At 43.9% G+C, this 288,358-nt stretch overlaps 1 protein-coding gene across 1 annotated transcript; it reads left to right on the top strand.

Moving 5' to 3' along the window:
• The first annotated feature begins 53,530 nt into the window (after positions 1–53,530).
• On the top strand, positions 53,531–251,170 carry OLA1 (Obg like ATPase 1). Its single transcript, XM_088468462.1, has 11 exons — positions 53,531–53,644; positions 59,145–59,245; positions 69,898–70,041; positions 70,855–70,982; positions 135,825–136,000; positions 152,652–152,732; positions 163,399–163,496; positions 236,527–236,667; positions 237,495–237,591; positions 240,452–240,574; positions 250,685–251,170. Exons 2-11 carry the CDS (start codon positions 59,145–59,147, stop codon positions 250,784–250,786), a joined length of 1,191 nt encoding a protein of 396 aa, XP_088324588.1. The 5' UTR covers positions 53,531–53,644; the 3' UTR covers positions 250,787–251,170.
• The last annotated feature ends 37,188 nt before the right edge of the window (positions 251,171–288,358 follow it).

Raw genomic sequence — 288,358 nt, 5'->3', positions numbered from 1 at the left:
TTCTTTTTGCAGCATCATTGATAAGTCCTGGTATCATTTATCGGGTATGTCACTGCATAATGACATCATGCATTTCTTGCTGCAACTTTTGCACTGAGACTTTATGTGTTTGCTCTGAATTATGACATCATGCCTCATTAGTGCCTACATTTACATTCATCCTATTTAAGGCACTTGCTCTCAGTACTCCATGCTTGTACATGGTATTAGTTCTTTTATAATGATGGTTATCAGCAGGACACAGTACTGCCAACTAGGGCTGTATCTACCTATGGGCGATTGGTGCCACAGCACAGAGCGTAGAGCTCTGTGGGCGACACTGCCGCTCACTCACGCTCCCTGTATCTGGCTAGCAGGATGCCTGGAACGGCACCCTGCAACCATAATCTCAGGGTGCCCTTAGGACGCTCCAAATGGCAGACTGTCTGTAGCCATAACAGCCCTGTTGTACTGACCGCTGTGGCCCTTAGGGGGCCAGCACCGGATGCCGTAACTCAAAGTTATGTCGCTGCTGGAACTTGTCCAGAGTATGGAAGGTACTATAAATCTTGTATCAACTTGTAACTTTAGCTGAGCAGTGACACTTATTTTGCTGGCTGAGTACCAACACCTTTTTTTCATAGAATAAAGCACTACTTTTGTGGCATTGTTGTGAAAACTCCCATTGTCTGTTGTTACGGTGTTGCTGAACCTTTGTCTGTCTGCCTTTGAGCGTGACTATTCTGCAGTTTTAGCTTATAACCTTCAATAAACCTATCTTTTATAGTCCCTGACCTTGGATAATATTTTCAGTTATTCTGCTATCTGGACCAAATTTATTGGTCTTCAGAAAGTCCCCAGTCTAAGGTGGTTGTTTTAGTGCCTTATATGATCCTGGTGGTACCAACTCCTGTCCAATACGAGCAGCATTGTGCAAACCACACAAACACTGCCAAAAAAACTTCTCTGAGGACAAGTAAACTACGAAAGGATCACAAGATCAGCCACACTAAGGGGTATAATTACTAAAGTGCGGGTATTTAGAAGTTGAGATGTTGCCCATAGCAACCAATCAGATTCTAGCTATTATCTTCTAAAAGGAGCTAGATAAATGATAAGTAGAATCTGACTGGTTGCTATGGGCAACATCTCCACTTCTAACAACCCGCACTTTAGTAAATATACCCCTTAGGCAGGGACCTCAGATAGAGGGAACGCCAATTAGGCCATGCCAGGAAACAGTGGTTTCCGGCCAGACGGAGGCATGTCAGTGTCAGTGAAGTTGCTGAAGTCATGTCATGGTAAGATTGTTATGTTCATGCTAATACTTCGTTTTACATAAAGAAAACAGAAAAAGAGAGACAAATTATCTACATTATTGCTGCAATCCTTCTCAATGTTTCCATGGTTCAACTTCAAAGGTTCAAAGATAATCACTTCCTTCAACTGGAAAGTATTTCTTTTTTATTTATGCCGAACTTTCTATTTCAGCCCCATTTGAGAACGAAAAAGTCACTTGCAAAGTGCTAAATTGCCCAAATAATTGTCAGAGGTATAATGCTAATATCTTCACCATCATTCCTAGGTTCGGCACACAGAAAGGTTACGTTGTGAGTGTCAGTTATTGAAATGCACATTGAAATGATTTAAACCCATCCACCTTGCTTACCAAGAGAAAACTAATAAACAACATAAACTCAAATGCGTACCTAGGGGGAAAAATATTCTAAATGCACAAAAGAATAATTTCAGCTACTTAATGATATGCCTTATTTGTAGCTTAAATAGGTGCTCTGTATCTCCTCTCTCCGCTGATCACAGGTAAAACTTATGAAAGAAAATTGAAATTACAGAGAGCATACGGAATGCAATCACAAAGATAACAAGGAGCCAGTTATAAGCCAGCAGCTATTTAAGCACTTTAAAGAGAAATCTTCATAGTATCCTCTGGTCTTGATTGACAAAACTTTCTTAAACTATTCCTGCAATAAGCAAACAACAGCTAAAAAAGATATAGGATTTATGATTCAATGTACAATGTCACTAATCACATATTATTATGAGATTACCCAAGGGCACATGTCTGAACCCCAATATGCAGATAAATGCAATATAGATTTTATGTGAGCAATTAATTGCTTATTAATTATTTATATAGTCTTCCACACATTGAGATACTAGTACTGTCTAGATTTTAATACTTGGGTTATATTACTCTCTGGATGCGCTGTTATAGGAGAATCATGGAGTTGCTGAAAGACAAGTTTTTGCAGATGAGAAGATGGAACTAGAATATAAAAATTTACAGTCAAGTAGCCAATTTGAAGTTCTTGGGCTCCATTACTCAGGAAGGCAGGGATGTGCAGTCAGGGTAGGCAGGAGAGGCAGAGCCTCCCCGGTCATATTTCTGAGATTTTATATAAAAATTATTAAAATAATACAAAGAAGATATTCATAACTTATAAATATCTTCTTTGTTTACTGTAATAATTTTTATAGTTAGCACTCACCAGCTTTGTGGAACTCCCTGGGACTGCAGGGAGATGAAAGATGAGGCAGCATCAGCTCATCCTCGCTTCTGTATAGTCGGACACTGTTTGCAGGGATGGGGACGGGGCCATACCACGGGCAGTAAGCTGCACAAAAAGATAGCTTATAGAGACATGCCTCAGAGTATGGGGGCATGCCTTGAGCACTGATAGACATCTTGGATGTGTCATGTGACCAGATAGTGCACTGCAGTGTTTAGAGATTGGAGTTCAGTCAGCAGCAACAAGAGAAGACACAGTGATGCAGGTAGGAGAGTGTCATGTGACCAGGAAGTGCAATGCAGTGTTTAGAGATCGGAGCTTAGCAGCAAGAGAAGACACAGTGATGCAGGTAGGAGACTCAATGTACGCTGAAGCTTAGTGTAGTGAGGGGAGAGTTACAGTGAGTAGGGGGTCAGACGGGCTCCCAGCACTCAGACCCATTTACATGTGTGCCTCCCCAGCCATTGACCTCACCGCACGTCACTGCAGGAATGTCTCTCTTTCGATTGTCTTCATTCAACGAGTAGCATACATTACTGAAGAACAAGAGGAGAAAGAGCTGAATGATGGACAACATCTTCTGTATCTGGTCTTGATAAAGCATCTACTTTTTTATTTTTGGCACCTGGTCAGTAGGTGATTTGAAAGTTTGGCTGATTGAACATATTCTAAATTACAATGGTCATTAAATATAGTTACAGGATGCAAAGTACCTTCTAATAGATGTCCCCATTCCATGAGAGCCACAATGATTACAGGTAGCTCCCGATCACCAATGGCATAGTGCTGTCAGAGGATGTCACACGAAAAGTAAGTATAAGGAGATGTCAAATTTGTTAAAGACCTTCCTGTTGTAATAAGATAGAACCATCTTCTGTTTCTGATGCTTCAGCCTCTAGAGTAAATGGACTCCGTGGATCAGGAGGACTTAACACTGGTGCGGTCTGAGAGTTTTTTTAAATAGATTAAAAGCAGCTTGAACATTAGTGGACCAGACAAAAGGTGCTCTCTTTTTTTAGTGAGGGCTGTCAGAGGTTGGGCAATCTTAGATAATCCTTTAATGAACCATCTGTAATAATTAGAGGGACCTACAAAAAAAGCATTGGATTGTTTTAATATCATAGGGATCAGGCCAGTCTTTTGTTTCCATCTCCATACCTGCAGCTGAAATTAAATGATTCCGGAATTCAGTTTTGTCAGCTTCAAAGATACACTTGCCCGCAGAGTCGCCCCTAGGCATAGACAAACTAAGCAAATGCCTAGGGACACCCAAGCCTGCTTAGGGCCGGCAGAGCCGGTTTGGGGCAGGCATTACCAGGGCACTTGCTGCTGGCTGGGCAGAGACTATGGCAGCTGCTACTGTCACTGTGCAGCGTCCATGATCGGAGCTCAGCTAACAGCTCCGATCGGCCTGTCAGCAGCAAACAGTGAGTGGGCAGCAGCGGTTTGCGGGAAGGGGCACCTGGACAACAGCTAGTGGTTAGTGCAGGTGATGTGCTGGGAGATGATGGGTGCTGTGCTGGGAGAGGGGTTTTTTGCTGGGTGAGGGGTGCTGTGCTGGGTAAGGGGTGCTATGTGAGGGACACTGTGCTGGTAGAAGGGTGCTGTGCTGGGTGAGGTGTGCTGTGCTGTGATCTGTGCTGGATGAGGGGTGCTGGGAGACCAACACAATGGGGAAGGGGCCACAGCACAGCGCGACAACGCCCCTTCTGTGAGGCCACACGCTTTTTCAGGATCCTCTGAGGGGAACCACCCAAAACCTTGCCTATGGCACTAAATTGGCTAGGGCCGGCCCTGCTTGCCCATTTTAGCATGTCTGTGTGTTTAAAGTCACTCCAGAACTCTTTCGCCATGGATCCAATGTTATTTTACATTTTCTGCCTCATTCAGTTAATGATCCACGTTGATGATATTCTGGATCATTCAGTTTATCATCTAAGTTGATGATGACAAATTGGTCTGCAATATCTGAGAAAATGTAATTCACAAAGTGTTGGAAAGTCGCAGGAGTATTAACCAAGTCAAAAGGCATTAATTAAAAGATACAAAATGCCCATATTGGGTTCAGAAAGCTGTCTTCCATTCATCCCCCTCATGAATCCGGATCAGGTTATAAACGCCCCTCAAATGTAGTTTAATATAGATTTTAGCAGACATTCAAAAAGTTCAGCAATTACAGGTAGCGGGTAACGATTCTTTATTGTAACCACACTCAAAGCTCTATAACCAATGAAGGGCCTGAGAATCTTTCCTGCTGACAAAAAATATAGGAGCCCCAGCAGGTGAAGTTGAGCGATGATGGAAACCCCGGGCTTGTATTCTTTTCAAGTCTTTAGCTCCGGTTCCACCAAAGAACATACAAGTACGTTTGTAAGGAATTTGTGCCCCGGGAAGAATATCAATTGGACAGTCTAGATTCAGTGTGGTGGTAAAAGTTTCAGCTTGTTTCTTATCAAATTCATCATGGAAGAGGTTTTAAGTTTTGAAAGTTACAGGACTTAGAATTTAATTTGCTCTGCACTCAGATTTAACTATTTGTCTTCAAATCCCAGCTGTCGGGATGCCGCTGGTCAGAATACCGACAGCGGCATCCCGGCAGCCAGAATCCCGACACCCATAGGGAAGACAGGTTGTGTTTTTCTAACCCTTACCCTAACCCTCCTTCCCCGGCAGGGCCATCTCTTCCATTGGGCTTGTTGGGCAGTTGCCCAAGGGCCCGAAGCTTGTAGGGGCCTACCAACCCACCCCCCCTGCAGCCGCGGCCAGTTGGTAAAGTTGTGATATTTTTATAAACCGACCACCGGTGCACTGTATTCTGCTCTAACCTCCCCCACCCCATCCCCCCTCCCGGTGACGAGTACTCACCTCAGTCCCAGTTTCAGTTCATCCGCCGGCTTAAGACCAGTCAGGCAGAGTCTCTCTGCATGTGTGGGAGGTCTGATGGGCATGCAGGAGGGTGTAATTTTATTGACCATTTAAATGTTTTTCCCGTGAATGGGTGAGTACATTGCTTTGCCCAGGGCCCACACTGCTGTTAAGACAACCCTACTCCCCGGTGCCTAAACCTAACCTCCCCCCTAGTGCCTACACCTTACCTCCCCCTCCCCACACCCTAAACCTAACACCCCATCCATGGTGCCTAAACCTACCCTCCCCCTAGTGCCTACACCTAACCTCCCCCTCCCCGCACCCTAAACCTAACACCCCCTCCCCGGTGCTTAACCCTCCCCCTAGTGCCTAACCCTAACCCCGCACCCTAACCTCCCCCTAACACCCCGATACTTACCTTCAGGATGCCAGTGGTCGGGATACTGGTGTCGGGGTCCCGACCTGTCGGTATTTCGGCACCGGTATTCAGACCGTCGGCATCCCACACGCCGGGATGCCGACTACATCCCCTTCCAATCCACCATTTTCACGTAACAAAGGCCTACAAAGAACTATGGAAAATTTTGGAGTATGCACAACATACAGAACCAGAGCAGTATGATGCCCCCTTGCAAGATATAAGGGTTTAGTTTCTTGACTGAATGGACCTGATATAATGTGAGATCTTTTATTAGTTTTTAGAAGGATTCTAGTAGCTTTTTCTACAATAGGTGCAGAGTATTGATGTACTAGACTCTTATAGATATCATTCCCCATAGATCAAGCTACTGTAGAAAATGTAATGTTGTCACAATATATCAAAAGAGACAAGGAAATATGTCAGGTAACTTTGTAATAATAAGTCTAATAGAGCTTATATTAGGAGGGATTTTGCTAGACTTGCCCCATGCCACCCTCTTTATGAGATGGGGTGGATATTTACTAGTGGTTAGGACTTGCACAATACAGACAACAATAAATTTCCTTTAGTTGTTGATGTTCGTGTATCGAAAAAGGTCCTCGAAGATGATCTACCAGCATGGGCTCTGAATCTGTAGTTTCATGTGCCAGGGATACAAAACTGAAATTGAGGGAGCTTTGCTTCTCTTTCCTGTATTCTGTTGGATGAGTGTCTATGCACCAGTCCATAAACTCCACTAACCCTATAAGTGGATCCATGCAAGCTAGTTTATCTTTTGTCTCCTCGTTGAAACCTCTTCTAAACTGATGTCACATAGCTGCCATTTCTAGACAGTATTACCTGCCCCCTGCCTAAACTCAGTGGCATGTTCCAGTCTTGAAGGAAATTAACTAACTTGCTTTCATCTGTAGCAGCTCTGTGGTTGTCATCAAAGGCTTTAGCAAATGCATGAGAGAACAAAGTCAGTGAGTTTAAAAGTAGATCCTGTCTCTCCAGAAAAGGTATATCCAATGCTAAGTCTTGTCCCTGTAATAAAGTTATTGTAAGCCAAATTTTCAAGGCATCATTGTGGTATGTGCTGGGGGCGCATTTGAAAGACTAAATTACATTGCACCATAAACTGCCTACATTGAGACCGATCTCCTACTTTCCAGGCAATAGAATCATAGGTTCAGAGCATTTAGATCTGACCACTCGGCTGCTGGGGGCAACCTCAATTTCATCCAATCGAATTTGAATCGCTGCTAACTGTGCTTGAACAGCTTATTTTAATGTTGTCTCGGTGCCCTGTGCTTGACCCTTTGTGGGATCCATTGCTTCTTGGCTTGGTGATTCTGTCACAAATTGTTATGAGATTACTCAAGGATGGATGTGGACACCAGTATGCACAGAAATGACAGATACAATTTATACGAGGAGGTTGAAGGAGCCATCTGATGGTACCGGTAGCATGGTGTGGATAGTCCAGCAAGAGACCTTAATCATCAAGCAAGGAATACTTGGTGTGAACTTCCTTATATGCACTAGGGGTGCTGAGTCTGGACACCCTGACCCATACCGCTGAGCAGGGCAATGGAGAAGAATCATTTTGTTACACAAGATTGCTGTAGGCAAAACAAATGATAAAGACAGGGTTGGACTGGCCCACTGGGGTACAGGGGAAATCCCCGGTGGGCCCCACTGCCTGAGGGCCCACACCCTACACTGTCTGTCTCTGGTTCCAGATCTCAAATAATACATTGTTACTCTATTAGATGGTCAGTTACCTGGTGGAGTAGTACCACTGATCAACATGGGTGCTTGGTTCCTTTCTATAGAAACTACAACGAGATTTACCTACTGGTTAACCAAGCGCCTCTGGTGGCTGGCGACACCCCTTAAGCATGGGCCCCTACCACTGCATTCCCACAGTGGGCCCTTCATGACCCAGTCCAACACTGGATAAAGATGTACCATGACGACAATAGATGAAGATAAAGTGTTGATTGGTTGGGATGGATCATTCATCGCATTTTGAATGCGATACATATCCCACCACTTACCGTATGCATAGCTGCATTGTTTAACGCTGTATGCGTGTAGTTTAGCAATTAAGACCGCAAAGGACAGCTCTTCCGATAACACCTCCTTTGCGGTGTGAAGAAGTACGGGTTTTTGACCCTGGAGTCCTTCAGCGCTAGCGCGGCTGTCAGCCAGTGAATGTGCAAGCAGCGGGGGACACTTATTGTCCCCCGCGAATGCGCAAGCAGGAGGGATCTTACAGGATCTTACAGGATCCCTCTCGGGGAACGATCCTAAAATAAGCCCATAGGTGGCTATTAGACAGCGCCATCTAAAGATGGCAGTGGCTATTGGGTACAAGCTTGTTACATATGGGGAATGCTGTCAAACCTTCAAAAATAGCAGCTTTTCGGAGGCTTGACTGCATTTTAGTGATAGTACATACCACCCAAAGAGAGCTTGTATTAACCTTTGCAGCACATAATAAAATATATACTAACCGCCCTTTTACACCTAGATAAACATGTGTATAAATTAAATTTGCACATTGTAAATGACATATAATAGTTATAATAATAAGTAAACTTGCCAACGTTTGACAATTGAAATCCAAAATGCAGGGATTTGAAGGATATGGCCTCTTGCCATTCCTGTTTTTATTTACTTATTTTATCTTATATAGTTTTGAATAAGCCCTGTAACCCATTCACATACTTGTATATCCTCTTTTTGGCGCTTCTAGCAACTTTGACACATGCATAAGAACACATACAGTAGGTGACTCACTTTACAACTGCATAATCTCACATGGTTATTTATGATATCCAGCTATTAATAATCATGAAACTATTAGGTTGGTTGGTATGTAAAATGTGTTTTCCATTGGGAATAGAACAAGTTTTCTAAATTATCTAATGGTATGATATTATAAAAATGCTGCTGATACAGCTCTAGATGTATTGATCTTTACTGTGGTTGGCAAACATATTACAGTAGGTCAACATAGCTTCCCTCTCTCTCGCTGACAACGGAACACGGTTATATTGACCGACAACACGCTGCCATCGGGCACATGCAGGAACGTGTGGTGTAGCAGCTGGCATGTGTAAGGTAATTGGGGCATGCATTGTGTATCCTGAATGTCAGACCCTTGATAAGTTACCGTTTTGGACTGGGGATTATGGCTGGATTCCTCCTTTAATATTTGTAATATTCTTCTCTAAAACCAGAAGAGGAAGGAGGTTCAGCGATGGTAAATGGGGTAGGACAGTTATGGTTGACAGCAATTGAATATTTTAACATTTCTACAGTGGCTGGTTTATATTTCATATCTCATGAGCTTACTTCCACCTCTGTCTAACTGTTTAGTTCCCTGTCTGACCTATTAGTAAACATCTTATATAGGTTATATGAGAGGCCTATTCATTTTCACTTATGGGCCCGTTACACATCTAGACACATTAGTTTCTGTGTTTTGGCATGTTTTGAGTAATGTGCCCATTCATTATTAGGTGCCTGATGTGGTCGCCCAATATTTCGCAAAATCTGAAAACTGAAAGTTGCAGAGCTTGCATGCAGGAACTGACTCCATCTTCAGATGGCGTTAGTTTCCGGTGGCTCCGCTCCTTACTATTGGAGGGAGTTCCGGAGTGTGAAGAGGGATCTGAACGGATCTGTCCACCATGAGCAGCCCTCTCCGAGTATGCATGAACTCAGTCAGGAATCGGTATCTGTGACCTCAGCCCGGCGGATGAGATCCCGATGCCGGAAGGCCGGCAGATGAAGATCCCGACTGAGGTGAGTAACTAGCCTAACCCTCCCCTCTCCCCCCCTAACCCTTAGGGATGCCTAGCCCTAACCTTCCCCTAGGGGTGCCTAAACCTAAACCCCCCTCCCCACACCCTAACCCTAACCTCCCTTCCCCTAGCCTTACCCTCCCGGGGGCGGTGCCTAACCCTAAGTCCCCCCGGGAGTCCCTAAACCTAACCCCCCCCCTGCAGCTATGAGCACCCGATGCCCAGCTTACCTACGTTCGGTATAGGCTAATAATAGGCATCGGTATTTAGATGCCTATCATTAGTCCCATGCCGGGCTTTCACTGTCGGGAAGCCGGCGGTCAGCATTTTGACCATTGCCTTCCTGACTACTTCCCCTCAGTAAGCTAGGAATAGTGGGACTTCCCTATCACTGTCACTTTCACCACTAATTCCTTGTGATGAAAATGAATAAGCCCCCTAGTGAAGACCTGGAGGCAACCAACTACCAGTAAACCTCATTGCTTTATAGCACAGGTTCTCAAACCCGTTCCTCAGGGTCCTCAAGACCCCAAACAGTGCATGTTTTGCAGGTCTCACATTATTACTATTGAAATAGTTAGCTGCACCTGTAGATCTTTTAAAATGTGTCCGTGAGTAATGAATACACCTGTGCACCTGCTGGGTGACCTGCAAAACGTGACCTGTGTGGGGTCTTGAGGACCGAGTTTGAGAACCACTGCTTTATAGGAACAAGTGAACCCCACAAAAGCTAGTGTCTACATATGGGCCTTTGGTCGCTGTGGGCCCCCTCCTCTCTGGCAGGGCAATAGACTCTGGCTTTGTGCCATATTCTACTGTGCACGTGTAGATCTCCGGAAACATGGCGCACATGCAATGTCCTTGGTGACATCTCTGCTGCGCCTGCGCAAATCACAGGGAAAATGGCCACCGCTCCATTTTCCAGGTGATTTCTGTTGCTCTGCAGCTTCGGCCAATGTGGGACTCCGTAGGGGTAAGTATAATTATATGGGTGCGGAGTATGCAGTGTTGGTCCCCCTGTACCCAGGGACCTGTGTGCACAGCACATCCTACAGTCATTATAGATACGTCAATGCATCCAAATTAACTAAAACAAGCTTAGTGGGTTACTAGGTCCCAATTTAATAGATTAACTAAGATGATTGACCCAACACTAGTATATTTGCCCCCACTTTAAGGATATAATGAATAATAAAGGCATAAAATGTACATATACCATTAGCAGATCAACCACGTCTCATTATAATTACCAGTTTCTATGCTTATTAGAATCTGTCTCAAGATTATTGTGTATATCACAAAATAAAAATGAATAATTATACCTTTATTGTACTGAAGAGTTAATCACATTCCGCATCTCTTGTACTGATCTTCCCATGTAGCTCAGGGTAAGCTATGCCGCAAACCACACTTATGGTCCCTCGCACACATGTTTTAAATTGTTCATAGTTTTTTTGCAGGCTGCTGTGTTTATCATCTAAATAATATTGCACTGACAATGTTTAACTCATTAAATAAAACCAGCTATTACTTTAGCAAATATTTACCAACATAGGAGCCATGGCGAGGTCATTCTTTCCTGTAAAATGTGGCTTTAATTTAAAGTCCACAAAAATCTCTGTTAACCTTTGTTTTAATATATATAAAGAGAATAAATAACGTGCAAACAATCTACAATAAATATGCCGTATATGGCAATTTAATAAAATTAGGTGTTTTATATAATAGGAGGCTTTATGTAGAGGCCAAACACAACAGAGCTATGTTCAAAGATACGTGCATACGCTTTGTAATGACATAGTCTTGATCGGCATCCTTTTATGCTAGAAATGTATTAGGTGATAACAACTTTCATGTGACTTTATTAGGAAGGATGCACATATCACAGGGTGGATTAAAGCCCATAGGTTATGTGGTGGAGACACAGTGGAGAAGTTGGACGGGCAATACACCATGAACAACAGGGAATATATAGGGGATATATATAGGGGATATATATATATATATACATACATACATACATACATACTGTACATACATACACATACATGCAGTTTCATGTAGGGGAAAGTTGTGAGTCCCACACTTAGAACTCCTGTTGTTCATGGTGTATTCAGCACTGGTAAATTATAAATTTAACTTACGTCCCAAAACATTTTCCCCCACCTTGTATGTACAATCCCTCCAACCTTATTTACAAATCTCCACTACTATTCCTCTAATTATTTTGTACACTGTGGAATGCAATATTTGCCATGTATCCATCATGGTCCTGGTCCATCCATTAATTCCTCAAACTCTTTTGCCAGTGTAGAAACATGTCAGGCAACCTCTGTCCCTACATTCCATGCAGGTTTCTCCTGTGGGTCTCTCTCCCTACCCCTTTCACACTGCAATCAAATACCCCGGGTCACTGTACATGAATGTGCAGCAACCCAGGTTACTGTACAGTGTGAAAGGGAATCAGTATGTCATACCGCCGGACCTAAGCCTGGCAGATGAAATACTGACGCCGGAAGGCCGGCAGCATAAGATCCCGACGGAGGTAAGTAAACCACCTAACCCTCCCCTCCCTAACCCTCCTTCAGGGGTGCCTAACCCTAACCTCCCCCCTGGGGTGCCTAAACCTAAACCCCCCCCCTGCACCCTAACCCCCCCAGGGGGGGTGCCTGACCCTAACTCCCCCTTTCCCTAGCCTACCACTAACCCTCCTGGGGGGTGCCTAACCCTAAGTCACCCCGGGAGCCCCTAAACCTAACCCTTCCCCCCTGCGGCTATTCGCTCCCGACGACCCGGCTCACTTACAATTTTTAAGCTGGGCGTCGGGATTTTGGCGTGGGGCTGATGATAGGCATCGGGATTTAGACGCCTATCAGTCTCTTGCCAGGATTTCACATTCAGGAAGCCGGCGGTCGGCATTTCGACCCCTGGCTTCCTAACTACATCCCGTGTGAAAGGGCCCAGTTGAAATAACCTGGGTCGAGTGACCCGGCATTTCAACCTGGGTAACAAGCAGGGTTCAACCCGGCTCGCTGTGCGGTGTGAACGGGTGACCCTGGGTCCCGTTCACTGCATAGGGTGAGCCGGCGCTTGGAGATTATCTCATCTCCATGCGCTGGCTCAGCAGCGATGGCGGTAACATAATTGACCCGGTATTATTGTCGTGTCGGGCCGCCAGTCTGAAAGGGCTCTCAGGCAGGTCGCACACGGGATCGACATGTGTATAAATCCAGGGTGTGACCTGACAATAGCGATATGAAAGGTGTGTGGTGGAGTACGCACACTACTTTCTCCAAGCTGCACCTCCCAAGTCATACCCCAAGTACTCTCCCTCTCTTTTCTTCTGTTTATGCCCACGCTGTCCCATTTATTTTCTGCTCCCCACATGCTGTGTCCGTTATTGTCCTCAAGGTTCATTTTCCCAATTTCTTGTCCAGTTTGTTCCCTGGCACATTTATTTCCTATGTTTTTAAATGTCTACTCTCGTACTAGATGATTTCAACATTCCCATTCACAAATACACTGAGGTATTTACTAAAGGTCAATTTGATGGTCGGTTTGAAGTGTGATTTAGCTCTCCTCAAACCGACTCAAATCGCATTGTGACAACCCCCGTTTTTTTACCACATTTACTAATGGTCGATTTCTTTTGCGATTTGCAAAACAAATTCGATTTGATTCGGTTTTGAATGGTGATTTGCAGTTCGATTTGACATGTTCATGTACAAACCGAATGGCAAATCCCACTTCAAACCGAACTGCAATCCCCGACTGCATTGAACTGCTTCATGCTTTCACTTGCAGCATGAGCAGTTAGTTCTCACACAGATACATGCAGATATCAGTGAGATGCCTGCATGTATCTGACTGTAACAAGCAAATAAAGAGTTAAAATGAAAAAAAAATTGACTTGAGGTCCACCCCTAAAACATAACCAGCCCCGGACTTTTCAATCCCAGTCCTGGTTGACTAAGTACAGGGAAAAAATTGCGTAGGGTCTCCCTGTATTTAGGCCCTGATTCAGAGCTGGGTGCTCTTTCAGAGCGCTAGCTCTGAATCAGGGAGTTTTTTTTTTCATTTTTGTTGAAGCCTCCTGGCCACTTGCTAAGCTGTGGGTGACCACCCACAGCTTTTGCGAGCGGCCAGGTGATGGTTGCGTACGCAGTACCCCACCATCGAACCGCCCTTAGTTCAACCAGCCCTGGCCTATGGGAACCAGTGCTGGTTCGGGAATTACAGGGAAAAATTTGCGTAGGGTCTCCCTGTAATTCACAGAACCAGCCCTGGACCCTTTCTAGTGGGGGACTGATGTCACAGCCAGGGAAGCCCTATCACCGGGCCCCCCAGCCGCAGCATCAGCTCTGACCGCTAGTCAGCCCAGGCCAGGGATCCCTGGGGAGTTGGGCACCCCTCCAATAAAGGGGTCCCCCTCTCCAGGGCACCCCTAGCCTAGGCTGATAGCCCGGGGCTATCCTGGCCACCCCTGGGCGGTGGGTGGCGGGTTGATTGTGTTAATGTAGTGTAAAAAAAGAATATGTTTAACATTGTCTTTACAGTAGAACTGCAGGTCCCAGCAAGCCTCGCCTCCCCCACATGCTGGTACTTGGAGAACCACAAGTACCAGCATGCGGGGCATTAAGGGCCTACTGGGACCTGTAGTTCACCTGTAAAGAAATGTTGAAAGAAACACACACACACCATACACAGTAAAGTTTTAATCCATACATATACATTCATACATACTCACCTACATTCCTGGAGTGGTCCCCTTGTCCAGTAGGCATCCATGGTCTTCTTAAAATAAATAAACGATAAATGCGACCCTCACACTAAGCAATAACCATCCTAACCAGGATAATTATTACTGCCCGAATGAAGCACTCAGATGCGGCTTCCTCCTTTGATGGTCCGTATCTGAGCTTTCATTGGCTGAGAGAAGTAAAGTAAAAATTATTCTGCGCTTGTAAACGATGAGCAGCTCAGTAAAATTAATTTCTAATATGTTATTGAAATACAAGTGCTTTAAGTATATGCCTAAAATTTATATTACAAATTGCATCAATAATAATTGTATGAATAAATAAAAACAATGGTGGGAAATAACCACATTAACTAAATACATAGAAAAAGGAATGATACCAAGAGGCTTACGCCTTCAAAAAAATCCCACCTTCAACCCAATACAAACTAATTTTTTCAAAATGTGGAATAATATCCTGGATAATTGTCCTAAGGAACTGATTAAATTAATTATAGAGGATAGGAAAATTTCTTTAGCCAAAACTAATGAAGAGATTAAAATGTATGAAAACAAATTTGAACCATTAAAAACAATGAAAGATTATACAAATCTAATAAGGATGACTAACGAAAAAATAGAGAAGTTGGAAGAAGGGATTAAAAGACAGAAGCAGAACAAATTTCTGAGAGACTTGAAAGAAAAAAAGAACTTTGATGAAAAAATAAATGAAAAAAGAACATCAGCAACACAAGACACAAGACAAGTGGAACCAACCATGAACATTAAACACAATTACCCAAATCAGGGACAAAGATACCACAAAGACACCACTCAAAGAAACACGAAAATGAACAACGTAAGGAGAAAGGAACCAAAAAATAAAGGAGATTCCAAAAGCTCCCATAGTACCAAGAACTTGTCAGTCATACAATAGAAGACATTTTTCATATGAAATGGAAGACCCATATAAACTTATTAGAAAGTAATTCAATCAAGGGGCAGAAGCTGCTGAAAAGGAACAAGGAAGAAACTACCACAGTTTGATGGAACAAGTAGAAACATCAATCCCATCAGAAACAAATACAAAGAAAAGACAAAGAAAGGAAAGAGTAGACTCAGAAAAAAGTGATGAAGAAGATTTTTAGACTCACCTGGGGCACAGGGTAACCACCAGAGCACACAATGAAGAAAATAAGACCCATGAACTCCAAAGAAAAAGAGGCACCAGAGGAGGACTTAGAAATAAGAAGAAAGAAACAAGTTCTACAAACACAAATAAGGAAAAGAAACACAGCATATTCAATCTTAGTAAAAAAGATCCTAACAAAAAATCATATAAGCCTACTAAGTAAGAGTCTGAAATTTGCTCCACACTAAAGCGTTAATAAGTTCAATCTTTATGTCGACACTCAAAAATTCATCAGGAAATTATGCCTTAAAAAATATTTTGTAAGAGACCCAGTAACAAGAACAGAGTTAGGACCTCGCTCAGAATATATGTACATGCCATTCAGACCAAATTCAACCTTCTTTACATCACACATCAAGGGATCCCATATTGATACATTTCAGAAATTGGTCGAGAAGGAGATAGATTTACCAGAAAAATCAAAACCCAATTATAATTCGACACAGGCAGAAAAAGAAGCTTTGAGGAATTTAAAAGAAGATGACTCAACAATCATCAAGCCTGCCGAAAAGGGAGGAGGATTGGTAATTATGGACAAAGAGGAGTATACAAAAGAGCTGGAAAGACTACTGAAAGATTCAACAACATATCAGCGACTACCCAAGAACCCAATGGATGAATATCAAAAGGATTAATCACTCCACCTCAATGAAGGGTTACACCTTGGCATAATCACAAAAAAAGAATTGGACTGCCTGAATATCAGAAATCCAAAAATCCCTGTGTTCCACCACTTGCCGAAGTTACACAAAGATAAAAAGAATCCCCCAGGAAGGCCTATAGTCTCGGGAATTGGTTCTATAACTTAAAAATTATCTAAATATATAGACTTCTTTCTCCAAGACACAGTAATGAAGCAAAAAAGTTTCTTAAAAGATACTATACAAGTTCTACAGCTTCTTGAGAAAATATAGTGGAAAAACAGCTACACTCTACGCACAAGCGATGTAAAGTCACTTTACACGTGTATAGACCATGACATCGGATGCAATCACACAAGACACTATCTTACAACAAGTACAAACATCCCAACAAGACAAGTAAATTTCATCCTGAGTAGTATTGAATTCATCCTTAATCACAACTTTTTTGGTATAAGGGGGACTACTTCAAACAAATCAAGGGTACAGTGATGGGCACAACTTTTGCACCAAGCAATGCAAACCTTTTTGTCGCTAAATAGGAAGATGATCACATCTGGACCAGTAACCCCTTTTTTGAACACATAATATGTTGGAGACGATACGTAGATGATATACTGTTTACTTGGGATGGATCAGAGAACCTCTTGAAAGATTTCATCAAATATATTAATGAGAATCAGATTGGCTTAGAATTCACTACACAAAGCAGCAAAGAAACAATGATTTTCTTCGATCTAGAAATTTTTGTCAGTGGAGGAAAATTGAAAACAAGAACACACATTGAAGAAGTAGATGGTAACAACTTTCTAGACAATATGAGTAACCATTATAGGAAATGGATAGAAAACATACCAGAGGGCCAGATGAAAAGAATATGCAGAAATTGCACAGACCAAAAAGACTTCCTGAAACAAATGGAAGAACTTAAACAGAAATTTGTTGAAAAAGGCTACAAGGAAGAAAAATTAGAAAACCACATAAAAAAAGTATCCAGCATTAAAAGGGAAGAACTCCTACAATATAAGAAAAAAGATAAAGAAAATCTATGTTACTATGATTACACAATATAATGGGAACCACAAAATTATAGAAAATATTTACCGTAAACATTGGCATATCCTACAATTGGATGAGGACCTCAAAGGAATGATAGGAGCGACCAAAGATAATATACAACAGAGCTAAAAACTTGAAACAGGAACTTACTAAAAGCTTTGTATCCATTGAAAAAGATGATGAAAACAAGCTAAATATAGGTTTCTACCGTTGCTTAAAATGTAAAGCATGCAAGAACCATAGCTGCAACAATACAAGAAGAATTGAGGAATTCAAATCAAATACTACAAATCAATGTTTTAAAATTAAAGAACATATTACATGCAAGACTGAAGGGGTTATATACCTTTTGGAATGCCCAATTGGTCAACAGTACGTGGGCAGGACTAAAAGAAAATTGAAAATAAGAATCATGGAGCACATAAACAATATAAAAAAAGACTAGATTCACACAGTGTATCCCATCATTTCCTAGAGAAACATGATAAAAATCCAAGAGGACTTAAATTTATAGGCATCCAAAACATCTCAATGAACTCTAGAGGAGGAAATATCAGTACAAACTTGAAAAGATGTGAGACAAAATGGATTCATACATTGAGAACCTTAACCCCTAGAGGATTAAACATTGATATAGAACTGAATGCCTTTTTAGAAGAATCTTAAATAAGTCTTAATATTTCTATGATATTTTACTATTGTCTTCCAATTTACTTTGTATCATTATCTTTTATTACATTACATTTTTTACACGACACTACTGCCATATTTATATTCATATCCATACTATTTTTATAAGCACAACATTTTTTAACATAATTTTATTAGTATAACATTTCACATAGTTCTACTTATACTATTAGCATTAGAGCACTTTTCAAATAGGAACATAAGGTTACCGTTTTTTTCAACCAACTTCCTGCTTCAATTTTAAATGAACAATAAAGTTTTTTGTGAAGATTTTAATTAAAATCCAAGATAAAAGAGCAGGAGTTCAGAAACACCTCATCCTTGAAAAAGTACCCGGCAGGGTATGAAACGCGTTGGAGAAGGTGGAGAGAAACCAAAGTCCAGTAAACATCTAACAGAAGAGCCACACTGTGCATGGAAGCGGGTGACGTCATACCACCCGTCCCGGCTGACGAACATCACAAGCCGCTCCCTTCCTGCACCCGGCTACGGCAGCAGCAAGGAGAAGACCTGCCGCACCACAGAGGAAGCCTAGGAGGTAAGATAGAGATAGCTAGTGTGCTACGTTACCTCCTCTGTTTTTGGCCTCAGTGTGAGGTGCGCTATCCATCGGCTGCATACAGACTGCATACAGATTGACGGACTCTCCCAACTGAAATCTCAAAAGAGCTATAAACACGGCAGTGCCTTAATCAAAGTATATTTATTTATTCATTTTTATCCTTATGTTCTAACAGGTTTTTAAGTGCTCTATTCCACACATAACTTGTTTTACATTATTTATTCCACACATTCATTAATGATACATTTTATTTATTATTTGACGCAACCTTTAACATCAATTTTAGATACATACTTGCAGTGTTTACATTTCAATAACATATCAGTTGCTCTTTTACATTATTTATCTCATACAATCATTGTAGATATATTTATTCATACAATTATTATTGATACAATTTGTAATATCAATTTTAGGCACATACTTAAAACTCTCCTATTTCAATAACACACCCCTAGCCTAGGCTGTTAGCCCGAAGCTATCCCTGCCACCCCTGGGTTGATTGTGTTAATGTAGTGTAAAAACAGAATATGTTTAACATTGTCTTTACAGTAGAACTGCAGGTCCCAGCAAGCCTCCCCCGCATGCTGGTACTTGGAGAAGGAGAGCCACAAGTACCAGCATGCAGGGCATTAAGGGCCCACTGAGACCTGTAGTTCACCTGTAAAGCAATGTTGATAGTAACACACACTCCGTACACAGTATAAGTTTAATAAACATACATGCACTCACACATGTACACACACATACACACACATGTACACATAATCACCTATGTATCCCTGTAGCATTGGTCCCCTTCTCCAGTAGAAAATCCATAGGGTACCTGTGGGAAAAAAAACATACTCACCGTCTCCTATGCGTGGTTCTGTCCTCTTCTGTCCAAAGTAGGCATCCATGGGTGTGGGTAAAATAAATAAATGAAAATCGCGATCCTCGGACTAAGTAATTACCATCCTGGTTAGGGTGATTATTACTTTCCAAATGAAGCACTCAGACGCAACTTCCTCCTATGAAGGTCCGTTTCTGAGCGTTCATTGGCTGAGAGAGGTCAGCCCCCGCCTCTCTCAGCCAATGAATGGCTCCCTCCATTGAACTGAATGGAGAGATGCAGGGTAACTAAAGTTTATACTGCAGTTCCCATCAATGAGTTCAATGGAGGGAGCCGTTCATTGTCTGAGAGGCGGGGGCTGACCTCTCTCAGCCAATGAACGCTCAGATACGGACCTTCAAAGGAGGATGGTTATTGCTTAGTGCGAGGGTTGCGTTTATTGTTTATTTATTTTTTAGAAGACCATGGATGCCTACTGGACAAGGGGACCACTCCAGGTAATGTAGGTGAGTATGTATGAATGCATATGTATGGATTAAAACTTTACTGTGTACGGTGTGTGTGTGTGTTTCTTTCAACATTTCTTTACAGGTGAACTACAGGTCCCAGTGGGCCCTTAAAGCCCTGCATGCTGGTACTTGTGGCTCTCCAAGTACCAGCATGCGGGGGAGGCGAAGCTTGCTGGGACCTGCAGTTCTACTGTAAAGACAATGTTAAACATATTCTTTTTTTACACTACATTAACACAATCAACCTGCCACCCACCGCCCAGGGGTGGCCAGGATAGCCCCGGGCTATCAGCCTAGGCTAGGGGTGCCCTGGAGAGGGGGACCCCTTTATTGAAGGGAACCCCAACTCCCCAGGGATCCCTGGCCTGGGCTGACAAGCGGTCAGAGCTGATGTTGCGGTTGGGGGGCCTGGTGATAGGGCTCCCCTGGCTGTGGCATCAGTCCCCCGTTAGAATGGGTCCAGGGCTGGTTCTGTGAATTACAGGGAGACCCTACGCACATTTTTCCCTGTAATTCCAGAACCAGCACTGGTTCCCATAGCCCAGTGCTGGTTGAACTAAGTACAGGGAGACCTGTACTTTTCCCTGTACTTAGTCAACCAGGACTGGGTTTGAAAAGTCCGGAGCTGGTTGTGTTTTGGGGGTGGACCTCATGTCATTTTTTTTTTCCATGTAACTATTTGCTTTTTACAGTCAGATACATGCAGGCATCTCGCTGATGTCTGCATGTATCTGTGTCAATCCGACCTGCTCATGCTCAAAACGAAAGCATGAAGCAGGTCTATTCATTTGGTGATTTGAAGTTTGATTTGAAGTCCAATTTTGAGGTCGATTTCAAATCGAATAATAGTAAATAAGGGTTTTGTGTGTTGGGCTATGTAAAAGTACCAATGTTTTCCCGATGTTCGATTTGAGGTCAATTTGACTAAAATTCGATTTGAAATTCGATTTTACATTCGATTTGGCCTTTAGTAAATACTCAAATGCAAAATCGAATACAAATCGAATGAAAATCCCACCTCAAATCACTCAAAATGCCAAATCGACCTTTAGTAAATTTACCCCACTGTCTCTGCTTCCACTAAACTTCTTTCACTTACTTCCTCTCCCGTTGGTATCTACCAGTGGACTTCATTCACCACCCACTGTGAAGGACATTCCCTTGACCTTATCCTTCTAAACCCATCTATATTTTTCCCAATTCAGCTCTCCTTCTCTCTGACCACAACCTCCTTTCTATAAGCCTCGCCTTAGTTCGTGCACCCCTCGCTTGCACCTAAATTCACATGCGCACAATGACACCTAAATACACTTGAGCTGATCCACCTCTCATATTCAGTAAAACAATTATTCCTCCTATGATTGCCCTGTCCTGCCCTGATCATCTATGTTTATAACAAAACACACAGATCAACCACTGAAAAGGCAGTTGCAGCCACTACATGTAGGAGGAGATGTATCATGAAGTTTCTGAAGAGTGGAGAAGTGGAGAAGTTACTCAAAATATAACTGTAATTATCCTATACATATCTGCTTGGACCTCTGTAGACCACCCTATTGTTTGGCACACCTTTCACTCCATGGGCCATCATGAGTCTTTTGAGGAACTAATTCACTAATTTGCCCTCCTCTACACTGCCGGCGTGCAAATCTTTCTCTCCTCCCCTGAACTCTCCCATTCTTTACTATCTCGTGTAATCACCTGTCTCTCTACTATTTCATCATGGATGTCCGAAAGCTGCCTAAAGCTCAACAAGCCTAAAACAGAACTATTTCCTCCTCCCAGAGTCACCACCTACCCTCAAATCTTCCTCACCATCAATAACACAACAACTTCCTTAGACTCCTAAGCCCACTACCTTGGTGTCGCACTTGACTTTGCGCTCTGGTTTATTCTACACATCCAGGCTCTCTGCCAGTCCTGTCTCATTTAACCTTACAAATTAGAGTACACTCTTTTCTTACCTAAGATGCTATTAATACTCATATCCACTCTCATCATCTCCCTTCTTGACTACTGCAACCTCCTACTATCTGACATTCTCCCCACCCATCTATAAATGACACAGCAAGTCTCAATTTCCTCTCTCACCACTCCACATTTGCTGCACCACTTTGAAAATACCTACACTGGCTCCCCGTGTCATCCATTAAAGTTGCTCATCCTTACCTATAAAGCCCTTAACAGCACCACTCCTTCATATATCTCAACTCAAAATTCTCTTCCTCTTGCCTTTAGATCTACCTCTGACCTGTGCCTTGCCTCCTCTCTGGTGACCACTCTGGCCTATATGTAATTATTAGAGCTTACCCTAATTCAACCTATAAAATGCAGATTAATGCACCTTCACAACTATCATTATCTTAACTCTAAACCTCAATCTATCCTATAGTATCAGCTGTCTCCTCTTCTAATTACAATGTAAGCTCTCTCATGAGCACTGTCCTCCCTACCATTCGTGTTCATGTCTGCATTCATTGTGTCTAAATTGTATGTACCTGTTTTATATATGTATTATCCTTCTCTGTTTAGTGTTGCAGAGAACAGTGATGCCTTTCAAATAATAATTATTATAATGTGTCTACAAGTAATGTCATGCTTGTCAATCAGCATTTCCAACACCGTTTCTCCACTGGAGATTTAGGATTAATAAAGAATTCTAATTTTTTGCGTGTGTTATCCCCAATGTCCTCTCCTATAATGGGGCAACTAAGTTGTGGGGGCCCCCTCCAAGCCACATGGCATCTGTGCCTACTAAACTACCCCCCACCCCCCTCTCAGCCACAAGGCACCTGTTACTACATCCGGTCCCGCACCCCCCTCCACTGGCCTCCAGCCTCATACGGAGCCTTTCTTACCTTAAGTGTCCCAGCCTGCAGAGCTGCTCTTGGGTCCCCTCCTCAGCATCACGGACATGTGTCACATGACACTGATGAGGGGACTTGGGAGCCGCTCAGAGTCTGTGCTGCATACAATAGAACAGCTGCGGTTTCTGAGCCTGGCCCCTATCCGGGAACAGGTTCCACTGGACATTGACCCTGTGTGGGTGCCCCTCTGTGTGTGGGTGCCCAGGGACGACCGCCCCTGTCACCCCATTAGTCCGGCCCTGTTCCCTTATACTGCACTTACTTAACATACAGCATTTAACATGGAACCACAACTTTGAGAAAGATAAACATGGCAATATACAGTCAGCAAAGTACAATAGCACATGCATAGCAGGCCCATATTTGATAACCCCAACTTCTCTCCAGGTAATTCACCAGGCTTCTCTAAGCATTGGTCCCACATCAGGTTCAAATGTGTAGCTCAACTGTTATTGTACACTTCACCCCATTGGATGCTATCCAACAAAACTTCCCTCTGCTGGATCCAAGGCTCTTTGAATACCTTAACGTTAGGCATATCCCCTACTATCTCCCTTCTGAAGATGCTCTCCATCCACCTACATTATATTTACATGCCCCCCTCAGACGGAAAGGACATGATATCCATAATTTACAAAATGTTATTTGGACCAATCTCTGAGCTAAAGCGTAGACATGAATTAGAATAGGAGGCAAATCTGAATCCAAAACAGGAGTACATCCCGTGCCTCAATATCTACACTGATTAAAGAGACAGGGCCAGATGTAGTAAGCTCTGAAAAGTGATAAACTGGAGAGTGACAAACTACCAGCCAATCAGCTCCCAACTGTCATTTTTCAAACAGCCTGTAACATGACAGATGGGAGCTGAGTGGCTGGTGGTTTATCACTTTTCAGAGCTTAGTACATAGGGGCCACAGTATACAAAGTGTATTATTGTTGTCACTATTTCCATGATAGATTATATGAAATGCTTCCAACAGCTGATTCATGTTCCTGGAGGAGAAGAGATGATAGTGGAACTGGTGGACCTGCCCCAAGAAAGCATTGTTTTGGAGAAGATCCACAGACTTCTCAACTCTTTGATGGATACTCCTATCACTCAGGATCTGTGGATAGTCCTCATTTGTTATCCTCCCCAAAATATTTCTAGACACTCCCACATATTGGCCACACCCAAATGGGCTATTCCTTACCATTGGAAATAACTAGATTCCCCACCCCTCTCAGCAATCAAACCCCGTATCCTGTAGGACTTTCCCCAGTTCAACCTTGCTTTATATATGGCAGCCTCGCTGCTTGAAACAAGAACTTTTGACGGAATTGTCCAGAGTAAGAAGTACAGTAGATCACTGGGGTCAGTATGGAAGCTGTATGATAGTATTGGTTGATGGGACAGGAATTGTCACCTGACCCATACAAAAATTATTAGGTTTAAAAAAATCAGTAGGCTTAGTCCTGCCTCATTGTATTTGGGAATATAAAATAAAACATAAACCCTCTTTGAGGCGCTAAATCAATAATGCCCTGCAGCTATGAAGGGGGGTGTGAGCCCCCTAAATATGGCAACGTGCGAATCCAAATAGACAATTTGAAAAAAGCTCACATTGCTGGTAGCAGTACTGAATGTATTGAAATAATATTCTGAAGCAGACATACAATAAAGTTACAATTTATTAAAGGTAGTAGCAGTTAATATGTTAAAAAGTAACCACTGAGCTGTGTTGATCTGCAGATATTTAGCCACAATTACAAACCATTAGTACTATATATGATGGTAACTAAACCACAGTGATAATTACCGGCAGTCCAATGATAAGAAGTCCTGTTAATATTTAATCTGCTCTCCAAAATGATCTCCAAACACTGTTAGTTCCACATTTATATATTGTGCTGGAACAAATCATTGGTAGGGATAACACAGGTAATCCTGTATGACTGGCCAATACTAAGATGATATAAGGGTGGCTGTAGCAAACATCCAGGACTAGTTGCTCCAAACGGGGGCTTGCAGTCTGTGAAATTATCTACCATTCACCACCATGCAGGGACGGATTAAGGTTTGTGGGGGCCCCTGGGCAACAAACATGTGGGGGCCCATATTAAATATGGACGAAATGGGGGTATGCGCAATGGATCCGTATCGCTCGTAAGCGGTACTTTGACAAACAGCGATAAGCTAAGCGGTACATTGACATACAGCAATAAGCTAAGCTTAGCGCTGTTTGCTAAATATTGAAAGGAGGACATAACCCCTGTAGTGAGTGCTAAAGGGGTTATGTCTCATTGTGAAATGGGGTCCATTGGCTCCACATGAAATAAAAACACAGACACACACACACACAAATACCACACAATATACAAGCCACAAAAAAACAAAAACAAATATAGCCACCCCCATGAAATATTACTCACCAGTTACTTCCACAATCTTATCCACATTACACAGCACATAGTGCCCCTGATTCACATTACACCACATAGCAGTGTCCCTTATTCATGTTATGACACATAGCAGTGCCCCTTTTACACAATGCCCACAGCAGTGCCCCTTATACACAATGCCCACAGTAGTAGTGCTCCTAATACACATAATGCGCACAGTAGTAGTGCCTCTTATACAATGCCCACAACAGTAGTGCCCCTTATGCAATGCCCCCAGTAGTGGTTCCCCTTATGCAGTGCACCCAGTAGTGGTAGTGCCCATTATGCAGTACCCCTAGTAGTGGCAGTGCCCCAGTAGTAGTGCCCCAAGGAGTGGTGCCCCTTATGCAGTGCCCCCTATGCAATGCCCCCAGTAGTAATGCTCCCTGTGGTAGCGCCCCCAATAGTGATGCCCCCTGTAAAAATGCCCCCAGTAGTAATGCTCCCTGTATGAGTGCCCCCAGTAGTAGTGCCCCCAATAATAATGCCCCCAGAAGTAGTGCCCCCTGTAGTAGTGCCCCCAGTAGTAATAATGCCCCACTTACCTTAACCTCCACTCCCGAGTCCGTCCGGCTGGCCGCTCCTCGGAACTATGGGCGAGACGTCATGACATCTCACCCATAGTGCACTGCACACTGTGGGAGCCGGAGCTCAAGAGTGTGCTCCAGCCTCCGGATGCCACTGGTGCTGCAGAGAGGTAGCCAGGCGCCCTGGTAACAAAATCTCAACGGGCGCTTGCCAAATGGAGCCTCTCTGCAGCGCCGGGGTTAGGTGGGCTGGAGGCGGCGGAACTGGTCCCGTCTCCCGTTACGGCCCGCTTTAACCCCTGGTGGGTGTGGGGGCCCCGGGATGACAGCCCCTGTAGCCCCCGTTAATCTGCCCAAGCCACCGTATAGGAGGTCCGGCTGCTGTGTCTCAAAGCACACTGGCTGGCAGCATAAGGTATGGAGGTTAGGGCAGCAGGGAGCATCACCTGCGTGTGCTCACAGCACCGGCTCACGGCTGGGGTGGATGGGGAAACCCTGTGAGCGCTGACAGGTGCACACCGAGTGCAGCTGCAGAAGAATAGTCAGTGCCGATGTCAATAGAGATATACACATGAATTCCAGACACTACTAGGACACCGAACCACAGGTAGCAGATTCACAGTCAGCGGTATAGTAGTGGCAGCATGCCCTGACGCGTTTCCACGTGGCTCCACCCACGGCTTCATTTGGAGATCATTTTAGACAAAGGTTTAATTGTTAACTGGACTTCTCTTCATTGGACTGCCGGTAATTATCACTGTGGTTTAGTTACCATCATATATATAGTACTAATGGTTTGTAATTGTGCCTAAATATCTGCATCTCAACACAGCTCAGTGGTTACTTAATTGCTACTTTTAATTAATTGTAACTTTATTGCACACCTGCTTCAGAGTATTATTTCTTCTTTCTATTTATTTTTCTATTTGGGAAAACGCCTATGGCAATAGTCTGTTCCTCAATAGGAAAGGGTCTTTTTAAAAAAAAAAATTTATGTATTGGTTCAATTTTTTTTAAATTGAACCATCTCCTTTATAGCCTTTGCTGCTAATTGGTGGTATCTCTGTATTTGGGGAAACACTTATATGGACTCCCCTATACCTCCACAGGTCATCCTTCTTGGCAGGACCTTTTACCATAACTGTATGCAGGGCTGCCATCAGAAATTGTGGGACCCAGGATTGACAAAATAGCAGGGCCCCTGGGCCCCCCCTCCTCCTTCCCCCGCTACCACTAAGTCTCATGAGTCATGACTTAATGGTGCCCATACACGGTGCAATTTTTTACCCGATATGGACAGTTTTGATGGGTTGTTCCGACCAATCGTATGAAAATTGGTGTTTTTTGTGTGTTCTGCGACCCCGATGCGTGTCCCCGCCGTCCTCTAGTTGGATCGCAGATCAGATGGTTTTGCAGAGAGATTCCAGCCGATCGTGTACGATGCAACACACATCGTATGTACCTTTGTACATATGCGATCTGATGTAGGTTGAGTTCAAGTGAGTATATACATCCCTGCACCATCACCCCTGCCCCACCAATGTGTATTAACCCCTGCCCTACCAATGCATACCACTGCCCCACCAATGTGTATTAACCCCTGCCCCACCAATGCATACCACTGCCCCACCAATGTGTATTAACCCCTGCCCCACCAATGCATACCACTGCCCCACCAATGTGTATTAACCCCTGCCCCACCAATGCATACCACTGCCCCACCAATGTGTGTTAACCCTTGAAAAAAACAATTATTTTTTTATAATGATCAACATAGTACATTTTTCAAAGAAAATGTATGTAAACAATTCAAACATATAAACTAATTTAAAACCTTCAAACATCAAAACCTTAAAACTGTAAAAACTATTTTAAAAACTTCACACATCATAACATTAAAAGGGTAAACATTTAAAAATATATTATAATCAATTTGTGTATCCCACAGGAATGACAAGTGAAAAACAAAGGGTGTCAGTTCAAGGGGGAAGAACTTCAACCAAAGGGCTCTGTTAAGGGTGCACTCTGATAGCTCAAATTACATCATTTAAAACATAACTTTTATTAATACCTGTAACAATTCAGTATAAAAGAACTTACACAGATGTCAAGAGATCTGACAAAAGAATGTGAAAAGAATGAGTCGAAAAATCTTGGTTAAGATAACCTAGATAAAATAGGCGAAATATGGGAAAAACATACATTAGACAATAATTGTCTAATGTATGTTTTTCCATATTTCGCTTATTTTATCTAGGTTATCTTAACCAAGATTTTTCGACTCATTCTTTTGCCAGATCTCTTGACATCTGTGTAAGTCCTTTTATACTGAATTGTTACAGGTATTAATAAAAGTTATGTTTTAAATGATGTCATTTGAGCTATCAGAGTGCACCCTTAACAGAGTCCTCTGGTTGAAGTTCTTCTCCCTTGAACTGACACCCTTTGTTTTTCGTTACCCCATAAATTACTCTAGGTAGCACCACTGGATGTAGTTTGGAAGCCGACGGTCTAAATCCCGACCGCCGGCTTCCAGATGTTCTAATCCCGGTGTGGTACTAATGACAGGCGTCTAAATCCAGACGACTGTCATTAACCAGCCACTGGAAGACCGACACCCGGCATCCTGATCGAAGTGATGCCGGGCGCCAGGTGCAGATAGCCGTGTGGGGGGGAGGGCTAGGTTTAGGGCTCCCGGGGGGGACTTAGGGTTAGGCACCACCCTGGGAGGTTAGGGTTAGGCTAAGGGAAGGGGGGGTTAGGGTTAGGCACCCCCCTGGGGGACTTAGGTTTAGGCGGCGGGGAAGGGGGGGTTAGGTTTAGGCACTTAGAGGGGGGATTAGGCTTAGGCACTTTGGGGGAAGGTTAGGGTTAGGCACCTCTAAGGGCGGGTTAGGGTTAGGGGGGGAATTAGGTTAGCGATACTTACCTTAGGGACGATCAGGATTTTCACCTTTGCCTGGCTGCCGCTGTCAGGATTTGAACCACCGGACATGCGTCCGGCGGTAATACCTACTACACCCAGCACCACCACCCTGTCATACCATAGGTATTACAATACCAGAACCTACATCAGAGGTGGTTATAGCATTTTCATTATAAGTTAGATCCATTCAGGATCAGTGCAGTGAATTTGTCCCCTTTTCCTTTCCCCTTTTTATTAGGAATGACAAGTGCTCTTGAAAAAAAATTCCTAACCAAATTTATTGAGCAGTACCACCAACATGAATGTACGTGGCATGTGAAAAGCGCAGATTATCGCAACAAACATAAGAGAGCTGCTGCAGTCCAGGCGCTAGTCCAAGTAAGCAAGCCCTATCACGATAAGGCGGATCCAGATTGGGTCAAGCACAAGATCCAAAATTTAAGAACAGTATATGTCCGAGAGAATCGGAAACAAAAGGAATCTCGGGCATCCGGAGCAGGGGCAGATGATATTCACTGCAGTACACTGTAGTATTTTGATCTCCTAAAATTTCTGCATGAGCAGGAGCCTTAACGACCATCACAGGCCTTATTGATTGCCAGTGTTCCTGAGGAAGCTGGAGGGGACAACAGAGAAAATGAACAAGCGTCCTCCAGTCAAGTAGTAAGTATAATACAGTTTTGTATACAATACATTAAATTTTATTTACAAGTTCACATGCCAACTAACTATAGTTCATTAACGTATACTGTCCTCCTGCCACGGTACTGCCCCCACTCCGTTGAAGTAGGTCATATATTGTTCCCTGACCTCTTTAGCCCTTGCAGTCCCTGTTGTTGCCAACACTGAGGATTGGGCCACAGAAACCATAGACAGTGTTTCCTCTGTATGTTCCCGGTCATCAGGCACAGCTGTGTCTGATGCCATACTGTGTAAAGTTGTTTTTTGCCTTAGAAAATTGTGGAGAACACAGCAGGCCAAGAAAACAGTATCTATTTTGTCCACATGAAGGTTGATGCTTGTGTGGAAAATCCTAAAACGGTTGCTTAAAATCCCTAAAGTGTTTTCAACTCCTCTCCGCGCCCTGGAAAGATGGTAGTTGAATATGCACTTTTCTTTTGTCAGGGTGCGCAGTGCATACGGCTTCAGCAAATGCTCGTGGAGTGCAAACGTTTCATCAGCAACAAAAACATAGTTTAGACCGTGCTTCGTTTCCATAGTTTGTGGCAGGTTCAAGCGTTGGGATGTCAGTCTCTCATAGAAGAGGGTTTGCTTAAATGACCCCCCATCTGAAGCACGGGCAATTTTGCCCACATCAACAAAAATAAATTCATAATTGGCGTTCACAACCGCCATGAGCACAATGTTGTAAAATCCTTTATAGTTATAATAAAATGATCCACTGTGGGCAGGTGGATTAATCCTGATATGTTTCCCGTCTATTGCTCCACAACAGTTCGGGAAGTTCCATCTACGTTCAAATTCCTATGCAATGGTCTTCCACTCCTCCACCGTTGTCGGGAACTAGAATAAAGACAACATTTAATTAAACATTTCTAAAACCTGAAATTAACATTAATCGATTCTGTCTTTCCTCCAACAGCCTCCCACACCTAACCTCCTCGCCTTGACAGTCAGCCTGCAAAATCCCTCCCAAAGTGCCAGTGAGGCAGATGTCAGTGATGTCTCACAACCCACCCCTAAACGCTGGAGATACCAGCGCAAGAACCCGTTTACATAAGATCCTGTATTAGATCAGGTCAAGCTGGCATTAAACAAACCGCCGGACATGTATGACCACCTTGGCACACACATTGCGAGCAGTTTACGCGAAATGTTATGAAACAGTAATCTGGGGGAGATCCCAAAATCTGGCCAGCACTACAAGGCTCACTGATGACCTAGTCCCCCAGACAACGATGCAGCCCTGGTATGGCCCATCTATATCCCACAGTTCATCCTGCAGTTACCCTCCACCAAGTTACCAGCCACACCACAAATGGGGCCAACGCCATCCCAACCTGCACCCCATCCCAGTTTACCAACGCCGCAAACCAGTAACCCCTCAACAACCTCAGGCGTTGTATATAGTGCCATGTTGGCAGAGGATGAGCAATCCACACAATGGTATAACATGTCATTTTCTAATTTTCTACTGTATCAGCCAGATTTTTCTCTCCCGATGCCTGCTGCATGGTATGGGGTGCGGATGATGCGGATTGGGCAGGTCCACTAAGCGCATGGCGCAAGGACAGATTGTTGTTTGCCGGGGTCTCAATCTGCACTTGCTCCATGTGCTTCTTGGCCTGTTCAATCCGTCATCTGACACACCGCATACCATGCAGCCGGTATTGGGCTACAAAGAACTGGCTGATGTTGCAATTTTTATATAGTTAATATATAACATTTGTTTTTGTTTAATAAATAAAATAAAACCATGTTGGTTTTGCAGTTATTTTCAAAAAAATTATATCTACATTTATATATTTATATATACAGCCATGTTGGTTGATTTGCTTAAAAAAACACATTAATAATAAAATAAAAAAAATTAGTAGAGTTTTTACTTACTTTAAACTAGTGAAACTTCAGGACATTGATAATGGCCTCACAGGTGTCCGGGATGATGCGCCCCAACGCCTGGGCGGAAATGAGGGTGCCGAACTTCAGGTCTTCAAAAGATCAGCCTGTTGCCAGATATCGCAGGGTAGCCACCAACCTCTCCTCAGCCGGGATGGACATCCTTATATTGGTGTCCTGCCTCTGGACATAGGGAGTCACCAGATGCAACAACTCCTGGAAGGTGGCGTCATCCATACGCAGGAAGTTTCGGTTGTTGTCCGGGTTATCCTCCCTAAGCTCCATCAGCAGGGGCATGTGGGAGCGAGTCCCCCTCCTCGTCAGCCACTCCTTGGTCCATCAGGACCTCATCCTCCTCCATCTCTCCTGAACTCCTTCACCTTTCATCCTCAGATAGCCATAGGCTAGCAGAAGCTTATAGTGATAGGAATCCATCAAGAAAGCAGAAATCACACTTTGTAAAGGCAAGCCTTTAAAACAAAGCAAAACACACTAGCAAAGTACAACGTTCAGCAGGGTAAACCTAGCCTCACTAGTCACTGAGCAGAGTGTGCAAAAATCTTAAAATGGCTGCTGCCTTTATACCCACTAGATAAGCCCTCCCCTATTGACATTCCAGCAGATGCACCGTGTGGTAATTTGCTGCATACGATCTATCTTATACGATTTCAAATCGTATGGTCTCATGTGGAATTGTTGCATTTTAAACACAAATCATACAGAATCTGAAGGGATGAATTTTCATGCATTGCACAGAGGAATCCATCGCCAAGTGAGTGACAGACTGCAGGCGTTTGGGGGTGGTAATGGGGAGTGGTCACAAAAACACAGGCGTGCCTCTACGTTTAAATGCCGTTACATGGGCGTGCATAAATTTGCCACTGCGATTGCATATGTAGCTGTGTGTCAGAAGAGCCCCCATGGCTGAGGCAGGTCAGACCTGCCGCAAGATGGCCACCTATGTATTTCGATGTTAACGATGTTCGTAGGTATGCGTACTCACATGCAGATGAGAAGGCAGCAGTGGGCGTCTTGATGCTCAGGTGATCTTTGCTGACATTAGCATAATTTTGCAACTACGTTGCGTATAGAAACACAGTTGCGATCGCATTAGCATCTGTCTCTGAATCAGGCCCTGTGTCTCCTCTTGCTGCTGAGCTCCGATCTGTAATACTGCAGTGCACTTCCTAGTCACATGACACTCTCCTACCAGCATCACTGTGTCTTCTTTTGCTGCTGCTGACTGAACTCTGATCTCTAAACACTGCAGTGAACTTCCTGGTCACATGACACATCCAAGATGTCCATCAGTGCTCAAGGCACACCCCCATACTCAGATGCATGCCTCTATTAGCTCTCTTTTTGTGCAGCTTACTGCCCGTAGTGTGGCCCCACCCCCAGCTCTACAAGCAGTGTCTGACTATATAGACGCGAGGCTGAGCTGTTGCTGCCTCATCTCTCATTTCCCTACAGTACCAGGAAGCTCCACAAAGCTGGTGAGTGTTAACTATAAAAATTATTACAATAAACAAAGAAGATGTTTATAAGTTAAAAATATATTCTTTCTATTATTCTAATCATTTTTATATCAAATCTCAGGAGTATGAGGGTAGGCTCTGCCTACCTGCCTACCCTGACTGCATGTCCCTGATCTGATAGTAAGTAGGGATCAGCAAAGCTATACTTATGCATATGGTAAATGGGAGGGGTGGATAAGGAGGCCTGGAAGTCCAGTGGAGGAAATATTCTTGTTTTTTAAACAAAATAAAGAAAAACTTTAGCAGTACAATCGGTGGCAGTGTAACCTTATCACTTCTAAAAAAAAAAAAAAAAAACCTACTCTGAGAAACTTTTCAGAATGAAGGTCACTGCTAACACATGCGAGACAAGATGTTTTGAGATTCGCAGAGATGTGTACGTGGCAGACTCTATATTTCATAGACAGAATTGGAGCAAGCACATGCAGCAAGGCAAAAGTGAATTACAAATGCATAGACAAGTGACTGTAAAATATTGCTTTACAAATAGTGCTCTGCCCCACTGCACGATTGCCGAGCTGGGACACAAATTTCAGAAATACTGATGAAACCATTACTCCTCCATCTATTTGTTCATAGCATATATCATTATTCAAGAAATTCAAGAACCATAATGACGGGAAATCACACAGAAAGGAAAGCAAAGAAGGAGACTGCCAGAGAGGACTGCATATTTATTCAAGAGGTCCATAATGATGGAAAATCACAGTGAAAGGCAGAGACAAAACAGGGATTCCATCAATGGCATGGCACTCAATGGCACTACAAGAGTGAGGAAAGCCAAACGAAGAACATAAAAATAGACGCTGAATACGGTTATTTAATGCTTTACTCCTGTTTACTTCATCACAGAAAATAGATATAGATTTTTTAAAACTCTGTTATTACATTTTGTAATACATTTTGCATATTATATTCAAAGCGGTCATCTTTGGGCTTTCAGCTGGGAACTACGTTAAAACACTGTAACACCATTTACATGATGTAACTAAGGGGTCTATTTATCAAGCAGTGAAAAGTGTGGAGAAGTTGCCCATAGCAACCAATCAGCTCCTACCTATTAATTTATAGACTGTACTTGATAAATGCTACTTGAAAGCTGATTGCTTGCTATGGGCAACTTCTCCACTGGTTCACTTCTCCACACTTTTCACTGCTTGATAAATAGACCTCTAAGGGGTTTATTTATCATAGGGAAAAGAGCCTTAAACCCATCAAAAACAAGGTTTTTGACGGAGATAAAGCCTATTTATGAAGCCCCCGTGTAGCACTAGCCTTTGCTAGCTACCTCTGGGGATGGTGTCCTCATGCAAAGCAAGGGAAAGCCTATTTAATAAAGATAGTACCAGTACTGTAGATTATCCTTCTATTGCTGATAGGAGAAAAAAATGCTTTATTTAATTAAAAAGAGCATTTTTTTCTTTTTTGTTTAGATAAAAATAGGCTTCTTTAAAAAATTTATTTTATTTTACTATATTTACATTTTTTGGTTGAAGGCCAAGTCCTGGCTACCAGTCCACTAGGTATGTGGCATATGCACTTGCATCCGCACTGGCGAAGTGGTAAGTAAGCATCGGTGGCAAGATTAGCATCGGCAATAGATAATCTGCGCAATTCCTGATCTTTTGTTGAATAGCCCCTTAATGCCCTGTATAATAATCAAAATATATATATATAACTTACATGTTTTTGTACGAGTAAACACGTATACAGAGGAAGTGGTCTAACATATCATACTTACACTGTACCCGTTGTCTACACACAGCGGTAGTAGACAGTTTTTGGGTTGAACTAATATTCACGAGAATGCGGCCTATGAAATCACTAGTGACACTTGCAGCCTTAGTGTTGCTGCTAGTTTCTTGATAGGCTGCAATCGCATGAATATTGGTTCAGTCCACAAATGGTTGTCGACACCGTATCTATGTAATGGCAGTGTCGGACTGGGGCATGAAGGGCCCTCCAGGGGAATGGAATAATGGGGTCCAAGGCTTAAAGGGTGTAGCCAGCAGTCAGAGGGGTGTGGCCAGCCTACACAGATGCCTGGCACATCACTAGAGAGTGCTTGGTCTGGTCCCTGTATATACATTTATATATATATATATATATATATATATATATATTGTGATAGAAGCACTGGAGAAGTGTGGAATGGCTTCTATATCTGTCCCAGATCCCTGTCCTATGTGTTTTAAAACCCCCAGGAGAAGTCTGTTGGACAAAGCAGCCTAGAAATGTTGGCTTTTGTGAAAAGCTGCAATGGGTCCTCGGGGTGTGGATGTGAGGAGAGGGAGGGCTCCATCCACAGGCCACTCCAGGTGTTGGGCCTTTCAGCCTGGTAGCAGGCTCGTTAGGGCTTGCACCTGAAAGTGGCTCAGATAAACTGGGTTTGTCATAGCTGAGTGTCTCATACCTGGGAGAGCAGGCCCACAGGTTAGCTTGCTCTGAGACACTATTTGCTACAAACCAGAAGGTACTGTGGACATAAACTTATTTTAGTGTTCTGTTAGTGAGGGAACTTACTGTCTAGTTAGAGCCCAGACGGGCTAGGATTTATTTTATGTTTTGTTTATTTGATTATTTATATTGCAGAATAAAAAACTGGTGCTGACCAGCGTGCATGAAAATTATTAAGTCACACCCTCTCACAGTATGTAGATTATTACCTACAGCCTATTGTACAACAAACGCCTTATTACGTTAAGGATACCATTGGTTTTTTGAACAAGTTAAAATCCTTTGGACAGCCACTGGAGCAAAATCTACTTGTAACATTGGTCGTTAGTAGTTTATACACTAACATTGACAACACTGAGGTTATGGATGCCATTAGAAGTGTAGTGGGTTTAAGCTCTCACTACAATGGCCCGCCCAGTGATTTTCTTTTCCTTCTTATGGAAATTATTCTGCATAATAACTATTTCCTGTTTGACAATGCATTTTACATTCAACGCAAAGGTACTGCCATGGGATCCAATAAGGCTTCGGCCTACGCAAATCTTTACATGTACGATTACGAGGTTAAGTTCATTATGTCAAATCGAACGTATTCTCATTTTATTGCATTCTATTTGCGTTATATCGACAATTTGTTCTTGATCTGGACTGGCAGTACCCTTGCGTTGAAAAATTTAGTTTATTCCTTGAATTCTTTACCAGGTTCCATAAGGTTTACGTTTTCCTGCAGTTCACTCAGAACGAGATGTTCTTGAATATGCTGGTTTCGATTGAAACAGGTACATTCACTATGGCAATTTTTAAGAAACCAACCAACAAAAACACATCCCCAACCCTTAAAAAAGGGACTACCGTATTCACAACTGAGATTGGTGAGAACCACCTCTAATACCAATAGAGTTCCGATAGAGAAGATGGGTCAAAACTTCATTGATAGAGGATATGATATGAAAGAGGTGCAGGAAGCTATTCACAAATGCCTCAAGTTGAAAAGAGAGGATCTATTAAACCCTGATACAAAAATAGACAAATCTGAAAGGATGACAATTTCAAGTGCATACTCTATTACATCAACATTGATGAGAAAAGTCATCCTAAAACACTGGCATATTTTATGCACTGATCCCATAGTGGGTCCACACTGCCAGCAAAACCCACTATTCTGCTACAAACGCAGTCCAAATTTGAAAGAACGGATTACTCTTTCAGATGTAAGTCAGAGGGTTAGCACTCATACTAACTGGCTTACACTCAAGACAGGAGCCTTTAAATGCGGTGGATGCATCAACTGCTGGCATTTGCAAATGGGACAATATTTCTGTCATCCCACTACTGGCATATGTTACCAGCTCTGACATCGTATGACTTTTGAGTCAAAATATGTGGTATATTTAATCATATGTCCATGCAAAAAACTATACGGGGGTAAGACCATACGAATGGTGAAGGAAGGCATTGCGCTTCATCGATCCTCAATTAAAAAAGCTGCTACCTTGATTGACACCAGCACATTGCCTGTAGCTAGGCATTTTATTGGCCATAGCCACAGTATGAAGGACTTTGTCTTTCTGCCGATAGACCATATTCCACCATTAAGAAGGGGTGGTGATAGGCACAGACTGCTTTGCGCTTCATCGATCCTCAATTAAAAAAGCTGCTACCTTGATTGACACCAGCACATTGCCTGTAGCTAGGCATTTTATTGGCCATAGCCACAGTATGAAGGACTTTGTCTTTCTGCCGATAGACCATATTCCACCATTAAGAAGGGGTGGTGATAGGCACAGACTGCTTTTACAACGGAAATGGGAGTGGATATACAGACTGGACTCTATGTCTCCTTCTGGACTTAACGAGGAATTTACTTTTTTCACCTTTTTTGTGATGAATTGAGGGGAACTGCAGGAGTTAATTATAACAGATGTTGGCAGTGTACATTTCTACATTTATTCCTTCTTTTAATGATCTGTTCTCATAATGTGTGACCCTACATTGATTAATGTTACTATTGCTATATTACTTGAGTGTTATCAATATACACATACAACTAAGGGCTAATTTAGAATAAGCAGATACTAGTATAACATGCTCTCAAGATTTTAGCATAGTACTATGTTTATAATTATTGCCCTAATTTACCCTTGGGATACGTTTTAAATATTTGAAACCCTTAGGATAACATCGATACTCCTATAGATGGTTTTTCAAACTGGATATTTGTATTTAAACTTATGTTTTATATATGATGCTTTTGATGTTATGTATTTTTCTATGGGTATTTTCTTATCTAATGTTTGTCCTTTAATGTTGTTACTGGCTGTATTTTTTTGTGCATATTGTAGTTGTTTACAGTCTGAGTTGTTGCCTTCGATGCCCTGTGTTTCAGTGAGGCTGTCCTTTGTTGATTGCTTCCTGTTGCCATGGTGACCTGGGCATAGCACACCATGAGACGTTTGTTATGTGTTTACATTTTGTTAGTGGCCGGGACGTCACTTCTGGTTGGACGGAGCTCTGCAGCTAGGTTTGGTGTTGGCGCGGAATCTGCAAGAGTTCCGTCGTGTCCGCGACATCACTTCTGGATAGACGGAACTCTGTGGCTGACAACGGAGTTGGTAGGGAAGTGGCATGGGTTCCACTGTCCGGGGGTAGACGTCCGGTCTTGCTGGGTGATGACACGTGCCAGGTGCGCACACAGGTGAGTGTTTTCATCATTAGGTAGTTTGGTTTTTATATGGCCTCTGCTGACACAGTTATTGTGGCTGACCCTTGACGAAGGTGGTAACACCGAAACAGCTGTCGGGGCTGGGAGCTATCATTATGCTTGACACCGCACTAGTTTGATAAGTATTGACATACCCTTGAATATCATGAAATGCAGATAGATAGCTTTTTTTGTACTTTAAAATAAATGTATTGATTTTTTTGCTACTAGGCTGGTGTGCTGGTTTACTTTGACTGTTCCTATGGATGCAGTTAAGTGTTTTTGTATGAAGATTTATTGACCCTGCACCCAATTATTGAAACAATGTGTGCAATTTTGTATGGACTGTTATACAGTCAGGTCCATAAATATTGGGACATTGACAGAATTTTCATATTTTGTCCTCTATTCACCACCACAAAGGCTTTGAAATGAAACAAACAAGATGTGCTTTAACTGCAGACTTTCAGATTTAATTTGAGGGTAATTACATCCAAATCAGGTGAACGGTGTAGGAATTACAACGGTTTCTATATGTGCCTCCCACTTTTTAAGGAGCCAAAAGTAATGGGACAAACTAAACAATCCTAAATCTAACTTTCACTTTTTAATACTTTGTTGCAAATCCTTTGCAGGCAATTACAGCCTGAAGTCTGGAATGCATAGACATCACCAGACGCTGGGTTTCATCCATGGTGATGCTCTGCCAGGCCTCTACTGCAAATGTCTTCAGTTCCTGCTTGTTTTTGGGGCATTTTCCCTTCAGTTTTGTCTTCATCAAGTGAAATGCATGCTCAATTGGATTCAGGTCAGGGGATTGACTTGGCCATTGCATAACATTCCACTTTTTAACCTTAAAAAACTCTTTGGTTGCTTTTGCAGTATGCTTCGGGTCATTGTCCATCTGCACTGTGAAGCGCCGTCCAATGAGTTCTGAAGCATTTGACTGAATATGAGCATATAATATTGCCCGAAGCACTTCAGAATTCATTTTGCTGCTTTTGTCAGCAGTCACATCATCAATAAATACAAGGGAACCAGTTCCATTGGCAGCCATACATGCCCACGCCATGACACTACCACCACCATGCTTCACTGATGAGGTGGTATGTTTTGGATCATGAGCAGTTCCTTTCCTTCTCTTCTCTTCCCATCATTCTGGTACAAGTTGATCTTTGTCTCATCTGTCAATAGGATGTTGTTCCAGGACTGTAATGGCTTTTTTAGATGTTGTTTGGCAAACTCTAATCTGGTCTTACTGTTTTTGTGGCTCACCAATGGTTTGCATCTTGTGGTGAACCCTCTATATTCACTCTTGTGAAGTCTTCTCTTGATTGTTGACTTTGACACATATACATCTACCTCCTGGAGAGTGTTCTTGATTTGGCCAACTGTTGTGAAGGGGTTTTTCTTCACCAGGGAAATAATTCTTTTGTCATCCACCACAGTTGTTTTCCATGGTCTTCCGGGTCTTTTGGTGTTGCTGAGCTCTCCAGTGCGTTCTTTCTTTTTAAGAATGTTCCAAACAGTTGATTTGGCCACACCTAATGTTTTTGCTATCTTTCTGATGGGTTTGTTTTGATTTTTCAGCCTAATGATGGCTTGCTTCACTGATAGTGACAGCTCTTTGGATCTCATATTGAGAGTTGACAGCAACTGATTCCAAATGCAAATGTCACACTTAGAATCAACTCCAGACCTTTTACCTGCTTAAGTGATAATGAAATAACGAGGGAATAGCCCACACCTGTCCATGAAATAGCTTTTGAGTTGATAGTCCCATTACTTTTGGCCCCTTAAAAAGTGGGAGGCACATATTGAAGCTGTTGTAATTCCTACACCGTTCACCCGATTTGGATGTAATTACCCTCAAATTAAATCTGAAAGTCTGCAGTTAAAGCACATCTTGTTTGTTTCATTTCAAAAACATTGTGGTGGTGAATAGAGGCCAAAATCTGAAAATTCTGTCAATGTCCCAATATTTATGGACCTGACTGTATATATGTCGAGCTCTCCATATCCAAAATGCTTGGGACCGGAAGCATTTCGGATATGTTTTTTTTTTTTTACAGTATTTACAATACATGGGGGTCTGGTTTGCATTGCGGGGGGGTGCGGAGGGGTCCAGCAGGGGGGTGGGACCATCGATGGTTTGAAAACCGATGTTAAGGAAACATTGGTGGCTTTGGTCTCAAACAATCGATAGGTTCAACCATCAATAGAAAACATCGGCCAACAATGGTACAGCTGTCAATTGCCATCATTACAGTATACCATAAGAATTGCTATTTTATGGTATAAGGTGTTTAAAATTTAAAAATTTTTTAAAAAGTGTGTTGGATAAGTTTTAGAAAGATGTTCTTGACCTAATTCAGTCATAAAAAAACCCCAACAATTTCTGAGCATTTTTTTGAAAAAGAACCCGTCAGTTAAGTGGTTAATGGATCTCCAGTACATGTGATATATATTAGTAGTTCCCATTATATCATGTGTGTGTGAATCACATACCATGAAAAAAGTTTTATAGGTAAAAATGTTAACCTTTGCAGCTCTGGGTTACAGATAGCCTGACTGGTGAAACGGCCGTAGGCTTCCTCAAGGCTATCTGTAACCGATTGTTAATGTCTTGTAACTAAGGGCCTGATTCAGAGCCGCTCGTAAGCGGCCGCTCGTTCGTTCAGAGCGATGTTTGCCCAACTGCGCATGCGTACGGATCGTAATACGCATGCGCGAACCAGTCAGTGCGGCCAAAAATCGTTTGTTCGCTAAATAGCGAATGCCTGCTAATATGAGTGACAGGAGGAGGCGTATGTGGGTGGTAACAGGGGAAGGTGCTTGAAAACGGGGAGTGGAGATCCGAACGCAGGCGTGCTTAAAGGTCAAAACAGGCGTTTTATGGGTGTGCATAATTAATACAGCAGCGTCATTGACCACGTCACTGGGTTATTTAATAGTCAGAACTGCTCGCAAAATTGTGGTAGGAAAAACCAACCACAAGAATAGCGAGCAGTTCATACGCTGGTCGATGTAGTCGATTAATCTAATAAATAGCGGACATGACGTAGGATGCGAGCGGCCAGGGGGCGTAGTTATCCAACAAACGACCGCAAGTTTTGTTCGCTCGTTCTGACATAGAGGCGGGAACAGACCGCAAAGAGCGAACGGTTCATTTGAATAGCCACCCCCTTTTCCTGAATGACCGTCCGCAAATTGCGTCCGGATCTGAATCAGGCCCTAAATTCAATGTTAATATGTTGCTAACTGGATATAAACCCCAGCCATTGATGTCCAAGTTAAAATGATATATGCGCTATCCATAGTGCTGAGACTAATTGCTATTTCCTATGATTATTGAAATATATGTTAAATATATGAGGCCTATGTATAAAATGATACATGAGCTATATGCAGCGCTGGGAATGATTGCAATTGCCTAAAGGTTCAGCTGCATTATTGTATTGCATACATGAATACCCAGAGATGCAAAGGTTAACATTTTTACCTATAAAACCTTTTTCATGGTATGTGATTTACACACATATGATATAATGGTAACTACTAATATATATCACATGTAGTGGAGACCCATTAATACTAGGTGTGTTGACCAACTATATACTAACATAATATACCTGCTGTGTGGGATTAAACCTTATAGCTAAGAGATTCAGGGCCTGATTCAGACCCGCTTGCGAGCGCTGTGCACTCGCAAGCGGGTCGATGGTGGCCCAGTGTGCATGATGGAGCCGGCTCTGTCGTGCGCATGCGCGAGACCCGGATAGCTCTGGGTCTCGTACCAAAGGGGGCGTGCTGTCGATGTTGAGTGACAGCACGCCCCCGTTGGTGGGCGGGCCAGGGGCATCTGCCCAGATGGAGGCGTTCCCATGGGAACGCCTACCGTCTGGGGCCGGCCCCACTGACATCACAAGTGATGTCAGAGCCAAAAGCACTCTTGGGCTTGCGGCAACGAGACCCTACTACAAGGGTCTCGTCGCAAGCCCGATGGTCGCGATGGTCAAGACCATCATCATGGCCGCTCGCTATAGCTGTGGGTGGTCAGAGGGCCGGCCCTGATTCAGAGCGAGCGCTCTGTCAGAGCGTCTGGCTCTGAATCAGGCCCTCAGAACTACAACATATATTTGTACATACTGCATAGCTAAGAAATATTTACTATAAGCATTGCATGGCTGTCGAAACTGGATTATTGGCTGAGACAAGATCAGTTTAAAATTGAATCACAGCAACACCATCTTGCGACTGGCCGCAAGACGCCATTTTGCGAAATGGCCGCCTAAGCGCCATTTTAGATAAACTCACACTTTAGTACATGTGGCGATAATACTATTAGCATCATGTGAATGCATCTGTGACCATCGCCATAAGTTACGGCGATTCACCAAAAGCCCATTTCATGACTTAACGTATTATAAAGGATATATTTCAGAAATGTCTTTACAGTATGTCAAAATTGGATTGCATTAGCTGAACAGAGCAAATGGCCACGTGACAACTAGCTTGTGTAGATAAGCTTCCTGGATAACGTCTGCTCTAACTCCAGGTGGCCCGGCTAGAATACACACCTTACCTTAGCAGGCTTCCTGCAATGAAATAACTTCAAAGCCAAGAGTGTTATCTTAGGTCTGGGTCTTGTAGCTGGGCTAATTTGCATTCACACAAGAGTCTGGGAGAATAAAGGGCCTTTTTTTTTGAGCCTGGGGGCATGTGGAACTATAAGGCTCAGCATTCAACACTGCTAGGTGTTCACTTAGTAAGTGAGATTTAAGTGCACCATTCCTCATACACACATTAATACACACAATTGCGCTGTTAACTAGTGGCATATTAGCGAATGCATAAGACCTTGTGTGAAAACACTGTTTTATTAGCTTCATGCGCACGCATCTGCCCCAAGTTAACTAGCGTCTTTATATCAAACCCCGCATACTCACACATTACATATCCACATAAAAGGTTTAATAAGCTTTAAGGTATAAGACAGTGTTGGCTATCCTTGACACTCCAGCTGTTATGGAACTACATAACCCAGCATGCACTGCTAGTTTTGCTATTAGGGCATGCTAAACTGTGGCAGGGCATGCTGGGATATATAGCTCCACAACAGCTGGAGTGTCACGGTTAGCCAACACTGGTATAAGATTTAAGTTTGTTCAGTTAGTATAAATGCTGTGAAATAAAGATATTTGATAACTAAGGTTTTATACATGCTAAGAAAGCCGTGTTTGGTTTCGTATTGATGCGTAATCTTTCAACAGAATTCTGGTATTATCGGTGTGGAGATCGCATCATGCATTCTCAACTTATGGACCGCAGACACTTCAAGCAACAAAATGTATATTATATGAACAACTGTTAGGATGATTGCATGGGGTGGGAGGGCAGAGACCCCCAGTTGTTAGAGGCTGGGATGAGTCTATTTGAATCAGCCTGTTAAACGCTCTGTAACAGATGCTTCCCCCCTGGGAACCAATGGCATAAGCAAGAAACTTCTCTATTGTCCTGTCTATTCTGGGGGGGTATAAATATGTGTGCTCAAGCACTGGGTTTTTAGTCTTCTTGCTGAATGCTGACTGAGGGGTTTCTTGCTGATGCCCAACATCTGGACCAGAATGCGCTGCATATGTATACTGTATTTGGGTCTGTATAATTCCTTTGTGCCGAATTGTGTCTGGTTCAATAGCGTGTAACTGACTGTACTTTTACCTGAATAATACTTGTGCTTTGGAACCACAGATTCCAGGTCTTAAGTCTTTATTTACTGTATGACTGCGTACGCAAATTAGCGTCATCCTTAGAGGTTTATAGGTAGGATATTAGAAGGTATAGGCAGGGGTATATAGAGGTTCTGATCCAGTATCATCATGGCAGTACATAAGGATAAGACATCTAAGCATAGGAAGAGAAGACACTATCAGTTTGGAATACTGACTATACACATTATTTGTCATTGTATTGTTTGATACAATTTGCTACTTCCTTCTAGAAGCTGATGAAGGCATTTACCCTTAAGAAATAATTATTTGCAACATAAATAACAGAATAAACTATAATAAGTAATGAACCACTGTGTTACTAAACACTGATCATATTGAAAGAATGACAAATTAACAACGGTTTCATTTTGCATATTTTATTATACACATTAATTTTCATCTCTTTTGCACAATTCTAGTTTTTTATTTCAACATCTTAATAAATTTAATACAGTGAGATATTTTAATGCATACCTATTACCAACGTGGGTCCCAGTGCACTCATTAAAACTAATAACTTTTCTTCTTTGTATATGTGATTTCTATAATCATAGGTTATACTGTTACTTCAGCTAAAGCAAATGCAATGATAGATCATTGGTTTAAAAGCAAGTACAGGCTGAGTGTCCCATATCCAAAATGCTTGGGACCAGGGGTATTTTGGATATCGGAATATTCCGTATTTTGGAATAATTGCATACCATAATGAAATATCTTGGGACTGGACCCAAATCTAAACACAGAATGCATTTATGTTTTATATACACACAGCATGCAGGTAATTTTATACAATATTTTTAATAATTTTGTGCATCAAAAAAAGTTTGTGTAGATACATGAAATTCATTTATGTTTCATATACACCTTATACACACACAGCTGAAGGTCATTTTATACTGTATTTTAATAATTGTGTGCTTTAAATAAGTTTGTGTGCATTGAACCATCAGAAAGCAAAAGGTTTCACTTTCTCAGTCGTGCTAAAAATATTCCGTATTTCTGAATATTTGGCTATGGGAGACTCAACCTGTAATACAAAATCAAGTGGATGCTGTTTAGCATTATCTGAGAAATATAACTAATGTATTACATACAAGTGAACACAGCGTGATATACATTTTTGACAATTGTGCAGTAGTTGGCCATAATCTTGCCAAGTAATAGCCTTATGAGGGTGCTGCCCATTGGTAGGTTAGTGTTTTAAACAAAAAGCGGTTGATAAAATAATTCATTAAAACAATTGAACAAAACATGCTTATGTAGCCAATATTATGTAATAATTGTAAAAAAAAAAAACAACAACACTTGCTTGCCTTCAAGTCAGTGACTAAAGTGGGGAGAAAAGAATGATGTTGTACCAATTGTGCCACCAAAAGTAATATTAGATTGACAGCAAAGTCTTCTCTGTAAAGGTCACCTGAAGGAAGGGAGAGGGGAAGCTTGGTGGATTAAGGAAACAGAAGTTCCAAGGGTTCAGACAGGGCCCTGAAGACGAGACGTAGAAAAGTCTTGGAAAGCACAGAGAAAAGAGTTGTGATATAATGAGGGACAAAGATGTGAGACGCTAAATAAGGGGAGGTGAATTATGTAGGTTGCCCTGAATTTAATGGGAAGCCAACAAAGGAACTGAAGGGGAAGGCTGGTAGAGCCTGAACTCTTCCAATGCGATAATTCCAGCTGCACAGATTTTTTGTATTTTAAATTAAAAAAAAAAAAAAATTCCAGCAAAAAGAATGTTGTAGTAATCGAGATGGGAAAGGATGAGGATGACTGTACCACATTACACAATTATAATGGACTATAGAAATATTTAGCAGAAAATTGAACCTTTAATTTCAGAATTTAATTTTAACTGGATGTGTACATTATAACTGTGGGCCTAATTCCCTAGGGAAAGCAACTGCGAATGCAATAGCGATTACGCATGCAGTTCTTCTGTGATAGTATGCTAATCCATTGCGATCGCTATGCTGCCGCTGCACTACATAAGGACGCCCACTTTACCTTACACACAAACGTAATGTTTAGCAAGACTGCGATACCATCGGTGCAATCGAGTACCATCGCAGCCTCACGCACACTTGCACAAGGAGCAACCTTACTCAGAAATTGCTAACTTCCACGCAAGCTATCAGGCCTCAGGCTGCGTAGAGCATCACAGTGGCTAATTTATGCACGCCCCTGCAACAACGTCCAAGCGCACTGGCACGCCTGCGCTTGGCTGCTCACCCCCCCGCTACCACCCACAAACGGCACTTCCAGTCAATCACTCTGCGATGGGTCTGCGTAGTCACTGCAATCGCAGTCCCGATCGCAATGGTTAGTTTGCGCACACTGCGATGCATACGCAGTCCGCAACAATCGGCCAATTGCGTGCGTATTAGCAACTGCTTCTCCTGCAGAATCAGGCCCTGTGTTGCATGTTGTAGCCAGATCTACTGTACTGGATATAGCAGGGCTGTGTCAAAACATTACAAATAATGATACATACTTAAAATATTTTATTGTTATGTACAGAACAGTAATTCATATGTATAATACATCATGGAACTCTATTATGGTCATTTAAAACTTGGTGCTGCACTGGTGATTAAAAAGTTGCAAACAATATGAAAATACAGTATATATATATATATATTCATATATATATATATATACATATACACATACATACACACTCCTAAGTATCTCTGTCTACGTTCTAGACGTTCTGATATACTTTTTAGTGAGGTCATTATTATCTGATTATTTTATTCACTATATTAAACAGCTGTTATAAACCAAAACCATATGCTGCCCAGTACAAAGGCCACAAACAATAAAAAATAAAGGATACCCGGGCGCTGTGGTCTAAAAAATTAAATCTTATGAGCAGCTCACCTAAGGGGTGGCTAGCCCCTAATAGGAAAAAAGATAAATAGAAAAGAAGGGAGCGCAAATAGAATTCATGTACATTTAATAAAAATTTGTATGAATAAAACGTAAAAATCACATATAGACATAAATAATACATATAGAGTGCACATTGTTATGGAATTCCAACTTAGCCTCAAACAGTTATGTGAATGAGGACAGCAGAATTAGAATACCATGTACATAATATCAGTGATTCAGAGGTAATAAACGCTGTGGCAAGTAACCTATGAAAGAACATGTAATATCCAATCGCATAAAAAAAGGGAGTAGTTCAATTTCCAGAAAAATTAATTAGTTTTGGGAAGTTCCATAAACCAGTGCTATCCTGACTGATGTCCTTGCACTTTGGTGGTAATTATGTCCCAAATGATATAGTCGTTACCAAGGGTAAACCCAGATAGGCATATAAACTTGAATGATGAATAAGTAGTTGAACCAGTACTTAGCTGATATGTGATGACCGGACCGGTCTGTGTTCTCATGGCCACTGTCACTCAACATCGACAGCTCGCCCCCTTTGGTGCGAGACCCGGAGCGACGGATTGCCAGTCGCTAGCCGGGTCTCGCGCATGCGCATGACGGAGCCGGCTCCGTCGTGCGCATGCGCTGTGGGCCACCACTGACCCGGTTGCGAGCACTCAATGCTTGTGACCGGGTCTGAATCAGGCCCTCTGAGCGGTGGACAAACCGAATGGCAGAGCCTGGAACTGAAAATGCTGGTGCCCCACTGCAAATCGCAGTAAGATGTTTGATGACCCATCTATATAGGAATATGGAGGTAGGCATCCTTGATATTTATGGAGGCTAGAAATTCCCCTTCCTCCATGGAACAAATGATTGACCTTACTGACTACATCTTGAATTTTTCCAAGTGGAGATAAGGATTTAACCCCTTGAGGATGAGAATGGGACAAAACAACCAGTCTGGTTTGTCTACTAAGAAAAGACTGGAGTAAAACCCCAGGCCTTGCTGTAGTACCAGAATAATTACTTCGGAATCGGAGTGCACAGAAATAGCCTGTTTGAGAGCCGCCTTTCTGCAACTATCCATAGGGAGAGGAGTGGAAAAAAAAAATCTTTCTGGAACAGGACCCTCCAAAGCTTAAATGTAACCGCTGGTTACAGTCCACTTATCCAAAAAAATCTTGGGCTGGATTGAAGTAAGCGGCCTTCCACCAGAGATCGGGTCCCAGTCCTGTGACAGTCATGTAGATTGACCTTCTGACTTAGTAGCAGGGCGACGGTTGCCTGGGACACCACGCTCCCTGAAGGCACCTCTACGGGGACCCCTAGGCATATCCCAGGCGGCCTGAAAGCTACCCCTGCCTTGGGTCCTAAAGGAACAAAACCTAGGAGATTTTGCTTTTGATACGGGAAGATAAGGACTTTTACCTCCCTTGACCTGAGAAATAATATTGATTACTTCTGGACCAAACAGAAAACCTCCTTCAAAAGGCAGTGCCTCATAAGCATGCCTGGACTCTATGTCTGCCTTCCATGTTTTAAGCCTAAGAGAATGTCTGGCAGAAATATGAGACCTATATAGGTCAGAGCCTCCAATTTTTTATCAGGTAAAGAACTAGCTTCAGACAAATCCTCTGATTGAAACCCAGCAATCATCTGGGCCATGCAGGAATTGATAGCCTTCATCACCCAGGAGCCGGCCAGAACAGGCCACAGCGAGACTCCTGACAAAGTGAATATAGACTTAAGTACAGCCTCATTCTTCCTATCCATAGGATCTTTGTTACAGACTGTGTTGTGGGGATAATCGTATTCCTGACCAACCTAGCAATAAGAGCATCCATCATGCGTGGAATTTCCCAAAGCTTGGTATTCTCTTACGAAAAAGAATAAAGATACTTACATTTTTTCGGAATATGAAATTTGGAATCAGGTTTTAACCAGGCTTCTTTTAATATTTCTCCAAAATGTGAAAATTCGTGGAAAACCGATACGTTTCTATTTACATTTAAAGAAAGAAACTGAACTAGTCACTGGAATAGCTGTTTCCAGTAGATGCAAAGTCTCCTGGACCGTATCTACCAGCATAGAAACCCCTGAATAAGAATGGGAGTCATTGAGGTGTCTTCCCAGTCATAATCCAATTCCCCTTCTTCCTGGGAAGAGGCGACTGAATCCTCATATCCAGGAAAACTCACTAATGGCCTGAACGTCTCTTAGTGGCTGTGGCCTCTGCTGACGTTACCATTTTATTTAGGGACGTTGCCATCTCAGCAAGACATCATCCCATATCCTGGGCCCATCTGGGCTCTACCGAGGGATCAGACAAACTAGGGGTTTGAGTACAGGGTAACATACAGTATAATTTGTCTGAGAGTGACATAATTCACCTTTGGCCTCAGCCTTAGACCTGGCCCAATCAGGCATCCCCGACTGTTAAGCCGAACTTCCCGGTAATGAATTTTCCTGTGAACAACCAGCACACGGCGGCCCTGGGTACGTACAACCTTTTGGCAACTTTTTAATCACATTTTGTATAAAAACTGACTGACCCCTGTTTTTTGGAACCCTTGTCTGGCTTCTCCATACAGAGAGAGAAAGACAACTTTAACCAATCGGATATCTACCTAAAATCCTCTGGAAAAAATTTAGCACTGTTTGAATAGCAAAAAACAACAAAGGTTTTTTTTTACCCAGAATAACAACCACTTCTTCTGAAATAACAAACATGAGGAGCCTTAATAGGACTCTAGTCTAAATCACCTATTAGTTTAAATGCAAAACATTAAAACAGATTCCTGAAGTCCACATTCACTTGCACAAAAACCAAAGGCAAACAAAATATCTTCAGTACAAAACAATGTATGTTACTGCCTAAATTCCTAAAGAATTAGTGCAGTAAAGTTTCTTATATATACACATAATAATGCTATAAGACCACCATATATCACCAGTTTAACTACAGAAACTAATAATCCTAGTTTAACTGCTTATCTGATAAGAGATAGCCATCCCCCTGTAATTTGCAGTGAGTCTCAGCAAAGAACAAATCCAGCAGCGCTGAAACACCCGCCAAAATAGTGTTTAGGGTGTGCCTATGAAGTCCCATAAACTTGCTGTCACTCAAATGAATGGGGCCGTGACCAGGCACGCAGTCAGTGTCCGGCTTCATTCAGGACACCCGACATCATCATAGGCGTTCTCTGGATGCGGACGCCTTCCTCCGGAGATCCACACGCTTTGCCAATTGTACAGTGGCCTTTAGTGATTAAGTCATAGGTGGAGTGCCTGCACACGCCGCGTTATGGGGGCATGGCAAACGAGCCGCCCTCTCCAAAAAGCCAGCAGCAAGCTCTGTTCTGCAACACCTATAGCTGCTGCCACGTGAGTAGTAACATGCCCGGCGTGCCAGGAAGCAGTAATACAGCAAACAAGGTAAAAAAATGTATCAAGCTTACCTTTTTGCCAGCGGCACCCTCAGATGTGTGTCTGGTTTGGAGAGAGTCCCAGGGACATAGGCGTCTTTATAATGGGTGCAAGGTGTGCGGTGCACACGGGCCCCTGGGTCCAGGGGGGGCTCAAACTGCACACCCTGCACCCATAGGTAATTATATTTACCTCTCCGTCATTCCCAATGTGCTGCTCTGCAGCGCCGGACCGACGCTGCAGAGCAGCAAACACTCACTGGGAAAATGGCGGCGGCCATTTTCCCAGTGATCTATGCATGCGCAGAAAAGATGTCCCCCGGGAATGTAGGCACGGCCACCATTTTCCCAGAAACCCGCATGCTCAGTAGATTCTGGCATGAAGCCAGAATCTACAGCGCTCCCTGACGCTGAGACACTGACAGAGAGGAGGGGGCCCGAATACTAAAACTCTGGCAAGGCATGCTGGGACTTGTAGTTTCACAACAGCTGGAGAGCCACAGGTTGGCCAGGCCTGTTCTAGTGGAAGAAGAGGGGTTATATAGGGGGTGGGAGCCAGTGTTAATTAGTGCCTGACTCCACAGCTCACTACACATAACCCTGAGGTAATGGCATCCACCAGATGGATGATAAAGGAAACTAGTTGCTGCCCGCAGCTTTGCCAATGATGAAATCACTTGTAACATTTTTTTTATTTATTTGAGGTATTCTAGTTGTATTGCTTTGCACAGGGGCCTTGTCGTAGGAGTGGCCCATGTGACCAGCAGCGCTGTACAGACTGGTGGCAGCAGCGCCTTCACCCGCCACTTACACCAATGTCACTGTGTCCCCTGTGCACAGACTGCTATGTAACCTATCCTATTCACCCACCACTCACACCAATGTCATTGTGTGCCCTCTGCACACACTGCTATGTAGCCTATCCTATTCACCCACCACTCACACCAATGTCATTGTGTGCCCTCTGCACACACTGCTATGTAGCCTATCCTATTCACCCACCACTCACGCCAATGTTTGCCCTGTGCACAGACTACATTGTAGTCTATGCTATTCACCCACCACTCACACCAATGTCACTGTGTGCCCTCTGCACACACTGCTATGTAGCCTATCCTATACACCCACCACTCACACCAATGTCACTGTGTGCCCTCTGCACACACTGCTATGTAGCCTATCCTATTTAAGTGACCGTGGACCCAACGCGCCTCTCCCCCCACCCCTTTTTGGCAGCAAGCATGATGCCGCACCTATCTCTTGCAGTGATGATGTCAATAAATGTTGTTTTTGTTATTGCTCAGCTTTAACTTGACGGATTGAGATGAAACAAAGTGCAGGTTATTTCTAGGAGTTTCCACTACACAATGATGGAGTTTTCATGAAAATCGGGTCAGTAGGTTTCTGACAGAACTGCAGATTTGTGCGTACACGCGAATACTTCTATTTTCAGATAGATCTTTTGCACCAAGGATAGGGATGGTGAAAGTGCGCACTGATAATGACGGGGATCACACAGAGCACATGGATAGGGGCGCAACTGCCTTAGCGATGAACACACCTCTGTATACAGGCAAATACACGCAATTAGTTCCTTGTACGCAATGCAGGAGGAATGACTACGGACTTGCTTTCACTTCTGCATCAGCCTAATTATTGGGTTCATACAGAACTGCGCTGAAGCAGCGGTGTCCAGTGGTGGTCACCCACCTGCGACTTTATGAAAACGCACTATAAAGTTCTTCCCTAAAGTACATCCATGCATATGAATGTGCAAGGACCGAGACGTCCACTTTCAGTGTCCCCACACTGTGTAACGCATGGGCCGTAGGGGTTTTCTAAATTTTTTTGCTCATGCGCAGTTACAAAAATATCGCTCAACTACATGAACATCTGCATTGCTTGCGCCTCTGAATCAGGCCCATAATGTCCTCCCTCTTCATCAGTCCATTCAGCTGTCCAGCTCTTAATTTTAGGGTCCCAGTCAATAATGAGTCTTATTATCAGCTGCATATTTATTTTCTAATCACAGTGGTAATAACGAATATGCCACTGGTTTTTAAAATTACTTACCCCTCCGGCGAGGTCCAAAGCTGTCCCCCTCATCGGCGGCATCCTATGCCATTTTGCCGGCAGCGACGGACTGCTCATGTGACGCACCCAGTCTGCACATGTGCATGATACTTACACTCAGGGGAGACGCAGCAAAGCCTGGAAGGCTGTAGATGGTGTAAACGATACAGTGAAACACTGGTAATCTTAGGTCAGCGCTGTTTGTCAAATGTTGAAGGACATAACTCCTTTAGCAAGTGCTACAGGAGTTATGTCAAATTCTAAATGGGGCCTTAAGCGTCTTAATACTGTACTAGCCCAGTCCCATCTGCCTCACCTGGCAAAGGTAGAGGTGGACAGGAGACCATCCCTGGTCTAGCTACAGAGGCCATAAAGTCCCTAACAATGCTTACGTTCAGCTCTGAAAGTTCTTACTCTGAAACAACTCCACATTGCAGCTCTTGGTTTATAATATAGTTAGTTGCCCTACCCTCACCCCATGTCTTACATTTTATTCCTGTATGTTGTTCCTAGATATGCAGTGCAGGGAGGTAAGGCTACAGCCGGGGATGCAGTCCAGAGAGGTAAGGCTACAGCCGGAGATGCAATACGGGGAGGTAAGGCTACAGCCGGGGATGCAGTACGGGGAGGTAAGGCTACAGCCGGGGATGCAGTACGGGGAGGTAAGGCTACAGCCGGGGATGCAGTACGGGGAGGTAAGGCTACAGCCGGGGATGCAGTACGGGGAGGTAAGGCTACAGCCGGGGATGCAGTACGGGGAGATAAGGCTACAGCCGGGGATGCAGTACGGGGAGGTAAGGCTACAGCCGGGGATGCAGTATGGAGCGGTAAGGCTACAGCCGGGGATGCAGTACGGGAAGGTAAGGCTACAGTGGGGGATGCAGTACGGGGAGGTAAGGCTACAGTGGGGGATGCAGTTCGGGGAGGTAAGACTACAGTGGGAGGGGGTGCAGTACGGGGAGGTAAGGCTACAGTGGAGGATGCAGTACGGGGAGGTAAGGCTACAGCGGGGGATGCAGTTCGGGGAGGTAAGGCTACAGTCAGTGATACAGTACAGAGAGGTAAGGCTGCAGTCAGGGATGCAGTATGGGAAGGTAAGGCTGCAGTCAGGGATGCATTATGGGGAGGTAAGGCTGCAGTCAGGGATGTAGAATGGAGAGGTAAGGCTACAGTCATGGATGCAGTATGGAGAGGTATTGCTGCAGTTAGGGATGCAGTATGGGGAGGTATGTCTGCACTCAGGGACGCAGTATGGGGAGCTAAGGCTACAGTATATAGAGGTAAGGTTTATAGTCAGGGATGCAGTATGTGGAGGTCAGAGGTGCAGTAAGGGGAGGCAAGGCTGCAGTCAGGGATGTAGATAAATGGAAGGTTGCCAGTCTGAGCTGTGTGGAAGCAGAGCCCATGTCACCATAGTGTACACCTGTCACTCGTCTGGGCGGAAGTAGGGAAGCAGCGTGCTCTGCTCTCTGCTCTCTGCAGACATGTTTCCCAGTATCCTCTCCCTCCTGCGCTAACCGCCAATGGGGCAGCTGTTATGTGTGTACGTCAATCCCGGGATCCCGCCCCTTCCGTCCCTGGGACGCCGGCTGCTGAACGTGTCTGGGAGATCCGTGAGGCCCCATCCCCGGGAGAGACGCGTGTTCACGAGTCGAGGTGAGCCGGCAAAGTCCCGGGGGCAGGATGCCTGCTGCTGTGACTGGCCAGCCCAGTGCTTGGCTGCTGCAGCTATACCCACATGTGTAGAGTGCCCACACCCACCACTACTAGCTGCAGCTCCTCACCCTCCCACTGGCCTCTTTCAGCAGATAGATCAGTGCCTAAATCTGTGGCCAACAGTCAGCAGCATCAAATATTGTGGTTATTACTCTCTTCTAGCTTACATCATGCTGTACTATGTTATTACATTACATTGTCATAACATACCCTCTGCTGCATTATGTTATTATTGCATTATATTCATACACCTGCTGCTGTATTATATAATTACATTATATTGTTATAGCCTACATGCTGTGCTATGCAATTATTACATTACATTGTTATAACATACCCTCTGCTGCATTATGTTATTATTGCATTACATGCATTGTAACATACCTGCTGCTGTATGATGTTATTACATTATATTATTATATCCTACATGTTGTGCTATGTAATTGTTATAACACACCTGCTGCTGTGCTATAGGTGGCAGAGAAGGGCATGTTTTGGGAGCACAGATGGTGTTCACAGTTGGGCACCTTAAGTGGTCTAATCTGCAGTCACGTTAGGTCAGGCCTGGCCTGGCCAATCTGTGGCTCTCCGGCTGTTGTGAAACTACAAGTCCCACAGTTGTAGCATTCCTTAATAGCAAAAATGTGACAGAGCATGCTGGGAGTTGTAGTTTCACAATAGCTGGAGAGCTACAGGTTGGCCAGGCCTGCTTTAGGTGTCTTGATGCATTCTGCCTGTGATATAATGAGGACTACTTCTGCATGACAAGTAAACGTTGTGTTCCATTTAGAAAAGAGGGTTCTGGGTCTGATTAAGCAAGGATCGCAGCTGCTAATATGCACGCAATCGGCCGATTGTTACGCAGTGCGCATGCATACGCATTGCAGTGCACGTGTGCAAATACTCCACTGCGATCGCAGTGACTACGCACACCCATTGATTGTCAGGAAGTGCCGTTTGTGGGTGGTGACGGGGGGGTTGTCGGAGAAACGCAGGCGTGCCAGCGCATTTGAACGCTGTTACAGGGGCGTGCATAAATTAGCCACTGCGACAGCATACGCAGCTTGAGGACTCATTGCGTACGTTGAAGTTAGCAATTTCTGAGTAAGGTCAGAGCTTGTGCAAGTGTGCGTGAGGCTGTCATGGTGCTCCATTGTATATTTGGTTTTGCAGTCTTGCTAAATATTAAGGATGTGTAAGGTAAAGTGGGCATCCTTATGTAGTGCTGCGATGGCATAGCGATCACAATTAATTAGCATACTATCGCAGTTGAACTGCGTGCGTAATCGCAGTTGTGATCCGTAGGGAATCATGCCCTCACACACTGTGATATCAACATATGAAATGCATCACACCCCACACATTCTTTTGAGGTCAGGCTTCACTCTCTGTCCCATTGCTGAAGGGAAGAGTTAGTAATGTATGTTATGGCTGCTATAATGTAACCAAGTGATGGGCAATGTATTAGATTTTGTGGGCCTGGCATGCACAAATAAACTTTTGCAAAAGGCTGCGTGTAACTTTTTTGTTAGGTTAACAATGAAGTAAACAAATTGGCAACAACACTATATTTTATTAAAGTTGCAATACCATTAAAATAAATATATATATATATTTTTTTTAACATAAATCACCAGAGCCTGAAGACCCCGTGGTGCCCTAGGCAATATATCATTTTGGGGACCCCCATAGTCAGATTTATTTATTACCAGTTATTTATATAGCACACACACATTCTGCAGCGCTTTACAGAGAATATTTGGCCATACACATCAGTCCCTGCCCCAGTGGAGCTTACAATATATGTTCCCTATCACATGTGTACACACATACACACTAGGGTTAATTTATGTTTGGAGCCAATTAACCTACCAGTATATTTTTGGAGTGTGGGATGAAACCGGAGTACCCGGAGGAAACCCACGCAAGCACAGGGAGAATATACAAACTCCACACAGGGCCGTGGTGAGAATCGAACCCATGACCTCATTGCTGTGAGACAGTAACGCGAACCATATACCTTTTTTTATTTACAATACAAGTCTCCAACTTTATCTTTTTTTCCTGATTGTAGTCACAGCTATGACAAATATATACTATCATGCTTTTATTTCACAACGACATAATAAAACAGTATATAAATATGATATATATCATATCATTGATTAGATAGGGGGCTAAATTTATCTGCCTGTTCTCTGTGGTATTGTCCATAAAATGTAAAACTGCAGTAAAATTAAATGCAAAATGACGATTATTGCTGTTTTAAATTTTTTGGATCACAGAGAATCGTCAGCTTGTAAAAGCTGCTACTTTGAAATTGTTCAAAGTGTTCTTTTCACTTTATATACCATCTCTCATCTCGCGTGGTCTCGTCCCAATATTGCTCTGCTCCCTCCTCTATTTCTCCCTCTGACACTACCCCCTTATATCTCCCTTATTACTATTTCTCTCGTTCCTCTTCTCTTTTCACTCCCCCCATGTCTTGCTCTCCTTCCTCCTCTCTCTCTCTCCTGCCCCTCCTGTGTCTGTGTATATGTGTTTCTCCTGCCCCTCGCTATCTTATTATTTTTCCAACGGTAACTAACTCAACTGCAGGGCTGCCAAGTGTGATGGAATATTCCCTCCCTTCACTATAAAAGGGGTATATTTACTAAAGTGAGTTTTTAGAAGTGGAGATGTTGCCTATAGCAACCAGTCAGAATCTACTTAACATTTAACTAGCACCTTCAAGAAGATAATAGCTAGAATCTGATTGGTTGCTATGGGCAATGTCTCCACTTCTAAAAACTCTCACTTTAGTAAATGTACCCCCTAAGACCCCCCTTCTCAAACTTCTCCTGGCCCCAAGTGTCATTACAGTCAGGATAATTCCTAGGGAAATCCGTGCAGTGAGCCTGTCCAAGGAGCACCCGAAAACTGATCATTCCTGAATCTCAGGGCGACTGTGAGTGCCATGTGAGTATAAGTGTGGCAGAACACTCATATGCATGTGGGTAGTATGACCGTGATTAAAATTATTAATAGTGATAGCACATGGGTTCTTGGGTCCAGGGTGGCTCTGCACCCAGATTTTAACTGACACTTCTGCCAGCAAGTTGGGATCACTCTGTAGCTGGCACCATCTTTTCAATAATGACTTTGGAAAAATGGTACCGCGCATTAAAAAAGTAAAGATTCTGGCGTTGTGCCACATCCTTTGTTACCTGAGGGTAGTCACACTCATTTTGAGTAGTGGAGGGTGAGTGGTGGGGACATTGAGGCATGTGCTGTATTCCTGTCCCTGACGTGTATGGGAAGAATCTTGGCTATTACCATTTTGGCTTGTTTTGTTTCTTGAGGCTGCTATTAATGATTTTTAATTCGGCACAGTGTCATTTGGCTCCCATGGCAACCAGTCACATGGAACAGGAGTTAATGATTTGTAGGAGGGTATTTCGGAAAAATCAGATGCATGCTTAAAGGCTACTGGATATTTAATAAAGCCACTAAAAAGACAAATAAAGATAACATATGTGGGATTGCTGCTTTAATATTTTACTTGCACTTGATTCAAGATCTCTATGGGGACTTGGCAGAGCTCTGTGGCTGTTAGATACATGAGCCGCCAGCACAAAGAATTTTCATTAGGGCACTTGTGAACCACCAGGGTAAAGTAGTCCAGTAGCAACAGTGATGCCCAGTAATATGTAAAGCATAGTGCTCAGTAATATGCCACTAGTTACAGTACTGTTACCATTAGTAATGGTAGAAAATAAAGGCGAATAAAATGTTGGTATTGGTAGTAATGCTCAATAAGTATAAGTGCCTGTATTATGATAGTGAAGTGGAAGCAGTAGTGCGCTGTAAAATGCTATCCGCAATGGCCAGTGGTCGCAATACAGCAAAGTACAGCAAAAATACGTTTCGCATTTATAAGATGTATTTTTGTTATCCAAAGAGGACTATCGTATATTATATCAATGAGGAGGGCACATTTTTAATTTTGATGGGCAAAATATTTAATGCCCACTTCGCTATAGCTGCGTGGCTTATTATGAACTGGGGGCACTAAACTGTAGCTAAGTTTTATGTGCAATATTGAAACACCTTAACCATTCAAACACCCACATGCCCCATCAGTGCCTTTCAAACTACCCCACATGCACAACCCCCATCAATGCCCTTCAGACCACACCACATGTCTGAATACCAATCGGACCACCCCACATACCCCATCAATGCCAGTCTGACCAACTCACATACCACTGCAATTAGTTGGTGGGTATCTCAGGGGAGGGCACGCCAGCAGAGAGGGAATGAATAATTCTTGCAACCCTTCATGCACACAGGGAACATCGATTCGGGTATTTAAGCAAAATCTCCAGAGGCTCGGGGTTATAGTCCTGTTCAGTGTGGTGCAGATAAGTATATAAGGCACCCAGGCTGCAATTATAATGATAGCAGCAGGGTTTCAGATCAGGTAGCCTTCCCCGGTTTAGCAACGCGCCTTTCTACCCATTTAATTCATGGGGCTCCGGAAGAGAGCAGGGTTCATCTCTTCTCTTTAAAAAAAAAAAAAAAAAGAGTGAGAGCTCCGCACTTGACCCCATCACATGTACAGCAGCTGGAACTCTTGTAAAACCTCCAGCCGCCATCTCATTCCAGACGGTTGTCGTGTTTGGAGTAGTGTGGGCCCAGCGGATCTCGTTGTACCATGTTATGGGTTGTGACAGCAAGAAATTAGAAACTGCCAGGTCAGATCCAAATTATGTGGGCTCTTCCTTCTCAAGATGCAGAAAAGAAAATAACTACTAAATTAAAATAAGTTTGTCATTAAAACAACAGTTTTATAGTGAAGTTCCCTGTCCGCTGTCAAGTCTGCGGGCTGATCGCCGGGTACCAGGGTACTAGAATATTAGGAGCAACTGTCATAAGTCACAAATCTAACTGCAAATAGATAAACAAGCTGGAAAAAAGTTTTGCTGTTGTCCTTCAATAAATATAACTTTTTTTTTGTCGGTAGTGTGGGTGACGAACCTGTTCCCATTCATTGCTTTGGTATGCACTACAGATTTCCCAGTAAGTGTTTAAGCCTGGCTGCTTGCCAGAGATTGATGCTGTCAGTTGCCCATATTGATGGCATCAGGTGTCGAGTTTAGAAAGTGAGTTCTCAGCGTATTTGCAGTACACCTCCCCTCTGCCGCTGTGGTATTATTAGCTAGTTGGGTGTCTGCATCTGTAGCCCATAGAGTAGTTGTTAAGACTTCACTAGTTTTATAATGTTAACTCTTTAACTGTGAAAGACATGCTCCAATATCTACTCTTTAATATTATTTCTATCAAACCTTAAAGCAATGTGGTAATGGCTCCAAAAAAGGTATACCTTTATTAATTCCACTTCCTGACAGTAACTAATATACTTAGAGAATGATCAGGGTTTTTTTTTTACAAATTTTAGATGCCACCCAAGAAGGTAGATGATGGACCAAAGCAGCACCCAATCATTGGGAGATTCGGGACCTCTTTGAAGATCGGCATAGTAGGACTTCCAAATATAGGGTGAGTAAATCCCGCTCCTATTCATTTTCAACTGGACTTACAGGGTTTTACTTGGCCTTCTAGATGAGTTATGATATGTGCAATTCTCTGTGTCGTGTCTATACATATAACAAATGAAACAGTGCTGTACCTTATAGAGAAAATGATCAATAACCAGAAATGTGAGAGACACTGCATACTCACAACATGTACCATACTCACATTCGTGTACCATTAGATGCTTACAGACTCCTTTCGGTGGGTCCTGACTGTGCTCTGGACCGGAGAACTGTGTTTGTTGTCCCTCTGGATGATTGATGTGGACAACAGTGTGCGCTGATCTTATTGCTAGGGCTCAAGGCAATCAGTACACCTATACTTAATAGAATGTGCAAGACAGTACTGGATATAGTAAATCTGGTACCTGGTTATTAGGTAGTGCTGAATGTTTCGTGTCCTACAATCTTACCACCTTTTATAGGTGCATTGTGTATGCCAATCAGAATATCCCGTGTTCTCTCCATAACCTATTTGGTGCCGGGTGGCATTAGGCAGTTGAGGGGTAAGCAGCAGCACAATGTGCACCCACCCGGCATCTTGCTTAGTATTTGGTGGGCACTGGGTAGAAAATGGGGGAGCCTGTGAGTCTGCATAACTTTTCTCCAGTGCAAGGTGGGCCGAAGTCTTAGGGGGCGGCCGGCATCCTCCCCTGCAGCTCTGGGCAATAAACTGCACTGTGACGTGACCAATACGTGGCGTTGTGCTTACACATCTATGTGAAACGTCGGTGCAGCGCGTCTTTCCACCGCGTCACAATGCCGGGCACCAGGGAAATTTTACTGGGCTTAATGCCCGAGAAATATTGCGTGGGGAGAATACTGAATACGCTGGGGCCGAAGCAGGGGCTGCCGTAATTTGCGTACACAGAACTAAATGCGTATATTCACCTGTATGCTGAGTTGTATGTATCTTTGCGGCCATAACACCCCTTTGTGGACGCTTCACTTCATAGCCATCATTACGGTCAGTGCGCACTTGCTCCCACCCTATCATCTGTGCAAACGATCTCTCTGAAACTCGTATTTACGTTTACGCACAATTACAGCCTGGTTCCACCTACTCAGTCGCAATTGGGAATGTGTTGAGATGTGCATGACACTTCATTGCCCATACTTGCGTACGCTAGGTTGCAACGCAATCGCAGTGTGACAATACACACAGATCTGCTCAGCAAACGGCCTTACGTTGAACGCTGCATCAGTCCCAGCGTTTGCCTGTTGTAAATATACTTTAGAGATCGGTGGCTCCAAGTTTATATTGAGTTTGTACTCCGTTCGCCAAGTAGCGAGCTGTACATATATCAGAAAGGGTTATACCACCTGTGCGCATATGTGTTTATATTTATCCATGTTGCTCCTCAGCCTGTATCATTCTTTTGCACATTGGGTATTTCAATTTCTGCTATAACCACGATCGCAGCTGCATTATTAATGTTCTGGGAGGTTTGCCAAGTAGAATGTTGATTATTTTACTTCACGTTGTTGTTACATAATTGCAGGTAATGTAGCAAGACAAAGAGCCCGATAATGTAAATGCCTCTCATATAAATTGCTACTAAGAAAAGCTTGCCTTCTGTTGAGTAGGTGCAAAGGTTTTTCGGAACTGTTAATTTGGTAGCAGTTCATTTATACGTCTTTGCTATTTTTATGTTTAATGAAGGTAGTTAGGTTTCTGCAACCGCTATTTACATGTTCACATATAAACACTACAGATGGAGCAATATTTATGTTGTGGTGTAATTAACACGCATCGTTTGTTTGCAAGCACATGTGAAGGGTCACAACGCATAGGTGTAACAATGGCGTAAATAAGACGTGCATAGAAAATAGTGATTGGAGAAGGCACATTTTCTTTGCAGTCATTTTGATATGCAAAATGTTTATTTGCAATAGCAGCGCCAGGTTAGCGATATGTGTAATAGAAAAATAAATAGCAATGTTTGTCTTGCCTGTTGCAGCTGGGGGCACGTTACCCTGTGTGTGTGTGTGTGAGTAACATCCTATTCCATATATTTGATTGTCTAGTGCAGGCCTGGCCAACCACTGGGTCTCCAGCTGTTGTGAAACTACAAATCCCAGCATACCCTCCCACGATCAGCTTGTAAAGCATGCTGGGACTGTTTTGCAACAGCTGGAGAGCCACAGGTTGACCAGGCCTGGTCTAATGTTTAGAAGCTATAACAATAGACTTAACTCTCTTATTCGATAGATTGATTTTCCCATGCTGGAAACATAGGGAATCATATCATAGGTGCGTCCTGCCTTTAACCGGTATGCCATTGCGATGCATTGGGTCATTGACCTCTGAGAATACTTTTCCCATTTAACCAAGTAGCAACAAGGTGTCCTGGCAAATGCTATAGAAGCTGTTGTGAGCCTATATATACAGTCAGGTGCATAAATATTGGGATATTGACAGAATTTTCATATTTTGGCCGCTATTCACCACCACAATGGCTTTGAAATGAAACAAACAAGATGTGCTTTAACTGCAGACTTTCAGATTTAATTTGAGGGTAATTACATCCAAATCAGGTGAACAGTGTCTATAAGTGCCTCCCACTTTTTAAGGGGCCAAAAGTAATGGGACTTACAACTCAAAAGCTATTTCATGGACAGGTGTGGACTATTCCCTCGTTATTTCATTATCAATTAAGCAGGTAAAAGGTCTGGAGTTGATTCTAGGTGTGACATTTGCATTTGGAATCAGTTGCTGTCGACTCTCAATATGAGATCCAAAGAGCTGTCACTATCAGTGAAGCAAGCCATCATTAGGCTGAAAAATCAAAACAAACCCATCAGAGAGATAGCAAAAACATTAGGTGTGGCCAAATCAACTGTTTGGAACATTCTTAAAAAGAAAGAACGCATTGGAGAGCTCAGCAACACCAAAAGACCCAGAAGACCACAGAAAACAACTGTGGTGGATGACAGAAGAATTATTTCCCTTGTGAAGAAAAACCCCTTCACAACAGTTGGCCAAATCAAGAACAGTCTCCAGGAGGTAGGTGTATATGTGTCAAAGTCAACAATCAAGAGAAGACTTCACAAGAGTGAATATAGAGAGTTCACCACAAGATGTAAACCATTGGTGAGCCACAAAAACAGGAAGACCAGATTAGAGTTTGCCAAACAACATCTAAAAAAGCCATTACAGTTCTGGAACAACATCCTATGGACAGATGAGACAAAGATCAACTTGTACCAGAGTGATGGGAAGAAAACAGTATGGAGAAGGAAGGAACTGCTCATGATCCAAAACATACCACCTCATCAGTGAAGCATGGTGGTGGTAGTGTCATGCTGTCGGCATGTATGGCTGCCAATGGAACTGGTTCCCTTGTATTTATTGATGATGTGACTGCTGAGAAAAGCAGCAGAATTAATTCTGCAGTGTTTCGGGCAATATTATTATATGCTCTTCTTCAATCAAATGCTTCAGAACTCATTGGACGGCGCTTCACAGTGCAGATGGACAATGACCCGAAGCATACTGCAAAAGCAACCAAAGAGTTTTTTAAGGCTAAAAAGTGAAATGTTATGCAACGGCCAAGTCAATCCCCTGACCTGAATCCGATTGAGCATGCATTTCACTTGATAAAGACAAAACTGAAGGGAAAATGCCCCAAGAACAAGCAGGAACTGAAGATATTTGCAGTAGAGTCCTAGCAGAGCATCACCAGGGATGAAACCCAGCGTCTGGTGATGTCTATGCGTTCCAGACTTCAGGCTGTAATTGCCTGCAAAGGATTTGCAACAAAGAATTAAAAAGTGAAAGTTTGATTTAGGATTGTTTAGTTTGTCCCATTACTTTTGGCCCCTTAAAAAGTGGGAGGCACATATAGAAACCGTTGTAATTCCTACACCGTTCACCTGATTTGGATGTAATTACCCTCAAATTAAATCTGAAAGTCTGTAGTTAAAGCACATCTTGTTTGTTTCATTTCAAAGCCATTGTGGTGGTGAATATAGGCCAAAATATGAAAATTCTGTCAATGTCCCAATATTTATGCACCTGACTGTGTGTGTGTGTAATATATATATATATATATATACATACACGCATCCGGAAAGTATTCACAGCGTTTCACTTTTTCCACATTTTGTTATGTTACAGTCTTATTCCAAAATGGAATAAATTCATTTTTGTCCTCAAATTTCTGCACACAATACCCCATAATGACAACATGTAAAAAGTATTTTTGAGACTTTTGCAAATTTAAATAATAAAAAAAATAAAAACTAAGAGATCACATGTACATAAGTATTCACAGCCTTTGCCATGAAGCTCAAAATTGAGCTCAGGTGCATCCTGTTTCCACTGATTATCCTTGAGATGTTCCTACAGCTTAATTGGAGTTCACCTGTGGTAAATTCAGTTGTTTGGACATGATTTTGAAAGGCATACACCTGTCTATATAAGGTCCCACACTTGACAGTGCATGTCCGGGCACAAACCAAGCATGAAGCCCAAGGAATTGTCTGTAGACCTCCGAGACAGGATTGTTTCGAGGCACAAATCTCTGCTGCTTTGAAGGTCCCTATGAGCACAGTGACCTCCATCATCCGTAAATGGAAGAAGTTCGGAACCACCAGGACTCTTCCTAGAGTTGGCCGGCCGTCTAAACTGAGCGATCGAGGGAGAAGGGCCCTAGACCAAGAATCCGATGGTCACTTTGTCAGAACTACAGCATCCTCTGTGGAGAGAGGAGAACCTTCCTGTAGGACAACCATCTCTGCAGCAATCCACCAATCGGGCATGTGTGGTAGAGTGGCCAGACGGAAGTCACTCCTTAGTAAAAAGCACATGGCAGCCCGACTGGCGTTTGCCAAAATGCACCTGAAGAACTCTCAGACTATGAGAAACAAAAGATTGAACTCTTTGGCATCAATGCCAGGCATTATGTTTGGAGGAAAACAGGCCAATACCATCCCTACAGTGAACCATGGTGGTGGCAGCATCATGCTGTGGGGATGTTTTCAGCGGCAGGAACTGGGAGACTAGTCAGGATAGAGGGAAAGGTGAATGCAGCAATTTACAGAGACATCCTGGGTGAAAACCTGCTCCAGAGCGCTCTTGACCTCAGACTGTGGCGACGGCTCATCTTTCAGCAGGACAACGACCCTAAGCACGCAGCCAAGATATCAAAGGAGTGGCTTCAGGACAACTCTGTGAATGTCCTTGAGTGGCCCAGCCAGAGCCAAGACTTGAATCCGATTGAACATCTCTGTAGAGATCTGAAAATGGCTGTGCACCGACGCTTCCCATCCAACCTGATGGAGCTTGAGAGGTGCTGCAAAGAGGAATGGGCGAAACTGCCCAAAGATAGGTGTGCCAAGCTTGTGGCATCATATTCAAAAAGACTTGAGGCTGTAATTGCTCCCAAAGGTGCATCAACAAAGTATTGAGCAAAGGCTGTGAATACTTATGTACATGTGATTTCTTAGGTTTTTTTTTTTTTTTTTAATTAAATTTGCAAAAATCGCAAAAAAACCTTGTACACGTTGTCATTATGGGGTATTGTGTGTAGAATTTTGAGGACAAAACTGAATTTATTCTATTTTGGAATAAGGCTGTAACATAAAATGTGGAAAAAGTGAAATGCTGTGAATACTTTCCAGGAAAATAAATAAATAAATATATATATATAATATGAGAATATAGTGTCCTGAGACAGACCTGTGCATTTGGAACTGGGCCCCTCTAATCGCCAACTGCTGTCACTGCTGCATCATAGAGGGGACAGACCAACACAGGGGTACACTACGCTGTTACAGGTGGGAGGGATATAGGTGGAGCAGGGGCTGGCTGAGGTGCTCCATGTCCATAACCAATGCCAATGGTCTCTTAAGAGCGGTACAAGACCCAGGGCTAGAGATACTAAGCGGCGGCTTTAACCCTGGCATGTTTAAATTTCAGGGTCAATCCAGTTTACAAAAGCCCCCGCTTTGTTATACCCCTTTTATACCAAAGTCCCGGGTCTGACCTGGGATTTGGAACACGTTTCTAACTCGGATCAGACCCCCTTTTACACTGCGGCGCTGACCCGGTCAGCACCATTCTGCTGGGGTGCGAGCAGAAATCCAACAATACTCCTGGCGCGATGCTGTTTTCTGCCCTTAGCGCTGCAGAAACCGCATCGCGTCGGGCAGTTTAGTCGGAGAATTGCAGTTCTCGCAACTAAACATTGTAATCGTACAGTCGTTCCTGATCCATGTAGTGCCTACACTGAACGATATGTAATTCCTGAACATGGCCAATCTGTCGTTATCGGCAGATTGTGCTGCATGTTCAGGTGATGGACAATGTCGGAAACGACCAGCGGGAGCGCGCATCGCTGGTCGTTTCCGACATTATAGTGCACGATTACTGAGCGATTGCACGATTACTATGTCGTAATCGTGCAATCGCACAGTAATATCGCCCAGTGTGTACGCACCATTAGTTTTAATATTCCTTTCTCATTGACTAATGTATCTACAGAGTGTTTTGTCACCATTTTGTAAAATCTTGTTTCGGGGCAGTCTGCTGCCTGTACTGTATATTAAACCACACTGTCCAATGGCCGCTAGTTCCTTTCTAAGTAGATTGTTAATCAACAATTTTCCTAAATAAATTTAGTATTGTTGCCTTGAATGTTGGTTCCATATTTTATAGCCAACTTAGTGGCACAGTAGTTAGGTGGCTGAGCCATCGGTTCAGGGCACCGTCTGCATGGAATTTGTTCTCGGGGTACTCTCGTTTTCCTCTGACAGGTCAAAATCATGCTGGTAGATGAATTGGCTTCTGACAAACTGGACCCTAGTGTGTTTGTGTACATGTCTTATTGAATTTAGGATGATTGATGTGAATGAGTCAATATTCTTAAATTAACAATAATGATAATGGTCTTATAAATATGCGTGAAGAATGTATGAATGTGCATATTTAAACTTCATGCCTTTTTTGCATGACAAGTGTCCTAGGCTTCTATTTACTAATCAGTGTTAGGAGACAGAGTGAAAAGTGATAAGGTGCCAGCCAATCAACTCCCAACTGTCATTTTTCAGACACCGCCTGTGAGATGACAGTTGGGAGCTGATTGGCTGGCACCTTATCACTTTTCACTCTGTCTCCTAACACTGCTTAGTAAATAGACCCCATAATCCTATATTTACACAAGTTCAATAGCCTGTGTTTTATATCCCGTTGCATTGTTAGATGTGTGTTAGGGGTATGTTTACTAAGGTGTGGGTTTTTAGAAGTGGAGATGTTGCCCTTAGCAACCAATCAGGTTCTACTTATCATTTTATCTAGCACCTTATAGAAGATAATAGCTAGAATCTGATTTTGTTGCTATGGGCAACATCTCCACTTCTAAAAACCCGCTCTTTAGTAAATCTACCCCTTAAGGTGCGTACACGCTACACGATATGCTCCCTGAGCGATATCGTGTAGTGTGTCCCCGGCAGGCTGTGCTCAATGTCGTTCATGACATTGAGCACAGCCGCTGAACGATATCATTAACGATATCGTTCAGCGACGGGCTCTCTCCCCCATTCCCCGACATGCAGCAACCTGACGAGGTCGTCAGATTGTGCTGCATGTTCAGGCGATGGACAATGTCGGAAACGACCAGCGGGAGTGCGCATCGCTGGTCGTTTCCGACATAAACGTGCACGATTACTGAGCGATTGCACGATTACGATGTCGTAATCGTGCAGTCGCTCAGTAATATCGTCTAGTGTGTACCCACCATTAGTCTGAATAAGTATAGTGGGATTTTGTTCATGTTAGAGCTGTTGTGTATGGATTACAGTGTGCACAAGTAACAACCAACATGCTCGTACGTGTGATCGGGCTGTAATTGCTTGTGAGATGCCCCATGCACAGAGTCCTGGCTGATTCCAGTCCACATCAGGCCAATTTAAAATCTCCCATAATTATTAACTTACCTCTCATTGACATCTCAGGGGTTTCCTATATTACTAGTCTATTCTCCTATTGTCACGGTCTTCTGTAAATTCCCTTTTAAATTTCTATTCACAAAAATAAATCATTTAAATAAGGCATAACTGGGGCATATGTATGTCCCAGCCATGGTTATCATTACATGGTGGCTTATCTACTACATTGTAGCACTAAACAGGTCTTCTTTATTGGTATTGCATAATAGTGAATAGCACTTGATAACACCATTTTTGGTGATGCTGTAGTTGGATGGGTGTCATTTATTCCACTGCCTTTGCAGCGCTGCTAATGATGGGTAAGGGGGCACAAGAGTATTAGAGACCCACCAAGTGACCGTAAATCGGCATCCAGTACTGTCCACAAGGTCAAGTGGAGGTGTTGCCATAGCAACCAATCGGATTGTATCTATCATTTAGCTAGTGCATTCTATAAAATGATAGCTAGAATCTGATTGGTAGCTAGCCCTCTTCAGACGGTTTGCTAAGTCTCCCCTTTATAGTCTGAGCATCAGTATCACATTCATAGTTAGCTGCACAGGTTGGAGGCCTGTTTATACAGATCCTGCTATTTGGCGTGGACAAGTGGCCGCCCAACTTTGGGTGGCCTGAAGATGACAGCGCATGCAAGCCAACAGGGCCGTAACTAGGGTGGTGCGACCTATGCCATGGCACAGGGCAGGGGGCACTGCTCGGGTCTGTCAATTTTCTATTTATTATCATTCTCACTTGTAGCTTCCTCTTCTTTTATCCCCAGCATCTCCTGGCCGCCCCTATCTCTTCCCTGACCCTTCCCCATGAGGCCATGGCCCTTTTTCGGGTGCGTTATGTCTTTATTTGAAATATAGGGGGGGCGCCAATGCTCTTTCTGGCACAGGGCACCAAAAAGTCTAGTTACGGCTCTGCAAGCCAATAATGGCCACCTACATTTACAGACATTTCTGAAAATCCTCCAATTGTGGCAAAGAGGGAGCATATGTCATCACGGAGGGTAACCAGGTGATGGGCTCTGTTTGACTGGAGTTAGGATTGTGCTGCTAATGTAGAGCGCAATGTCTGCACCACAAACTTGAGGCATATCACGTCATGTGATATGGAAAACGCGTCCAAGCGCTGCCAATGTGTTTTCCTGCCAAGAGTTATTGAAAAAAGTGTCTAGATTCTGTTAATTTGTTAACAATTGTTTATATAGCGCACACATATTTTCTGCAGCGCTTTACAGAGAATATTTAGTCATTCACATCAGTCCCTGCCCCGGTGGAGCTTGCAATCTAGATTCCCTACCACATGCACAAAAACACACACAGACGTTATTTAAAAAAAAACAAAAAAAAAAAATCCAATTAACCTACCATTATGTTTTTGGAGTGTGGGAGGAATTCGGAGCACCCGAAGGAAACGCACGCAAACCGGGGAGAACATGCAAACTACAAAAAGATTGAACCTTGGTGGGAATTGAGCCCAAAACGTCAGTGCCAACCACATTGCCATCCATGCTGCCTGTATTTAGATACAACAGTGAAGGCATCACATCTTTGGTATCAGAGAACATGTATTTGTCAGCACTTCAGTGAACAAGCATCCATGTTTCTCGTCATTATGTGAGAGCTCCGCCCACTCTCCGAATTATGCAGTAGCCCCACACCTCTGAAGTGCTGGTCTCCCCGGCATGTCCACATACTGATATCAGGTTGCACTTGGGGGATTCATTGAACCACGCGGCCACCAATATTGCCAATTTTCTGTGACACTCTATAGAGCTGTGCAGGATTCCTGTGGCCTATCCATTAGCAGACAAAATGAACGATTGAACAATATACCGTTCAATTGTTCATTATATCTGCTAATGGATAGGCCCTGAACGATGACAGATGCGCACTCCCGCAGCTGATAAATCGCATCTATCGTCTCAACCTGTTGGTCAATTATCGCATATAGCGGTACGATATTAGCAATATCGTGCAGTTTATATGCGGTAAACGACAAATGACGAAAGATATTAGCAGCAGCTACAGAGCGCTGCAGAGAAAAAAATCCACTCCCTGAATGATGTCATGCGATATCGTTCATCGTTCGCCAAAATCTGTCATGTACATGATAGATATCGTTCAGCACAGCCAATGGAATTTTCAAGGGAAATCTTTTGTCTTTCATCGTTCAGAAATACATCTGCTAATGGATAGGCCCCTACTGGCTCCCATAATTCTCTAGGGTATGCACAGCCAATCATTAACGTGACACGTTGCCGGGAGTGACGTTTCCTCTTTATCCAATTTCCCTCAAACCCTGTTGCTTTTATTTTATCAACTGGATTGTAGATTGCCTGGTCTTCATTCTACATGGCTGGTTTGCTATCTACAAACAGCTCGGCAGTGTGCATGTTATGAGGTGTTTGATTAGAACTTAGAGCTCAAAAATAATAATCCACAAGCCCGCTCTGTGATTACGTTTTGGCACACTCTTTGCCGGAGAGCATGTCAGCGGCTTTTGTGTTTATTTTAGGCCCTTCTTTTTGGGGGGGGGGTTATTTTGTTTGTTGTAGGGTGAGGGAAAGTGTGTAATGTTCGCTGTTTGGTGTTAATCCATTTTAATATGAGCCCATGCTGCATAGGATTTCCCTGAAAGCTAATAAAATGTATTCCTAACACCTTCTCTTTACTTTAACAGGAAATCAACTTTCTTTAATGTGTTGACTAAGAGCCAGGCGGCTGCTGAGAATTTTCCGTTTTGCACCATTAATCCCAATGAGAGCAGGGTACCCATCCCAGATGAGCGATATGAGTTTCTGTGTCTACATCACAAGCCAGCGAGGTATGAGGTGTTTTTTCTTTATTTTTTTATTTTTTTTTAGTCATAGAGGTGTGGAAAGATTATTTGTCACAACAGTGCAAACCATCCAGATATCCCGTCCGCATGGTCACCCTGCTGTCTCTGGTTCGCACGCAGATCCGCGGCTCTCCAATGTATTTACAAAGGAGGGAGTGACGAGCATATGAGCGATTGAACTCTGGGGCCGATTTAGCAGTGCACGCTAGTGCAATGCTGAACGCAGATTTCCCGATTATCGGGAATCTGAGCGTTTGCAGAACCCATCCACCATCGCGACCAGTTTGCATATTTTCAAGGACGGAATAGAAAAGCTGCTTGCATCCAGCTTTGCAATTCCGACCACCACTAAATCACCTCCTCTATGCTAATATGCACAAGCAGACTATTTTTGTGCTTTTATTTATTTTTTTTGGATATGTGTGTCAATAGCCCATATATGTTAGTATATGGGTCCTTGGGAATATATTTTAGGTGCATCGGACCTCATACAGGCAAAAGAATAGCAACTGTATAAGCTGAGGGACTAACCAGCGATGATATGATACAATTGTATGTTCCTTGTCATGTTAAGATTCAAACCTTGACACTTACGTTTTGATCTTTTTGCTTGTCATGTAACCTGTTATAAAATCAGAATGTGATCTATAAGGAGCTCTCTTCACTTGCCTGCATCACATCCTTACAGTGATTAAAGGTGTATTGGAGTCCTTTTTAATATCACTGATGAATTATGCATTTCCAGCAGAGGCGTAATGTGATGTACTGGTGTAACACTGCTGTCTATTTATTCCAAAGCAAAGTTCCAGCATTTCTGAGTGTGGTGGACATAGCCGGTCTTGTCAAAGGGGCCAGCGCGGGCCAAGGCTTGGGGAACGCGTTTCTGTCACACATCAGTGCCTGTGATGGCATCTTTCATCTTATGCGTAAGTAACGACTAATTATACGCTTTATACTGACTGCTGGCAGTTTGAAATGAAAATGTAAAAAATAAAAATGTATTTAAAAGATTAGAGGGTCTAGTTACTAAGCAGTGTTAGGAGACAGAGTGAAAAGTGATAAGGTGCCAGCCAATCAGCTCCCAACTGTCATTTTTCAAACACAGCCTGTGAGATGGCAGTTAGGTGCTGATTGGCTGGGACCTTTTCACTTTTCACTCTGTCTCCTAACACTGCTTGGTAACTAGACACCTTGGACTGTTTAACATTGTCCTCACAAGCTATCTTCCATTATTATTTTACAGTTAAACAAAAAAAAAAAGTAGTTTATTGTCCTATCACTCTAGAGGTCCACCCAAGCATACATTGTGGCTGAGCTGTTAATTCAGGGGTGTACTCCTAAGGAGGAGAGTGACTAGGGGCTGAATTTAATTAGTCACAATAAGTCACTTTTCAGCAAAAAATGGCTTATCGGGCAATCCTATTAGCTGCGGTTTTCGCATGTGTGAATTCTCCAGAGCATAAAGTCGCAAAACGTTTTTCACCACCTCCTGAGCAGGTGATAAGTTGTGCAGAACCGCTATTTTAAGGTAAAAATGGCGGGACTTTATTCCAAACCACTGGGACACCCTCCTTAATGACTAATTAGGAAAAAGTAATTTTTAAATTTGGCCAATAATTGCGTCATTTTTGTGGTTATAAAGTGCACGGAAATGGATTAATTGATGTGGGACAGGTATATGGGGGTGCTATATGAATGGGGCAGGTGTTTTTAAGATTGCAGGTGTTATGGCGTATTTTGAAGGTTTTTTTTTTTTAAAGTATCTTTAAATGACACAAATATATACTTATAGGCATTTTTATGCACCCCTAATTAAAAAAGAATATTTATTTTCCAGGGGAAAAAAAACCTTTATATAATTATTTTAGTGTTTTACAAACATGCATATAACAGCCATTTGACCCTTTTTAAGAACCCCCCCATATACTTTTATTAGGGCGGCTAAAACAATTTTATATTGTTCTATGTCAGTTTGTTATTTTTTGGGGTACAGACAGATTTCTACATTTTTGTACCTATATTCATCGCGGCAAAATACACACAAAATGATCACACGTTTACCGCATCAATGCTTTTTCATCGCGGCAAAATACACACAAAATGATCACACGTTTACCGCATCAATGCTTTTACAATCTGATTGTGGGAAAAATGGGAGCCCGCATAGCCGAAAGACGCAAAAATGATGGAACCAAAAAACGCAGAATGTCCGGTAACTTATCACACGTTGAGTTATCGTTTTGTCACGGTTAATTGAATTCCCCCCTCAATGTAGTGTTTGATTAGATTAGGGATTGGGGACATTGTCTGAGAAAGTATAGGCACTGGGGACTGAGGAGGAGGAGAATGAGGCCATGGGCATAATGTAAGGAGTAGAGAGTGAGGCCAGGGCCTTTATCTGTGGAGAATAGTGAGCAGGGACTGTATATGAGGAGGAGCGATACCAGAACCTGAGGAGAATACAGTAATTATTTGAGGTGTATAGGGAGAGGGACTATAATATGAGAAAGATAGAGACCACAGCTGATATGTGAGAGGATAGAGTCCATGGACAGTACCTGAGGAGAATATAGACCAGGGTTTCTTGTCTGCAGTTTAAGTCACAATGCCCATTAATACAGGACCTTGTCACAATGAGCAAAAGTGGAACAAAAAATCATTACAAATATATTATTTCAATATATTTTTTATTTATAGCAGAGGTTCCCAAACGTGGTCCTCAAGGCACCCTAACAGTCCAGGTTTTAAGGATATCCATGCTTTACCACAGGTGACTTAATTAGTATCTCAGTCAATTTGATTTAACCATGTGTGTCCAACCATGGATGTTTCTTAAACCTGACCTGTTGGGGTGCCTTGAGGACCGCGTTTGGGAACCTCTGGTTTATAGCGTTTCTCAGAATAAGATTTTACTCTGCAAAGAACCCTTGCCTAATAGCTGGGAGGCGAACTTGAGAGAGAATTGTGTCCCTCCATTCAAAGTAAATTTATAATATGGCACTCCAATAAAAAAAAAATTTTGGACGCTTTCACGCTAATTGAATCGCACCCATAGTATGACAGCAGCTGGAGCGCCACAGGGTGTGTGCCCCTGCTAGTTACTGTAGAACTACAAGTCTCAGAGAACCCTGCCAGTCCCACAGCTGACAGAAGGTAGACCGCCTGTGGTCCTTCTGCTGTTGTAATAAACGTACTAGCTTGTGGCTGGTAGAACATGCTGGGACCTGTACTTCCGTGCCAGCTAGAGTGCATCAGGGTTGCCTGTCTCTGTTATAGACATTAGATCCTGAAATTGTTATAGCTGTATAAGCATTTACCTTCACCGGATGTAACAATCCCTGCCTCTGCACAGCACCGCACTGCATTTTACAAGTAAGCTGTGTTTATCCACTTACGTGTGTGTAGTGCTTATGTTTGATTTCAAGTGTGTTAATCCTTTCCGCACTTTTTGCTGCCAAGCGGCATGACCTGCGCAAGTAAGGAAAACCATAGAGCTACTAAGTAACGCTGACCGTAAGCTGGCACCTAGGACACTGATTCCACTGTACATGCTACTGTCTAGATGCTTTTCCTTGTACACGTGCATGTTACATGATACACGCTATTAATAGATGGAATGGTCTTTATGTCAAGGTTCTAAGTAGTATAACAAAAATTCCTCTAGACTTCCATGAACCTGTCATTTCTAGACAGGAAAAGGTACTTCACAATCAGTTACTAAATATACAGACACGATGGCCCGATTGAGAGTAAGGAGCAAATAAAGAAAAAGGAATAAAAAAAAAAAAAACTTAGCAATTTGCTTTTGGAACAAACCCTGTTGCAAAGCAGGGGGGGCAGATCTGTTTCTCTTTTTATGCATGCAGGGAAGATACTGGCTGATTTTGCAGGTAGCGAACAAATACTGGGCATCTTTGATCCTAAGCCGCGTATCCATTAGGCGATTTTAACAAGCGATTGAACGATTACGACATCGTAATCGTTCAATCGCTCATTAATCGTGCGCTATAATGTCGGAAACGACCAGCGATGCGCGATTCCGCTGGCCGTTTCCGACATCAATCATCGCCCTGAACATGCCGGTCAGTTTGCCGATAACGACATATTGGCCATATTCAGGGATGAGGGAGGGTGCCTACACTGAACGACATTATCTTTCAGTGTAGGCTCTGGATGAGGAACGACTGTATGATTACAATGTCGTAAGCGTACAGTCTTTCCTCAGTCGCCTAGTGGATAGGCGACTTTACACTGAAATTTAGAACTAAGCTAAGACACACTGGGGTTGATTCAGCCCCGAATGCAGTCCCGATTTGGTCGCAATTGACTGATGGTTTCTGGACTTGTTTGACAAGCTGCGCATGCGTTTGTGGGCAGAGAAGGGGAGCGTTCATCAAAATGGTTACTCAGAATGGTCAATGGTCTGCCCGAGTTCCCGATGGTGACCCGATACGGCTGGACGCATGCAGAGGATCTGAGAGGCCACAGGTGGGCGTCTCAATTCAAAAGACGACCGCTGCATCATTTACATACATTCTCAGATCCGCTGCTACCGAGGACGCAGCATCGATCACTCCTGTGTCTATCTCCGAATCAGAGCCCACTGTAACTAGCCAGAGCTAACTTTCCCAATTCTTTTTCTGCACATTTTAAATCTGCCACACCCACACCTATATTGTATGTACGGTACCTATAGAGAGGATTCAACCCACTGGGCTTTTTCACTTTGTTCGTGGAACCATGATGGATTTAATTTATTCCCATTAATCAACACAAAGTACTCGATAATGTGGCAAAAATATTTGTAATTCAAAAATGTGTCAAAATTGCAAATAAGTGCTGGCATAAGTATTCACCCCCCCTGCTATATCCATACTAGATTTCTTCTGAAGTAACCAACTTTCTCACAAGTCACATACATAGTTTATTACAGTTCACCTGTTGTGTGCTGTTAAGCTAAATAAAATGAAAACAAAAAGAAAAGAAATTATAACAAAATTGATACTTCCTTATTACTTAATGTTTTATATAAAAGTAAATAAGGAGGCGGGGGGTGTCAGCAAGGCAGTAGATGACCGAGGGATGCAGATGGAGGCAGAGAGTGACTGGGGGACAAGCGCACAGTTTGTTTTGGTGTTCATTGCTGGTCAAGGCAGCTGCGGACCCCTAAGTCCCCAGGTGCACCACCGGTAGTTCCGCCCCTGCAGCATCCTCTGTATGTGCTTCACGGAGTTCTATGGAACTAAGTTCTGGAAAGGGATAAATTGGAAAGTGATAAACTACCAGCCACTCAGCTCCTAACAGTCATGTTACAGGCTGTGTTTGAAAAATGACAGGAGCTGATTGGTTGGTAGTTTATCACTCTCCAATGTATCACTTTCCAGAGCTTAGTACATCTGCCCCTCTGTCCAGTGGCCCCTAATAACTATTTCTGCCAGTGTCTCAGGAGCCCCGGCTCTAGATAGGCAATCTATATGCACATGGTGAAAGGCCCAAGACATGGACAGCTGGTGGAAATAGGATACAGTGAATCTGTCACTTTCTTATATAACGAGTTTAAGTCTTACAAATAATTTAACTTTTTAAGGTGCGTTTGACTGGGGTCAGAGCACCTTTTGTTATCAGTCTTAATCGCCTGCTCACTTATATGTACCTAGTTCTGAAGTGGGTGTGTACAGAACACTTGATCAATGTTCACAGCAGCAGATGACTGCTCTTTTGTGGGCGGTGAGCGGCCCGTTTGTGTGATTGTTATACCCCTTTTACACCAAAATCCCGGGTCCGACCCTGGAATTTGAACACTGGTCAATCCCGGGTCGAACTCTGCTTCAGACCCCGTTTACACTGCAACTCGACCCGGGTTATTCCCGGGTTTGCCACGTTTACACTGAACCCGGGTAATCCCTGCTTTTCTCTATAGAAGTCATTAAAAATGGTCTGACAAAGATGGTCACAAAAGGCAACAAAAGAGAGGGGTGGGGACTGCTTACAGCATTGCTACAGGTTGCTGTTCTGGCTGTGGCAGGCTGTGTATCAGTCTGCGTTTGTGGCTGCAGGTCAGGCTGTGGTGCAGGCTGCAGTTCTGGCTGTGGCAGGCTGTGTATCAGTCTGCGTTTGTGGCTGCTGGTCAGGCTGTGGTGCAGGCTGCAGTTCTGGCTGTGGCAGGCTGTGTATCAGCCTGCGTTTGTGGCTGCTGGTCAGGCTGTGGTGCAGGCTGCAGTTCTGGCTGTGGCAGGCTGTGTATCAGCCTGCGTTTGTGGCTGCTGGTCAGGCTGTGGTGCAGGCTGCAGTTCTGGCTGTGGCAGGCTGTGTATCAGTCTGCGTTTGTGGCTGCTGGTCAGGCTGTGGTGCAGGCTGCAGTTCTGGCTGTGGCAGGCTGTGTGTCTTCCTGCGTTTGTGGCTGCTGGTCAGGCTGTGGTGCAGGCTGCAGTTCTGGCTGTGGCAGGCTGTGTATCAGCCTGCGCTTGTGGCTGCTGGTCAGGCTGTGGTGCAGGCTGCAGTTCTGGCTGTGGCAGGCTGTGTATTAGCCTGCGTTTGTGGCTGCTGGTCAGGCTGTGGTGCAGGCTGCAGTTCTGGCTGTGGCAGGCTGTGTATCAGTCTGCGTTTGTGGCTGCTGGTCAGGCTGTGGTGCAGGCTGCAGTTCTGGCTGTGGCAGGCTGTGTATCAGCTTGCGTTTGTGGCTGCTGGTCAGGCTGTGGTGCAGGTTGCAGTTCTGGCTGTGGCGGGCTGTGTATCAGTCTGCGTTTGTGGCTGCTGGTCAGGCTGTGGTGCAGCCTGCAGTTCTGGCTGTGGCAGGCTGTGTGCCTGCCTGCTTTTGTGGCTGCTGGTCAGGCTGCTATGGTGCAGGAGGTTAGGCAGGCAAGCGATGGCTTCATGTGCGTCTCTCTCTGCAGGGCACTGACAAATGACATCATCTGCCGGTGCCCCAGAAGCTCCAATCAGCATCTTTTGGCGCTAGCCGGGTCAAATAAGCAGTGTAGCACCCGTTTACACTGCCTCATGACCCGGGAACAACCCGTTTTCAACCCTGCTCTCAACCCGAGTAAGATTGCCCGGTAAATCGACCCGGGATATTTTTTTGGGAGCCGTTCACACAGAGCCTCAACCCGGATCGACCTGGCAATAACCCGGGTTATTTGTTTGGTGTAAAAGGGGTATAAGTGAGGTCATTGCTGCAGATGATGGAGACAGTTTCTCAATAGGATGGGAGAACTGATTCAAATAGAGAGCCATAGACTGAGAGGGGAGGTAGTCAGCTCCAGAATCTCGACCGCCGGCATCCTGAAAGTATCGGGTTAGGTTTAGGCACTAGGGCAGGGATGGGGAACCTCAGGCCTGGGGGCCGTATAAGACCCGCGGGATCATTTGGTCTGGCCCTCTGAGCTTTTTTTCTGCTAGCCTCATCTGGCTAGAAAGGTGCCTAGAATGGCACCCTGCAGCTAGAATCTATGCAGCAGTGCCACCTGGAGCGTCCTTAGAGTGCTTCAGACGGTCACACAGCTGTCCTTACAGCTCCCCAGAGCATCCTCTGGATGTTCCGGGCATTGCTGTAATCACCGGCTATTGTGGCCCTGCCCTCGTGTGACATCATACATAGGGGGCGTGGCCAACAACAGGCCCGCGAATAATGTTATATATATCAAAATGGCCCTTGGCAGAAAAAAGGTTCCCCACCCCTGCACTAGGGGGAGGGTTAGGCACTAAGGCGGGAGGGTTTGGTTTAGGGTGCGGGGAGGTTAGGTTTAGGAACTAGCGTGGAGGTTAGGTTCAGGCACCAGGGAGGGAGAGTTAGGGGTAAGGGTTAGCGTTGGGACACTTACCTAATGGTTTCGAGATTCTGACTGTTGGGACGTCGCTGTCCCTATTCTGACTGCCGGCATCCCATACCCAACCCGACTGAGAGATAGGTATTGAGAATAAACGTGCAATTCTTTCACACTCATGTGGGAAGATTGTGCTAAACATTCCTATATGAGACAATGTTCATACTTTCAACTTTTTCTTTTCCCATACAACTGTAATGTGAGCTGCAGACCCGAATAGGGAAAATTTAATTGAATGCAATGGGCACAAAATTCCTGTGGCCAGTATCTTTTCTTTTGAACCCCATAGAGATGGAAGTGAAAATTGTGTACTGTAATAAACTATATTGTGCCGAGTCGAGTACCGCGGTGATGTCCAGCGGCACATTGTACCCCAACACCGTGTATTCTCAATCACACATGTACACTTACTGATCATGTCTGAACAGCATGAAAAGTAATTCTCTCTTCTATATAGAGATGCGTGTTTAAGTAGTTTTATGCACTTTAAATGCAATACACTTTTATAAATACAATTTAGTGGGGGGAATTCAATTCAAAGCGATGTTGAATAGCCCCAGAAGGGAGTTCCCGAATCTATTCAATTCAACGCGATTGTTTGGGCGGGCTAAAGGATTTCTTCTCGCACCCCCCTGTGGCTGCGAGAAGAATTTTGGCAAAGTGCCGGTCGCCTGGCTGTTTGCCGACTAAGCGCGGCGCTAACAGCATCATGGTCGGCAAATTAGTCTGAGAATATCGGTTCTCGCGGCTAAACACCCAACACCGTCATTCTCCGATTTAACAGCACGCTGAATTGAATAGCTCCAGGAGCTCCCTCCGGGGGCTATTCATCATCACGCTGAATTGATTTCCGCCCCATTGTACTGGTGGCTCAAGTCAATCTATTATTTCTATATTTCTTGGATGCTATGGTGGGAATGTGACCAAAAGAAGCCACTTGTCCTATTTTAATGCCTTTTTCTGGAGTCAGTAGCTGGAAAGCGCATTTCCAGTGGATATGTCTGAACAAGACCTTAAGTGGTCCAGTGATGCACAATTGTGACCTGGCAGGGCCTGCGTTTATACTTAAAGGATCTGTTTTATGGCTTTTTAAAACCAGGTGACAGAGAATAACGGCTGCACATAGATTTTTTTCTGCATTTATAGGAAAATAAATAGAATGTAAACTCCTATTGCATTTCCGTTTGTGAAGCTGGTACAATTCTGGAGTGATGTCTTAGACTGCAGTAAGGAGTTTAGTCTCTGTAAGCTCCCCTCTCTTTCAAATGATTTCAATGCTAGCTTTATTTAGTTTGTCGCAAAGAGGTTTACAGTAGTGGCAGTTATGAAATGATTGTTGCTTTCTTTATATCCTATTTTCTCCCTAGGGGCTGCCATGCAGAGCTAGTTCCTTCACTATAATATAGTGTCCTACCTTATCAGAGCCTTTATATTAAGAATTGCATGATGCTAAGCTGTTGCCGTTAGATGTTTTTTTGTTATATATTTTTTCTAATACCCACATATGGAAAGCAAATGAGACTGTTCTATTACATATTACTGCATGTGTAAAAGCAGTGAATAAAAAAGATCTTGTATGGTACAGAAATAACAGGTTTGGCTCCACAATTACTGTCAGATTTTGGTTGGCATCAATTTGGATCTGTCGTTCTCTGACAATGCAAGCAGGATAAGGTAGTGATGCTATTTATTAAAGGAAACATTTATACAATTAATGATTGTAACTAATTAAAGCAACTTCTGAATGATTTTCTGACCTTACCTGTAAGGGAATGCAAGACAATCTATATAATGTTTCTGTTGGGGGATGAAAAATTTTATATTTGTGTCTGTATGATGTGTGATTCTCTCTCTGTATAAAATGACTTGTGCAAGGAGTGTCTCTATAGTATGACATGAGGAAGGAGTATCTCTGTATAATATGACATGAGGAAGGATTGTCTCTATAATATGACATGAGGAAGGATTGTCTCTATAATATGACATGAGGAAGGAGTGTCTCTATAATATGACATGAGGAAGGAGCGTCTCTATAATATGACATGAGGAAGGAGTGTCTCTATAATATGACATGAGGAAGGAGTGTCTCTATAATATGACATGAGGAAGGAGTGTCTCTATAATATGACATGAGGAAGGAGTGTCTCTGTATAATATGACATGAGGAAGGAGCGTCTCTGTATAATATGACATGAGGAAGGAGCGTCTCTGTATAATATGACATGAGGAAGGAGTGTCTCTGTATAATATGACATGTGGAAGGAGTGTCTCTGTATAATATGACATGAGGAAGGAGTGTCTCTGTATAATATGACATGTGGAAGGAGTGTCTCTGTATAATATGACATGAGGAAGGGAGCGTCTCTGTATAATATGACATGAGGAAGGAGCGTCTCTGTATAATATGACATGTGGAAGGAGCGTCTCTGTATAATATGACCTGTGGAAGGAGCGTCTCTGTATAATATGACATGAGGAAGGAGCGTCCCTGTATAATATGACACGTGGAAGGTGTGTCCCTGTATTTTTAGATGCGGAAGGAGTGTCTATACATGTGAAAGTAGTGACTGTATATTATAACATGGAAGGGGTGTCTCTATATTAACAACATATGGGAAGAGTGTCTCTAAATCATGACATGGGAGGAGTCTCTCTACATTATGATATATAAGGGGAGTGTCTGTACATTATGACATATAGGGGGAGTATCTCGACATGATGACATACGGGAGGAGCGTCTGTACAGTATGACATACAGGAGGAGCGTCTGTACAGTATGACATACGGGAGGAGCGTCTGTACAGTATGACATACGGGAGGAGCGTCTGTACAGTATGACATACGGGAGGAGCGTCTGTACAGTATGACATACGGGAGGAGCGTCTGTACAGTATGACATACGGGAGGAGCGTCTGTACAGTATGACATACGGGAGGAGCGTCTGTACAGTATGACATACGGGAGGAGCGTCTGTACAGTATGACATACGGGAGGAGCGTCTGTACAGTATGACATACGGGAGGAGCGTCTGTACAGTATGACATACGGGAGGAGCGTCTGTACAGTATGACATACGGGAGGAGCGTCTGTACAGTATGACATACGGGAGGAGCGTCTGTACAGTATGACATACGGGAGGAGCGTCTGTACAGTATGACATACGGGAGGAGCGTCTGTACAGTATGACATACGGGAGGAGCGTCTGTACAGTATGACATACGGGAGGAGCGTCTGTACAGTATGACATACGGGAGGAGCGTCTGTACAGTATGACATACGGGAGGAGCGTCTGTACAGTATGACATACGGGAGGAGCGTCTGTACAGTATGACATACGGGAGGAGCGTCTGTACAGTATGACATACGGGAGGAGCGTCTGTACAGTATGACATACGGGAGGAGCGTCTGTACAGTATGACATACGGGAGGAGCGTCTGTACAGTATGACATACGGGAGGAGCGTCTGTACAGTATGACATACGGGAGGAGCGTCTGTACAGTATGACATACGGGAGGAGCGTCTGTACAGTATGACATACGGGAGGAGCGTCTGTACAGTATGACATACGGGAGGAGCGTCTGTACAGTATGACATACGGGAGGAGCGTCTGTACAGTATGACATACGGGAGGAGCGTCTGTACAGTATGACATACGGGAGGAGCGTCTGTACAGTATGACATACGGGAGGAGCGTCTGTACAGTATGACATACGGGAGGAGCGTCTGTACAGTATGACATACGGGAGGAGCGTCTGTACAGTATGACATACGGGAGGAGCGTCTGTACAGTATGACATACGGGAGGAGCGTCTGTACAGTATGACATACGGGAGGAGCGTCTGTACAGTATGACATACGGGAGGAGCGTCTGTACAGTATGACATACGGGAGGAGCGTCTGTACAGTATGACATACGGGAGGAGCGTCTGTACAGTATGACATACGGGAGGAGCGTCTGTACAGTATGACATACGGGAGGAGCGTCTGTACAGTATGACATACGGGAGGAGCGTCTGTACAGTATGACATACGGGAGGAGCGTCTGTACAGTATGACATACGGGAGGAGCGTCTGTACAGTATGACATACGGGAGGAGCGTCTGTACAGTATGACATACGGGAGGAGCGTCTGTACAGTATGACATACGGGAGGAGCGTCTGTACAGTATGACATACGGGAGGAGCGTCTGTACAGTATGACATACGGGAGGAGCGTCTGTACAGTATGACATACGGGAGGAGCGTCTGTACAGTATGACATACGGGAGGAGCGTCTGTACAGTATGACATACGGGAGGAGCGTCTCTGTACAGTATGACATACGGGAGGAGCGTCTCTGTACAGTATGACATACGGGAGGAGCGTCTCTGTACAGTATGACATACGGGAGGAGCGTCTCTGTACAGTATGACATACGGGAGGAGCGTCTCTGTACAGTATGACATACGGGAGGAGCGTCTCTGTACAGTATGACATACGGGAGGAGCGTCTCTGTACAGTATGACATACGGGAGGAGCGTCTCTGTACAGTATGACATACGGGAGGAGCGTCTCTGTACAGTATGACATACGGGAGGAGCGTCTCTGTACAGTATGACATACGGGAGGAGCGTCTCTGTACAGTATGACATACGGGAGGAGCGTCTCTGTATCAGGGCCGGCTCTAGGGGTGTTCGACCAGTGCGGTTGCACAAGGGTGCCACCCGTAGAGGGCAGCACCCCTCCCCAGCATCCCGATTTCAGCGGGACAGAAATGTCCCGCTGTTAAACCCGCGGGCCGAAGTGGCCCGCGGGTGGTCAAATCGGGAGGCTGAGGACCCCCCACCGCCGCAGCTGTGCGGCGGTGCCGGACCCCCGGAGAGTGAATGGATGCCGCGCGCATGCGTGTGGCAACCGTTCACTGACAGGAGAGGGCTGGGGGAAGCCCAGCCAGTGACGGAGTGCTGGGCTTTACCCCCAGCCTGATGAAATTTTGAAGGCATGCCATGCGGGCACACCTCCAAATAATGTCACACTAATTACCATAGGCCACGCCCTCAAATTCGGTCGCGCGCGATCTTAGGGCGCTCTCTCAGGGTCTGACACAGGGTGCTCAGAGCCCTGGAGCCGGCCCTGCTCTGTATAATATGACTTGAGGAAGGAGCGTCTCTGTATAATATGACATGAGGAAGGAGCGTCTCTGTATAATATGACATGAGGAAGGAGCGTCTCTGTATAATATGACATGAGGAAGGAGCGTCTCTGTATAATATGACATGAGGAAGGAGTGTCTCTGTATAATATGACATGAGGAAGGAGCGTCTCTGTATAATATGACATGAGGAAGGAGCGTCTCTGTATAATAGGACATGAGGAAAGAGTGTCTCTGTATAATATGAGATGAGGAAAGAGTGTCTCTGTATAGTATGACATGCGGGAGGAGCGTCTGTACAGTATGACATGCGGAAGGAGCGTCTGCACAGTATGACGAGTATGTACATTATGACATGGGAGTTCGTCGGCACATTGACATACGGGAGGAGCGTCTGTACAGTATGACATACGGGAGGAGCGTCTGTACAGTATGACATACGGGAGGAGCGTCTGTACAGTATGACATACGGGAGGAGCGTCTGTACAGCATGACATACGGGAGGAGCGTCTGTACAGCATGACATACGGGAGGAGCGTCTGTACAGCATGACATATGGGAGGAGTGTGTACAGTATGACATACGGGAGGAGCCTCTGTACAGTATGACATACGGGAGGAGCGTCTGTACAGTATGGCATATGAGGGCACACGAAGTTCAATGTGAGCTGCCATCAGAATGGAGGAGTGACTCACTTTGGGCAGAATATGAATTAGCACAGTCTGCTGGTGCTTCCTATTCTCATCACATTACGACTTAGAGGAATTTTCATCCAAAAAAGACGCCCGGCGCTAGCAGAGTCTCACGGGTCCTGGCGCGCCTTGAGTGGCTTTTTGACACGACTGCAGTAAAGATCTGGAAGGACACATCTGTGTCTGGTGGAAGCCAATGCAAACACATGGAGGACATTCCCAAACAGGGCTCTGGTCAGGAATATGGCCTGTGACCCCAGCGCTATGAGGCAGCAATGCTAACCTGGTGCCACCGTACTGCCCAGGTGTAACATACTGTCATTTTGTTTTCCATCATCTCCATTGTAAATAATTTAAATTTACCACCACTACCAACCATAGCCCTTCCCTGTATTAACTTCTAATCCACCAGTTTCCCCCCTTTAATTCATACCCTTTCTCCCTGTAATCCTCCCCACTGTAATTCAGTATACTTTGATTATTCTTCCCCTGTCAATCAACCCTCTCAGCTACTGCTTCTTCAGGTGTCATTTATAGCAGGTGATTGGCCCTGATGTGTCACACCTTCATCTTTTTCCTAGCCAGTCTCAGGCTGTGAACAAGCAAAGCTCAGCAATAGTCACTATCGCTCTTCTCAGCCGGTCAGTGAGTCAGGGAAGTGGCATGGGGTGATGCATATGGACGTCCCCTCCACTAACCCACCACCTTCTTTCTTGACAGAAAATGACGATTAGTCGCAATGCGATGTGACTTAGACGCACCTGGAGACTGCGCTGGTCCATTCTGTGTGCGACTATATACCAAGTCTGAGAAATGTTTGAAATACCACACAATGTATTAATAGTAAAAAAATTTATTAAAACAAAATTCATCCAACATATATAGTTTCAGTGCTGAAATAACATACAGTGCCTATTTAAAGTAGATTGGTATGTATTAAATAGCCAAAAATAGTAAATGGTTCACTGAACATCCCATAAAGTATCGCTCGTGAAAGGTCTCAAGGTCAACTCCTATAGATACAAATGAATGTGTAATCCAGAGTAATATAATATGTATCCTTTGGATAATCAAACAATGTACATGATTTGGATACAGAAAACGAATTAATATTATGCGATGTATTACTCGCAAAAACAAGTCTTTGGTTGTGCTGAGATGCTCACCATTAGGATTTAATATACAGGCAATCATTGCTGGTCAGCGGGGTTCTGTCATCCGGTCACCACCATCGTTCCAGCAAACACGTAGAGTAAAGCCTCCGGTTTCTATGGACAATCCACCTGGCTGTCAGGACACCCGGACCCGCAGGAGGTGAGCAGGTGCTTCTACCTCCGTCTAAGCACCTGTGTCGTGTGCCGGCTTAGACGAGCAGGGTATATACCAAGTGCTACGATGCGGTGGCCGCAGCTTTTTTTTTCCACACCAAGCTCCGTTGTTCTTCATTTACAGACAGATACACAAGTGTTGAATATCAAATGAACCAGTGCAGGCTCCTGATGCGTCTTAGGGCCATATTCAATTAGAGGCGAAAAGTCAGAGGTCGGACTTTTCGCCATAATCTCCGTTTTCCTGGGTTTAAAGTGTCGGGGTAAAGAGTGCCCGCTTATTTCCGTATTCAATTAGGATTCGGTGAAAACGGGACCAGGCGGAAAGGTAAGTAATGAAAAGTCCTGTCACTTTTGGGGTAATCAGCCTGTCACCCCCCCCAAAAGATGGTCTGGCTTGGGGGATCATTATGGGTACCCCCCGAATTGGCCTGCTAAAGTTATTTGGGGTTTTTAAATGGCCGCGACAGGTGCTTTAATGCGTCTTTAAAAAAGTGGTGAAGATTAGCATTTGGCTTAATTTTTTGGGAAAAATAACTAGTCCCATCAAATATGGGGCACATGAAAGTGGGTACAAGCATATTTTGAATGCCCTAAAGTGAACTTTAAAAATTCTACAAAAATCCACCTGCCGCAACCAACCGCATTCTAGAAAACACCTGCTGCTTACTTGGGGACCTTCCCCCCGAGTCATTGTCGCTAGTTTTTAAGTTTGACACCCAACTTTTTTTTTTTCCTGACCCCAAAACAAAACCACTTTTTTTGGGGTGTCCTATCGAACTTTCAAATTTTTTTTTTTTACTTTAAGGGGACATTCCAAGGGGTGCAGGGTACTTTTTTTATTTTTTTAGTCTGCACCCCAAAATGCCAATTCTGCACTTTTTTTTGCCACCTATTAAGTGGTGAAAACCTATCCTCGTTTTTTGACAGACTTTTTCCCACCTGCGAGAAGTCTTTGAAATTTGAATATGGGGATATGTGAAAATGACATCATCGGCGAACTGACTTTTTGCTTCTAATTGAATACGGCCCTTAGTTGCAAAAAAAGACGCTTGGCACAAGCAGAGTCGCACAGGACCTGGCGGCTCACTCACACCAGGCGTCTCACATCCGTATGGTGTTCTAGAAAAAGCCGTCGGCGCCAATGGTTTCATTACCACAAAACTTTCACAAATGCCCCTAATTGTAGCGAGCTCTTTGTCCGATACTTGAAGTTTGTGTGGTCTGCGTTTTCCTGAGGCCGTGAGGTTACAGAGACCCCAGATTGTTTGCTTCACCTTATCTACTTTGATGCTGGAAACACAAGAGTCCTGCTATGTTTAGTCATTTGAAGTGTTAACCTTACACACAGCTTTGGCTTCCTATTGATCTGCTCTCCTCTTGGCTTTTGACATTATTATTTTAAGTGATCTTTTTTGGTGGTCTGGGTGATGTTCTTTCTCAAAATTTTCCTTTGCAGCTCTGCTTTTGTTTAAAGACTATAAAGCGTCAGCGAGACGCGCATTGCTGGCTGTCAGGGGTTTGCTTTTCCCTACTGGTTTATATGCAGCGGTGGGTCCCTGGAGTATTTCATTTTTTTTCCCTTAAACTTCTTTTGGTCTAAAAGTCAACTTTATAGTGTTTTTTTTAAATCTTATTGTATTTTTGGCCTCCATACAGCCCTTTCAGCTTTAATTAAGACGGTCAATGTTAAGAGTCTTTCCATGTGGATTAAAGTTTGTGTTTTAAACAATTGTTTTTTTTCTGCTTTTTTTTTTCTGCTTTTTGTATGTTTATTGGAAAGTTCAAGAAAAGTAGTTTTTTTTAGAGATATATTTTTAATGGACGTTGCATTATTAATAGCAAATGGCTCAGCATTATACTGTGTATAAAAAGTTATCTCAAATCCTTGTATTTTGTGGCTATGCGGGATGCAGTCCGGAAGCCGACGGTCGAAATGCGAACTGCCGGCTTCCCGACTGTGAAATCCCAGCAAGGTACTAATGACGGGCGTCAAAATCCCGACGCCTGTCATTATACCTACGCCGGGAGCCCGACGCCCGGCATACCGAACGAAGGGAAGGCGGGCACGGGGGCAGAGGGTTATGTTATTTCTAACCCAAAAAGGAAATACATCTTTTATTTTAGAGCAATGAACTCTACTTGTTCAATGTTTGTGCAGCTCTGTTTGTTCATATAATCATTCAGAAATTGCTTATTGCACACTACCATGTTTATGTTGAAGACCATCACTCTTTCTTATGCTGGGCATACACTATACCAGGGGTGGCCAAACAGTCTGAGGTAAAGAGCCCAAAAATATATGTAGTGAAGCAAAAGAGCCGATAGCAGGAGTGCAGGCAAAAAATGGGGCGTGGCCTAGCTGTCACAAGGCCACGCCCTATTTCTGTGCACACGCTTTTGTTATGACATTTGCAGGAGCAGGATATTGTGTCATACCACCGTTTTTAGTCGCGCTGGGGGCGAGCCCAGGACATTGAAAATACACATTTTACGTAATTATTATTATTATTATTACCAGTTATTTATATAGCGCACACATATTCCGCAGCGCTTTACAGAGAAGATCTGGACATTCACGTTAGTCCCTGCCCCAGTGGAGCTTACAATCTATATACCTACACACACATACACACTAGGGGTAATTTTGTGTTGGGAGCCAATTAACGTACCAGTATATTTTTGGAGTGCGGGAGGAAACCGGAGTACCCAGAGGAAACCCACGCAAGCACAAACTCCACACAGGTAGGGCCATGATGGGAATCGAACCCATGACCTCAGTGCTGTGAGGCAGTAACGCTAACCATTACACCGTCTGTGCTGCCCGTAATCTTCCCAATCTAAATTTTTTCACTGTTGAAGTGAAAGAAAAAGCCAGAGCAATATAGAAAACATTGAAATAGCCACGTTCACATAAAACACATATTGAAATCCAGAACCACATAAAATACATTGAGAATGCCAGTGCCCATTATGCTGTGCCCCATATGGAGTGCCCTCCTGTAGTTGTGCCCATTAAGCAATGCCCCCAGTAGTTGTGGCCATTAAGCAATGCCCCTCTAGCTGTGCCCATTAAGCAATGCCCCTCTAGCTGTGCCCATTAAGCAATGCCCCTCTAGCTGTGCCCATTAAGCAATGCCCCTCTAGCTGTGCCCATTAAGCAATGCCCCCATTAGTTGTGCTCATTGTGCAATGCCCCTGTAGCTGTGCCCATTAAGCAGTTGCCCCAATAGTTGTGGCCCTTAAGCAATGCCCCTGTAGCTGTGCCCATTATGCAATGCCTCCAGCAGTTGTGCCTCTTCTGCATTGTCCCTTGTAGCTGTGCCCCCAGCACTGGCTTCAGAGACCAGTATTCAATTTCTCAGTAATAATCGGGGTCTGTTGAGCAGCGAACCTGTGAGCCGCACTAGAAGCTAAAAAAGCCTCATGCGGCCACCCCTGCTCTATACAATTATCTACAAGACATCTGTCCAAGCTGGCTGGTTGGAATGAAAATCTGGTCATGTATGGGAGCAAATGACAATCGAACATTTGTTCACAAACACTGGAAAACAGACAAAAATGGACGTTCAGCCGAATTGGTTAAACAAAACAAATGAAACCAATTTGAATAACCGTTGGTCTGTATTCCAGCGTTTAAAACCATATAATCGATTGTCATTTGCTCCCATACATTACCAGATTTTCATTCCAACCACAGATAATTGTATAGTGTATCCCCAGCATAAAGGTGCACACCCACTTGCTGACTGTGAAATGACTGCATGATGACGACATTGTAATCGTGCAGTCGTTTCACAGTCTGTGATGTGCGTACACTGAACGAGCAGTCGTTCATTGTACGCACATCAATCATCCCCGTACTTGGGCAAACCTGACAACGTCATTAGGTTGACCAGCATGTTTGGGTGATGATAGATGTCAAAAACGACAAGCGGGCGTGCTTTTTGCGGATCCTATGTATTCTCTCTGCCGCGATCGGGAGAGAAACACCTTCTTATTGGGGATTTGAGGCAGGCGAAACAAAATCCCTGATAAGTGCCGGCTTCTATGCTAATTGGATAGCCCTGAGCGAGGTAATTAGCCGCGGTAATTTACCACAGCTAATTGGATACCCCCTACTTATTGAGCCAGTGTAATTTGTATCTATACATGATAATGGGCAGAATAGTTATAGATCGTTGTGTTTTATAATGGTCTGTATATTAAAAATGTTTGGTTCTTTTTATCTATTTACCTATTTCATTTATATTCCAAAGTTATTTATTCCGATTTGATACCAAAAACTGGTCCTCAATCAAAAAAGAACCACTTGGGCCATTTTAGAAATAATTATTATGTTTTAACTCACTCATTATAATAATGTAGACATGAATTTGGTTAGTTACAAAATACAATTCGTCACAGTGCCCCTCACTCCACCCCTAGACTGTTCCTGTCCTAAGGATTCCTACAAACCTCTACTTTTAACTGTTGATGGCAACACACAAAACTGTTCTGCCATTTGCCTGACTAAATAGTGCATACTTTATACGGCTGTTACTGGTTTTTGTCTTTGCCCCAATTAGCATTACTACATGCATTTTCCCATAAGGGTCTATCATTAACCACACTGCTCACAATTTGTTCCATGGTTAAGCTGGCCATACACTGTAGACGTTTTCAGATGATCCGACCAATGGTACAACGCTCTGGGGTGATTCAAACGATGATGAAGCCTCTGTACTCTGACCGGTTTATCGTTACGATGTACAGTACACTACGGAACAATGGTCTGACAGATCGAACATGTTAGACAATTATAACCAACTATTGCAGTTGATTTTTTTGCCATTTTTCGGAGTTGGAGGGTTATCGTTCATGTGCATACACTGAAGGATAATCGTTCCCAAATTGTCATACATAGGCAGTAAGGTAATACTGATTGTACACACACAGAAATCTGTCCCAAAGTCAGCCGAGGACGTGGCATACTTGGTATCAAAAGCCAGGCCATCGGGTTTAAACCAAAAGTAAATATTTAATTATTTAAAGGCCTTTTCCACCTTCAGATCATTGTAATATTTTGCTTTGCACATGTCCTGTAATTTTTGGAGTCATTTTGTCTGATTTTGATTGCTTCCTTCTGGGTTTTTCACCAATGGTCTTTATAGCATCCATGCAGAATTGTTTTCCTCTCGTTGCCCTGCTCTGTGGATCCCCATTGTATCCAGGGCACAGCAGAGATGAATAGAATGGCACGGTGCTTCCTTTACCGATGCATAGGGAACGTAACATGTAACGGCGATGTGAGCAGCATCTCCCGTGTGCCTAGTCAAGGGCAACCTCCTTTGGTAAAATAGCAGCTGCCAGTGGCATGCTGTTTATAGATGGAGCTTGTTAAGTTTTCCCAGCGGGGACTTGCAGATCTGACCTTGTAGGCCAGAAACAAGTGTGATACAGACTCATTGACTGCAGAAGGAAGTAAACAACGGCTGGAGTTGTGGGTTCATTGTTTGTGTCATCGCTACAGTATTCTGTGATGAACAATGTGTTCTAATCCGCTATATAAGGTTGCTCGTGCTGTAGCAAAAACTAACCATAAGGCCATTGTAGACCTAATATTTCTGTATGTATGGGCAAAAGAATAACATTTTCTGTTGGCATCTGTTCGGAATCGATGGTAAGCTCAGTCAGCTGATGGCTGCATGTTACTGTATATACATCCTTAGTCTGTCTGTGCTGATGGTGACCCGTTACATGTATGGCCAAATGTGACAGAGACCTGGTTGCTTGGCGGTCAGGGCAAGCAGACAGGTTGGATTAATGGATGGAGCCCCATGTGCATGACAACATCGAACAAGAGGTGCCATAGAGTGCGACCTAACGGCTGTAGTGGGAGCTTGTCTGCTTTTCACTGATCATGTGGGGTGACGCGTCTTCCTATTTCATGTCGACTTTCTGCAGATCGCGTAATGTCCAATGTTGACGGTTGAACAATGTCGATATCATGACTACATACCTCTTTTGTAGAGATCAATGTCTGTAAAGTGATTATCTGTATCTGACCCACGTAGCAAAGAAATTGAATATTTTAAACATTTTAAAATATTTTCATTCTAAGGACGAATTTAATTGTTTTTGGGCGCTCTCCCATCTAAAGTGACTAGTAGCAATTGTTTTTGCTAATGGGCGTGAGTGCCTTAGGCGCCCATTCTTTTTGCTCTCACCTTCCAGAGGTGGCAAGCCGAAATCCACGAAAAGTCTGGCTTTTGGGCTCCCAAACTGCAGTGTGGGCTGCGTGCCCATTACTTTGCATGGGTTTAGCCGCTCTACGCGTCCAAACCCGGTGCTTTTAGGCGCGACAAGTGTTGGACGTCCGTGGCACTTGCGCCCAATGGCAAAACAATTGAATATGCCCATTGGGCGCCTATTACGAACGTTGTGAAAACAATTGATTTCCCCATAAAATTTGTTTTACATTTTGTTTTGTTTTTTAAGCATTTAAAAGTATGTTTCACCTGTACATCTTATAAGTCAGCAGTTTACTAGCCCACCCTGACAACCACCAATCTGAGAATTCCGGTTGACCGCCGGTTACGGGTAGCTGAGGGGTGTATTAATGGAGCTGCTTGTAACATATTAAAATTGAAATTTAAAAAAAACAAAAACATAGTGGAATACAGAAAGTTTCTAAACAGTCGAAACATTAAATTAGAAGTTAAATGTCATTTATTGACATCCGTTCAGCTTTTAAAATGGGGAATACTAGCTGCCGTTATTTCTTTCTTTCATTTAACGTTAACCCTTTCACTTCCAGAATGTCTACACAAAAAGCAATTCGTTATAGAATTCTGTTACATCGACACGGGCATTTTTGCCATCCTCGTGCTTGTTCTAGTGTGTGTTTTTTATTGTTTTTGGAGGATCCTTTTGTGTATTTCTTCATCACTATGCGCTTGCTACTATTAATTCAAGTACCTTGCGTTTCCATCCTTTTGTGCATCACTTGATATTATCCCGATTTGTCTAACGTCAACTTGGCAGACGAGCGGCATCGCTTCTCACCACCCGGCCTTTCATCTGCTGTCTCTTGTGTGCCATCCTATTCATCACTATGGGGTGACAAAGACTTTACCCCCCCCCAGCCCATGTGTGCTTTTGTCAAGTGCTTTGTACAGTTTAAACTGTTCAGGCAAAGTCATTACCATGTTTAGAGGACCATTCATTTATCTGTGTGAATCATTTGCATTGGGTAATTCATCTTTGGGGACTGAGTAGTATCAACCCTGGCAGCATTTATAAAGTTGGTAGTACACTTTAACGAAGAGAGGCACTATAATAGCACTATAAATTAATGTGAAGATCAGCCTTTTCTTCTTGTTGGCTTTTTAGTAAAGTGGTCTAGCTTCTCATAAGGTTTTGTATAAAATGTTGTTTTACGAGCTACGGGAAATGGCAAGTTCAGGGAAACATCAGAGAGCAGAATAGATTTGTCAACTTTCCCTCTTTCCTATGTAAATTGCTTCTGTTGCATCCCACGTAGAAATAACTCGGCCCATTTGCCTTTTAGGGCAGTTTATGAAAAATGTATTTACTGTCGGATAATTTCAGATCTCTGTCTCTGTGGTCATTTCTCTGTCTATATCAGGAACAAGATCTCAATTTTACATGCATTTGTCAGAATCTTATTCAAAACCTTCATGAATTATTCTCCGATTGTGTAGCCAGGGATGTTTGTGTTTTTTTTTTTTAACCTATAATTTTATGTTTTTATTTCTCTCTAACACTTGCACAGCTTATTACTTTGCAAGGGAGCAACATCAATTGCTTTGAAATCGTGCACAAAGCTTATATATGTCCTGGAGAAAAAAGGGGAATTGCTATGTCTGTGATATGGCCAAAGTCAAAGATGTACAGGAATTCTTAATCCATAAGAAAGGACTGTTTAGTAGGAAATACCTGGAAAAAATGATTGAGGGAGCCTCTGGCCAGGGCTAGATCGTCACTGCACCCAAAAAAATCCTGCTGGTGCCTAACTTTTGGGATTCCTATCTTCTGGTGGCAGGCACCTCTTCCCAGGCGCCTCTTCCCTGGGGGAAATGGCAGGCGCCTCTTCCCTGGCGGCAACAAATAATGGGGCACCTCTGGCCAGGACTAGACAAATCCAGTAGTTTGGTAGTCACTGCACTCAAAGAATTCCTGCTGGTGCCTACATTTTGGGAATCCTTTTGGTGTCGGTGGCAGGCGCCTCTTCCCTGGCGGCGGTGGCAGGCGCCTCTTCCCTGGCGTCGGTGGCAGGCGCCTCTTCCCTGGCGACATTTTGGGAATTCTTTTGGTGTTGGTGGCAGACGTCTCTTGCCTGGGGACAGTGGCAGGCGCGCGTCCTTCCCAACTGCTCATACCAAGTTAGTTCATCTGTGGCATTGGCAACCAGGTCTTTATTGTGCGCGAAATATCAGCTTTGGCAAGAAACCACTGTGATGCGTTTGCGATCTGTAATTAGTGGACTCCAATTACAACAGTTACAGGCTGCGGTTACAAGTGCTGCAATGTCACAACCGCAGGCTTGTGTGTCTGGCGCTTTCTGTGGCGATTAACAAGACAGAGCTCCGAAGTCGCCATCTGTTATACTTAATTTTTAAGGCATTTCTAATTATTATAATTATTTGTTCGCTTTTTTTCTTTTAAAGTCATGATTATAAAATGTAATAAACAGTTTACATTTTTCTCATTATCAAAATGCCATCTTTCATTAGAATTGTCATTGTCAAAATCTGACACTATTACAACAATTACAGCAAATTATGACTCTTTCATAATGACAAGTAATACATTTATCACAGTCATTACATTGTATAATTAACTGTGATTAAAAAGTCAAACATGAATAATCATTTTCAATGCATTAGAACAATTATTAAGTTATCCCATATCCCACCCTAAAATTAATATATTTCCATCTCCCATTTAAGTGTATCATTGGCAGAGAAAGTTAAGATTCATTATGCTGAGAAGGAACATGTACTCACAGTGCTCTGTTTTGCTCTTGTATAAGTACGGGTTGCGCAATAGAAATACTTTTTGGACAAATGCACTTAACTGAGCGTATCCTAAGGGGCATATGTATCAAAGCTTGATGTGAGATAAAATTGTGAGATATATATGACCATCCAATCAGCTTCTAACTTACATTTTGCAGGCTGTGTTTAAGAAATTATAGTTTCAAGCTGATTGGTTGGTGATATAAATTTCCCAAGTTTATCTCACATCAAGCTTTGACACATATGTCCCTTAGTGTCATAAATAGCTCTTTAGGTGCTTCAAGGGTTATATGTTAGCCCTCCAAAATCTAGATGGCTGCGTGTCCTTGCTCTACCCAATTTAACTTGTTGGGTATATAAACTATCTAGCTTAGTCGTCTACACTGTGTATTTTGTTAAATCTGCTTTTGAAATGCTCTTTCCCACGTGGGTTAAATGCTTGTCTCTGACCAACGTTGACGCCAGAAATAAAACCAATCAAACAAAATATTAACCCAAAATATGTAAAACGTCAGCAAAATTTTTTTAAGAATATAGTGCAATGTCCACAAAAATACTATGATATGACCAATGAGGGGGTAGTTATTAGCACAGCGTATGATAAGAGAACATCTCATTGGATAAGTATGAGTTACAGTACATTAGTGCAGAAATGAAGTGTGTTTTGTTTTTTGTTTACTATGTCTTTTATAAATTCGCACCAAATAAAAGATATAGGTTTTCTTTTGTTTGGGGCTTATTTAGTGCTGATATTTATTGTGAGCACCCTGGGTGACCGTGCAGTAATAAGGGGTCCCTATATCCCGTGTAGATTATGATGTGGGTCAGTGAGGCTAAACCTTGCTGTGTAGAGTTGACATTTTCTGTATGTAATGAGAGTGGGACAGGGTACCGTTCTCAGATGGAGATGGCCAGTAATTTGATGCACACTAAACCTTAATTATCCACCGTCTTGTTGACTACAGTGTGAAAAGTGTATAAGGTTAGTGAGACTACTTTGTGGCAGGTGCCAGCCTTGGACATGCAGGCTCACCAATATTTCAGGTGTGTTATGATTTGACAAAAGAATGTTGCCATTCATTCTGTCGACATGGGCTAAATGTCGACATTTCACTTGTCTGCATTCATATTTTTTTTACCTATTCATTATGTCGACATCTATATTAGCCTAGCACTTATGGCTAACCCTAATCATCTGTGTCGATATGTTGTTGATAATGTTCAGTGTTGACAATCTGACCAAGCATTTTGACTTTTTGGGGTATATTTACTAAAGTGAGAGTTTTTAGAAGTGAAGATGTTGCCATTAGCAACCAGTCAGATTCTAGCTATTATCTTCTAGAAGATGCTAGATAAATGTTAAGTAGAATCTGATTGGTTGCTATGGGCAACATCTCCACTTCTAAAAACTCACTTTATTAAATATTCTCCCATGACTATATTCCCAAATTTTCATGTTGCACATTTATACCATTGCTACTCAATACTCTCTAATGTGAATGTTTATTTATGCTATATTAAGTAAGAAAGGGTAATAAAGTCAATTATTCATTCTTATTTTACTAAGTATCCCATATGGCTCAAATTAAGCTTGGGTCAAGCTCACAATAATCCCACCTTTCCCTCACAGAAGTGATAACTCCTTTTGAGAGAGAAGCTATAGCACTTACTGTAGTCTTTTTTTATTTTTTTATTTTATTAACTCCATAAATTATCAAAAAGTATAATAACAATACAATTTGAACAAATCCCCTGGTAGAGTGTCTGGATCTCCCAAATCCTGCCCACTTTCTAGAGAAGTGGGCAAGATGGGGGACATAATTGCCAGGAATGGCGGCTCCATATGGAGGGGGTAGGGCTAAATGACGCGGAAATGCTTCATTGAGTTCCATCCCCTCGCAGTCCCGCGATTCACGACAGTTTGCTGGGGTGGGGCCTAATGACATAGGAGCCCGGCCCCCCGAAGCGGCCAAATGCTTCTCCTCTCCAGGCTTCGCCCAGAGAGGAGATTTAAAAAGTTGTAAAGTATGGGTTATGCACGCATTGCGAGGAGATGATACAGAATTCAGCATATTAATACAAGCAATTTTCCTAGTTTACAAATTAGAGGAGGAACTCGTCCGGGGCAAGATAATCAACTTAACATTCATGACACACACTCCATTTAATCAGGGGAGAAGTAACCGAGGTTGAGTGCCTAAAACCAAGAGTCTCCATCTCAAACCTACGCTGAATGTTGGAAATAATTTTATTTTTAAGAGGAGGGTCGGGTCTCTTCCAGTATTGAGCTAGTGCTGCTCTTGTAGCTAATGAGGATGTGGCCAATTACATATTTATGATCAGATTGAACTAAGGGAGGAAAATGGTGCATAAGAGCTATTTCAAGGAGGCGAGGAAGGCACACTGTGGTGACCTGAAAATGAGGTCAAACTTCAAACCACATGGGCTGAATACTGGACAATACCAGAAGATATATATCCGAGAACCCACTTCCCCACAATTCCTCCAGCAGGCCGCATTTTGTGTAGTGTCTGGAGTGTGATATAATCTATGGACATAATTTCGGAGCAGTTAATATAGATATAGTGGCGGATCTTCCTCCCCTTTAGTTTGCATGGTTAGCTTATTGTCTTCTATGGAAGACAAAAGTGTTTTGTACCACATTGATATACCTCATTTGTGACCTGATGATAAAGAGATTTTGGAGGATATATAAGGAAAGGGGGGTGGAGGTAAGGGCCGTGATTGATTTGTGGTATGGGTAGAAAACGGGTGGCGAATTTGCAAATGTTTGTAAAACTCTTATGCAGAAATGGAATATTGCTCCTGGATCTGTGAAAAATTATTTAAAATGTTGGTTAAGTCCTGGACTACTACAATACCCTGGTTATGCCAGTTTCTAAGATTGAGGTCAAAACCTCAATCTTAGAAATTTGGAAACTGCCAAAAGATAAATACTAGAACACGGGAGTTAAGTCATTATATAATTTGATCAATTTATCCCAAACAATTAGTATAATGCCAGGTACACACTAGATGATATGTCGCCCAATCCGGCCGGATCGGATGACCTATCAGACACCGTCTAGTGTGTACCCTCAATGTCACTGATGCGCGCTCCCACGCATCGTCAGCGACCTCGCCCGTCGGACGGGCGACATCGTTAGCGGGGGCCATGCTGCCAAATACAGCATGGCCCCCGCCATCACTGCCGGCATCGGTATAGTGTGTACCAGAATTAAGGCAGAGGTTCCCAAACTAGGTCCTCAAGGCACCCTAGCGGTCCAGGTTTTAAGCATAACCATGCTTTGGCACAAGTGACTTGAATAGTACCTCAGTCTTTTGATTTAACCATCTGTGCTTAACCATAGATATCCTTAAAACCCAGACTGTTACGGTACTTTGAGGACTGAGTTTGGGAACCTCTGGTCTAAAGGTGTGAGGAGGTCTATGCTCTGAATTAGTCTATAACAGATTCTGTAGGGGAAAGGGATTGCATACCGTTCTTTCTATGTCTACCTGGTGATTTGGAGTAGAAGTTGACAGCCATTCCTTCAATTGGTCTAATAGGCAAGTCTGCTGATATGTTTCTAGTTTAGGAACAGCGAGGCACCCTCTAGATTTAGATCAAAACCATAGACAATCTAGGACGGATTAGAGTAGAATTTGTTCATAAATCTCATGGCTGTTGTATAGGGTAATAGCTCGGAAAAGATACAGTATTTTGGGTAGTAGCATCATTTTCACTGAAGCCAGCCACGTGATCCCATAGTTCATCCATAATTTGGTTAGAATAGCGAGCTGAGTGAGTAACGGTTGGTAGTCAAAAGTTATGGTGTCCTGTAAGATAGCCGGGATTTGTATGCCTAGATATTTGAGGCAGGAAGTTTTCCAGCAATAAGGATGTTTGGATTGGAGAGTGACTAATGAAGTTTGCTCAAATTCTATAAGCCAAAGCTTTCGATTTGGAGGTATTGAGTTTGTAGTACGAGACTGCGGAATATTCCTGCTTGACACTACTGAGGGTGGGCAAAGTGATCTCTGGGCTGGTGTTGAACAGGAGAACATCATCAGTCAACAAACAGATCTTTATGGTGATGAGCAACAACCTGAATGCCTGTGAATGAGGTAGAATATCTTTTTTTTTTTTTTTCTGCCAACTGTTCCATAGCTAGGGCAAATGTCAGCTTCTGGACAGGAACCCATTACTGAAAATACGAGTAGAAGGATTATTGTACAATGTAAAAAAAAAAACATTAAAATGAAATCTAGTAAGGACTTTAGACCTATATTGCCAGTGCAGTCTGTCAAAGGCCTTCTCTGCTTTAATGGAGAGTAAGACCATAGGAATAGGGTCAGTTGTTTGAGTTTCTAGTATGTTGAAAACTCTTCTTGTGTTCTCCTTTGGCTTGTCTGCCCAAAACAAAGTCAACTTGGTCTTGAGAAACCAAAAAAAGACAATGGGGTTTAGTCTATTAGCTCCACATACAATTTAACATGAATGTTTAATAGGGCTATTGGTCTAGAATTCTGACATAATGTGTTATCTTTGCCAGGCTTGGGTATCTTAATGAGTTGGGATTCCAACATTTCCCTAGGTAGAACATTATCAGTTCTGTGGTTATACAGGTTATGGGTGTAAGGGTGGATTGGAAGGTTAGGTAAAAACTGATAAAACCATGAGGCCCTGGGGCTTTATCTTTTTTTTAGAGATATAGTAGGAGCCTGAACCTCTTCATTACTCCACTCAGCGTATAAGGCTTCAGCTACGTCAGGGGGGAAACCAGGAAGGTTTAAGGAGTCTAGAAACAAGCAAACAGATACTTCAGTGGGCTGGGGAGTAGATGGGTCATTTTAAAGATTGCACAGTTTCTCATTGGGATGCTGCAAGATGGTGTGCAGTATCACGAGGCAAGTTACTGTAGACTCAGTCAATTCCTCGGTCAGGTGGTTATTATAGTGCTCTGCTAGCTAAGCAGATATGTCCTAACCCACACACTGATGAGCCTCAAACTGGGCGAAACAGTCTGTGTGTGGTCTCGGCATTGGTCTGGTACTTTCACAACGGGTAAAGCATGAGCTCAGAGAGCTGCCATTGTAAGCGATGTTCTGAGGTGAAACGGCAGTTTCTTGTTCCATTTTTGTACAATAATTTTAATGTGGTAAATGACCGGTATGGAATGTAATAGGCATAATGCCTGTGGTTTACAGCGATACACTGTAAAATATAAAATTACATTTATAAGCGATTTCGATTTTTCTCCCCCCTACCCACACTGCCCCTGGCATCGTTGTCCTCGTTCAGCTGTTGCGCAGTGATTTTTGACAGTGACTTTTGTGTGTATGAAATTATTACTGAGCAGCAGCAATTAAGTACTTTGTTTTTCTCTCATTCTCTTTTTGTAAATTTCTGTATATGGGGTTTTTTGTCTGAAGCAACTTGTGCTGATCTAGTCAAAATTAAATGGATGATTCTTAATATAGATGATAATTTGTCACAATAACCTTGCAGGACAAAAAGTTCACATATAAACAAAAAATGGTGCTAAAGTAGGGGGTAATGTGAAGTGAATAAGTATAAGGGGTATTGCATTCAATTTGGGGCTTATACAGAGTTGGAGGCATTGTACGTCAAAAACACCGGCATAAATAGCAGGTAAAAAAAAAAAAAAGATGAAATTTGCGTAGGTTGCAGAGCTGCATCTGGCGTATGAACCAGTTTTATGTTAGGAGAGAACAATGGTATATACGGCAAGATGATGCCAGGAGCAAACAGTGATATATGCACCAGGTTGGCACCAGAGAAAGTCAATAGTATATGCACCCGGATTACTCTAGGACATAGATTCTCAAACTCTGTACTCAGGAGCCCAGGGCCGGTGCAAGGTTTCTTGGCACCGTAGGCATTTCTTCAGCCTTGCGTCCCCCGCCCCCCCCTCAGATAGCTAAACAAGCCCTTATACAGTGCCCCAAGCAGTGGTCCCCTCTATGCAGTGTCCCCATTAGTGGCCCCCTCTATGCAGTGTCCCCATTAGTGGCCCCCTATGCAGTGCCCCTTGTATAATTCCTCCAGTAGTAGTCCCACCTACACAGTGCCCCAGGTAGTGGTCCCCCTATGCAGTGCCCCTTATATAATGTGCCCAGTAGTAGTCCCCCCCCTGAGCAGTGCCCCTTATATAGTGCCCCCAGCACTAACCCCCCCCAGTGCAGTGCCCCCATTAGCAGTCCCCCCCCCCCCCCAGCAGTGCCCCCAGTAGTAGTCGTGCCCCCAGTAGTAGCCTCCCCCCAGCAATGCCCCCAGTGGTAGCCTCCCCCCAGCAGTGCATGCCCCCAGTAGTAGCCTCCCCCCAGCAGGGAGACCCCCCCCCCCCAGTAATCCTAGACACACATGTAAAAAAACCTCCACTTACCTTGATCCCCACTTCTGCGTCCGCTCCTCTGTACCCCGGGCTCCGGCGGGCTGCTCGGCATGATGGGAGAGATGTCATGATGTCTCTCCCATCACCCACTACAGGAGCTGGAAAATGGAGCTCATGAGTGAGCTCCAGCTCGGCTCCGGCAGTGGGCGCAGCAGCCAATGAGAGTCTGTCTGACTCTCATTGGCTGCTCAAACAAACACACAGCATGTAGTGCAGACTGCACTTATGTGCGGTCCACACTACCGCTCCCTGCAGGAGCCCAACAGTGCATGTTTTCCAGGTCTTCTCACAGAATCACAAGTGAAATAATTAGCTCCACCTGTGGTTGTTTTAAAATGTCAGTGAGTAATGAATACACCTGTGCACCTGCTGGGTGACCTACAAGACGTGAACTGTGTGGGGTCCTGGGGACCAAGTTTGAGAACCACTGCTCTAGGACACAGGAGCTCAAACTCGGTCCTCAGGACCCCAAACAGTGCATGTTTTCCCGGTCTCTTCACAGTCACAAGTGAAATAATTAGCTCCATCAGTGGAAATTTTACATTCTGCCAGGCAGTAATGAGCACACCTGTGCACCTGCTGGGTGACCTGCAAAATGTGAACTGTATGGGGTCCTGAGGACTGAGTTTGAGAACCACTGCTCTAGTAGATGTGTTTTGACAGCGTTTGTAGTAAATGTTCCAGTTACATTGTTGTACTATAATGAAGTATCATATGCACTGTGTTGTTCGTAAGTACAGAGTCAAATTTACCATGTAAAATGCTTTTAAATGCCTCCATTGCCTTGCAATTTAAAGCAAATCAAATAGGAATTTGCTTTCCTGACGTGGACCAATGGCAAATATAATTTAAAATAATGCATATAGATTGCAGTGTTCTACCCAGGCTGTTATCTGCGGGCGCATCGCCCGGCAGAAACAGCCTGCCGCCTGACACTTTCCGCTGCCGACCCCTACTGTGGAATGCTATGCTGGCCTCTGAAGTGACCGGAGGCTAAAGAAGCCTCCGATCGCTTTAGAGGCCAGCATTCCCAGTGATGCACTGCGCGGGTGACGTCATGACACCCGCGACGTGAGGAGCCAGCCCCACGTGCCTGCTGGACCTAGTTAGATCCAGTCAGCATGAGGGAACGGGAGCGGCCAGCAAGTAAAGGTAAGTGCTGGGCTGGGGCCAGGACCAGTCTGGGGGCACTGCATAAGGGACACTATTTAAGCCTGGGGGCACTACATAAGGGGCCAGCCTGGGGGCACTGCATAAGGGACACTATTTAAGCCTGGGGGCACTGCATAAGGGGCCAGTCTGGGGGCACTATTTAAACCTGGGGGCACTGCATAAGGGACCTGTCTGGGGGCACTACTTCAGCCAGGGGGCAATGCATAAGGGCAAAGTTAAACTACAGGGGGCAATGCATAAAGGGGAAAACTACAGGGGGCACTGTATAATGGGCACTTTTGACTGAGAGCCTGTGGGGGAGCAGCCTGAGACCCGTCGGGCTGAATTGGTAAGGGAGATACCCTTTTCGCAGCGCACGCATAATTGTGAAGGCCCCCACCCAGCTGGAAAAAAATTCTGTGGAGAACACTGGATTGCAGTCACCAAACAAATAATTGGATCAGTGGGAGGGATCAAAACTCAATCAGCCAATCAAAAGAGGTTCATTAAGATCATCTGTTTGTATTTTGCATCGGGGGTTGAACAGCCACAGATGACACGCCAACTGTCGGGCACTTATGTGTGTTTTCTGTGATCCGCATGGTTGGCCAGTAGGGGGAAGTGCAAAATGCATCTTTTTAGGCATAGATGTGTATACAGATTTTTTTTTTTTTTTTTTTTTTTTGTTTACAAAAAACAAACCAACAAAAAACACAATACAATTTGCACTTAAGCCCAACTCATACTTCAGCACTGTTGGGCTAATTTTATAAGCTCGCCACTAATAATCAAGTCCACATGATCAAATGTGCTATAGTAAATCAGTGACTTTTCACAATATCTTTACCACAAGGTGGCAGTGTTTTTACATGTTTCTTTCTCATACACTGTCTCTTCAGAAAATGCCGATCACGTAATTTTGTACCAAACATTTCCAGCCTTGTTTAAAAAGTTGGGGAATATACTGATGAGGGTGATCCGTATCCAGTAGATAGGATAATTGAGGCAAGCAGTTGTTTCTGAATATGCTTTTTTGTTCATTAGATAATGTTTATTCGTCTCGTCGAAGGTGCATTTTCTTTTCTCATCTATCTTGTTCTAATTCCACAAGACGATTACAGAATAAAAGCATCTTTATTCCTTTCCCCTCCCTATGAGCCACCTGTTGCTTCTGATGCGCAAGTACATAAATTGGAAGAAAATGCTCATCACTCATCAGCCTTCAGGAGCGGCATTAAAATTACTTGTGAGACATGCTTTGCAAGAAACTCTTTTGTGTCTGTGACACTGGCTTTGTTTTATACAATTAAAGTATTACACGCTAGACTAAGTTAAATTGCAGCCACTAAATCGTGATCGCTCTTTTTTTTCCCTCTTTCTTCCTTTCAGGCAAAAGTGTGAGCAAGAGACTTTACATTCTGCTGTTTAACATTTTAATTTATATATCTATACTGTAACATTCTGTTCCCGCCCTGCAGGTGTAGACTGTGTGCTATGTATGTACGTACTGTATGTATGTATATACATAATATAATTTATATATATATATAATGTGTATGTATGCACGTGTGTATGTATGTATGTGTGTGTGTGTGTGTATATGTGTGTATATATATATATATATATATATATATAATGGATATGGGTGGGAGACTAGGAGGCCAGCTAGGAGAAGGTTACAGTAGTACAATCTGGAGATGACCAGTGAGTGGATGAGGGTTTTAGTAGTTTGCAGGGTGAGGAAGGGTCTAATCCTGGAAATATTTTTGAGATGGAAACTGCGGGACTGCAAGAGGTGCTGATTGTGTGGTTTAAAGGAGAGGGAGGAGTCTTGGATAACTCCAAGACAGCGCACTTTGGGGCTAGAGGAGATAGCTAATGATTTCATCAATAGATAAGAAATTGTGGGAAGTGAGGTAATGGAAGATAATCATCGCAGTTTAAGAAAGCGCTGGGACATCCAGAAAGAGAAAGCAGAGAGATAGTTGGAGATACGGGTGAGGAACAAGGTGGAGAGGTTAGGGGTGGAAAGATAGATTTGAGTATCATCAGCAAAGAGATGATTTTGGAGGTCAAAAGAGTTGATGAGTACACCTATAGAGGATATATATAGGGAGAATAGGAGAGGTCCAAGAACAGAACTTTGGGGAACTCCTACTGTTAGTGGAAGTGGGGGGGGGGGAGAGAAGAGGAGTCATAAGAGGAGACCGAGAAGGAACGATCAGAGAGGTAGAAGGACAGCGAGGACCAAGTGAAGGATTTGCAGGAGCAGAGGGTAGTCTACAGTGTCAAATGCAGCAGAGAGGTCAAGGAGAATGAGCAGAGTGTAGTGGCCCTTGGATTTGGCAGCAAGGAGGTCATTGCTGACTTTCGTGATGGCAGATTCAGTGGAGTGGAGAGAACGGAAGCCAGATTGAAATGAGTCAAGGAAGGAGTGGGAGGAAAGAATGGTGGTAAGGCGATTGTAAACAATACGCTCAAGGAGTTTGGAAGCAAAAGGGAGGAGCGAGATGGGTTGGTAGTTGGAGAGTATGTTAGGATCAAGGGTAGGTTTTTTAAGAATGGGGGAGACAAGGGCATGTTTGAATGCAGAAAGGACAGTGTCAGATGATTGAGATTGAGGAGGTGGGCAAGATGGGAACAGGCAGAAGGAGACAGTTAACAGAGGAGAAGGGAAGGGCTAGGGTCGAGGGGGGACCGATGAGGGCCATGACTTCCTCTCCAGAAACGGTGGAGAAGGATGTCAGAGTTGGTGAGACAGATGCGGAGGGGTGGTCAGGGAAAGTAGGGGCAGGAGTGTTGAGGGTCTGATAAGATATGATGTCCTCACATATGGAGTCAATTTTAGATGTAAAGTAGGTAGCAAAGTCAAGGACAGAGAGCGAGGAGGGGGAGGGCAGAGGAGGTTGAAAGAGGCAAAGAGACGTTGGGGGTTTGAGGACTTTGAGGAGATGAGGTTCTTGAAATTTGACTGTTTGGAGAGTGACAGGGCAGCACTGTATGATGAGAGAATAAAATTGAAATGGAGGATGTCTGCCCTAGAGCGTGATTTCCTCCACTGTCGCTCGGCGGTTCGTGAACACTTTTGCAGGTATCTGGTGCATTTGGAATGCCAGGGTTGTGGTGTGGATCTGCGAGGGTGAGTAGTTATTGCTGGAGAAACAGAGTCAAGAGCAGAAGTAAGGGAGGCATTCTACAGGGAAGTGGCATGTTCAGGGCAGGGCGAGAAAGGATAGGGGAAAGAAGAGAGTCCAGCAGGGAGGAAAAAGCCACAGTGTCAATAGCCTCAATGTTACGCTTAGTAATGGTAGCCTTAGGAAGTAGAGGAGGGGAAGGAGAGAGGGATAGATTAAAAGAGAGAAGGTGATGGTCAGAGAGGGGGAATTGGAGAAATCAAAAATATCACAACGGTGAGTAAAGACCAGGTCACGTGAGTGCCCACTCACATACGAGGGTGAGGAAGTCCATTGGGAGAGACCAAATGAAGAGGTGAGAGAGTAAGGAGTTTAGCGGCAAAGGATTCTGTGGGAATATCAATTGGAATATTAAAATCACCTGGGATAATGGAGGGTAGGTCAGGGGAGAGAAAATGAGGGAGCCAGGAAGCGAAGTTGTCAAGGAATTTGGAGGGAGGGCAAGGGGAATGGTAAGTGACAGCTATTCTGAGGTGTACTGGTTGGAAGAGGCGTATTACATGAACCTCAAATGTGGGGAATGTAAGGGGTGGTTCAGAGGGATATTAGCTGGTAGGAATAACTCGAGGGATTTGTATTGAGACGCCCACCTGCGTCATCTAAGATCTTCTATTTGCGTACAAAGACGCAACCATCGGTAAATCATCGAACTTCCAAGTAACCCTATGGTTACTCAAAATGGCCGTTGAAATTGAGATGCCGGTGCTTTCGCGACAGAGTATGGTATTGCAGTCACAGGCTGGGACACTCCCTGAAAACAGTCGCAACATGTCTGCATTTCAGTCACCACCCATCCCGTTATCGCCCACAAATGGTCATTGCCTCTCAATCACTTTATGAATATTATCTCACTGCAACCACCATCGCTGGATCATCGTGGCTTATACGCATGTGCACAATGAGAAAAATCGCCCATTTGCAAAAACATCTGCATTTCGAATCTTCTCTGAATCAGGCCCTTAGGTAGAATAACCTGTTCTATACTGCTAAAGGAAATGAAGACTGGCTAAGCTGGTGCCAAACCCGCCTACATGAATCAATGTCCAGTTTGGATTGGCTCTGTCCTGACTAGAGCCTGCTGTTACTAGCCGAATAAGACGAGGGGCGCAGCTCAGTAGGGGTCATCTTTTGATCTCATTAACCATCCAGCACGATTATGACCAAATTACTTTGCTGGGGTTATTATTTAAAACAAAGTCCGGTGGATAAGGGAACAAAAGTAGCTTGTAGCAATGTGTAGCAGTAAGTGATGATCAATGTAGCTTGTAGCAATGTGTAGCAGAGGATCATCACTTACTGCTACAAGCTGCTACTTTGTTTCCTTATCCATCGGACTTTGCTTTAAACAACAGAATTTCTGATTACTTGAAAGCCGGCCACAATACAATTATCATACTCGGCTTGGTGATGCTGGACTTGGATTAACACGGGGACAGGTGAAGGCAGTCACAAGTTGACTTTATTATAGTCTCCGGACCCGTTGGGGCTGCAACTCAGTGTGTCACCGGTTCCAAATTGGGAGCAACTACTTCAGCAGCCCATTCGATTAATTCCGCTAAGACCAACTAGCGCTACATTGATGTAATTCCTAGAGGTGGTTATACCAGAAGCTTCACACAGAGGACTACAAATATACATTTACTCTGCGCAAAGACCTGGAGGTCGGAGATGATGGATTAATATTATTATGGTCCGGTGAGATCACTGTGTCTTTGGACGTTTTTCATATACTTTAAAAGTTTAAGTGATTCCCAGTAGGGATCGTTTTTTATATACAGTATATAATAGTAATATAGCAGCTGCTGTTGTTTTTTCTACATATTACTTAGACGGGTCTGTATAGACTTCTATTGGTGCAAATGCTAAGTAATATATAAAGAGAGATTTCTTAATCATATATTTGGTGTCTTGACTCTATTTTCTGCAATGCCCAGTTATTAATTACTGTCATTTAATATTTGAATTGGTCATTTATAAGCGCAACACCAAAATGTTTCTTGTGCTTGTCTGAGACTATCTATTTAATCTCATTTTTTGGGTTCCTCACAAACCCTTAGGTGTATACAGCTATTTTACATATTTATACTTTTATACATTTACATATAAAATTTAACTAGCGCCGAGCCGACTTAGATTTTTTTCGTTGGAAAAAGATAACCCGTTAGCAAACGTTTGTAGCAATACCCACAGCAATGTTATCTTTTCTTCAGCTACGCGGTTTATTGCGAAACTGGACATTTCATGCCTTTTGTAATAAACTTACAAAGTAGCAAAAGTTATTTAATCTTCCATAGTTAGACTTAGCGGGAAAACCTAACCATGTCCCCAGCGTAAATGTGTTGCTGTTTGAGATAACACGCTTAGCACAATGATCTCTGTTTTAGCCTCATTTCAAAACTGGGGTCCTGTATTTCTACAGTATTAATGGAATGAAATTGCTCTTTTTTTTTAATGCAAATTTGTCCCCATTCCGGTTACCCAAGAAGCTTTTAAAATATCACCGTTGGGCTCTTACATTGCAACAATAGCTGAAAGCTGAAGTACACTATCGAAGTACATTTCAGAAGCTAGCCCAGCTTCTTCCAGCATATTAAATTCACCAAAGGTAAAGTATATTATTCACAGAACGCTATAGGGATTCCGCACTCGAAAACACAAATTAAAAATTGGTGAGAAAATAAAAACTAGCGGCATTTCTCCTGCTCTCTGATTTTCTATAAGCATGACATGTCAATGCCTCCAGCTCTGCAATGCTGACTTATGTGGGCAGCTTTTAAAATTTGGGCTACAACTCTCCCCCTCACCCCCTTTTGTCTTCACCCAGGCGCCCAACACTTTCTACTGCCACAGTCCATTATTCTCCCGTGTTGTGAAATTAGGTTAATTGGTAGTCAAAATGGAACTGTTTTTCATTGCATGTTTTGCTTTGGAAAATGTGTGACTGTCCAAGGGGAGTTATTTTCTGGGAGCCTGTACTGATTGTTTTTGCATTATTAGGAGAGTACTATGGCTTTGCTAATATCTCACCTACTGTTACATAAAGCAGTGGAAAACCTCATATAGGAAGACATCCAGGGAGGATGGCTAGTCCTACGGTATTATTTTACCTGTTGCTGAAAGCTTTTTAATGAGAACATTCAGGTCTTGATTGACAGGTATTTGGAATTTAATGTTAAAAGTTGTAGCAAGTACTTTGGAAACATGTAACAATACAACAAATGACATTTAGATTGGTGAGATTTTAGGCATACAATACTTTAAGGGGATTTAGTCAGGATCCCGACCGTCAGAATGCAGACAGTCACAATACACACACATCCGATGGTAAGTAATTAGAGTAAGGCTGCTGAAGGGGGGGGGGGTTATGGTTAGGCTTGGGCTGCTGGAAGCAGTGGTGTCACAAGGGGGGTGCGGCCAGCACCCGGGTGTCACCCCCGACGAAGGGTTACACCAAGGTGCAGTCTTCCCTTCAGTGACATTGTAAGGGAGCCGGCAATGCCAGAAGGCACCTTCTGCACCCCCCTGCAGTAATAAGAATGGGACCACCGGGGATTGGGCCACGAGGCCATGCCACTTTTCAGCGGCGCCGTGTCCCTCCCCGCTCCAGGTGACACCGTGGGGAGAGACGCCACTGGCTGAAAGGGGGGTGAGGCTGCGAAGGGAAAGTTTAGGGGTTAGGCTGCGGGATGATTAGGTTTTGTCTGCAGGATGGGGACGGTTAGGCTGCTGCAAGGGTGAGTTAGGATTAGGCTGCGGGACAGTTAGGATTAGGCTGCAGGAAGGGACAGTTAGGCTACGGCAGGGGTGGGGTAGGCTGCGAGAGGGGTGGATTAGGGTTAGGCTGCTGGAGGGGTGGGCTAAGGGGAGGGTTAGTATAAGGTTTAAAATACTTGCCAAAATCTGTTGTGATTTTGACTGTCGGGATTGTCTGTCGGCATTCTGACCTTCTTGATCCCGTACCCACTATCTGTAAGCAATGGCCATCTTGGATAGTAAATAGGATTCAAGGCATAATTGGATATTTTACAGTTGGAGGTGTTTTCAAACAAAACAAATGAATGATTGGCAAAATATGACTTCATTTTATAGTCTGAATGGGTCCCTAATTCACTGTTATTAGCAGCACGTGAGGTAGGGGGCCACCTTGTATGATCCTTCCCTACTTTGTTCCTCCAATCAAATGACAGCGTTTTGTACCTGCCTTGCTTCCTTTTGGATGGCTATGATGGTAAACTCTGCTTAGCTGCTCCGCCGCTGAGGGTTTCCTCACTCTTGCATATTACGTTTAATATTTAATCGATCCAGAACAAATTAAACTGTTGACAGCAAAAGTCTGATTGTTGGGATTTTGGTTTTACATTCAGCTGCTTTTCCTGGGGGTATGATGCGCTATTTGCTGCAGTAAAACATCAGTGGCGTCTCCAAAAGCTAAAATAAAATTGTTGTTTCAGAGGAAAAAAATAGTCCACACCAGGGCTATGGGAAAATGTAGTGGAGTTTGTTACGTTTAGCTGTGTACTGTGGCAGGATACTTATTTCCGTTAACTCCCAATATCCTAAACCATCCATGTCTGAGTAAAAAAAAAAATAATAATCTTCTATTACGTTTGTTATTAATTCTTATATTGGCCTCACCTACTGCTGTCTAAGCAATTGGCCCAATGTTTGTGTGTGGTCTCAAAATGACTCCCATATCTCATAACGATACACCTAGGGATGACCAAATGAGGGAGGCAAGGCCATTCCCCTCCCACAAAAAGTTTAAAAAAATACAAAATGTGTTTTCGCAAACTCATCATAGGAGCTGCTCCAGGTCCCCTATGCAAGCCCTCAGAGCAACAGCACAGTAGTGCCCTTTATACACAGTATGCCACACAGTAGTAGTGCCCTTTGTACACAGTATACCACACAGTAGTAGTGCCCTTTGTAGACTGTATGCCACACAGTAGTAGTGCCCTTTGTACACAGTATACCACACAGTAGTAGTGCCCTTTATACACAGTATGCCACACAGTAGTAGTGCCCTTTATACACAGTATGCCACACAGTAGTAGTGCCCTTTGTACACAGTATACCACACAGTAGTAGTGCCCTTTATACACAGTATGCCACACAGTAGTAGTGCCCTTTGTACACAGTATACCACACAGTAGTAGTGCCCTTTGTACACAGTATACCACACAGTAGTAGTGCCCTTTGTACACAGTATACCACACAGTAGTAGTGCCCTTTGTACACAGTATACCACACAGTAGTAGTGCCCTTTATACACAGTATGCCACACAGTAGTAGTGCCCTTTGTACACAGTATACCACACAGTAGTAGTGCCCTTTGTACACAGTATGCCACACATCATTGTGACTATTATATGTTTTTGTAACGTTCTTTGTCTAGTGCGTGTAGAAATAAACTGTCATTATTTTAATCTTAATTTATTATGGTATTTAAATTACTGATTTTTCAGTACGGTTCTAGTATTTTTTCACACATTGTACCTATCTATACACTATTTTCACTTAAGTTGTTTATATAAATATATGCGCTTATAGATGAAAAACGCGAGTCATTCGGACCAATCATATGAATTTTTTTTTTAATTTATTGTATGGAATAAGGCACTTCTGTTACACTATTGCACTTTATACACACAGGGTGGTTGAATGATTTACATATGGTAATATACAAAAACATGCCAGTCGCTTGAACCAGTCTTATTGAACCAGTCACATTTATTTTATCAAATTGTTTATCATACAATCTAATGCTATAATCCCATTGGTTTAGCTGACACTCATAAAGTGGAAGCAGTGCAGTTGAATATATATATATATATATATATATATATATATATATATATATATATATATATATATATATATACACACACACAGGTTGAGTCTCCCATATCCAAATATTCCGAAATACGAAATATTCCGAATTACGGAATAATTTTGGCATGACTGAGATAATAAAACCTTTGATTTTTTGATGGTTCAATGTACACAAACTTTGTCTAAGGCACAAATTATTAAAAATATGGTATAAAATTACCTTCAGGCTGTGTATATAGGGTGTAAATGAAACAAATTTATTTCATGTATGTACACAAACTTTGCTTGAGCCACAAAATTATTGAAAATATTGTATAAAATGAGCTGCAGGCTATGTGTATAAGGTGCATATAACACATATATGCATTCTGTGTGTATATTGGGGTCCCATTCCCAAGATATTTCATTATGATATGCAATTATTTCAAAATACGGAATATTCCGTTATCCAAAATACCCCTGGTCCCAAGCATTTTGGATATGGGAGACTCAACCTGTATATATAATTTTTTTTTTTTTCATCTCTATATCTGTATATCTCTCTTATACATTTGGGGTCTTTTCTGGATTGGCGATTCTCCATATATATTTTCTGTCTACATTTGTGTGTATATATATTACACACATTTCTTTACTTTTTTTTTCATTTTGCTTATCTTTTGCATGACCTTTTTTTTTCTCTTAATCTTTACTACTGTACTTTTTGGGACATTCTCACCTTTTCTCATCCACAGAGTTTTTTCCTTCCTTCTGTACTGTTATACATTTTAGACTGTGAATAACGTTGTGATGTTATTGGTTGATTATCAGGAGTGTCTCTGTTTTCATCATGAGATGCTATGTATGGGAAACCACAAAAGTGTTTGGAGACTGTTGATGTGTGCTATGCTGGAACTCTCTGGAAGAGGCATCACTGAGATGGGTCAGAGTTCCCAACAACTGTCATTGTATGCTAATGTGATTTTTTTTTTTATTACTTCAAAATAAAAAAATAATAAAAAAATATATATATAGGAGTTAGAGTAGAGGGCACCTGTATTTCTTCTGTCTTAAGGCTAATACACACTAGAGGATGAGTGTATGAGCCGATATCGGCAGCAGCAGGCCCGGTGGGGGTGTCTGCATCGGTAAGTGCATCCACACTTGCGGATGCCGACCACGACCGACGGCGGGGGGGGGGGCATGCTGCATTCGGCAGCATGGTATCGTTAACGATATCCCCAGATTGAGCTGCTTGTACAGCCGACTGGGGATATCGTTTTCGTCCCGCGGGAGCGCGCATCATTCGTCGGTCAATGCATACACACCGGACGATATGAACGATATATACCGTTATTGTTCATATCGTTCATGAATATTGTCCAGTGTGCATGCTTCTTAACTTGTGAGTGCTATCTGCATTTCTGTTTGAGATATATATACTTTTTCTGTGTTTTAAATAGATAATATAAACCTTACAAATATTTAGAATTGCTGTTATTTTTTTGTTACATTTTCTAGGTTATTTCACAACATCTTCCCGTTACCCATTTTCAGATCACTGAAACCACTTGCGGACACACTGCCCCCTGCAGCCCTAAAGCCTGTCTGCTGCAGGTCTCCTGTGGCGACAGCCACCCTGTTACGCCCTAATGATGACATTTGTGAAATTATACATAATATAAATCTCCCGTACTGTGCATATGCAATTTTACATGTGGCTTTCTATTTACTCTTTAACATATATGCCCCTTGATTATTGGAAAAGAAAATCCTGAAAGAATGTTAATTAACTTTGCATTAGGCAATCATGGTGTTGTACTTCTACATTAAATTATCCACAGATGTGGGTTGCTGAAAAATGAAATCTGTGGTCAGCCTTCTGTAGATAGGTTGGAGCATTTATGGCCTTTCATCATTAAAAGTGCAATTTAGGTCTCCTATTAGAGGAGCAAAAGATTAAGTCAGATTTTGGTGAAAAGCGTCTGTACGGTGAAATGAAAATCCCAGATTTTTTATATATTTTTTTTAAATGAAAGTTATTTAAACTCTATGAAACTCTGCACTCCCTGATTTACGAGACTGTTCTGTTTATATGGTCGCCAATCGCTAAAGGAGGCCGAGCCTCGTGATAAGCACGTACTAATGAGATCAGCCTTGGGATGCAGAGAGAGTGACACGAGTCACAAAGTGGGGGGATTTTGGCGTGAGCAGAGTCCTCTGACCAGTCTCACTTTCTATTATCTTTGTACTTTTTATTATTCAGTCTCCTCGTTTTAAAACCAACTTAATACTGTTATGGTGCATACACACGGTCAGACTTTTCTTCAGGTCTGAACGATAACGATTTAAAAAATCGCTCAGTTGTTCATATCTGACATGTCTGAACGATGTGCGTTCCAGATGGTCAGATAACAATATCTGACATCTGATGTGTTTGCAGTCAGATTTGGATGATTCCATTCATTTTAATGCAGTCAAAAATCGTTCATAGTTCAAATCGTTGGTCAAATCTTTCATCAGATCGTTCAAATCGTTCATCTGACAAATCTGACCGTGTGTATGCTCCATAACACTTATAGTATAACAATAATATTCATTGCTACAGATATCGGCCAAACTTTCTCTAGTCGTTGATTAAAAGGAAGATTTTATGTTAAAATATCCAATATTTTCATATATTATTTCACAGAGCTACAATTGGAAAAATATTCCCAGGTAAAACCAAACTGATGTGTTAAGAGCATCCAGTTAAATAATTGTGTAACTCTCTGTTGATTGATGATTTGTCGCTTACCTGATGGATATTCCGGAATTTCTCATACGTTTTTGTTAGTTTTATGTATATAGAAACTTTTAGATGTAACAGACTTTAAGATTTATAGTTGTGGTGTTGCAATATTTTACTTTGAGAGTCAGGTTTTTAACATTTTTGACTCCTATCCTAGAGTCTACATTGTGTAAGATCTGCGATGTGGAAAAACAATATATTGACGCCTCTGGAAATTGGTTTGATCAGGCCAATTCCCCGATTTGATAGCTCCTAATGTTTATAAAGTGCCGCATATTTTATGCCTCAGCGCATCTTCCATCTCTCTCCGACATCTTCCATACATATCGCCCCTTCCACCAAAAGGCCCCTGATGAATGTTTTTTTTTCCTGCACAGAATGTGAAAAATCTATTATATTTTTTTAAAGTGATATTTTGTACATGTTGGTAATAGTGCAATTTCAGCTTACAATTTAATTACACCACAACATATTCTATTTTGATTGTTACCCCCAATACAACGGCTAAGTATTCTTCAGGTTTATTCTAGAAGAGGCATCTGGCTCTTGTGGTTTTAAAAATTAATTTGATACAATTAACTATAACTTTTTAGTTTTAGAAAAAAAAATTAGAAAATTTCCTCCACTGTTCCTAAATCTGTGGTCAGGCAGTATGAGTTTTAGGCCCATTTAAATATGACTTATATTCGATTCATACAGCTGACATGTTGACCGGCTGCTGCATAACTGCCTTGCTGGTACTTGCAGTGCCACAAAATGTTTGCGAAAGATTAAGTGGAAACGGTCTGCTCTGCTTTATTTCACTGCAAAAAGATACACTAGTTGGTTCTAAAATATTTTTTTCATTTACTTTACAAGAGTAAAAAAAAAAACCAAATAATAATAATATGACTGCGAAACCTTATCACAGCATCTAATAGACGTAGAAGACGCCAGTCATCCGAATGGCCCCCTCATTTACATTTTTGGAAGAGATTCTCGTAAACTCATAAAACTTCCAGAACAATAACCTCTAAACAGGCATAAGCAATAAAGAACATGTTTCATATCTCTCTTAACCTTCTGCTTAATTTCCTGGTGCTGAAACCAGTTATAAATTTTGACTTCCAAAGTTAAATAACAGGCTAGTGGATGTGAGGGGGCAGCTTTTATTTAGGGTTTGTTGTTTTGTGCTGTTCTTATCTCCCTGGCTGACACTGAAACATTGAAACTGTTCACAGATTTGACCCGCTATGTTGTATCTGTTAAATGCTTGCGATCTTTGGTTACATGTTGCGGTAAAGCACACATACTTCTCTCTCCTCAGATCTCCCGTATGTTTCATATAAAATAAAAAAAAAACACCGCTCTAGTCGTAAACTGCTGTTTTCCAAATGGGATTGCTGGTAGTGAGTGATGTTTTCAAGGCTTATCCACACGCCATGCGCTAACCTTTAACTTGTGCCAAGAAACTGAAGATTGTTAGTTTCTCCTGGATATTTGTGCACATGAAACATGAACTTATTTTTGGTTCCACTGCAGCCCCAAAATGCTTTTATTTATTTAATTTTTCACTTTGACAAATTAATAAATTGATTAATGCACATTAAAGTTGCAGCAGATAAGAGACAAGTGGTGTCATTCCCACCATTGAATTTTAAAATTTGAACGCATACGCCCTTCCAGTACAATGTTATGTTAACACAAGCGTACTACCAGTGCAATAGACTGTTTTGGTAAAAGTTAATGGAAAAAAATGTTAGAAAGCTCATCAGTAAAGCGTGGTTTAGTTTACCTGCGTTATCCGTATCCCCACTGGGTGTGTGCGTGTGTGTGTGTGTAAACTAGACCTAAATGTTCTAAGATAAGTTGATGCTATATGTAAAACAGATGCACTGATACAGGGAAGTATATCTGTAGAAAGTGTGATAACTTTTCACATTAAAGGCACATACCAAAGTCTAGTGCTTATTGCCAAAGGTGATTAAAGAGCGGTGTAAGGGACCAGCTTTGTTTGACCCTAAATGGCTTTGTGTATGGCTTCCTCTATGCAGGTCCTGTATTGTAGCTCCTGTCTAAAGTGCCGAGGAGCTATTCAGTTGTTTTGGACAACTTTCCTCGAGGCTGCAATTATCGTGGATTTTTGCTCGCACCCTCCTGAGGTGCAAGCAGTAATCTGCGTTAAGTAGGGCTTTTGTGCTGGTCACGAGTACCGGGGTACTACCTTACCTGCAGCCTGCCTGGTACTTGGCACGGGAGAAGCCGCTTACCGTGAGTAATCCTGTGTATTAGGATGCGATGATGCGAACGTTCCGACAAGCGGGAGGCTGGCCCTGCATACTACACTGTACAACAAATGAATACTTTTAATTTGTTTATCTTTTGTAAAAATAGTCCTATGTTACTAATTTGAGGTCAAGAAAAACTAAAATGATTTCAGAATGTTTTTACTAGCTCTATTTTTTGAGCTACAATACTTGCACTATACTCCATGTACATTAGTAATATAGTCATAGTGAAAAGCTATTTTTAAATCTGATATTTTCTTGATAGGATATAAATAACAGTTGTTTTAATTCAAACAATCACAAATAAGAACACAAAACGAAACAAACATACAGCATACAAAAGTACTATCTAATATAGTGGCCTATTCATGGGGGTGCTTTCTCTTTGCTTGTCGCTTGTACTCCTCTTCTGGGGCATCTCTTGTCACTGTCCAACAGTAGTGATCACCTACCCTGATATCTTTGTTCCATTGCTGAAATGTCTTGGTGGAATCGCTCACTATACTTGTCACTCAGAGCACCACAGTTATGTTGTGTGGGTAATCCCGTGAATCGCATATATTTGAATAGGGGAGGGGACAAATAACTGATTCATTTAATTGGGTCATTAGGCCCCGCCCCCTCTGCGCGGAACGCAGATTGCTGGTCAGATTCTCTCCATTCTGCCCACTTCACTAGGAATACCCCTACATCGTCATAAATGAGCTATATCTCGGAACTCAGAGCTAACTGAGAGTTTTAAATGTCATATTCATTCTTTGCATGCTGAAATCAATTAGAAGTAACTATATTCACATCGGAAACATTTTCATTGTTGTGCAGTGCTATTGAATAGCTCCTGTGCAGTATAAATGGGAACTATTAACAATAGAATCTCCCCCTAAGCGTTCAGTACAAAAGGATCACTGATCATGCATGAAAGGAAGCCATTGACAACCATTGCCATTAACAAAGTTTCGGAAACATTTGGATTGAAATCAGTGTAATGTACGACAACATATGTGACCACTAAATTCGCAGGGTCGTAACTAGGGTGGTGCCACCTGTGCCATGGCACAGGGCACCGCAGGGCAGGGGGCTCTGTTCGGGCCTGTCAATTTTCCTGTTTATTATCATTCTCACTTGTAGCTTCCTCTTATTGCATCCCCAGCATCTCCTGTTCTCCCCTATTTCTTCCCCGGCTCTTCCCCATGAGGCCATGACCCTTTTCCAGGTGTGTTATCTCCTTATTTAAAAATGTAGGGGGGGCGCCAATGCTCATTCTGGCACAGGGCACCAAAAAGTCTAGTTACGGCTCTGCATAAGCGCTTTGTTAATTTTACTTTTAATAATATGTTTTTCATTTAGTTATTTTTTTCCTCTATTCTATTTATTCTTCACAAAGGTAGATTAAAGAAACCTAAAAATAGAACAATATAGTTTATCAGTGATGATAATGATGGATTTAGACCACTTCATGTAATACAGGTTAGTTTTATGACTGACACTTAAGGGGGAATCCACTTGTTATCTGTGCTACGTTAATTAATGGGCACCCGATGGAGTTATTTAAATGTTCTGGGCGCCCATTAATTATTGCGCTTGTTGCACCCAAATAGACCAGGTTTGAGATGCATAAAATGGCTAAACCCATGCAAAGTACTGGTTGTGCTCGCCACCTCAGTAGGATGCGAGCAGGAATGTGTCCACTCACGGCATTTGTGCCCAAACAGAGCAACAATTGAATTACCCATGAATTATTACAGTGCAGAAAACAATTGAATTCCCCCAGAAATGTCCCGACCACTTGGAATTCACAGGGGATGGCATTGGATATCCTTTCTTTCCGTAAAGATCCTGCTGGCTCCTAGATGTAACAGATTGGAAATTAAACATGGCGACCAGAACAGATTGGAGAATCTGAAGCTATAGCATGACAATTCCACAGTGCCCTAAACCCTGCACTAGATGCCCTGGATTACCATAACCTCAATTAATGCAAGCTAGCGCTAGCTGCACCAGTAACACCAGACTGGAAGTTAATGAGGTCCTTTGACTCACAGAACTTGGAGATTCCCCTCTGGTCTGAATGAATTGCCACAAGTCCCTAATAACAAGTGGCATTTCACGTCATAGATACTTGGTGCTGAATATGGCATTTGCAGCTCATGCCTGCTGTCGCGTCTTACAGAGCAGGGGGAGAATGTAAATCTCCTAGTATGTGCAAAGCACTGCAGGCACTATTGCAGGGTGCTCATCAAGGTACTGTGCTGTTGGGAGACCCTGCTCTTCCAGTATTTAACACTCAGGATGTGGCTTCCTGCTGTCTCCATTCCCTTCTTTACATCATGACACTGCCCTCGTTATTGTTATGAGATGAATGAACCAGTCACTGCTTCCTTCATGATTAGCACATTTCATTCAGCCCACTTCAAAAGAGACATGCATGATATGAAGAGTAAGAATGAATGCAAAAGGTGACTTCTCCATAGTCAGATGCATTTCTAATGTCACCAAGACTCACATGGCCATGTCATATTCCCTTTCATTGTTTTGCCAATATTGGAGATTAAAGGCATCTTCCAGCAGCGAGGCACAGATTCAGACAGATAAGGTACACACCGCCTTGTTGACCGCAACCAGTCTTACATTCATCATCCGTGATCTGGTCAGAATTGAGAAATAAAGTGAGCTCTGACTGCATTCTCGGGGCCTCAATTCGATCTAATGGAGCATACACACGGTCAGATGAACGATTTGAACGATTTTACCAAAGTTTTGAACGATTTGAATGATTGAACGATTTTTGACTGCATTAAAATGAATGGAATCCTCCAAGTCTGACTGCAAACACATAGATGTCAGATATCGTTATCTGACAAACGGGAACGCGCAACGTTCATTGTCCATCGTTCAGGCATGTCAGATATATCAGATTTTGACCGTGTGTATGCACCATTAGAGTGTTGAGCAGCAGATTGCAGCAGCAATTTTAGGAGGTTTTTTTTTTCTTCTAAAGCAAAGGTAAAGGAAGGCTTGTGCTATTGTTTCTGCTGATGGTATAGTAAGTGCACTTTAACCATACATTAATGATGAAAAACCAGGAAGTGCCAAGAACCAATTGCAGGAAAGTCCAGGCACTGCTCTTAAAGGTATCTCCGTTAAACAAGACCCGACAGCCGTTTTCGCACCGTTTTTAACTGTATCAATATTAATTTGGCTTTTTTAAATGTGTAATGAAGGTCAAAACAAGGGCAGATTGTCTTAAAGAGGGAGTGTAAAGGAGCCTGGTGCTTTAATAGATTTCAGCATTGAGGCTTTCAAACAAAATGAAACCGAGCGATTAATCCCGCAGTTGTACGAGGAATAAAAAAGAAAAGAAACAAAGAAGAGAATAATTTCAGTAACAAAAGCTTGGTACCCATAGGGAATTAAATTGTGTGGAAGTAATCTTCAGAACCTTATGAGTTAAGAGTATCGCAGAATACTCTTTATTTTTTTTTAAATAAAAACAATTAAAAAACATAATGTCTTCTTTAGTTTTATCCTTTTTTTTATTTTTAGACTCTTTGGTTCAGAGGTAAGAGCCATTTTTTTTTAACCCGTTTCACATTTATAGTCGCAGGAGGTATTTTGGTAACTGCTAGCTGAGGTCTAGCACAGGGAAGCAGTGATACATATGTTACAAAATGTTGTATCCTCTTTGCCGTGAAGCGGTTAATCCCTCTGGTTACACACTAACAAGTCGTTCTCATTAAACATAACTGTCATTGGTGGGGAGGGGGGTATACATTATTTTTTTCGTTTTGGGTGGGAGATGTGGCATGAATATATACATAGCGGCAAAGCAGAATTCTTATTTTGTGCCTCGAGAAGAATCGAGCGATAAAATGGTACATGGTGTGTTTTCATTGCTTGTTGAAAGACTTTCATGCCGTTAAAATAAGCATTTTGATGGCGGTTGAATTAAGAGTTTTTGTCAGTCTCCTTCTCATCATGGGTGATTAGACTAAAACGTCTGCTTGTCTTGACTTGAGATCGCCACAGCTTCAGATAACATGCTTTTGTGATTGAAGGTCGAAATATTTTGAATTCTAATAGGCTGCCAGATGAATTGCTTGAAATAGACTGTAAAATTTTCAAGGCTTCCTTTTCCATCTGCTGTGAAAAGAACCATTGGGAATGGTTGAGCTTGATGATCATAGAATTACTAGATGGTGATTCTAAAACCCTCAAAGGGATGTTGCTATGGAGATGGAGTTCCAAACTGTGAAATGACTCACCTTTGAAAGGCTTCGGGGTCTGAGATGCTGAACAAATCATTGTTCAGGTGGTCATTGGTTAGGAAATTGCTAGTGCCTATGTAATCAGCACTCCTGTGGTAGTTAACGATCTAAAAAGGTTTGCACTGAATGATGTGGGACAACAGCAATGTGCATAAGATGGTTCCTCTCAATCATAGTTTGCTCAGTCTGGTGCTTTAAAAAAAAAAAAAAAATCTATATATACAGCAACTTAAATGGTATGAAAAAAAAAATGAATTGCTGTGGCAAGGGAAGTCAAAACAAGATTTTGCTCAGTGATGGATTAGACATATAAATGTAACAGAGAAAAGATATTTGCAGTGTATGGAGTCGCTGTTGCAAGTTATTGGGGAGGAAAATAAAATGGGATCCCTCGAGGAGGAAGGGGGGGGGGGAATGTCCGGGAGAGGCTGGTACCAGGCAGGAGCTACTGGCGTCACTGTGGACTTTAAAGAAGCATCAGCTGGAACCAGCATAACGTGCTTGATTGATCATCATCGGCTCCCAGGCTGGGATAATCTCTCATTTCTATTGTCTTGTTGGAGATTTCCTGCTACAGATTTTCTCTGACATTTGTGTCGGTTCAGAGAATTGACAGGAGTCCACGTTACCACTGTACTTTATCATTTGCACTGGCAGATTCAAAAGGCATAGTTTGTGTACCTTGGGCAATGCTGGCTAACCAGTGGTACACCTGTCTATCAACATGTACCTGTTACATGTTTTTTTTTTTTCATAAGAAATATATATACATTTTTTTTAAAATAAAGCCTAGCAAAAACACTAATAAAAGGTCTGTTTTATGCAGATCATATTTATGAATCAGGTGATTTAAAATAACCTTTGTGCTTATAAACCTGCCAGCTAACCTAGCAGCCAGTTTATTAATATATTTAAAAAAAAATATATTCCAATAAAACAATCTTATGCTTTGTGGTCGCCCGGCTCCACTTGTGCATTATAAATATTTTAATAAATATATAAATGAAAGGCATGCAAATATGGGACACATTTGACCCATTTATACTATTTCAGCTGACACTTGGAAAGCAATAGAAAAAAAATGTAGAGGCAGCAGATTACTACAGGGATGGGTGACTGTTGGTAACTAGCATGTTTCATCCAGAACACACATGATACACGTGCAGCCAATTGGAGCGTTGCGTGATGTGTAAACCTCTAGTGTAGACCGTCAGCTATCCCAGTATTAGCCTGTTGGCGGCTATTAAAGCTTTGTGCAACATGTAATTTGCCAGGAGTTGCGTGTTTCTGGTTTAAAGTCACACGAACATCTTTGTGTATATTGTCTTTTCATTTTGACTTTTTGAAACTTTCAGGAATGAGCGTGTTCTTGTTGAAGGACTTTGAATACTCTACTTGTAGGACTTGCCCTGCACTAGTGTGAAACTCTTTTAGTCTTTGCACCATAATCTGTCTTCTCTCAAACGACTTCTTTTCAAGATTAAGGCCCCCCCCCCATACCCTAGTGATGGATTTGCGCTATCCTGAGATGCCGGGTTAAAAGATCGGTGAAATCCAACATGTTGGACTTTCCGAACACGATCAAAATGCGCACTGCATTTATTCATCCGAAGGTGACAGTTTCACTGTAACTTTTCCCACAAGTGGGAAACTGTGGCCTGGAAGGGCGAGGCGCATTTCAGCGTTTCAAAATTGGGCAGGGGGCGCAGCGCCCCGCTAAAACAGCCTAGCAGTAACGCTATATATATATATCTATCTCTATCTATGTATTATACAACTTCAGTGTATTTCCATTGTGTGCTGCGATTTTTGCCATTTTCTGTACTATTAGTGACACAATACAGTCTCATCTCAGCCTGACCTAAGGGGATGGAATCGCAATGAAGCAGAGTGTGACGCAGCTCTCGATTTGCAGACTGGCTGAGAATAGGTTGCAGAGATGGGACTTTTTAAAAAATCGCAAATTGTGATTGCACTTGCCTCGGACTCTGAATAAAGCTCTATGTGACTACACAGCGCTGCAGTTTATGTTGGTGTTATATAGAGAGCCAAGAGAAACAAGAAAACGTAGATTCTTGTCTCATATTTTATGCAGACTCAACTCAGACTAAAATTGCTAAATTACATATTTGTTATATAATTTCATACAAAAAAGGTGATCCGTGGACTGTAATAAAATACCTTTTTTTTTTTCCCTAAAGGTCTGTCTATATAGGCTCATCCTTAGGTTATGCTATTAGAATTTCTAGCCAAACACTTGTATCTTGTGAGCTGAGGTCTTACTGGCTGTAAGATAGCACTAGACAATCAGCACAGGGAAATTGTTGCACTTTGGTTCATATTGGACTCTGAATAGATTGCACAATTACAAGAAATTGCTTGTGAGCAAGGCAAGCAACTGCCCCATAGATTTCGTTTTTCATTACGTGAGCAGTGGGACTGTATTGTATTTATCCTCTACATTGTTTATCAGGGTATTTTATCTGCCAGTGAAATGAATATCTATAGGGAGGTAAGGCTTTGGTACACAGACCTTGTGTCTTTACTTGCTGTGCAGTTCCAGTGCTTGTATTATGCACAGTTAAAAAAATAAAACTCACTCTGTTTTAATGTTCATGGAATGAAAAGCAAACTCTAACAATTGCATGTGTATCAGTGTTATATATATATATATATATATATATACACACACATCACAGAACATGCATTATTACAGAGCTATGGCACAGGCCTTCCCAGAGACGGATTTGCTGTTATTACTACGTAATATAATATAAAAATACTATATTTTGTTCATAATAGGAGTTCATACTTTAGGTCTTTGAGGGTATTGTAAGTGCTGTTTGTGAGTTTGTGTAGATCTTCTCTGTATTTCTTTAATGTGCTATTCCAGAATTTTTTTTATTTATAGTGAAGTTTACATGTTGGATTAAGAGCCGGTGCACACTATATGTCTATTGTGTACTGACCTCGTTGGCGACTGGAGCCGGCATCGGCAAGTGCATACACGCTTGCCATTGCCGGGAGCGACAGCGGGGGCCATGCTGCATTCCCCAGCATGGCTTCCGCTAACGATATCGACCATCAGACCTGCATGCAGGCCCGACGGAGGATGTCGCTGACAACTCGCGGGAGCGTGCATCGTCAATGACATAGCAGGGTACACACTAGACTATGTGCCCGATACGTCGCTTCCATCCGCTGGATCTGGACGACATATCGTCTAGTGTGTACCCCGCATAAAGCCTATATGCTGTGGGGGAAGGGTTATCGTTAAGAAAGGGAGAATGTATCCACTGTAAAAGGAAAGTCTATCGCCGTGTAGTGGCTCAAGGATAAAACCCTGTTCCCTAAGCCGTCAATAAGCCAGGACCGATTCCTCCAAAAGTTAGTAGCTAGCAATTTCATAATGAATCGCTTGACTCAAACTAAATTTTCTAAGTTGGTGTGGTGATACACTTGGCAGGTACCATATCAACATGCCTAACTATGACCAGCAATAAAATATTATCCTGTACGCTGCCAGCCTGTGCTGACCTATTGGTGTATATGTGTAGGTGCTGCGCTACGGAGGGGTGTGAGGTACAGATAGGCGAGGTGTAAGGATATTCCTATCCCTAAGGAGCTGTGCTGCAAAGTGGTCTATTTGCGTCTTTCTGTGCTTCCTCAATTAGAATTTAATGTCTCTACATACTGTGCACAGGATTAACTGGCACTAATAGATCTAGTGAAATACAGTGGCTAAATTCTAGATTGTGTATTAGACACTATCGATACAGTATGTTGATTAGAAATGCAACATACCATAGTTCAGTTGCGATATAAAATGCCATTTATTAATAGGCATATGAATAGTACCTTCAAAAGTGGACACACAAAAATGAATTTAAGAAACTGTAATCATAGCAATTAAAATTCTAAAATATAATAGATACTAGCTGAGTACCTGGCGTTGCCCGGGTTTAAATCTTCTAGTTATTAAGTTAATCATCCCAGACCTATTGCCACCCCTCTGAGAAGGTTTCATCCAAATCCATCCAGTGGAAGACTCAGAGCATGCTCCCCGGGTCAAAGTTCTGCCCAGCGTACACCAACAGGAGGTCTGACCAGGACCTCAAACCCCCTAGTACGTCTTCTGGGATCCAATGTTACTACTCTGAGGTATCCATCCAGTGGAAGGCTCAGAGCAGACTCCCTGGGTCAAAGTTCTGCCCAGCATACACCAATGGGAGGTCCGTCCAGGACCCTAACCCCCCTAGAACCTGGCCAGGATCCAACTGGACCTCTTCATGTTAGTTTTATCCCAATTGGTGCAGGGGTGTCCGAATGTATAACCGGATAGGTAAACAAACAGACCAATTAATTTTATTGAAGATATTTAAATGAACAATCTAAGGAGTCCTAGTACACTACATGGAACGGTACTTACAACATCAAACATAAACATAAATGTGCAATGTCAGCCTGTGCTCCAGTGCACATTGCATTACAGATGGTAGTGCTCAGGCACAGCTCCTATCCTGATCTGGTTTGACCAGAACTGCACTATGGAGAAGCCCTACTTCCTGGGTTCTGATCATGCTACTCTAATCACAGTAACAGAACTGCGTGTATTGACATTGTGTAGGTCTTTATAACTGGCATCCAGGTCTAATGACATCCAGCATATGCACTGGGGAACCGGATGTCCCTGTCAGCCTATCATATTGGATCTTCTCAGTCTTATCTTTGAAATAGGAAGCCAATATCTTTGGCAGTGAGGTGAGGTTGGTGCAAGAAGACATTTAACTCTAATAGAAAAGAGACTGGAATTATATTTGTATGGAAATGTCCACAGCTTTTCAGTATTTGTGTTATCCAGCTAGCATCTGGTTTGCAGTGATGACAAGCACTGTTTCCAGCTTTGTTACAAGCATCCCGCAAATGCTAAGTTGTCTATGATATATGGATGACCTCCATGTCATGCTCCTCAAACTATTGGGAGCCCTTTGCTGATGGGGTCACTGTCCGATATCTCAGTTCATTTAAGTAGCAACTGGCATTGACCTTGCCTTCTAAGGGAATGATTACACCTAGTGTTCATTCTAACACTTTTCACAGCCCGTGCAGTTCCTCTTATCTGCTTGGGGTGTCTGCTCTCTGCTCTGGTGCTTCTAGCACACTCAGCTGATGCAACAAACTGCTGAAATACAGACCAGTGTGCACTAGAAGCACCAGACCAGGGAGCGACACCCAGGCAGGAAAGAGGAACCGCACGGCTTGTGACAGGTGCATGGTGCTAGAATGAACACTAACATCCAAACCTTGGCAGGCAATTGTGCCCCACAGTATTCAGGAACTACTTTTGATTACAAGAATACAGTTGTTTCTTTGGGAAGAATTTAGTGAAGGATGACCATATACTTCTTCCACTTCTTGGTTGTCCGTTGCGCCGCTGAAATTGAAAATGCGAATTGCCATGTACATTGTGCAGCGTATGCACTGCAACCCAGGTCTGATACCCTGCTCAGTGGAATTCTGTTTGGACCACTTTTTAACATTTTTATTTTAACACGGCTGCTAGCGCCACAGGTTCAAATTTGCAGTTCATCTGCAGGTGAATGCCTATTTCATTTGCATTTTAAATTAATTGTCAGATATCAAGAACCTCAGAGTTCCATGCTGACATCACTTCAGACACCATTGCTCATGAAAAATTGGTAAGTTGAGCTGTCTTGGCCACTGAAGCTCATGCAAAACACTCGCCTATATTTACCTATTTCATGTCACAGAGGTTTCTCCTTGCAGCCAGTAACCTCCGAGCAGGAGCATTTCCATGCTGGGATGTTTGCTGAATTAATGCATAAGCAGGGACGTGCAGTCAGGGGAGGCAGATCCATCATACTCCCTGTCAGACTGCAGAGTTTTGACTATAAAAATTATAATACAAAGAAGATATTTCTAACTTATAAATATAAACTGTGCATTATTCTGATTGTTTTTATAGGCCAAACTCAAAAAAATTGCAGGACTCCCTGGAAATACAGGGAGAGACAAGAGATGAGGCAGTAAGAGCTCAGCCTCACCTCTTGATAGCTCAGACACTGCCTGGAGCTGGGGGATGGGCCACGAAGCAGCCAATAAAACATAGAGAAAAAGAGCTAATGGAGGCATGCCTGAAGATCAGGTGACCATCCCAGGAAGTACTCTGGCATCGGAGCTGAGCAGCAGCACTGAGGAGGGAAGGAAATTGGCCTATGCAGACAGAGGAAACACACAAAAAGGAGATAAAGCTGGGGAGGGTCCGCTGCTAGGGGGAGATCTGTGTATGTGGGGGAAACCTTTTGTGCTAGGGGGAATCGTCTGTGCTAGTGGGAGATGTGTGAGGGGGATCTGTGCTACGGGAAGTGTGTGTGTGTGGGGGGAGGATCTGTGCAAGTGGGGAAGGTTCATATATGTGTGTATAGCCAGAGCCTCCCCATCCATTGACCTCACCATACTTCCCTGTACATGAGCCCCACACCTGTGTAAAAGCCAGGGTGTAACTTAGCTGTAGTAACCCATGCAGATGCAAATAGACTTATGGGAAGTGGAGGCCTGGGGTATTGCCCACTCCTATGACATTTAGTTTGAGCTACATATTAGGCTATTTTCCAGGTCAACCTCCAAAAGCAAAATGAATGAGAACAAAAGTGTAAGCACTAAGAAGGGGTCTGTTCCTATTACACTTTTGTCATGTAGGAGCATGAGTAGCAGTCGGGAAGCCGACTGTCTAATGACAGGCATCGTGATCGCGTCGCCTGTCATTAGACCTATGCCAGGAGCCTGACACCCGGCCTAAAGATCGAAGGTAAGACAGGCGCGGACAGCTGCGGGGGGGGAGGGTAGGGGGGTGGGGGTGTTAGGTTAAGGGCACCTGGGGGACTTGGGGTTAGGCTAGGGGAAGGGGGAAGTTAGGGTTAGGCAGCTGCGGGGGGAGGTAAGGGGGGGGGGACTTGGGGTTAGGCTGCGGGGAAGGGGGGGGATAGGTTTAGGCTCTTAGAGGGGGGATTAGGGTTAGGCACTTGGGGGGGAGGTTAGGGTTAGGCACACCTAAAGGAGGGTTAGGGGGTAAAATAGGGTTAGCCAATACTTACCTTTAGACGATCGGGATTTTCATTCCTACCGGGCTGCCGCTGTTGGGATTCCAGGAGCATAACGAGGTCAGTTCCAGTGGGGAAACTGTCATCGAATTTCGGAGGCCATAGGGAATCTCCTGCACTCTCATGTTGGTGCCTGTTTAGCTGTCTCTTGGCCAAAATTGTTACTTTGTTGAAGTGACATGGTTACAGCTTTCACTAACATTAGGAAGCCAAGGTCACTAATAGTGTGACTGACATACACATAAAAGCATTGCATAAAAACATCATAACACTACTGCAACTCAGGTAATGGCAGAACACAATGCTCATATGAATCATACTGTTTCCAACCAATCAGTGTAAAGAGCGCTTCACAGATGGATCATTCAATGTAGTGGACCAATTTTGAAGATCGTCCCCACCTGCTGTGCACTGTGGAGTTGGTGACATTTGCTCCTACCCCCACTTTGAGGGTCATAGTTTTACTACAAATTTATATTGTGCACTAAAAGTTTCCCAAAGTTATGCTGGGTACACACTACGATTTCTCGGACTATAGGTCGGTCCAATCCGACCTATCGTCCGGATCGTCCAGTGTGTATGCACTATGCTCGTTCGAGATCTAAATGTAGAAATATATAGATTAACACAATGTTCTTCTGACAATTGATGACAACCAGGTATTGGATTTGTTAATGGCACTGCTGTTTTGGCGACAGCTAGCCTAACCAGTATATATGTTGTATTAAGCAATCAATCTTGTGGCAATGGACGAGTCAGATGGTGCTTTAAAAAAAAAAAAAAAAAAAAGAAAACCTACAAAAGATGATAATTTTATGATTTATTTTTTTTTATTTTGGTAGTAATGAAATCGTAGCAGAAAAGAGAAATAAAATCTGCATATAATTTACGTTTAATTTTCAAACTGTTTAAACATAATCTTCTGAAATAAGGGAGCAAACATTACATGTTATACGCCTTGGTAGGAAGAAAAAGTCATCTTTGTGCCGTTCATTTATTTCGCTGCCGTTATGGTAATCTGCACCGTTTGCCGAAAGGTAAAATAAAAATCTAGCAATCCACTTTATTGTGAAACATGTAACTTTTCCCCTTTTGTTTGGCGCTTGATAAGACTGATTATCAAGGAGAATTGCAAAGCATTTGTGGTTTCTATATTCAGAATTCCACATCCAAGAGTAATTTGCTTTAATTTCACCCAATTTAACCTATACTTCACACCATCGCCATTCAGCTTTAATAGCTGTGTTCTATGCATAAGAAAAGCAGATAAATCTCCACAATTAGCCCCGCAAATGATTACAACTAGCTAGGGCTTAGGGGAGACGAAACTTGAAAGACTATGATGTCTAACAAAGGCGTCGCGGAAAGGACCAAAGTGTTGTATGCTGAAGTGAGGCCTTTCAACGCGTTACAAATATCGCACAAAAGTGTCAACACTGGAGACGCAGGCAGGTGTGTCCATATAAAAAGAAGGGTTTTCTTTGCTGAACTCTAACTTAGATTTATTTAGATTTTAATGATTTTATTATATTTTTGCTTGACACGTGTACAACATTTGAAATTAGATCGCATGCTAAAGTTAGCTGTTTGTGCTTTTTTTTTTTTTGGTGTGGAGGTTTATTTTTAGATTTAAAGCTGTTTTATAACGCCTTTTTAGGCTTTGATACCAATTCAGCAGGGAGATCTCTAGACCGTGCCCCAAAATCATGAGACAGCCGCCATGATTGTCCACGTTACGCGCTCTGTTGTATGAACTACATGATTTCGATACATTGTCTGTACATGATCACAGAGTGCAGATTTATGTTGTATACATCCAAATAAATAAGAGCGAAAATATTTTAAATGTATTATTTTATTTGGCAGTACTAGAAGTAAACACGATGGAATGGGGCGTCCATTTACCGTGCTCATACTAAGCGGAGCTGTACTGTGAGGATGGTTAAGTTGTGTCATTCACCACATGAGGTGATGGCGGGAAATTTACTAACAAAGGAACAATGGATTGGATGCCTTTTTTCAAGAAATGGTATCTGTAACAATAATTAGTGGAGGACATTTTGATAATGATTGATCCAGGGAATTTATCTGATGGCCATTTATAGGGTCCGGAAGAATTTCATGCTGGTTCTATTTTGCCTTCTCTGATTCACCTCACTTACTATTTATATAAGGTTCAACATCAATGAATGTGTTTACTTTTCCCCCCAACTTTATTGACAATGTAACATATGGCATTCTAGTTTTAGGGTTAAGTACAATATAATGACTTAAAACCTAATTTATATTTACGTGCAGTGGAGGTACACCTTTTTTTGGATATAAATTTAATCTGTATAAGCAACATATATTTGCTTCATACTGCGTCGTTAGCAATCGAAATATACATGCAACACTGTTAAAATTAGTAAAAGTTGGTGTGGCTCCCTTATTTGAATAGTGAGGGAAGGGAATGTGTTACTACACAAGTGAGGGAGGGTAATGTCAAATGTGTTACTATGGGCTGAGGGAAGGGAATTTTTTACAACATGGGTGAAGGAGGGGAATGTTACTACAGGGGTGAACGATGGTAATGTTACTCTAAAAGATGAGGAGGGGAATAAGTTACTACAGGTGTGAGTGAGGGATTGTATTTCTGCACAGGTAAGGAAAGGGAATGTTGAATGTGCTACAACATGGGCGAGGGAGGGAATTGGGTTACTACAGAGGTGAGGGTGTGAAATGTATTACTACAGCGGTGAGGGTGTGAAATGTGTTAGTACACAGGTGAGGTACCGTGTTTCCCCCGATAATAAGACCTACCCTGAAAATAAGCCCTACCCTTACTTGTGAAGCCCGGTCTAAAATAAGCCCTACCCCGAAAATAAGACCTACCTTTTTTCTTTTTGAGCTGGGAACGCTGCAGAGACCAGCGTTCCCAGTCATGCAGTGCGCGGGTGACGTCATGACGTCACCCGCGCGCTGAGGATCCTGTGCGGCCGCGCCTGCTGGATCATATTAGATCCAGTCAGCGCGCAGGTGAAAGGGACATCCCGGACGGCGGTGACTCAGGTAAGTACCGTACTTGCACTGCAATAAGGGGGCCTGCATAAAGGACACTGCTACAGGGGGGGGCCTGCATAAGGGGCACTGCTACACAAGGGAGGCTGCATAAGGGGCACTGCTACAGGGGGGGGCCTGCATAAGGGACACTGCTACACAAGGGAGGCTGCATAAGGGGCACCGCTACAGGGGGGGCCTGCATAAGGGGCACTGCTACAGGGGGGGGGGGGCCTGCATAAGGGGCACTGCTACAGGGGGGGGGGGGCCTGCATAAGGGGCTGTCAATGTTAGTTAAAATAAGACCTACCCCGAAAATAAGCCCTATGGTGTTTTTTTGGAGCCAAAAAAAAAAATAAGACAGTGTCTTATTATCGGGGAAACACGGTAGGGTAATGTCTTACTATGTGAGGGAGGGGATGCATTACTATAGAGATGAAGGATTAATGTGTTACGAGAGTGATGAAATGTAAAAAGTAAATATATAAAGTCTACCTGGGTGGAACTGGGTACATCAGCTAGTAATATAATAAAAGCAATAACATGGTGCCCAATGTGAAATGATTTTCATAGAGCAGCTGGTTTCATCTAACTGCATATAGAATGTATTAATGCGTCTGGAGTTTAGATTTCTGTTTTGTGCGTTAGATTATTGAAACCAAAAAGAGGTGAAAGGCACCACAATTTTTAACAGCATTCCCGTGCTTGCTGTTAGAAGCACATTACCCTTTTGACTTCCCCAAATCACTTTCAATTTTCCCCCAGGAAATTTAACAGGTTGGAAATCCTTGAATCACCGATCCCAACCAAAAAATTATCAGGATTGGCGAGCCTGGGATTTTTAACATGCTGGTTTTTCCAGATCTGCCGACGGATTGCCAATCATGGATGTCCACTGTGTAGGTGGCAGGTGCACTTTAAGGCCAGCACTACATGTTTGCAGTTTGCTTTACTTTAAACCTATTTCTATGTGAGGACTTGCACTTGCCTTCCAGGCATTTATGAGCTTATATCTTAAGTGGTCTTCCCTGCTTGAGGCAGACAAAAGCCGTCTCACATTTGTATCAGCTAGTTTTGCAGGCAATATTATAAAACTTTCAGTCCAATCAGCACCTACATTTAAATGCCACAAATTACAGCAGCAAAACAATAATTCTGCTGATTAGCCCTTTTCCATTTCTTGTAAGTGAACTGTTTATGCTGTTGAGTACCTTTGAAAAAAAGCAAAAGCCAAAACAGCCTTGATTAGTCAAGGAGTAATTGGATGACTTGATTTCAAGCAAGAGAATGAATTGGTTGATGATAGCCTGCAACTAAGTGTAGTGGTTCTGTTCAGATGAATACATAACATACAGTCATAAGATCCTGACATGGTTAGAACATGGAAGACTCTCCGAAAGATGAGACTTGATGGTTGCAAATATTAGCCGCCTTTATAACCTTCCTGCTATTCTCAGATCTGGGGCCTGATTTAAAAAAAAAATGGAAATGTTCTAGGCTCTATAGTTACCTACAGGAACGACCCTCTCTTCCCCTGCCAGGACTAGCTAATTGGGTGACACTGGTCACGGTGGCATCATCTACAAAAGCCACCTTGTATTGCGCGTCCATTATATTACATATTGTCCCATTTGGAGCAGTTCTTTTCAGGATTATAACAGCTGGTATTCCTTGTAATCGAAGACAAAAGAGGGGCGCGGATTAGTTTTTGCCAGCAAAATGGGAAACTAAAGGAATGCAATGCGTATCCCCACTTTTACTGCACATGACATAGGAAAACCTTACTTATTGTACTCCTCGATCCTTGAAGCCCGCAATAATTGAATTTTGTGCTCAAATGGGCTTCTCCCCATCCCCTGCCCGTTATCTACCCATAGCATAGATCCACTTTTTAGTAGAGTATATCTAATGTTACCTGTATCTGACTATTCTCATCTTCATGTAGAACTGACTGTGTTACACCCCTGTATTACCCCCAGTTCCCCCTGTCGATTTATCTGATCTAGATTGTTTTGAAATTGCCAGTGGGAAAAACTTTTTTCTAAGCATGGAAGTTAGGGGCCAGATTTTCTAATTAGAAGTCCACTCTTACGTATATATTATGTATTATTTATGTTCATTTACTGACAAGTATTTAAAGGGCTCTGGTCTGTATTGTGCACCGTGTTCCTGATGTGCTCTCTTTATAAAATTGTCATATAATCCTCATAAGAGATGCTTAAGGGGCATCATGTCATGGATAAAACAGTTGTTTGGTTTCACTACACGCTGTAAACGTGAGTTGTGACACAAGTTGGCGGTGATATTTGCCTTGCAGACACGCAGATTGGGCGAGTGGCGTTGGTGAACCTTGCAGAATACAACTTGCAATGTAGTGTTTGATGTCAGGTGGGCCTAAATGAAAGCAAACTATGGAAGCTGTCTCTGGCAACAGAGGGGGTGAGCAGAATATTGGGAGTGTATTTAAAAGTTGAGCCTTTCTTTCTGTAGAAGTGTGGTGGTTTCTGCAGCTTCAGGACTAGAATACAAGTTGATGAACAGATTTCAAATCTCCTTTTTCAGACCTGTCTCTTTGTGGAGGTATTGCCTATTCTCTACTGGCACTGTCATAATGATTTTTCCTCGGCGTGCATATTTTGCATAAAGTCTTGTTAGCGTGTTTCCCCCTCATGTCAAGGAAAGTGCACGAAGTCAGCACACTACTTCAGTTATATCTGCCTACTCTACCCTCACGTTTCCAGTTGGCAATTTCAAATGATGGCTTCTGCTGCACTTTAAATGTGTGATAATAGCGTGTGCTCCTAACAAGGGCACCATTTTGATCGCATGGTGAGTGCTCGTCACTCATCGATGACAAATGTACCTTTTTCCTGCTTCTCTGATGGCCCCCTCAAAACCATACCCTCAAATCAGGCCGCTGAAATTAGCCGCTGTGTAAATTGCGTGTCTGAGTGGTTCATTATCTAATCACGGTCAGAACCACAGTGATAAAGTAGATTGAAGCTAGGGGAGAGGTCTGCCAGATGATTTTCAGGCCAATCCCAGTTTCCCATGGAAACTCAGACCCTGCCGGAACGATCATATAATTTCTAGTCATTTTGGTGCATGTTAGTGTGGTGGGAGGGGTATTTGAAATCTTATTTATTTAGCACTTGTCTTTTTACTGAATGATAACAGGATACTATCTGGGATTCAGTGGTGGTTTGTATTGTTGTCTCTTTGTTGTTTCTCTCTGCACAAAATGATGTCGTTGACGTTTGACACCATTATTCCTGCGACTGCTTGGGTGCTCGTGTTCCGTCCTTTCCAGCTACAGATACACAAGCTGCCAGCACAGACACCAAATGCAGAGGGCGACTACAATTATTCATTCATAAGGAATTGTCAGTTACAGGTCCGGATACAGATTTCTGAGCCTCTTTTTAGACATCTCTTTATAAACAATTAATAGGTTACCATTGGAACATTAATGTCCATATTTTCTTGTTCAATTCCTTTATGCATTTACATTTTTTAACTGCAAAACTTTCACGTTCATGGGCTCAGATGGTTTTCTTGTAGTTTATTGAATTCAGTGCATACTCCTAAAAGATAATGACAGTAAGGGGCTGTTGGAGAGTTGCACAAAAGTTCATTTTGCGGATGGATCTCACCATTTTTCGCACTGAGGCTGCGCCTGAGCAGAGTTATGAGCTAATGCGGTCAATTCAGAGTGTTACGCATCTTTGCTCCATCTCCACTCATGACCGAATCGGTGTCACTGGGAGGGTAGAGGACATTTGCACATAGGCTAAGAGCACCAATCACGCGTCGAGGACGTGTAGTCACATCTGTAGAGTTTTACGTATGCAGAGATCGGTCTGTTTCCTGATGGATGTCATTCGCCAAGGATAGGGCTGGTGCACATTCATGCCGCTAATGATGATGGTGACTTCCATAGGGCGGGTTCATATAGATGCGTACTACTCTGCATAGGGGCGAATAGCCACATTTAGATTGGAGTGCGCAATGAGGGCGGCAACCGCCTCTGTGGATACTACTTTATTGTTTTCTTGCCATAAAATACATTTAGTTTAGTTACGTTGAGCAAGAGAGATGCAAACTGGCAGTAGCAACATTGACACGACAATTTCAGCAGTTTTGGAAGAGAGGGTTAATGAATGAACATCATGGCCAGTCTCACATAGTGCTTGTTGCCTATTAATAATTAAGTTTACAATTAGCAGGTAAGACGAACTTGGTGAAATGCAATAACGATGGCAATAAAAATCTTTTTATAAAGCACATAAAAATGTTCTGTAGACCAGTACACAGAACTCCGCAGGCACGGATTCCTTGCCCTACTGAGTTTACAATCTCATCATAGTGCCTGCGACCCAGTGAGGAAAAGTGACTTGGCCAAGGTTGTAAGAATCCAACACTATTGAATCTGTGTTTTAATCATCTTTTCAGTTGTCACACGTTAACCAATAAGCAATTTGTTGATAAATCAAAGCAAAATATTTATACCACTTGATGCTTTATTTTTTCCTGCAACAGCCATCTTTGAAGTGCTTTGACTTGTGTTTCTCCTGCATGGTGACCCTTTTATTTATTTTACTACATATTAATATTTAAATGTAGTTTTTATTTTTCCGCTTGGCCATAAATTGCCGCAGAGTGCTTGACAGTTTCCTTTAATTTAAATTCATTGAGCACTTCTTAATTGCCGTATAGCATTGCATCCAGTGTAAATTCACACTGCAGAACATGATTACAAACTGCATTTTAATACGATATTTTTTTTTTCTCCTTTTCATCTCATTAACAACACACTTTGAGTGGCCCGATTATGCACTTTAGTTAGAATCCTCCATTGCTTGTACTGTATTAACAATATAAAGTAGACCTCTTAGATTAATGTCCACAGTGTACTATGTTGGACAAGAAGTCTCTAGGTAGGAAATGACTCATTCAACGGAACATGAAAAAATAAATATTTCAATATTTCCAGGCCTGACTGATATGTACTAAGTTTTGCAGTGATGGCCTCCAAACTGTCACCCTGTACTACGATTAATTGCCATAGGAACCTGTATAAACTGATTTATTATGTTACATAAGATAAACATATTTTGTAAAATATTGCTCTACAACGTATGCCCCTGTGACTTCTTAGTGTGCTAGAATAATGTCTGCCACCTACAGTCATCATTGAGCCTGTTATCCTAGATGGGTTCCTCTAGATTGAAACGCAGGAATGCTGTGTCGTATAGAAGAAGCCAGTCCAGAAGTGAGCATAGTGCAGGCAATTGGTATTGTCAGCATAGAGTTGCTTGCTCCTGGGCTGGCTACCTCAGTACCTCTAGGCTCTTCCTAATAATGCAGTCGAATAAGAAAAGGAAAACTTCAGAGAGGTCCTCAATAATATCTATTTGGTGGTCTATATTGGAACTTGGATGTGAGATCTATTCTCGATGAAGCTATAAGAGCCCCAAATTTCTGGTTAACTGTCTTTCCCCACAGGACGAGCGATTTCAAGCTTTAAAATATGGAATCCTATTGTCATGTATAGTGTGCTTCTTCATCTGTACTGGAGAAAATTGCCTCAATGGCGTTGATTCCCTTTAATTGTACAGCAAGTATTAGAGATGGACTGCTTTTACGTTGTTGTAGTTGCAGAACATTACGAATAACAGAAGTAGAGTGAGTTCTATATATCTTTGTTCTAGGTGCCTTTGATGACGATGACATCATCCATGTTGAAGGAAGTGTCAATCCAGTACGGGACATTGAGATCATACACGAGGAGCTCCGTCTGAAGGATGAAGAAATGATCATCGCTGCCATAGACAAACTTGAAAAAGTAGCTGTGAGAGGAGGAGACAAAAAGCTAAAACCAGAATATGTAAGTAGTAAAAGGATGATCTGCTCTACTCTTGTCTACTTAATGTAGATACTCAGTGCTGCCTGCTGACCTTCTAGATATTTGCTCATCCCAGTTTGTGAGCCACCAGCTCCAACTCTTAACAACCTTGGTGTTACCGACATGCTCTATTCTGGGACCATTATTGGTTTATCTTTTTCTAAATGTGTTACCAACAGATATGATTGTGACTCTGCATTGATTCATACTATGGGTCGAAAACACCTGTCCCAACCATATAGCCCCCCAAAGTACCAGGCCCCCATTTTTTATCCATTTTCAACCCTTTCGTTTTTTTCATTTTCACACCAAATTTGTTTTGGAGGGTGAATTAAGTTCATTTTTTTTTTTTTTTTATAGGAAAGTTCATCAAATCTCTTTTATGAAGCTTGATACTCTTTACACTATGTGGTTTCATTTTTCTGTGTCCATGTAAAACACACCTTTGTGATATGCTGTCAGATCTGGACTGGCTATACCTGTCTAGATAAGTGATAGGCAACCTAATACACTTCAAAAGGGTTACACATTAGCGTTCATTTCCGTAATAAAGAGATACCTATCTATAGTAACATGAGCAGGCATTAAACAATTGTTACAAGCTAAAGCAGGGCTGAGATGGGGGGAAGATGCATGCAGCCCTTGGATTACCTGTTGCCCATCCACTGGTGGTCTAGATGCCGTTTTGTCCTTCAAATGCCTTCTGGACAAGTTACTTGAACAGATTGCATGCCCCCTAAGATTGCCAGAAGCCTGCTTATTATTCCTACATTCAAGAAGGCTCTGCTTTCATGGAACCATGCTCCCAATATTTGGGACATCTCTACCACTAGTTTGAGCTGTTTGGAAACGTTGGGCCTTCATGTAATTGGGACGCAACTATGTACAATATATCAAGGGGAAGCAGTCGGGAAGCCAACGGACGAAATCCCGACAAGGTACAAATGAAAGGGCGTCGAAATCCCGACACCCGTCATTAGACCTACACCGGGAGCCCGACAGACGGCTTACAGATCGAAGGGAAACCAGGCGCAGAAAGCTGTGGGGGGATAGGTTAGGGGCTCCCCCCGGGAGGTTATGGTTAGGCTAGGGGAAGGGGGGGGGGTTAGGCACCATGCGGCTGGCGGTAAATCATACTGTTTCCGTATCAAGGACATACTTAAAAGCCACAGACTTATATATAGTGTGTGTAAATGGCGCATGATGAAATTAAACATTTTATAAAATTGTCAATTGCAGCATGAAACTATGACACATGCATACATGTGTGTGTGATATATAATATATATATATATTATATATCGCACTAACGTGCACTTTTTAGCTATTTCTATAACGAGCTGAAGCACGCAAGAAGTTCATTATTCTTTGTGTTTTAACATGATCGGTGGTCAAAGGCCACTTGTACTTAAAGTCATTAGAGAGAAGATGCTTTCTCTGCTTCCAACCTCAGGTCACAGTGATGAGCTAATGAAAGAGCTTCTACAAGTCCGCTCTCAATGTAATGTTCAGATCACTTTTTAAGGTTATCTTGTTGATGCCTGAGATTATTCAATGTCAACTAGGTGAATATTTATAGCAAGTGACATATTTAATAGGCTCTAAAGTGTTTTTATTACAGAATGTTCTCTTTTTTTTTTTGGTGTGTGGCAGGGGACGGTTTAGTAAATTTGTTTGTTACTTTCCTTTTCTTTTCTGTAAATAAATAAAAGGCTCTTTATTTAGGTGTACATCTTTCTGAAAGGACCAGGCACAACTGATTGATGCTGTGTAGCCGCGCCTTCTTTTTGAAGGTTTTTAATTCCTGGGAATTCTGTTTTTATATATAATTTACACATTTGTCATCTACTGCCACCCACAGTTAGAAATAATAATTATATATATATATATATATATATATATATATATGTGTGTGTGTGTGTGGTTAATAGAAAAACAAACTTCTACTTCATATGTGCTAGTCTGCGGATATTCTGGGTATTCCTAGATGGCAGAAACAGTGACCCCCAGAGCTCTTACACTGATTGCGCCCCCCCCCGGCTTTGAGCAGGGCTGAGGGGGCTCAAAGCTTTTTTTTTTTTCCCCGAGAAGGGAGCGTGGCAACTCCTCCCGCGACTAGGCCACGCCCCCCTGTTACCCGGGCCCGCCGCGGTTCTTGGCCATTCTTGCTGTTCGTGTCATGTCTCTGTTATGATCCATAATGTAATAGGCTGGGAAACCTTGCAAGATCTGACCCTGACAGGCGATATAGATTTACAGCAGATATGACGGAACTGTTGTGTTTCACAAAATTTGAGCCTCATTTTGTATTGGTTTTCACATTCGGAATTTAAAGAGCTTCATGTGCACTTCTTAATTCTCTTTTTGTGTTACCTTGGCGGCTAAGTGCCGTATCTGACTCGACGAGCTTCTCTCCCGTGCCTCATGCCAGCCTCTGAGATGCGGCTGCCACTTGCAGTTTGGGATGCCAGTATCCTCTAACTGACTCCTTGCCCTGGTTCTCTGATGTTTGGCAGAGGGAATTGTTCCTTACTATAACTGACAAACAATCTTCTCTACCTGCAGGTAGGAACTGGTGTGCCATAGGCCGTATTCAGAATCCAGCTTGTGTAATGAAGTTGACCACATTGGTTATATGCTGTGTCTGCCGTTGAGAAATTAATCGATTTTGAACTAGCTGGTTGATACTTTTGAGACCCTTTCTTTGGACCTCTGAGACCCTTTCTTTGGGCCTCTGAGACCCTTTCTTTGGACCTCTGAGACCCTTTCTTTGGACCTCTGAGACCCTTTCTTTGGACCTCTGAGACCCTTTCTTTGGACCTCTGAGACCCTTTCTTTGGACCTCTGAGACCCTTCCTTTGGACCTCTGAGACCCTTCCTTTGGACCTCTGAGACCCTTCCTTTGGACCTCTGAGACCCTTTCTTTGAACCTCTGAGACCCTTTCTTTGGGCCTCTGAGACCCTTTCTTTGGATGCCCATGGCATATCAACATTATAAAGTTATGTACATTCTCCTACAAAACTTCGTATACCTTCCTGCAAAAGAAGGCAGTTCAGACAGCAGCTACCCACTGGCCTTAAATCTTGCATTTACCGTTTATATATTTTAATGCTAGTTAAAGTGGATAAGAAAAAATGTTCTACCAAAATAAACCTAAACATTCTTGCTGTTTTTTGGAATCTTCTTGTGCCTTTTTAATATTGTTGAGCGTGTGCCAACAAAGTTCAAATTTTACATTTACCTATGTGAACATAGTCATTATGTTAACTAAATGAGGCTTACAGTATGTGTTTTTAGTTCATTTGTGCCCAGTGGACATGAAGCCTGACGGCGTGACTGCTAAAATCGTAGCCTTGTTGATTATCGAGCAAATCAATGTCCACTGTTATACACGGAGCAGAAACGCACGTTTTCAGGTACACAAATGAAATGTATACCATGCATTTTTTTTTTTTTTTATGTATTCTAAACGTAATATGAATTCTTGTATGTGTATGTATTGTATGAATATTATTCTGGCTATTCCCTCCATGCATAGACAGCCTGATTTGTCTATGCATGGAGTAGTTTGTTTGAGTGTTATGAGGTTTGTCTCATAGCTCCTATATGCTTTTCACTAGCTGTGTAATATTAATAGGATTACGAAATAATGATATAGAGTTTAGTGCATTTTTGGTGTCATCACCAATATATTGTACAGGAACCTCATAAGTGGCTTTTGGGCTCATATAGGGGCATATTTAATCGCATTTGAAATGCAGTTGTGATGTGGTATTTTCACCAGTGTTTGCAATGCAGTAATGTAAATTACCGCTTGCCTTTCCCATGCCTCAGGTGCCTTTCTCATGCCTCAGGTGCCTTTCCCATGCCTCAGGTGCTGTTCCCATGTTTCAGGTGCCTTTCTCATGCCTCAGGTGCCTTTCTCATGCCTCAGGTGCCTTTCCCATGCTTCAGGTGCCTTTCCCATGCCTCGGGTGCCTTTCCCATGCTTCGGGTGCCTTTCCCATGCCTCGGGTGCCTTTGCCATGCCTCGGGTGCCTTTCCCATGCCTCGGGTGCCTTTCCCATGCCTCGGGTGCCTTTCCCATGCCTCGGGTGCCTTCCCCATGCCTCGGGTGCCTTCCCCATGCCTCGGGTGCCTTCCCCATGCCTCGGGTGCCTTCCCCATGCCTCGGGTGCCTTCCCCATGCCTCGGGTGCCTTCCCCATGCCTCGGGTGCCTTTCCCATGCCTCGGGTGCCTTTCCCATGCCTCAGGTGCCTTGACAGAGCTACCAAGAAAGGCCTGTTCCGGCGAAGAGTTGTATGCAAAGTGATAGCTACAACTATCACTTGCTGGTTCTGACGAGCTGAAGGCTCATGCACAGCTACTGCACTGAGCATGCATCAATACAGGCCAGCGTGCGGAGGGTTCTAAAGGATTCCTCTCCGGTAAAAATTCAGTTGAGTAGCCCACAGCACATAGTAGCCTAACGCCATCTGGAGACTGCTTTAGTTACTAGGGCCTTTGCATTGCAGAGCTTGGTAAATCTGATAATGTAGCAGCCTCCATAGAAACCTATGCATGCAGCCTTTGCGATCAACAATGGAGGGGCCTAAGCATATTTTGGAGATACCTGCTACGGTCCTCCCTTCTTAAATCCTGGGGATGCTTAGTAAATATGTCCCATAGGGACCTCAGAATTATTTCTGCAGTGTATCACTAGTTCACTTAAGGTCAGTAGGTTAGCTTATGTTTGGCTAGTCAAGGTAGTAACAATATCCAATAACATCTAAATAATAAGCGAGAAAGCATGTCTGTCTGTTTGTTCTCTATGCACAGCTGGCGGTTTGGACCTAGCTCCACAATATTTGGCATGATGGTGTAGTTTGAACAAGATTAGGCTTTTACCTAGGTTTGAACTTCGTCACGGCCACACACTGTTACACAGTCCCTAAAAATAGGGACGCTCTTAAATTACATAGCCTCCCGGGCTGGCTCCAGTGGAAATTGGCAGTCTGCCAAAAACCTGTGTGAAAGCTACAAAAGAAATCTTTTAACCTCACAGTCTGAGCAAACTTTATGACCCATGCAAGTTCATATTAAATCCAGAGTTGGTCCTTTTTCAAGTGACCATATATATTAGTCAGCCCTCCCTGTTTGCATGCAAGGATGTAACTAGAACTTTAGGGGCCACATAGCAAGATCTCAAAAGGCCTCCCCCAGAGCCAATCAGGACCCGCCACTGCAGATTGCCTGCCGGTCTGCAAGCTGTGACTGCCTCACGACCGGTGGCCCTGTCTCTCCATGTCTGCCTGCCGGTGCACCACCTGTAATCAGCTGGGGCAGGTGGTTGGCACCAAAACATCATCTCTGCCACCCTCGGCAGCCCTGACTGAACTGACCCACCTTGTGTGTGTGACTGGGGGGTGCAGGGGGAGCAGCGGGCCACAGAGGCAGCTTGGGCACCATAGCCAGCCACACCCCTTGCACCCACTGTAGTTACGCCACTGTTTGCATGCATGTTAGCAAACTGTGAGGTCCTTTTCAGGACCGATGGAATGTAGTTATAGACGAGGACAATGTAAACAAAAGCTGCAGGTGTATTTCAGGGTCCAGTCTTCAACCCTGGCAACGCCGGATATCCCAGCTAGTGTTTTATATATTGTGTGAATGTTCTGAGCTCTCACTCTGTGAAATGGAAATCACTAAGCAGAGACCAAACAGGGGGAACAACTCTGCTCTAGAGGAATGCTTTTGAGGGATACATGTGATGCTTTTGAGGGATACATGTGATGCTTTTGAGGGATACATGTGATGCTTTTGAGGGATACATGTGGAATCTTTTGAGAGCTGCACATGCTGTAAATCTGACAGCCCAAAGTGGTAAGTAATCATCCAGGGAGCTGCAACCTTGCTATGATACCCCAGTTTGGCAGCAGCACTCGGGACATGCTTTTGGCTTTTAATATTCCATGATAAACCCACCAGTGTGACAAAAGCAGAATACAGGAGGAGCCATTACTCACAGTGATGTTACCAGCCTGTGCTATAAGCTAATTGCTCTCTATATCACTTATCTCCAGTTGGCTGCAGGACTTAAGTGCAGTACACACAGCACTTATCTGTTTTTAAAAGAACTGTTTTATAGCAGTCCTGTGACCCAGGGGCACGTGTATCAAAGCCTGAAAAAGTGGAGAAGTTGCCCATAGCAATCAATCCTCTTCTAATACAGGGCCTGGTTCTGCAAGGAAAGCAACTACGAATGCAATATCGATTACGCACGCAGTTCAACTGCGATAGTATGCTAATCCATTGTGATCGCTATTCCGCCGCTGCACTACATAAGGACGCCCACTTTACTTAGCACACATCCGTAATGTTTAGGAGGACTGCGAAAACATCGGTACAATAGAGTACCATCGCAGTCTCATGCACAAACCCTGACCTTACACGGAAATTGCTGACTTCATTGCACGCTATCAGGCCTCAGGTTGCGTAGGGCATCGCAGTGAATAATTTATGTACGACCCTGCAACACAGTTGAAATGCACTGGAACGCTTGCGTTTGCCCGAGCCCCGCTCCCCCCCCCCCCCCCCCCCGTTACCACCCACAAACGGCACCTCCTGTCAATCAATCAGTGATGGGTCTGCATAGTCACTGCGATCGCTGTCCCGATCGCAGTGGCTAGTTCATGTATCGCGATGCATGTGCAGTACGCAACAATCGACCGATTGCATGCGTATTAGCAACAGCGTTCCTTTCTGAATCAGGCCCAGAGTCTATCAAATGACAGTTATAAGCTGATTGATTGCTGTGGGCAAAGTCTCTACTTTGTTTCATGGTGTGTGTATACTGGCCATCAGCTGATGTAGCCCAGCTGTGTATAATGGCCATCAGCTGATGTAGCCCAGCTGTGTATACTGGCCATCAGCTGATGTAGCCCAGCTGTGTATAATGGTCATCAGCTGATGTAGCCCAGCTGTGTATACAGGTCATCAGCTGATGGGGCTCAGCTTTGTATACTGGTCATCAGCTGATGTAGCCCAGCTGTGTATACTGGCCATCAACTGCCGGGGCTCAGCTGTGTATACTGCTCATCAGCTGATGGGGCTCAGCTTTGTATACTGGTCATCAGCTGATGGGGCTCAGCTTTGTACAGTAGTCATCAAATAGTTTTTTTTTTTATGCTATTATTGTGAACTATTAGGTGGAGAAGCACATTTGTGGGCACAATCACCACTTTTAATAAAACTGTGCCCTGTATAAAGAAATGACAGACCGTGTGCTCTCATTTTCTTTCCACTCCCGTAGCCTAACCCTAACACCCCCCTCCCGTAGCCTAACCCTAACACCCCCCTCCCGTAGCCTAACCCTAACACCCCCCTCCCGTAGCCTAACCCTAACACCCCCCTCCCGTAGCCTAACCCTAACACCCCCCTCCCGTAGCCTAACCCTAACACCCCCCTCCCGTAGCCTAACCCTAACACCCCCCTCCCGTAGCCTAACCCTAACACCCCCCTCCCGTAGCCTAACCCTAACACCCCCCTCCCGTAGCCTAACCCTAACACCCCCCTCCCGTAGCCTAACCCTAACACCCCCCTCCCGTAGCCTAACCCTAACACCCCCCTCCCGTAGCCTAACCCTAACACCCCCCTCCCGTAGCCTAACCCTAACACCCCCCTCCCCGCAGCCTATCCCTCCCCCTAACCCCTCATCTTAACACTCACCATCGGGATTGTGACAGTCTGTATTCCGTAGCTGGCATCCTGACCGTGGAAGGAAGCAGTTTTTTTATTTTTATTTTAAAATATATATATAGGTTTTTTTTGCTGGCGGCTGCTGCTTTATATGCCAGTAGAGGGTTGCCAGATTCTTCAATCGGTGTTAAGTATTCACTGAAGTTTCCGCAAGTTGGCATTGACAAATTAACCAGTGTGGAATCTCTGAAATTTTGCCCACATTTCTGTTTAGAAACCAACGCATCGATCCAACTTTAAATAAAAGGGAGAAATTAAATGTTTTGAGAAACAGTAAAATTCATTCAAAACTAATTTATCACATTTGTCTTTCTCGTTTGTCATAATTCTCAAATAATTGCTTACACACAATGGAAGGAGTGCCATTTTGTGAAAAGAACCGCCATCATCAGAATGCAGCCTATTGTACATCACTGAGGCATGAGGTGTGGGGGGCATGATGTACAAAACACCTCATACTTCGACATTGTCGATCGGCTGCATGCTCAGTATTGGTTCAGTCCACAAAATGGCTGCCTCCAGTGCGTGTTTGGGGTGGGGAGCGCACTGGGTGTAAGTAGTCTTATGAAGCTGGTGGTACATTTTTTTTTTCTTTGAAAAGTAAAATTAAGATTACAGATAAGTGCTGCCAATTTAACCTGTTTTGTGCCAATATGAAAGTGATTGCAGTGCTGGTTCTCTACTAGGGAATGAACACAACACTCTTTCTGTGCATATGATATATTAAAAAAATAATAATAATATATATATATATATATATATATATATATATATATAAGTATAAAAATTAAAAAAAATCTTGTTGCATGTCTGTACATAAGCTGCTCCTGGCCACTCATCGCAGTAACCAGCTGGGCCATTTCACCTGCTGAAGCTATTAAGGAGGACTCTCTCCATAGATTAATCCCCTGCGACATTAGGATTTTTTTTTTCCCCCCGTCCTCGCTCTGACAACCAGAGTAGGCATTCAGAGTTTGCAGGTGGCCACTATGACGCACATAATTGCCTACAATTTTAGGCAATGAATAAAAATGGTCTACATTACTTGTCAAAGGTTGTATATGCAGTGCCAAGGGAGATCTATGGGAAACCTTTTAGGGTTTAAAGAACATTTAATAGCAAGGCTGCACAGTGCTTTTTTAATCATAATGCATTTGTAATATAGCACTTTGAACTTCTCCTTGTAGGAAACAGCGTTACATTAGCCACTCTTAAACATTTTTTGTGAGTGAAATTTTGCAGTGACGAGAGTAAAGGTGATTATTCTTTTAGGTAGAACATGTTGAATTTCATTAAAAAGTTTTAGCAATCCCCCTTACTTGTTAAAATCTGCGGGGAGCCCCTATTCCTGGGGTGCAGCAAATTAGCTATGCTGTTGAAACTTTTTTTTTTCTTCTTTCCTCAGTCTTCCCCCCTCCTCCTCCCCTCTATTAATGTGACAGAAAAAGGAAAATTCTTCAATAAAATGCGCTGGTTATTTACAGTTTTCGGAAATGTTGCTTGACGATTCTTTTTGGATTAATGCTCTGGTAATAATCTGCAAAAAAAAAAAAAGACAATTCTTTGCATATACTCTGTTGACTTGAGTGCCTTGATTAGTGTAGTAGAACGTTTTAGAATTTAATTTATTCTTAACAAAATCTCACCTCACGCCTTAAATCTGCTGTCTTTTTATTTTTTATTTTTTTTTAAAGGGTCTGGTCTGACCCCTCGGAGCAGGCTCCTTCATTAACACCTGCTTGTAGAGAGGACCTAACCACATGCGGCTTTGAGATATACAACGGCAAAACTGATCAGGGACGGCTCGGAGGGATCACTTTGTGTCACTTGCTGTTTGCAGTTTCCATTTCACAGACGATTAATCTTTTTGTAAAGGGAGGCCATAGAAACAAAGAGCACTGGGCTTTTCCTGCAGTTCCTACTCCTGAATGCACACTAGCCTGCTAACTAGAAAGCCTTTAGGTTTCCTGCAGAGAGAGATGTTCCAAGCCTGACTGCAGCTGGTAAGGGGTCAGTAGTGCGAGCCTCTTGCCATTGTGTAATGGAGGTTTTGGCACGGCTCACTTTCTGCAGGCAGGGTGGCGGAACGGGGCAGGGAAGCGATTTTTGACAAAAAAAAAAAAAAAGGGCAACTTACCATCTAGGTTATAAATAGGGATGTTCGGCATAGCAGCCATCTTTTCACACAGCTCCCCTTGCCAATAATCATCGCTGTATCTGTTGCTTTGGCTTCTGAATCAAGGCCTCTCTTCATTATCTGCATATTCTCTTTGCAGACCATTAATAAGTGTTAGTTTATTGCCCGCAGGGCTCCTTTAGGCTTGCAACTTCATCCAATTATGCAGCGTTGTTTTACAAAACGTGGCCTAGTGTGTTTTATAAATCTAAAAATGCTTTTGACGAGCGGTTTTACTGTGCACATTGAGGTTATTATATACATTTTTAAAGATTGCCTATGCCTTCAACTTATTATATTTGGCCATTTCAAATCACAGTTAAGTTCCAATGTTTAGGATACTGTTGCATATCGTGTTGCCTAGGAGAGGTTGTCCTATTGTTTTGACAGTTGGCGGTGAACAGGTTTTCCAGCCGAAAAGAGCGGTATTCATATGTTCCAGGGGTGAATGGGAAGCCTGTCACAAGAGAAACACCGCAAAGGGCTTCAGCTGTTTGAACACGTCAGTGTGGTGTTTTGACAGCTGAAGCGCTCTGGTGTGACAGGTAAACCTAATTTCTGTTATTTTTTTTATTTAGGTTTGAGTATTGCAGTGTTCATCGCCTGAGCTACTCCAGCCTAGCGGTGCCCATGTACACTTAAATTTCGATGCTGATTTTTAAAAAAAAAATTTTTGTATTGCCACACGGTCAACCCCACATGATTACTTACCATGGGGGTGGGGTCCGGTGTTCATCCAATGAAACTGGTTGCCTTTTAGAAACATTCAGATGATTGGGAAGACATTCTTAAAAAATGTTGAGTGGGTTTTAAATATTCTCCGAGTTCCATGGTAGAATTTGATTGGCTGCCATCACTTGTATACACAGTTACCTGTAGAATACTTCTCATAAATTTCCCTACCTTTTTTGTGCCTCTTTTCCACGCGCGACCCCTTCTCAATGTCCCTTTTTGTAATACAGGTTTTCATGTAAGGGAGACATATTGTGACATCTCAAACCATTTGCAAAGACCCATTCCCAACTTATCAATATGTTGTTTACAAACTAGCGAAAGCAATATTAACAGTTCTCCATCCATTATTGGGATGCAAGATGCACTGTGTTTAATTGGCTTCATAATTACTTCTTAAGAGGTCAGGCCTAGTCTATAATATTCCATTTTGACTAGAGCATTCAGTCTCCAATCTGATTAACCCGGATACCCGTAAGGTGCATACAACGATTTTTGATAACTATTTTCGTTCACATTTTCCCTTGAAAAAGTGAATGATTTTTCCATATGTAATGAAAGATTTTTTCAACTATTTCCTGAACGATGAATGAAGTTAGATGTAAAATGAAGTTGAAATAGAAAATCAGGTCAGGGAGTGGACGTCGTTCATCGTTCATTCTGTCAAATATGAACGATTTTCTGAACGAAAATAGTCATGTTGGACAGTCAGAAGGGACGATCAACGAAAACTTCAAACGGGAGTACGCATTTGTGATTTTCGTTCATCGTTCTAACTCAGAAACTGAATGATTTTTTGAACGACTTAACGATAATGACGACAAATCGTTCAAAAAATTGTTGTGTGTATGCACCATATCTCTTAATGTTTTCATCCCCAAAAATACTGATCAAAATGTTGCTTTAGTAATAATAAAAATTATTATTATTATAAGAGGATTGTCTGGGTTTTGAGGTGAAAATAGCAAATAGTCTAACCTCACCATTCTGACAGGAGAACTGGCAGCGGGTGTGGTATGAATTGTCGACAGTGATCATGTCGACGTGAGATTGTCAGCATGGGCAAACTGTTGACATGCAGCATGTCCGCATTGTCCATGTCGACGATCACCACGTGTACCCGGATGATGTGTCGACATGATCAACTATAGACCAACCGTCCCAAATGGTCTAGTGGTCTCTTACCTTCTCCCAGCGGCTTCAGCGCAACTTTCGGGACCCAGCAGCCATGTGACTATCACTTCCGGGTCAGATCTCTGAAGGACAGGTGTTTTTTGTAAGTATTTCCCCACTGTCCCGAACCCTTCCCCTAATGCCTAACCCTCCCCTGCAGCCTAACCCTAATCCTCCCGGTGGCCCCTTACCATTGGCATCCTCAAAATGTTGACATTTAATATGCCAACATGGTAACTGTTCACCATGTTGCCAATCTCAGGATGTCGACATGGTGCTGTAGACAGTCCAACCATGTCGATATGTCAATGTCAACATTTTGAATGCCGACATGGTTAGTCGACCGTGTGACCAGATTTATTTTTGAAGAATTAATAGATACTCTGACTCATAAATGCCTAATAAAGAACGATGGATGAGATGCATCAAACCTTCTAAAGAGGACAAGAGAAGTTTCCCATAGCAACCAATTAGCTTCTACCTATCATTTTATAGAATGTACAAGAGATAAATGATAACCAGAAGCTAATTGGTTGTTATGGGCATCTTCTCCCTTTGTCCTCTTTAGAACATCTCCCTGTATGTGAAGCAGAAAAACTTTTGCTATCGGTGCTAACAATAATATACTGCAAATCTATGTATGTGCAGCAAATAAAACTAAGGGGAATTTGTCATGATTTGATCAAAGCATACAAGCCTGCAGCCCAGCGGCAGGGGACCCCTTTGTTTCTGCAGGTCCCTACTCTAGCATATATGCCCAGCACACCGTTACATTGCAGTTAGATGTACTCACCTCCTGGATCTCCCTGTATGTGGTTTATACATCTGGTTTTTCTTATGTCTTCAATACTAATACATTTGAGAATTCAAAAAGATTTATTTCTAACAGTAAGGTATCCTGAGCGACCAAACCCTGGTTCAGCCTAAAACCGTTATTGTAGTATTGGAACTGTCCCTTGTCTCCTCTTTATTCATTCACCTGTGATATGATTTAGATGTCTTCACTCTTGCAAAAACAGCATTGTTGTTTATGTGATTAGCAGTGAAGATCAAATAGCTCCTTAAATGAGGTTCCCACTTTAAATAACCACTGTACTAAATCTCCTCCCTTCACAATAATAGTACTCTGGTGGGGTTCTGCTCCCTGAGACCTTCGTCTAGCTGTTATTGGAAAGGAGGGTATTTAGTAGTGGGATTATTGATGAGGGCCTCTGGGGAGGTAGATCCACCAAATAGTATTGGGAATTGTGGGGCCATATAGTACAGGCATTATTGCTGGGTGCCTTTGGGTTTGGAATTATATCCAGCAAAGTGTTATGTTTGGGTACGGGATTCTGACGGGCCGAATACCAACAGATTTCTGTAAGTATTATAACCCTTACCCTAACCTTCCCCCTAACCATCCCGTCCCACAGTCTATCCCTAACCCTCCTCTCCCGCAGCCTACCCTAACTCGCCTCCTAGTGTCTAACCCTAACCCTCCCCCTAACCCTAATACTAACGTGACGCGATTGTGACAGTCGGGATGCCGTTGTTGTTATTGTGACCATCTGCATCCTGACTGTCGGATGCTGACTACATCCCATATTTGGAAATGGGTGAAGTTATTTCGTACAGGGGTTGTTTAAGAATATGTGCACATTAGAGTCAGTTCACTATTTCTTTGGCTGCTTTCACTGTATCTACCATAAGTAAATAACACACAAACAAAATCTATTTTCTGTCATAGAGATGGATGTATGAAGAATTTAAGTTTGACATATGGTAACAGGTCATCTTAAACATAGACATTCCACAGCACATATCCTAACCCACTGCTCCATGCTCCTTCCTCACTATCTACCCCATCTGTGTCACCCCTGTCTGTCTGCCCCTCCCCTTTAGAATGTAGGCTCTCACGAGCAGGGCCCTCGTTCCTCACGTGCTTCCCCCCCCCCCCACTCGTATCTTTTACTCCTAACTCCCCAGTTGGCACCTAACAGTTGGTTGCTGAGGCCCTGCTGCATGTGTTATGCAGCAATGTTTATAAACCATGTCCTTGTCCTGCATTGTTTTGTATTACTATTAACCGTTTTTCTTTAGTGCTCATTTATGTACTGTGTAAGGCGCTGCGGAACCTTTGTGGCTCCATATAAATAATAATACCATAGATGGCAGCGATGCAACACTCTGGAGGAGAACTGTAGACTAACCTTTCATCCTTTGGGTGTTTCTTGGGACCTTGTTTGATGTTACACAGGACCTGTGTGCTCCCATGTCTTTTCAGCAAATGAAACATTATCTTCTGTAGTTTGTTTACTGGTGCATATTTTATAGGAATAACTTATTGAGGGTAGCATTATGTGGTTGGAGATGGATGCTAGTCCACACAGGAATAGACCAGTAATGTGGGTTTTTGTAGGTACACAGGGTATTCAGTATACACATGAAGGTATAAAATACATGCATTAGGAACATATAAGATGGTACATGCACGGCATAAACACATAGCACATCTGCTCTGGTTTGTATCTACGACTAGGAGTGCTACGAGGGGCCAAGGAGTGCTAGCTCAGGAGAGCGGGGAGTACTCAGTGAGTCCTGCATAATATACAAAGTACTAGGGGACCGTGCTTTGGAGCACATCCCTAACAGAACTGAGTTCCTGTCACATTAGAGAGCTTACTCTTTAGAAACCCTGCTTTCAGCTCTTATGGACTTCACCGTTTTCCCTCTGAATATTATCAACTATTATACAAGTTTTTGACCAGTTTTAAATGACACATTTTTGATGTATAATAAATGTGGGTGCACTTGTGACTTCAGTTTAGAGGACCAGGCATTGTGGGTGCACTTGTGACTTTAGCCTTCAGTTTATAGGACCAGACTTTTTGGGTGCACTTGGAACTTTGGTCTTCAGTTTATAGGACCAGACTTTGTGGGTGCACTTGAAAGTTTGGTCTTCAGTTTATAGGACCAGACTTTGTGGGTGCACTTGAAACTTTGGTCTTCAGTTTATAGGACCAGACATGTGGGTGCTCTTGTGACTTCGGCCTTCAGTTAATGGCACATTGCTTGCCGCAGCCTTGCGGGCAGTGTTTTTCCCCAATAATGTCTCCTGGCTGCCCATTGGATGACTAGATTACTGATATTGCAGAATGGAAATATTCACCTCCCAGAAAGTTTCTGCAATGAGAAGGAGTGTGTGTATAATTGAATTGCACAGTTTGTTATCAGAAGGCAATTACTTATTCTTTAGAATTTTGTAATACCTTTCCAACTTACTAGCTGCTGTAATTACTGCCATGGGTGGACAGCGCAACCTTAATTCAAACTATTATTGCTGCTGACAGAGACGTCCCACCAAAGATGAGCGGCATGACCGAGAGGGAACTGTTTACTGTTGTGCAGCTTTCATCTCAGGAACCGCATTGCCTGACGTCTCCAATTGTTTAGTTTGGCTTCTAACTTTTGATTCTGGCTCCCAACTTTTAATTACTTTTTGTCCAGGCCTGCATTATTCTCTATTGGTGTATGTTGCTACACATATACAAACGTAACCAGTTTTAAACAGTAGTACTTTTCCGGGATGCTATAAGTGTCAAGCCTGGTCAATTATCCTCGAGGTTCTGGCGGAGCCTTGTGTGTCGCTATAATGCTGGTTATATAACATCTCTGGTGTTTGCTCGCACCCCTTAGATCTACAACCAGAAATGATAGTAATTACCTGCAGTGTGGAAGGTTATAATGGAAACTTGCTCTTAATTGAATCTCTCCCTAATGCTATTGCTATATATTATAATATAGTCTGCTGGTATCTTACCAAGGCCTGATGATTTTATGGCTAGGTTAAACATTAACTAAAAATAATTGTATGCATAGGCTTAGGGGGGAATTTAGTTAGCCGCTGTAACTTACTGGCTTCTAATTGATCCCCCTGGGCTATTCAATTAGCCCCAAAGGTAGCCCACAGGCTGCACTAGACGGGTATTTTTGTTTTTGGAAATGAAATCCCTGATAAGTAGCATGTTAACGGGTGAAGAGACGCTTAATGCGTAAGTCCATGAAATTATTGCGGATTCTGGCCCTGATTCAGAGCCGGACACTCTGACAGAGCGCTCACTCTGAATCAGGGCCGTCCCTCTTACTTTTTGGAGCGGCCTCCTGGCCGCTCGCATAGCTGTGGGTGACCACCCACAGCTATAGCGAGCGGCCAAAATGATGGTCGCGATGGTCAAGACCATCGCGACCATCGGGCTTGCGACGAGACCCTAAGGTAGGGTCTCGTCTGCCGCAAGCCCTGGAGTGCTTTTGGCTCTATCAGAGCCAAAAGCACTCCCACCGACATTACTAGTGATGTCAGTGGGGCCGGTCCCAGACGGTAGGCGTTCCCATGGGAACGCCTCTGTCTGGGCAGCCTCGCCCCTGACACGCCCACCAAAGGGGGTGTGCTGTCAAACACCATCGACAGCACGCCCCCTTTGGTGCGAGACCCATAACGACGGCTTGGCCGTCGTTATTCAGGTCTCGCGCATGTGCACGACTGAGCCGGCTCCGTCGTGCGCATGCGTACTTGGGCAACATCGACTCGCTTGCGAGCGGGTCTGAATCAGGCCCTCTGTGTGTTAACACCCGTTAACACGTTAATTTAACAGGCGTTAAAAAAGGGTCTCAGGTGAAAATGGGTCTGGAGTTGAATAGCCCAGGCTTAAAGCCAGAGGCTACCACCCGTTTTCACCCCATGAAGTTAACGGGGCTAATTGAATTCAGCCCATAGTATCATGTTAAGTTTCTGTTTTCTGATTTTTGATTTTCTGTATTTCGTTTTCCTTAGGACATAATGTGCAAAGTGAAGACCTGGGTATTAGATGAAAAGAATCATGTCCGTTATTACCATGACTGGAATGACAAGGAGGTACTGTTTCTGATTTGTTTACCATTTCATTGATGCTGTATTATTATTAATGTTGTGTCCGTTACAATGAGGTTATTACGCCTGTTGTTGCTGGGCCACATCTCCCGTGACCACCTGGCTCATCCCGGCACTTTGAATAAATAGTTTGCTCTCAGCTATTGACCTCACAAGGGCAAAACCGATTGGACCGTACTCATGCATGCGACCATGCAACGCGTCGGATGCGTCTAAAATCTTTGTAATTTACAAATGGCGAGACTTTCTTACAAAGATATTTTCCAACGGGGTGATGGGTATGAGGTGCTTGCTGGCTTTTCATACAGAGAATTTTACCAAGTGAACACACTTTATTATTAGTGCGTGTTTGATCAGGTGTACATATCTTGACCCCCCCGCGCTCCCCCCAGACATCAGTGTGCAATGTTCAAATGTCATAATTAGTAAAAGCACCACTATTGTGCAAAAAAAAAACACACCATTTAAAGGATTAGGTACGGGATGCCGGCGTTCGGAATCCCAGCGGTCAGAATCCCGATGCCGACATCCCGAGTAAGGGTGCATACACACCTGTACGATATCGGGCCGATTTGGACGATTTAGCAAAATCAGAACGACAAATCGGGCATATGGTGCAGTGTGTATGCCCAATTTGCGCGTAGCCGCGGTCGCATGCGATATCGTGCGATTGCCTGTGCTGCACAGTCAATCACACAGTATCGCACGTGAGCCTGTACAAGTGAATGAAGGACGGAACAGTGATTGTTCCGTCTTTCATTAAATCTTTCAAGTGTGTACCGGCAATCATTCGATGTCCAGGGTGAAGGCAAATCGCCCTTAACATCGGCACGATTGCCGGTCGTTTAGGTGTGTACCCTGCCTTAGTTACCATCCCGACTGCTCTAGGTAAGTATCCTACCTCTAACCCTCGCTTACCGTTGCCTAAACCTAACCGCCCCACTAGTACCAAAATCTATCCTCCCACTCCCCACACCCTAAACCTCCCTCCTTAGTGCCTAGCCTCCCCCTAGTGCCTAACCCACCCCCCAACACGCTACTTACCTCGAGATTCCGGCGTTCAGGTTGCCGGCGCCGGTATTCCGATAAGTGTCGGGATTCTGCCGTTGGTATTGTGTGTTGGGATACTGGACATAACTGGATATGAAGCTCGACATTGTTGATGTACTGCAGTATGGTAATTAGCATATACTTATTATGGATTTCCACTGAAATATAAATATTCATATATACATTACCATATTTACATACATTTACAACTCATACAATTCACTGTGTTTGGTTAATATTTATTAGTATGTCTCATGTCATTGAGACATTGTCAGCTATACAATATCCAAGGTTTACTTGATATTATAGTAGATTTGGGACATTATTCCACCATTATTTCTATTATTACCAGCTTCACGGTATGCTTAATATTGCTGTGTGTTTTTATTGATCATTTTTTTTATTTAATTTTTTTTAAATCCCATTATTACTTTCACACCAGGGTGTTTGTTAATATATTTGTTTCTAGTATATTAAATATATTTTTCAACTACGCATACTGGACGGATTACTTTCATTGGATTATTCCTTCATCTTCCTACCAAGAGCTGTAATTTAAACCCCTTTTTTCAGAACTTTTTCGTGTATAGGGAATTTTCACACCCCAGTATAGCTTCGCTACTGGCGTTGATCAGTTTATTCATTATATTGCACACACATTTAATTGCCCTAATATCTTTTTTCATTCCGTCAGCAATACTGAACTGGAAGCCGTGTTGTGGTGTTAAGGGAAGTTTGGGTTGGAGGTGGTTTTATTTTTCATGAACAGAATTTGCTGGTTTTTTTCAGTTTTTGTATTTAGAATTGCACCAAATATGCACCACAGTACAATTATTTAGCTTTTAATCAGATTTTCATGCACAAAACACATGAAACCTAAATGAAAAGCTCAATATTAATGAATGCTAAAGGCCAGTACTTTGTTCAGTGATCTGTGCACGGTGAATGCAGCTTGAACAGAGGTAAATCCATATTCTCTATAATCACAGTTATTTTTGCACATGAAAAAGAGCAAACAACACTGGTCTGTCAGCCAGTTACAAACGGCAATGGGTAATGTTATCTGTTCACTTCTGTCCGGCTGTGTTCACCGGACGCTATATACAGCTGATTACACCGGCATTTGGGTGCTGTATAAAACATTGATGTGTATGCTGGTGGGTGGTTGGGACAGAATTTCAGAATTTAAATGGCGTTTTGGAGCAGTATGTCAGTGTTATTGGACCACTAAAGCACACATTGCACTATTTAAAATAGGGATAGGTATGAAATACCACCGGACCTATGTCCAGCAGTTCAAATCTCGACGCCGAAAGACGGGCAGCAGTGAAGATCCCGACAGGGGATTAAGGTAAGTAACACTAACCCTATCTCCCCCCTAACCCTCCCTTAGGGGTGCCTAACCTCCCCCCGTAAGTTACTAAACCTAACCCCCCCCCCTCCCTGTTCCCGCAGCCTAATCCTAACCCTCCCGGGGTGTGCCTGACCCTCACCTGCCCCCGGGGGGTCCCTAACCCCCCTTCCCCTTGCCTGACCCTAACCCTCCCAGGGGGGGTACCTAACAGTAAGTCCCCCCCGGGAGCCTTTAACCTAACCCTAGCGCCCGCCGCCCGGTATACCGAACAAAGGTAAGCCGGGCGGTCAGGCTCCCGGCGTAGGGATAATGATAGGCGTAGGGATTTCGACGCCTATCATTAGTCCCCTGTCGGGATTGCGCAGTCGGGAAGCCGGCGTTCGGCATTTCGACCATCGACTTCCTGACTGCATCCCTTTAAAATATGCGCTGTTACACATGCTAAGTTTGTTAAAGTTTTTGAGAGAACTTGAGATATTTGGCATATTTACAGGTGCTGTCCATTTGTGTGTGAAACATTGTTTAATATTCATGTTATTATATTTTTTAAAGTAGCTTAAAATGTCTGTTATTCAGTAGGACTTCTCGCAGTAAGCGAGCAATGAAATTCTCAGCAATGTGCTGCAGCAGTGCACATCACAGGTGGTTATGGGAGAGCAGCGTTAATCATAAGCAATGTTGTGCCTATGATATGTCGCCATTATACCAAGGTCCCCACGACGTTCTGACGGTACATTACCAGCATCGCCGGTAATGGAATCAGCCGCGAAGTCTGCTAAGTTTATTGAAGCATGTAAGGCCGGTCCAAATAAAAATGTAAGTAGCTTCACATTGGAAGCGTTTTCTGCTAATTGCAGTCTCTGTTCTGTAGTCCCAGGGAGAGAAAACACCTCCCCCAGGGACTGACAGTCCAGCATGTGATTACAGAAGAAAGCCAGACACTGCCGGTGTACGTACTGGGGCCTCGCCTGGGGGCGGTCGATTTTAATTAGGGATGCAGCCCCTACAGATGTCAAAGATCTTCCCTTGGCGCACCAGGTCCAGGGAGACTCGGCATCGCCAAGCGGCTTTTTGCTCAAAATGTGCGTCCTATACCCACAAATGAAACCAGTGGACGTGACAAAGCTGTATTGTTAGTGTACACAGACCACTGAGATTTGCAACCGATGTACATCTGTGTGCGACTAAATCTGTGTAAAAAGAGGTCCAACGCGAATAGCCGCAGCTTTCCTCACGCCAAGTTCCGTTCGTAGCCTAGCGCCTCTAAGACAATGTGTGCGACTTTGAGCTGATTCCACGATGAGTATAATATGCAAAATGTAAAGAAATATACGGTACGCTGCTCCGCTCGGATCATCTCAGTCACACTGGGCATTTTGCGACGTATGTCATATAGACGCTAATCGTATGAGGACACCTCTACAGGTAAAATTTGCCACTGTGCAAAAGCCAACTTGTATTTTGGGTTCAGTGACTTTTAGGGAGAAGAGTATAATACTAATTATTTCTACTTCAGGGTCCATAGGGTATCCACAGGATACCTTGGGTATAGGTGTGACGTCAGTCGCAGGGCACCAAAGAGTTAAGCTTTCAGCCTCCCAGGATGCACTAGGTCCCCCTCCTATACCCCGCCCCCGGGCCAAGGCACCTCAGTTTAGTTTGGTGCCCGGCCGGAGTCGGGTGCACCTGTTGGAGTGGGGGCTAGAAGAGCCCCTGAAGCTTTTTCTTCATGCAGCTGTGGCTGCACATCTGGATGAACAGCATGGACAGTCAGTCCTGACGTCCATGCTGTCTTCCCTACACCCCGCCGGTACCAGAACGCCGGTACTGATCCGGGGATGCTGGTGGGCGTCTGGGGTCACAGCTAGCGGTGACCCCAGATGCTCCGGACCATGGCCGGATTCAAGGGGGACAGAGGTAAGCAGCGGGGTCCCGCGGTGGGTCCCCGCTGATCACATGGTCCTAAGTCCCCAGGCAGGGGGCTCCCTGGGGACTGGCTGCAGCGTGGAGCCAGGCGACCAACCTGCGCTTCCACTACCCCCTGGGACAGCGGACCGCAGCAGAGTGGTAGCGCTGCGGCGTCCCAGGGGTTAAATGCATGCCAGGGGAGCGCGCCTTCCCTGTCTCACAGCCGGCGCCTCCCCCGCTGCACACAGCCCTCTCTGCACTGTGCTGACTGGTCCTGTGTCAGCGCTCCTCCCCCCCTCTCTGCTCCTCGGCGGCCATCTTCTCTGCAACGCATGGTGAACGCTGCTGGAAGTCTGGAAGGAAGCATCGTGGTCTGTGTCCCCCCGCATACCTCTCCTCCGCTGTGGCTCAGGTCTGTGTATGCAGCGCTGTGTCCTACCAGGCCCTGTGTCTGTGTAGTTGAGTGATCAGCGCTGTTAGTGCAGGAATTGTTATTTCTCTGCATTGTATGTGACTGTGCTAGCGCTGCCTGTAACTTTTCTTCTCTAAACTGTCAGCTTTATACTGTCCCTGTTCTTTCTGCTAAAGCCCTTGCGGTGCGGTGCTGCAGGGTGGTCTCTCGCCTATTTAATACTTAATTGGTGAGAGAGGTCACATACGTGGTGCCATCATGTCTGAAAGTGATTTTCCCCTCCGGCTACAGTGTACCACGTGCAAAGTACCGTTAGCGGAGGGGGAGGGTAGCGCGGAGGGCCTTTGCCGGCAGTGTTTGTCCATGGCGCGGCCTATTACGGTTACAGCACCGGTACAGGAGCCGCCCTGGGCTTGTTTCGCTCAGGCGTTAACAGCTTTAGTGGGCCAGTTAGCTCCGCAGCCCGCGTTCACTCCGATGGGTTTGTCCCAGCAGTCTGTGGTGTCGTCACCCATGCAGGGGTTCCCACGACAATTGGTGGTACCCCACAGTCTCCCTATTTCCCCGCTCCCGGGTTCTCAGGAGCCAGCGTGGGTTAACTCCCTGACGAGTTCTGTACAGCACTTGTCGGATGTGTTGCAAGGGGAGTCTGTGATGCGGCCTCATAAAAGGCCGGTGGCGTCTCTGTCCGCTCCTTATGAGGATGACGAAGGGACGTCTGATGATGGGGAGAATCTGGATCCTTACGATCAGGAACCTCTCCATACTAAGGACGCTGATGCTAAGTCCAAAGTATATATTCCTGGACTTATTCGGGCGGTCCGCACAGCCTTGGTGATTGAGGACGAAGTTCCCCCAGCGGCTAAATCTAAGTATGCCTTTTTCAAAGATGTGAAGGACGATGCCACAGTCTTTCCTCTTTCGGGTCAGTTGGTGGACCATTTAGAGGAGGCGTGGAAACAACCTGGCAAAAGATACCAGCCGCAGAGACGCCTGGCGGTGGCTTATCCGTTCGCGGATAATTTATTTTGCTAAGTGGGAATCCCCTCCACAGGTGGATTCTCACGTGACCCGTCTTGTCCGTAGTGCCACATTGCCGATGCCATCCATGTCCTCCCTTAAGGATGCTACGGACCGCAAGGGAGAAATCTGCCTGAAGTCCGCTTATTCCCTGCAGGGGGGGCAGGACGGCCGGCTATGGCCATTTGCTGGGTTGCCAGAGCGATGGAGCGCTGGGCGGATTCATTAGAGGCTTCTTTTGAATCCGACTGTCCGGCCGAACAGGCGGAGTTGATTGGCAATCTCCGTGATTCGGCCACCTACATCAACGAGGCGGCTCTAGACATTAGTACTCTGGTGTCTAGAATTTCTTCAGCAGCGGTAGCTGCTCGTCGCACCTTGTGGCTGCGATCCTGGAAGGCGGACGCAGATTCCAAGAAAGGTCTGGAAGCGTTGCCGTTTACCGGAGAAGTTCTCTTCGGTCCGGATCTGGATAAGATTGTGGCCACGCTGGCGGCAGCCAAATCTGCTTGTCTCCCGTCGGCCGCTGCTCCTTCTGGTTCGGGACCATCGTCCTTTCGGTCATGTAGGGCCCAGGGCAGGCCCAAACCACAGTCGTTTCCTCGACAGGCTGGCCCTAAGAAATCGGTCAAGCCCCGGAAGCAGGCATGGAGTACCAGACGTCCGGCCCCCAAGCCAGATGACAAGCCTGCGGCCTGACGGTCCGGGCCTCCCTTTGGGGGATCCCAGGGTGGGAGGCCGCCTGCTACAGTTCGCCCAGTGTTGGTCGACCACTACGACAGACACTTGGGTTCTGGAGGTGGTTTCCCACGGATACGCCCTCTCCTTCCGGCACAGACCCCCGGCTCGCTTCTTCACCACGGGTCTCCCATCAGACCGGAACAAGGCTACGGAGCTGCGGAAGGTATTGCACACTATGCTCCAGGCTGGAGTTATAGTGGCTGTTCCATTCTCCCAGAGGGGCCAGGGTTTCTATTCAAATCTATTTTTGGTACAGAAACCCAATGGGTTATATCGTCCGATTCTCAACCTCAAAGCACTCAACAAGTCTTTGCGGGTCCCGAAGTTTCGGATGGAGACCCTACGGCCCATCATTCTGGTGCTGGAACCTGGGGACTACTTGGTGTCATTGGACATACAGGACGCTTACCTGCATGTCCCTATTCTTTTGCGCCATCAACAGTTCCTCAGGTTTGCAATCCGCAGCGACCACTTCCAGTTTCGGGCGTTACCTTTTGGCCTGGCAACCGCACCACGTGTTTTCACCAAGGTGATGGCGGTCATGGCGGCTTCTCTGCGACTGCAGGGAGTCCGCATGTTGCCGTATTTGGACGACCTGTTATTGGTGGCGGGATCTCCAGAGCTTCTGTTACGCCACTTGGACCTGACCATTGCACTGCTGCAACGGCACGGCTGGCTAATCAACTGGCAGAAGTCCACTCTAATCCCGTCTCGGAGGATTCTGCATCTTGGAGCCTTATTGGACTCGGGACAGCAAAGGATCTTCGTGACGGAGGACAAGATCTCTGCTTTACAGTCAAGGGTGCGCAGTTGCCTGCACAGCCGCCAGGTGTCCTTACACTCGGCGATGAGGTTACTGGGCTCCATGGTGTCGGTGTTCGACATGGTGGAATACGCCCAGTTTCACTCCAGACCTCTGCAGCACCTGATCCTGTCCAAGTGGAACGGGCTGCCTCAGTCTCCGAAGTCCCAGACGATTGTGCTCACCCAGGAGGTTCGCCTGTCCCTTGCGTGGTGGTTACAGACGACCCACCTCAACAAGGGACGTCCGTTCTGGGTTCCAAATTGGGTCCTGTTGACAACGGACGCCAGTCTTCGGGGCTGGGGAGCAGTTTCGGGTCCACACTTGTTCCAGGGCAGGTGGACGCCGACAGAAGCGGAGCTTCCAATAAATATCTTGGAACTCCGTGCGGTCTTCAATGCTCTCCAGCAGGCACAGCGGTTTCTCCAGGGTCGCCCGGTGCAGGTCCAGTCGGACAACGCTACCACCGTGGCCTACATAAACAGGCAAGGAGGAACTCGCAGTCGGGCGGCTCTCGTAGAGGTCTCTCGGATCCTGGTTTGGGCGGAGCGCAATCTTCCGGCCATATCAGCGGTCTTCATCCCGGGAGTGCTAAATTGGGAGGCGGACTTTCTAAGTCGCCAGGACGTTCATCCGGGGGAATGGTCCCTGCACCCGGACGTTTTTCAACTACTGGTGGACAGGTGGGGTCTTCCAGAAATCGACCTCATGGCGTCCCGGCACAACAACAAGTTGCCGGTGTACGGGTCTCGCACAAGAGACGAAGGGGCGTCTCTGGTGGATGCTCTGTCCGTCCGGTGGACGTTCCGGTTCGCATACCTGTTCCCTCCGGTCTCCCTTCTTCCACGGGTAATCCGGAAATTCAAACAGGAAGGAGGGACGCTCCTGTTGATAGCTCCCGCGTGGCCCAGACGGCACTGGTTCTCAGACCTTCAGGGTCTGTCCGTGGACAGTCCTCTGCGGTTGCCGCTACGACCGGACCTTCTGTCTCAGGGTCCTTGCCTTCACCCGGACCTGACTCGGCTGTCTTTGACGGCGTGGCTGTTGAGACGGCCATGCTGAGGTCCCGGGGGTTTTCCAGCTCTGTGGTGCGTACCATGTTACGAGCTCGGAAACCGTCTTCCGCGAGGATATACCATCGCGTGTGGCATACGTTCTTCCAGTGGTGTCGACCGAGAGGTTATGCACCGCGGGAGTTTCGTCTGTCTCGGATTCTCGCCTTCCTGCAAGCGGGACTAGATCATGGGCTTCGCCTTGCTTCTTTGAAGGTACAGGTTTCGGCCCTATCTGTCTGGTTTCACCGTAGGATTGCTACAATCCCGGATGTGCGCACCTTTATGCAGGGTGTTCTCCGCATTCAGCCGCCCTTTGTTCCACCTGTGGCGCCTTGGGATTTGGCTGTGGTCCTGAGGGCTCTCCAAGGACCGCCGTTTGAACCACTGGGCTCAGTGGATCTTAAATGGCTAACAGCTAAGACTGTTTTCCTTCTGGCCATTGCTTCGGCCAGACGTGTTTCTGAGTTAGGGGCTCTTTCTTGTAGACCCCCTTTCTTGGTTTTTTATGGGAACAGGGCAGTGCTCCGCACTCGGCCCGAGTTTCTTCCCAAAGTTGTTTCCCAGTTTCATGTTAACGAGGAAATAGTTGTTCCGGCCTTTAACTCACCGGGTCTTTCCGTGGGTGAGGCCTCTTTGGATGTTGTGCGGGCCTTAAGGACTTATGTTGACCGCACTTCTTCGTTTAGGAAGTCGGACGCTTTGTTTGTCCTCTATGGCTTCCGTAAAAAGGGTTGGCCTGCTTCAAAGCAAACTTTGGCAGCCTGGATCCGTATGGCTATTTCTGAAGCTTATCTTCATGAAGGCTTACCGGTCCCTCCTTCTCTGAAGGCTCATTCCACTAGGTCTGTGGGTCCTTCGTGGGCAGCTCGACGTGGTGCCTCGGCAGTTCAGATCTGCAAGGCTGCTACGTGGTCCTCTGTCCATACCTTCGTGAGGTATTACAGGTTTGACACCTTCGCCTCTCAGGATGCTTCCTTCGGGCGGCGGATTCTCCTTTCTGCACAGGAGCGTCCCCACCCTTAAAGGATACTGCTTTGGGACATCCCCAAGGTATCCTGTGGATACCCTATGGACCCTGAAGTAGAAAATATGAGATATGGTAAGAACTTACCCTTGTTATCTCTATTTCTACGAAGTCCATAGGGTTCCACAGGACTCCCGCCCTGTCGCACCTGTGCTGCAGATGGGTTTTGCTCTGGTCACCGGTTTTCCGTCTCCCTCTGGTGAGAATGTGATTCTTGTATGTGTCCAGATCTTTGTTCTCTCTCTTCCTTCTCCTCCTCCGGCCTATGGCTTGGTAACTAACTGAGGTGCCTTGGCCCGGGGGCGGGGTATAGGAGGGGGACCTAGTGCATCCTGGGAGGCTGAAAGCTTAACTCTTTGGTGCCCTGCGACTGACGTCACACCTATACCCAAGGTATCCTGTGGAACCCTATGGACTTCGTAGAAATAGAGATAACAAGGGTAAGTTCTTACCATATCTCATATTTTTTCTTGTAAAGCAGTCCCATATTTTGACAAATATTTTTTTGATGATCAGTGATGCCAACCTAGTATTCTGCCACTGCCATCCGGTCGGGGATGTAGTTGGCATTCCGGAGTTTACAATCCCGACGGGTCAGAATCCCGGCTCGAGAATCCTGGTAAGTATTAGGGTTAGCGGCTAGGATTAGGCACTGGGCGGAGGATTAGGGTTAGGCTGTGGGAGGGGAGGCTTTGCTTGCGGGGGGAGGGTTAGGGATAGACTGCTGGAGGGGAAGGTTAGGGTAAGGGTGCGGGAAAGGTGGGTTTTGGGTAGGGTTAGGGGAAGGGTTAAAGTACCTGCAGGCGTCGGGATTTCAACCGTTATGATACCAAAGCTAGGATTCCAACCGCTGGCATTGTGTGCGCCGGGATTGCGTCCTGAGAAAGTATTTTGTTGTGGTTTACTTACAGGGCGAGTTTGCATTTACCCATTAGCAACCAATCAGAAATAATGTTTTTTTAATTAATTTTTTTGCCTTGCAGTGTATAATTTAAAAGTTTTTATTAAATATCTACTTGTGATGTATATTTTGTTTTTCAGTGTCTATGCCCACACTTGTCAAAACAATCAAATTATATATATATATATATATATATATATATATATATATATATTCATTTAATTTTGTTTTTGCCAATTTTGGGGTAAAACCTAAATTTCCGTTCTCCGCAAAGCGGGCTTACAGCGCATTGTGAAATCTCGTTGAGAAATAGCGCCATATGGACCTGCGTTTGTTGCCATCTGTCATTTTAACGTATACAGGTTTTGTTTTTTTTTCTTCTAGATTGACGTGCTAAATAAATACTTATTTCTGACCTCCAAGCCCATGATCTATCTAATCAACCTCTCCGAAAAAGACTACATCCGCAAGAAAAACAAGTGGTGAGTGGTAACCGCCCTGCGTGGCTCCTGCCAGACACTTGTGTAAGAGAACATGCCGATAAGGTTTCACAAGCGTAAAACTGCCTGGTAACAGATGGAATACCTGGCTATTAATCTGTCTCTCCCAGCACCAGACTGAACGGATACAAGCCGTTTTCATTGCTTTGCCTGGGCCTGTACTTTGGAGATATTATAATGGTGACAGTGATGGAAATACCTTTTGACTGCTGTTTTAAATGCTGCCGTTCACCCTTTTTATTGAAACATGCTCAGTGGGACCATATAACTCAAAACATAAATGCTGCTTTTAAGAAATACTTCAAGGGAGAGAAATACCATTAAGTAAATGTATTATATAGGGTCTCCTCAGGTACCACTTCTTGCATTGATTGTGGACCACAGTGCATGTCAATGGTAAGAACGTATTATATTTTTACAGCCAATCAATACCTAGAATGTTAGATCTTTAACATATAATCCTTATTCTTAATTGGCTCAGGAAGATTGACCTAACTGCATTAATATTATAGAGAGCTGCACAAGATGATGGCGAGTATTGAAAATGTGCAGCTCGTAAACCTTTTGCAAACCCTTATCTGTATTTAACCAGTTGGAAAAAAAAAACATGAAAATCTTACTTTTAACTAAAGTTAATCCTCTAGGTGGCAAGTTAGAAACATAGGGGGTATATTATTTATCAAGATGCTGCAGTCACAAAGATTTTCTGTCGGCACTTACCGACAGTAAATGGAATCTTGGATTGGCGCAATTTAATAATGAAATATCGCCTGGGCAGCCAAGTTCCCCATAATACCGGCTGGCAGGTGGATTTTCCCACTTCTGCGCTTATATGACCTGGCTTTGCCCGGACATGGGCTTCCAGTTTCCTTTTAGTCAAAGAAAAAAAAAAAGAAATAAAAAAGGACTAGCCATCTATGACTTTTTATTTAGTTTTTTTAAATTGAAATTTTTTGTCTACAAGAGGATTGCAGAGGTTCATGTAACCCCACGACGCTTCTTAAATAGATTTCCTCGGTTGTTTCTCTGATGGTGTCTATCACTGACGGAAGCCCTTTAATAGATATTGGAGTAAAGGGCCATCTGGCTTTCATTAATATGCTGCAAAGTATGTATAAATAGTCACAAATGTACTAAACACACATCCTCTAATCGGGGAATTAATTTAGCCCCAGCACTTACCGCACCGCTGCAGCTCCCAGGTTTACCACCCGGAGCCCTGCGGCTAATGCACATAACCCATAGATTCCGGGTTAAGTACCCGGAGCTCCGGGATAACCGCTCGCAGGCAGCCACAGTAAGCCCTGAAAGCCCTACTTGTCACGCATTGCTGTTCCCACCTCAGGAGGACCAGAAATCTGCGTATAGTGCAGGCTGTAAGTGAATAGCCTCGGCCACTTAACCTAGGAGCTACAAACCCGCGGTAAGTGCCATGGGTGACTGAATTCGGCCAGAAGTGTACTTGTCACCTACACACAGTTTTGGCAGCATTATTCAGGTGTAAACTAATAGCCATGGCAGTGTTGCAGAATTGTCTCGCTAGCACACAAATGGCTACCTCTAGTGTGTGCAGGGTGAAAGGTACTGTACGTTTATACTATATGTTTTTATCACACAATTTGATGGTACTTTCTTGGCCAACCGTTTTCACCCAAATGGAGGCAGACTGCCCAGTGCTTTAAGTGACAGGTACACTTTAAATATACCTTATTTTTGTGGTCATTTTAGTATTGTAGCAGAGAATGAGTAATCGTTTTAGTTAACGTTAAACAATAAAATGCTAGGTGGGCATTTAAGGAGCCAGATCTGGAGCATTAGAGGTGTTAAGGACAGTTTCTTGTAGGCAGTGCCAGATGAGGGTCCACATAGGCGTGGAGCTGAAATTTAGGAAGGCCTTGTGTGTGTGTATGTATATGTGTATGTATATGTGTATATATATATATATATATATATATATATATACACACAGGTTGAGTCTCCCATATCCAAAATGCTTGAGACCAGGGGTATTTTGGATATCGGAATATTCCGTATTTTGGAATATTTGCAAATTATAATGAAATGACTTGGGAATGGGACCCAAATATACACACAGAATGCATTTATGTGTTATATACACCTTATACACATAGCCTGCAGGTCATTTTATGCAATTTTTTTTATAATTTTGTGCATCAAAAAAAGTTTTTGTACATACATGAAATTCATTTATGTTTCATATACACCTTATACACACAGCCTGAAGGTTATTTTAAACAATATTTTTAATAATTTGTGCCTTAGACAAAGTTTATGTACATTAAACCATCAAAAATCAAAGGTTTCATTATCTCAGTCATGCTGAAAATATTCCGTATTTCGGAATATTTGGATATGGGAGACTCAACCTGTGTGTGTGTGTGTGTGTGTGTGTGTGTGTATATGTATATATATATATATATATGTATACATACATATATATATATATATATGTATACATATGTGTGTGTGTGTATGTGATACATATGTGTGTGTGATATATATGTATATATGTATGTTTGTGTGTGTGTATATATATAATTATATGTAATGTATGTGTATATATATATATATATATATATATGTGTGTGTGTGTGTATATATATATATGTGTATATATATATATATATACACACACAACCTAGGCCCCTCCTATTCCTCTATCTATCTTAGAGAATTCTTTAATGTTCTTTTCCAAGTGGCACTCACAGATGGAGCGTACCTTTTTCAGAGCAGCTGATGCTCAGGTTGCAGGAAATCTGATGATCAGCTGCAGCAGCATCCAGTAGGACACTTCACATCACCCTGTCGTTCAGGACATAGTCTGCTTTTAGACTTGGTGTGGCCACTGCGGTACCTATGTGAGGTCACGTGGCATGACGTCACATGATGTGGAGGAGGTAAGGATGGCCATCGGTAATAACCATCTATGGTGAGCCATCGATGGTTTGCTCCACTCAATGACCACCGCTGCCGGGTGCCTGGCCAGCTGCGGGCCAATCAAAAACAGGGGTCTGGGCTTAGCGGCCCGTCAGGGGGCGGGGCTAAGCTCTGTCAGGTTCCACTTTGCCATCGATTGCAGAAAACCATTGTGTCTCTGCCATCGATTGGAAAAACATCGACCATTTTTTAATTATTTATTAACCGTTTCTTATATAGCGCAGCAAATTCCGTTGCGCTTTACAATTGGACCATTAGTAGTAAACATCGATATTTGCAAACTATCGATGGCCATCCCTAAAAGGAAGCGCCCAGGCCCCAGAAACTGTACAGGGAGGGCTAGTAACCCGGCATTTATTTTAATTGCGGCTGCTTATGGGGAGGAGAGGAGAGGGGGGAAGGTGTAGGTCCTGCGGGGTTTGAGTGGGCGAAGCATTGGATAGCGCTGGCAGGCAAGCTGTGCCGCTGTAACAGAAAAAAAAAATTATTTCTAAACTACAGCAGCACAACCTGTGGGCCTATTTTGATGGGGTGGCCTGGATCTGGAGCTGCACCCACCCCATTGCTAATCCAGCCCTGCTTTCAGGCAGCCTGTTTGCCTATACCAGCAAGGTGCAATTGAACTCCCTGCCCAGATTTTAGAGGATCTGAATAGCTTAATGCTAAATCTTAAATATACAGGAGATACTAACAAAGTGTTTTTTTGGATTTGGTGGGTTAAACACGTGCTGCTTTTATGTGGCCTTTTGGCTACAAATGTCAAATTCCCCACAGCAAATAAAACTCTACATTTGTAGCCAAAAGTGTAATTATCTGTGCAGATTGGCCAGCAGGCGCAATGCTTTCTATTGAATCCATTCATCCCTGTAAGATCTTATTGGCACTACAGCGCTCAAGATGAAAAGGGAGACTGCCATTGCTAGATATGCGTGTGAGTGTGTGTATAACTATAGGTTATTTGAAATGTCTGTTTTACATGCTAACATAAAGAATTTATTACGGTCATAAAGATGCAGTATTTAGGACTCGGGTCAATCTTGGAATCATTTTTTCTTGTTGTGATGTTTGTTAATATGTACACACATCATACATATAGTACTGATTACACTGTATGCATGCATGTGTTTGTGAGCACGCATACAGTGTACTCTGTGCATGTCTGTTATGCTGTATATTCAAGAGCATAGCATCGAGGATTTAAATAAATGTGCCATGTTTATATGTATATAGATTTTGTGTGTGTGTGTATGTATATATATATATATATATATATATATATATATATAGTCCACAATAGGTACAGCGGCACTCAGGAGACTTCACAAAGAGCGTTTAATTATTTCGACGTTTCAGGAACATACAGAAGACGGGGTCTCCGTATCCCGAAACGTCGAAATAATTAAATGCTCTTTGTGAAGTCTCCTGAGTGCCGCTGTACCTATTGTGGACTATACAGAGGGGAGTGGTCTCCGCCTCACTGAGGGCACCTGGAGCCAGACATTTACCCAGTTGGGGATTTATGGAGTGCCGGGTCTTTCTTATGTATTTATATATATATATATATATATATATATATATATGTATGTGTGTGTATGTATTAATTTATATACCACTCTTGGGTGTGGGGTCGCGCTATGATATATGCACGCCTTGGTACATACGCACTAGGCCAAGGGGGTACAGGGGGTACAGCCACCCAAGGCATGCGTATATCAGAGCATTACCGCACACCTGAGGGGGTTATATCTGTCTGATAAAATGGCCCCTGTTGTGACAAAATAGTTCTACGTGAATGATGTAGGGTGATACAGATAAAGAATAGGAGCCTAAATAGTTTAGACTAGGCTAATTACATTTTATTTCATCTGAATGATGTTATTGAGTGAACATTTAACTGGCTAACAGTGTAAGTGAATAAAACAATACATTTTTCCGTCAGAAATTTGTATTGTGCTGCTTTTCTCTCAGTAGTTTATCTGTGAGTGATGGTATTGTTCACAGTCGTGGAGTGACCGTGTTTTGGCTTTGCGATGAGGTTTTGTTGACCGGTCAAAGTACTTCCGCTGTGTGGTTACGCTGTGAGGTGTGCGTCGTTGGGAAATAATACAGGGTCATGTGATTTAGTGTGTCCAGTCATGCTAGTGGGATTTCTGTCATTACAAACTAACTATATATATATATATATATATATATATATATATATAAAAAATATGCGTACACACACACAATACTGTGCAAAAGTTTTAGGCAGGTGTGGGCAAAATGCTGCAAAGTAAGAATGCTTTCAAAAATGGAAGTGTTAATAGTTTGCATTTTATCATTTGGTAAAAATAAAGTGAATGATCGGAAGATAAACCTAAATCAAATCAATATTTGTGGCCACCCTTTGCCTTTAACAAAGCATCAATTCTTCTAGGTACACTTGCACAAACTCTACTACAAAGGTGAGGTTGTGGAAGACAGTCTCATGTCATAGGTCATACACCATGGCAAGACTGAGTACAGCAACAAGACCCAAGGTAGTTATACTGCATCAGCAAGGTCTCTCCCAGGCAAAGATTTCAAAGCAGACTGGGGCTTCAAGATGTGCTGTTCAAGCTCATGAAGAAGCACAAAGAAACGGGCAACGTTGAGGACCGTAGACGCAGTGGTCAGCCAAGGAAACTTTGTGCATCATGCTTACTTTCCTTCGAAATCGGAAGATGTCCACCAGTGCCATCAGCTCAGAACCAGCAGAAACCAGTGGGACCCAGGTACACCCATCTACTGGTCGGAGACGTCTGATTAAAAGTGGTCTACATGGAAAAACTGCGGCCAGAAGCGATACCTTCGACGTGGAAATAATGCCAAGCGACTCAACTATTGAAGAAAACATAGGAAATGGGCGGCAGAAAGATGGCAGCAGGTGCTCGAGGGGCTGGAGAGTGGTACAATAATGAGTGTCTGCAGGCAACAGTGAAGCATGGTGGAGGTTCCTTGCAAGTTTGGAGCTGCATTTCAGCAAATGGATTTGGGGATTTGGTCAGGATTAATAGTGTCCTCAATGCTGAGAAATACAGGCAGGTACTTATCCATCATGCAATACCATCAGGGAGGCGTTTGATTGGTTAAAATTTATTCTGCTGCAGGACAACAACCCCAAACATACAGCCAATGTCATTAAGAACTATCTTCAGCGTAAAGAAGAAAAAGGGGTCCTGGAAGTGATGATTCGGCCCCCACAGAGCCCTGATCTCAACATCATCGAGTCTGTCTGGGATTACATGAAGAGATAGAAGGATTCGAGCAAGCCTACATTCACAGAAGATCTGTGGTTTGTTCTACAAGATGTTTGGAACAACCTCCCTACCGAGTTCCTAGTTCCGAGTGTGCGCGTATGCATGCAAATGTCTGATAGAGATGTGCTAACCCTTGTAGAGCGTTGAACTACCAACCAATCAGCTCCTGTCATTTTACAGGCTGGGAGGTCTATCTTTCTCCAAGGCTTAGTACATAAAGTGGATGGAGGTAAAGTACCAACCAATCAGCTCCTAACTCACTTTGCAGGCTGTGTTTGACATTATTTGCCCATTATTACTAGTGGGCAGAGCTCTACATGCCCTTTTTGGTGCCAATGGCTGTCAGCTGCTTGTAAAACTGTTTTATAAACAGATCTTATGGTGATATCTACAGTAATGAAAGCTACAGTAGAGCTATAATTCATTCAAAACAAGAACATTGAAGAAAAGAAAAAAAAACTTCATTTAGTTTCAGGGTATAAACTCCTTTGTAACACTTTGTGGTTTATCTATAAAGTAACTTACATTAGTGCCAATCCCAACTTTAAATGTCTGAATTTTCTTTAAATCCACCCACAGTTTTTCCATTGCACTGTAATTCGTTAAAGTTAGTGTAATGCACATGGTTTCAATTCTGTTAGAGGGGGGGAAAAAAAATGTATTACCATACACTATCAAAGGGCATGAGTGCTTTTAACTGAAAAATAAACATTCAGAGATAGAAAGCCAAAATAATAATTCATGTCAGATGGCTCCCTCCAATAAATTATTAGCGAGGGTTATGTGATAAGCGGTGTAACCTAAGTGAATCCAGCCAATCGTGGAACGTTTGTCGTTTATTAAAAATAAACTGTATTAATCCGCTGGTTCTGTGTAATCAGCCTTTTATTGCCATGGCACAATCCACTAGCACCCGATACTCATTAAACTAAGTCCTCTAATACTAAATCTAGAATGTTATCTGATTACTATGTGGTTATTACCTATATTACCTACATTTTTGTGTGTTTATATTTTTTGTGGTCTGGTCTCACAAAAGAGCCACTGTAACACAAGCTGCTGAAAAATGTTGGGTATTAGAACACACAGTGCATCACAGCTTACTGCGTATGGGGCTGCGTAGACGCAGACCGGTGGGAGTGCCCATGCTGACCCATGTCCACTTCCGAAAGGGCCTACAATGGGCACGTGAGCAACAGAAATTGACCATGGAGCAATGGAAGAAAGTGGCCTGGTCTGATGAATCACTTTTACATTATGCAGGTGCATATGTGTCATTTACCTGGGGGAAGTGATGGCACCAGGATGCACTATGACAAGAAGGCAAGCCGGCGGGGGCAGTGTGATGCTCCGGGCAATGTTCTGTTGGGAAACCCTGGGTCCTGGTATTCATGTGGCTGTTACTTTGACACATACTACCTACCTAAACATTGTTGCAGATCAAGTACATCCCTTCATGGCAATGATATTCGCTGATGGCCTCTTTCAGCAGGATAATGCCCCAAGCTGCCACACTGCAATAATTGTTCAGGAATGGTTTGTGGAACATGACTGTAGCTGTGATTCAATTGTTGTAGACGCCCGCTGCTACGTGTCTGTACGAATAAACACCTGACGGAGCAAATTAATTGTTTCTCCGTTCGGGCACCCATTACAAGCACCGGGTTTAGTTGCGCACAGCAGCTAGACCCATCTAAAGAAGTTGGTTAGGGCGCCCAATAAACTGGATTTGCACACCTCAGGAGGCATGGGGTATTCGGTATATCTATTACTGGACGGGTGTCTCGGTTTTTAATTGCACATGAGTGTATTTGTGTGTGTGTGTGTGTGTGTGTGTGTGTGTGTATATATATAATATACACATATATAACTTAATAACATGGATTGGGTCCGCAGAGCTGTAACTAGAGATTTAAGATTCAGGTCAGGAAGAGAATAGACACCCCTCTCTCTCAAGTTCAAATTACCCTAAAATATAAATTTCCTGTGCCCCTGTCACCCTTCAGGCTTGTACCCAGGGCAGTGTCACCTCTTGCACAGCACTACTTGTGGGGCAGTAATGTCACTATGCAGTTGCGCTGTATGTATAGTACAATCTGAGTCACTATTTTGTAATAACGTACAGTATGACTGTATACGCTGTTATAGGAACAGTATCAATAAGCAGCAGGAATAGATATTTGTGTGATGTGTATTTTTGCAGCTTCCTGCTGATGTGTGTTATATGAAGGTGATTGTAGATACTGTGTAATGTCTGCAATATGCTGGTGTATAGTTATGTAAGAAATGGAGTCTCTCACACAGCAGATTCGTGGTCGTTTTCCACCCTGGGTTTAGTAATAGGGCTTATTAGGGTTGGTGTTTGTGACTGCGAGGGAATTTTAACAAACCCGGCTTGATTCATTTAGGTTGGGATTAAAATGTAATTCCCACGTGTGGCTCTTCTGTGGAGATTCTCCATAGAACACTGTATCGCAGTGTTCCCTAACCTCAGTCCTCAAGGCACACTCTAACAGCTCAGGTTTTGAGGATATCCATGCCAGTTAAGTAACCTGTGCTCAAGCATAGTTGTCTGTAAAACCTGGAACTGTCAGTGTGCCACGAAGACCGAGGTTGGGAAACATTGCTATATCCAAAATATTTGGGAAGGTTTCTGGACTGCACACCCTGAATATATATAATGGGAGGTGCTACCTGATGAGACTAATTGTAGGCACAAAAACAGACAAATCTCAGGTGCACAACTCCAAATTATTAATAATATATAAATGCAATACAATTTTGTAATCAATAGAGGTTTTTAGCATAATCTTGGCTAAGGTTATGGGCCTACCCACCATATCCAGGTAACCTCTGTAGGGTAGGTCCCTAACATACTATGATTCAAATCCAGAGTGCAGGACACCCCAAACTAGCCCAGCTAAGCTGCCCCAGGGCACCGCCATAGTAAGAAAAGTGCAGTGTGAAAGATAGTTAGGAGCAGCTACTGCTGCATATAAAGAATGAAAAAAAAAAAAAAGTGACAGGGAGTGTCTGCGTCCAGTAATAGTTAAAGAGGCTCCTCCTGTGTGTTTCCAATGTTATAGCGTGAGTTATTTATCAGGGGGCATAGACTTGCATCAAGGAGCGTGGCCTCACAGGAAATGCCATACCTGCAAACTATGCCCTCTGTTTTCACCACGCTGGGGGCATGCCACAGTCCTTCTCTTCACGGAATAGATGCTGCACATATGTGCATGACACCTATTTACCACTGGCCTTGCTAAGCAGAGCAGTGGGTGAGAGGGGTCTCCCAACCTTTGTCTTCCCCCACTGCGGGGGCACTGCAGCCTGTAGGTGATTCAGCAGGACAGTGTGTGTGTATGTGCGTGTGTGTGTTTGTGTGTATATATATATATATATATATATCTCCAACCATACATACATACTTGAACATTCATCTGACCATCATGAGATCTACCAAACATTGATAATCTTCTTTAAAATCCCTAAATTAGGCATTACATAATATACGTTTATTTAGCTACCCCGGAAAAGTGACACTATAGGGATGGAATTATTGCAAATACATTTTCTTTTCTCTACATAATCCATATATAACCATTAAATATCCATTCTGATCTATTTCCAAGCATAATCTTTTATGCAACAAGATCGGGCGTATTAAGTTGGGTGCTCGAAGCAGCTGAAGTTTTTCGCTGCTTAATCAAGAGACCTCAAAATAGTGATGTAAGGTATAAAATACCTGTGTCATTAAAAGGCTAATACACAGTGCACAGGGCTCAAGCGCTTATATAAAAATGTACCTACTAAGCAGTGCTTCAGTTCTACACTGTTACGTCCGCGGCCTTGTTCTCTCGCACTAAACATTTCATAGCTTGTCTGACCATTGTAGAATTTGCATTCTTGGACAAGAATCGTCTGAAAAGCTGCAGCACTGATCAATAAGTCCCGGGGGGCAGTGTTGCTGTCCAGAAGTGTCACACCTGAGCTGGGATGATTACAGGAGGACTGTACATGACCCTAATTGTGCAGTAAATGCCATTCTCAGGTCTTTGTGGCAGACAGTCTACCCGAGAGACGCCAGTGTACCATTACCTGTCTCCAGGCTCCTTCATTTATTCCGAGGCCACTAATAATGGTAAAGTTACTTCCTAATCAATGCCAAGCATATTGACTGAGTAGAAACTATACAGAAATTACATCGCCGGCCTATAATTGTATTTGTGTAACATACAGTGGGGCTTGTCTTCATGTGCGCAGATTTACTTTTCAATTTAAATATTTCTTTTTAATCTGGACGTTTTGTGTAATTGTAGTTGAAAGATCAAAGCCTGTGCAGTTGAGTGATGTTCGTAAGCATTTTCTGCACGGCTTTGGCCACCTGCTGTTGCTATTTCTCCCTCCAGCTAGCCATTGAGAGCACCCCCTGCGCATCTCTGCTCATAAAACATGATTGAGGAAGTATTTCAGCTCTGTTTATGAGCGTGCAGCTCTGCATGATGGTAGCAGGCCTCCATGACTTACATATATTACCTTCCTCTGCACTCAGCCGGACTAGCCAATCCTGGGATTCCTCTGAGCACCGCACTATAAGCAGAAATGATGGTCCATTATATATATATAGTGTGTATGTGTGTGTGTGTGTGTATATATATATATATATATATATATATATATATATATATATATATATATATATATATATACACTTAAAAATGGTAACCGATAATACATATACTATAACAAGCACTGCTACTCTAGATTAATATTGGCAACAAAATTAGGAAACTTTCAGGCAGCCTAGATCACTGCTTTGCCCTGCGTTTATTTCATTTTTAATTTTTTTTTTAACAAAATATTAATTTTTTTTTTAACAAAATATTAATTTTTTTTTTACATTTTCTCTCACAAAGCTCATAAAAAAAAAAAAAAAATTATGCAAAACTCCCTTGGGAGGCTTATGTCCAATCCCCCATCTATGTACATGTGTGTATGCAGATGTGTGTGTGTGTGTGTGTGTGTGTGTATATATATATATATATATATATATATATATATATATATATATATATATATATATAATACATACACATACATAATATATTATGGGGAACTTTTGTTATTAGCAAACTTTATTTTTCTACGTTCAGGAGACAGCCCCTTTCATCAGTAGAGAACATACAAATGCACAGACATGGTTTAAAATAGCCTCCATACACGTAAGTGACTGATTAGGCACAATTAAACAGATACAAAGGATGGTAGCTGCAAGGACTTAAGAAGTACCCCTACAAAAGGTAATGCATAATGACATGAAACATACAAACTCCACACAGATAAATCAAATCTATAAGAAAAATTACAAAAAATAAATACAAAAAATACTGCAATAATCATAAAATATTTACAAAAAAATAATGAAGACCATGGCTCTCATTTAAACCTCCTGGTGCAACAGTGTCCAAAGTAAAAAAATCCAGTTTGCTACTAAGATGCCGAGTGCCGCCTGTATCCTGTGGGATTTTGGAACTACTATATTGCTTTGGAGAAAGGCAACGGAGCACTGATAATTGTATGTGTGTATATGTGTGTGTGTGTGTGTGTGTGTGTGTGTATGTATATATATATATATATATATATATATATATAATCCAAGAATGGGCTGGCGCACACACTTCAATGTATCCAACACCTGGGGTGCAAACCTCAGTACTTCAATAAAAACATTTTTGAGACACAACAATAATAATCCTTACAAAAAAAATTGAGAGAACTGCTGTCTTGTCCTGTGTCTGGGTCTCTATGTCCTGAGGAAGGTCACTTAGTATGACCGAAATGTCGACTTTTTCTGTAATGTGAGTAATAAATCTAAGATTTAAGCAGAAGTTCTGGTGAGTGCTCTCAAGTTTTTGTAAGTATTATACATACATATATATATATATATATATATATATATATATATATAATGTGTATATATAGTACAGGCATGCCTTTGGAAGTATACGTTATATATAAGTATGTTGGCAGTTTGCTTGTTGAACTATAATATAGATAAAGTGTAACTAGCTTTGAACCATACAGTTTTTGTGTATTAATACACACTTTGATTTTTATGCACATGCCAGATATGTGAATAATTAGAGACACTTACTGCCTTATGCCTTTACATTACTGTGCATTAATGTATCTGCAGCAGCACAGTTTTATAATTACAAAAGAAAAAAAAGAAACACATTGATTATCTTGTAACTTATATGCATGTCACAGATCTTTTTGGAGTGAAAGAACTTGAATTCTGTTGTAATATAGTATGTGTGTTTTTTATATATATATATATATATATATATATATATATATATATATATATATATAATATTATATTAGTGTGTGTATTTATGTATGAACAAAATATATCTCCACTTAGCAGGCACAGTGTCTTCTCTATGAATGACAAATAAAAGTTCGATAGAAAAAAGTAGTTTGTGTTTCCATGCCGTGTGCATGTGTATATAATCCGGCATATCTAATGTAATATATCAGCACACTAATGTATAGCTGTGCTCCTACCACATTCCTTTGGTTTTCCAGACACTAAATGTGCTTTGCAGAAATCCCCCAAGAACTGTGGAAGAACCACATCAAAGTAACCCAAACCTGAAATCTAGACCTCAGACCTAATCATCACAGCTCAGCCTCAACTATGGGGTAAGGAGATAGTACTAGGGGCAGTAATCCCATCGTCTTCTATAATTCTAGGGTGCCTAGACATACGCATCCGTAATCCCACTGCTTTCACAGACTGTTCTTTACAGCATCATAAATTCCCAGCCATTTGTTCCTGAGCTGCTTCATTATTCATTTATATATTTTTATCTGGCCCATTATTTCCTTTTAAATTTATTTAGACTGATTGTATTTGACAAATCATTCAATAAGCAAATGTAAGGTCTTCCATAAACTAAATGTATGGGTTTGTAACCTAAACAGTGTACATTGTGCGTTTTACGTTTAAACAGTTCTGTCTTGCAGGCACCAGAGGAAGTGTTTTAGTTTTGTTAATAAGGTTTGTTTTGTACAACTACCCAAATTTTGCTTTTAGTATGCAGTGTATTTCTCTGAAGTGTGCAGTAATAGAGAATGTCAATCACAGCTTGTAATGAAGTGTACAAAGCTGGAACTGTCAGATTGGTACTTAATGAGAGGGTTCCATTTCATTCTCCTGCCCTGACTGAAGCAGTACATCCCATTGCATCTATCTGACAAATCTGATTTCACCATAACATCCTAAATATTATTGTTTTATGTTGGTTAATATTTTTTATTTTTTTTCGGGGGGGGGGGGGGGGAGGTGAGGTTTCTCCTCTATATTTTATTTCTAGCATTGTACAAACAAAGTTTTCATAGCACCAGCTGAACAACATGGGCTTGCTTTGTCTGTCAGCGTAATAAGATTTGTTCTGCCTTTTGAGGTCGCGGTTTACCAGATGTTTGGTGAATGTTCACAGAAGCAGACTAAACTATTGGGAAAAGCTGCTTTCTGTTAGACAATGTCACAAGTGTAGTTTCTCTGCAGTGTGCATCAAACTGTAGGAGCTTAGTTTAATAATATATATATATATATATATATATATATTTATTATTATTATTGTGTATATATATTATTCATACTTGCCTGCTCTCGCATATGTGTTGAATATATATTTATATTCAACACAAAGTAAAAGCATCAATATACGCAAGCTAATTAATTGAAAATATATATATTTTATTTAATTTTTTACTAAAATACTACACTATTGGAGCCCTTTTGGTGTTTGTATCGTATGTCTTTTGTTCTATGTCTATACTGAAAAGGACCTACCAAGAGGAGCAGCCAGCTGTTTGCATATTTATTCTGTAAAATAGAAAATAAAAAAGACTTGGACATACCAAAATTGGACATTTACTTTTAATTGGTGCAGGATAAGGGATAATCTCTCTCTCTCTCTCTCTCTCTCTCTCTTTGTGTGTGTGTGAATATATGTATATATATATATATATATATACATATATATATATATACATACATACATACATACATACATACATACACACACCACCCATTTCGATTTTTCAGAAAATAATGAACAAAAGAAGCTAGTTTGTGATGACTATTTATTTTGGCAAATGAACATGTTTTGTACTCATACACATTGTTTACAAATAATTTGAGTTTTGATTTCCTTAAATTTTTCTCTCAAGTATCCAGCCTTAGTGGCGATCACAGCTTTGCAAACGCGGGGCATTCTGGCGGTCAGCTTGTCTAATGCTGGGTACACGCTGGCCGACACATCGGCCGTTCAATTGAAAGGCCGATATATATCGTGGGCCCATATGTCTGTGAGTGATTTCATACACAGATATATCGCGTCGGCTGTGCTGCACTTTACAGAGAGATCAACAAATCTGAGGGTGTCTTCAAATAAGCTGTAGTGTGTGTGTGTATATGTATGTATATATATTTATTTATATATAGTATATAGTTTGATTATTACAGATCTAACATGGATCCATCACTCCACATAACTATGCAATTGCAATCACTGCTAGAAACTTGTAACTGTATTTGTATCATTAGATATATACTTAACTGTTTGTTCAGTACAAGTCAGTTATTGTTACACATGCTCTGTGTCACATCCCCAGATGGAGACAACGATGGTTTGTAATTTGCAGTTAAAAAAAATAATCCTGACAATTTGTGTTTCTATAAAGTGAACTGTATTAATTTATCTGGTCACTTTGTTTTTCAAATTTCCATTTGTTTTATAAGTAGTTAAGTCATGTACTCCGTCCCAGCGCTGATGTTTTGTACAGCGTGTATTACAATAAGTGGAACGAGCAATATAAATTCATTGGGAATGGTAACAGTTTAGTTGCATTTGTCTTTGTTTTCGGTTTCCAAAATGTATTCGAAGGAAAAATATTTCCTGGGTATTCTAATAATCTTTCCCACTAGAGAAGTTCAGATAAGTGATTTTTGTTTTTTCTACAAAAAAAAATAAACATAAGTCTTAACACAGTGTTATACACTTTATAATTGGAGTAGAGGGAATAAGTGAATTTTTATTTTTCATTGTACATATACCTTATTTTAGTGTTTCCCCTAAAGTGGCGCATTGGCTATGGTTGTGCTGTATATGTAAAAAATATGTATTCTTCTAGCGTTTGCAATGTACTGCAGGCTACAGTTATTGCAAGTTTGATATGTTCTATAGATGGCCTCTAGGTGGTGCTGTTACATGACTATAGCCTGGTCAAACTTCTGATTGTGTAACTCTCGTGTTGCATTGTATTATAGTTTACCTTTCAGCATCATCCAATCACACGTTAGTTGTTTGTACTTTGCTCTACATGTCATATGTGTTTTATTCTTTGGTTACTGGATAGTTCACAGTTAGTATTATAAGGCAGTCCCAATCAAAGATGTTTTAGAACTAAAAGTCCCAGCAGTAACTTTTCTATTACCACAACTGCCAGCAGTAACCTTTAGTACTACAACAGCTAGAGCTACAGGTTACTCTAAGGAGAAATATAATACATTTGTAGGATTATAAATTCGTGGCACATGATTTGTCTTAGCATGCCCTTACAAGTCGTTTGTCATACATGTCTTTGTATTTATAAAGCTTTATTTCACATTTCTGGGCAATGAGGTAATAGAATCTGACAGCAGACTCCAAAAATAGGAGGACGTTCTGCAGTGCGAGGGACCATTTAGGACAGTCGTTAGTTGGCTTTGTTGAAATGTTGCTTTTCTTGTTCATTTAATTTCTACGGAATTTGATTTAAAATAACCCAACACATCTTTTTATAATTTCATAAGTTGTGGAAGATAACGTTTGTATCTCTGACGCAATTTTATACGTTTTGTGAAATGAACATGCAATATAAAATATGCATAAGTAAAATGGGGATCGGTATGAATTACCGCCGGAAGACCCCGACAGCAGCTAAGGTAAGTACCAACTAACCTAACCTAACCCCCCTAACCCTCCCTTAGGGGTGCCTAACCCTATCCTCCCCCCCTTTAAGTGCCTAAACCTAACCCCCCCCTTCCCCGCAGCCTAAACCAAAGTTTCCCGGGGAGGGGCACCTAACCCTAACCTCCCCCCGGGAGTGCCTAACCCTAGTCCCCCCTTCCCCTAGCCTGACCCTCCCGGGGGGGTGCCTAGCCCTAAGTCCCCCCCTGTGAGCCCCTAACCTAACCCGTGGACTGCACATGAGCGGCGCCCATTGCCGGCGGAGGGATCTGGGAGATCCCTACGCCGGCTGATATGCGGTAAGTCCCCATAGGCTACAGCGGCTAACGCTATCTTCCGGGGCCAATATCGGGAATGCTTGGCATTCCCGATATTGATACATTTGGCAGCATGGCATCCCCCATAGAAACCTATGGGGGAGGCGGCTGCCAGCGGCTATGGAGGGATCGCAGCAGATATCGGAGATACCTGCTGCGGTCCCTCCTTCATAAATCCGGGGGATACTAAGTATTTGAGGTAAACCCCCGAAAACAGGTGTTTTCTGGGAATTAACCTCAAATTCCCTTTGATAAATGGGCCCTTTGGTGAGAGATAAAGTGGATGGAGACAAAGTACCAACCACTCAGCTCCTAACTGTCATCTTTCAAACACAGCCTGCAAACTGACAGCCACTGATAGGTTGGTACTTAATCTCCATCCACTTTATCTCTCTCCATCGTTTAGTACATAGACCCCTCAGTGTCTACCCACTCATGCACAGTTGCCAACTTGTCTGTTATGTAGTTTTTGCCTTTTAAGTACCCATATTCAATCAATAACTTGTAGAGCAAGTGCATCATTACAGCTAGTGTTAATTGCATCAAATATACAGAGTAAAAGGACTGTGCCTGTTAATACTCAGCCTGGCTTTATTATTGCGCTTGTTCCCTATTGTATAGCACTGCAGAATATGCTGCTGCTATGTAAATGTTAATAAATAAACTATTACCCATTTAACTGGCTAATATTGAGAGAGAGAAAATTGTGAGAGTAAAGTACCAACCAATCTGCTCCTAACTGTCACTTTGCAGGCTGTGGGGTTTATGTATCAAGCAGTGAAAAGTGTGGAGAAGTGGGACCAGTGGAGAAGTTGCCCATAGCAACAAATCAGCTTTGAAGTATCATTTATCAAGTACAGTCTATAAAATAATAGGTAGGAGCTGATTGGTTGCTATAGGCAACTTCCCCACTAGTCCACTTCTTCATGCTTTTCACTGTTTGATAAATAAATCCCTGTGTTTGAAAAATGACAGGAGATGATTGGTTGGTACTTTATCTCTACAATTTTATCTCTCTCCAAGCTTTCATGAATAGCCTCAAAAATCTTTGAAACTTTGGCTTATTTAATGTGTTATGCTGGGTACACACTGGTCACATATCGGCCATTCAATTGAACGGGCGCTGTATCATGCGTGCGTCGGCCAGTGTGTACAGATATGTCTGTGAACGATGTCGTTCACAGACGTATTGCGTCGGCTGTGCAGCACAGTTGATGGCAGATATATCAGCCAACTGCCGGTACACTTGCTGCACAGGCCGGGGAGGGGGGCGCGAAAAGACCCCCGGCCAGATAGCAGTGTTGATTGTTCAGTGTGTATGAACAAACATCATCTGCTGATATATCTGCAGATCAGTAGAACTGTCTTTATAGCTGTATTAATACAACCTTGTTAGTGCAAATATGCAGAGTCTATATTCTTTGTGCGTATGATTTTTACTTTACGGTTCAAGCATGAGACCACCAAAGCTTCAAAATTGAAGTACAATGAGGTAACAGTCACAATCAGAAAGGCCAAATGTATAAGAGGAGAGTACGGCTTGAGATTGTTGGGAACAATCGGGGACACCGACAAACCCAGCATATGGAACTCTGTAGGAAATAGTCCTTGTTATTTATTTTGTGATCAATCTCCATCTAAAACTAAAATTGGGCAGCACAGACTGTATAATGGTTAGCATTACTGCCTGAGATTGTGGGTTTGATTCCCACTATGGCCCTTACTGTGTGGAGTTTGTATTTTCTCCCTGTGCTTGCGTGGGTTACCTCCCGGGTGCTCCTATTTTCTCCCACACTCCAAAAATATACTGGTAGCTTAATTGGCTCCCACCAAAAATGAACTCTAGTGTGTAAGTATGTGTGTGTACATGTGGTTAGGAATATAGATTGTAAGCTCTCCTAGGGCAGGGTAATAAATAAATATATACTGTAGATTTTGGTAGAGGTTTAGTTTGTCTAAGTTTAAACTGAAAATAAACCCAGCTTCTACAGCCGGCCTATTTTTCCTTTAAAATATAACCCCATTCTACATTTTTTATTTGTGCCCTCTCCGACACTGGGCTCCCCGTCCCCGGGATGGTGCAGTTCCACGATTCCCCAGCTCTCCGTCTACTGTTTACATGTAATAAGATGTACATTATCATCTGATTGGTCACATTGAATGCCTAAGCTCCATATGCAGCAGCCTGTTGTATAGTCATAATATAGGAATTGATGGGGTAAGCTTCACCCGAACCATGAGGCTTGAAACCCGGTGCTTCTGCTATATGAGGGGGTGTGGGGATTACCCGTATTCCCTTTTTTAAATTTACATTTACTCCATCAAGCATCTGTGCCACAAGATGTGTAACCCTAGCTGCCGACGTGCCAATCCGTTTCCCTGATAGAACATAGAAAGTTTTCACCAACCTACACAGCTCAGCAAGTGTCCAATTTGAAAATCATTTGAATAAATGCAAACCCCCATTATGGGGGAACACAAACAGCCTGAAAGCGCGTTATCAGGATAATTGTCTAACTGTTATGAATGGAAGAGGATGTTGAAATGGGGCATGATTGGCTGATGTTACATATGTCCTTGATTACCTTTCCTTGTGCTTTTATCCTAATAAGTGACATTCTTTGTATTCCCGTGGATGGCTAGACAGTCTGACACTGCAGAGGAATAAATATTGCGTGTGCTACACATTAAGCTGTCATCTAAAACAGCATTTAGCACAAAAAAAAAAGAAAATGTGGGGGGGTGGAGAGAAGGTAACTGGGAAAATTCTTAAGAAGATCTAGAGAGCGGCTTGTCTGTGGCTTAGTGGTAATTGCTGGAATGCGTCACATGCTTAGGTCCTGTGTGTAGTAATTCAGGCATACTGTAGCCTGTGTTGTTGATGTACTGTACAGTAGGTGCGGGATTGCCTGAGACTGCTGTTGCTTCTCTGTGAAGTCGGATGAGGGGAATTAGAATGCAATCTGCACTCATTACTCATCGTAAAGCCAAAGGAAGTCTCACAAGCCCTCCCCCAGTCCTCTGATCTGGTAGTCTTGTGGTAGTGATAGGCAACCTGATACATACTTCATGGCCCACATGGGCAGCCCTCTAACCTTCTAATGGGCCTCACATTGCCCTTAATCTCAGGAATAGGATAAAACAATACATTGAACCAGAGAGACCCCTCCCTACCTATAGTGACATATCAGCGGGCATTATAAACCAGCTATAACAACTAAAGGTGGGTACACCTCTAGCAGATATGTCTGCCGATCGAGGGATCCGCAGATATATCTGTAGATGATGGTCGTTCATATACACTGAACGACCATTATTTTCCTGGCAGCCATGGGTCCCGCTATCTGTCAGTGTGTACCCAGCTTAATGCAGCAAGGGCCTGGGGCAGGTCAATTCAAAGTGATTGCGGAATTGTCGTCTCCCATGAGGTTACCCATTTATCCCAACTCTATTACATTATTGGTTTTATAGATCTTTTGCAGATTTGCCAGAATATAACTTCCTTAAGCCAGGTACACACTAGATGTTATGTTGTCTGAGCACGTGGATTGGGCCAACATACCGGGCATGTCTAGTGTGCTGTGTGTACCGCCCGCCTGATATATTATTTATCGGCACCATTGAGCGTTGCATTGGCGGGTCACTTAGTGTGCAGCCAGCCTTAGGTGCGACGACCCAGTTGTCTTGCCAAATGAGACTACATCCTGCCTGTACAAGCACCATCATTAAAATAAAAACAGCTTGTATTCTATTGTATAATGTTAGTATATTGTCCTATGCCACTATACACTTCTCTGTTGGAAATATACAGTATATGTGTTTGGGGATATTAGACTGAGGAATGTTAGTTGGTTATACTGATTGGGGAGGAGGGGGGGTAGATGTTTAGGCTGCTCGGGAATGTTATACTGGTTAAATGGTTAGGCAGCTGGATGATTTTCTAGTTTGTTAGGCTGCTGGTGGGTGTTAAATTGGTGGGAGGGTTGTTAGATGGTTAGGCTTCCAGGAGAGGTGTTGGGTGTTTAGGCTGCTGGAGCATGTTAGTTGGTTAGCCTGCTGGGGGAGATTGTCTGTTTGCAGGGATGTCAGATGGTTAGGTTCCTGATGGAAATGTTAGATAGTTGGGTTGTTGGGGGAGGAAAGTACATAGGTTGATGGGTATGGGGGGTGCTAGGTAGTTAAGTTGCTAGAGCGATCATGTTAGATCAGGGATGGGGAACCTTCGGCCCGGGGGCCGTACTGTATAAGGCCCTCGGAATCATTTGGCCTAGAATGGCACTGCAGCCAGAATGTATGCAGCAGTGCCGCCTGGAGCGTCCTTAGGATGCTACACACTGTCACACCACTGCCCTTACAGCTCCCAAAGCATCCTGAGGATGCTCCTGGCATTGCTGTAATCACCGGTGATGTCATACGGAGGGGGCCATACCTGGACCAGGCCCGCGAATAATGTTCTATATATCAAAATGGCCCTCGGCAGAAAAAAAGGTTTCCCACCCCTGTGTTAGATAGTTGGCCTGCTGGGGGTGAAGTTAGATGGTTAGGTTGCAGGTGGGTATATTGGCTAGGATGCCAGTGGGTGGGGGTGGGCAAAGGTAAGGTTTCTAGTAGAGAAAGATTTACACTCAGGTCTCTTGCTTTGGAAGGAGATTCAGGAGCAGGGTTCACCAGAATACAAACGGTTACTGGTACTCTCATAACCCACAAGTTCCCCTTTGAGAGCAGTTATCCTAAAACACTGTGAAAAATAACACACCTTGAGGTTGGTTCGGAGCAAGCTTTGCCCTGGGACTTATGTCACTCAGCATTGAAATGACCACCTACTCCAAATATGAAATGTAAATAATGCAAGCATCAGGTCAGGAGTTGCTAGTTGCTAAGCCCTGCCCTATTACCACAATCTGTAGGCCCAAAATATAAAAACTAGAAATGTTATTTTTAATCACATATAGTATAAAAATCAGACCTAAGTATAGAAAGCAATGAATAAATACTAAATCCACATAATATTAAGACAACCATTTCAGGTGAGGTAGATTTCTTTTCTTCTTCCTTTTTTTTTTTTTATAATTTGTGTTTTATGATAAAATAGAACAGGCATATCCAAATTGAAATAGGTTGTGACCCATTCAATACAAAAAAGTTGCTACAAAAAAAAAAACCTAATAAATTTGTAGTTCTCCCATATCACAGCATTATACCACATTGTACTGCACCATATCACATTATGCCATACTACAGTGCTGCACCAAATCACAGCATTATACCACATTGCACTGCATCATATCACAGCATTATACCACATTGTACTGCACCATATCACAGTAGTATGCCATACTACAGTGCCTCCACATCACAGCATTATACCACATTATACTGCACCATATCACATTATGCCATACTACAGTGCTCCCATATCACAGCATTATACCAAATTGTACTGCACCATATCACATTATGCCATACTACAGTGCTCCCATATCACAGCATTATACCACATTGTACTGCACCATATCACATTATGCCATACTACAGTGCCCCCACATCACAGCATTATACCACATTGTACTGCACCATATCACATTATGCCATACTACAGTGCTCCCATATCACAGCATTATACCACATTGTACTGCACCATATCACATTATGCCATACTACAGTGCTCCCATATCACAGCATTATACCACATTGTACTGCACCATATCACATTATGCCATACTACAGTGCCCCCACATCACAGCATTATACCACATTGTACTGCACCATATCACATTATGCCATACTACAGTGCCCCCACATCACAGCATTATACCACATTGTACTGCACCATATCACATTATGCCATACTACAGTGCTCCCATATCACAGCATTATACCACATTGTACTGCACCATATCACATTATGCCATACTACAGTGCTCCCATATCACAGCATTATACCACATTGTACTGCACCATATCACATTATGCCATACTACAGTGCCCCCACATCACAGCATTATACCACATTGTACTGCACCATATCACATTATGCCATACTACAGTGCCCCCACATCACAGCATTATACCACATTGTACTGCACCATCTCACATTATGCCATACTACAGTGCCCCCACATCACAGCATTATACCACATTGTACTGCACCATATCACATTATGCCATACTACAGTGCCCCCACATCACAGCATTATACCACATTGTACTGCACCATATCACATTATGCCATACTACAGTGCTCCACATCACAGCATTATACCACATTGTACTGCACCATATCACATTATGCCATACTACAGTGCCCCCACATCACAGCATTATACCACATTGTACTGCACCATATCACATTATGCCATACTACAGTGCCCCCATATCACAGCATTATACCACATGGCACTGCACCATATCACATTATGCCATACTACAGTGCCCCCACATCACAGCATTATACCACATTGTACTGCACCATATCACAGTATGCCATACTACAGTGCTCCCATATCACAGCATTATACCACATTGCACTGCACAATATGATATTATGCCATACTACAGTGCTCCCATATCACAGCATTTTACCACATTGTACTGCACCATATCACAGTATGCCATACTACAGTGCTCCCATATCACAGCATTATACCACATTGTACTGCACCATATCATATTATGCCATACTACAGTGCTCCCATATCACAGCATTATACCACATTGTACTGCACCATATCACAGCATTATACCACATTATAGTGCTCCCATATCACAGCATTATACCACATTGTACTGCACCATATCACATTATGCCATACTACAGTGCTCCCATATCACAGCATTATACCACATTGTACTGCACCATATCACAGCATTATACCACATTATAGTGCTCCCATATCACAGCATTATACCACATTGTACTGCATCATATCACATTATGCCGTACTACGGTGCTCCCATATCACAGCATTTTACCACATTGTACTGCACCATATCACATTATGCCATACTACAGTGCCCCCACATCACAGCATTATACCACATTGTACTGCACCATATCACATTATGCCGTACTACAGTGCCCCTATATCACAGCATTGTTCTACACTACAGTGCCCCTATATCACAGCATTGTGCACCTTTTCACTCAATGCCACTGTGCTCAAAAATGTGTTTGGCGGGCCCTGCGTCCACCGCTTACCACGCTGGCTGGCTACTCGAGTCTTCTCTACATTTGGAAATTCACTGTCTTACGAAGAGGCAGGCGGGGTGCGTAAGGGACTGTCTGCAAACTACTTGCCACGATACAAGTGTATTCAATACAGTGAATACTGTGGTGAATACTCGCCATCTATGTTCAATACATTTTGTAGTGCACAGGTTCTCAAACTCGGTCCTCAGGACCCCAAACAGTGCGTATTTTCAAGGTCCCCTCATAGAATCACAAGTGAAATAATTCTCTCCCCCTTTGGATCTTTTACAATGCGTCGGTGAGTAATAAATACACCTGTGCTCCTAAGTGACCTGAAAAACGTGAACTGTGTGGGGTCCTAAGGACCGGGTTTGAGAACCACTGGTGTAGTGTGTTGAATGCAGGGATGATCTCTCTCCCAGTATACAGCTATGGACGGGTTGGACATCACTGATATAGACCAAAACTGATTTCAAGGTTGCAGGACGTGCAGCTCTAAACAATATACAGTCTACAGGAAAAGAACATTGTTATATGGGTATTGCACGAACGGTTCCTTCCTGGAAACGACCCCATTACGTGTAAATGGCGAGCAGTTTTCTAAACCGATCAGATAGAACTGGTGGTACATTCTCTTTTTACGGAGTTGTCTGCTAGATTTTACGGAATTCCCCTCTGTTGTGGGAGAGGAAAATATGCAGCATCTATATGCTGATTGTGTGCTGAGGGTCTCTTCTCATTAATGTTTAGAATTATAACCAAAATATTTACCAACTTTTGTTTTCTTCATGGAACAACTAAATGCTTTCTGACTTATGTCAATTGTCATACTAGGTGGTACAAAGGCAACTTTCTGCAAGTATAAGAGGTCTCGTATATAGGCCACAGCGGTTAATGCTGCAGATCGCTACAGCGCAGGCAATATTGCCCAACTGGTAAATTGAACTGTAAGCCCCACTGAGGGAAATTGTTTTGCTGTGCGCCAACCATCCCTTATCTTAGATGGTGTACATAAATCTATTGTTTGTTTTTGTGTGTGTATTTTGTTTTTTTTTGTTTTTGAGAGAGTGTAATGGAGAGCCCCTGAGGTTTGTGTGTTTTTTTTCCCAGCGATCGTACTCAGAAAATACAAAGTCTCCAAATTATCCCTATATTTTATCTTTCGAAATACAAATTTCAGAACTAAAATGGGGCATATTCAAGACGCAGAGGACGTCCGTTTATTCCATTGCCTTCCCTATCCCTTCCAAAAAATGTAATTTCTTTGTCCCCGGGTAAAAGTATACCAAAGGTGCGCTGAATCTGGTGTTTTACCTTGCAAACCGGAGCGCGCAACAAGGAGCTTATCAGAACAAATTATCTATCCCATCCCTTCCCTCACTCAAAACCTAATGACCCTTTATCATCATGGTTTAGATTGCCGGACACAGATGTGAGAAAATACAAGTAATCGCCTGGTAACTACAGTAGCTCGACTGATGTTCTCAGAGTACTGACTGCTGGGCAGATAAAAAGCTTCCAACTGAGCTAGTGACTTTCCAGCCGCAGAGCACATCATGATCTCATACGGCAAAGTTTTTATTTGCCCAAGAATCACAATAAGATACATTAGGATGTTCAGCAGGGTAACCCCGTTCAGAGAGCAGACTCTGGATTTATTTTCTTTTGAACAGGAGATTATTAACTCAATATTGTACAATTGAATCTGGTTTTCCTGCTTTTTTTCATCTACGGTTACCTGTGTTTCGTCAAGTGTGATCTATTGTTATTAGATGTTTTGGGGTTTTTTATTATCTATTTACTTCTTGCATTTGTGTCTCTTACATAGCGCTACAAACTGCCTAAAGCTTTATAAAAATAATGAATAAGGGCATGGCTAGTGCCTCGCTAAAATGGGTTTTCATTGTGCCCAAATATATTCTATATCTTCAGGGATCATATGGGCGGGCCTCTGACCCAGGGACGTATTAACCCTGCGTCGGGCGCAGGTGGCCTGACAGACGCCACAAAGCTGTTCTCGCTCACCTCTCCGCCACAAGGGGGCACAGCAGCCTGCCCCTCCTAGTACCTTCCTATCTCTAGGTGCTGTTTAAAACCACCCTAGTCAGTTTTCCCGCCGCCTGCGTTGCGTGCAGTAGTGACCTTCCTGGTCTCTCAGGCTCACTGCGCCTGAACTTGTCTGACTTTTGAAGGTACGTATTTCTTTTTATTTTCTCACAATTTTGTGTATTTTGTTCATTTTATGAATGAAAATTACAAAGCTTGTGGGTATTTTGCGGAAACATGTAGGTTTGTCCAGGGCGGCCTCTTAGGCACACTGCGCCTCTTAAAATGTAGTATTTTTTTGTTTTACTTACTTTAAGGTTAATAAATGTAGTTTTGTGAATCAGATTCCATATGTTCTCTCTTTGTACATCCTAATGAAGGTCTATGATCACTTTAAGAACATTAGAATTGAGTTAATTAGGTGCTAATGACGATTTTATAATAGGCATCTGTCAGGCGCACTGCGCCCAAACCTGGCCGTCCCAGAGGTGCACCTGACGCAGGGTTAAGAGAGCAGGCATCCCGCGTGTGCAGTCTCCATCCGGGTCTCCTCCTCTCTAACCAGCACCCACAGAGTAGACTCTGGCGCTGTAATAAAATCTTCTGCTCAGGTCTCCGGGGAAATGGCGCGACAGCTATATACCTGGTGATTTCTCTACTGCGCATGCGCACATCACCAGGAAAATAGGCGCCGCACCATTTTCCAAGCTGCTCTGTGCAGTATTGCCAGTGGAGGAGTCCGGAGAGTAAGAATTGAAGAACTTGGGAGCAGGGTGTGTGGTGTAGGCCCAGCTAGAGCCAGGGGCCCGTGTGCATTGCACACCCCCGCACCCATTATAGATATGCCACTGCTTTAACCTTCAAAAGGACCACACATTACTTTTGATCTCAGTATTAAGTTATTATTAACATTTACTTATATAGTGCCAGAATATTCCATTGCGCTTTGCAATTGGGAACAAAGCTGTAATAAAACAAGCCTGGGTTATAACCGACATACAAAGAGGTAAGAGGGCCCTGCTCACAAGCTTAGAATCTGTAGGTGAGTTATGTAAGTTAGGACAATACATTTAATCAAAGAAAGGGACACCTAAGCTTCATGTTACCCAAGTGTTGCAAGCTGTAACAAACGCATCTGATTATAAACCAAAACGGAGCAGGGAGTATTAGGTGAAGGCTGAAATCACCACATCTGTTCTAAGGGCGGTGATTCAGTTCCGGACAGAATTGCAAAGCTGCACGCAGGCATATACTGTAATGTGTAGTGCACGCAGGCAGCTTTGCAATTCCATCCTTGTAAATATGCAACTGCAGCAGGAGGGGTATGACAGGTGTATGACATCCCCTGTGGCATTTGTGATCCCAGCACTGCGACCGAGGTCACAGGCTGGAATCACCATCACGACCATCGGATTACGCGATGGTGGCTGGCGCCGGGCTTAGGCTGGCTGGTTTGCGAGACTAGGAAACTGCATCCGTAGACGCAGTCCCTGGCTTGCCACTCCCGGGGAAACGGGGTAGACGCCCTCTTTTCCAAGAACGCTAGCCATCCCCGCACCCAGGACCCGTTCTGCACATTCGCAGAACTGATCAAGCGCATGTGCAGATTCCCGATACTTGGGAATCTGCGTTCAGTATTACACACACGTGCAATGCTGAATCAGGCCCTGCCGCCTGTTGCCCATTACTTTTCTAAAGGTCTTTTCATTTATTTTTTTAAGGCACCACAGATCTAGTTGCAACGATTTCCTGAGAATTGTTATAAATGTGTGATCTGTAAACATTTTGAATCTAAGTGAATTTGTACTGGCTATCTGAGCTCATTTTGTTGTGTGGACTTTTAAGGTTGCTGTGGAGTTCTCATTTGGCCAGATACATTTGAAGAGCCGTACTAATTGTCACATTTATGATGTGACTAAATAGCTGTAGAAAGGTAGTTGCTCCTTGTGGCGGATTGATTGAAGAATAATCGCTGCAGACCACTTAGTTGATGACCATTATATTCTTCATTTTGATGAGACTAGCTTAATTCTAGAATTTTATTTTCTTTTAAAAACATTATCAGGAAAACACTTAAGGTCCCCATACACGGTGCGATTTGTATACGATGCAATATCGTATGCAATCGTCCTTGAAATCTCTCCGGCAGTTTAAGTGAACGATGGGCAGCAAAAGCTGCGCAATGTTCACCCAATCGATCGTACACAATCTAATGATTTGAATAATCATTAGATCGTGTGCGATCTGAGACAGATGCAAGTAGCACGGACCAGGGAGATCTGTGCTGCATGCATCTGTGTGATTGACACAGATCACGGGCGGGTCAGTGAGACTCGTCTGTGCAGTTGTGTATTTCAATGAACAGATGCAAGCACAGACTTGGAGATCCGTGCTGCTTACACGTGTGTCATTGACACAGAGCCTGTCCCCCCAGTGCTGGGTGTGCTTAAATTCAGGGGAGAACCGACGTAGGTGTCCCCCGTACTCAAGCACAAACAGCACCTGGTTAGTCAGGACCAGCCCTGGTTGCCAAATTACGGGGGACAAACGACGTAGGGGTCCCCCGTATTCTGCGCAACCAGCACTGGTCTCTGATCCGGTCCTCGTTCTGGAAATACAGGGGAAAAAAATTAGTAGGGTTCCCCTGTATTTACCAGAACCAGCATCAGACTTTTTCTAGCGGGGGGGCTGATGCCACAGCCAGGGGAGCCCTTGGTTGTTACCTAGTGCGTGGATCGTGTCATTTTGTTTTCCTGTTTCATCAAGACCATGGATGCCTACAGGGACAAGGGGACCACTCCAGGTATTGTAGGTGAGTATGTGTGTGAGTATGCATGTAATAAAACTTTATTTTCACGATCTGTGAGTATTGTTTTTTTAAAACATTTCTTTAAAGGTGAACTACAGGTCCCAGGGGGCCCTTAATTCCCCGCATGCTGGTACTTGTGGTTCTCCAAGTACCAGCATGCAGGGCAGGCTTGCTGGGATCTGCAGTTCTACTTGTAAAGATCTCCCTGGTCTGTGCTACATGCATCTCTATCGTGTACGATGTGACAAACAGCACACGATGTATGTCACATCGTACACTATAGATCGTAATCTTACAGTTTTCGCGTAAGATCTACCATCCAACTAGACGGCGGCGGGGACACTCATCGGCATCGTAATGGTGCAGAAACACACGTTGTGCACGATTGATCGTTACGATCGATCGCAATTGTCCACATTGTGTGAAAAATCGCACCATGGCTTTTCAGTGGATGCCTGGAGCAGAAATGATACTAAATGTTTACATTGTTCTATCTAACTAAAAATAACCTTATTGAAGCCATATATAGGGGGACCAATCGGCTCCTTTCATGTTACAGGCTGTGTTTGAAAAGTGACAGTAAGGAGCTGATTGGTTGGTACTTTATCTCCGTCCAGTTTATCCCTCTCCAAGGCTTAGTGCATGCAGGGCAGACATACTGTATCAGAACATTTACCATTTTATGCAGGGAAAACCTTGCGTCCAATTGGATATGCCCCTACTGTGTGTGATTTTCTACATTCATAGGCTGCCTTGTGTAGTGCAAAAATACAAAAGTCTGATAGGCTAATGATGTGCACACTGTGAATATTGTTGTGACTTCGGGAAAACTACATCTTATTCAATTAACTCATTTCAGAGGTTCTTAAAATGGAAAAATGCTGGATTTCAGTGTAACCTTCTGATTCTAGGGGAGTGATATTTAATATAGGTCTTTCTCTGTTCAACATCTTACATTCTATCCCACCTGTCTTGTCAATATATTTTATTTTAGCCAAGCAAGGGGAGTCTCTTATTTTACTGAAACAGAGGTTGATTGATGGGATCTAAATGGTGTGCTACACTTGAAGGTTGCACCTCAGTTTGTTAAACTGTTTTAGTTTTTTGTAGGCTGCCAGAATCTGTTTTACTGTTAAAAGTACAAGAACAATTAGATTTTTTTATTTTGTTTTTATTTTAAACCTCTTATATTAAATATGCTGTTGTTTTGACTTTATTTTATTACTTCAGAGACCATAGTGAAGAGTATTTTAATGGTAGAACAACTCTTAGACACTGGTACACTACTGGGGCCATCACAGGCGAAGTGGTTCCGGAACGGCATATCACGACCCACCAACAATGCTGATTTTGCCCCACTCCCTAAGAGACGTAAAAGGAAACTGGTGATATTGTGGCTACCGTAACTCACTGACAAGTGCTCAGCCAAACATTGCGGTGATGATTGGCGGCGACTCTGCCTGTTATTGAATTGACAGCTATATTTCTACCACAGACTGTTAGAGAAGATCAATAGTATTACATTAAATGTTTGCGTGTCATTTTCACCCTGTGGATGCAGCCACTTTGTGGGCTGAGACCATATTCTGGAGAATGCAGTATGCTAATTAATTGGAAGTTCATTACATCATTAGAGCAGGGGGCAATTACATTACTCCTGCTAAAGCCAGAACATACATTTTATAATAGTCCCCCAAGTAAATAGCTGACCTCATTCCTCTCATGTATGCCACAGGACCTGGAATAACTGGCCAATCATCCGGGACATGAGCTCAGAACCAGGTAGAAAACGTCACTCCAGTGGCTGCAATACACTGCCAAACACAGTGGCTTACCTTGCAGGACGAGGCAGAAATGGACATTTTTATTTTCTCTAGCTGTACATAAAGTGACCCTGCAACAAGACCCCCCTGAGTGCACACTCACTCCGATCTGCTGTCAACATTTGGTTGCAGGCTCCGGGTGATATTTCATTGTACAGCAGCAGAGTAAAGTAAAATGGCAGCTAGAGTATTTTCTTGAAAAACACATTGAAAGTGAGCTCTGTTATTTTCTTTTTCATTAGCGGCTGAATTCATGAATGGTGCAATCCCAAGGATGAGGAGTCACCGGAATTCCAGCAATGTGTATAATACGTACTGCGTACACATTCAGGCATCCGTTCTTCCTGATTAAATCTGGGTCTATTCTGTCCTGCTTTATGCAGAGGTCAGACAGAGGGGCGGTTTGTACGTGTGTAGCTGTTTTTGGATTCTACCAATTGTGTTGCCACAATAAAAATTATTATATTGATGAGAGGTGTATAGGGATCTTTGTGTAAGTGGGACATTCAGTTGGAGAGCTCTTGTAGTCAGTGTTGGACTGGACCACAGGAGGACAGGGAAAATCCCCAGTGGGCCCCACCCCCTCCATTTGGTGTCACGATTCAGTCTGTGCCTGAATTGTACATTGTTACTCTATTAGAGGGTGATTTACCTGGTGGAAGCAGGACCACTGGAAAACATCAGCTCTTGGTTTGCTTCTATAGAAACCACACCAAGATTTGCCTAATGGTTAGCCAAGCAACTGTGGTGGCTGGCCACACCCCCTCTGGTGGATGGCCACACCCCTTAAGCATGGGCCCCTATCACTGCATCCCCTCAGTGGGCCCTGAATACCCCAATCCAACACTGCTTGTAGTATTTCTGTGCATCCATCCGCTGACGTCCACATAGAACATTTATGCCTTGTAGTCCTAGATCAACATTTCCTGCTGCTGTTCAACCTTCAAATTTGCCATGGAAATAGTCTTCGGATGTGGATTTTTAGGCAACTATACCTGGCTCCTCGTATTAAAATGAATCTACAGGGTGCTCAGGTACAGTAAGAAAATGTATAATGTTGTAGAGCCAGAAGTACTTTTAGAGAAATTGCTTTACTTTACTTCCTTTTGCAAACCCCTTGAGATACCCATCTACTTATTACCAGATTTATGTTCCTGATAACATCTACATTGGGAAATAAGCATTTGTTTAAATATGCATAAACCTCAGTAGTACAGATGAAAATATTAAATGAAAGACTCCCTGGGGCGTTAATAAGAGCCAGCTCTGAGTATTTTTTTTCCTAATATGATTAAACATAAACAGTTACAGATGGCATTCTAAAATATATATATATATATATATATATATATAGTACACACACACAGATGTGTCCAAAGAAGCCCCCCTCTGCGCACCAGGTCCCGTGAAACTCTGCTAGCGCCGGGCGTTTTTTTGTTTTATTTTTCTTGCTGAAAATGCACCTAAAGGTGGCCATACATCAGACCCCGGATTTTGCGATCCGGCGATGCGATGGGAAGTGCCGGCGTTTCCGGGTGGAAACGCCGACCTCCCACCATCGATGTTCTACGATCCGTCGCCGGATCGGAGACATGTTCCATTTTAAATGTCGGCGATTTGACGATCGCGATTATTTTTTGATCGCGATCGTCAAATCGCGAAAATCCAACATGTTGGATTTCTGCGATGCCGGATTGCCGCATCGCGGTATCGCGGCAATCCATCGCTGATGGATGGGCCCCATTAGTCGCAATGTGATGAGACTAGGACACACCAGCAGACAGTACTGATTAATTTGATATGCGTCACCGGCATATCTGTGTGCGACTGAAGGCCCCCATACATCAGCAATCTGAAAACCACAATTTAACAATTTGAAGATTTATTGCCCGATTTTAGGATATCCCAATCTAGCAATCTGCGCCCATACACTACAGATCTTTTTCAGTGATTTGCAGATCGATTGCAGCAAACACAGATCTGCCAATCTTTAAAGGCTCATCATTTTACTAGTGGTCTGCAAATCTGGTGATCATGTCCATACACTAGCAATCTACAGCCCCAGATCCATCTAGGAAATCCAACATGTTGGACAATCTGATTTAACAATTCCAATCACTTTTTGGTTGCAATCTGTGAAGCCCATACATTGCAGATATTTATACACAATCGATTGCAAATTGCAGAATTGCCACAATCGATTGTTGATGTATGGGGGCCTTCAGACGGAATCAGTATGTAATTCCGCCGGTCGCATGGCCGATGTTCTAATCCCGACAGCGGAAGTCCGACAGGGGTGAAGATCCCGATCGGTAATTGAGGTAAGTACCGCTCACCTAACCCTCCTTTAGGGGTGCCTAACCCTAACCCCCCCCCTTCCCCTAGCCTATATATATATATATATATATATATATATATATATATATGTGTGTGTGTGTGTATATGAATAATTTTATTTATTTATATATATATATATATATATATATGTGTGTGTGTGTGTATGTGAAATTTAATTTTCAAAATAACTTCATCTACGGAACTTTCTGGAATACTGGTAATGGGGATAGTAGTGTTTTCATTCCCTCTTTTTCTCCATATTTCTATGTGCGCTGCAATCGTGCCTTCTGCAAAGTTTTGTTTGAGCTTTTACTCTGAGTGATTAGCTGAAATAATGACCCTGTCAGCCTTAATCACATTAAAATGTGGTTAACATCATTTAATTTTTTCCACTTAATATGCAAAAATTTCCAGTAGATTTGCACTGAAGGCCATTGAAATTCCATTAGAATGAGAATAAAAATTTCAGGCATCATTTAGTCAGAGAAGGAATAAAGGTCTCAATTGGAAACTGCTGAATCTTTTTTTTAATAGGGGGCATATGAATCATCTCACCCACCAGACAGTGCAGTACCTGCATTGTATTTTCTGTGCATGTGCAGTCACGGATTGTCTCTGCTCCAAAACACAGAATGTGACGGAGGAAAAGGTCCCACGGATTCCTTGTCTGACCCGTCATGTGTAGGTTTCGGTTTACTATGAGGCAAATGCTTGTATTGCAAGAACACCTCTGTCAGCAGAATCTGCTACCAGCAGTTTTATCCGACCAGTAATAGTTTTTCAATATTCACCTTTTGGTCTGAGCCACCTCTTGCTTCCAAATATCCACATTTGAGTCTCTTAATTGGGAACTCCTGATAAGATAAAACTTTTCTATAGAGTCCTTCCTGCCCCAGTCTAGTCCCATAGCGGGGTGACTGGGGTCCTTGCTGTCGGGATGCGGTTAAGATCCCAGTCAACCGGGATGCCGTCTGCCAGAACCCCGGCACCGGAATTCCGATCGCAGAGAGAACACCGGCGATAGGATCCCAACATGACTGGGGATGCCAATGTCGGAATCCTGGCAGGTAAGTATCAGCCGCTGGGGAGGGGGGGGGGGAGAGGGTTAGGTTTAGGCACCCCATTGGGACTTAAGGTTAGGCTGCGGGCGGGGGGAGGTTAGGGTTAGGCTTTAGACGGGGGGTTAGGATCAGGCACCAACGGGGAAGGTTAAGGTTAGGCACTAAGAGGGGAGGGTTAGTATAAAGGTGCAGGATAGGAAATTTAGGGTTAGGGGGTAAATAGGACCGGGGAACATTACTCACCATTCCCCTTTCGGGATTTGAACCATCGGGATGCCGATGTCAGTGTACCATCCATTGGTATTTAATGCCGATTCTCTTGCTGTCATGTAGTTGCTTACAACTGCCACCCAGTGGTGTAACTAGGGTATTTGGAGCCCAGGGCAAAATGAAAAACTGAGACCCCCCCCACCCCTCCCCCCCCCCATGTGCGTGCGCTGAAAAGTGGGCGTTGCCACTGAAAAATGGTGGCTTGTCAACATGACACACCACCGTTTCTAGTCACTCTGGAAACATTTCTTTCCATTCCATATGCACCTTAATTCCCCCAGTAGTAGTGCCCCTCTTGCAATGCCCACTCTAGTAGTGCCCCTTATGCAATGTCCCCAGTAGCAGTGCCCCATGTAGTCGTGCCCTTTTATACAGTGCCTCCAGTAGTGAGCCCTTATGCAGTGCCCCCAGTAGTGGTCCCCCTTATGTAGTGCCCCTTATACAGTGCCCCCAGTAGTGATCCCCCCCATATGTAGTATCCCTTATACAGTCCTCCTTATGCAGTGCTGCCCCCAGTAGTGCTCCCCCCTATGCAGTGCCCTTAGTAGTGATCCCCCCTATGCAGTACCCCCAGTAGTGGTCCCTTATATGCAAGCCCTCAGTAGTGGTCCCCCCATGCAGTGCCGTTTATACCGTGCCCCCAGTAGTGATAAAGTGTCGCTATACAGTGCCCCTTACATATATAACACACAGGCATACACACACAAAACACTTACTGAATCACCCACTGCTGTCCGCTTCTCCGTCCTCCCGCTCAGTACTATGGGAGAGACATCATGGCGAATCTCCCATCACTCACTACAGGAGCCGGAAGGTGGAGCTCATGTGGGAGCTCTAGCCTGGCTCTGGCAGTGGGCGCAGCAGCCAATGAGAATTTGTCTGACTCTCATTTGCTGCTGAAACACTACTACCCATCTGCACTGTGAAGCGCCGTCCAATGAGTTCTGAAGCATTTGACTGAATATGAGCATATAATATTGCCCGAAACACTTCGGAATTCATTCTGCTGCTTTTGTCAGCAGTCACATCATCAATAAATACAAGGGAACCAGTTCCATTGGCAGCCATACATGCCCACGCCATGACACTACCACCACCATGCTTCACTGATGAGGTGGTATGTTTTGGATCATGAGCAGTTCCTTTCCTTCTCTTCTCTTCCCATCACTCTGGTACAAGTTGATCTTTGTCTCATCTGTCCATAGGATGTTGTTCCAGAACTGTAATGGCTTTTTTAGATGTTGTTTGGCAAACTCTAATCTGGTCTTCCTGTTTTTGTGGCTCACCAATGGTTTGCATCTTGTGGTGAACCCTCTATATTCACTCTTGTGAAGTCTTCTCTTCATTGTTGACTTTGACACATATACACCTACCTCCTGGAGAGTGTTCTTGATTTGGCCAACTGTTGTGAAGGGGTTTTTCTTCACCAGGGAAATAATTCTTTTGTCATCCACCACAGTTGTTTTCCGTGGTCTTCCGGGTCTTTTGGTGTTGCTGAGCTCTCCGGTGCGTTCTTTCTTTTTAAGAATGTTCCAAACAGTTGATTTGGCCACACCTAATGTTTTTGCTATCTCTCTGATGGGTTTGTTTTGATTTTTCAGCCTAATGATGGCTTGCTTCACTGATAGTGACAGCTCTTTGGATCTCATATTGAGAGTTGACAGCAACTGATTCCAAATGCAAATGTCACACCTAGAATCAACTCCAGACCTTTTATCTGCTTAATTGATAATGAAATAACGAGGGAATAGCCCACACCTGTCCATGAAATAGCTTTTGAGTTGATAGTCCCATTCCTTTTGGCCCCTTAAAAAGTGGGAGGCACATATTGAAACTGTTGTAATTCCTACACTGTTCACCCGATTTGGATGTAATTACCCTCAAATTAAATCTGAAAGTCTGCAGTTAAAGCACATCTTATTTGTTTCATTTCAAAACCATTGTAGTGGTGAATAGAGGCCAAAATCTGAAAATTCTGTCAATGTCCCAATATTTATGGACCTGACTGTGTGTGTGTGTGTGTGTGTGTGTGTGTGTGTGTGTGTGTGTGTGTGTGTGTGTATATATATATATATATATATATATATATATATATATATATATATATATATATATATATTTTTTTTTTTTTTTTTTTGAGATTTTAGTAGTGTGAGTGGGATTCTCTCATTTATTATATTTTATTCTAACATTTAAATTTTTTACAGATGTTAAATTAAAAAAGAGAGAGGAAACCAGTTGCTGACCTGTTTATCTTATGAGCCCAAGAGGGAGATGTATCTTACCTCCAAGAGAGAGTAAGTGAAGTTTCCCCAAGCAACCAATCGGCTAGTAGCTAGTATTTATCTTGCACAGTGTATAAAATGACAGTTAGAAGCTGATTGGATGTTGTGGGCAACTTCTTCACTTTTTGTGTCTCAAAGATTTGAAACCTCTCCCCTGAAGAGATATATACACCTACACTAACAAAGCAAAATGGAATCCGAGTAGCTGTGAACAAAAAGTTCAACATACAATAGTGATTATTTTCCCACTGCTGTAGCTTTATCACGTTTCTAATCATTGGGACAGAATTCTTTCTTGGTAATATAGAAATACGGAGGAAAATAATTTTGTGTTAACTAGTAAGTCAGGAATATAGGGGTCTATTGGAGGCCATATGGCCCCCGATGATTAAGTATTGATCTCGCTGCGAGGGATACTTAAGTTTCCAACTCGCAGCGGAGGAAACTTGACACCGGAGCAATTCATCATTGCTCCGGTGTGGGGACAGCTGCTCCGAAAAGTAGCTGTCCCATCAGTTACTATCGCAGCTACAGAAGTAACTGTTACTTACCTCTTCCCCGTTGACCCGGCTACGAATGCATGACCCGAGGTCACATGTGCAAAGCCGCTGGGGAGGGTGGCGGAGGGATCCGCTCGGATTACTCTTTGCATCCCCGAAACTACTTCCAATAGGAAGGAGTGGGAATCCGAGAACAAGGCGCCGTCTGAAGATGGTGCTTGTTCTTGGAAGCAAACTCCGAAGACTTTCAGTTTTTGGAGTTTGCTGAATATCAGGTAGTCCTACCGGACCCCTGATGATGAATGGCCTGTTAACTAAAATATGCGGAAACTAGTGTTTCTGCATGGTTACCGGACCATTTATCGATGATCAATAGGCCTCATAATCTCTATAGATCTCCATTATCTTCTCAAGTGGTTCGGCACATTAAAATACCTGTAGATCAAGGGTGTGAGCAGGGGCACCAATGAGCTACAGGGGTACATTTACTAAGATGGGAGTTCTATTAAAAAGTGATGTTGCCCATAGCAACCAATCAGATTCCAGGTACAGGTTGAGTCTCCCATATATAAAATGCTTGGGACCAGGGGTATTTTGGATATTGGAATATTCCGTATTTTGGAATATTTGTATACCATATTGAAAGGTCTTAGGAATAGGGCCCAAATCTAAACACAGAATGTATTTATGTTTTATATACACCTTATACACACAGCCTGCAGGTAATTTTATACAATATTTTCAATAATTTTGTGGCTCAAACGAAGTTTGAGTACGTACATGAATATAATTTCTTTCAAATACACCTTATACACACAGACTATACGTCATTTTATACTTTATTTTTAATAATTGTGTACCTTAACAAAGTTTGTGTACATTGAACCATCAAATAGCAAAGGTTTCACTATCACAGTCATGCTACAAATATTCCGTATTTTGGAATATTCCGTATTTCTACTTCAGGGTCCATAGGGTATCCACAGGATACCTTGGGGTATAGGTGTGACGTCAGTCGCAGGGCACCAATGAGTTAAGCTTGCAGCCTCCCAGGATGCACTGGGTCCCCCTCCTATACCCCGCCCCCGAGCCAAGGCACCTCAGTTTAGTTTGGTGCCCGGCCGGAGTCGGGTGCACCTGTTGGAGTGGGGGCTAGAAGAGCCCCTGAAGCTTTTTCTTCATGCAGCTGTGGCTGCACATCTGGATGAACAGCATGGACAGTCAGTCCTGACGTCCATGCTGTCTTCCCTACACCCCGCCGGTACCAGAACGCCGGTACTGATCCGGGGATGCTGGTGGGTATCTGGGGTCACAGCTAGCGGTGACCCCAGATGTTCCGGACCATGGCCGGATTCAAGGGGGACAGAGGTAAGCAGCGGGGTCCCGCGGTGGGTCCCCGCTGATCACATGGTCCTAAGTCCCCAGGCAGGGGGCTCCCTGGGGACTGGCTGCAGCGTGGAGCCAGGCGACCAACCTGCGTTTCCACTACCCCCTGGGACAGCGGACCGCAGCAGAGCGGTAGCGCTGCGGCGTCCCAGGGGTTAAATGCATGCCAGGGGAGCGCGCCTTCCCTGTCTCACAGCCGGCGCCTCCCCCCGCTGCACACAGCCCTCTCTGCACTGTGCTGACTGGCCCTGTGTCAGCGCTCCTCCCCCAGGCCAGCCTCCTCTCTGCTCCTCGGCGGCCATCTTCTCCAACGCATGGTGAACGCTGCTGGAAGCACTGGACGGAAGCATCGTGGTCTGGGTCCCCCCGCATACCTCTCCTCCGCTGTGGTCAGGTCTGTGTATGCAGCGCTGTGTCCTACCAGGCCCTGTGTCTGTGTAGTTGAGTGATCAGCGCTGTTAGTGCAGGAATTGATTTTCTTTGCATTGTATGTGACTGTGCTAACGCTGCCTGTAACTTTTCTTCTCTAAACTGTCAGCTTTAGGGTGGTCTCTCGCCTATTTAATATATAATTGGTGAGAGGGGTCACATACGTGGTGCCATCATGTCTGAAAGTGATTTTCCCCTCCGGCTACAGTGTACCACGTGTAAAGTACCATTAGCAGAGGGGGAGGGTAGCGCGGAGGGCCTCTGCCGGCAGTGTTTGTCCATGGCGCGGCCTCTTACGGTTACAGCACCGGTACAGGAGCCGCCCTGGGCTTGTTTCGCTCAGGCGCTAACAGCTTTAGTGGGCCAGTTAGCTCCGCAGCCCGCGTTTACTCCGATGGGTTTGTCCCAACAGTCTGTGGTGTCGTCACCCATGCAGGGTTTCCCACGTCAATTGGTGGTACCCCACAGTCTCCCAAATTCCCCGCTCCCGGTTTCTCAGGAGCCAGCGTGGGTTAACTCCCTGACGAGTTCTGTACAGCACTTGTCGGATGTATTGCAAGGGGAGTCTGTGATGCGGCCTCATAAACGGCCGGTGGCGTCTCTGTCCGCTCCTTATGAGGATGACGAAGGGACGTCTGATGATGGGGAGATTCTGGATCCTTACGATCAGGAACCTCTCCATACTAAGGACGCTGATGCTAAGTCCAAAGTATATATTCCTGGACTTATTCGGGCGGTCCGCACAGCCTTGGTGATTGAGGACGAAGTTCCCCCAGCGGCTAAGTCTAAATATGCCTTTTTCAAAGATGTGAAGGGCGATGCCACAGTCTTTCCTCTTTCGGGTCAGTTGGTGGACCATTTAGAGGAGGCGTGGAAACAGCCTGGCAAAAGATACCAGCCGCAGAGACGCCTGGCGGTGGCTTATCCGTTCGCGGATAATTATTTTGCTAAGTGGGAATCCCCTCCACAGGTGGATTCTCACGTGACCCGTCTTGTCCGTAGTGCCACGGAGCGCTTGGCGGATTCATTAGAGGCTTCTTTTGATTCCGACTGTCCGGCCGAACAGGCGGAGTTGATTTGCAATCTCCGTGATTCGGCCACTTACATCAACGAGGCGGCTCTAGACATTAGTACTCTGGTGTCTAGAATTTCTTCAGCAGCGGTAGCTGCTCGTCGCACCTTGTGGCTGCGATCCTGGAAGGCGGACGCAGATTCCAAGAAGGGTCTGGAAGCCTTGCCGTTTACCGGAGAAGTTCTCTTTGGTCCGGATCTGGATAAGATTGTGGCCACGCTGGCGGCAGCCAAATCGGCTTGTCTCCCGTCGGCCGCTGCTCCTTCTGGTTCTGTACCATCGTCATTTCGGTCATCTAGGGCCCAGGGCAGGCCCAAACCACAGTCGTTTCCTCGTCAGGCTGGCCCTAGGAAATCGGTCAAGCCCCGGAAGCAGGCATGGAGTACCAGACGTCCGGCCCCCAAGCCAGATGACAAGCCTGCGGCCTGACGGTCCGGGCCTCCCTTTGGGGGATCCCAGGGTGGGAGGCCGCCTGCTGCAGTTCGCCCAGTGTTGGTCGGTCACTACGACAGACACTTGGGTTCTGGAGGTGGTCTCCCACGGGTACGCCCTCTCCTTCCGGCACAGACCCCCGGCTCGATTCTTCACCACAGGTCTACCATCAGACCGGAACAAGGCTACGGAGCTGCGGAAGGTATTGCACACTATGCTCCAGGCTGGAGTTATAGTGCCTGTTCCATTCTCCCAGAGGGGCCAGGGTTTCTATTCAAATCTTTTTTTGGTACAGAAACCCAATGGGTCGTATCGTCCGATTCTCAACCTCAAAGCACTCAACAAGTCTTTGCGGGTACCGAAGTTTCGGATGGAGACCCTACGGTCCATCATTCTGGCGCTGGAACCGGGGGACTACATGGTGTCATTGGACATACAGGACGCTTACCTGCATGTCCCTATTCTTTTGCGCCATCAACAGTTCCTCAGGTTTGCAATCCGCAGCGACCACTTCCAGTTTCGGGCGTTACCTTTTGGCCTGGCGACGGCACCACGTGTTTTCACCAAGGTGATGGCGGTCATGGCGGCTTCTCTGCGGCTGCAGGGAGTCCGCATGTTGCCGTACTTGGACGACCTGTTATTGGTGGCGGGATCTCCAGAGCTCCTGTTACGCCACTTAGACCTGACCATTGCCCTGCTGCAACGGCACGGCTGGTTAATCAACTGGCAGAAGTCCACTCTAATCCCGTCTCGGAGGATTCTGCATCTTGGAGCCTTATTGGACTCGGGACAGCAAAAGATCTTCGTGACGGAGGAAAAGATCTCTGCTTTACAGTCAAGGGTGCGCAGTTGTCTGCACAGCCGCCAGGTGTCTCTACACTCGGCGATGAGGTTACTGGGCTCCATGGTGTCGGTGTTCGACATGGTGGAATATGCCCAGTTTCACTCCAGACCTCTGCAGCACCTGATCCTGTCAAAGTGGAACGGGCTGCCTCAGTCTCTGAAGTCCCAGACGATTGTGTTCACCCCGGAGGTTCGCCTGTCCCTTGCTTGGTAGTTACAGATGACCCACCTCAGCGAGGGACGTCCGTTCTGGATTCCAAATTGGGTCCTGTTGACAACGGACGCCAGTCTTCGGGGCTGGGGAGCAGTTTCGGGTCCACATCTGTTCCAGGGCAGGTGGACTCCGACAGAAGCGGAGCTTCCAATCAATATCTTGGAACTCCGTGCGGTCTTCAATGCTCTCCAGCAGGCACATCGGTTTCTCCAGGGTCACCCGGTACAGGTCCAGTCGGACAACGCTACCACCGTGGCCTACATAAACAGGCAAGGAGGAACCCGAAGCCGGGTGGCTCTCGTAGAGGTGTCTCGGATCCTGGTTTGGGCGGAGCGCAATCTTCCGGCCATATCAGCGGTCTTCATCCCGGGAGTGCTCAATTGGGAGGGGGACTTTCTAAGTCGCCAGGACGTTCATCCGGGGGAATGGTCCCTGCACCCGGACGTTTTTCAACTACTGGTGGACAGATGGGGTCTTCCAGAGATCGACCTCATGGCGTCCCGGCACAACAACAAGTTGCCGGTGTACGGGTCTCGCACAAGAGACGAAGGGGCGTCTCTGGTGGATGCTCTGTCCGTCCGGTGGACGTTCCGGTTCGCATATCTGTTCCCTCCGGTCTCCCTTCTTCCACGGGTAATCCGGAAATTCAAACAGGAAGGAGGGACGCTCCTGTTGATAGCTCCCACGTGGCCCAGACGGCACTGGTTCTCAGACCTTCAGGGTCTGTCCGTGGACAGTCCTCTGCGGTTGCCGCTACGACCGGACCTCTTGTCTCAGGGTCCTTGTCGTCACCCGGACCTGACTCGGCTGTCTTTGACGGCGTGGCTGTTGAGACGGCCATGCTGAGGTCCCGGGGGTTTTCCAGCTCCGTGGTGCGTACCATGTTGCGAGCTCGGAAACCGTCTTCCGCGAGGATATACCATCGCGTGTGGCATACGTTCTTCCAGTGGTGTCGACCGAGAGGTTATGCACCGCGGGAGTTTCGTCTGTCTCGGATTCTAGCCTTCCTGCAAGCGGGACTAGATCATGGGCTTCGCCTTGCTTCTTTGAAGGTACAGGTTTCGGCCCTGTCTGTCTGGTTTCACCATAGGATTGCTACAATCCCGGATGTGCGCACCTTTATGCAAGGTGTTGTCCGCATTCAGCTGCCCTTTGTTCCACCTGTGGCGCCTTGGGATTTGGCTGTGGTCCTGAGGGCTCTCCAAGGACCGCCGTTTGAACCACTGGGCTCAGTGGATCTTAAATGGCTAACAGCTGACTGTTTTCCTTCTGGCTATTGCTTCGGCCAGACGTGTTTCTGAGTTAGGGGCTCTTTCTTGTAGACCCCCTTTCTTGGTTTTTCATGGGAACAGGGCAGTGCTCCGCACTCGGCCCGAGTTTCTTCCCAAAGTTGTTTCCCAGTTTCATGTTAACGAGGAAATCGTTGTTCCGGCCTTTAACTCACCGGGTCTTTCCGTGGGTGAGGCCTCTTTGGATGTTGTGCGGGCCTTAAGGACTTATGTTGACCGCACTTCTTCGTTTAGAAAGTCGGACGCTTTGTTTGTCCTCTATGGCTTCCGTAAAAAGGGTTGGCCTGCTTCAAAGCAAACTTTGGCAGCCTGGATCCGTATGGCTATTTCTGAAGCTTATCTTCATGAAGGCCTACCGGTTCCTCCTTCTGTGAAGGCTCATTCCACTAGGTCTGTGGGTCCTTCGTGGGCAGCTCGACGTGGTGCCTCTGCAGTCCACATCTGCAAGGCTGCTACGTGGTCCTCTGTTCATACCTTCGTGAGGTATTACAGGTTTGACACCTTCGCCTCTCAGGATGCTTCCTTCGGGCGGCGGATTCTCCTTTCAGCACAGGAGCGTCCCCACCCTTAGAGGATACTGCTTTGGGACATCCCCAAGGTATCCTGTGGATACCCTATGGACCCTGAAGTAGAAAATATGAGATATGGTAAGAACTTACCCTTGTTATCTCTATTTCTACGAAGTCCATAGGGTTCCACAGGACTCCCGCCCTGTCGCACCTGTGCTGCAGATGGCCTTTGCTCTGGTCACCGGTTTTCCGTCTCCCTCTGGTGAGAATGTGATTCTTGTATATGTCCAGATCTTTGTTCTCTCTCTTCCTTCACCTCCTCCGGCCTATGGCTTGGTAACTAACTGAGGTGCCTTGACTCGGGGGCGGGGTATAGGAGGGGGACCCAGTGCATCCTGGGAGGCTGAAAGCTTAACTCTTTGGTGCCCTGCGACTGACGTCACACCTATACCCCAAGGTATCCTGTGGAACCCTATGGACTTCGTAGAAATAGAGATAACAAGGGTAAGTTCTTACCATATCTCATATTTTCGGAATATTTGGAAATGGGAGACTCAACCTGTATTATCTTCTAGAAGGTGCTAGATAAATGAGAAGTAGAATCTAAATGGTTGCTATGGGCAACATCACTTCTTTATAGAAGTCCCAACTTAGTAAATTTACCCCACAGTGTCTGTCATTGCAGCTTCTCATTGGTCTTTCCTCTCAAACGCCACCTCTAAAGTGTCAGACTGACCTGCAGTAACCCATAGCAGCCAATCAGACATTTTATTATCATTGCTATAACATTGACAGATTACACTCTTTATTGGTTGCTATAAGTTACAGCACATTTGTGCACATTGTTCCCTGGTATTAAATCGGGGCAGAACTATGGGAGACAATGGAGGCGCCTGCCGCTGGGCTCCAGCTCTGAAGGGGCATCTCCTCCATTCTCCACAACATATTCAACCCCTTAGGGCTGTAACTATGTATTGGGCGACCGTGACTGAGTGTACCGTGACGGCCTCCCAATACATGGCACCCCTTCCCAGCACCTGAGAAGCCACCATACACTAGTGAAGAGCTCCATGTCAGACCATCAGGGGGGCACCAAATTATAACTTGCCTCCGGGCGTCTGGGATGAATTTACACCACTGTATTAAATAAGATACAATGTGTCTGCCTGTAGATTACGGTGTTCCCTCAGCACTAAACTATGTATTACTGCTGGTTCATTATACAAGAATTAAATATATGCTCATGAGCTGTTTTCTGTTTTCCTAACTGGAAACACATTGCCTTTGTTAAGCATATTGCTCTATTATCTGCCTCAAGTAATCCACATTAGTGGTCAGTAACCTCAACTTTAAGATGTTGGGGGTTTTTTTGCTTCATTTTTAGAGCGCCCACAGCTATAGCGAGCGGCCAGGAAGATGGTCGCGAAGGTCAAGACCATCACGACCATCGGGCTTGCGACAAGACCCTTGTGGTAGGGTCTCGTTGCCGCAAGCCATGGAGTGCTTTCGGCTCTATCAGACCCGAAGGCAACTCCCACTGACATCACTTGTGATGTCAATGGGGCCGGCCCCAGACGGTAGGCGTTCCCATGGGAACGCCTCCGCCTGGGCAGGCGCGCCCCCGGCACGCCCACCAAAGGGGGCGTGCTGTCACTCAACATCGACAGCATGCCCCCTTTGGTGCGAGACCCGGAGCGACGGTTTGCCCGTCGCTATCCGGGTCTCGCGCATGCGCACAACGGAGCGGCCTCCGTCGTGCGCATGCGCACTGGGCCAACATCGACCCACTTGCGAGCGCTCAGTGCTCACGAGCGGGTCTGAATTAGGCCCTCTGTTCTATGTACAATTCAGTATAATGGGGGACATTTTCTGAAAACTTGTGCAGAGGAAAATATTGTAATTTGCTATCTCCAAAGTCTTTTCCCAGCCTAATATCCACGCTGTACAATACTGGCTTTCCTAGGAAAGGTTGGAACAAACATTGGTCCTATTACAGTTACATCATCCAGCCCACCAACATGCAAAATTTTGTTTGATTCCCACCATGGTGCATTATCTTGTTTCCATCACCGCAGTAAGACATTTACCCACTATTATGATATTGACCAAACACAGAATATATAATTTGTGGCATTTTAACAGCTCTACTTTTATTGATATGATTGGCCCTTATATTAACTTTACAAGCAATAGTTTTGTCCCTGGTGGGTGCTGACCAAGTCTCCACTCATTAGTGGGAGGAATTTGTTCCCACACAGGTACATTTTTCATCTTAAAGTATACAGGGCGAGCACTCTAAAGTTTATCTTTTCATCTTCCTCATCTTGGAGAACAAAAAACTCGAGTGGTCCTTAAATACTGCCTGTCAAGCATTAATTGGCCATTAGCTACATTTATCTAATTATATTCTTTTTACGGGTGTTTTGATAGTATATCATATAAACATTAAAAGGTCTCAAGTGTAACACAGTAACTCAACATAATCCAGTCTTTAAAACATGACTATTTTTAGAGTCATTCACATGTTTCTTTAAGGGAAAAAGTTACCATTTTGGGGGTTAAATTGCTTAGCGGCACTTTTCAAAGCAGCTGCGTCTTCAGCAGTTTCGGCTGTTTGATTTAAAGGGGCAATAATATTAAATACAAAATGAGGCGTGTTTTGTATTTAATATTATTACTACTTTAAATCCAGCACCCGAAAACGCAGGGGCCTTGAAAAGCGCCTATTAGTACCTTAGTAAATATGTGTAAATATTTTTTTTCTAAACTTCAACAAGAAATCCTTTTGTGATTCTGTTTTTTTTCTTTTTTGCATCAATTCACCTTTTCAAAATGACAAACTGCAGGATTCTATACTTTGCTCATAAAAATCTGTGTACTCGCAGAGACTTTGCCAGATGGGGGGCATTAAGAAGTAGCCTGGTGGGGCAGTGTAATCTAGCTGGACACAGATATAATATTTAAAGACACTTGCAGATATTGCCAGGTTGTTTTTTTTTATGAGTGAATTAGATGAATGACGTCTATTTTAACTTATTCAAAATTATTTCATTAAAAAAATAAAAAAAAATGTAAGTATTTGTAAAATATCGTTTTGTTTTTTCACAAACATCGGGATATGGGATCACCACCATCGATACTTTCATAGCGGCTTCGGACACCAAGTACACTTTAGGGCAGGGGTCTTCAACCTGTAAGGCAGTGTGGGCCACATAAAAAAATAAACGAAGCCGAGGGCCACTAAGCTATAAAGCGGTATTTAAATTCTGCCCCCTCCTCACACAATTATGACCCATAACTGCCCCCTCCAATTTTAGTTATGTCTCATAACTGCCCCCTCTGCAGTACCCTCAGTAGAGCCCCTTATACAGTGCCCCCAGTGGTGGTCCCCAATATGCATTGCCCTCAGTAGTAGTCCCCCCTATGCAGTGCCACTTATATAATACCCACAGTAGTAGTAGTCCCCCCTATGCAGTGGCCCCAGTAGTGGTCAATTCCCCCCCCCCCCCGATGCAGTGCCCCAAGTAGTAGTCCCCCCTCCCTGATGCTGTGCCCCCAGGAGTAGTCCCCGACCCCCCCCCCAGCAATGCAGACAACTGAATAGAAAAAAAACACACTTACCTGAATCCCCGCTCACGCCATCCGCTCCTCCATCCTCCTGGGCCGGCATGCTCTGAATTATGGGAGGGACGTCCTGTGGGCGCAGCAGCCAATGAGAGTCTGTCTGACCCATTGGCTGGCTGTCAAAACAGACACACTGCTCCGGCGCTGGCGACAGTGTGTTTGTTTCTGTCTGTAGTGCAGTCCAGCGCCTTGCAGTATTTTTCCTATTACTGTACTTACTGCGGTCTGCACTACAGTAATCATCGGTGGGCCATGGGGAATGGCTCTGTGGGCCACTGTTTGAAGACCCCTGCTTTAGGGGGTGGTTAATTTACTTTTTCACAGCGGCTGCTAATCTCTGCAGCCGCTGGGGGGGGTCCTGCTGTGTTGACCGATCAGCAGTAATTGGAAGCACAGCAGACACTGGGGGAGGATGCGGACAAGCAGAGGGACCCGGAAGGTCCCTCTGAGAGCAGCAGCTGCGGGAAGATTCTCTCCATGCCAGGCAAGTGACTAAGGAAGGGGAGGGATCTCTGTTACTGTGCCTGTCACATTAATGTAAGTGCAGCGTGACTCTGCTTTTTTTCATCGGACCCCTGGAGCAGTATAGTACCGGCTGGCATATAAACAAAGCTCGGTGGAGTGCCCGTGAAATTTAAATGGAATTCATAAAATATTCAGGAATAATATGACAAGAAGGCATACCATTTTGAAAACTAGACAGCCCACAGCATCAATTCCAAGGTACCCATGAGTTTATTAAAGCAAGGATGAGTGCGAGTTATGCATTTATATACCGCATCCTGTAACGTAGGCTGTTATACTCTGCGATTGCCAGATAATAACTACAAAGGGGCTGTTCATTTCAAATAATTGATCCCCATTGCTACTAGGAACCAGGATGTCATCAATGTGGTTGTTATAATATCCCTCCCAGTTCCTTGGCTGCTTAATGTTTTATGTAGTGTAGGGTGTTAGGCTGGGTACACACCTAAAGATTTTCTGTCCAACCATCCAACTAGTTGATTGGTTGGAATGAAAATATGGTAAGGTATGAAAGCAAATGACAATCAGCAATTTTCTCCCAAACGCCGGAAAATGGACAAAAACTGTTGTTTGAACAATTTGTTTAGATCAAACATTTAAGAAACTTGTCTGACCGACCATTTTCATCTGTTTTCCAGCATTTAGGAGCAGATTGCTGATTATCAGTTACTCCCATACGTTACCAGATTTTCATTCCAACCAATCAACTAGTTGGATGGTTGCACAGAAAATCTTTAGGTGTGTACCCAGCCTTATTGCTTCGTTAGCATTAAACAACTATTAAGAGATCGCATCATTTGAAAGAAGGGACTTCCTTTTTTTCACTGAGCGTAGTCCCGCTTTATTGATGTATGCATTGGGGAACTGTCTACCCTCCTGTTTTCCATCCCTGCACATCCCATGATCACAAGACAGTAACCTTTAAGAGGCCACATTGTTTGAAAGTGTGAACTTTAATGGTGTTAATCAAACACTTTTAGTGCCCTCCCCCATCCCCCAGCTCTACAAATGGAGTGTAGAGGCTGTGCGCCGCTGTAGCAATCTTTAAAGTCCTTTTCTACTTCAGGGTCCATAGGGTATCCACAGGATACCTTGGGGTATAGGTGTGACGTCAGTCGCAGGGCACCAAAGAGTTAAGCTTTCAGCCTCCCAGGATGCACTAGGTCCCCCTCCTATACCCCGCCCCCGGGCCAAGGCACCTCAGTTTAGTTTGGTGCCCGGCCGGAGTCGGGTGCACCTGTTGGAGTGGGGGCTAGAAGAGCCCCTGAAGCTTATTCTTCATGCAGCTGTGGCTGCACATCTGGATGAACAGCATGGACAATCAGTCCTGACGTCCATGCTGTCTTCCCTACACCCCGCCGGTACCAGAACGCCGGTACTGATCCGGGGATGCTGGTGGGCGTCTGGGGTCACAGCTAGCGGTGACCCCAGATGCTCCGGACCATGGCCGGATTCAAGGGGGACAGAGGTAAGCAGCGGGGTCCCGCGGTGGGTCCCCGCTGATCACATGGTCCTAAGTCCCCAGGCAGGGGGCTCCCTGGGGACTGGCTGCAGCGTGGAGCCAGGCGACCAACCTGCGCTTCCACTACCCCCTGGGACAGCGGACCGCAGCAGAGCGGTAGCGCTGCGGCGTCCCAGGGGTTAAATGCATGCCAGGGGAGCGCGCCTTCCCTGTCTCACAGCCGGCGCCTCCCCCGCTGCACACAGCCCTCTCTGCATGCTGCCGACTGGTCCTGTGGCAGCGCTCCTCCCCCAGGCCAGCCTCCTCTCTGCTCCTCGGCGGCCATCTTCTCCAGAACGCATGGTGAACGCTGCTGGAAGCGCTGGACGGAAGCATCGTGGTCTGGGTCCCCCCGCATACCTCTCCTCCGCTGTGGCTCAGGTCTGTGTATGCAGCGCTGTGTCCTACCAGGCCCTGTGTCTGTGTAGTTGAGTAATCAGCGCTGTTAGTGCAGGAATTGTTATTTCTCTGCATTGTATGTGACTGTGCTAGCGCTGCTGCCTGTAACTTTTCTTCTCTAAACTGTCAGCTTTATTACTGTCCCTGTTCTTCTGCTAAAGCCCTTGCGGTGCGGTGCTGCAGTGTGGTCTCTCGCCTATTTAATACTTAATTGGTGAGAGAGGTCACATACGTGGTGCCATCATGTCTGAAAGTGATTTTCCCCTCCGGCTACAGTGTACCACGTGCAAAGTACCGTTAGCGGAGGGGGAGGGTAGCGCGGAGGGCCTTTGCCGGCAGTGTTTGTCCATGGCGCGGCCTATTACGGTTACAGCACCGGTACAGGAGCCGCCCTGGGCTTGTTTCGCTCAGGCGTTAACAGCTTTAGTGGGCCAGTTAGCTCCGCAGCCCGCGTTTACTCCGAGGGGTTTGTCCCAGCAGTCTGTGGTGTCGTCACCCATGCAGGGGTTCCCACGACAATTGGTGGTACCCCACAGTCTCCCTATTTCCCCGCTCCCGGGTTCTCAGGAGCCAGCGTGGGTTAACTCCCTGACGAGTTCTGTACAGCACTTGTCGGATGTGTTGCAAGGGGAGTCTGTGATGCGGCCTCATAAAAGGCCGGTGGCGTCTCTGTCCGCTCCTTATGAGGATGACGAAGGGACGTCTGATGATGGGGAGATTCTGGATCCTTACGATCAGGAACCTCTCCATACTAAGGACGCTGATGCTAAGTCCAAAGTATATATTCCTGGACTTATTCGGGCGGTCCGCACAGCCTTGGTGATTGAGGACGAAGTTCCCCCAGCGGCTAAATCTAAGTATGCCTTTTTCAAAGATGTGAAGGGCGATGCCACAGTCTTTCCTCTTTCGGGTCAGTTGGTGGACCATTTAGAGGAGGCGTGGAAACAACCTGGCAAAAGATACCAGCCGCAGAGACGCCTGGCGGTGGCTTATCCGTTCGCGGATAATTATTTTGCTAAGTGGGAATCCCCTCCACAGGTGGATTCTCACGTGACCCGTCTTGTCCGTAGTGCCACATTGCCGATGCCATCCATGTCCTCCCTTAAGGATGCTACGGACCGCAAGGTAGAAATCTGCCTGAAGTCCGCTTATTCCCTTGCAGGGGGGGCAGCACGGCCGGCTATGGCCATTTGCTGGGTTGCCAGAGCGATGGAGCGCTGGGCGGATTCATTAGAGGCTTCTTTTGAATCCGACTGTCCGGCCGAACAGGCGGAGTTGATTGGCAATCTCCGTGATTCGGCCACCTACATCAACGAGGCGGCTCTAGACATTAGTACTCTGGTGTCTAGAATTTCTTCAGCAGCGGTAGCTGCTCGTCGCACCTTGTGGCTGCGATCCTGGAAGGCGGACGCAGATTCCAAGAAAGGTCTGGAAGCGTTGCCGTTTACCGGAGAAGTTCTCTTCGGTCCGGATCTGGATAAGATTGTGGCCACGATGGCGGCAGCCAAATCGGCTTGTCTCCCGTCGGCCGCTGCTCCTTCTGGTTCGGGACCATCGTCCTTTCGGTCATCTAGGGCCCAGGGCAGGCCCAAACCACAGTCGTTTCCTCGACAGGCTGGCCCTAAGAAATCGGTCAAGCCCCGGAAGCAGGCATGGAGTACCAGACGTCCGGCCCCCAAGCCAGATGACAAGCCTGCGGCCTGACGGTCCGGGCCTCCCTTTGGGGGATCCCAGGGTGGGAGGCCGCCTGCTACAGTTCGCCCAGTGTTGGTCGACCACTACGACAGACACTTGGGTTCTGGAGGTGGTTTCCCACGGATACGCCCTCTCCTTCCGGCACAGACCCCCGGCTCGCTTCTTCACCACGGGTCTCCCATCAGACCGGAACAAGGCTACGGAGCTGCGGAAAGTATTGCACACTATGCTCCAGGCTGGAGTTATAGTGGCGGTTCCATTCTCCCAGAGGGGCCAGGGTTTCTATTCAAATCTTTTTTTGGTACAGAAACCCAATGGGTCATATCGTCCGATTCTCAACCTCAAAGCACTCAACAAGTCTTTGCGGGTCCCGAAGTTTCGGATGGAGACCCTACGGTCCATCATTCTGGCGCTGGAACCTGGGGACTACTTGGTGTCATTGGACATACAGGACGCTTACCTGCATGTCCCTATTCTTTGGCGCCATCAACAGTTCCTCAGGTTTGCAATCCGCAGCGACCACTTCCAGTTTCGGGCGTTACCTTTTGGCCTGGCAACAGCACCACGTGTTTTCACCAAGGTGATGGCGGTCATGGCGGCTTCTCTGCGGCTGCAGGGAGTCCGCATGTTGCCGTATTTGGACGACCTGTTATTGGTGGCAGGATCTCCAGAGCTCCTGTTACGCCACTTGGACCTGACCATTGCACTGCTGCAACGGCACGGCTGGCTAATCAACTGGCAGAAGTCCACTCTAATCCCGTCTCGGAGGATTCTGCATCTTGGAGCCTTATTGGACTCGGGACAGCAAAAGATCTTCGTGACGGAGGACAAGATCTCTGCTTTACAGTCAAGGGTGCGCAGTTGCCTGCACAGCCGCCGGGTGTCCTTACACTCGGCGATGAGGTTACTGGGCTCCATGGTGTCGGTGTTCGACATGGTGGAATACGCCCAGTTTCACTCCAGACCTCTGCAGCACCTGATCCTGTCCAAGTGGAACGGGCTGACTCAGTCTTTGAAGTCCCAGACGATTGTGCTCACCCAGGAGGTTCGCCTGTCCCTTGCGTGGTGGTTACAGACGACCCACCTCAACAAGGGACGTCCGTTCTGGGTTCCAAATTGGGTCCTGTTGACAACGGACGCCAGTCTTCGGGGCTGGGGAGCAGTTTCGGGTCCACACTTGTTCCAGGGCAGGTGGACGCCGACAGAAGCGGAGCTTCCAATAAATATCTTGGAACTCCGTGCGGTCTTCAATGCTCTCCAGCAGGCACAGCGGTTTCTCCAGGGTCGCCCGGTGCAGGTCCAGTCGGACAACGCTACCACCGTGGCCTACATAAACAGGCAAGGAGGAACTCGCAGTCGGGCGGCTCTCGTAGAGGTCTCTCGGATCCTGGTTTGGGCGGAGCGCAATCTTCCGGCCATATCAGCGGTCTTCATCCCGGGAGTGCTAAATTGGGAGGCGGACTTTCTAAGTCGCCAGGACGTTCATCCGGGGGAATGGTCCCTGCACCCGGACGTTTTTCAACTACTGGTGGACAGGTGGGTTCTTCCAGAAATCGACCTCATGGCGTCCCGGCACAACAACAAGTTGCCGGTGTACGGGTCTCGCACAAGAGACGAAGGGGCGTCTCTGGTGGATGCTCTGTCCGTCCGGTGGACGTTCCGGTTCGCATACCTGTTCCCTCCGGTCTCCCTTCTTCCACGGGTAATCCGGAAATTCAAACAGGAAGGAGGGACGCTCCTGTTGATAGCTCCCGCGTGGCCCAGACGGCACTGGTTCTCAGACCTTCAGGGTCTGTCCGTGGACATTCCTCTGCGGTTGCCGCTACGACCGGACCTTCTGTCTCAGGGTCCTTGCCTTCACCCGGACCTGACTCGGCTGTCTTTGACGGCGTGGCTGTTGAGACGGCCATGCTGAGGTCCCGGGGGTTTTCCAGCTCTGTGGTGCGTACCATGTTACGAGCTCGGAAACCGTCTTCCGCGAGGATATACCATCGCGTGTGGCATACGTTCTTCCAGTGGTGTCGACCGAGAGGTTATGCACCGCGGGAGTTTCGTCTGTCTCGGATTCTCGCCTTCCTGCAAGCGGGACTAGATCATGGGCTTCGCCTTGCTTCTTTGAAGGTACAGGTTTCGGCCCTATCTGTCTGGTTTCACCGTAGGATTGCTACAATCCCGGATGTGCGCACCTTTATGCAGGGTGTTCTCCGCATTCAGCCGCCCTTTGTTCCACCTGTGGCGCCTTGGGATTTGGCTGTGGTCCTGAGGGCTCTCCAAGGACCGCCGTTTGAACCACTGGGCTCAGTGGATCTTAAATGGCTAACAGCTAAGACTGTTTTCCTTCTGGCCATTGCTTCGGCCAGACGTGTTTCTGAGTTAGGGGCTCTTTCTTGTAGACCCCCTTTCTTGGTTTTTTATGGGAACAGGGCAGTGCTCCGCACTCGGCCCGAGTTTCTTCCCAAAGTTGTTTCCCAGTTTCATGTTAACGAGGAAATCGTTGTTCCGGCCTTTAACTCACCGAGTCTTTCCGTGGGTGAGGCCTCTTTGGATGTTGTGCGGGCCTTAAGGACTTATGTTGACCGCACTTCTTCGTTTAGGAAGTCGGACGCTTTGTTTGTCCTCTATGGCTTCCGTAAAAAGGGTTGGCCTGCTTTAAAGCAAACTTTGGCAGCCTGGATCCGTATGGCTATTTCTGAAGCTTATCTTCATGAAGGCCTACCGGTCCCTCCTTCTCTGAAGGCTCATTCCACTAGGTCTGTGGGTCCTTCGTGGGCAGCTCGACGTGGTGCCTCGGCAGTTCAGATCTGCAAGGCTGCTACGTGGTCTTCTGTCCATACCTTCGTGAGGTATTACAGGTTTGACACCTTCGCCTCTCAGGATGCTTCCTTCGGGCGGCGGATTCTCCTTTCTGCACAGGAGCGTCCCCACCCTTAAAGGATACTGCTTTGGGACATCCCCAAGGTATCCTGTGGATACCCTATGGACCCTGAAGTAGAAAATATGAGATATGGTAAGAACTTACCCTTGTTATCTCTATTTCTACGAAGTCCATAGGGTTCCACAGGACTCCCGCCCTGTCGCACCTGTGCTGCAGATGGGCTTTGCTCTGGTCACCGGTTTTCCGTCTCCCTCTGGTGAGAATGTGATTCTTGTATGTGTCCAGATCTTTGTTCTCTCTCTTCCTTCTCCTCCTCCGGCCTATGGCTTGGTAACTAACTGAGGTGCCTTGGCTCGGGGGCGGGGTATAGGAGGGGGACCTAGTGCATCCTGGGAGGCTGAAAGCTTAACTCTTTGGTGCCCTGCGACTGACGTCACACCTATACCCCAAGGTATCCTGTGGAACCCTATGGACTTCGTAGAAATAGAGATAACAAGGGTAAGTTCTTACCATATCTCATATTATGCACCGCCACTTCCCTCGGCCTCCACCAATAATTCACAGTACAGGAGATTGTAGGTGATATTTTTAGATGTATAACATCCAGGAGTGATGTGGACGAGTGGAACTTGTCCTTAGCACATTAGAGGTATTTGTGGAGGAGTACCACTTGTCCTTAGCAGTGAAGTTAAAGGGTTGTGAAAGTGATCAATAGTATTGGTGATACCCACCTAAACAGAAAAAAACAAATGTAAATGAATATACTGCAACGCTAAAAACCTTATGTAATAACATATATGTACTCCCTTTGCTATAGGTAGGCGACTGTCTTTCGGGTGCATCCATTATTGGCAGTTGCTGGATTTGTAAGGAAAATTAGGATAGAGGGTGTCCTGGTGCTGTAGTATGTCAACATGTGAATTAAAGGTATTAGAATAATAATTGACTGTGTGTAAAGAAAAAGTATTTAAAGTCTTACCTACAGTGACTGGACCGCTTGTTTGAAATGGAAAACCTTTTTTGACTCCTGTTGGTGGCCAGAAGCAAGATGGTGAAATATGTTCATTTGCTGACAAGGTGGTCCAGTCACTAAGATGTCTATTTACTAAGCAGTGTTAGGAGACAGAGTGAAAAGTGATATGGTGCGTACACACTACACGATATGCTCCCTGAGCGATATCGTGTAGTGTGTCCCCGGCAGGCTGTGCTCAATGTCGTTCATGACATTGAGCACAGCCGCTGAACGATATCATTAACGATATCGTTCAGCGCTGGGCTCTCTCCCCCATTCCCTGACATGCAGCAACCTGACAAGGTCGTCAGATTGTGCTGCATGTTCAGGCGATGGACAATGTCGGAAACGACCAGCGGGAGTGCGCATTGCTGGTCGTTTCCAACATAAAAGTGCACGATTTGTGCACGATTACTGAGCGATTGCACGATTACGATGTCGTAATCGTGCAGTCGCTCAGTATTATCGCCCAGTGTGTACCCACCAATAAGGGGCCAGCCAATCAGCTCCCAACTGCCATCTCACTGGCTGTGTTTGAAAAATGACAGTTGGGAGCTGATTGGCAGGCACCTTATCACTTTTTACTCTGTCTCCGAACACTGCTTAGTAAATAGACCCCTAAAAGTCAATAAATGACAGTCAGGTCCATATCTTCTTCCTACGATTATATTCTTTCGATCTATTGCTAGCCACAGGCCAATCCTACTTCTTGGCTCAAGCCTCTAGTGAATGGATCAGGACACAATTTACTCACTCACAGTTGACCACATTAAACAAGTCAGCCGTCTGTGTACAGTCATAGTCAACCCATCCTTGATGCCACCTCCAGTTTAGATATAGTAAACAAGTGCTGCTTGTAACCCTATACTGTGTTCATGGGGGACTTGGCTACAGCTGTGATGAGTTGGGTTCTGGGGTTCCTTCCCATTTATTCTGGGAACATAGCAGCACCCCTGATTTGTCTACGGTTAGACCTCTTCCTTTTAACTCCGTTCCCAATGTTCAAGGTATTATTTCATCCAGAGCCATGCAAAGCATATATTGCTTAAGTCCTATTACTGTGTGTTCTCGCTTAATCGTAGCCTCAGTGTGCGACTTTTATCCCAAGTTGTCTTTCTTTATTATACATTGTGTTCTGTGTTATTCAGCGTAGGCATGCTGTACACCAAATGGGAAGAGCGTGTCACACAAGTGTTAGACAGTTTTCTTTTTTTTTTTTTTTTTACAACCATATTCCATCTGCAAAGAAATAGCTGGTCTGATGTCAGTCACTCCTGAAACCTTTACACCTCTGTGCTCATTTACTGCCAGAATGTACCGGCGTTGCTGCCGCATTGTGAAGATCATCTGTCAACACTTTAAGATATTCTCCTTTGTTATTACGCTTGTGCTCCTCTACACTGTCAGGTTTTTGCCTGTCTTGCCAATTATAGTTAAGGTACAATAGAGTATTCACTGGCTCTCAGTCTCTCAGTGGCAGCACAGAAATGATTTGTAAGTCTTTATTCGTCTGAATTTCACAATAGAGGTCCCGAGGAATGCAAATAATCTCTCCAAGGACTCAACAGAAATCCTGTTAAAATGGCAGCGCACTGCTTGCAGCCTGTATTGTATATGTGCCACGCTTTCATTGCTAGGGATCCAGGAATTCTAGACATTTTAAAGGGATCATTTTAAACTGAAGTCAGCACTGATTGTAATTTATGTGCAGACATGGGTTGATATATGGTTGCCATTTAAAACTGTTGTATTGACTTCACGTTCATTACATGGCCATTTAAAATATTACTTAAAGTGTACCTGAATCAGAACCAGAGTCGGATTAAGCCCCCGTGTGGCCCTAGGCAAGACACTGTTTTAGACCAACCTTTACCCCCCTCCTCCATTTGTCCAAAAACCCTGCATAAAGGAGTGTTAGGTTAATCAGGTCCCTTTGGTGTACATGGGGCCTTAGGCAATAGCCTTGGTTGACTAATGGATGACCTGGCTCTGCTCAACAGGGCAGCCAATAGTCCTTAGAGTCCAGCCTCTCTGATCAAAAGGAAGCAGTGACCTCACTGAAGTGCAAAGTGATGTCACCAGTGTAAGATTAAAACTGCCATTGTGCCGTAGGCAACCGCCATGCAGCATTTTCTTTATTATTGGTATTTCTTTAATGTCTGCTGTGGATCTGCTGTTAATACTCCCAGTCATTTTTATACTCCAAATAATTGCAGTAAACCCCAAGAATTAATCCACAAATCAATTTGAGTATACAAGCCTCACATCGTGATCATGTTGCTTTGTGATGGTGTACCTCACTCTCTGGCGAGCGCTACTGCCCAGATGACTGCTTTATTATTCGCCTGATTCTTATTGCGTTTATAGGAAACAGTCTCATAAATGTTGTTTTTAAGTTCAAGGGTTTTTTTTGTTTTTTTTAAGTTTTCTTAAGACAAATGTTTGTTCAATTTTTTTCCCCCAACTTTCGTTTATTGGTTTGTACATGTCAGTCATCAGGTTTTATTAAGTGCATAGCTTTATTTGGTTTTCTTCTTTACTGTACAGCCTTATGGTGCATACACACGATCAGATTTTTTCTTCAGATATGGACGATAACGATTTAAAAATCGTTCAGTCGTTCATATCTGATGAAAAATCGTTCATATCTGACATGCCTGAACGATGGACGATCAACGATGCGCGTTCCCGTTTGTCAGATAACGATATCTGACATCTGATGGGTTTGCAGTCAGACTTGGACGATTCTATTCATTTTAATGCAGTTAAAAATCGTTCAATCGTTCAAATCGTTCAAAACTTTGATCAAATCGTTCAAATCGTTTAATCGTTCAGTCGTTCATCTGACAAATCTGACAAGTCTGACAAATCTGACCGTGTGTACGCTCCATAACATTGTTTATGTTTGTTGTTTGGTCGCTCTTGGATCAAACACAGAGCTGCTCTCTGGACACTTGTATCCATTGCAGAAAGCACAGCAGAAACAAAAAAAATAGGTTAGTAAGAACAAAACCTGAAATTGGGTATGTTTTAATCCATCAATTAAAGTTGTCCATTTAATTTAAGATAACCACAGATTCTTTCAATGTGAGAAATTCTCCCAAACCGCTTCAACCAGAATTTTCTTGGCTGTGTATTGCTGAGCCTTGCTGTTCACCTCTTTGTATCCTATCAATCATAAGAGCGACACTCGCTGTAATCTCAGACCTGGACCTGTCTTCCAGCTGCAGATGAAGAAAAAATGCAACAATTCCATGTTGACGTCTTGCCGTAAATGGCAACCCCTGCAGGGACGTAGTTATATTACCGGCGATACGTATCGCCCACCTTGGATTAAATTCGTAGTTATTAAGTTGGGCTGCCTCCCAAGCGTATGTGGCCGGCCTTAGAAAGATTGTGTGACATGCTTGTGTGCTTTCATGTTGGTAATGGCACTAACGTATAGAGGAGCAAACTGGTTACTGTAAAGTAATGTAGTGACTCTGATGCAAAATAAAAAATAGACCACGTTGACAGTAAGATCTACGGACCGTTCAGTAGGAACACTACAAAAGGGATTTGTTGCATTGTAAAGACTGGTGGCAGGGATGGCTTCTGAGCAACACTCTGTCACACTGGTGCAAGCCGTCCTCTGTGGGTCTGCGTGTAATCCGGTAATAGCTGCGCCCACCTGCTGCTGCCTTTGACATGAGTGCTGATGAACTTGTGGGTTTATTTTTCTGCCCTGAGGTGCCATTTATGCTGACTATTCAATTGTTCCCGGGCCATAATTTACAACCACTCATCCAACAATAATCGGAACGACCCTGTTTTGAGTCTTAGTAGGACCAGGAAAATGAACATCACCTATTTATATGCAGTAATCCAGTCTATTCCTGGGAAGCTTTGCACAGTGCTAGCTGCCTCTAACAGGTGAAAATCTTACTATCAGCTCCTCCTTTGGCCTCGTCTGTTCTCTGTGTTTTGCCAGGTTCTCTAGTCGCTGCTTAGCCATAAAGATTCATTAATAGACCAATTGTTCATAGATACCCTGAAATGCAGCCCAATTTGATCAGACTTTACTATATATATATATATATGTGTATGTATGTATGTGTGTGTATATATATTTATATTATTATTATCCTTTATTTATATGGCGCCACAAGTGTTCCGCAGCGCCGTACATAGAACTAATAAGTGAACAAGAAACAAGTAATTACAGTACATTATAGTGCAGGACAAGGACACGATTTATATACATTGCTGCAATAGCGATTAAAGCACTCACAATAAGCAGCAGGGAGTTGGCAGTCACGTGTTAGGTGCCCTTATGGGGAGTAAGGTGTAGAAGAAAATGTAAAGAGAAGCACATGAGGGAAGAGGTCCCTGCTCCTGAGAGCTTACATTCTATTCTACCGTTCAAAAGTTTGGGGTCACCCAGACAATTTCGTGTTTTACATGAAAACTGACTTTTATTTGTCAAATGTGTTGCAAAATTAATAGAACATATAGTCAAGACATTGGCAAGATTAGAAATAATGATTTTTATTTGAAAAATAATTTTGTCCTTCAAACTTTGCTTTCGTCAGAGAATGCTCCTTTTGCAGCAAATACAGCATTGCAGACCTTGGACATTCTAGCTGTTAGGTAATCTGAAGAAATTTCACCCCACGCTTCCTGAAGCACCTCCCACAAGTTGGATTGGCTTGATGGGCACTTCTTGCGTACCATACAGTCAAGCTGCTCCCATAACAGCACAATGGGGTTGAGATCTGGTGACTGCGCTGGCCACTCCATTACAGACAGAATACCAGCTGTCTGTTTCTTCCCTAAATAGTTCCTGCATAATTTGGAGGTGTGCTTTGGGTCATTGTCCTGTTGGAGGTGGAAATTGGCTCCAATCAAGCACTGTCCACAGGGTATGGAATGGCGTTGCAAAATGGAGTGATAGCCTTCCTTATTCAAAATCCTTTTTACCTTATACAAATCTCCCACTTTACCAGCACCAAAGCAGCCCCAGACCATCACATTACCTCCACCATACTTGACAGATGGCGTCAGGCACTCTTCCAGCATCTTTTCACTGTTTCTGTGTCTCACAAATGTTCTTCTGTGTGATCCAAGCACCTCAAACTTCGATTTGTCTGTCCATAACACTTTTTTCCAATCTTCCTCTGTCCAATGTCTGTGTTCTTTTGCCCATATTAATCTTTTTCCTTTTATTGGCCAGTCTCAGATATGGCTTTTTCTTTGCCACTCTGCCTAGAAGGCCAGCATCCCGGAGTCGCCTCTTCACTGTAGACGTTGACACTGGTATTTTGTGGGTACCATTTAATGAAGGTGCCAGTTGATGACTTGTGATGTGTCTATTTTTCAAACTAGAGACTTTAATGTACTTGACTTCATGCACAGTTGTGCAACGGAGCCTCCCACTTCTCTTTCTATTCTGGTTAGAGCCTGTTTGTGCTGTTCACTGAAGGGAGTAGTACACTCCTTTGTAGGAAATGTTCAGTTTCTTGGCAATTTCTCACATGGAATAGCCTTAATTTCTAAGAACAAGAATAGACTGTCGAGTTTCACATGAAAGTTCTCTTTTTCTGGCCATTTGGAGAGTATAATCGAACCCACAAATGTGATGCTCCAGATACTCAAGTAGCTCAAAGGAAGGCCAGTTTTATAGCTTCTCCAATGAGCAAACCCATTTTCAGCTGTGCTAACATAATTGAACAAGGGTTTTCTAATCATCCATTAGTCTTCTAACGTGCTTCGCAAACACAATGTACCATTAGAACACTGGTGTGATGGTTGCTGGAAATGGGCCTCTATACATCTATGTAGATATTCCTTTAAAAAACTGACGTTTGCAGCTAGTATAGTCATTTACCACATTAACAATGTATACAGTGTATTTCTGATTAATTTAATGTTATCTTCATTGAAAAAAACTGTGCTTTACTTCCAAAAATAAGGAAATATCTAAGTGACCCCAAACTTTTGAACGGTAGTGTATGTATGTATATATGAGTGTGTGTGTGTAATATATATATATATATATATATATATATATATATACACACAATATTTTGTCCTGCGCTTCAAATTTCACTCAGCTCCCCTCAGTAAGTCCTCTGTTAGCAGCACCGAACAAAACTATACAAAAAAATACACTGCGGGGGCGCTCCAATACCGATAAAGAACTTTATAAAGTCAATATAATTAATACATTCATATAATTTCTTTGCTGCGGAGCAGATGACAATCCCTTTAGAGGCTTATGGGGGGTATCCACTTGTAGATAGACAAACGACAGCACGATTACGACATTGCAATCGTGCTGTCGTTTGTATAGCTAGTGATGTGCCTAGACTGAATGTTCACTCGTTCAGTCCCGGCACATCCCTCATCCCCGCACATGCTGAACCTGACGAGATCGTCAGGTTGACCTGCTTGTATGGGCGATGTCGCATCGCTGGTCACTTCCGGCCAAAACATGCCCGATGCATGCGCGATTTGCAAGCGATTGCACGATAACAATGTCGTTATCGTGCAATCGCTTGGCTAAATCACTAAGTAGATACCCCCCATGAGTGGTTCCAGAATTTATCTTGAAGAGACACTCCTCTTATGGGTCTTTATCCGTACTTCAAATGATGACAAATTAGTCCATATAATAATGTGTTTGAGCCTGTTTCCGATTGTCCTTGAGGCACTAAAAAGACGCCCTCACACCAAAAATCAGGCCGAAGGCCAACACTATTCGATATAAAAATTATATATAAAAAAATATATATTTTAAAACAGAATGAATTGCTTACATGGTATCCAATAAATGTATTATGTTCCACAGCTGAGTAATGTTCCCATAACATCAGATGGTGGATAAGTCTCAACAAAATGACCAACTTAACCACTTCTAAAATCCTACGCGTGTCATCTCTTCAAGAGACTTCAGGGGTTTATCTTGTACGATTGTGTACATATCCCAATTATTGGGTCACATGTAACAATACACTTGAAGATTCACCAATTCAGACAATGTAAGGACATTCACTGTTCCAACTAGTGGAGATATATCGCAGATTTGTGGTCCACTGATCACAATATATAAAACGGCATTCACCTGATTCAGTATGACTTTTATCACTTGGTCCCAATGCTGCAAATTATATATATATATATAGATCAAAAAACAATTAGGTGCTCTGTGTACACAGCATAAATGCACAAATACAAAAAAGTGTCCAAAAATGATGATTTAAATTCCTGAGGAAGTCTGAAGGATAAGACATATTTCCAGACTAAACGTGTTGGGTATATGCTGGTTGGCCATCTTCTTCTTCAGATTAGCGCAAATATATCTGAGAGTGCCCTTTTTCTACAGAAGTAGAGTGCAACCTATTATTTTTATTTATATATATATATAATATATATATATATATATAATAAACCAAGAAAGCTGCGGTACTCAGAGACTGGTGTTTTAAATAAATATATTGGATGGTGTAGCATAATATAAATCTGATGTTTCGAAGCACTAAGCTCCTTTTTCAAGGTGTTCAGTTGGTCCCCCACAGGAAGAGTGCCGGACCGCAGTAGGATTTGTATATATAGGTATATGTGTGTGTATATGTGCCTCTCTCTCTCGCTCTCTCTCTCTCTCTCTCTCTCTCTCTCTATATATATATATATATATATATATATATATATATGGGACAAATCAGCGGCACTTGGAGTCTGAAAAAAATACTCATTTAATGTGTACAAAAACACATGTCACTGTCACGTGACGGTGACATGTGTTTTTGTACACATTAAATGAGTATTTTTTCAGACTCCAAGTGCCGCTGATTTGTCCCATATACCTTTCTACTACGGAGTTCACTGGAGCATTAATTTACTAAGGACAGCAGAGTGCCGGTCCGTTGGTCTCGTGTGTGTATATATATATATATATATATATATATACATATATATATGTATATATAGATATATTATAAAAAAAAATGTAATATGATCAAAGCAGTAGCATTCTCGTATATTCCAGTGTCAAGAAGTGGCTTCATTGTAGCGTTATTATTTGCTGCAAGTAGTTGGTCACTTTTCTGTACAATTCCTCCACTAGCTGTACTCATTTCAGCTTTCTGTGTAGTAAATAATGTACCTGAAGTAATCAATGTGTTTATTTTTAAATATAAGTCCAGAATGCATTATGTTCTTCACTAGAACAGGGACCTGGCATATTATTAACAGTTTCTTATATAGCGCAGCATATTCCGTTGCGCTTTACAATTGTAAACATTAATAGAACAAAACTGGGTAATAATAGACAGATATATAGGTAGGAAGGCCCTGCTCGCAAGCTTACAATATCCCTCAGTCTGCACGCTGCTCTGTCCTGCCCCTCCCCCCTGTGCATACTTACCTTTTGCGGAGCAGAACTGTGCTGCAGCTAACGCCTGTGCAGTCACGCTGCTCTGTCCTGCCCCTCCCCCCTGTGCATACTTACCTTTTGCGGAGCAGAACTGTGCTGCAGCTAACGCCTGTGCAGTCACGCTGCTCTGTCCTGCCCCTCCCCCTGTGCATACTTAACCTTTGCGGAGCAGAACGGTGCTGCAGCTAACGCCTGTGCAGTCACGCTGCTCTGTCCTGCCCCTCCCCCCTGTGCATACTTGCAGAGCAGAACGGTGCTGCAGCTAACGCCTGTGCAGTCACGCTGCTCTGTCCTGCCCCTCCCCCTGTGCATACTTACCCTTTGCGGAGCAGAACTGTGCTGCAGCTAACGCCTGTGCAGTCACGCTGCTCTGTCCTGCCCCTCCCCCCTGTGCATACTTACCTTTTGCGGAGCAGAACTGTGCTGCAGCTAACGCCTGTGCAGTCACGCTGCTCTGTCCTGCCCCTCCCCCCTGTGCATACTTACCTTTTGCGGAGCAGAACTGTGCTGCAGCTAACGCCTGTGCAGTCACGCTGCTCTGTCCTGCCCCTCCCCCTGTGCATACTTAACCTTTGCGGAGCAGAACGGTGCTGCAGCTAACGCCTGTGCAGTCACGCTGCTCTGTCCTGCCCCTCCCCCCTGTGCATACTTGCAGAGCAGAACGGTGCTGCAGCTAACGCCTGTGCAGTCACGCTGCTCTGTCCTGCCCCTCCCCCTGTGCATACTTACCCTTTGCGGAGCAGAACTGTGCTGCAGCTAACGCCTGTGCAGTCACGCTGCTCTGTCCTGCCCCTCCCCCTGTGCATACTTAACCTTTGCGGAGCAGAACGGTGCTGCAGCTAACGCCTGTGCAGTCACGCTGCTCTGTCCTGCCCCTCCCCCCTGTGCATACTTGCAGAGCAGAACGGTGCTGCAGCTAACGCCTGTGCAGTCACGCTGCTCTGTCCTGCCCCTCCCCCTGTGCATACTTACCCTTTGCGGAGCAGAACTGTGCTGCAGCTAACGCCTGTGCAGTCACGCTGCTCTGTCCTGCCCCTCTCCCCTGTGCATACTTACCCCTTGCGGAGCAGAACGGTGCTGCAGCTAACGCCTGTGCAGTCACACTGCTCTGTCCTGCCCCTCCCCCCTGTGCATACTTACCCCTTGCGGAGCAGAACGGTGCTGCAGCTAACGCCTGTGCAGTCACGCTGCTCTGTCCTGCCCCTCCCCCCTGTGCATACTTACCCTTTGCGGAGCAGAACTGTGCTGCAGCTAACGCCTGTGCAGTCACGCTGCTCTGTCCTGCCCCTCCCCCTGTGCATACTTAACCTTTGCGGAGCAGAACGGTGCTGCAGCTAACGCCTGTGCAGTCACGCTGCTCTGTCCTGCCCCTCCCCCCTGTGCATACTTGCGGAGCAGAACGGTGCTGCAGCTAACGCCTGTGCAGTCACGCTGCTCTGTCCTGCCCCTCCCCCTGTGCATACTTACCCTTTGCGGAGCAGAACTGTGCTGCAGCTAACGCCTGTGCAGTCACGCTGCTCTGTCCTGCCCCTCCCCCCTGTGCATACTTACCTTTTGCGGAGCAGAACTGTGCTGCAGCTAACGCCTGTGCAGTCACGCTGCTCTGTCCTGCCCCTCCCCCCTGTGCATACTTACCTTTTGCGGAGCAGAACTGTGCTGCAGCTAACGCCTGTGCAGTCACGCTGCTCTGTCCTGCCCCTCCCCCTGTGCATACTTAACCTTTGCGGAGCAGAACGGTGCTGCAGCTAACGCCTGTGCAGTCACGCTGCTCTGTCCTGCCCCTCCCCCCTGTGCATACTTGCAGAGCAGAACGGTGCTGCAGCTAACGCCTGTGCAGTCACGCTGCTCTGTCCTGCCCCTCCCCCTGTGCATACTTACCCTTTGCGGAGCAGAACTGTGCTGCAGCTAACGCCTGTGCAGTCACGCTGCTCTGTCCTGCCCCTCTCCCCTGTGCATACTTACCCCTTGCGGAGCAGAACGGTGCTGCAGCTAACGCCTGTGCAGTCACACTGCTCTGTCCTGCCCCTCCCCCCTGTGCATACTTACCCCTTGCGGAGCAGAACGGTGCTGCAGCTAACGCCTGTGCAGTCACGCTGCTCTGTCCTGCCCCTCCCCCCTGTGCATACTTACCCTTTGCGGAGCAGAACTGTGCTGCAGCTAACGCCTGTGCAGTCACGCTGCTCTGTCCTGCCCCTCCCCCTGTGCATACTTAACCTTTGCGGAGCAGAACGGTGCTGCAGCTAACGCCTGTGCAGTCACGCTGCTCTGTCCTGCCCCTCCCCCCTGTGCATACTTGCGGAGCAGAACGGTGCTGCAGCTAACGCCTGTGCAGTCACGCTGCTCTGTCCTGCCCCTCCCCCTGTGCATACTTACCCTTTGCGGAGCAGAACTGTGCTGCAGCTAACGCCTGTGCAGTCACGCTGCTCTGTCCTGCCCCTCTCCCCTGTGCATACTTACCCCTTGCGGAGCAGAACGGTGCTGCAGCTAACGCCTGTGCAGTCACACTGCTCTGTCCTGCCCCTCCCCCCTGTGCATACTTACCCCTTGCGGAGCAGAACGGTGCTGCAGCTAACGCCTGTGCAGTCACGCTGCTCTGTCCTGCCCCTCCCCCCTGTGCATACTTACCCTTTGCGGAGCAGAACTGTGCTGCAGCTAACGCCTGTGCAGTCACGCTGCTCTGTCCTGCCCCTCCCCCTGTGCATACTTAACCTTTGCGGAGCAGAACGGTGCTGCAGCTAACGCCTGTGCAGTCACGCTGCTCTGTCCTGCCCCTCCCCCCTGTGCATACTTGCGGAGCAGAACGGTGCTGCAGCTAACGCCTGTGCAGTCACGCTGCTCTGTCCTGCCCCTCCCCCTGTGCATACTTACCCTTTGCGGAGCAGAACTGTGCTGCAGCTAACGCCTGTGCAGTCACGCTGCTCTGTCCTGCCCCTCTCCCCTGTGCATACTTACCCCTTGCGGAGCAGAACGGTGCTGCAGCTAACGCCTGTGCAGTCACACTGCTCTGTCCTGCCCCTCCCCCCTGTGCATACTTACCCCTTGCGGAGCAGAACGGTGCTGCAGCTAACGCCTGTGCAGTCACGCTGCTCTGTCCTGCCCCTCCCCCCTGTGCATACTTACCCTTTGCGGAGCAGAACTGTGCTGCAGCTAACGCCTGTGCAGTCACGCTGCTCTGTCCTGCCCCTCCCCCTGTGCATACTTAACCTTTGCGGAGCAGAACGGTGCTGCAGCTAACGCCTGTGCAGTCACGCTGCTCTGTCCTGCCCCTCCCCCCTGTGCATACTTGCGGAGCAGAACGGTGCTGCAGCTAACGCCTGTGCAGTCACGCTGCTCTGTCCTGCCCCTCCCCCTGTGCATACTTACCCTTTGCGGAGCAGAACTGTGCTGCAGCTAACGCCTGTGCAGTCACGCTGCTCTGTCCTGCCCCTCTCCCCTGTGCATACTTACCCCTTGCGGAGCAGAACGGTGCTGCAGCTAACGCCTGTGCAGTCACACTGCTCTGTCCTGCCCCTCCCCCCTGTGCATGCTTACCCCTTGCGGAGCAGAACGGTGCTGCAGCTAACGCCTGTGCAGTCACGCTGCTCTGTCCTGCCCCTCCCCCCTGTGCATACTTACCCTTTGCGGAGCAGAACTGTGCTGCAGCTAACGCCTGTGCAGTCACGCTGCTCTGTCCTGCCCCTCCCCCCTGTGCATACTTACCCTTTGCGGAGCAGAACTGTGCTGCAGCTAACGCCTGTGCAGTCACGCTGCTCTGTCCTGCCCCTCTCCCCTGTGCATACTTACCCCTTGCGGAGCAGAACGGTGCTGCAGCTAACGCCTGTGCAGTCACACTGCTCTGTCCTGCCCCTCCCCCCTGTGCATACTTACCCCTTGCGGAGCAGAACGGTGCTGCAGCTAACGCCTGTGCAGTCACGCTGCTCTGTCCTGCCCCTCCCCCCTGTGCATACTTACCCTTTGCGGAGCAGAACTGTGCTGCAGCTAACGCCTGTGCAGTCACGCTGCTCTGTCCTGCCCCTCCCCCCTGTGCATACTTGCGGAGCAGAACGGTGCTGCAGCTAACGCCTGTGCAGTCACGCTGCTCTGTCCTGCCCCTCCCCCTGTGCATACTTACCCTTTGCGGAGCAGAACTGTGCTGCAGCTAACGCCTGTGCAGTCACGCTGCTCTGTCCTGCCCCTCTCCCCTGTGCATACTTACCCCTTGCGGAGCAGAACGGTGCTGCAGCTAACGCCTGTGCAGTCACACTGCTCTGTCCTGCCCCTCCCCCCTGTGCATACTTACCCCTTGCGGAGCAGAACGGTGCTGCAGCTAACGCCTGTGCAGTCACGCTGCTCTGTCCTGCCCCTCCCCCCTGTGCATACTTACCCTTTGCGGAGCAGAACTGTGCTGCAGCTAACGCCTGTGCAGTCACGCTGCTCTGTCCTGCCCCTCCCCCTGTGCATACTTAACCTTTGCGGAGCAGAACGGTGCTGCAGCTAACGCCTGTGCAGTCACGCTGCTCTGTCCTGCCCCTCCCCCCTGTGCATACTTGCGGAGCAGAACGGTGCTGCAGCTAACGCCTGTGCAGTCACGCTGCTCTGTCCTGCCCCTCCCCCTGTGCATACTTACCCTTTGCGGAGCAGAACTGTGCTGCAGCTAACGCCTGTGCAGTCACGCTGCTCTGTCCTGCCCCTCTCCCCTGTGCATACTTACCCCTTGCGGAGCAGAACGGTGCTGCAGCTAACGCCTGTGCAGTCACACTGCTCTGTCCTGCCCCTCCCCCCTGTGCATGCTTACCCCTTGCGGAGCAGAACGGTGCTGCAGCTAACGCCTGTGCAGTCACGCTGCTCTGTCCTGCCCCTCCCCCCTGTGCATACTTACCCTTTGCGGAGCAGAACTGTGCTGCAGCTAACGCCTGTGCAGTCACGCTGCTCTGTCCTGCCCCTCCCCCCTGTGCATACTTACCCCTTGCGGAGCAGAACTGTGCTGCAGCTAACGCCTGTGCAGTCACGCTGCTCTGTCCTGCCCCTCCCCCCTGTGCATACTTACCCCTTGCAGAGCAGAACTGTGCTGCAGCTAATGCCTGTGCAGTCACGCTGCTCTGTCCTGCCCCTCTCCCCTGTGCATACTTACCCCTTGCGGAGCAGAACGGTGCTGCAGCTAACGCCTGTGCAGTCACACTGCTCTGTCCTGCCCCTCCCCCCTGTGCATACTTACCTTTTGCGGAGCAGAACTGTGCTGCAGCTAACGCCTGTGCAGTCACGCTGCTCTGTCCTGCCCCTCCCCCTGTGCATACTTAACCTTTGCGGAGCAGAACGGTGCTGCAGCTAACGCCTGTGCAGTCACGCTGCTCTGTCCTGCCCCTCCCCCCTGTGCATACTTGCGGAGCAGAACGGTGCTGCAGCTAACGCCTGTGCAGTCACGCTGCTCTGTCCTGCCCCTCCCCCTGTGCATACTTACCCTTTGCGGAGCAGAACGGTGCTGCAGCTAACGCCTGTGCAGTCACACTGCTCTGTCCTGCCCCTCCCCCCTGTGCATACTTACCCCTTGCGGAGCAGAACGGTGCTGCAGCTAATGCCTGTGCAGTCACGCTGTTCTGTCCTGCCCCTCCCCCCTGTGCATACTTACCCTTTGCGGAGCAGAACTGTGCTGCAGCTAACGCCTGTGCAGTCACGCTGCTCTGTCCTGCCCCTCCCCCCTGTGCATACTTACCCCTTGCGGAGCAGAACAGTGCTGCAGCTAACGCCTGTGCAGTCACGCTGCTCTGTCCTGCCCCTCCCCCCTGTGCATACTTACCCCTTGCGGAGCAGAACGGTGCTGCAGCTAACGCCTGTGCAGTTACACTGCTCTGTCCTGCCCCTCCCCCCTGTGCATACTTACCCCTTGCGGAGCAGAACGGTGCTGCAGCTAACGCCTGTGCAGTCACGCTGCTCTGTCCTGCCCCTCCCCCCTGTGCATACTTACCCCTTGCGGAGCAGAACGGTGCTGCAGCTAACACCTGTGCAGTCACGCTGTTCTGTCCTGCCCCTCCCCCCTGTGCATACTTTCCCCTTGCGGAGCAGAACGGTGCTGCAGCTAACGCCTGTGCAGTTACACTGCAGTAGGAGATGGGACAGACCATACCAGATTATTATATAGATGCCTAATCATTTTTTTTTTATATAATTACTGTTTTGCCGAGTTGTAATGAGAATGTCTGGGCAATATAAATGTTTATAATTATAAAAGAATCTTTTTTTTCACCTTGTCCCAAGCGATCATTAGATTCCAAAAGCCGACGTCGTACTCCTCCAAATAAGCTCTCATTGTGACAGGTATGAGAATCTGCAAATGGTAAAATGATCTGGTTACCAATGTAATGCAGTACACCCATAGAGATATAGCATGGATACTATATACATGCACCCAGCAATAACTGTATCCTACACAGGGTAGTAAGGAGGGGTGGCATGGTTGCTGGCACCTGTTAGCATCTTGCAGTGTGCCTATAGGGTTAGGTTAGGGGCTCCTGGGTTGGACTCAGGGTTAGGCACCCCCCCGGGGGGAGGCTAGGTGTAGGCACGCCCCTGGGAGGGTTAGGTTTAGGCACCCCTTAGGGGGGGGAGGCTTCAAGGTTAGGGATGGATTAGATACTTACCTTGTCGGAATCTGGTCCTTTCTAGCTTACGGCGTCTGTGTTACATCCGCTGGGCTGACGTCCGCCTGGATATAATACTGATTCCTATGATAATATATTTATTTACCATGTGATTGTGTTTTATATGTAACATTAATGTTTTTGCTTCTTTTATTGGAGATGTGTGGTATATCCATACATTTTGGTAATGCAAAGTTTCCCCTACAAGCCATATACGTTACAGGTCCATGTTGTCTAATATCTATGACTGATGTTTGTATGACCATAAAGCTAAACGATGTGGTGGGTAAACAGTGACATTAAATGCAGCTTTTAAACCTTGTTCTGCTGCAATTATCATTACAAATGATATATATGAAGCGGGATGCCGTTTGAGATAATGTATGTAAATTTCTGTTTTCTTTAGCAGATATCTGAGCTTTAGCGAAGCCCAAGTTATGTATTATTTCATTAACCTCCAATAGCTGAGCTTGTGATGAAACACCAGTTATTGTATTGCTGCAAATGTGACGCTTAGTGGTGTCTTCAATGGGAAATGATCACATATTTACAGTAGTGTGTGTTTGTGGAATATATTGTTTATTCATGTGTTTCTAATATATAATTCTATGTGTATATATCATGTAGATGTGTGTATCCTATTTATATATAAATATTTGCGTATTTATATGTGCGTTATACTTTATATATGAAATTTATCACCACTCTAAATTATATTACAATGTACAGAGTAGTCCCTTCTTTGCAGGTTATGAGGAGCATAAGTAACTGAAAGGAGGTACGTTATGCGTTTGTAAGGAGTGAATTACCTGGGCTCTGCCATTTTCCCTGACCTCCTCACCTGCACGGGCAGCGTGCAATATCATCTTCTATTCCATACCCATTAGAGAGACTGCGTTAATGACTACCACAGCATTTAACTGGGAGATCTTTACAAATCATGATGGGTTCATTCTGACGGCAGAATATGCCATTTTCACATAAAGGGTGAGATGTATCAAGCCCTGAAGAGAGATACATCTAACCCCATATATATCAGATACGTCAATGGACAATGTCCACTGACAAATGTACTACATTGATATGAGTGTATTTTCAGATTAAAACCATCATTGAGGCTGTACAGTTTATTGTACACGTGTTTGGTGTATTTGGACGGTTTCTAAAAGTGACTGAATAGGTTCAGCTCCAACAAAAGTGTATTCATTATCCAAATATTGTCTCATTACTTAAATGATAACACTGCTGGAACACATTGCCCTTATTGGGTAATGAGCGCAGTGATGGACACCACAAGGGCTGTCCTGCCGTCGGAAGCAAAATATCCCGTATTTCGGTAATTGGCCTATACGGATTTCTACAGGATGCAGCCAGGAAGCAGACGGCCGAAATGCCGACCGACGGCTTCCGACTATTTAATCCCGGAATGGGTCTAATGACCATGACGCTTGTCATTTTACCTTCCTTTTGGAGCCCGACGCCCGGCATACTGATCGAAGGTAAGCCGGGCGCGGACAGCCGCGCGGGGGGGAGGGGGACACTCCCGGGGGTGGACTTAGGGTTAGGCACCCCTTCCCCCCCTGGAGGGTTAGGTTTAGGGCTAAGGGGAGGGGGGGTTAGGGTTAGGCACGTCCCCGGGAGACTTTGATTTAGGCTGCGGGGAAGGGGGGTTAGGTTTACGCACCCCTAAGGGAGGGGTGGGGGTTAGGTTAATAATAGATAAAATACTTACCTGTCGGGATCTTCACTGCCGGTCTTCCGCCGTTGGGATTAGAAACGCCGGACATGCGTCCGGTGGTATTCCATACCGATCTCTTCTACACATACTCAGCAGTCAAAAGGAATAGTAAAAAAAAAGTTATACTCAAAACTACTATAGTAAGAATAGTTTGCAGTAGTGTTGTTGTCAACACGTAGCACATATTGGTTCTCTATAAATGGGATGTGGTCAGAATGCAGACCGCCGGAATCCCAAAGGTAAGTACTGGGGTTAGGATTAGGCACTAGGGGGAGGGTTAGGGTTAGGCTGCGGAGGATGGAGAGTTTAGGTTTAGGCTGTGGGGTGTTAGAGGGTTAGGTTTAGGCACCGGGGAGGGAGGGTTGGGACAGAGTTCGGTGTGGCTTACTTACCGAGGGGCATCTGTATTCTAACCTGATGCTGGTGTCGGGATCCCGTACCCAACCCCTATAAATATATTTGTGTTTTGTTACAATTTAATGGTAGTATAATTTGGATATTTTGCGGGGGAGGTTGTAATTCGTGTTTATTGCCATTACAATGAACACAGACACATACCGAACTGCAACGGGGAAATAAGAAAACTAATGACAATCCTGGTACTTCTACCATTGTGGTCATGTCTCTTTGGTTCTGTTCAGTCTCTTAATAAAGTTAGTAAATATTCTGTCCTTACTGCATTGGATCCCCTTTATCATTGCTGTCATTGAATAGGGGAAGCAGTCGGGAAGCCGATGGACGTAATCCCGACCGCCAGCTTCCCGACTGTCTAATCCTGGCAAGGCACTAATGACAGGCGTCAAAATCCCGATGCCTGTCATTAGACCTACCTGGGAGTCCGACACCCTGCTGACCGATCGAATGTAAGCCGGGTGCAAACAGCCACGGGGAGGGGGATGGTTAGGTTAGGGGCTCCCGGGGGGATTTACGGTTAGGCACCCCCCCCCCCCCCCCAATGAGATTAGATTTAGACTAGGGGAAGGGGGGGTTAGGCACCCACCTTGGGGTACTTAGGTTTAGGCTGCGGGGAAGGGGGGGTTAGGTTTAGACACTTAGGGGGGGATTAAGGTTAGGCACTTGGGTGGGAGGTTAGGGTTAGGCACCCCTAAGGGAGGGTTAGGGGGTAGAATAGGGTTAGTGAATACTTGCCTTTTGACGATAAGGATTTTCACCCCTTCCGGGCTAAAGCTGTCGTGATTTGAACCTTGCGGCCGGCGGTAAATTATACTGATTCCTTGAATAGTGCCAGTACCTCTTCCTTTTTTCTTATATTTAATATTCTTTAAATTATATATAGATATATATAATTTTTTTTCTTATTAAAAAAGTCCAAAGTAAATGCGGATAAGAGTGCAATATTAATGGAGTACACCTGAAGCAATCACAGCCCCGTTAATGCCTTGACCTTGGAAAGCAATACACAAGAAGGTGGCATCAGGAAGCGGTGTGATTATTATGAATATGTATGTGCTACTTGATAATAATGAATGTGGCACCGTCATGCATGCACTACAAGATAATGTTGTGCCCTCCTTTGTCTACAGGTTGATAAAAATTAAGGAGTGGGTGGACAAGCATGACCCAGGGGCCTTGGTCATTCCTTTTAGTGGGGCCTTGGAACTGAAGCTGCAAGACATGAGTGATGAGGAGAAGCAGAAGTATCTGGAAGAGAAAGTGACACAAAGGTTAATTAGCATTCATTTTCCCTACACTTTATTATCAACTATTTCCTTGCTGTAATTTAATTGCTTGCACTGATAGAATAATAAATGACAGAGTAATTACCATTATAAAGAGGGAATCTTCTCCTTTCTTTAGCATGAGACAGAATTGAAAAGATTTATTTGAAATTAAGTTTTTAACTGTCATCTGTCATCTGAGTGCAGTGTTTTTAATTATAGCATAGGTTGGGGGGGGTAAACGGGGAAGTGGGGGGTGGGGTGCTGCTGCTGTAGAGGCCGACAATCAACCCGAAAGTCTTTCGTCATATGTTAGTAGCGCCTGGAGTTTGTTCCAAAAAATAAAATCCATTCATTGTTTTTTTTTGTTGTTTTTTTTTTACCATAAGTCATGTTTTGAAAGTAGCAGGCTCTATACTAGGGGTGGGCTATAAGCGTCCCTCCAGCTGTTGTAGAACTACACATCCCAGCATGTCCTGCCACAATTTAGCTGTTTGGCCATGCTAAAATTGTTGCAAGGCATGCTGGTATTTGTAGTTCAACAACAGCTGGAGGGACCATTATTTGCCCACCCCTGCTCTATACCGATTTGTCGGACCTGAATAAAAAAAAAATGAAGTGTAATCGTCACAATTTAGGGCTGACTTGTGTACGTGTTATTTTATCTTTTCCTTTGGTAGGTATAGGGTTAAATGAGCTATAATGCACCGTTCTGCTCAGACGGAACTTTGTCAGGTTCTCCTGGAGAGTTTGTGAGATCTGGTTATTGAGCAGAAGAGATCCAGCCCACCCCACTCATGCTGCTTAACCGATCCCTTGCTTTCTTGTTTCAGTGCTTTGTCCAAGATTATTAAAACTGGATACGCGGCACTACAGCTCGAGTACTTCTTCACCGCAGGCCCCGACGAAGTGCGCGCATGGACTATCAAGGTAAGGCTGCGACTTTTCTTCGCCCTCCAGTTTCCCACTAGTGAATTCAGATTGATATCAGGCACTTTGTAGTCTGTCACGGTGGAGGTTAGCTAGTCATTACACGAGAGCTCTTTTTTTTTTCCCCGTGTCCAGGATAACTTTAATTATTTGAGAGCTGCTGAACGGTGAAAGTGGAGCGGCATTGATTGAGGCAGGTAACAATTGATTCTGCCTATTAGATAGTCTGCATTTCTTCATCCTGTAGGATCTGGCTACCCCCCCTCCTGCAGGCAGAGATAAGAAATCCCAGCATTGTACTTGGTTAATCTGTGTGACCGAGGTTCTTCTCCAGTTAAATTGATGCTGCTCTTCACTCTATATTCACTAACTTTATTTGTGGTTTGTAGGTGTTTCCGTCCTCCTATCCCCCCAACCCCCTCCCCCCCCTCTCCCCCTTCCTTCCTTCCCTCCCTGGGTTGCATTTTCAACATTGAAAGCAATATAACATCATTACACTCCTTGCAGATACACAGCTGGTTTCCAAAACGTAAAGCCAGTGTGTAATAATTCATCTCTTTAAGTGGTTTATAATTTAAGAGGTAGACTTTGTTCTGATAATGCTATACATTCCATCCTGACACTAATAAAAAACTGCGATGATATGGGTTTAAAATATTGATATTGGCTGATTGTGCCCATGGCGACTGACTAATTTGCTCCCATAGGACAATGAGGAGTGAAACAGTTTTGCTTTTAAATGGAAATACCCTGTGTGATGGCTCCTATTATGCCCACATACATTGAAGCGCGCGTAGCTGCAAATTATGTATTACAAAATATGTAATTATTACAAGAACGTACAAAGACTTCAACTTTCTTTTGATTTCGATCAAAGAAGTACAATTTCTAGAGAGAAACTACAGAGATTTAAATCCTTTGCACACATTTGGAAGGCATGCGTCCCTATGGCAGTCTCTCTGCAGTAACTGTGTAAAATGTGTATTTTATTTTCATATTAACACATACATACACGTGTGTGTGTGTATATACATAAATACATGTGTGTATATGTATATATATATATATATATATATATATATATATATAAACACACACACATATATGTATTTATAATCATAAATTATATATTTTTTTTAATAGTGCCTTTATATATCTGGTATCTAAAATAGCCTAAAACAAGTATCTGAAAAACACATTATTTAGTTATATGCAAGAGAACTTCCACTATAAATTTATCGAGCTACTTCATACTGAAATTCTGTAAAATATGTTCAGATCTCTGATTACAAATAACACTGTTGTTTTCTAAGTTCAGATTTCCAGCAGAAATTAAAAAAGTAAAATATATATATATATATATATATATATATATATATATATAGATATATATATAGATATATATAATTTTTATTTTTTTATTTTATTTTTTAATGCACTTAAAAATAAGTCTGAAGTTGAAGTACTAGTTAGATTAAAATAGACAGAGACAACGGTGCACTTTGCATTTATACGTCTTCAGATTGTACATATTTAGGTACATGTTTGTTTAATAATGTATAAATAATATAATGTTTTTTACTATACACCCATATATATATAATTGGCGCAATGTTTAAAAAATGACAGATTTTCTTTTGTTGTGTGACATTCATAACTATAAAGTCAGATCTAGTACTGTGAATAGGATGCCCATAGCAGCTCAGTGACAAATGTCCTCACTGGCTTACTGAGGGACATAGTGAAGCCTTAGCTAGGAAAAATGAAGGCTGTTTTTTCTTTCAAATAAGACTGATTGCAGCTAGCCCAGATCTAATGTGCACAGATATTTAGTAAGGTAAGCATCAGTGAGTATCCATATTAGCCCAATACATCTTGTATTGTAAAAACTGTGCTTTACCATGTCAAGATCCTGAGTAGTTTCGCACGCATTATTAAGCATCCTCAGGTCACTCGTATTACTCAAATGTGGGTGGTACGCTTGAAACTTGTGTGTTCTAGAATGTCATTCCAGACCGCTATCTGTTAACGCTAAGTTCACTTTTGGTTTAAATGTCCATCACATTTTTTTCTATTCAGTATGTTTTATAAATTATGTGCATTGTTTTGTTTAGTTTGTTGTTTCTTCTTTTTTTTTTAACTATTTTAGAGACATTTCTATAAACTGAGCCAAAATTATCCAGCAGCTAAGACCTAATATTATCAATGTTACCATACTTTGAATGATTTTTAAAGTATCTATTGAATGTAAAATATATATTGCTAATATAATAGTTTTAAACAGTGAAATACTGCCTGTAAGAAACAAGGAGTAAACAGTGCTACAAATAAAAAAATTTATATAAATATTTTTACAAAAAACAAATGGTTCAGCATCACAGACTTTATTTTTATTTTAGCAAATTCAACTTGAATGATTTTTTTGGAGACCATTAAGGAAGCTGAATGTGTGTGATAGATAATAAATAAATATATATATATTTATATATATATATATATATATATTTATTATGTTTCATACTTATATATTTAATAATTGCCGTAATAAAGAGTTCACAGAGCAAACCCTTGCAAAATTGTGTCTGTGTTGTGTAGAGTGAGATCAATGCATTATCTGATCACCTTTATGTACAGAATGTATACAAGTCATAGTCTCCCTGGTGTCTTTATTTGCCTGCAATAAAGGTCATTTTCTGAAGCTGCACCCATTATTGACCATGAACTGATAGTGAAGTGGAACCGGTAACCGATCTGACATCATTCCATCCAGGTCCATATTCACATGAGCTGAGACAACCGCGACTCTGTAATCCACCTTCCTGAACAATTCATTTCTTCTGCTCTTTTTTTTTTGTGACAGAAAGGGACAAAGGCGCCTCAAGCTGCAGGGAAGATTCACACGGATTTTGAGAAGGGTTTCATTATGGCGGAGGTAATGAAATTTGACGATTTCAAAGAAGAAGGCACGGAAACAGCTGTCAAGGTGAGTCCTTGGTGCTTCATGTTAGAGGACAACTCCCTCCTGTGGAGAGGCCCGTACTGGAGGCAACAAAATCAGGCTTGTCACCTAGCATTCCTACTTCTCTGTCCTCTTCCAGTAGCTGTAGCAGGTCTGGCTTCTTTTGGCTGATAAGACAGTAGCTGATGTTTTATACCTGCAGAAATGTAGTTTACGCCAAACGTGTTTCCACTTTTTGGCATCCTGTGTTTGTATATGTTTTATATATTCCCATCGCATGTGCCATCGCTCGTGGAAATCAAACCAATGGCTAAACTGTGAATGCTGTGAATTACTGTCTTAGGCCATACTCCGAGTGCTTTCTAGAGCTCATTAAATGCTATTCCAAGTGCATGTTATGCCCACATCGCTACAGCTCAAACGGAAGCCGACGCAGGAGCTTGAAAATGCCTGTGTACAAGCCATGAAACAAGAGAGAATTGTGTTAAACTTATGTGAGCCTGTTCCAGAGTCATGGATAGGCTTCAGCGACCAGGAAACATGAGGCCCTCAGTACTGAGGCTTATAGTGCATACACACGGTCAGAATTTCCTTCAGATCTGAACGATAACGATTTTAAAAATCGTTCATATCTGAAGGAAAATCTGACATGTGAGACTTTAATCGTTTAATCGTTCAAATCGTTTGTAAAATCGTTCAAATCGGTATAAAAATCGCTCAATCGTTCATCTGACACATCTGGCAGTGTGTATGCACCATTAGTGTTCACCTAATAAGGCGGTTATGATTAGATATTGTGAAGGGTGAGGATTGAATAAGTCCGGACCGACTACCTCCTATGGCCTGCAGGCCTAATGCTATGACAGCACGTCCTAACAAGGGATGCGTATCACCTGTTCTTCTCTCTGCTACACATAGGATGAAATGTGGGCTTATTATAACCAACCTGGAGATGGATCAAGTCTTTTAAAGATAAGTGGTGATGTTACCCATAGCTTCTACCTATCACCTGATACCTGTTAGCTAGAAGCTGATTGGCTACTATGGGTCTCCACTCTTTAGTCGGCATGATATATCTCCCCATAATTCCTCATAAAAAACTTTCATGTAAAAATGTAATCCCTAGAGCAGCGGTATTCAACATGCAGTCATACATCTGCTGTGGAACTACACATCCCAGCATGCCCTGCCACAGTTTTGCTATTAGCGCATGCTAAGAGTGTGGCAGGGTGTGTAGTTCCATAACAACTGGAGAGAGACGCATAATGAATACCCCTGCCCTAATCCTGCATTGAAAACATACATTGTGTCAATGAATTGTAGTCACTATACACATTATTCATCATATAGGGCAATACAGCTCTCATAGTCAACCCTCAAGTTTTCCCAACAGGTCATGTTTTAGGGATTTCTGTCTGTAGAAACAGGTGGGCTAGCAAAATAGATGAACTCAACTGTGCATGATTTAAGACATCCACAAAGCATGACCGGTGGGCGGGGGGAAGGGGGGTTTACTTGAGGACTGGAGTGGAGAACGCCCAGGGTAATGCATTCCCTATTATATATCATTTGTATTCACCAAGGAGTCCTGCCACCATATAAAAAAAGATATTAGGCTGAGAGGCCCAATTGCAAAACTCTAAGGACAAGTCTAATATCCATAACACCTTAGAGTGTGGTCTTGGGGTGCATTATTCCCTATAGTACAGGCTTTACCAATGAACGCTGCAGTGATGGTCACAGATTACACAGATATTATGATTTGTATGAACTCCTTTTACTGTATTATGAATGTATATTTTCAAAGCAGTTTAGTAGATTAGATAGTTTAGAGTGGGAAATCCAGGATAATATGACACTTGCAGCAAAAAGCCTGGTACGGCTTTAAGGAACCGTTGTGTCCTCACGTAACTTCTTCACCGATCTATACCGGATGCAGATAGAGGTATAGGCAGGGGATCCGTGGATCATAGTTGGAGGGTGACACAGTATCACAGCAGGAGCAGGAAATGATAGAGGGTGTCCTAGGTCAGTCTAGTGAAACAACGGGAGTATGTCTAGACTAGGGGTGGGCAATAAGCACCCCAACCCCCCCCGATGATGTAGAACTATATACCTCAGCATGCCCTGCCACAGATTTGCTATTTGGCCATTCTGAAACTGTTGCAAGGCATACTGTAGTTCAACAACAGCTGGAGGGCGGCTTATTGCCCACCCCTGGTAGGCTGTAGTTATCATTTATGTGTGTAGTGCCACCATGTTTACACAGCGCGAGAATATTAAGGGGTCTATTTACTAAGCAGTGTTAGGAGACAGAGTGAAAAGTGATAAGGTGCCAGCCAATCAGCTCCCAACTGACATCCCACAGGCTGTGTTTGAAAAATGACAGGAGCTGATTGGCTGGCACCTTATCACTTTTCACTCTGTCTCCTAACACTGCTTAGTAACTAGACCCCTGAGTCATTCAGCCCCTGTCCCATTGGAGCTTACAGTCTAAACTCCATACAACAAGCTAGCACATACACACTATACACACTATACTATTTGTCAACTGCCAATAAACGTATTGGTATGTCTTTGATTTGTGGGAATAATTCAGAGCACTTAGAGTATCACGCAAAGTTGGGGAGTACATATAAGCACCACACAGATTGGGCCCAGGTTGTTGTATCAATGGCTTCAGCTCTGTGGTTATGCTAGATGAAATATAGCGTCTGATACAGAGGTGGGCGCTATGCCGATGATTGCACAGTTGATCGATGTTCTTTGTGCTGCGCATGTACCTGAGTCGCCTTATGCATTTGTCGACATGGTTTACCGACGGCGGCCGTGGTGAATATTTTGGTAGCAGGCTGATTGGCAGTCAGTGTGTGTTTATGGGAGGTAATGGGGGGTGGCAGCCAGTGACTGCGTCCCCTGTACGCAATTTTTCTGGGTCCCGGCGGCTTCTGCCGGACATTCTGAGCAGCCATAGTGTTACTGAGAAGTCTGAGGGCGCGTCTTTGTACGCAAGCTGCAGAGTAAAGACGCAACGTACATTAGCGGACACATTACAGCGGGTGCGGCATTAGCATGAATTCTCGGTACCACTGCGACGAGATTAGCGTCCGTCTCTGTATCCGGCCCATAGTGCGATCACAGTATACACGAATAGTAGATCAGGAATGACTGTCCTGCTATATAACGAGCGGTAGATACTAATGCTGGTCACTCACGCCTCCCACGTATTCATTCATGGATTACACAGACCGTGGACACTTTGCAGGATGATTATAAACCGCTATCTATATATATATCTATATAGCCTCAGAATATTATGCAGCACTTTACAGCAAATGTTTATTAATCATATCCGTCCTGACCTTGGTGTAGCTGACCGTACAAGTTCTAACCTCACTAACCTCAATGTAACAGGATTAAGGACAGTTTTAGTATAGTATGTCAGACACCGCACAAAGGGGTAAGATGTGCATATTGTTCCTATACAAACTCTGTACTTTCATGCAGAACAGGTAGTTTAATCAAAATGAATGTAGGACGAATTAAGTCACCTGTACTCAAGCATGGATATTCTTAAAACCTGGACCGTCAGGGAGCCTTGAATGACCGAGTTTGAGAGCCTCTGCATTAGGAGGTTGCAAATAAGATTTCGGGCTAGATTTGCTACGCCACGGCTTTTGGAAGCTGACAGTTCTTGGCGGTTTTGACCCCGTAATTAAAAAAAAAAATTATATTATTGCTGTTTTTAAATTTTGGGGTTAAAACGAACGAGAATCAGCGGCTTGCAAAAGCCATTGCTTAATAACTCTAGTCCTTTGCATAAAATTTACAGCTACGTAGTTGAGGACCAGATCCTGGAAAAATGTGAGCTATTTGGAGGTCTTGGGGTTCTACATTTATGGGCAGATTTATCAAAGCATGGAGAGATATAAAGTACCAACCAATCAGCTCCTGTTATTTTTCAAACACAGCCTGTAAAATAGCAGGAGCTGATTGGTTGGTACTTTCTCTCTCCAAGCTTTGATAAATATGCCTCTTAGTAGTTCGGTTTTAATGTTCTGCATTTCCATCCTTGTAGTAACTACCAGTAGTGTTAGTTCAGAAAAGAGCAAGGTTGCAGCAAATCCTATTCCGGACTTTCCGAGGGTAAAGTAAAACAGGCCTTAAATGTTCAGGGCGTGCTTGTTTGCCTAAGCAGATTAGTGTTTCTTACTATCTTTTTAAGTTCAACAATTGGTATGTAGCAAGTTTATAAACTCATGTAATTGATCATCTCAAAACATTTGTACATTTTGTTAGGCGTTTCCTCACTCTGGGCACTAGAGGGCAGATGCTGATTGGTTCTACCTTTTAATGTTTTGAATATGAGCAAAATGTTCACAATTTGTTTCTTTTGTGACATTTTGCGTTCGGCCAGGAAACTTCACACGGATTTCCTTGGCAGAATTGGCCTCAAGTGTTCCAAGAGCTTCCCCAGCCACACAGCAGAGTGATTTGTCATCTCTGCTCTAGTCATAGGCTGTAAGTTACACATGCAGTGTCACAAATACAATCTGCAATTGTTTTTCTGTACAACAGCAATGCACAGAAAATACATATACAAAGCCTAGACAGTGTAGTGATCATTCAAAATGACACAACTGTATATTATATTAACATTAATATTTTTTGTGTTCTATGCATGTTTCAAAAGAATAAAAAAAGAGAGCTGATTGATCCCGCTCGGGGCAGACGCTTACAAGCTTTTAAATTGCTGACAGCTTTTACGGGATTTTAATTTTTCACCTCTTATAAACATTTATGCGTAATAACATCGTGGTGTGATGTATTATATATATACATTTTATCTAAATTTGAGCAGTACGTAGTTTATTTTAAAGTATCAATTTCCTCTCTGATGTGGCAACTTATTACTTGTTTCCGTTCAACCTCTGGTTTGTGGCCTAAAAATCCAGGTACTGTAGAAGTGAAAATATGCAAAAAAATAAAATAAAAGTTGTCTAGAACATAAACTGCTGCCAGAAAACTTAATAGTAGTTTAAAAGTCATTGTTTCCACAAGTTCAGTTATGGTTTGTTTTTTGTTTTGTTTTTTCTTATTCTATGGCAAAAGATAAAAATATCAACCTTGTTTCCAAAAATGTGAAACTAATTAATTCTTCCATATTTGCTACTTAAGTATTAACATGAAGCGGGACACCCATATGTAACCACTGTATGCTCGCAGGCTGGATACTGTTATATTAAAAAAATATATATTTATTTATTTTAATAATATACTATACCATAGCACCTTATGGAAGTGATCAAGGGTAGCTGGAGATACCAATAGGAAATTAAGGGGAACATCCAGACCAGGATCTGCCAGCTGGGTGTCTCTGGTTTAACAAGAGCCTGAATAACAATGGACATTGCACAATTAAAATCACATAACAACTAAACAAGAGAAACCATGCACGAAAAGCCAACTGCTTCAAATTCTGAACAAGAATGGAACAGAATAGCGATGACGCATCCAGTAATGAATTAGATAATTTAATACACAAAAATCACACTAATAAGTCTATTACTACCTGGGACAATCCCTCCAACTGGCTGCTATATGCAGAATCTCAAGTAGCCTGTGAATAACCTGAGCTCGTATCCAGCAGCTCGTAAGTTATTTCATTGGTTCCACTATTGTTCGCTATGGAGTGTGCGACACTGTTAGGTGTAGGTGGCACTTGATGCAGGGAAACATTACTGTCACTTATCTATGACACAGCACATGGGGGGGGGGAATAAGATTCACTGAAGTGTTTTTAAATACATTTGACACCGGGATAAAAGAACCTGCCTGTTTGTTTTTACTCCTATATCTTATAGCATTGCTGTGTATTGAGCGTAGTTTCAGCATCGCAGCAAAGACGCTTGCTCCGTGCTATCAAGTCGATCACTTCACGTTTGATTCTTCTGGGCCTGGAACCCCAGCGCAGCATAACTAATTTAATGGCAGCGCTGTGAACTGTACACTGAATAGCTCTGTGTGGGCTTTGTAGTCTACAGGGATATTTCATTATTAGCAATCATATCTGCTTAGGCAAAGCTGCCTTCTGCAGATGGCGGCTTTCAAGTGCAAATGAACTGGTTAGACGTGTCTTGTTTAATACATACTCAAGATTCACAAATGGGTATTGATTTTTCTACCAGTTGTTTCGCTTTATTAAATGGATTAAATGGTCTCCTGAGCATTTTAAAGGAACAATATTACATTTAATTAATTGTAAACCGAATCTCGCGTAGAAAAAAAAAAAAGGACATGCACAAATTGATTTCTATGTGGGTATTTTTTTTTATCCTAATATGTCTGATCTATGTCTGCAGAGACATTGAGGGTCTCCTATTAATATTGAAGTCTTTATTCAGTTTATCTCAGGGATTCTTACTCAGAGTACCCGGGACACCTAGTATTACATCATGCCTCTAATTTTTAAATTTAAATATCCCCAGGATAGAAAATGCTATATGTATGTTACCTTTTACAGTGTTGTATGTTCAGACGCCCAGTTGGTAGATCCTGGACTGGATGTTCCACTTAATTTCGTATTGGTGGCTCTGGCTATCCTTGATCACCTCCATAAAGTGCTATGGTATAATATATTAACAAATAAATATATTCAAATATTCATATCCAGCCTGCAAGCAAATAAGCTTTACCTTCTGAACTTGGACTGTTAGACTGGTCTGTAGGCCCATCCATTTCTAGGCACTGATAGAGAGTGTGTGAAAGGACCCCCACTATCTAAATGTGTATGTGTGTATCATTTGTTAATGTACTTTGTGAGGCGCTGCGGAACCCTTGTGGCGCCATGTAAATAAAGGAATATATATATATATATATATATATATATATGAATTTATTTTATTTATTGGTATTTATTATATTTAATAAGATACATTTGTACACTGTTACACCTTACTACACACACACACAGGGTGACTGTATGATTACACATGGTTATGTACAGAAACACACCAGTCACTTGAACCAATCACACTTATATATATACACACACAATATATTCTGTCTTGTGTGTCTGTATGTGTGTATATATATGTATATATATATATAATCAAACAGGGTGTGTGTCACTCTCCGGACTTCAATGAAAGACCGCCAAATCCAAGTCACTGGGTCAATGTTTCGAGTTTAATAACTCGTCATCAGGACATACATACAGTATGTCCTGATGACGAGTAATTAAACTCGAAACGTTGACCCAGTGACTTGGATTTGGTGGTGTCACACACCCTGTTTGCTATTTATCTACTATGAGTGTGCACCACGGCAAGTATGCCTTTGCCTTAGGAGTGCCTGCACCATGTGTATTAACATATATATATATGTGTAAGAAATTTACAGCACCAATTATTTTCAGCAAATAGTAGCTTCAGAGGGTTCTTTTGCTATTTATTTGGTGAGTTGGATATTATTTTCATACCTTATTACGCATTTTACCATTTTTATTTATATGAATGTTGTCTGTATAGATTGCAAGCTCCATGGGAATGGATACGCAGTCTCTGTACAGCATTGCCACTCTATAAATAAATAGTAATTACAATAAGTATAATAGTTTTGTATAAGAATGTTTGTAAACCATTGGAACGGGCAGTGCTGATTATTGCTAATTAATTTAAACCCAGAAACAAAATGGTGATTGTTTAGAGAAATTGTCTAAATGTCAAATATTACTACGGTAGGACCAGGAAATAGTTGTTTAATTAGTATCCTTAAATACATGAATAGAGTTGAAGCTATATTTTATATTTGATGGTAGCACTTTACTATAAATCACATTGTTTGTTCCAGTATATAATTGGATCATTTGGCTTCTTGGTGTTCCCCACTGTTTCTTCCAACATAGAAAAAAATAAATAGATTATTTATGGGTCCTGTAAACAACACTGGAATTGCAAATAACTGACTCAGGCAATCAATATAATAATCCACGTTTTCGCTGGTATTGGAAAACGTGATATGATTGCTTTAATGAAGTGGCTAGACTTCAAGTTGAACAATGTAATCACCTCTGGGTTTGTAAAAATGTAAAGGACAGTACACAAGTGACCAGTTCAAATAAATGTAATGGACAGTACACGAGTGACCAGGTACAGTAAATGTAATGGACAGTACACGAGTGACCAGGTACAGTAAATGTAATGGACAGTACACTAGTGACTAGGTACAGTAAATGTCATGGACAGTACACGAGTGACTAGGTACAGTAAATGTCATGGACAGTACACCAATGACCAGGTATAGTAAATGTCATGGACAGTACACCAATGACCAGGTATAGTAAATGTCATGGACAGTACACCAATGACCAGGTATAGTAAATGTCATGGACAGTATACCAGTGAGCAGGTACAGTAAATGTAAAGGACAGCATGAGTGACCAGGTGCAGTAAATGTAATGGACAGTACACGAGTGACTAGGTACAGTAAATGTAAAGGACAGTACACGAGTGACTAGGTACAGTAAATATAATGGACAGTACACAAGTGACCAGGTACATAATCTGTTTACAGAAAAAGGATCAGAAATGATTTAGCTCAGTTTATAACATTTGTTGTCTCTCGATTGGTTGTAACAGAATACAGCAGTGATATCCGTGCTTCCCAGTGCATTGATATTGTCATTCTAATACATATGGGTTCAGCCCACAAAATAGCTGCTTCCTCTATGTGTGGATGACAGCTATGTAGAACGTCAATGATTTGCTTCATTATGTAAGTGGTAGTTACATGATAAACTATAAAGTTAAGATTGTATGTTTATATTGATGCTATTGATCCCTGGAATATGTACAGCGTGCTGGGTAACATGTAATAATGAAACAGTACTTGATTGCTATCGTGGATGGAGCTGATAAAGACAAGCCCTGTTTATGTTTAAATTGCCCGATGATCACTTGTATTGATGTTTGCGGTTTGTCCTGCTGGAAAAGAGGCCTGAAATAGTGCAGCTAATAAAATAAACCACTGCTCAGCAGGAGATGTATCCAGCCTATGAGAGAGATAAAGTACCTACCAATCAGATCCTGGGGCAGATTTACTTAGCCATTGCGAGAGACAAAGTACCAATCAATCAGCTTCTAACTGTCATTTTTCAAACGCATCCTTTAAAGTGACAGTTAAAAGCGGATTGGTTGGTACTTTGGTCCAGATTTATCAATGAGTGATATTCTTGTAATCACTCATTGCTTATCTTAAATGGTGCTCCAACCAATCGGCTCCTAAAGGCGGGTATCCACTAGACCAGGCCTGGCCAACCTGTGGCTCTCCAGCTGTTGTGAAACTACAAGTCCCACCATGCCTTGCTACAGTTTTGCTTTTAGGGTATGCTAAAACTGTTGCAGGGCATACTGGAACTTGTAGTTTCACAACAGCTGGAGAGCCACAGGTTGGCCAGGCCTGCACTAGATGATATGTTCCATGAGCGATATCGTCTAGTGTTTGCCCTGCAGTGCCGGGCTCATTAACGACATTGAGCACCCACACTGAATGATATCGTTCAGTGACGTCACCCTTCCCGTACTTGCAGAACCTGACTATATCGCCAGGTTGCCCTGCAAGTACTGGCGATGAAAGATGTCAACAACTAGCTGGAGCGCGCATCTCTGGTCGTTGACTGCATATCCACTGGACGATGAACGATATCGTTATCGTTCAAATCGTCCAATTTATCGTCTAGTGGATACGCGGCATAACTAATTTATCAAACACGTGACAGGAGCTGATTGGTTGGAGCACCATTTAAGATTATTAGAGAGTGATAACCAGAATATCTCTCTCCTAACTGTCATTTTTCAAACACAGCCTGTAAAATGACAGGAGCTGATTGGTTGGTGCATTATCTCTCAGCAAGGCTTAGTACATCTCCCCTTTTGTCATATTTTCAGTCCTGAGGGGCTTCTGAAACGTGACCTCATATTGCATGCAAACTCACACTGTAGCCTGAGCGATCCTATATGAGGTGTAGATGTTATCTGACGTTGTCACATAGATGTCCCGTTCCTTCCAGCAGGTGTATGTACCCAGCATGAGATGTGCTACATCTGCTAATTACTCATTCTCTTTCTGTTACAGGCGGCAGGAAAATACAGACAACAAGGGAGGAATTACACTGTAGAAGATGGAGACATTATCTTCTTTAAATTCAATACACCTCAGCAGCCGAAGAAGAAATAATTTTTTTTAATGTCAAAACAGATATTTTTTTTTTTTTATTAGACAGAATATTCTGTTATTAAAGTACCAAACCAGGAGCCATCGTTTCTCCCCCCTCCCCCAACAAAATAAATGCTGTTTGTTTTGAAAGGATATGTGTCACCTCACTGTGAAAATACAAGTTCGGTAAAATGTGTTTTTGAAATGATTAAGATCCTACTTGAAATCATAGATGCTATTCGGGATCCACACAAGTCTCATGATACTTCATTAATCTCCATCATGTAAGCCAAGCCTGACACATCTGACAGTGAGGACAATGTGGCTGGCGCTTATTTGAATCTACAGATAATGCATGTTTTACAGTACTCCAGATGTCTACACTCAATAAAACATTGGACAAAACCAGCCTCTGTGTGTTTGGGGATGTCTGTATTGAGGGCTTGTGGTGTGCTGGATGCGATACAGCACCTGCTGGATGCTGATTACAGAATTTAAGACATGTGTATGATACAGTAACTGCCAGTGTGGGGCAGCTGTCATTGTCTTTGAGGAGTGAGTCTTTCATGGGAATCCTAAGAGGGGTTTGCCAACAAATGTGTCCCTGAATATGGGATAAGGCATAGCCACACTTAGCAGCCAAGCAAGAGAATGCTACTGATACAGTGGGTAGTGCTCGAGTAGGGGGAAAAAAAAAATACCCAAAAAGTGTAGAGGTACCCATGTCCCTATTTTTTGTATTTGTGTTTTATTTCAAAAAGCTGCACTGCCAAGTGTGAAACACATTTTTAAAGTGCCCCTCTTACTAGTCAGAGTTCCAGCAAAAAAAAAAAACAGCTGCATGTAATAATAAAAACCGAAATATATATATTTTTTATTAAACACCTTTAAATGGCGGCAGAAGGGGACGTCGTACTTTTATCTGGGATGCGTGAGAAACGCATCAGCCCCGGGAAGAACTGATGCGCAGGAATCGGTATGATCTCCCGGCGGCCGCATGGCCGGGAGATCGAATCCCAGCAGCGGCAGCCCGACAAAACAGCAGAGCCCGGCATCGGAAGCCCGACAGCGCTGGAAATCCCGATCGTCCTAAGGTAAGTATCACCTAACCCCCCTTATGGGTGCCTAACCCTAACCTCCCCCCCTGTACCTAACCCTAATCCCCCCTCTAAGTGCCTAACCCCCCCCTTCCCCACTGCCTAAACCTAAGTCCCCCGGGGGGGTGCCTAACCCCCCCTCCCCCTAGACTAACCCTCCCGGGTAGGTGCCTAACCCCCCCCCCCCCCCCTGAGAGCCCTAAACCTAACCCTCCCCCCCGCAGCTGTCCGCTGGCGGCGCCCGGCATCCCTTCGATCGGGATGCTGGTCTCCCAGCATCGGAAAAATGACAGGCGTCTAGATTTAGACGCCTGTCATTTAACCCTCGCCGGGATAATGCAGTCGGGAAGCCGGCTGTTGGGCTTACGTCAGCCGGCTTCCCAATTGCATCCCGATGCGCAGAGCAGCTTCTAGGTGGGGTCACCCTAGGAAATAAAAACTTATGGGTGGAAGTTTGACTTTAATGGCTAATTCTCCTGTCCCTAATTTCTACCAAAGGGGGCGATTTAATACATCGAAGCTATTAAGTTCAGCACGCTGTTTAGTATGACAGAAGTCGGAGAATGCTGGTTCTTAACCTGGGTATTTAGTTGCAAGAACCGGCAATTCTACGGCTACAGTACCGGCCGCAAGGCTGTTAGCGCCGCGCTAAGCCAGAAAGCAGCCTCGTGACTGGCACTTTAGTCTGATTTTTCCTCTTACCCTTAGGGGGGTGCGAGAAGAAATCAGTCGTCCTAACAGCGCGGTGTAGTGAATAGCTCTGGGAGCTCCCTCCGGGCCCTATCAACCGCGCACTGAATTGAATTCTCCCCAATGTGAATTAACTTGTATGTGAGATGTATAGTTCTTTAAGGATTAAATTGACTACCATGTATGTATGGAATGGATTTCACCATTTTTTAATACCAATACAAGCTGCTGTTAAGGGGCCTATCCATTAGCAGATGTATTTCTGAGCGATGAAAGACAAAGATATCCCTTGAAAATTCCGGTGGCTGTGCTGAACGATATCTATCATGTACATGACAGATTTTGGCGAACGATATCGCATGACATCATTCAGGGAGTTGATTTTTTTCTCTGTAGCTGCTGCTAATATCGTTCGTCGTTTACCGCATATAAACTGCACGATATTGCTAATATCGTACAGCTAAATGCGATAATTGACCAACATGTTTCAGAGATGATAGATGCGATTTATCGGCCGCGGGAGTGCGCATCTGTCATCGTTCAGGGCCTATCCAGTAGCAGATATAATGAACGATATATTGTTCAATCGTTCATTTTAACTGCTAATGGATAGGCCCCTTTACACTGTTTGTGTTATAGAGCACGTAGTGGCAATTTATAGCTAAGGGGTCTATTTACTAAGCAGTGTTAGGAGACAGAGTGGAAAGTGATAAGGTGCCAGCCAATCAGCTCCTAACTGCCATCTCACAGGCTGTGTTTGAAAAATGACAGTTGGGAGCTGATTGGCTGACACCTTATCACTTTTCACTCTGTCTCCTAACACTGCTTAGTAACTAGACCCCTTAATGTTGTAGTATTTGTGATTTCCAGCAACACTTTGCTTAACTTAGTGCACTGTAGATGGTCTAGGCAAGCCTTAGTGCACTCATAGTATGGTGATTGAACATGTTAATGCCATGATGGAATTCGCTTGGAATTTTTTTTTCCCTACTCTTATGGGATCTTATTTGTAAGTTGCTGCTGTGCTCCGCAAAATGCCAGAATGTGTAAGATGGGCAAAATATTTGCATTGTCCACTGATGTGACCACTAAATCCCAACATAGAGCAGCCACACTTTATATTCCTGGTAATTTCTCAGTAGTAGCACCTCCGTAACACTGCTGACTGTCATGTGACATGACATGTGGCTGCTTTACCACCTTCTAATTGGTCAATGGCTGGCCAATTACTGTATATCTGAGAATAAACGTCACATTTGGGAAAAAAATCACAAAAGATGTGAAATCACAAGACCACACAAACCTACTAAAAATGTGGCAGCCTCATAAGGTGAAATGTAATTGTGCAAAATTAAAAAAAAAATAAAAACAGATGAGGAGCCAGAAAAGTTTGTTTAATAATGATCCTATTTACAATATGGGCGATATCCAATTAGTGACGAACGGTAAAAAATGGGTATTTTTCGATGATTATCCCAGTTTTCAGCAGATTTTTTTTTTCTCCCTATCCTATTATCACATCCGAAATAATTATTTCGGATTAAATCACATTTGTTTTTCAGGACACATCAGGTAAGTGCCGGCATCGGCGGCACTTCGTGGCTAATTTAATAGCCCAGGGGATCCATTAGCGCCCGAACAATGGGCCTGATTCAGCTTGGATCGCAGTTGCTAATACACACGCAATTGGCTGATTGTTGCATAGTGCGAATAAACCGGTCATTGCGATTGGGACTGCGATCTAGTGACTACGCAGACCCATCGCAGAGTGATTGACAGGAAGTCCCATTTGTGGGTGGTGAGGGAGGGGGGTGGTCGGTGAAATGCAGGTGTGCCTGTACGTTTGAACGACGTTGCATGGGCGTGCATAAATTATCCACCGCAATGCCGTACGCAGCCTGAGGCCTGATATCGTGCACTGAAGTTAGCAATTTCTGAGTAAGGTCTGACCTTGTGAAAGTGTGCGTGAGGATGCGATGGTGCTCAATTGTACCGATGGTTTCGCAGTCTTGCTAAACATTACAGATGTGTGTAAGGTAAAGTGGGCTCCTTACGTAGTGCTGCGGCAGAATTGCGATTGCAATGAATTTGTATACTATCGCAGTTGAACTGCGTGCGTAATCGCTATTACAATCGCAGTAGTGATCCTTACTGACTCAGGCCCAGTGTTCACAGCTAATTGTATACCGCCCTATGTTGTAAAAGTTACTTTTAATAATAGGGGGTCTATTTACTAAGCAGTGTTAGGAGACACTGAAAAGTGATAAGGTGCCAGCCAATCAGCTCCCAACTGTTATTTTTCAAACACAGCCTGCGAGATGACAGTTGGGAGCTGATTGGCTGGCACCTTATCACTTTTCACTCTGTCTCCTAACACTGCTTAGTAAATAGACCCCTAAATCATTTAAAACTGCCAGTGATGGTAATAATATAATCCGCAGCAGATTCTTCCAAAGCACAGTGTAGGGCAAGGTATCCATCATGTGGCTCTCCAGCTGCTGTGGAACTACACATCTCAACATGCTCTGCCACTATTTTGCTATTAGGGCATGCTGGGATGTGTAGTTCCACAGCAGCTGGAGGGATGCATGTTAAATAACCCTGCTATAACATAAACAGTGGGAACCATACTCTGAAACATCCTCAGCGCAGGGGTCTGTTCATCTTACCTTATGCTAGAGTTTCCCAAATTCCTCAAAACACCCTAGAAGTCCAGGTTTTATGAATATACTGAACATGGTTGTGCACAGATAGTATAATCAAAAAGGGTTATTAATTAAGTTACCTGTGCTTAAGCATGGATACCCTTAAAACCTTGACTGTAAGGGTGCATTGAGAATTGAGTTTGGGAGCCACTGCTTTATGTATATGTATACAGACATACCCTAGAAATTGTACCTATAGCAAACATTGAAAAAAATATATCCTACTTCAGAAAGCCAACATCAATGTAAGTTATTGTACAGCGCTGGAAATGACTGCAATATAGTATTTCTGCTCTAATCAGATCTAAAGAGGAGATTCTGGGCCTCAGTAATTTCCAACATCCCTAGTTTCCTGCCTTTGCCTCATGGAGTGGACAATAGAGGTGAATAACTGCCAATATCCAAGACTGGAAGAAGAGGAGACTGGTAATCAAATGGGCATTAAACCCCAACCTAGATTAATGAGACAAATTTTGCTTGATCTATATAAATATCCTATACAGGTACACACTGAGGCAGCGATGTCAGCCTAGGACAATTAACACTATGGAGGCTGCAAGAGAGAATTAGGATGCCATGGCTTCAGTGGGTGTGGTCACAAATATATGGGAGTGGTTTATCATGAATTAAGTGGGTGTGGATTAACGGATACAGTAAAAAGTTAGACTGTGTCTGGATAGACATAGGGGTGGGCAATAAACCCTCCAGGTGTTGTTAAACTACAAATCCAAGCATGCCTTGCAACAGTTTTAGCATGGCCAAATAGCAAAACTGTTGCAGGGCAAGCTGGGATGTCTAGTTCTACAACAGCTTGGGGGCCACTTATTGTCCACCCCTATTGTTAGACAATCAATAGTCGACTTTGACTAAAGGTCAACATGAAAATGGTCGACACTTTTTATTTTTAGCACTAATCATCCTGGTCCCTAACCATCTCTACTAGTGCCTAATCCTCCCTCCTGGTGCCTAACCATCAGGGTAAGTGCCTAACCCTAAAAATAAAAAAACATGTTGACAATTTGTGTCGACCATTTGACTGTCGACCACTTTACATATCGACCTTTAGTGTGTCGACCTTTTGACTGTCTAACTGTAAATCTGGTGTCTGTCTAGACATTGTCAACCTTTTTACTGTCTATCTACTGTAGAGTCCGGCACCCAAATTAAGTATATGAAAAAAATTATATTTCGAATCTGTAATCAAACATACAGTAATTCTACTCCCCTAAAAAAAAAAAAAATCATCCTTTTATTTTAATTGGATTATTAAAGAACCACCTGGGTGAAGGCGATTCCCATCAGACAGTGAATTTCAGCAAGCCGTCATGTCCTGGCTTCAGGTGCTTGATCTCTTCTATGCCGGGATAGATGCCTTGGTGTACCTTTGGAATAGTGGTTACACAAGTACTGTATGGGGACTATATGGAAAAATAATCTGTACTAAGGCCATACTAATGATTATACGTATATGTACGAGTTGATTAAATTGACATAATGAGAAGTCTTGTTACCGTATTTCTTTAACATGACTTAGATCTTGCGTTAAAATAATTGTTGGTTCCTAACGTTTTATAGTAATTTTTCATGACCTGCTCTGTACATTGCAATTAGCTGGTGACTGATACTCAGTAAAAGGGACATTCTAGGTATTACTAAACAATAAAAGGAGCATTCTAGGAACTGCTATGCAATAAAAAAGGGCATTCTATTTACTGCTATACAATAAAAGGAGCATTCTAGGGACTGCTATGCAATATAAGGGGCATTCCAGTCACTTCTATACACTATAAAACATTCTAGTGACTGAAATACAATAATAGGAGCATTATAGGGACTGCTATGCAATAAAAGGGGCATTCCAGTCACTTCTGTACAATATAAAACATTCTAGTGACTGATATACAATGAAATGAGAATTTTAGGGACTGCTATACAATAAAAGGATCATTATAGTCACTGCTATAAAATAAAAGGAGCATGCTAATGACTAGTATACAATTAAAAGAGCATTTTTTTGTGATCCATAAACAATAGAGTCTACTCCAGTAATGAATATATAGAGCATCCTGCTGATCACCATGGAATTTAGGGAGTAATCTATAAGATTAATCCATTACTGTTGGCTGTACTGTAATATGTACTGCCTTTGTGGTGGGTTTGCCATGTAGCCCACAAGATCTTTAATGGTTAGGCCGACCCCCGGATCTCTGCCTGTTAGGCAGAAGCTAATATCTGTGGATGTTAGGCAGACCTCGTATGCCTGGTGGTGAAAGTCTGTCACGGCTCCTGTTTTCAGTCCCGCTCGGATTCCTCCCTGTGGGATGGGATACTGTCATAACCGATGCCAATGAGCAGTGTTTCAGTTCCATTGCCATCCCCCAATTTTACTATAGGGCACGGTGACTGAGTGTAACACCCCTGGTTATGGAACTGTTTTATTACCTGTAGTGCGAGGAGCTGATCAATACACTTCCCAATATGTAGCCATAGAAAAACATTTATTTGTTTAAATGTAGTGCCAGCATATACTGATGCAATTAGGAACCAACAGTAATAAAACGAGACTGGGGGCAAAATTTACCAAGTGGTGACTTTTGAGTCGTTTAGAACCCTCCTCGGATTGAAGGCAGTTTTCAAAGCTAAAAGACAGTATTTGCTAAAGGTCATTTTCACCTTCTAACTAGAACCTGCCATCGATCCCCATTTGTTTCTAAATCCCTATTCCGCTGTGGTCTGCAAGCCTGTACAGACAATCAGTGCGGAGTCCGCCTGTCATTATGGCAACCAGCCCAAACTGGTCACCCTAGAGCTGGAATTCTTAGGGAAGTGGGGTGACTAGAAGAAATGGGGCCCCCTTCCTTAAGTACAAGTAATTTTGGGTGTGGAAGTAATTAATGTATTATTAATATTATTCTTTACAGGTGGACTACTGGTCCCAGCAAGGCTACCAGGGCATGATGACATTGGAGAACCACTACTGCCAACATGCCTGAGCATCAAAGACCCGCTGACGTATGTAAAGCTGGGTACACACCTCAGCAATGTCCCAACGCGATGTAATGATATATCACATCACCATACACACTGCACAATCTGCCATAGGATGGCGCAATTTATTTTTACATAGTAAATGTAAAAACACTGTGGCATCGTCCCATCTGATGTGCACATCAGGTGGGAAGATGCGACCACCCAATTTATCAGTTGATGAACTGGGTGGATTTGGGGGATACCCACTATACAATGGCCATAGCAATCCATCCAGGATAGCAAGATTGGCCAATATATCGGATAGTGTGTAACCAGCTTAAGATTTGTATGAGCTGTGTAGAGTATTAGTATTGGGTAAGATAGCTTAGAGAGGTTAAGTGGGTGGTTCTGGAATTCACAGACTGGGTGCAGCCCTGTAACCGACAATGGGAGCCGATGAGGAGAGAGACAGATCTTTCACACAGAGACACTGCAACTCTTCTCATGATCACACTGTAATAATAAAGCTTAATGTAGTATATACTGTATGTATGTGGTGGTACACACAGCCGGCACTTCAGTCCACAAATGCCTAGGTGCCTGCAGAAAACATGCAATATCCACAACAAACACTGTGGCACTCTTAGGACCTTGTCAGCTGAAAGAAGAAACTGATGACCCAACACTTAGTAATCTGCGTTGTCTATGTTTCAGTTTATTTCAAACTTTCGTCAGTTTGTACACACTGGAGTCTCAATTGAAATGAATGGGATTTTTAAATGAATGACAATAGTTCTGTGCCACTTGCGTTCTGGCTCATTCACATGAGAATGCTTCCACCACATACCGCGTGTTTACTGTATCGGGGCTATATGCATTCTCACATGTGGCTTGCACTTATGTAAACGCAATGACAGTAGGAAACATTCCTTATGTGTCATAAAGAGGAAATTATATTGTAGTATGCAATTAATAACATGCTTAAGGTACCAATCCTTTATATAAGTGTTCATGAATCTAATCTATAAAACATGGCACATGGCAAAGAAATCAGTACAGCAAAAGTTCCCTCACTACACACCCACATATAAACTAAGCCTAGATCTGCATTTTGGAAAACGTGGGGATAGATAGATAGGCCTGTCATCAATGATTCAAATAATACAAAGAAGATACTTATGACACATATTCTGTGTCATAACTATCTGTTTTAAGTTATTCTAATCATTTTACAGTGTAAAGTGAGTTTAGGAGGCACTGAGAGCGGTGCCTCCTGCTGAGTATAGATAGGAAGCGGATGGCTGGACAAAGCTGTGGGCAGTAAGAGTCCTTTGAAAAATAGCAGGAGATGCGGCACCTTCAGAAATGCCTTAGTGACAGAGACATGCTTTCAGCCCACATCAAAGCACGTCTCTGAAGTGTCACTGAAGCAGATGTGATTGGGCACTGGGCAGCATCAGATCCAGCATTAGAGGCGACGGCTGTAGTGGGCATTGGTGCGGCGAGGGCGGCAGTAGCGAGCAATACCGATGCTGCACGACAACACTAGCAAAGTATTGGGCAAAGTCGGCGGTAGCTGGGCATTGGCAGCGGCATTGCGGGCATAGGTAGTAGCGGGTATCAGTGGCGGCATTGTAGGTAATGGGGCATCGGCGATAGCGGGTTTCGGCATCGGCAGCCATAGCAATAGTAATTGGCGGTGGTGGCGGACTTGGCTTAGATTGTGCTGCAGACCTGGATCCTGGAGGATCCAGAGCCTGTCAACCATTACCCATTTCAAAAAATGGCGCCGCAGAGCGCCATGAAGATAGAAGACACCACAAGCCCTGGGGAGGTGGCGGTCATGTAAAAGAGCTTAAAGGCTGCCGTCCCCCAGGTAAAGAGGCTGTATAATAAACTTTTATTAAACAATCAAGTATTTTTTTTTTATATTTTCTTTACAGGTGCCAGCGGGCCCTTAATGTCCAGCCATGTAGACACTTGTTGTTCTACAAGTGCCGGCATGCTGGGGCAGGCTTGCTGGGACCTGTAGGCCGCCTGTAAAGAACAATATTATTATACCATGAACCCCGCACCCACCCTCATCAGGGGTGCAGGGCATAGCACTGGGCTTTCAGCCCAATGCTGGATATTGCTTGGAAGGTGGGAACCCAATTTAAATTTTTTTGGGATCCCCACTTTCACTGGGCTAACCAGCTTGGGGGTGGTTAATGTGATGGCAGGGGAACTCCACACTGCGTGTTCCCCCTGGTATGGCAATATCCCCCTGGCTAGTTCTGGTTACTGTTATATGCTTTTATATATATATATATATATATATATATATATACATACATACATACATACAGGGGGGGTGTTAATCAGCCAGTTCCTCCCTAGTCATTGACCTCACCGCATGTCACAGACAGATAGATAGATAAATAGATAGATAACTTAAATACAATGAATAAACACTGAAGTGCCAAAAGACATGGCATATCAGTATGTAATGGTAGTTAGTGCATCAGTTGTAATTTGACATCTTGTTAATCAGTATGAACACCGGCTAGGATGGCAAGGCAACATGAATTATTTTAGTTCGACCAGGGCATGATAGTGGGTGTCCAACAGATGGGACATTCCGTTTCCAAAGTTGGGCGGACATTCAGCATTCCTCGATCTACAGTGTCACGTCTGTACTGGGAATACCTCATGGAGGGCGTTACCACCCACTGTGGATAGCACAGTGGCTGACCACGGGGGCTTAATGATCGTGACAAGCAGCTTCTGGCCAGAATTGTCCATGGTAACAGACAAGCACTGGCTCAAATCACATCCACATTCAATGCAGGAGGTGCCAGACCTACATCCAGCAGGTCAGTGCAGTGCTCTTTAGCTTCCATGGGATATAGGAGCAGAAGACCCACCAGAGTGCCCCTGTTAACACTATAACACTGGACACAGCACCTCACCTGGGCTCATAATGTCGCTAACTGGACCAGTGAGGACTGGCAACATGTGGCATGGTCCGATGAGCCACAGCTCCAGTTGTTTCAGGGTGATAGAAGAGTTCGGGTGTGGTGCAGACCCCATGAGGCCATGGACCCCAGCTGTCAACAAGGCACCGTGCAGGCTGGTGTTGGTTCCATAATGGTGTGGGGTGTGTTCACGGGCCATGGGTTGGGTATGCTGGTCCGTCGACACGTAATTGACCAGCAACCACTGTGTAGCATTGCTTGATGACCATTTGCAGCCCTTCATGGACTTCATGTACCCCCCACAGTGATGGAATATTCCAGCAGGATAATGCACCATGTCATCGTTCCCAAGTTGTCCAGAATTGGTTCGAGGAGCACTCTGGAAAGTTCTGTGGAATGGTGTCCATAACGTTTGTCCGACATGAATCCAATCGAGCATTTATGGGACGTAGTGGAGAGGTCCTTTTGCACCCAAGATGCTACACCTAGAAATATCAGGGAGCTGTGGGAAGCTATCCAGACGGCATGGGTCACCATCTCTCCAGAGGTCTTCCGTCCACTTGTAGCATCAATGCCACGTGGAGTTGCTGCACTTTGCCAGGCTAGAGGGGCTCCTACACGATACTAGGCACCTATCCCAAGACTTTTGGCACTTCAGTGTACATCTTGAACATTAACACAGTTTTGACAGCTGCTTTTTATGTAGAATTATATGTTGAAACATTAATTATCTGTTCCTATTAAAGTTAATCTTTTCAAGCCTGAATAACAGGTACACTTTATACATGATATACCATGTATAATATCATTTGGCACTTATTAAGTACACCCTTCTATTCCTGTGTAGTATCCCCCACCTCCTTGTTTGCAGTACATCATGAATTCTCTTATGGTAAGGATTCAATAAGGTGCTGTAAACCTTCCCAAAGATGGCGAGACACGGTGGCACAAGGGGGCCCATACCACTCTCGCCGTGCCCATTGACTACACTTACCTTTCTGCTGCCTCAGCAGAAAATGCCATCAGCGCCATTGTCCCAGAGATATGTGTGTACGCTGTATGGGAAATCACCGGGAAAATTGTAACGGTCGCCATTTTCTTGGAGTTATGTGCATGTGAAGTAGGCTACGGCACATTACCAGAGTCTTCACCGTAATTGTGTACCATTGCAATGGGACCCCTGTGCAGTCTCTGTATGGGGCCCCACCAGTGATGGCTCCAGAGGTGGGGCTGCAGTGCAGTTCAAAATTCAAATAGGGGAGCCACACCAACTGCCAGTGAGTCATGGCCAGTTATGTTTGTCAGCTTTTTGGGTGGCAGTTGGTGAGGCTCCCTTATTTGAATTTTGGACTGCGCTGCAGCCCCACCTCTGGGGTCGTCACTGGGCCCCACCCCTCTGATAAAGTGCCTTTTATTGGAGCGTGTGATGTTTTATATCTCTACTTGTTTAGTTTCCCCATTCTTTGCCCTCATTGGTGCAGTAATTAGTTTAAAGCATCTTCCAAGGCCTGATTAAATGAACAGAATGACCTGATCACTAGGAAGCCAGATGAGATGCGAAATTGTCCGCAGGCCTACTGCAGCATGATGCTTTCCCAGGGCATGTGTGATCCATATCATGGTAGGGAATTAGTATGATTTACCGCCGGCCACATGGTTCAAATCCCAGCAGCGGCAGCCCGAAACAGGTGGAAATCCTGAATGTCTGAAGGTAAGTATAAACTAACCTATTCTACCCCTAACCCTCCCTTAGGGGTGCCTAACCCTAACCTCCCCCCCAAGGGCCTCACCCTAATCCCCCCTCTAAGTGCCTAAACCTAACCCCCCCCTTCCCCACCGCCTAAACCTAAGTCCCCTGGGGGGTGCCTAACCCTAACCCCCCCTTCCCCTAGCCATACCCTATTTTCCCGGGGGGGGTGCCTAACCCTAAGTCACCCCGGGAACCCTAAACCTAACCCCCCCCCGCAGGGATGCCAGGCGCCGCAAAATCTGGCTTCTTACCGACAGTGTGTCAAGATATTCTTATCAAATCCTGGTGTCAGCTCCTGTACCTGAGTAAAGCAGAGCATGCCTATCTTACAGTAAAAATACTGTGAGCATCTATTTGTCAAATGTCTTGCATTTAAAAAGTATTTAAGTACTGGGAACCTGGCAAGTAAAGATTAAGAAGTTTATTTAAGAAAGATCTATGTTGAACATTTTGTCTTTTACGATGGCTAGAGGTTAAGGAAAGTATTTTAAATGGACTATGAATGGTATATATTTAGCAGCATCCATTCACGCGAAAAGGATTAAGACTTACATCTTAGGTGAAAATCAGGTTACAGGACTTTTTTTTTTTTTTTTTTTCTACCTTCTGCTTAAAGAGAGATGGAAAGATTTAAAGGCCATTATTACAGAGGATTTGTTAAAAATTAGTGTTCCTTCCAATTCAACGCTGAATACAGAGGAATTGTCTCCATTAGACTCTCACCTTACCTTAACACCTGCAGATATAAAATATAATAAAAAAATAAAAAATTGAATTCAGATTCTGAAATGACATATATATCTTATTTTAATCAAAGGACATGCGACTGGCAACTTAAATGTTCCATTGGTGGTGAGTGACTTATCAGGGCAAGAGGTTAAGGGTTTGTTAAAGATAGTCTGTTTCAAGAGCTACATATGGTGAAATGCTCTTTTCTCCAGTAAAGGTCACAGCACATGACTTTCATTCCGTCATATAAATTAGGTGCCTTTGGTATAGGTGGCTGTAACTAACCGTTGATCTTTCTAGGAACCTCTGACGGTGGCTGGATTTTATTATTTTTTTATTTTTTAGATGTTGAGATAGCAGGCATATTGGAAGGAACCTATATTAATAAGCTGGTTACCCTATTGGAGTAGGAGTTAAAATATTCCATAGAAATAACCTGCTTTTTATTTTATTTAGTTTTTTGATGTACGAGCCAAAGGTCGGTGAGCCATTACTCCTTTAGTACTTTAGTGCCAGAATTAGAAGTCTTTGTAGGAACCACTTATATTTAAGACAGTGCAATGTCTCAGAATATCATGTAACCTCAGCAATGCAGAACTAACGAATCACATATATTATCCTTCACACACCTTTTTCCCTTAACCATTGCTATAAATCTGGCCAACTGTTGTGATACCACATACTGCACAGTCCATAAAATGAATGGGGCTCATCTAGAGTTGAACGTACCAATATAGACTGTTGGGAGCGGCGAGTATGTTTTTTTGGTATATGTAAATGACCTTTTGGGATTATTAAAGTTTAATAATGTATCTTGGGTAAGAACAAATAAATTATGTATTTTAATTATATGTTAAATAATAGGACTTTGTCATAGATAAGCAAACAACGACCAATTATGGTTTTTAACAGCTGAGCTCACTGGTGAGGATTCTGGGGCTGTTGCACCCAAGATCTAGTGGATTTATGTATACTGCGTGTGCGCCAAAGAAAGAAGTTAGCTTTTGCTTACGCGTCAGATCCGGTATTGCTAGTTCATCAGTCAACGGACCACGCTTTCTGTGAAAAGGGCGTTTCTGGGTAGTAATTAGACAGCGACCATACAATCACACGGAACACTTCTGTCTCAAGGGAGTGTCATGGATGTGTAGACCAAATTCCTTGCTCGATCGTGGTATGCGGACTGGGGCATGAAATGCCCACTGGGGGAAGGCAATGGTAGGGGCCCATGCTTAAAGGGTGCAGCCAGCCTCCAGAGGGGTGTGGCCAGCCTCCACAGAGGCTTGGCTTATTATTCTAGAGGACATAGGGGTCTATTCATGTAGCAGAGAAGAGCACTGTAGAGCTGAAATCAGGGCTCTTCTCTGCTCGTGGTAATCATGGAGCAAGTTACCATGGAGAAGTGTATTACTTCTCCAGCGACACCCCCGCTCCATGTCTGCATCGCATCTCCATACTTTTGTATGGTGAGTGGGATTCATAAAGGAACGGAAAGCTCCTGCGGTACAGATTGACCATCTAAGGATGGCGTTATCTGTCCCGCAAGGGATAGCGTAGGGGCCGGACAGCGCCTGAAGACATCGGAGAGGTAAGTCTACATGAATGGCTACTGAACTTCACTATATATCGCATCAAAGTGATGCGATATATGGTGAAATCTTTTAGTAGCCACTTCATGTTCTACATGAATAGACCCCATAGCCTGCCGACAGCATGGATACTACAGTGCATGGTCTGTTCATCCATGTTCCTGCTCTAGCAGGTAACTGTCCCTGTAATAGAGTAACAATGTATAATTCAAGTGCACTGGCTGAAACCTGGTATTAGAAGAGGCAGTGGGGCCCATAGGGGATTTCCCCTGTGGCCCGGTCGGACACTGCGTGCAGACAGAGATGGGACGTCTGATCTTTTGCATTCAGCATGGGACCAGGGCTGCCATCAGCAATTGTTGGGCCCAAGACTGACAAAATAGGCAGGGCCCTCTCTGGGGGGTCGGAGATGTCACCTATGGATAATGTGGGTGGAACTACAGCAGGGGTGGGGCATCAATTGGTGCGTAAACCAGTTTAAAAAAAAATTGTAAAAGTTTGGGCTGTGGGGGTTGGTGTTATAATAACATGTTAATCTATATATAAGTTATATGATACCCTAGCCTCAGCCACCTCAGTATGATCCATAAATATCCTCATGGCAGCTCCACCTCACCCGCACACATACCCCATCCCTGCACCATCCACCTCCCTCCTTCACACACACTATATACCCCAGCCACACCTCACAGATATATATACCCTAGCCATGCCTCACTGTTCTCAGCCGGAGATTCCCAGCATGTTAGCTGTTCTGCTACCATCCTGCAGACATAATATTGCCTTCTCTCTGACTTTAGTTAAACATGATGCTTCCTTGTGTTCCTACGTATTTGTTAGTCCATATTGTCAGTTATTTTGTCTCCTCCATGGTGGCGGCCATTTAGTTGTGGATGTTTTTACCCAGTTAACCCTTGTCTGCAGCTGCAGAGGCGGGAACCCTCTCTTTCTGGGCCTGGGACAATAGTCCCAGCAATCCCCGTGTTGGGGGCCCTGCACGGGATTGATGTAAGTTCCGATACCAATGTTGACAGCTGTAAGAACAGTGGACAGGATACGCTTCCACATGCAGTCGCACTTTTTTTTTTTTTAGGATACAAAGACAGATTCTAGCATTAGAATAAACTAGTAATCAGGCTGCTGTGGTATGGATGCACTGGTCTCTGAATAGGGCCCTTTGTTATCTTTTTTTACTTGCTTTGTTTTAATATTTTTTTCTGAAAAGAATGATGAAAAGTTTTTAGCAGTCACCTGTTTATTCCATCTATAGATGATATATCTAAAGTGATCCGCTTGTTATATTTCACTTCAGTTGCATTACACCCTTTGCTACAGACACACTTACTGATTTTGGCGGCTTTTGAAAAGGATCAGAACACAGCTCCAGCTGATAGGGGGGGAGATGGGTGGAGTGGCCTTAGTGACATGAGATGAAGGTTTGGAGAGAATGAATTTGCTATGTGCAGATGTGTGTGGCCATTTCCACTGCACCATAGGACTCAATTATTGGACAAGCTATAAAATAGCAGAGACCAAGGAGTATATTTACTAAAGTGCAGGTTTATAGAAGTGGAGATGTTGCCCACAGCAACCAATCAGATTCTAGCTATTAACTACTAAAAGGTGCTAGGTAAATGATAAATAGAATCTAATTTGTTGCTATGGGCAACATCTCCACATCTATAACTCCACACATTAGTAAATATACCTCAAAGTCTCATCATATACTTTCAATGGACAACACCTTGCTCCTTCCAGTTAAACTCTGTCGGAGAACCTCATCTCTTTGCGTGCTTTGTCCAAGATAAATCAAAAGCTTTAAACGTACAAATGTGCCATATGTAATAAAATCAATGTTTAATTTATTACATAAATAAGGGAAAACCCAAAAGCGTCCAGAAGAAGGATGTCAACATTTATGTTAACAAAGGGAATGGTCCTAAGGTGTAAGTTGGTATTGACATGTCACTGTTTCCAAGAGGTCTGTTCATTGAAATACACCAGGTTAGAAATAATACTCTGGTTCTACAGCTCCCACAGGGATGATTAATAGATGATACAGCTGGTAAAATCAGGAGTGCAGCTAGTGGGGAGCAGGCGGGGCATGTGCCCCGGGTGACTGAGTGTTGGGAGCATCAGTGGGGGAACACAATTGGCAGCACCAAAGGTGATGAACAATCATCACCCTTCATATCAGCTGTGCTTCGGATCCTGACAGTAATGTGTATTACATATAGGCCCAGATTTATTAACGAGTGATGTTGTTATCACTCGTTACTAATCTGAAATAGTGCTCCAACCAATCAGCTCCTAACTGTCATTTCCCAGGTGATGGAAAGACTAGCTTCACTCCTGTCATAATCAGATATTTAACAGTGCTATCCATGGGTGCCGAGAAGGGGGGAGTGGGTACTAATTTACCTGGGCCCATACTTGTTGTAATGGCCCGGGTCTGACAATGCCCGCCCGCCCCCGCTCCTCCCTCTTGTCTGTCCGCAGCTGTGTGCTGGGTTGCAGTGGGAACAGGGAGACTGCTCGCTGCCATTGAGCAGCAGCAGCCTCCTCTCCTCTGCATGTGGGTGGAGCAATCACACTGATTGACCCTCCCCTGGATTTGCGACAGGCTGAGGGGCTTACAGTGGCGGCACGTAGCAACACTTTGTGGTGCTGCAAATACTATAATATTTGTAACTAAGGGGGACACTTCCCACAATTAGGTCATGTCTCCCATCAGTACCCGGACCTGCGGCGTGCATGGTGCTATCTGTAATTATGTAGTATTTTGCTTGCACCATGGTAATTATAATCTTCACTTATTTAATCCCACACAACACTCCAAGCAAGAGATTTGAACACCAAACCTCCTATACCATATTCAGACATCTAATGTGCTATTATTAATAGTACAATATATGTGCACCTAGTAAATAATAGCTTCCATTCAAATCCCCCCTTATATTTAAAACACACATAGCTAGAATTACATGGCTTTGTACACTGGCACAAATCTAATGTGTAAAGTGTAGGAATGCAGTACCTGACGTTGTGAGTTCAAGTAACCTAATAAACAGTTGAGCAATGTGTGCATTAAATATAACAATGTTTTAAAAGAAAATTATATTGATTAGATGCACCTTGGGGCTAAGGGGCAGGTGTTGCTGAGGAAAAAAACCGGACAGTGAGGGACTGTATTGTGAGGAAGCCATTGAGACCATTGGCCTCTCTGGCATGTGCCAGAACTGCCAAATGGCTAGTCCGGGCCTAATTTTCCAAAAACAGTCTACAGAGGGATACAACCAACAACAAACAAAAAAAAAAAAAAAAAAAAAAGATTTTGCAAGCAACATTTTATTTTTCAATAAAATCACACGTACAATGATAAAATATTTTTGATATCCCAATTAATAAAGAATTTAAAATGTTTAAAAAAAATAATTTTGGTTTATTTTTTATGTTGTAACTTAATAACTTGCATTTGTGGTCCTAGGGGGTTATGTAATAAGATCCTAGATTAAGGAACTAGTGTGATTTTGGCAAATTTGCTGTTAATTTTAAGGCAGATTCAGTTATAAGGGAAACCAGCCTTATAACTGATTGAAACTTTAAAGGTGAAATCACTAAAATCACACCAGTTCCTTCATCTCGGAACCTATTACACAAATATTTAGCCACATAATACTGTACAATAATCAACACACCAAGGTATAGGATAGAAATTGGTTGTTATTGAAATTGTATTTATCAAAGACATTAATATAATTAGAGCGGTCTTAAGTACATTTTAGTTCAACATTGTTTGCATGACAGCTTGTTGCATCAGGAGATTATGCACTGGAAACATTGCAGGAATCCTCTTGTGTTGCATAGAATTTGTAATTAAGTTCAGATGCTTCCTGCAAGAAAAAAAATCTGTAAAAAAAACAAAAAACAAACACCCACATTATGGGAAACATTTGATTCATTGAGCTACATGTCTTAGTAGATAAGAATGGGGACCATTGTTTGAGGTATGTTACACTGACAGAAAAATACACAGAAGTGCCAAAAGTCACGGGATAGCAGTATGTAAAGGTAATGGTAGGTGGCCTCACTGTACTGTGATGTCTTGGAAATGCCCAGATCTGCATCAGTTGTAATCTGATATCTGCGAAGTCAGTTTGAACACCGGCTAATGGCAAGATGCCGTAAAGTATATGAGTTCGAACGGGGCATGATAGTGGGTGCTCGACGGACGGGACATTACATTTCCGAAGTTGTGCGGACATCCAACATTCTTCGATCTACAGTGTCACTTGTGTACCGGGAATACCTCATGGAAGGCATTACCACCCACCGTGGACAGCCCAGGTAGCTGACCGCAGGTGCTTAATGATTGTGACCAGCAGCTTCTGGCCAGAATGGTCAGTGGCAACAGACAAGCGACACTGGCTCACATCACATCCAATGCAGGAGGTACCAGACGCAGATCATTGCAGCATTCTTTAGCTTCCGTGGGATATAGGAGCAGAATATCCAAAGTGCCCCTGTTTACACTATGACATTGGATACAGCATGACAGCATGGGTCAACATCTCTCCAGTGGTCTTCCGTCCACTTGTGGAATCAATGCCACATCGAGTAGTTGCACTTTGTCGGGCTAGAGGGATAGAGGTTGTCCTACACGATACTAGGCATCTATCCCATGACTTTTGGCACTTCAGTGTAGTTCTCCAAAGCAGGGCGGGATTTAAAGTTACAGGGGCTTGGAGGTGAAAATGATGAAGGGGCCTTTTGTGGGAAGCGGATGAGGTGTGATCTATGCCGTGTGGGTGTGGTCAGTGACATGTGGGTGTGGTCAGTGACATGTGGGTGTGTAAATATGTAAAAGTAGAAAAATTGCATCATTGTCAATAGAAATACAATTTTAATACTGTGAGGCCAGCTGGGCATCTGGTCACCGTTCTGCTCTCATGATGATGGGCCTATTTTTATGGAGAGGCCTGGGGCTGTAGTTTCATATGTCCAATTGTTAATCCAGCCCTGCATAATTAAGCTAACTGACCTGTACTATGATGTGCTGGAGGCAGGTATTCAAGTTGTTATCCAACGAGGGGACTTCATTGCTTCAGGAGGGCTACGCTGTCAGCCATTTGGTAAAATAACGAATGAAAAAACATAAGTCACACGCACCATTATTATGGCAATAAAATAATAAAATAATGAGAAAAAATATATATACTTTGTATACTTCAGTGACAAGACATGGCATTTTCTGGAGTGTATAGTGGTTATGTAAAGCCATATTTACATGTGTCACAGTAAGGACAGGTCCGGTGCTACCATTAGGCAGCCGCCTAGGGGCTCCAGCCACTGGAGGGTGTCGCTGAGTCCACAAAAAAATTATAATTGCATAATTCATGGCTGAGTGGCATATAATGAATTTGTGACATTAGGATTTTGGTTCTCTGCTGTGTGGCATATTTTATGTATTATATTATGAATTTGGGACACTTCTGTGTGGCAGATTATACACTGGGGACACTGCTGTGTGGCATATTATAAACAGGGGAGACTGATGTGTGGCATATTATGAATTGGAGGGAGCGGTTGGTGAAATCATGCCTAGGGCGCCCTGAAACCTTGCACCGGCCCCGAGTAAGGAGCACATGTCAGGTTTACATTTTAATTGTTGCATGAGAGCAGAGGTGTCTATTTGGATAAGACAAAAGGGGGTGATTTACACCCAGTACTTGTACGAAGATATATACGAGGGTAAAAAACAGCTATAAGAAGGCACACTATACACAAGTCACAATGATATCACACTAGTCACTATACACAGGTCACACTGATCACTATCAGGCCAAAACTAGGATTTTTGTCACCCGGGGCAAGACAGTAATTTGGCATCCCCCATAGTATGCACCCTGCAGCAGTGCCCTTATAGTAGTGCCCATATGGTAATGCCCCTTTAGTAGTGCCCGTATAGTATAGCCCCCATAGTATTTCCCATATGGTAATGCCCTATAGTGCCGCTTACACAAAATAAAGCCAAAACAATACTTACCATAAACCTTGCTCCCCCGTCCGGTCCGCCCGGCTGCTCCTCGGAACTATGGGAGAGACGTCATGACGTCTCTCCCATAGTGTCCGTGGGGAAAGCCGGAAGCTGGAGTTCAGGAGAGAACTCCAGCCTCCGGCTACCGCAGCAATGCAGGGAAGGAGCCGGGCGCCCACTGGTAATAACATCTCAGCAGGCGCCCGGCTTGGAGCCTCCCTGCAGCGCCGGAGGACGCTGGCGGTGGGTGCAGCGGAGCACCCAGCGCACGTGCACCTCCAGCCACCCCCCCCCCAGTTGCAGCCCTGTCACTATACACAAGTCACAATGATATCACACACCTGATGCACACTGATCACTATACACAGGAAACACTGATATTACACACCTGAAGTACATAGTGATATCACACACCTGATACACAGGGGTGTACCTATAATGGGTGCGAGGTGTGGGGGGTCCCACACCACACATCCTGCACCCATATTATCCAAAACTTACCTCTCCGAGGTCCCACGTCGGGTGTCTTTGCGCAGTGAGGAAATCACGGGGAAAATGGCAGCCACGTAATTTCCCCTTTGATCTGCACAGTAGACTCTGGGCACACTCTAGTGCCCAGAGTCTACTGATGCTGCGGTGGCCGGCCAGCCACGTCAGTCGGCCACTGGGGAGAGAGGAGGGGGCCCCAGATGGGGAATGCACACAGGCCCCCTCCTCTCTTAAAACACCCCTGATGCATACTTGCCGACTATTTAATAATCCTCCACTGGAGAAGTTCGGGGAGGTGAAGCAGGTAGGCAGAGTTGGGGATTGGGTCAGCCAAATCACATTGTTAAGCCCCACCCCCTCATGGGAATAGCACCATTAAGTCCCGCCCCCTCACGGGAATTTACAGTGATTATGCATATTTCAACTAGGGGGCGGGGCTAACATTCTGCCCACTTCACTAGGAAGTGGGCAGAATGCGGGAGAAGTGTCTACCCTTCCAGGGGTGCAGGGGGTTACCCGAAAAATCGTGAGCCTTCCGCGAAAACTGGGGAGGGTAGGCATGTGATGATACACACTGATCAAACTGATATCACACACCTTATAGTCATGATCACTATACACAGGCCACACTGATATCACACTCCTGATACACAATGATCACTATACACGGGTCACACTGATATCATACCTGATATACACCATACTTGGCAACTCTCCCTCATTGCTTATTGTTAAAAAACCTTTTAAAATCGGGATTATTTATAAATTACCCGATATTGTGCAAAGAACGATACCATTTATTTCACACTCACATAAAACAAGTTAAAAACATTTGTAAACATTTATAAACAACATTAAAAAAGATAGAGGAGTAGGGTTCCAAAAACAGCCTCTCACCAAGTTAAGGTGCTGCGGTGGGCTAATGCTAAATAGTAGCAATGGGTCCCGGCAGGGCCGTAGCTAGGGTAGTGCGGCCAGTGCCATCGCACAGGGCACCACAGGGCAGGGGGCACTGTTTGGGCCTGTCAAATCTCTGTTTATTATCATTCTCACTTGTAGCTTCCTCTAATTTTATCCCCAGTATCTCCTGGCCTCTCCTATCTCTTCCCTGGCCCTTCCCTATGAGTACATTCCCCTTTTTTGGGTGCATGTCCCTTTGAAAAATGAGGGGGACGCCAATGCTCTTTCTGGCACAGGGCACCAAAAAGTCTAGCTACGGCTCTGGGTCCCGGACCACAGTAGCTCGGCACCATCACAGAACGCATAACAGTCCAAGAGTGGCTGGGTTCCCAAAACGTTCTTCCTGGTCCACAAACTTTCATCTCCTGCAACGTGTTTCGGATCATTAAGGATCTTTCCTCAGGCAAAAGGTCCTTTACCTGAGGAAGGTTCCTTATTGACCCAAAACGCGGATATTGCAAGATTTCTGTTTTGGAGTTGGTATTACTTCAATTTTTGTGTTTTTTGGAGCTGCAGGATTGCTATTTTGCGCAGAAAAGTTTAACTCATCTTTCTAATAAACTCTCCCTCATTGTTAAGGAGACTTCCTGAAATAGCAGAAATCTCCCCGATTGCATCTTACCACTGGTGTATCTATAATGGGTGCGGTGTGTGTGGGGCACACGGGCCCCCGGGTCCAGGGGTGCCCCGCACAGCACACACTGCACCCATATTTTTTTTAACTTACCTGTCCGTGGTCCCGCGTCAGGTGTCAGCGCTGCTCAGAACACCGGAAAAATGCCCGCCGCAGCCATTTTTCCAGTGTTCTGCTCATGCGCAGTAGACTCCAGGCACTAGAGTGTGCCAGTAGTAAGGATTCTGCCTTTGAACCTCTATATACTCCTGCCTATACCTTCTAATATCCTACCTATAAACCTCTAAGGAAGACGCTAATTTGCGGACGCAGTCATACAGTAAATAAAGACTCCAAACCTAGAATCTGTGGTTCCAAAGCACAAAGTATTATTCAAATAAAAGTACAGCAGTTACACGCTATGATCCTCATATAATCTTAGTGCAAAGAGATTATACAGACCCAAGTACAATTATACATACGCAGCGCTCTCTGGTCCAGATGTTAGGCATCAGCAAGAAACCCCTCGTCAATCAGCATTCAGCATAAAGACTAGGAACCCAGGGTCAGAGCACACATATTTATACCCCCCAGAAATAAACAACACAATAGAGAAGTTTGTTGCTAACACCATTGGTCCTAAAGGAAAGGGCATATGTTACAAGGCATTTAACAGGTTGATTCAAATAGACACAACCCAGCCTCTAACAACTGGGGGTCTCTGGTTTCCTGCCTCATGCAACATCCTAACAGTTGTTCATATAATGTACATTTTGTTGCTTGAAGTCTCTGTGGTCCATAAGTTGAGAATGCATGATGCGATCTCCACACTGATGGTACCGGAATACTGTTGAAAGAGTACGCATCAGTACAATACCAATCACGGCTTACTTATCATGTATAAAACCTTAGTTACGAAATAACCTTTATTTCATAGCAATTATAGTAAATGTGCATACTTGAATCTTATACCTTAAAGCTTATGGAACCTTGTATGTGAATATGTAAGGTGTGAGTATGTGGGGTTTGATGTAAAGACGCTAGTTAACTTGGGGCAGATGCATGTGCATGGAGCTAATATTCAGCATTTTCATACAGGGTCTTATGCATTCGCTAATATGCGACTAGTTAACAGCGCAATTGTGCGTATTAATGTGTGTATGAGAAATGGTGCACTTAAATCTCACTTAAACTAAGTGAACACCTAGCAGTGTGGAATGTTGAGCCTTATAGTTCCATGACTTGCTCATGCCCCAGCAGCCCCCACCCTTTTCAAGTTCCGAAATACTGGTCTTTGTTCTCCCAGGGTCTGTGTGAATGCAAATTAGCACAGCTACAAGACCCAAACCTCAGATAACACTCTTGGCTTTGAAAGTATTTTATTGTAGGAAGCCTGCTAATGTAAGGTGCTACAAATGACCCTCTTGCTATATTTGAGCAGGGCCACCTGGAGTGAGAGCAGACGTTATGTCCATGAAGCTTGTCTACACAGGCTAGTTGTCACGTGGCCATTTGCTCTGTTTAGCTAATGCTATCCAATTTTGACATACTGTACAGCCATTTCTGAAATATATCCTTTAGGGGAATTATAATAATACACACACTTTATCCAGAGCACCCAAACTACGTAAAGTCATGAAATGGGCTTTTGATGAATCACCGTAACTTATAGCGATGGTCACAGATGCAATCGCATGATGCTAATAGTAATATCGCCACATGTACTAAAGTGTGAGTTTATCTAAAATGGCGCTTATGCGGCCATTCGCAAAATGCCAGCTTCAACAGTAGTCTACTGTGCGCTGCTCAGAACACCGGAAAAATGCCCGCCGCGGCCATTTTCCGGGCATTCTGCGCATGCGCAGGAGACTCCGGGCACACTCTAGTGCCCAGAGTCTACTAATGCTCCGGTGGCTGGGCAGCCACGTCAGTCGACTGCCAGCCACCAGGAGAGAGGAGGGGACCCTGCACGGGGAGCGCACACGGCCCCCTCCTCTCTTAAGACGCCCCTGCATCTTACCCCTATTATGAAGCTGTTATATTTAAAAAAAAAAAAACACAACATATACATGCATATGGGATCTTTAGAATAATTTCCCTGCATTGGCTATAAGGCACAATGATCCCTATGGCTACATGCATTTTCTGAAAAGTATCAGTGTTTACATCAACAAATAGATCTAACTACTTTGTGGCTCGGTTATTTATTTATTTTTTAAATCAATCTTATGACACGCCTCTCAGATGTAGAAATACACGTTCACTTTACCGCCGCGCATATAGGTGCTGCTTTTACAATCTCCCTGAAATGCGTTTTCAAAAGTAGGCAAGTATGATATACACCGATAACTATACACAGGTGGAGCAGGTAAGTTCAGACGACCAATAGGAGACTGAGATGATGCAAACAAGTAAGCTTTTTATTCCAGGCTTGAAAAGGTAGAGCCAGTGTAATGACTTCTTTCTAGAGATGAGCGGGTTCGGTTTGCAGAGATCCGAACCCACCCGAATTTTGTAGATCAGAGTCAGCTCCAAGCCGGCTCGGATGTTCCCGCCTTACTTGGAGCTCTCAAATCGAGGCTAAACCATAGAGACGAAATCTCGTGGCTCGCGAGCTTTCGTCGCTATATATAACGGATGCGGCGTGCGCCATTTCACTCCGGCTGTGGAGACTGAACAGGGAGGGTGGGTAGTGTAGGGCCAGGGAGAGGTGATGTGCTGTTCTGTCTATGGCGTCCTGTTCTGTCTGCTGTGTCCTGGGCTGGTGCTGATCCATTCTGGGCTGGTGCTGTTGTGCTGTCTGCTGTGTCCATCTGGGCTGTTGCTGATCTATCTGGGCTGGTGCTGTGCTGTCACTGTACTGTCTGCTGTGTCCATCTGGGCTGTTACTGATCCATCAGGGCTGGTGCTACTGTTGTCACTGTGCTGTCTGCTGTGTCCATCTGGGCTGTTGGTGATCCGTCTGGGCTGATGCTGTCTGCTGCATCCATCTGGGCCCAAGTTCTGGACCCCCCCAAAAAATAAAAATATATATTTTTTCTGTGTAATATATATTTGTCTGTGTGCGTGTTAGGCTTAACCGCACAAGATCTAGCAAGTCGGCAACGCAACCTAGTGCTGCCCGATTCCAGTCGTCATCAATCTGTGCTCTGGGCCCAAGTTATGGACTGGCAAACAAAAAAACCATAGTGTATTTTTTTGTCAATTTTTTTTCTGTGTGCGCACGACTGCACGTGTGTGAATTTTGTAACCTCACCTTGGCTACACTATTGGTGCTTGTGACACTGCTTTAAGGCCGCAGAAAATATGGAGGGCTGTCACATGACAGGAGAGAAAGGCCAAGAACCACATATTGTAGCTGCCGCCAGCAGTGCAAGGCCGTCAACTTCCTCGTCCTCTATGAAAGGCCCATGCCCCAGGGCTTAAGTCACGCCATCGATATGGTAAAGCTACTTTTACTGAAATTAAGAAAAAAAAAATTGAAAGGAAATTTGTCTTTAGATAAACAAAAAACTGGCAATATGCCCTTCACTACACGACGTGGCAAGGAAAGGATAAGGCCTTGGCGAAATCGCAAATCCCAGAGGAGAGTGCAAGATGTCTGTGGTTGCCATGTGTGAGCCCGACCTAAATACTAGTGTACTGGGGGATCCTCCAAGTTCCAACATTTGTGTGCCCTCTGTAAATGTGGGGAAGGGCAGTCAACATCTTGCAGACGTAGTCATTGAGGATGCTTCTGTGGAATTGCACATGGAGGAGGAGGATATTTTGGTAGTTGAAGGTGCTAAGGATGATGAAGATGTTGATGCCAAGGATGTCCTTTGTGTAAGTAAGGCAACAGCTGTTGCCCATTGACTGAAAAAGCTAAAGCCCATTGTTGTCATGCCGGTGCAAAAGACAAAAAAATCCACTTCTCACGTGTGGAATTATTTCCACCTCAATCCGGACAACAGTTGTCAAGCCATATGTGCCCATTGCCATGCAAGAGTGAGTAGAGGGAGGGACCTAAACCACCTAGGAACCTTCTCCTTGTTACGTCACTTGCAGCGCATTCATCAAATATCAAAGTGTATGTCGCCAAGTTCCAAAACTGAAAACGTAACAAGTCCATTGTCACCTACCTGCTCATTTGACTATTGTGCTTTTAGAGTAGACCTAAATATTTAAATAAAAATAAATCGAGAGAGAGAGAGAGAGAGAGAGAGAGAGAGAAATAATATCACCATGCAGTGATAGTCCAGTTAATTTGTTAGTAGAAGAGGATCCTTAGTGGTGACTAATCATTCTATAATCCATGCAGCTCCTCTTCATTAGTCTCTTCCTCAAGACATCATTGGTATCTATAGTGGAATGTAGAAAAGGATAAGCAACAGCCTCCTGTACTCTCACTTGTTGTCCGTACGCTGATGAGAACAAGTTCTCCAAACCCGGCCACTACTACCCTGCATTTAGTCCTGCTTTATTTGGAATGTCTTGACATCAACCACAGCACTTACAATGCGTTTCGTCATTCGTGATGACTTTGTCATATATATATATATATATATATATATATATATAATGCAGCTTTGCGCATCCTCTCTACTGGCATCTACTGGCAATATAATAAATGTATCCTCCTAAAATGAATGGCTATATCTGTGAACTCATCTGTAACTGTACCTATGTACCTTGTATGTTCTATCCTCTATGTACAGCACTACAGAACCCTTGTGGTGGACTTATAAACACAATATAATAATATTTTAAACAGCCTTTTTAGAATTTCTGTTTGTATTGCATATACCAAAGAACTGTATATCCCACCTGCACTTACCTATCTCAACCTTGAGCATCTCAAGGCTCAGTTTCCCTCTTAGTAAGTTAATCAACATTAAGAATGATTCCTTTACAAGCTTCTCACTCACTGAAATGTTCTAAATGTGCCCAGCGACGGCTGACCTCCACAAGTACCTTTTATTCTCTCTAAGGGGTCATTACTGCTATTGTTCCCTCTGTTGTTCCTATCAAGTGGCCTTGTAAAAAGGGATCATTTTTTACACTGAATGCGATAATTGTATTTCCTATTAAATGTGCTACAAGATAAAGACCGGAACAAAAAAAGAAAGGAAAAAAAAAAAAAATCTCTTCTGTCCGAGGTCATGGATGTTCATTAGATTCCAGGTAATTATTTTACTATTTTAATTAATTATTATACTATTTAGCTTTGGTACAATTCTGTTTTATTTTTCTCTAAGTAGATTTAAAAATATATATTTAAATGGTTTTAAAAATGGGTTATTCTGTTAAATTAAACATTTAAAATGTGCATTTGTTATTTTTCCCAATGTACAGGTCAGTGTACCCTCTATGTATTATATAACTCAGGATAAAAGCCCACATTGTGGAAAGTACCAGGGCAAAGCTGCTGAGGAGACACAGCCACACCCCCATGATGGAGTAACCATGCCCCATGATAGCTCTCCAAGCGGCTCTGAGGACAGTTGCTGATATTACATAGGATGGGATGTAGTTAGGGCCCCAACTGTCAGAATGCCGATGGTCACAATACCAACAGGGGCATCCCGACGGTCACAATACTGACAGGGGCATCCCGACGGTGACAATTCTGACAGCAAATATTATGATTAGGTTTAGGAATAGGCACTGGGAGGAGCGTTAGGCTGTGGGAGGAGACAGTTACGGTAAGGCTGCGGGACCGGACGGTTAGGGTTAGACTGCCGGAGGGGTGGGTTAGGGTTAGGCTACTTGAGGAGTGGGTTAGGGGGATGATTAAGGTTAAAATACTTATCAATATCCATCGGGATTTTGACCATTAGGATGCCACTGTCGGGATTCTGACCATTGACATTGTATCTCGTACCCATAGGATTCCATCTTGCTCTGCACATATGATGTGTGCCGGCCCTGTCCTGGACATTTGATGCCAAGCGACGGGATGTGGCCTCCAGCAGGAGAAAGTGTCGAGCTCCTGGTGGCTCTACACACTATGAAGAGCATGCCAGGAGAGTCTTTGGACCCTCCGAGCAGCAGTGCTACAGGCTGAAGGGTCCATTCCAGGCACCGTGCTAGCCAGATGCAGGGCTGTGACAGCACCTCTCGCACACCCCTTCCTATGGTCCCTGGGTGTATGTAAGAGCCTTTGACTTGCAGGCACAAACACAGTTTGGTCGTTTATATGTAAAGCCATACATTTTTAAAAGGCAAAAAATATTCTTTTTGCCTTTTAAAAAATTGTTGCTTTAACAATAGCAGTTAAATCAACGAATCTCGCATGGTATGATGTAACAATGGGTTTGGGTGTGGTACAAAAAGTCGACATTCAAAATGCTGGCACCAGAATGTGAACATGGATGGGATGTCCACATGTCATAATGTCCATATTGTGAATGGCGAGATTCGACATGCAGACAGTGCGTTTTTCCATATCAACTAATCCTTTATACCAGTGCAGACAGTGGAAGGCTGCAGACTACCACTTAGGAGTCCGTACATAGGTAAGTACACATGGAACCTTGACTTTGGAACCTACTCCCTTTAGTGCACTATTAAGGATATTATTGCAGTCATCTACCGTTTTGAGGCAGTACTATTATTGGCACTTAGGAGCTGATTCAGACCCGCGCGCTAGGATGCGATTGCTCGTAGCTGGCCAATATTTGCAATCTGCATATGCATATGCATCGCAATGCGCGTGCGCGAAGCACTGTGAAAGATCGGGAAGCGCTCGCTCGCCCAGCATAGACAGCCCAGTTGATTGAGTGACAGGAGAGGCCATTTGCGGGTGGTAACAGGGACAGGCCACTAGAAACGGGGGAGTGGAGGTGCAAATGCAGGCGTGCCTGAGCGTTTCAACGCCGTTTCAGAGGCGTGCATAATTAACAGGCTGCGTCATTGTACACGTCACCTGGTTGAATTTTACACTGCAGTGATCGCAGTGCTTGCGGCAGGGTATAGTCTACCTCAAGCGCTGCGAGCACATCCGATGATGCTCGATGTACCAATGGTTTAATGCACTTCCAGGAGATGACAAGTGGGCGTCTTATGAATGGCTGGTGGACGTCTGCCTACATAAAGTGTTTGCACGCCGAAACATAGTGGGCATGCTAATGTGCCTACCTTGCTGGGCGTGCGCTGGATTTGCATTCACTGAGAGCGAGCGAACGCATCTAGCGGGCGGCTCTGAATCAGCCCCTTAGCTTGCTCCTACGGTAAGAGGATTGAATTGAATTTCTGGTTGCTACTACTGGCCTTTGTATGAATTGGGGCTGTAATTGTATCTGAAAAGATAAATGTTATCACTCTATATCATGTGCACACACTAGACGATGTACCCGACATGTCGCACCATATCACGGGATCGGGCGACATATCTTATAGTGTGTACCCAGCATTACCGGCGGTTGCACGAAACAAACTGCTAAGGACCTGGGGGCAGAGGTATCAAGCAGTGATAAGTTTGGAGAAGTGGACAAGTGGAGAAGTTGCCCATAGCAACCAATCAGCTTTGAGATATCATTTATAAGGTACTTTCTATAAAATGATAGGTATAAACTGATTGGTTGCTATGGGCAACTGCTCCCCTTGTCCACTCCTACCCTATTTTCACTGCTTGCCGCCTGATTTAGTGGGGACAGCGTGTCAATCTGAATAACTTTTGTAGCATATATAATTATTATTATCCTTTATTTATATGGCGCCACAAAGGTTCCGCAGCGCCTTACACAGTACAGTACACAGTACAATTGTCTCTGAATCACCCTAATACATATTATTGCTATCTTATTGATTTATTTTGATATAATCCCAACAGGACTGTATAAGAAGAATAGGGATCATACCAATTGTGTGCATTTCTACAGGATGCATACTGATACCTCCCACACTGGTATATAATACTAATCTGCTCCTGCTAACGGGATACCAAATGAACTATTGTAACCTAGGAATGCGTCAGCGGTCTCTTCACTCCTGTGCCAGGGATCCTTCACATATACAGGCCACAAATGCGCAGCAGACATTCCCAGGATAGGGTTCCTACGGGACCCTCTCCAGACTAGTATTGCGATGTGCAACACATAGGTAACAGCGGCTTATGCCATCTACAGATGATGTACTGTAAGCTGAAGGGATGGAATTACGGAATGCTTCCTATTAAATCTGACAGCATCGCATCCCCCATAGAAACATATGGGGGTTACGTCTGCTTGCGGAAATGCAAGGACCGGAGATATCTGCTGCTGTCTCTCCTTCATACATTCAGGGGAAACTAAATATTTGCGGATATCCCCCTGAAAATGGGTGTTTTCAGGCAATAAGCCGCAAATGTTCAATGATGGGCCCCTAATGGATCTCAATGACATAAACTACCTATTAGAGTATATCTGTGGAAATATATACAGAGTGAGGCTCATGTAGTGTTGGACGTACATCTATTGTGTTGAGTCAGATAAACATTTTCATACCGCATCTGCCTACCATAAAAAGTGGCACTTAAGCTGGGTACACACTTAGCAATGTGTACCTGGACGATATGTCGGCCTGGCGGGCAGACATATTGTTCCGTGGGTACACATTGAGCGATGTAATGAACTACGGAATGATTCCTTGGTCCGTCCTTCATTACCTGCAACAGCACTGCATGCATTATCCTCCTGTTGGCTGTGCAGCACGGCCGGACGGATACTATCGCATGCGACCATGGGAGCGCGCAGATAGTCCGTACACACTGGACGATCCTGCCAATATGTAATTCAGATTAGACCGGAATCAACATATCGGGTCAATATCGTCCTAGTGTGTACTCTGCTTTATACTTGCGATTTCTGAGGCCCTGGAGCAGTGGCATGAGGAAGGGAAGGTAAGGGGGCGTGTTCTCATAATTATCACTGATGCAGACCTGAAGGCAGATACACCTGCCTGGAGATGTATCTCTTGCAGTGGCTGGAGTGCTGGTGCAACCGTACACAATGATGGTGACAACCAGCAGCACCAGCTGGTCACTTCTGATTGGCTGATTGGGTGTACTGAGCTCCCCAGCTGATAGAGCTTTAATCATTAGCTTCTCAGCTGTGTTATATCAGATCATCAATTCGCATTACTAATGCTGGGCATACACTATATGGTATAATTATTATATGTCAGATATCTGTCCAATCTGGCTGGTTGAAATGAAAACCTGGTAATTTATGGGCGCAAATGACAACTGACCATTTTCTCACAAACACTGGAAAACAAACTAAAATGATCTAACGAAACTGCCTTAGAACCTCTATGCACTCCTTCCTATACCTTCTAATATCCTGCCTATACCTTCTAAGGATGACGCTAATTTGCGTACGCAGTCATACAGTAAATAAAGACTTTGGACCTGGAATCTGTGGTTCCAAAGCACAAGTATTATTCAAGTAAAAGTACATTCAGTTACACGCTATTGATCCAGACACAATTAGGCGCAAAGGAATTATACAGACCCAAGTACAGTATACATACGCAGCGCTTCCGGACCAGATGTTAGCATCAGCAAGAAACCCCTCGTCAATCAGCATTCAGCACGAAGACTGAAAACCCAGTGTTGGAGCACACATATTTATACCCCCCCAGAAATAGACAACACAATAGAGAAGTTTGTTGCTGATGCCATTGGTTCCCAAGGGGGATGCATCTGTTACAGAGCATTTAACAGGCTGATTCAAATAGACCCTATCCAGCCTCCGACAACTGGGGGTCTCTGGTTTCCCGCCTCATGCAACATCCTAACAGTTGTTCATATAATATACATTTTGTTGCTTGAAATCTCTGCGGTCCATAAGTTGAGAATGCATGATGCGATCTCTCTCGCCGATGATACCGGAATACTGTGGAAAGAGTACGCATCAGTACAAAACCAAACATGACTTACTTAGCATGTATAAAACTTTAGTTACTAAATAATCTTTGTTTCACAGCATTTATACTAAATGGACAAACTTAAATCTTATACCTTAAACATTATGGAACCTTGTATGTGGGTATGTAATGTGTGAGTATGTGGGGTTTGATATAAAGACGCTAGTTAACGTGGAGCAGATGCATGCGCATAAAGCTAATAAACAGCGTTTTCATATAGGATCTTATGCATTCGCTAATATGCGACTAGTTAACAGCGCATTTGTGCGTATTAATGTGTATATGAGTAATGGTGAAAGATGCAATCGCATGGTGCTAATAGTAATATCGCCATATGTACTTAAATGTGAGTTTATCTAAAATGACGCTTAGGCGGCCATTCGCAAAATGGCATCTTGCGATCTCATTTCCAAGATGGCGTCGCTGCGATTCAATTTTAAACTGATCTTGTCTCAGCCAATAATCCAGCTTCGACAGTCCACCCTTTCATAGCGAACAACATGCTATCACAATCTGATTTTAAAATATATATTTTAGGCTTACATTTACATATTATTTAGAGTAGGGACATAAAACTACTATTATACGCACACCGTGGAAAGGTGAAAGGTGTGGGGATGCACCAGTCTTATAAAGGCAGTCTTGAAGGGGAATTGAGACTTTACATTATCTGAGGTGTTTTAAAAATAACATTTCAATAATACATTCTATGCACGTCTAAATATAATACATTAAATGATGGTATTTCCTAGTTCAGGGTTGTAATGCAGTTCTATATTTAACTCGGTATTCATATTGTCATTACTGATCACCATCATAGTTTTGTTCTTGCATTTTACTCTATTTTTACATTTTCCACACTTCAACACAATAGGAACACACTGGACACATATCCCAATTATTATGATGACAATCAGTATAAGGATAAAGAATTTGCCTATGCTGGCGATCACTTCCTGAACCCATTCCCCTAGACCTGAGAACCATTTCACTGGGTTCAGCCATGAAACCCATCCTTCTATCTTTTCCCCTACTTCAGCCACTGAAGCGTTATGGTTCTTACGAAACTCCCATTTTAGCTGCAGAATTTCATCCATCTTCCGGTCTATCACCTCCTTGGGGTCGCTGGTATCATTGGTGACATAGGTGCAACATTTTACTCCAAATTGGGTGGCTAACGTTATGCAATACCCTCCAGTAACAGCAGTTAAATAATTTTACACTAGCCTGTGTTGCACCAGTTCTTTCTTGTACGCTTGCAATTCTCTCCCTGTATACCTGAATGTGTCATCGTACATCTCAATGATATTATCTATCAATTTAGCAAGTTCCTGAATATACCTAAAATTTAATGTACCCCGAGCAATCCTGGTGGGATCCAGTGCGACTAAAACTTGAAAGCCAGTTGTCTCACTAATTAACTGAGTGGCTTTGTACACGTCACAAGGTATCATATTTCTTTTGCCTCTGTGTTCATATTGTGTGTGAAGATATGGTGACGGTGTGTTTTTATGTATACCAAGCATTTCAACATGTGTGAGGGTCATAACTTCTAGGACTACTCTTCCCAGGTAACACAAACCTTCGGAACTCGGGGAGAGCCACTGATACGCTTTTCTTCCACATATAAAATATACATTATCAGGGAGAACATAAGGAATGGCATGCATCATTATCATTAAGCACATTTCCCTTGCAAACAATCCTATTTCTGGGTCTTCCATCTGGTACATGCAAGTTTCTGGCTGTATTATTTTAGCACAATAACCATCTGGCACCTTACCAATAATTTCTTTGGTGGAACTCAATGTATACCGATACCTAAAATGTTTCCCACCAGATTTAATTGAGCGCAACAGATCATGGTTTATGGACTCATTATCAGCTCTTTGTGAGAAGGTCATCATCTGATTATTCCCCGTCACTTCCCAACTCCCGGGTTTATTGGGGTTGGTTATGTTTAAGCACAAAAGTGATCTATCTACTTGGAATTGATAGAGTTTGAAATGAAGTGATTTGGATGAGAGGAATTTTCCATCCAATGTTTTCCCTTTTTGTAATTCTAAAATTTCCGTGATATTCAGCGGAAATGGCACCAACCCTACATTATGCTGTCCCTGTGGCACATGTGAACAAACCCAGCAATCAGTTTGATTTAACACTTTGCCTACCATGCTATGATAATCCTCTAAAGGATACCCAACCCAGTACGGGTTATATTTAGGTTGGCACCATTGGATACAGTTCTCATCAACTAGGGACCCACAAAGCTCACAAATACAGGAATCTTCAGATGATAAACCTCCACACCGTCCCCGAGTATCCGGAATGACAGCTCTCTTAACAATAACAGTACTAAGATTGGTAAGACACTCCCCTGATTGGCATTGTACTCCTCCTGACTCCACTCCATCAGCACTGCCATCAGCTCCCATTTCCTCAATCGGTCTCCCATCACAGAAACTGGATATTCCCGGACCGACCAGGATGGTGAACACTCTAAAAGAGAATATGAAAATGAACACAGCAGGCCAGTCCATTGTTACAACAAGACCTGCAAATTTCTCTTAGTTCAGGTATCTCACTACGATCTTTTCAATCTTCCCGGAACAAGCTCGCGAGCGACAGGTCCACGCTATCAGCCTTGTCTCTGACTTGTTTCTCCACCGGTTGATTGACCTTTTTGCAGTGAGTGGAATGGATCCAGGTATCTCTCTCAGCCACCTTCAAAGATGTAGTACTTGTCAGCAGCACCTGGTACGGACCTTCCCACCGATCAGTCAAACAACCTGAACACAAAAAAATTCTGATCATAACATATTCTCCTGGTTCAACATCATGACAGTTAGTTTCAGGCATATCATGGGACAACAATTTCAGTTTCTGCTGCTGTTGCTTTAACTGCTTACTCATTGATATGAGATACTTTATAGTTACCTCGTTGTTACCCTTCAAGTCTTCCTGTGGACTTATAATCAAATGAGGTTGTCTACCGAACAGTATTTCAAATGGGGACAGATTTAGAGGGGGTCTAGGAGTGGTCCTTATGCTATGTAGGACCAAAGGTAACGCTTCTGGCCATCCTAGTCCAGTCTCTGCCATGATTTTACTTAACTTATTTTTAATAGTCCCGTTCATCCTCTCTACCTTGGCACTGGTTTCCGGTCGGTAGGGGGTATGAAGTCGGCTATTAATACCCATTAGCTTACACATATTTTGAAAAACATCACCTGTGAAATGAGTACCCCTGTCACTCTCGATGATTTTAGGGATACCGTACCTGCATACAAATTCCTGAACTATTTTCTTGGCAGTAAACGCAGCAGTATTAGTGGCCGCTGGGTAGGCCTCAACCCAATTAGAAAATACATCAGTGCACACTAATACATACTTAAGATTCCTGCAAGGTGGTAATTGGATGAAATCAATTTGTATCACCTGGAAAGGTCCATCAGTCGGTGGAATGTGGGACGGTTCGGTAGGGATCGCTTTCCCTATGTTCTTCCTCAAGCAGGTTAGACAGGACATTGCTATCTTTTCTGCTTGTGAAGAAAAAACTGGTGCACACCAGTATGCTCTCACCAACTTGCACATACCTTGTTTTCCCAGATGAGTCAGACCATGTGCTGCCTCAGCCAGGCTGGGGTAATATGCCTTGGGGGCTACTGGTTTACCTTGTCCGTCCCTCCAGAGCCCAGAGGACTCTTGCCCACATCCCTTGGACTTCCAAACGGATTTTTCCTGAATTGAACACAAATTTTGCATCTCAATTAATTTCAGCATATCAATTGTTTGGAAAGACATAATTTTTTCAGTTGGAAAAAACATTTTGAACCCTGCTGCCCATTTTGCAGCTTCATCGGCTCTATTGTTGCCCAGTGACACCGGATCATCCCCACATGTATGGGCTTTACATTTAATTACTGCTACCGCTTTGGGCAGTTGGATTGCTTCTAAAAGATGTTTTATGTGTCGGGAGTGTGCAACTGGTGTGCCTGCTGCTGTCATAAAATTTCTCAAATGCCATAGAGCCCCAAAATCATGCACCACTCCGAAAGCGTACCTCGAGTCAGTGTAAATGTTAGCAGATTTGCCTGCTGCCAGTTCACACGCTCTAGTTAGTGCTACTAACTCTGCCACCTGGGCTGAGTGAGGAGGACCAAGAGGTTTAGCTTCTATGATGTCTGTGTCATTTACAACAGCATAACCTATACATAATTCACATGTGTCTGTTTGTCTATGACAACTCCCAACCATATAAAAGGTCACATCCACATTCTCTAGAGGTGTGTCATGTATGTCAGGTCTAGCAGTAAAGGTCTGATTCAGATATTTCATACAATCATGCGTATCATTATGTCCACTGAACTCACCTCCCGCCAGCAACTCGCCTCCTTCCACCCTTTGTACATCATGTTGTACATATGGTAAATACGTTGCTGGATTCAGCGTGCTACAATGTTTAACAGTGATGTTTGCGCATGCAATTAGAGCTAGTTCCCATTTGGTAAACCTAGCCGAAGAGACGTGTCTGGTTTGAGCTGAGTTCAACAGAGCAGATACAGCATGGGGAGTGTATACAATCATATCATGACCCAGTACTACGTCCTCACTTTTACTCACCAATAGAGCGGTAGCTGCTACACTTCTCAAACAAGTGGGGAGTGATCTTGCTACAGTGTCCAATTGTGCACTGTAGTATGCTAAGGGCCTACTGGCATCACCATGTTTTTGTGTAAGGACACCTGCAGCACAACCATCAGCTTCCGTACAATACAAATCAAATGGTTTTTCATAATCAGGTATTCCCAATGCAGGGGCTTTTGTCAGACTATCCTTAAGATTAAGGAAAACCTGCTCTGATTCCTCTGTGTGTATGACACGATCGGGCTTTGAGGAAGAGACTAATTCCTGTAAAGGCAAGGCCAAGATTGAAAAACCTGGGATCCACATTCTACAGTATCCACACATTCCCAAGGAGGTACAAATTTGCTGTTGATTCTGCGGCAGTGTCATGTTTTGTATGGCCTGGATTCTATCATTTGTAAGCTGTCGTAACCCCTGGGTTAGGCAGTGTCCCAAATATTTTACTCTGGATTGGCATGGCTGTAGTTTGTCC

The sequence above is a fragment of the Taudactylus pleione genome, unplaced genomic scaffold (genome assembly GCF_031769625.1).
Source record: "Taudactylus pleione unplaced genomic scaffold, aTauple2 ptg000004l, whole genome shotgun sequence".
In the NCBI taxonomy this organism is placed as follows: domain Eukaryota; kingdom Metazoa; phylum Chordata; class Amphibia; order Anura; family Myobatrachidae; genus Taudactylus; species Taudactylus pleione.
Note: the sequence above shows the minus strand (reverse complement) of the source record. Positions and strands in the feature narration are given on the sequence as shown.

Coding starts and splice junctions, on each gene's coding strand:
- OLA1 (XM_088468462.1), top strand. CDS start 59,145: ATGCCACCCAAGAAGGTAGATGATGGACCAAAGCAGCACCCAATCATT. Junction 152,733..163,398: donor ATGACTGGAATGACAAGGAG/GTACTGTTTCTG, acceptor TTTTTCTTCTAG/ATTGACGTGCTAAATAAATA. Junction 240,575..250,684: donor GCACGGAAACAGCTGTCAAG/GTGAGTCCTTGG, acceptor TTTCTGTTACAG/GCGGCAGGAAAATACAGACA.